Source organism: Barbus barbus (genome assembly GCF_936440315.1).
Source record: "Barbus barbus genome assembly, chromosome: 2".
Classification (NCBI taxonomy): Eukaryota; Metazoa; Chordata; class Actinopteri; order Cypriniformes; family Cyprinidae; genus Barbus; species Barbus barbus.
In genome coordinates, this window is record NC_136730.1 from 36018339 (window position 1) to 36259568 (window position 241230).

A 241230-nucleotide genomic window follows, 5' to 3' on the forward strand; every position below is an offset into this window, starting at 1 on the left:
TACTATTTACATTAATATTTTTAAGAGCTTCTTGCACTTTATTAGAATAAATTGACTAATATTCAAATCCCTTGTGTTATTAAAGTTTGTGGTCAGTGGTTTTTGAAATAAGTCTCATGTTCACCAAGAAAACTGCATTTATTTGATCATAAATAAAAACAGTAATGTTGTGAAATATTATTACAATTTAACTGTTTTCTATGTGAATATAATGTAAAGATGTAATTTATTCTTGTTTTCGCTAAGTATGATTTCTGAAGGATCATGTGAGACCGGAGACTGGCGTAATGATGCTGAAAATTCAGCTTTGATCACTTTTTAAAACATATTGAAATAGAAAATAGCTATTAAAAATGGTAATTTCACAATATTACTATTTTCTGTATTTTAATTAAATGAATGCAGCTGTGGTGAGCATAAAATATTTCTTTCAAACACATGACAAATCTGACTCTAACTTTTGAATGGTAGTGTATGTTTGAGGTATTACTTACCAGTCATATGGCTCATGATGTCTAAAGATGTTCCTCAACAGGAGATACGCTCCAACTGCACGGCCATAAGTGTGGAAGAATCTAGGAACATAAACTATCTGTCACAGATCCAACGATATTTATTATAGAATGCCAGGTTTATTATATATAAACTATAGCAGAGGTTAAATTCAGAAAAGAAAAATAATAATTTACAGAATATACAAAAAAAATAAAAATTAAAAATAAATAACAGAATGTACATTTTTACATTTACTTATTTAGTAATGATCTTACAGTGATACTTAATGTACTTATGTTTGGACATTAAAATAACTAACAAGCAAAAGTTAATTCTGCAAAAGAAAAAAAAAAAGAAGTTGCATTGTGATATAGACGAAATATATTGTGAAATTTGAATATAAAGTTATTTAATAAGCTTTCTCAGATGATCCCCAGACAGCAACATAGGTTTGGCCCAGATCTGGCCCACATCTGCCCCGTGTGAAATCCATGCGAGCCAGATGTTGGCCGGATCTGGGCCGACACTGCTTGCTGTCTGGGTCAGATCACATGTGTTTTCATTATCTCTGTCAGCAGATCCCTTCAGAAATTTTTAAAATCAGGAATTTCTCCTGTGTCGTAGAGGGTTTTTTGTCCTGACACTTCTGAAATCACATAACAAGTGGTATCAATATGTTTTTAAGAACCGACTTGATTTAGCCTAAAAAACGACGTCTAAATGACGTCTGGTGCTGGGTGGGTTTTAAAGCGCTAAATATTTTTTTCGGGGTCTGTCCTGCCCACAACAGCCACCTCCTCCCTTCGGGCCCATCTCTCTCTCTTTCTCTCTCTCTCACACACATGCACATATATTAATGGAGTGGATAGCTCTCTCTCTCTCTCTCTCTTGCGCACACATCTCCTCTTCTCTTTCTATCTCCAGTAACAGTCACACGCGTTTGTGAGCACCTACAGGCGCAGAAATGGCAACGGAAGATTTAGATAAGCAGAAAACTATCGATCTCCGAAAGAAACATGTTGGGTAAGGAGACAGTTATTACATACGAACTAATGTCTACTGTTAAGTGGCGATTTTGATGTTAAAAACACCAGAACACCCTGAATGAATAACTGAGGAAATTTGAGATGAGCTGTCTGTGTATTGCAGCTAACAGAACTTGGTTACTTAGGCTAACTGAATGTTGGCTGGAGAAAGTTTACACGTTACCTGTCATGATGAAAAAAAGGATCTGAAAACAAGTTTTCTGTTGTTGTTTTTTTTTTCGTTTAGATTTATGGCATTTTTTAAAATTATGTTTTCTTCTCTTTGCATTTCCCTCCATATATAGTCCGTCCTGCAAAGTGTTCTTCAGTCATGACCCTATCAAGATTGTGAAGGCAAGAGGACAGTACATGTACAACGAAAAAGATGAGAAATACCTGGATTGCATAAATAACGTTGCACATGGTATGCCATTTTAAGGAGAAATTGTAGTTGTCAAAAAAAAAGATATATAAGATCTGTGAACAAAATCACTCACGTAAAACACAATGTACACCAGTTGTGGAATGTATCTCAGTTAACTGTTGATGATATCTATTGATGTCATAGACCTTTTGAATTACATTTTTCATATTTTTTAAGTGCACTATTGTGTATTATTATAAAATTTGAAACAGAACCACCACAAAATCTATTGCATAACCAGTTTCAGGAAAACGCAAAAACTACTGAATAACAAAATCACAGACAATTCATGAAGCACTGTTGAAAAACTTGTCCCACAGTAATTACTAGAATTCCTCTACTTAGTAGCCCTACCTTAAAAAGACAATTTTACACATTCCACTGCATGTTCAGCATTTTTTACAGGGAATGTTGGGCATTCTATCCTCTGGCAATCAACAGCAAGTCACAGATGTTAATGTTAGAACAATATATACGGTATTCATCATGACCTGCAAAATATTTACTTTGTAGCTACTTTAAATGCCTGAATGAAATTGTGAGTAAAGAGTAAAAAAAAATTTCCTTAGAAATGTAAATGAGTAAAAGTTAAAAGTATTCTGTTACAATAATTTGAGCAATTTTTCCCAATCAAATAATTAACTACTTTGCGCTTTTTTTGTTGCCATTGCTGCTTTGACGATGTATGGGATTAAAGATTCCCATGATGCATTAATTCTGAATAAGGACTCTGAAGATAAAGGAAAAATATTTTTCTTAATTATTCTTAATTTTTTTCTTCTGTGTTGTCCTCCAGTGGGCCATTGCCATCCAGATGTGGTTGAAGCAGGAGCAAAGCAAATGGAGCTTCTCAACACCAACTCTCGCTTCCTACATGACAATCTGGTCCTATATGCTCAACGTCTCCAAGCCACTCTTCCTGAAAAGCTCTCTGTGTGCTACTTTGTCAACTCAGGGTAGGCCTTATACCACCTGTTTGGCCTAAAGAAATGCTCAATCACCCCATTGAGCAGATAGGCAGTTACTGCATTTTTGTAAACAGAAGAACCACATATTTTGTGTACTTCTCTGGTCATATAGACTAGCATGCAGCCCAGATGTTGTAATTACTGATTGTTGGCTGAACAGCTTAATGCTTATTGCTGGCTAGGTACCCTAGTAAAAAGTAATATATTTAAAATACATTTATTTCACAACAAGTATAGTTCAAATCTATTTATCTTTATAGATGTATAGTTTATATTTAATTGGACTTCAGCACTACTTCCTCACAATTAAAGTGCATTAAGTACAAAATTAGTTTAGCTGACTTTAAGCATACCAGTTTAGTATACCAAAAGTACAATTGCAGGGTATTTTATTAAGTACATAAATATGAAAATGTAGTTGTAGCATAAAAAATTATTTATTTTTCACTAGGGTAGCACTTTTTGTTTTCATTGTTGAAGGCAGCCACTTGATAACCAAGTCAGTATGGCACATGGTGATTCAAACCCAGGATCGACTATTCTGTTTTGACATCTAGGTCTGAGGCAAATGATCTGGCCCTGAGGTTGGCCTGGCAGTACACTGGCCACAAAGACATCATCACACTAGAGAAGTAAGTCAACAGCACACTGTCTGTGCCTCCTCTTTCTCTGCACTGGGTTCTAAACAGTAACCAATTTCTTAGAAGCGTGAAGCTCACAGCTTAAATATTAACTTAATCTTACATCTTGTATCTAGACATAGTGTGCAGAAAACTCACCTTGTTTTGCTTATGGATATGCATAGTCAGCATCTGCCTTGGTATGCAAAATCTTGCTGTGCAAAAGAATGCATCACCTGGTCTTTGGGTTTCATTTAAATGAATGTCATATCCCTTAAAAAAATAGGCATGTGAAGTATTGCTGCTGCTTTTTCTTTTCTTTTCTTGCGCCACAGTTTACACTGATAAGCAAAAGAATCATTAGAAGATTAGATAACTAAACCTTCTTAAACATAGTGGAACTTTGTTCTGTTGATTCTTGCAAATTTTTCAATCAGTGTGCTTCCCCTGCAGTGCCTACCATGGTCATGTGTCATCGCTCATTGATATCAGTCCATATAAGTTTCATCAGATGTCTGGTGCAGAGCCAAGCCAACATGTGCACGTGGTGAGTGTTGCAACATGAGATGTTTGACATATTGGACTTGGCATAAGGTCACATGCACAAAGTGCTCAGACACTATTCTTGAAGTCAAAAACTGTTCAGAGGTGGCCAACTAATATTGTACAGCCCAACTTCTAATGTCTCTTTATGTTTTTCAGTATTTATTTGATCAACAATACAGCAAAACAGTAATATTATGAAATATTATTACAATTTAAAACAGCGGTGTTTTCTTCGTGAAATGTAATTTATTCCCGTGATAGCAATTTGCTGAAGTCATTAGTCCAGACTTAAGTGTCACATTATCTTTTAGAAACTTTAGAAATAATTTCAATATGCTCATTTGGTGCTCAAGTAACATTTCTTGTTTCTTAACTTCTGTGCTGCTATCATATATATGCAATGACTTTAATACAATTCTTCCATGGGCATGCATTTAATTTCTTAAAAAATTTGAAAAACAAAAATTCTTAAAGAAAAACCTTTGACCTTTTAAACCTTTGACATTTTAATGATTCACCTAAAAAATGAATATGCTGTCATTATTTACCCACCCTCATGTAATTCCAAACCTGTATGATGTTTTTTTTTTTGTTTTTTTTTTATATTAAACATAAAAATATTTATATTTTGAAGAATGCTGGTAATCAAAAGTTGATGGTCCCCATTGATTCCATAGTATTTATTTTCCTACTATGGGAGTCAATAGGGACCAACAACTGTGTGGTTCTTCAAAATTCTTGAAAATATTTTCTTTTGTGTTCAACATCAGAAAGTAACTTACAGGTTTGGAACGACATGAGTAAATGATGACAGAATTTTTTAATTTTCATTAAACAATTCCTTTAATTTGAGGTCACAGTTTCATGGTATTTGTTAACAAATTACTTTGAAAAATGTTTTTATAACTTGAATGCATGTTAACCATTAGTTTGGAATCCTTAGACTGAAACCTGGATGTTTGGATGAATGTAGGGTGTGTCTGTGTGTGTGTGTGTGTGTGTGTGTGTGTGTGTGTGTGTGTGTGTGTGTGTGTGTGTGTAAACTAGCCTCTCAGTCATCACCCCATTGTACTCTGACTGTGGTGATCAGTCAGTATTGTGTTACGAGTTAGTGAGCCATATCAGCATACGTAACCACTTAGCATGTATTTTTTATGAAAAGTGTCTTTAAAGACACTTGGTCTTTCTTTTCTCTAATGTTGACATTATGCTACATGCTTAAAGTGAACTACAGTACAATCCAGGGGCCTTGTGATCTGAATGTAATCCTTGCTACGGCACTGAAATACCATTCCACAAATAGTGATAAGACTACCCATAACAGTTTTTTTGTTTACAGGCAGCATTTATATTTAGAAACTACACCTATAAATAAATTGTCCATTTAAAATGATTTGTAACACTTTATAATAACTGCACACTATGAAGCATTAGTAAATAGTCAATTTGTTCTTATAAAGCATTGTTCCAACATTAATAGGCATTAGTAAACAGTTTATAAATACAGCTATAAATGTTTTGTTCTTGAGCATATCTATAATGTTTAATAATTGTATTTTCATACTTTATTGATGATCAATTTATCATTTCGAAATTGTGTTATTTACAAACCAGTTATTTTGGATTTGTCCGTGGTTCATAAGATCATTTACAAAGTGTAAGTAAATGATTAATAAACTATTTAAATGTACATTTATGCATATTATTTAGACGGCTGATAATAGTTGCTCAGTGTGTTCATAAACGCTTTATTAACACATATTCCTGCTTTAATTCATGATTAAGTCAGGAAGGAATAAAACATTTAGTAATTGCCAGACATTTATTTTTGTGAGCTCATCTAAAGTGAGGACTGTTTATACCTTGCAAAGCATTTACAAAGGAGATTTAAAGAATCATTTATCTTCCAAACAGAAAAGTTCAACAAACACAACACAGAGGGATACAGAAGACAGAAATATGTTTTCAAGATTAAAAAAATGAAACTGTACAACTGTACACTTGATAAAAAATTTAATTTCATTAAAAATTTGAAAATTGCAATTTCATAAAAAAATCAAGTGTACAGTTTCATTTTATTTATTTATTTATTTTTTTGCATCTTGAAATAAATATTTCTGAGTTCTGTATCCCTCCATGTTGTGTTTGTTTATTTTTCTGTTAGGAAGATAACTGAGCCTTTAAATCTCCTTTGTAATAGATATGCTTATAAATCAAGAACAAGGCAATTATAGCTGTATTTATAAACAGCTTACTAATGACTATTAATGTTGGGACAATGCTTTATAAAGGATGAACTGACTATTTACTAATGCTTACCTAATGATTCATAGCGTGCAGTTATTATAAAGTGTTACCCAGTAAGTATTCATTACATTACAAAATCTGCAGAATAAAAGAGTTGTTTAAATTTGGCAGCATAGTGAAAAGATTTATTTCTGCACTGTAAATTTTGATTAACTATTCATAAATGTGATAATTCCTTAGGCTCTCAGTCCAGACATTTATAGAGGCAAATACTGTGAGGACCACCCTGACCCTGCCACTGCCTATGCTGAAAATGTCAAAGATATAATCGAGCAGGCCCATAAAAAGGGACGTAAGGTAAGTGAAGTTATTTAACATCCACAGTAATCAGCATTCTTCACTGACTGTACTTTTAATGGACTTTGGTCCATTATTTAAAGCCTTTCTTTTTAAAATATTTGCAGTGATATCACATAATTGACATCATTTGGTCTTAAGGCAAGACACCAGACATCATTGTAGTTCCCCAGCTGATTGATTACATTACCAATTGCAAACTTTTTTTTGTGTATTACAAGTTTTCTGAAATGTTTAAATACAGAAATAAGGCAGTATATAATTAAGTGCACTACATCTGAACACTGGATAAAGTCACTTTGTTTTTTACACAGGGAATATTGGATATCTTTTTTTTTTTTTCAATCCATACATCTGATCAGAAAAAATACTGTCAATTGTTTAATGTTTGTAGGAATGCTTTCGTAAATGTTTTCAATCGTTTTGTTATAAAAAGTCAAATAACCCAAAATCTCAAAACGGACCAGAACATGTAGTGTCTTGCCTTAAATTCATTGACAGGATCTTTCAGTTCTCTGGTTTCTTGTGTGATCTTTTAAATTCTCCATCAATTAATTTAAACTGTATCCTTTCCTTTTCCCTCCCCGCATTTCCTCTGCTCTCCACCTGTTGCTTTTTCTCTTCTCTCCAGGTTGAGCTAAGACGGGAATTACGCTTGCCTCCTCGAGGCCCAAAGGGAGCCCCTTAACCCTCTGTTGCAGGAAAAAATAATTGGTCTTTACACATGAGAATTAACATGAATCTGTGAGGATTGATGAATAAACTGCCCAAACACCATGGCAGCTTTGTCAAAATGATATGATGTATTTGTATTTCGTTTTCCTCTTGAGGTTCTCTGTGAACTTTCTATGCTTTCTTCAGCTCTTGTTTTCTGCTTATGGCAGTGGTGTCATAGTCATCTAAAGCAGCTTTTAAAAAGCATGCTTCATCCTTGCATGTATAACCACTAGGCTACAAAGAACTCATGGGATCTTTTTTTGTGTAGATTGCCGCTTTTATTGCTGAGTCACTGCAAAGTTGCGGAGGGCAGGTCATTCCTCCAGTGGGCTACTTCCAGAAAGTGGCACAGTATGTACTACTAAGTGCTTGGTTAAAGCATTTTAGTTACATCAGGGGTTCCCAAACTTGTTCCTGGAGCCTACCCAACACTCCACATTTTGTATGTCTCAGAACGTGTTTCAGAACCCCTGATAAACATGATTGCTGCTCCTACCTTCATTCAATTTTTTTAAACTTAAAAAAAATTACTTAAACTTAAAGTTTCTGTCAGATTCGGCCACAAATTCAGGACACATTCATATTAAATTTGCTTATTTATTGATTTCATTCATTTTATTACCTAAATCTAATTTTAATTTGACGGATGCAACAGACAAAAAAATCTTTTAATGCACCAAAAATAGTAGTCTTAAATCGCTTGCCTAATATGAATATATTATTTTATCTATAATTGTATGCCCATTTATAAACACCTTGGATCCAAGTGTGCATTTGTCAAACTATTGAAATGTCTTAAAATGCATGTATAATGTGAAATAATTTTCTGAAATATGCATGTATTCAAATTTGTTTATACCACAACTTTGGCTGTACCACAGGCATGTGAGAAATGCTGGAGGCATTTTCATTGCTGATGAGGTCCAGGTGGGCTTTGGCAGGGTGGGCACCCACTTCTGGGGCTTCCAGCTACAGGGAGAAGATTTTGTACCAGATATTGTTACAATGGGAAAACCTATTGGAAATGGCCATCCAATGTCATGCGTGATCACCACCAGAGAGGTTGCCGAAAGCTTCATGTCATCTGGAATGGAGTACTTCAACACGGTGAGGAGAAAAAAATACCAAAAAAACTGTGATAAATACAGATTAAGACTGAAACAACAACAATCTATTTAAAAAAGAAAACTATCTGCATTTTAACAGAGGTGTGAGCAACAGATGCGGACCCTAGATTAGAAATTTTTACGATGCTGAAGAATGTCTTTGTGTCCTCTAGTTTGGCGGTAACCCAGTATCATGTGCTATTGGACTGGCGGTGCTGGATGTAATTGAGAAGGAAAATCTCCAAGGCAATGCCCTGCACGTCGGAGGTTACCTGACTCAGCTTTTGGATGATCTGAAGAAAAGACACCCTTTAGTGGGTGACGTGAGGTTGGTTAACCCGTCTTAACTTCTTAAATAATAAAATCAGTTGGATGATTATACAAGGTTAGACCCTAAAAGCTATTGTTTATTTTTGCATACACCAACAAAATTTGCTGTGTGAATTAAGGCCATGTGAGTGATAATGTACCACGGTGGAACCTTGAACCTGTGTTTGCATAAGTTAAAGTTACCTGGCCTCTTTATGTTGCAAGTTGTGTAAATAATTTCCCAGGGGTTATTTGCGACAATAATATGCGTGTAATAGTGCTGATGAAAGTATGCCTAGAACACACATTGCCAGGAGGTTCAAAGCTGAAGGTCATATATTTTGTTTTCTAGGGGCCGTGGCCTGTTTATTGGGTTGGACCTGGTAAGAAACCGGGATAAGAGGACACCTGCCACAGCTGAAGCTCTGGATGTTATTTACAGGTCAGAGCAAGTCATGCCATAAAAGAGGAATTTCTGACAGGAATTTTTTTGCAAAGGTTAACAGGTTTATTAGCATACCATAGAATATATTTAGTCACTTTTAACTTTGTAAAATGTTTGTTACATATTTTCCTTATGTTTATTACCCTAGCCACAAAATAAAGCACATTAAAAAAAGAAATATATAAAGACCTGCACGGAAAGGTGTCAACTTAGAATGGACCGAAAAAAAATTATAATTATATATATGTATGCATATATGTGTGTGTGTGTGTGTGTGTGTGTGTGTGTACACACACACATATATATACACATACACACGCGCTGCAAATAGATAAAACACCTGCAAACAAAGAAAGCAACTTCCTCAATTTTACAACACACACGCTGCAAATGCTCACAACAAAACCAAACAAAGAAACGCACTGCAAATAAAATTTATTTGGTTGTGTTGTGAGCGTTTGCAGTGTGTTTCTTTATTTGTTTGTGTTGTGAGCATTTGCACCACCTGGGGCCCGTTACAATAAGGAGGTTCAACCAACTCTGAGTTTAAACTTGAACTCAGAGTTGACTTACTCTGAGATGGGAAACTCTGAGTTTTCGGTTAAAGAACAGCTGAATTGTGTTAGTTTACTCAACTCTGAGTAGGTCGACTCTGAGTTAAGCGCGTGCTCCATGACTATGAAAAGTCATGATCAGCGGAGCGCTGAAATTACGATTCACCATGGCAACAGCTCCCACCAAAAAGACGTCAGCGCGCACATCCGTCAGTGTGTAACTTTAATTCTTAATAACTGTCAATAACTTAATAACTATTATAACATCAGAGGTGAAAACTGTAAATTATTGAACTAATATTTATTTTAATGGTATTCCATGGCCAAAAAACGGTAAAAAGACAAAAAAGAAACAAGAAAGTGTCAGCAGCTAAAAAATGAAGTATAAAAACTATTAAATCCAGTTAAAGCTTTAAACATAAAAGGTTCATGGGTGTGGGCTAAATGACTTTACAAACATTTGACATTAAATATCATTCAAAGCCTATTTCAATGCGATGCAGATTTTTCCACATAGTCTAACACTCTTTTCACATAATTAAATATTCTCTAATCCAACCTGTTACATATCTTAATTAGAGTAATAATATTAACTACTGATTTGTCGACAGCAAGCACCAGCACCATTGACAGATGAAGAGGAGATGGTCGAGTATTGAAAGATTTCTAAAAATCCAAAAGTATAAAGAATAACTTTTGCTTTTGTATTAGGAAATAAAGATGACCAAAAATAATTTTGAATAATTTGTTTATTTAACAGCTGTGGTGGTGGTTACGGCTCGTACTATGCCTTCTAACATCCTTCCATTCCATAAAGTAATTAGTTTCATTTTCAGAAGGGGCGATGGTGGGGGTATGCTTGTCATCAATGCATCCAACCACACTGGAAATCCTGAAGGAAATTCTGATTATTGGGTTACTTCCAGAGGTCACAGAAAGATGTTATCAAGTGAACGTCATTTATCAGATTAGCCTCATTTAAACCGATTTCTACACCAATGACCTACAGTCCTGTGAAACCCCTCTTTGACGGATTTGTGCCCAGGAAAAAAATTCTCAGAAAGAGTGTGAGAGAGATGCACGCTTTCCTTAAAATCTGCATACAGTGGACTTATAATGTGCTCTAATGTTTTAAAGTGCATTTTTCTTATTTTGCTAATTATTTTCCAATGGGGTAAATTAAAAAATATTCTTGTTTCTGTTTGCATTAAGATTATTTTTCTTACCCTATGGCAGACAATTTTACTTGTTTTATGTAAAATGCACTTAAAAGTAAAATCCCCCCAGGAAACAAGACTAAATATAGACCATTTTTTCATATATACAATGCATATTAAGAATTTTTTGATATTTGTACTTGAAATAAGACAAAAGTAAAAAGCAACTCAAGAAAAGCAATTTTGCAGCGTGAATGATTTAATAAGGTATTTAGACTTCGCTAACACTTTAATAAGGGGGAGGAGACCGAAAGAAACTCCGGGTTAGCTCCCGACCTGGTTAGGTTCACAGAGTAAGTTACCATGGTAACTGACTCTGAACATAAGTTACCTCTCTTTCAGAAACAGGCTTGACTTACCCTGCTTTCTCGGGTTTGATAAACCTCCCATTTTGAAACAGAAACCCCAGAGTTTCCCTCTTTTCAGGGTTAACATACTCAAGAGTTTTCACTTAACCTCCTTTCTTAAACGGACCCCAGCTGTCAAACTGATGAAGATGCTTTCTTGATTTGCTGGTGCTTTTTCTATTTGCATGTGTTTTCTGAAGTTGCAGCACGTTGAGCTCTCTCGGCCACCGTACTATATAACCATTGGTATTTCATTAAAAAGAAGACCATGTTCTTGTTCTTTCTGAGAAGTGGTTCTATTTCATTTTAACAAAGGCATTTTGTGTGTCACCACAGTTAAATTGCAGTCTATCATGATAAAAAAAAAACAATATTAAACCTACATAATGATTTTGGAAATTTTAGAGAAATGCTTAATAAATGCACTGTAACTAAACCCATTAGATTTTAGCCGACTAAAATTACTGTAGATTTAGTCCACTAAAACTAGACTAAAAACAATTCAGATGACTAAAATATGACTAAAATTAAATGGCATTTTAGTCAAAAAACTATGACTAAAACAATCAAAATTTGCTGTCAAAATTAACACTGATATATATACACATTCTGTCTGATCTTCCATTTACTTACCACCAGAGGTCACTCCATCACATTGACCTTCACACCACACAGACTGTTACATTTTACCCAGGACTGCATTTCCCCTCATTCATTGCACTAAGTACACACAGCTGTCTAGATCACACGCACACACCTGAGAACCATCTCACAATCACACACCCTTTATAAACCATGGACTTCTTTTCACAGATCGCCGTGTATTGTTCTGCGTATAGCACTCCCCTAGTGTTAGCTGCCTTACAGAGTCATTCTGTGTTTGTTTAGTCTCATGTAATGTTCTGCGTTTATCACTCACCTAGTGATCGCTGCTTTACTGAGTCTAGTGTCCAGTTCTAGTTAGTCTCGTCATTCCGTGTTGCCTTGTTTCCCGTCTTCTGATTCCTGCCTGTGTATCTTGGATTTACCCTTAAAATAGGCATATTTTATTCAAGATATTAAATGAATGAGGCATGTATTAATGACATCAACATAATTAAGACCAAACTGAACGTGTTTATGGTGCACGTCGGCAATGTGGTCTCGGCCAGGGCGGGGCGTGGTGGAGGTGGGGCTTGGATAGACGATATTATCAGATACCGCAATATTTTTCCGGCGATTATCGTTAAGATATTTTTGACATATCGCCCAGCCCTAATATATATATATATATTTTTTTTTTTTTATCATATAAGTGTATGTATGTGTATATATAATTTTTTTTTTTTTTTTTAAGACTAAAAGAGCAGCGGATACTGCTCAGTGCTGATGGCCCACACCGCAATATTCTGAAGTTCAAGCCTCCCATGTGCTTCTCCAGAGAGGATGCTGAATTCGTCGTGGAGAAGATTGACCAAATTCTGACAGGTATTTCTGGTAACTCGAAGCTTAGTTTAATGCGTTCACATACCTCATGGCAATTTGTGTTTTCTTCTTTTTTCTTAGACTTAGAAAAGACTTTGGGCCTCCAAATGTCTGAAGCTGTAATCTCAGAGAATGGACACACTAAGAGAAAGGTAATCTTGCAGGTTATGTAAAAGCTTCAAGAATCAAAGGAAATCAGACAACTAAGATATTTTGTTCTTTACATTTTGGTCCCAAGGAACCCAGTGATGAAAATGGCCTCATTTATCCTTCAAATGGCAGCAGCCACAAGAACACTGGCACACTACCTCATGACAAAAAGAAACAAGAAGAGACTAAAAACCTAATGAAACATCAGGAGACAGACTGTTTTTAACTACAGACTATTTAATTATCTGTAATCTTTCTCCATGTTTTAATGGATCTAAAAATACACTGTATAAGGGTTGTTTTGCCATATACTGTATTTTAGTGGTGCCAGACAGAACTGTATCAGTGTTTTTGGTTTATGAGTTTTGAAAAAATAAGTCCCAGTAAAATAAAACTTTCCAATATTATCATTAAGAACAGTTTTACCTGTTCAAATCGCTATGTTTACATGGCATTATCTGTGTTGTGGCCATTGAATTGAGAGACATATTTTTAGTGCTGGGCGGTTTTGAGGTAATGGTTTGCATGCATGCATGCTAAATTAGGCACTTTAAGTGCTCCATCAACACTGCTTGTTTTGCAACAGCCTGCTCAACTGCATGCATACCTGAGCAAATGCTCACTCAGCAGGTTCTGCTGATGTCTGCCATAGTAAAACAGCTGGAAAATTATTCCTGTCTGATGGTAATGGAAAACACTCCCTAGATAAAATAAATGGCAACATGGTAGGGGAGGGGGGAAAGAAAATTTCAGTGTAGTCGCAAATAAATAAAGAAGCCACAGTATGTTGAAAAGAATTGGAGGCCAAAAAATAAAGGTTTGCTAGAAGTTTTGATAGACCTGATATTGTGCGACTTCTAGTTAAGGGTTCCAAGTCATCTTTTATTTCCCCAAGCAAATTAAAAATAACATGGCTTGGCAAACGATATGTTTGGATAATGTGTTCTTCTGGCATTCAAAATAAATTAATACGTGTGAAAAAAAAAATCCTCTCCCTTCTACCACGTGCTCTGTGCCTCCTCCTAGCAACAATAATTGCAGTCATTTCTAAGAACAAATTAGTTTAAGACATGCTTTTTTGGGACGTTAAATCATTGGTCTCGAACTCAACTCCTGGAGGGCCCCAGCTCTGCACAGTTTAGCGCCAACCCTAATCAAACACACCTGATCAAGCTAATCAAGGTCTTCAGGATTACTAGAAACTTCCAAGCAGGTGTGATTTAGAGCTGGTTGGAGCTAAACTCTGCAGAGCTGTGGCCCTACGGGAATTGAGTTTGAGACCACTGCGTTAAATAATGGCGCAAATGCCAGTAATTTGATGAGCGTAAACATTAGTAAAACGTGTTGCGTGATTTATTTGAATACTTTCCTCCCATAACTTTTGTGTTAAGTGATGAAAGGGAAACTCCTACAAATGCATATTCAATAAGGTCAGGTGCAAACATAACTTTGTCCACGGCTTTTAAGTGCTAATTCGTCACTGCGCGTCTTTAATAAAACCTGACAGTACTATTTTAATGCCAAAAGACGGTTTGCGCTGCCGCAAGCTGTTAGTAAAACTGGCCCATAGTGTTGTAAAAATGTAAGTTTATATAGCTTTATTTTTATTTTAAAAACTTTATTTTAAAATCTACTTCTAAATGTCTGTTCAGTAGTTCCTATAATATGATAATAAAAATTTTGGTGCTTCTAATTAAGTGATAAAAAGCAGTTGCAAAAGTTGTACAAGATAAATATCACCACTACTCATCTTTGTACCAAGAAAGCGTGCAACACTTTTTTTTTTTTTTTAATCAAATTATATGTACTAATAGGCCCAATCTAATTATTATATTAATATTTAACTTACATTGGAAAGGTTTATATGACCTCTCGCGAGATCACAGCAAAAATTTCACAATGTATTCCAAAACATGATGCATATGGGCTCGAATGACACGATGGGATCGAATAGCACTCTGGAGCGGTAGTGTGGATTCAGTGTGCATTAAGGGCACTGCTCTTTGGCATTTTTAAGACCTGGGACAGTTTTGCGCACTTACTTCCTGTTGCGCACATGCGCTCTCAAGTGCCCAAGACCGCAAGTGTGGGTATTTGGAAAAGGCAAATATATAACCCTCATATTATTATGGTAAGATACAATTTGTTTTCAATACCTTGTAAAATGCTTTGCACTGCAAACATAACATTCAAGACATTAAATCTACAGTATTCTATCAATTTAAGAGGATTTTATTGTAAATAATTATTATTTTAAAGTATTAAGTTTAAAATAATCAAACAAAACATTTGAATTTAAGTATTTATTTATTATAGAAATAAAACTGCACATCAAGCAGCCACATTATGAACAGTCTACAAAATAACAGTTATAAGGAGATATGCAAAATGGATTATATCAATATAATATTGACCATCCTGTGAACTTTTTTTTACAAGGAAATGTTTTATCAACGATGATAAAAAGTAAATTTAGCACATTTTCATGAACAATTAAGGTAAGAGTCCTACTAGACAATTTTATATGTAAAAAAAAAAAAAAAGAGGGAAATTCTGCCAGTGGAAATAATTGATCAGACTTTGAATGAGACTGTAGTCCTTGGCACTGAAACATGGTTTTCTGTATGTTCTCTTGCATCTCTGCCTGTAGCATTTGCAGCTTTAACCCATAAGATAACCACTGCAAGACAAACACATTCAGATCATCATTAGAAATGGAGAGTTCAAAGTTAAGACAAGAGAGACTGTGGTCTAAACTATAATATGATGACATATGTATACAGTAGGGATGCACGATATTGGAATTCTGCCGATATTCGATATGCCGATATTTTTCAACTCATTTTGGCCGATATCAATGCCGATACGATATATTTCCTTTTGTTTGGAAACAACAAGTCTCTCCTGTGCAGAAATTATAAGCAAAATATTATTAATTTTGGTTAGTTTTTAACAAGAACTTATTAGAATTAAATTTAAAAAAATAAAGGTTTTAAAGTATAAATAAAGTACATTGAAGCTTTGAAAATAAATATAAATCAACTATATCAATCGCTGCATTTTTTCCCCCAGAAAGATGCAGTGTTAACCCTAATATTTTATTTTAAGATTTAACATTTTTAGATGGTCTAAAACAAAAGAGTTGTAAAAATTCTGAAAATCTTTTAGAGCTCATGATTTGTTTAAAAAATAAAACGTTACACATTAATGAATAAATCAGTATATATAAAATTATTTAATTTACAAGTGTCATGTTTGCTTCAAGAATGAGCCACATTGCTGACGTGATCTAATCGCTAGCACACCCTGAGCACATGCGAGTTAACCCCTTCCCCTTATCGGCAAGACATATTGGCATAATTTTGCATGTCAGGCCGATATTTACATTTAAAGTCATTATCGGCCGATTTCGATATCAGTCCGATAATATCGTGCATCGCTAGTATACAGCTTTAAAGAAACAGAGCTAAACCATTGCTGTTATGTCTCTGGAATACACTGAGAATAATAATAATAATTATTATTATTATAGGGTTGTTGACGTGGCATGGCATTTTCACTGTACCACAAGATAAATATGAATATAATTAATAGTCGTTATTTAAAATGCAGTAAATGGTTAAACATTTCTTTGTCCTACATGGACCTGTTGTTATAAAAGCTGCAGTGTTATGATTTTTTTTTTTTTTTTTTGAGCCAAATCTCAAAAGCCAAGTCTCAAGCATGGTTCAATAAATTCACTTTTTAATTACATAACTTAACGAAAAAAAAAAAAAGCATAAAAATGTTAATAAATAACTCCATCATAATTGTACAAGTGTCTATTTTAGTAAATTGTTATTTTTTTCATCCATGGATTTCTGAAAATGTAGGAACTTGGTACATTTTGTCTCTGAAAACCATATCCTCTGGTGCGTACCATATCCTGATTTTAAATAGGCCAATTCCAGAGAAAACTTAATTAGTTGAAGGACCCATTCGTGGCCGTGTTACTGAAGCCCCCTGTGAAGCCCATGACATGTGCACAAGGAAAAGTTGTGTCTCAGAATTGTTCAAATATAAAAAAAATTTGGAGCCACTACAAAAGTGTTACATTTTGTTGTCCTTTAGTGTGACACCCCTAAATTATATTTTTAATTAAAAACTGTATCTTGCTAACCGCTAATGACAGGTTAGCTTGGAATAGCAAGGTCATTAATTGACAGAAAAATGCTGAAACCTCCTATGGTGTGACAGAAAATGTCCTTCGGTGTGACGCCTGTACTGTCACACCACAGAACATAGATGTCACGCCAGAGGACAAGGTCTCTTTAAAAATCATTTTAAATTATTAAATAAGATTTGTTGAACTCCTTTTTATTCTTTTTGATCATTTTCAGTGTTCTTAAATGCAATAATTGCATTAATTAAACTATTTTCTGATGCAATTACAGAAAACTTGTACTGTTATAAAGTGTCATGAAAATAGGTATAAAATATGATACTTTTGAGACCAAAATAACTGAGGTAAAGAAATTAATGGAAGAAAGAGGACACAAAAATATAGACAGAAAATTAACAGGGATCCACCAGAAGGGAGGAGATCCTAAGAGAGTGATGCAGAAAGTAAATAGAATAAAAATGATGCCTTATAAAGAGTAGCCATATAGTTAAAAAAATAATAATAATAAATATATATACACATCTTAATGATTATAATTTGAATATCAATCATATTTAGCTGTGCCACACATGCAGTGGGGGGCTAGAAGAGATTCAGTAACATACTGATTGACTAAGAGACTGAATTTTGTTGATAAATTATTTTTTGTTTTGTTTAAAATGCATGTTGATATTGTTTGCATCAAAATTAAACTTTCCTTCTCCTTTGACATGTTCAAAATTATATAGAAATAATTTAATAACTACCATTTCTGTTCTTTAGTATGACGTAATGTCCTATGGTGTGACACAAAAGAACCACAGATTTGTTTTAATCTCATATTATCTTTAAAAAAAAAAAAACAGTTAAGTATTGCAGTAGGGAAGATACAAATAGCACTCCACTTAAAATGGTATAATTTTGTAATAATAATTTTTGTAAATAATGAACAAATGACAGCAAAGTTTGTCTTGAAATTGTCCAACAAGTCATGGGGGAAAAAATGTTAATTATAATTTCATATTAAATAAATAGCGCTATATGAAAATAAGTGTCTAACAATGCAGATAAAATCTCTCTTATGCTATTTATGTATTAAGAGTTTTATATCACACCACAGGACAAATTTATGGTACGGTAAAACAAAAATGTAAAAAAAAAAAAATGCAATGAAAGAATTGATGAAGTTAGTGACCCTTTATATTTTCTCAAAGATCAGACTTCACACTACATAAATATGCATTTCTTTTTCAAAAAAGGTATTTTACAAAAAAAAACAACGACAACATTTTTTACTCCCTATTTGTCAACTACCCAATAATAATAATAATAATGAGTAGTGTGTCCAAACCTCGGTCTGGTAGTGTGTAATACAATATACAAATAAATAATGTTTAAAGTTTAGTGACTTACGGTAGTTTCATTCTCATGAAGACTCTGGCCATAAAAAAGCTCAGCAGCACACTGACAAAGCCAATGAAGAGCAGAAGGAAACGGTTGAGCTTGGGAATGTTGGGCGCATTAGAGCGATCCAGAATTATGAAGCCAAGGCCTCCCATGGTGAAGAGAAAGCTGGAGGCCAACCCCTCCATAATGTACTGCCCATTCACTCTTTAAAAGAGAATACAATCACTCAGCACTACACTTTCATGTTACAGTTTGGAGACGTTGATTCAATAACTGGGATTTTATATCATTGTTTCAATTATTGTTTACTTTACAAGTGAAACGGCAAGATGCCTCAAGTACATCTAAAGCGCCACCAGCTGTCCGATTTTATGATGACCAGTCGTATCAAAACATTTACCTGTACGCCAGAAAAGCCACTGGCCTCTGATGGCCGTGTTCATCCGTCATTGATCCGACACTTGGAGGTTCAACGATCACATCATATATGATGCCTGAAGGGATTAAAAGATTACAGCAGTGCTACTGATCACAGTACCGGTCAGTCATTCAGAGACAGAGTTATGTCACACTTAAAAGCATTTATCTAGCTATTTACATCAGAAAATAATAATAAGCTTCCGTTTCATTCTTACTCGTGTAATATGTAGACAGGAGCGCGATGCGGTGTGCAATATAATTAGAGATTTATTGCTGATAACAGCACTGTCACAGAGAGCAGGCTAACTCCAAGATTATATAACAAAACACGAAAGCATGCGTATTGATATTAAATTAAAATATAATACACAAAGAATCTACGGGAAATTTTCACTAGTAGGTAAAAGATTATGCAGAAGCGCGTGCACACACAACAGGATAAGGGTTAGCTGAATGCTAGTTTAGCCTGAGATAGCTTTAAAATTCTTACCACCGGTAATGAGAAAATATGAAACAATCACGACGGCATATACAGTCATTGCAGAAGGCATATGTAGCCATGACGGTTTTTTAAGTTTGATGTTGGGACATTCTAGTACAGTAAACGGTAGGCTGAAGAGAGTCTCCATGGTTTAATTGAGTCCTACTCCTGTGGCTGGTCGGCTAATGCACACGTCACATTAGCTGTAGAGCGACGTGTACAGGAAGAGGATGGAGAGAGCTCCGATTATGGCTACGTTCCAGTTCTTGTTTTCTTTTATCCCCTCTTTATTCTCGCAAACTTCCCTCCGTCTCGTTTACTCGGATGTAGGTCATTGATTATATTGCATGAGTGCCCACTACTGGCGGAACCCTTGCTAAACTTAAACGTCCTAAGAGCCTTCTGAAGAATTCGCTATGAGTTTTTCTCCTTACGAATGTTTAGCATTATATATGTATATATAGGTATACTTGCGCTGTTATAAATGTACATAATAATAATAAAATAATTTATATATATATAATTTTTTTATTAACTAGAACAAGTTGCATGCATATAAAAAACATACATGATGTAAACAATTATACACTAGAGGGGCTGTTTACTAATACAGATTTATACAAAAATATTAAAGCGTTTACAAACTTTGAACATTTTAATTGCCTTTTGTTTCATTGAAAATTGCATAGTATCAATATAATGCTCCATTTCCTTCATAAAAGAAAAAAAAAAATTTTTTTTTTGCTGGAGAACTTACATTTGTGAATATGAAATTTTGCATATAAAAGAATAAGATTTATCATGTAAACGTGATTGTGCTTTTCTCTGCTACTCTCTAAGATACCAAATAATACATATTTACAAAACAAAATGACTGTCAATGTTTTGTGCAATAAAATCACAGACATTTTGCCAAACTGTTTTTACAAAAGGGCAATGCCAAAACAAATGTACCACAGTTTCGTGGCAACTGACACAAAAAGAGCAACTAAAATCAATATCAGATTTAAATTTTACCAAAATAATATTTGGCTGGGAAAATAATTTATAAATGATAGAGGTGGGGATAAAATAAACGCGATCTGCAATGACGTCATAGTCGTGTTGCACTGTGGTCTATGGAGCGTCCTGAAGTGAGCATATAAAGCAGACTCGCTCCCTCGGTCAAAATCGAGGGGTCTAGGGTATGCACATATAAACTTACCTTAATAATAATAATAATAATAATAAAACAATTTCAAAACAAAGTTGAAAGCTGGATATTGTTACCCAAAAACTTGTTAATAATAAGGACAACTCCAAAAAAAAAAAAAAAAAAATCACAATGAAATCCTTTTACAATGTAATATTGCTAGGGAGGGTAATAATTATAAATGAGTTTGAAATAAATGTATTTTATTTCTTTTTAAATATTTATGAGGTATTTTATGCCATATCTCACCATCAACAGAACTATTTCATAAAGTTATAATATGAGTTCTAGAGACCTTTGAAAAAGAGCCCGAACATGTCGATTATTATGTTTAATAGAGGGGAAAAAAACAATTCGACCCACAGTAGACTCGTCGGGATCCAACGACAGCAGAGAAGATTGTATGGAGCGATTTTTGTGCCAATATTTATCAAACAAATCAAGTGTTTTGCAAACAAACACAATCTGCTTTGTAAAGAAAAACTCGACTTTCAAACAAAAGCAAAGTGATTTTCAAATACAAAACTCTTTGAGAGAAAATGCAGAGGTATGGACAAATATATGTATTGTGTGTTACAACTGTGAGACTCATTTGCCTTTTTATGAGGAAACTTGGCTTGATTTTCTCACAAATGCGACAGGCTGATTTTCTCACACCCGTGCGGGCAGATTTTCTCACATGTGCAATTGAGCAACGTTCTTTTCCAAAACAGCAGATGGCGCTGTTGGTCAATTTACGCTAGTCTCCCGAGACCCGAAACACCTCTTTACCTTTTCAGACAAATATGAGTGGGGAACAGGTGAGTTTCTGTCTTACTAGATCTATAATTAACCATTTAGATGTTTTCACAAAGCAACCCTACTACAGTGTCAGTGAAATTCACAACAAGTGCTGTAAAGCTGTTAACATGATTGATTAGTTCAAAAATCAGAGGTAACATGGCTAAACATTTAACTAGGCTGTCTTTCCCTATAAAAACTGATCTATTCTCTGTACCTCTTATCCTCTGTTGGATCGCGGGATATAGAATATACATATATATATATATATATATATATATATTGATACAATTGTTCAACATTCAAAACGATGCAAATGTATAATAGATAGCAACAATATTGTGTACCAAAAATGAAAGCTTAGACAATTTAATTTAGTATCAGATATAGTAATATCACCCAAGAGGTCATTAATTATTAATAAAAAAATGAAAACAAATCACATTATTTAGTGCAATATCTAAAACTTTTTTTTTAAATGATGTAACTGTGCAATCATTTGTCTAAAATTACATATTTTTTAGCTTAGCAAAATTATTAATATTTATTTTCTGGTGTCACTCTTGTCCTGTCAATTGGGGAGAAGGATCAAGTGATAGGATCACGCTGATATAATATAAATTCAGCATTTTAATAAACAGTGGTTTAATAAACAGCGTGCTACACGGGTGAAGACACACTCTGGACAGCGAGGACTCTTCTAGGAGTGACTCAGATGACCAACGTTTGCATTTTAAAGAGCCACTAATATAATTCCTGACGGTAGCCTTTTATTCTTAAATTCATGAGTTAAAATGTTGCTCGGCCATATATAAAAAGATACATAATTTTAGTTGAATTTTTCCAAACAGGCTATTGTCAGACTAAAATCTGCTGGTATATTGGTTGAAATAAGAAATATCTCCTTACAGGCCACTTTTAGTTTTAAATGTTGTACAAGGCATGTATATTACTATATATAAACATAAATATGATAAACTATGATATCCCTTATGAAAATTAAAGTTGGTTTTACTATTGTAAAAGTGTGGTAACCATGTTTTTTTGCAGGTTACCATTTCAATATAGCCAGCTTTACTACAAATACCATGGTATTCATTTAGTAAAACCATGGCTAATTTTCATAAGGGATATTAATGTTTAGATTATATTTTGGTACATTTACATAGCTGAATCACAATAAAGCTCACCTGAACTTAAACTAGTTTGATTATAGTAGCCTATTTGTATAATTAGATTAGCCTACTCCTTTCAGTAGGTTGTCTATGTGTAGTTTTATACTGGTTTAAACTTTTACTGCAGAGGTAGCCTACAACATTTCTCTCCACTGCTATGTTTCAACATATATAGCAGAAAGACAATAAATCTTACTTGACCTAACGTAAAAATAAAATTCAAAATGCTTTCATTTTTGGTACACAATATTGTCGCTATCCACTATACATTTGCATTTTAGTATTACAATATATTGTGACACGATATATTGTTATACCCCTGCATTGTTTTGAATGTTGAACAATTGTATCAATATATATGTATATTCTATATCCCGCGATCCAACAGAGGATAAGAGGTATGGAGAATGGATCAGTTTTTATAGGGAAAGACAGCCTAGTTAAATGTTTAGCCATGTCACCTCTCAATCATGTTAACAACTTTACAGCACTTGTTGTGAATTTCACTGACACTGTAGTAGGGTTGCTTTGTGAAAACATCTAAATGGTTAATTATAGATCTAGTAAGACAGAAACTCACCTGTTCCCCACTCATATTTGTCTGAAAAGGTAAAGAGGTGTTTCAGGTCTCGGGAGACTAGCGTAAATTGACCAACAGCGCCATCTGCTGTTTTGGAAAAGAAATATGCTCAATTGCACTCATGTGAGAAAATCTGCCCGCACTCGTGTGAGAAAATCAGCCTGTCGCATTTGTGAGAAAATCAAGCCAAGTTTCCTCATAAAAAGGCAAATGAGTCTCACAGTTGTAACACACAAAATTAGGGCTGGGTATCGTTCAAATATTTTCGATATCGATACCGATACCTTGAGTTCGATACCGGTTCCTGAACGATACTTTTTTCTATACCAGTTTTATGAAATCAGTTTTAATAAGATTACATTATCTCAAAAAACATTTTTTTTTAGCTTGTTGATATTTATACAGACTCAAAGCCTCATCTCCTGAGCCACTGCAAAGGAACAAAATATATCCATTTTAATAAAGTTCAAATAGTTTTCATTTTACACATCTGTTAGGCTACGTTTACATTAGTGCGTGTTCATTTTAAAACACATAGCTCAGACAGAATCATCATTTCTAGGTTGTTAAAGACTTCAAGAAATTTAAAATCTTCATCCACTTTCATAAGTGGGTGTTTTATTTTCTTTCACCATATGTTTTATTGTTTTTAAATTCTGGTGTAGTATGTCTAATTATTTGAATGCATAAAAACAACTTAGTTTATTTAAATTTATACTTAAAATAGCCTTATGAAATGTTTTATTTTTCCTCAGAAATTCTGTGTTCTGTATCTGGTTTTCAAATGAAGACATAAAACATTAATTTATCTTTAAATTATTGAAAATCAAAGTGTATTTATTTTGGCAAACAAAGGGGGGTTTAAAATTAAAACATGGAATAACTGTTGTGTGATCATTACAAAAAAAAAAAAAAGTTTTAATAATTTTAATAGTAGCAGTATGTACTGTCTGCTGAACAATATTAATATATTTCTGTTAAACCAAACTTTTATTTTGACGGGTTGCCTGGAATACCGTTACAGTTCTGTGTGTATATGATATGACTAGTTTTACTCGAATCAAACAGTAAAATGCTCATGAAGTGACTTTCAGAGCAGGTCTGGAGATGTTGTTCATGTGTTTATGTCCTCATTTAGTGAGGCGGCAGACGCTGAAATGACCGCGAGCGTCACGCGAGCTTCAGTCTGTGTTTAGTAAACAAACCGCGCGATATAAAGAGCGGACTGCTCTGTGCGCTTTCGAAACGCTCTCGCGGATTTCAAACACTGATCAATCAGCACGTCACCGTTTCTAGTCAAACACACCTAGTGCTAAAGGATTATTGGCTCACTGATGGTGATGAGATTAACCCCTTAGGTATTGAAATTTGGTACCGAACGACAAGACGTTTTTCGATACTCGGTAGTATCGAGGCAATTCGGTCGGTGCCTAAAAAGTATCGAACTCGATACCCAGCCCTACACACAATACATATATTTGTCCATACCTCTGCATTTTCTCTCAAAGAGTTTTGTATTTGAAAATCACTTTGCGTTTGTTTGAAAGTCGAGTTTTTCTTTGCAAAGCAGATTGTGTTTATTTGCAAATCACTTGATTTGTTTGATAAATATTGGCACAAAAATCGCTCCATAAGATTGGGCTAGATTTCTTCTTCTTATTGGTTTTATGGCGGATTGCAATCATGATTTATCAGGTACATACCGCCACCTACTGTACCGGAGTATGCAGCATGGATTAGCCTATATCTCAATGATTCCACTCAAAAAAAATTTAAATAAATATATATATATATTAATAATAATTTCAATGCAACAGTATATGTTCTACATTTTCTGTGATTTTACATTCCATACATTCATCTGATTTACTTTTACCTAACAAAAGCAATGTTTTATTTAACCCTGTATGGTGAAACCTCAGCCTGGTTAAAACCATCTCCTCCCTTCTATTCCTTCCATTCACACCCTGTGCATTAATACATTTCTGTATACTATAATATTTTCTTCCACTATTATCCATGTCCCACCTGTCCTGCCATTTCTTCATGATTTCTTTTTTAATTATTGCCTTAGCTTCTCCTTTACCAAAGGGAATATGTATTATTTCACTCACCCTAGTTGATTTCTTTGCTATTTTGTCTGCTTTCTCATTCCCTTTTATATTTACATGACCCAGCAGAATCTCACATCTATCTGAAGCCTTCGCAATCTAAATACATTTTGATGGATTTCTAGCATTAAATCTTCTCTGTTAGATTTCATATTTTGAATACTGTATAGGGCTGCTACAGAGTCAACACAACATACCACTCTATCTGGTTTTACTTCCTCCACCCACTGCAACCCTAAAATAATCGCCATCATCTCTGCCGTATAAACTGACAACTGATCAGGTAATCTTTTCCCAATACTCACATTCAATGTTGGTATATATTCCTATACCTACCCTATTTTCTTCATCTTTTGGATTCATCTGTATAAATATCTAAAAAACTAAAATTAGCTTTTTATGTATTGACTTGCTATGTATCCTTTCTCACTTTCTTCCCATTTATCCTTTAGTTCCATTATATTTAAATCTACCTCAGTTTTTGGAAACAACCAAATAGGGATATTACTAATAGGAGTATGAGTGTTAAAACAGATACTGTCTAACCTATATTCCTCTGATTTAGCCTTTGTTACCCATCCAAAACCATTACCTTGAAAATAATTATACTCCCAACATTCTTTAATAACACTGTTGGTCAGTGTTGGGGGTAACGCATTACAAGTAACGCGAGTTATGTAATAATATAACGTTTTTCAAGTAACTAGTAACGTAACACATTACTTTTTAATTTACAAGAAAATATCTCAGTTACTTTTTTTTCCCATTTATTGACTGTCAGTGCGCTGTGTGAACATGCTGTTACTGTAGTCATAGACTAAATGTGAATGTGCATTAATTCATCCCACTCGCAAAAAACTGATTTAGTATTACATACAACAATCTACTGTTTCCATATTGTGACCATATAACTTCTGTTTGTCTATCCCTTTCTTCCTGGTAAATAACATATGACAAGATTTACTTGGAGAAAGCTTAAAGCTCCAGTTATATGACCATTGGGCTAGATTTGGATTTCGTTGACGAATTTGATCTTTTCGGCTTGCCGTAGTAGGGATAAACACGTAATCGAGCGAAGTCCCGCCCAATCTTAATGGTCGTGTTCCAATACATGCAACTCTCTCGCGCGCTCGTATTTTCTTGCAGATGTGTAAACACAATGAATAGACCTTCGCCAATCTGAACGACGCCTTCGCCATTTTGCTGTAGCCTATCGATTATAGATATAAATCAGGATTACACAAAGGCCGTCCTAGTTTTGCGACGTTTGGCCACGGATGCTGACAACTTCGCTCAAACAATTTGGCGGTTAGAAGGAAGTTGCTGCTCGTAAATAACGTTACATGTAAACATTTTTCAGTGTATTTTGTGAGCCTGTCGCAGCTAACTTAGATCTTCTATACTCTTTGGCTAGACCAAGCATAAACATGATTAGTATGGTGTGATTGGGTTATTATTGATAGCTTGCAAACGGTTTGTCCAGTAAATCGTTGAGTCGTATTTGTCGAATGATCCTCAAGCGTCTGCTTATGCGAGATGTCCAAATTACAGAAAACAAACGGTAAATACTTCTGGTGGTGTCTCCTGTGCCTCGAATTCAGACCGGATACAGGTAGCAAAAACATTAAACATCTGAATCTAGGAATGTAAGTATAATCCATCTTTTTTCCCTCTGAACCTAATGACTTATCTTTTTCATTAACTTAGCTCGCAATCGTCAGGCCTTTACAAGGGTTGTTTATATGTAACGATATCGTATATAAGTGTGTCAGCTACTTAAGTTATAACAGTTGATATTCTAATTCTTTTCTTAATTGCACTGATCCAGCTGAATTTTTCTATTTATTATTATTATTTTTTTATTTATTTTTTTTGCTTTCAACAAGTCGACATTTCTCGGTGTACTGTATCCTGATCAGGCTTTGAATAAAACTGTGCCAACTCGTTTCTCAATTTTGTAAGTGATAGGGATAATATACTTAATATCGTCATCATCATCATCACCACCAATAATAATTATTATTATTATTGGTGATGATGATGATGATATTAAATATATTGTCCCTATCACTTACAAAATTTTGTAGCTAGTAATATAATGTTTAATATCATCATCATCATCATCATCATCATCACCACCAATATTAATTATTATTATTATTATTAATGATGATGATATTAAATATATTATCCCTATCACTTACAAAATGTTATAAGTGATAAGATACTGTTTAATATCATCATTATCATCATATTCAATAACAATAATAATAATAATAATTATTATTAATAAATTCAATAGGTATTGTCATTAGAATGACAATATGAAAGCAAATAGACATGATTATGACAATATATTTTCTGAATGTGTTTTGTATGCAGCTCATGGTATTTTTTTATAGCAATAAAGGATGTTTATGACACATATTAGTAGTGTAGCGTTATTAAACATACAAAGAGTGCATGTGTCTGCTTATTATAGAATCAAAATCAACTATAAATCAAAATCGGAAGTTATTGCAAGCACTCGATGATGGTTTAAAGTGGGTAAGCAGATACATTAATAATTAAATACATTTTCAAGTGTAGCTTAATGCTAATTGTACTAATTATATTTTAGGATGTAGCCTATTCTTGTAAGCATTATAGATAGTTTGTGTTTATGGTGTAGAACCAAACTTTGTTTATCTTAATTTAGATGTTAAATCCACATATCTGAGGAAAAATACATCATCGGTCGGCGCCCTGGTAAATAAAGGGGATTTACTATTAAAATTAAAATATGGAAGAAATATTGTGTGATTATTTCTTTAAAAATAAAGATTTGAGATGGCAGATGATGAAATCACCGCGAGCGTCAGGGATGCTTAAGTGTACATAGTAAACAAAACCGCGTGTCTCTGTCATTCATTCATTCACACAGAGACTTGCAGAACATGCAGGATTCATATTTGAATCGACTTTTGTGGCTTAATATTTACAGTTACTAGTCCATGTCGCGATTTGATTTAAGTGTAATGACCTACTTTTGATTAATTCATCCAAACTTTGACAAATTCCGTGACATTCCGTGATAAACTGTAAATTAAATTTTTATAACTGGATTCCGTCTGCGTTTTCTGCATCGCGTAAATCATAGGGCCGTACGCGTCAAGAACCGGGTTGACCGGGTACTCTGTACCACTGGTACTTAAAAAAAAAAACCTGGTACCGTGACGTTTTCATTTTTTTTAGTACCGATTGGTACCGAAGTACTGGGTCTTTTGACAACACTAGTTCACTGTGTAGTTTTTGAAACATCATCTTTAGACATCCTGTACACTTGCGTTATATGCAGACTCCCTAAAAATATCTTTGTGTTCATCTGAAGAAAGAAATTAAGATAATTTAAAATGAACCAAGAATATCCTCTCCCTTGTTTTTATTTTTGTTAGGTTGCTTCCACTTTTTTAATACTTATTGTACTTATATGGCCAGATATTTGTACCTTTAACTGACCCTTCGCAAAGACCCGCCCCCTTCATACTGTTGCTATGTCCAACAAGCTACACCACTCTCACGCCACACATCATGTTCTTACACAGTGAAAAATACATCACGGAGCAAAAAATAAACTGACAATGTGCCGACAGACAAGACAGAGCAGGTTACTTCTGGTATGAAACAATGTGTTTGATTTCAAGTTTTGCCTTGTTTTTCTCTGTGTCGAGACAGATCATTGTAAAGCCTCAGTTCTAGCAGCAAGTGAATCTATCATCATGCCATATTTAATTAAAGCACAAAATAAACATGAATGAATATTTTATTTCAACTGTGGAAAAGCGTCAGTACGCACCATTTTTCAAGTTGAAGTACACCCACTTGAATCTACTAATCAACTAAATCTACTAAATAGTAATTTTTATATAATTATTTAAATAATTTATAATGTAATTGATTTAATTATTTGTTTGGTAATATATATTGCCTTTAAAAATAAATAATAGTCATGTTAGTTAGTTAGTTGTTTGTTTGTTACACACATGTATGCATACACACAAACACACACACACATATATATATATAAGCTTTTAAAAGTACATAATAATAATAGTAATTTTAGTTATTTGTTTGTTTGTTTGTTTGACAGGAACATGTTTGATAAGCCAAACAAAGAGGCATTCTACATTGTCATCCACTTTTTATTTAATAAACTGAATCCCACACGCGCCCAAGATGTCTTCAGGTAGTACAATACAGGACTTTTTTAATTTTGTCATCCTCACTTGTGATTTTGAATTGTGGATTTGAAAATCGTATTGTTTTTATAGACATTGCTGGCCAATTTGGGATCGTAAAGGTGATGCTGAGTTTCGAAAGGTGGCTTTTTCATGGCTCCAAGAGATAGCGGTATGTTCATTTGATGTTTAATATCTAATTTTTTGTTACTTTTGTGCCTGTTGCATTGCCAGAAAATGTTTAGATAGGTATATATTTAAAAATAATAATAATGTTGTTTTTTTTAATAAATATATTTAGAACGAAGAAGGCAATGCTTTTCCTAAGGTGGCTGCATCACATTTACTCTCTGCTTTTGGACCAAGATTTATCAACTTGATGCTCCACTTATCTAAACATGTCATGCTGAAAACACTGAAGACATTTACCACAGGTATGCTATTGTTTTCCTCAACAAAAACAAAACAAACAAAAATTCATCAGGATTTTGAAACTTTGCACTCAGTTGTCTGCAATTAGGTTTCTACAGCACCCCCTGAACGCAGTCAAAAAATTGTTCCATATATCATACACACTTGGATGTGTATGTACAAAACGCTGTATGCCTAGAGTGCTTTTCAATACTCAAACTGATGCTTCCTTGTTTCCTTGTACCTCTGTCCTCCAGCCATTGACTCAATCAAAGTTAGCCATCTTGAAGGACACATCAAATCTCTTGTAACTGCACCATAAGTAAGTGAGGAAAGAGTAGTGAGGAAGCTTTCAGACTATCTGTAAGTGAGGATACACGTATTCTGTGCAAAAGTGTTGCTTGTTGAAAAACAACCATAATGACAAATGTATTTATAAAGCACAATTTTAAAACTTGAAGTTCTAACCAAAACAATGTTTTGCTGTTCAAAATGATAACTGTAAAATAACATACAGCCAAAGAGTATAGAAGCCCAAGAGGCAAAACTCAATAGAACGCTCCATAGCAACAGTTGCGCCCATGACATGACTGTGCCGCTGCCATTTTGGACTGAAAACTACACAAAAACGCCATAGAATAATAGGAGCCAGTCGCGCTTGACCAACTTACAATAACACATTTAAAGTATGTGTGTGTGTGTATATATATATATATATATATATATATATATATATATATCTCATACTTGAATACGAATAAATTATAGATGGGTCCCCTCCACCAATTGACTAGACTGCTTCATACTGCTTATTGTTTGCCAAGTAAAAAGATTAAATTACTGCAAACCCTTTACTTACCCATATCTATGTCCTATTGTACATTTTCCTTGTTAAATATCAGCTGCTTTGTTTAAAAAAAACATACATTAAAGCAGAAATGCAGCCTGAACGATGATGACAATAACGTTTTTTTTTATTTCCTTTTGCTCTCTAGAAACCAGTTTCAGTTGAAAATATGTGTTGAAAATAAGCGTTAACATTATAAACACTGAATTAATACCAACATATGAAATTAAATTAATGACAGAAAGGATGTTGGACAATAAATATATAACAGGAATAACATCTTGACAGTAAACCGTTTTCACAATACGGTCTTATATTAATGTGCCTTAAAGGAAGACTGTTAAAAAAAAAAAAAAAAAAGTTATGTTAAAAAAACACAAGTACACCCACTTTCTCCAAAAATGTTTAATTGTTTAATTATGACAGATGCAGTAATGCATCATGTTCTAGAGATCGTCATGTTTGTAGTGTGTTCCAGGGGATTCAAACGTACAATATATATTTCAGACCTACTGGTGTAATAATAATATAGTAAGTAATTGTAAATGTGTGAAGTTGCATATACTCATTATAACTATAGTGTCATGTCCACATTATTATGTTTCTATGGCTATAGGACCTGCAGTTCCTAAAAGGATTTAAGTTTACTACCAGACTAAAAACAGTTCAAGTTAGCAGGAGGTGCTTCAAACACAATATACACTTTTGTGAATAATTACCTGTCAGGGTCTTTGGGAAAACGATAAAAGGCAAGATTTTTACTGTTACACTGATAGTTTTTGCAGTGGATTGCCCAACATTGAGTTCTTTTATTCCACGTTGACTTCTCTTTCATTGTGATTCTGTCTATTTCTGTATATCTGTAATGTTGTCCAGAGTTTCGCCTCTTGGTCTTCTATATTCTTTGATGCAGCATAACAAAACATAAAACAACATAGAAGCTACTAATGATTAAAAGCTAAATTTTTACACTGCAAAGTCACGGTCACCTCTAGATTTCAGATGAGTTTTAGGGACTGTTAATAGCATCTATCAGTAGAATTGATTGATATCCTGAGCTGATGCTCAGAAAAAAGATCAAGATAGTAAGAGGGAGCCAGGCCATTCACACATTTAAATACCAGTAAAAGGACTTTAAAATCAATTCTATAGTGAACTGGGAGAGTGCAGTGAGCTTAAAGGGATAGTTCACCCAAAAATTAAAATTCTGTCATTAATTTCTCACCCTCATGTCGTACCAAACCTGTAAGAAACCATTGTTCATCTTCGGAACACAAATTAAGATATTTTTGATGAAATCTGAGAGCTCTCTGATCCTCTATAGACAGCAACGCAACTGACACGTTCAAGGCCCAGAAAGGTAGTAAGGACATCTTTAATAACAGCCAATTTGAAGGTTTTGGGGACATATCCTAATGACAATGATGAATTAATAATAGCCAAAAGAGGATCTATGACTTCTGGAAGCAGCTCTTTTAATAGTTTAGATGGAATGGGGTCTAACATACATGTTGTTGTTTTAGATGATTTAACAAGTTTATACAATTCTTCCTCTCCTATAGTAGAGAATGAGTGGAATTGTGCACTGATCTGATGCGATACTGTAGCTGACAGCTGTATGATTACAATTTTTTCTCTGATAGTATCGATCTTGGAAGTAAAATAGTTCATAAAGTCATTACTGCTGTGCTCTTGGGAAATGCCAACACCTGTTGATGCTTTATTTTTCGTTAATTTAGTGACTATTGAATAAATACCGGGGGTTATGTTTGTTTTCTTCTAGAAGAGACGAAAAGTAATCAGATCAGTAATCAAGTAATCTAGCAGTTTTTAATGCTTTTCTGTAGGATAGGGTACTTTCCCCCCAAGCTATACAAAATACCTCTAGTTTTGTTTTCCTCCAGCTGCGCTCAATTTTCCGGGCTGTTCTCTTTAGGGTGCGAGTGTGCTCATTATACCACGGAGTCAGACTGTTTTCTTTGATCTTCCTTAAGTGTAAAGGAGCAAAAGTATCTAAAGTGCTAGAAAAGAGCGAGTCCATAGTTTCTGTTACATCAAGTTTTTCTGCACTGTTGGATATGGTGAGGAATTGAGATAAATCAGGAAGATTACTTGCAAAGCAGTCTTTTGGGGTAGAAGTGATGGTTCTACCATATTTGTAACAAGGAGTTGGCTTTACAGCTTTAGCTATATGGAATATACACGAAACTAGATAATCAACAATGCCCTAAAACAGACAACTAATCGCAATAACCGTGACTATTTTTAGACAATTAATCTGCAAATTTCATAATCGTGACAGCCCTAATTTGAAGTATCTATATAGAATTTATGCGCTAACAGAAACAGAAAGACATTGTGTTGACACATGAGAAATGTAATCAATAAATGGCATTTCCATCAGCTATATCGGTAGAACTTTTGAAGCGCAATTTTTTTTTTTTTTCGCCAAAAAATCCTTGGAAAGAAATCTGGCTATAGTTATGGGTTTTTCTTTTTTCCTCCGAATTAAAAATGAAATGGCATCAAATGAAGAGCCAGCTGGCTGTAATTTATCTACTACTTTTTTTATTATTATTATTTTTTTTTTATTAAGATATGGTTTTGAACTGGTTTAGAGCTGCACTGCTGGTAGAGAAGACAGAGGCACTGTAAGTGGTGAGGGTGATATTTAAATTCCTTATTTATAATTGTATTTATTGTAAAAAAACAACAACAAAAAACACATCTGATGAGACAGCTGTAACAATTAACAGTTTTTATTAACACAGTTTATAACATCAAAAAGTGTTTTTGGGTTTTGATCATTTTCCTCAGTGAGGTCAGAAAAAATGAAACTAATCTTACTGTTAAAAAAAACTAATTTACTGTTTTCTGATACCTTAATGTGATTCCTTTGTAAAGAATCTGTCACACATAAATTAGCTGCATGTTGCACCTGCATGAGACTTACTAATTTGCCTAATGCTTAGCAGTCTCTGTCTGGAGTTTTTCAAATTGCAATAATCAAATATGGTTTTAATGATAATTAAAATATGGAATGGCAATACTAACTGTTGGGACTTTTATCGTGGTTTATCGACAAACCGGTAATCGTTTCATTTTTAGTCCCAGAACATCTGCATTCATTGACTGATTTTAATCACAGTTATTCTGTATGTTTCATTTTTCTTTTCTTTTTTAATATATAAAGTGGACCTATTATGCAAAATTTTCTTTTATATTGCTTTTTACTATAATTTTGTTTGTTGTGACCACCATAATGATGATAATGAAAAAAGGTTTTTTTTTGTTGTTTTTTTTGACAGTGTAACTGAGGCACAAACTGTAAAGGCGCAACCTTCTTCTGGGAAGGGGGTGGGGATCAGCAACTCATTAGCATTTAAAGAGACAACAGCATGGTTTTGCTTCCACTTAAAAAGTGGAATTTACAAAATGGTATAATAAATGATTTTTGGGGTGTTTTAAGCTGAAACACTGAACTATTCATCAGTTGTAAATGTTTTACAAACTTTATGGTTTCCAGTCGTGTGTGCATATATATATATATATATATATATATATATATATATATATATATATATATACACACAAACAACCTGTAACCTGGAAGGTTTGTAAAACATTTACAACTGATGAGTAGTTTACACTTTAGATTAGGGGATGCAGAAAGCTTTGTAAATGATTTATAATGTTTATTGAGATAATAGTACAATGTTGACATTTCAATGATTTATAAGTGATTAATAATATATTAACTAGTAACTATTAACCATTAAGGATGTGTTTAATTATTTCATGATGCTATTTATAAAGATAACTTATGACAGATTTATAAATCGTTAGCATATTACTTAATCATTTGTGAATGTATAGTTATGTTTTGTAAATGATTAGTTCATCATTAGCTTATTACTTGTAAATGACTTTTAAATGAATTAACAAAACATACACAAATTGTTAGCATATCACTTATTAATCGCTTATGAATGTTTTGTAAATGATTAGTTAATCATTAACTAATCATTTAGAAATGACTTATAACTGGACGTTATTATAAAGTGTTACCAACTTCACTCATTAATTGAATTTTGTGAGGTTGCGACGTACTTTGATGACTGATAGCTTTTTAGCGATCACAAGGGTAGGCACTTTGTAGGCTATAATCCATTCAGAGCTTGAATATTTACTCATGGATTCGCTATCCGATTACCATTTATCCAATATTGCCACTTGCCATCGTGTAGTGTTTACTACTACAGTTAACTGAGTGAAAGTGGAGCAGGTCTGAGCTGGTGTGATTGAGGAGTCATTTTAAGGAATAAAGAAATTAATTCCATGGGAAATACATTTAAATGTATTATTTAGCTTATTATAGATGAGTATTAATTAAATTACTGTCTGCAGGTGGATTTTAAATATTTAGCTTTTTAAATTATTTTTTTTTTTAAATAGTTACAGGTGTTGGAAACTCAGAGGTGAATGTATAACACTTCAAAATACAGTCTTCCAATGCTGGAACAGTGCATCTTCACCATATCTCCTGTCTTAGGACATTTTGCAGTGCGTTATGTTGTGCCCTCTGGATTTATCCTCACAAAGAGTCCATAGGCAATAGAAACATAATGGGGAAAAAAGACAAGCAGCCAAAGAATACATAGGCATCTGCAAAACCCAGGTGCTGCTCCTAAACGTGGCCACCACCTTTGCTCACCATCCACTTTGTTAGTGACAGAAATGTCTTCTCTGAAAAACAAGAAGTAGAAATGACACACTTTTAAAAGGCAAACCCCATATAGAATACTCAAACCTCTCAAAACCATAGTTGTTCTCTTACCATGAATTACTACATTTCTTTGTCTGTAGGGTAATGACGAGGGCGTGTTTTAACGCACGAATAGCAATCGATCCAGAGTAGTCTAGGGGTAAGCTTTGTGGCCACAGTGACACCTTGTGGTGCCCAAATGAAGTACAAGTGTAGCCTGTAGATTGCATGCTTCCCAGCTGAAACAACCCCCCACGTGAAACTGAAATAATAACCTGTGATATTTTGGCCATATTGCCCATCTAAGTCATTCATCCCACACTATGAACAGGCGCATCATGTAGGCTACACTTCTTGTACTTCATTTAGGCACCACAAGGTGTCCCTGTGGCCTCAAAGCTTACCCCTCGACGACTCTGGCTCAATTGCTATTCCTGCAGTAAAACACGCCCTCCTCATTACCCTAAGGACAAATAAATAAATGTGGAAATAAATACATAAATGTGGAAATAAATAAATAAATGTATAAATAAAAAAATGTGGAAGCAAATGAAAAAATACATAAGGAAATAAAATTGTAAAAAAGCAAAAATAAGTAATTATTTATATTTATTTCTTGCTTTCTTATTTCTTTATTTATTATGTAAGGATTGGCATTCCATACTATTCACTCAGCGTGCTTTGCTTAGCCCATCAGCTATACAGGTGTTAATACTGAATGTTTAACATTAAATTCATTGCATTCCTATACTTCGTAGACATCCTTAATCTCTAATAACTCCATTCTGCTGTCTGTTGTTCTGTTGTCTGTGTTTCTTTGTCTGAATATGACACTTATCACATGCTGTGTGTGGCAGAGATGCTCACAAGTCTCTGAGCTAGAGTCCAAGTCAAGTCTCAAGTCTCTGAGCTAGAGTCCAAGTCAAGTCTCAAGTCTCTGAGCTAGAGTCCAAGTCAAGTCTCAAGTCTCTTTATTATATTACGTCTCTGGTTATAATAAGTGTTGCATCACGTACAGCGACCCATCCAACACTGCATAGCTATATATAAGGAATTCAAAGCATGTAATATGTTATTATGACTCCTTTATCTATTAGCATACAGTATCAGCTTTGATTTTGGTATATAATCAGTGTAAACAGGCTATTGCAACATGACAAAAACACCAAGAATGCTTTACTTTTAAGTTAATATTATCTGTATTTTGCCTTGTAGCATGAACACACAGTACAGTACAGACCAAAAATTAAGAAAGACTTAATATGGTCAAACATCACATTGTAGCTAAATGCAAAACACTATTGCAACAAACCAAACAATGTGAAATATATGAAGAGTTCAGATGCAAAAGCCATCTGAAATTTTCTTTAGAATGATCATTTTTATCAAGCTTGTATATTTAAGTTCAATAATTTCACTTAAATGACAATGAAAATGCAACTAATCATAGTTTATAAACTACTGTAAGTCAACACATCCCAAACTCTCAAACCAGTGTAATGTTACATGATCAACAATAATCCTGAAACCTGTTTGCAGACAACGTTAACCCTTGTATGGTGTTCGGATCTGTAGGACCCGTTTTCATTTTTTACTAGAGAAAAATTATACGATTAATAATTTTTTCAAACTTAGACTCATTGGCCTTGGCTCATTTTCTGTGAAGAATATATATCTGAACACATTTTCAATGACCACACTGGTCACACACTCTCTCACACGCAAGCACGCACGCACGCACGCACTCACTCACTCACTCACTCACTCACTCACTCACTCGGATATGTGGTTTACGGGACTCTCCATAGGCGTAATGGTTTTACTAATGTACCAACTGTATAATCTATCCTTAAATCCAAAGCTAACGATGAATAGCACAGCAGTCGCCATGTTTGTTCGTTGTCCTCTAATGTATGGCGGCCGTGCCTAAAATAAAACTTTAAAAAAAAGTGTGGCCGCGCCTGTGCGCAGCAGATACGTAGTACGTCACGTGTTACATGGGCAGGTTATAGGTAACGGAGGGAGGGGAATAACAGCGAGCTCATCATTCCTAAAAATAAACATTGTTCACGAGTCCCGCAGCTCGAGTCCGAGTCGAGTCTGAAGTCTTTCGAGGACGAGTCTCAAGTCGAGTCTGAAGTCACTGTGTGTGCGACTTAAGTCGCACCCGAGTCCGAGTCTCAAACTCGAGTCCCCATCACTGGTGTGTGGTAACGGCTTTTGATATCGGGGCATTTTAACAAGTACGAGTACAGGAGCTCAGTATCGGTATCGGGTGAGCATCCCTAATAAAAACTGTTAACCTTCCCTGGCAAAGCAAAGGATAACCACATGTACAGGTCTGTATTGATTCTTTGGGTACAGTAGCACTCACCAAATTGTTGTTGAGCTGAAAGTCTAGAATTCAGTTTGGAACAATGTCATGTGAGAAGCTCTATCCGGGTCATGGCACCAAAACTGTTGTAAACTCAGAATCTAACTAAGGCAGTGATACATTGTAGTTTATATACATTTAGGGGGCAATGCTTAGAAATGGACACAAAGCACCTGGGTGGCGACCTTAAAGCATGCAAATTCAGGTATAGCAACCTGCCCCATTTCACCAGTCCTAATCCAATCAGCTCAAAGACTGGGTCAGGGGCACCAAGAGCCATTACACACAAAAGGTGAGAGTCTCAGTAATCTGGCTCATTTGATTTACAATAAGAGAACAGGAATTTGCAGGAACTTCTTGCTAAAAACTGTTCAACAGAATTGTTCATCTGATGTCATCATCATCATCTTTACCATAAATGCTAAAGTAAATACAATGCATTTCACCTGAGTTTTTTAAGTGATTGTATGTTAGGATATAGGATCAGTAGATCTAAAACAGATTCTTAAATTTGTAATCCCACACAGACTTAGTTTTACTGCGTAAACCCATAACCTGTTATGAATAATAGGAATCATTCTAATATACTGTTTTATTATTAGTGTTGGAAACCGTTTCTGCTTTAATATATATTTTCAGGATTCTTTGGTGAATAAAAAGAAAAAACAAAAGCATTTATTCAAAATATAAATATTTAAATGGGGTCATCAACTGCCTTTATTTTTTATTTTATCATTTGTTTTTTTTTTTTTTTTTTACTGTTTTCTGGGGTCCACATATAAATAATATAATATAATGGTTCACAGCATTAAACTCTTGCATGTAATCTCTCTTTAATACATACTCAACTCTGAAGGGCGCCCTCATACAGTAAATCCACCAATGAGACTTGTAAAAGCCATAAAACTTATGACTTCCCAGAAAACCTGGCTATAGAAATTGTTCATAGAAATGTTTTTTGTTTTGTAGCAGTAATTATATTTGTGCTGCTAATGAGATCAGATGCTTTGGAATCCGCACCATTGTAGGACAATCCAAGTATTTGGAGGTGCCTGACAGCAGTTTTTCTTTTGTTGACAGGGTGTTTAGCAGAAATATGTCTGATGTTTTGCCACCCAGCATTGTTAGTGCCCACCACAGACTATGTACTCTCAGGTCAGCGTTGTTAGTGAGCTGTGCTCCAGATGTGGAATTGCACCTGGATTTCACATTAAATCTGGGCTGGCATGGTGATCCTAACACCTCCTGCACCCTGCCTTGCACAGAGCCACCACTACATTGATGAGAATAAGGGCCTCTGTGGGAATAGACGCCTGGAAGCAGAATCCTGCCTTAAATTATTTGAATGCATTTCAGACAAGGTAATGTCTGTCTAATATCTCTTCAACCGGTGGCAGCTGAATAATTAACGTGACCAGATGCATGGCAAAGCAGGTTAGAGTCCTGGTTAGTTGCACTAGGTGGGTCATCAAGAAGCTGCTTATAATTTTGCGTACAATGAATTTGCTGGTGATACTGGCCTACCATCACGATATTAACTTTGTCAACTACTTGAACGCAATAATCCTTGGTTTATGACTATATCTGTCACAACAAGAAGTTCATCAAAAAAGGAGTCTGATGCAGACACTGAAACCACATCAAAATCCATGAGGCTTTCCTGTAGCTCAAATAGTAGAGCATGGCGCTATCAACGCCAAGGTCATGGGTTCCCAGGGAAAGCAAGAGCTGATAAAATGTAAAAACTGTAACTTGAATACAATGTAAGTAAAGCGTCTGCTAAATGCATAAATGTAAATGTAAATATAACAGCTAAGACAGTGAGCTGAAAGGGCCTGTCTGAGGTGCTCAGGTTCCAAATAAGATAGACAACAATGGTGGCCATTATCTGAGTCCATAGGTGTCACAGAACATGCAGCTCACCATTGGGAAAAAAAAAAACAGTTTCAGTGCTGTAACACAGAGAAGCTGAATAGCTCCTATATCTGTATTAATATTACTCGGTGATCAGCAGCATAAACACTACTTCTACTGTCAGTGTGACAAAAATAAATTAAGAATTGGACAGTAAACAAAGTAAGGCTGCACAATTTAAGTGGCACAGCAGCCGCTTGATGTAATGACATGGCTTTATAGGATGTTCATCTGAGTGACAACTTTGACATTTATGCTCGGCAAAAACACAAGCACCAAGGAAACACTAAACACTAGATAAGTTAGGAGGATACAGCTGTTGCTTGCGGTCTGGAATGAAAGGAAGCCAAATTAAGTAAAGGCATTTCAGCACAGCACAAGGTTTAAACACACACAGACACGCACACAAAATCTTGCATCACAAGAAGTATATTGTGATTGATAAAACATTTAGTAACTGAACAGAATTTTATTAGGTTTACTGAAAATATGGAAAGTTTTGTGATAAGGGTCTTTTTCTTTCGTGTCACTGACACTTTAGAAATCATCCTATAACTGACCGTTTAAATTTATCTAGCTAGATTGATTTTGGAATTGTGCAGTACCAGTTAAAATCTGGACATTCTTGATGAGTTTTGATTATGAACATACATTCTAAATCAAAATTAATATAAATAAGATCATTTGAGCTGGGCTGTCAGGGACATCACCAGTCACCAGTTTCTTTAGAAAACAATAATTAACATTAACTATTAGGCATGTCTAAATATGACATCTGGACATGCCTAGTTGACATGTCATGATGAGTAGTACAATTATGGGTACTGTGTTTTCATCATAGATTATATAAAATAACTGCTGGATGATGTAAAACAATAGGCTAACTTATTTATACCTAGGCTAAACAGCATATTAGTTACTACCAGTAACCAAAATGCAAGACACGGAGTACAGTGCAAGATGAGAGGGAGACACGCTGGCTACTCAGCATACATGGGAATAATACTCTTTGCTCCGCAATATCTTTTTTTTTTTTTTTGCTGTGTGAGAAAATGGACGTGTGGCATAAGAACATTGTTAATTGCATGAGTCTTACACTGAATGCATAAGAGTTGGCAGCCTTGCGTCAAGGGATGATGCAAGTATTATGATAATATAGAAACATTGACAAGATGTGTTTTTATTTATTTTTTTAAAAGTGTATTATATGATCAAATTGGAACCCTTAAGCAATTTATAGGGCTCCCCGTCTCCAGAAAGCCAGACCAGTACTTATTCTGGTCTTATTTATCTCTTTGTCAAAGGTGTTTTTTTTTTTTTTCTTCATTTCTTTGGAAATTTGCCTTCAGCAGAAAGCTCCGTACTGCACTCCACCATCTCACTTTTAAAGATTACTTATAAATGCGGGGAGGGCCAAAAATTTCAAAAGGAATATTTTCTCACAAAATGTGTAGCCTTGTATATTGTCAAGCTTTTTTGTATTGTTTAGGGATTAAATTGCCATGTTGAGGGTATTCTAATTGATATAACTGTTTTATATTTGTTACATTAACAATTAGATGACACTTGGGTCCCCGAGGCTGCTGCAGTGCCAGCGAGTTCAAAGGAGCTGGACGTGAAAAGATTTCACCTGGTGAAGAGACAATTCCAGAGAGTGACTGTAGGGCAGGACTTTCTCATTCAAGACTACCAGAAAAGAGCTAAGTGAGTGGCTGCAATACTTCCTTTTTACTAGGGGCTTTCGCACCGGAGGAACCTTTTCATAGTTCCTAGAATTGGAGTAACTAAATTAGCTCCTACTTCAGAGTAGGGTCTAAAACAGTTCAATAGGAACTATCAGTGGCGTAAGTGTATGCTGATTGGCCAAATGCATATGAAACACCAGCTACCCAGTATTTTTAAAAAGCCATGTAAAAATACTTACCCCATGAACATGGAAAACAGCGATAACGGAATTTACTTGTTGTGTGGAGTGTTGTTCTTTTCTCAGCCTCGATATGTAACACTGCAAGTTGTCATAGGTGATTTTGTCTCTTAGCCCAACTTTTTGCTCTTTCAGTCGCGTAAATTCTCCATCTCCATTATCACAAAGCCCAAAACACACAACAAAAACAGCTCCGATCATGGCGTCCTCTATTCACCGGTTGTTGACGTATGTAAATGGCGTGCATAAAGGCTTTACTGTTGGCTGCTTCAAGCTCCTGCTGTTGGTGCGAATGCAACCAGGAAAATGGCCCGAGGGAGAAATTAGTTCTCTGGGAACCACCCTGGTGGTTAGTTCCTAGAACTACGCGGTGCGAAAGCCCCTACTGTTTCAGAGCCACTGTAGATCTTTTGAATCATTGTTACATTATAGAAAGTATTATTTGCATCTTATATTTACATTTACTTTATTTACTTCCCTTTCATAGATTCACTCAATACCTCATGTGTGATGATTTGTCTGAAGCTCCTATAGAAATACAGTAATTCATTGGCTGATGGTACTGATGCCACCTCTCAAAACATTGTCGTCGCCATCTTCAAATTTCTTACTTTTCAGGAAGCAATTTTTGTTGCAATTTTTTTTTTTTTTTTTACAAAAGGTAATTTATTTAGTCTTATACAAGCAATTTACGCCAACTGCACAAGCCAGTGGCTTTGGTTGCTGTCTCAAGGGGCTTGCTGTCACAAAACAGTGAATATTTCATTGGGGAAGGGATGCAGCTTCTCATTGAAGTTAAAGGATTGATGGCATAGGAGATTCCTTATATAACACCAATGAACACAACACCTCGAGAGACTTAATTTTGGTTGTTTCTATATGGGATTCAGACAATTGTCACACGTGGGGGTGTTTCTATAATGTCAGCTACTGTTGCAGCATCTTATTCTCTACTCAGGAAAGAGTTACATATCTATGCATTTTTTATTTTATTTTATTGTTTTTTTTACTTTTCAGAGGTTTGGAGACATCTTTGAGGGACCTTGATGCAGAAAATGCCAAATATGATCACTTGCTTAAGTAAATCTCTAAAATATTTTATTTGACAGCTCTGTTGAAGTAAATTGAAATTGCACAGAATATTGGTTTCATTTTCACTTCACTTAAAACAGTGTTTCTTTTTTGAAGAGAACATGACAGTAACACAGATTTGAAGGAAGACATTCTTGCAAAAAACCGAAAGGTTCGCATCGTTTACTTTTCAGTTTTTCTATAATTTGTCGTTTTTATCATATCTACTTGTAACATTTATGATAATTTACGTTCTCAGGTGCGAGGCTTTTGGACTGAGACAGACCGAGTCTTATCCCCCCTTGAAGTAGATCGAAAAGTGGTGGAGAGTGTGATCCATAGACAGGTAGACCAGTACATCTTAGGTGGGCAGGACTTGAGCGTGAAGATACCTGCGATTCTGCATGAGAAGATGGAGAGACTATCCCACCAGGTGAGAGCTATAGGCAGAAAGGGTAAAGATAACTTTTTTAACATATTTGAAAATATATGCATTTTAATGAACATGTATTTCCTAAAAGTTTGATGGTATTAGTTTAGCATGATATTTTGGTGTTGAAACATCTGACAATGAGTTCTGTCTGTGTCCACAGTCCAGTGTTGGTAACTTGTATAAGGGAGGGCAGCCTGTCCTTGTGTGTTTGCTGGAGCTTCTAAATGAAGGATTACACATCCTAAGTGAGGCGAGAAAGAAAATTGTAGGCCCCAGTGTACAGCTTCAACACCAAGACCTCCAAGAGCATGCCTTGCTCTTCAGCCGCTCAAAAGAAAACCTCAAGCTTATAAGGTACCATAAATGTGAAATGTTAACATTAAATTGTCTCTTACATTTAGAATTTTTGAAGTGTCATTTATTAAAGTTGTTTGTTAAACATTACAATAAAAGACAAAATGAAAAACAAACAAACAGAAAAACTCCTGGGCCCATATTCATGAAAAATCTTAGAATTTTGTTAATAGGAACAATCTCTTAACAAAATTCTTAAAAATGTGGGTGTTTTCTCTTAAAATTAAAGAAAAGATCCTAGTAAAGAAAAAAGTCATTCAGAAGGCATCTTAACCCTTAAAAGAGGTCTTAAGATCCAAAAATGTTAGGAGTACGGACTTTTAAGAGGCTTAAAAGTTTCTTTAGCAGCGGACAAAATGGACGAAACGTGAAGAAATGTGTTGCGCACAATGCATGACACTGAGTTAAGATGCTACACATTAGATCATGCAGGGATCACGTTTGTGACCGATCTTATTAGAGACACGCCAACATCTCCGACACCGTGCAGAAATGCCATAGCGCCAGAAATGGACGTAATCACTACATTAACTAAATGAACAATATTTGCCACCTGGAAAAATGCAACTATGCAGCAGTGATGATTTGGGTCTGTCACAAACTTCTATGAGCAAAGTGATCACACAAACAATTACAGCACTTTCAGAACCTTATTGTGTCGCTGTTCATTTCCTATAAAATACGTTAAGTATGACAGCATGGTAAATAAAAAAAATAATATTTATATACATATATAATGTGTGTGTGTTAATGGTAAAACAAGAAAAATTACACCTGTAATTTTAAAGTGAAGGCTTATAATAGACCCTAATCTTAAAAGCGCTCTTTTATTTCTTTCTTGGACAACCAACCAATCACAGTCTTCAAAAGAGTGTGTCATAGCTAGCAACGGGGTCAGCCCCACCTCCTCACTAAGATAAAATGTTTTGTCTTTTCTTCGCTCAAAGTTGCTTTCAGATTGGTTCTGAATCACTTTTAAGCTAAGACTCCTAGTTCAAAATTAAGAGCTCTCTGAGAGGATTCTTAGAATCTTTAAGAATACGGGCCCTGGTTATTTCATCTTAAAAACTAAGTGGGTATTTAAAAAAATGTTGTCACTTGTGAGTTAGACTCTGATTAATCAGCATCTGATTTAATTCATGTGTTGGCAATTTAAATCTGTGACCACACCCTCTGGGTTCACAGTCACCTGAAGTATAAAGGCATGTGAAGCAGTGAATGGACACAATGAATATGGGGATTTATATTGGTTGTTTACCTTTTGAATACAATATTATAGTGTTTCAGTTTAACACTTAAACTGGAGTGTTCAGAAGTTACGATTTGTGATATTTTTCCAGGCGGAAACTAATCAAAGAGAATGCAGCAGAGATGAAGGTCTCCATTGGGAGACTGGAGGAGGATTGGGAGAATAAGTGGGCAGAGTGTTTGAAAAAAACACCTCTGATCTCTTATCTTAAAGAGGATCCTGTAAGTATTAATTAATTTAAAATAATTTAGTCATTTAGCAGATGCTTTTATCCAAAGCGATTTACAAATGAGGACAATGGAAGCAATCAAAATCAACAAAAGAGCAATGATATGCAATGATAGTGCTATAACAAGTCTCAATTAGCTTAACACAATACACATAGCAAGGTTTTTTTTATTATATAATAAAAAGAACACAATAGAAAAAGAGTAGAGCAAACTAGTGTTAGAGACCTTTTTTGCTTTTGTTAATTGTATAATAAATACAAAGAAAACAAAGATTAGAGAAACTATTTTTTTTTTTGTAAAGAATAGAATTAGAATAGAGAGTGATAGAGTTAGAGGGTCAAATAAAGTGTTTTTAAGTGTTTAAAATGTTTTTAGCTGTAAGTGGAGTCATAACTGCTTTCGTTTGGTATTAAAAGGATGGTTCGGCCATAAAATTAACATTCTGTCGTGAGATACTCTCCCTGAAGTTGTTCCAAACCTGTATGAATTTCTCTCTTTTGCTGAAGTGAACATAGAAGATATTTTGAAGAATGTGGGTAGCCAGACATTTGAAGTCTGACCTTCATAATATGAAAAAATGTACGATGGAAGTCAGCTGAAAGAAATTCATACAGGTTTGGAACAATTTCAGGGAGAGTATATGACGACAGCATTTTCATTTTTGGGTGAGCTATCTCTTAAATGATTTTGAATCTATGCAGTGAGTTATTTAGCTATTGAGGTTATTCAGGCTTATTTGGCCATACAGGTCACTTTATTTTCTCTGAAACCTTGCAGTGTCCAGATTATACAAAGCAGGATATATATATATAGAAGTTGCACATTTAGTTTGGTGTATCTTTGTTATTGTTCTGATTTTGTTTGTATGATTGCTCTCTGTAACCTTTAACAGGGTTTTGACTTTGTCTCCCCAATGGCTCCTCTCTCATTTGAGCCAGCTTCTAAGGCTAGCTTTGAGGCTAGTATCATCTTACAATATCCATATAAACTACCTGGTAAGTTAGCAGCTTAGATGATTGCATTATGTAATTTTTCTTCTGTAGATGCGGTGTAATTTTTATTTTTTTCTCTCTCCCTCACTTTTTGAGAACTGCTAGAGCAGCCGTCACAAAGAAAACCAGAGAGAATGGAGGCAGACATCCATTTGGAACCAGAAGGCCACCTGGAGCCAGAAATCAAAATGTACAGCACAATTTGAGTGTTTCTAAATGGAGAAAGTCTGGAAGATAACATTTGTTCCATGTTAATGGAAATAAATAAATAAAAGGATGTAACCACCATTTTTTTTTTCAACAGCATTTCTGAGGAAGATGAATATAAGGGGGTCTTGCTGTCCTCTGACTGCTTCTTTTCTCCAAAACCAGTGATGTGTGATGCACCACCATGTGAAACTCCCTTGACTTACCCAGTTAAAATTAAGTCTGTGACTCAGACACCCAGTCCAGTACAGGTAGTTTTGTATTGCCAAGCTCTATACTTTCCTGCTTGTACCTCTTCATATTAGCCACATCCATGCTGGCACAAACACTTCATCTCAGGTTGTTAATCTCAGAGGGAGAAATAAGTGTGTAAATGGGTAGCAACATCATGGGGTATTCCAGAAAGCAGGTTATGCTACATCTAGTTAAGTGTATGGAAAAGTAAACCAATAACCTCAATTTTTATTCCAAAAACTGAGCGTTAGCAACTTATTCATGGCAGGTTATGTTTAGAGTTAGTTTACTTCAGAGGTATTCAGTGCATACATGCCCTATTGAAGAGGCTTCGAGCATAGTTAACGGATATTTAGTGATGTGCCCTAAGAATGTAAATTACTACTTAAGTAGTATGAGGTGCTTCTTAGCCTCTGTTTCCATGATGACTCCTAGATTCAGCACCCTATTGAAAATGTGTGTTCACTATGAACATGCCCTGACCCCTGAGCTATATGAGGTTACTCCTTGTTGTGTTTTGGGGTTTGTGATGTTAAGTTAACCCTGCTCTCTGTAATAACCCCTGAAGTTCAAGAAAATAATGGAAGGTGTGCTTGCATTATATATTATCTCTGAAAATTATGTAGCATAGAAGATAAGAGCATGTTTGTAAACCGGTCATATGTACACTCACCTAAAGGATTATTAGGAACACCATACTAATACTGTGTTTGACCCCCTTTCGCCTTCAGAACTGCCTTAATTCTACGTGGCATTGATTCAACAAGGTGCTGAAAGCATTCTTTAGAAATGTTGGCCCATATTGATAGGATAGCATCTTGCAGTTGATGGAGATTTGTGGGATGCACATCCAGGGCACGAAGCTCCCGTTCCACCACATCCCAAAGATGCTCTATTGGGTTGAGATCTGGTGACTGTGGGGGCCATTTTAGTACAGTGAACTCATTGTCATGTTCAAGAAACCAATTTGAAATGATTCGAGCTTTGTGACATGGTGCATTATCCTGCTGGAAGTAGCCATCAGAGGATGGGTACATGGTGGTCATAAAGGGATGGACATGGTCAGAAACAATGCTCAGGTAGGCCGTGGCATTTAAACGATGCCCAATTGGCACTAAGGGGCCTAAAGTGTGCCAAGAAAACATCCCCCGCACCATTACACCACCACCACCAGCCTGCACAGTGGTAACAAGGCATGATGGATCCATGTTCTCATTCTGTTTACGCCAAATTCTGACTCTGCCATCTGAATGTCTCAACAGAAATCGAGACTCATCAGACCAGGCAACATTTTTCCAGTCTTCAACCGTTCAATTTTGGTGAGCTCGTGAAAATTGTAGCCTCTTTTTCCTATTTGTAGTGGAGATGAGTGGTACCCGGTGGGGTCTTCTGCTGTTGTAGCCCATCCGCCTCAAGGTTGTGCGTGTTGTGGCTTCACAAATGCTTTGCTGCATACCTCGGTTGTAACGAGTGGTTATTTCAGTCAAAGTTGCTCTTCTATCAGCTTGAATCAGTCGGCCCATTCTCCTCTGACCTCTAGCATCAACAAGGCATTTTCGCCCACAGGACTGCCGCATACTGGATGTTTTTCCCTTTTCACACCATTCTTTGTAAACCCTAGAAATGGTTGTGCGTGAAAATCCTAGTAACTGAGCAGATTGTGAAATACTCAGACCGGCCCGTCTGGCACCAACAACCATGCCACGCTCAAAATTGCTTAAATCACCTTTCTTTCCCATTCTGACATTCAGTTTGGAGTTCAGGAGATTGTCTTGACCAGGACCACACCCCTAAATGCATTGAAGCAACTGCCATGTGATTGGTTGATTAGATAATTGCATTAATGAGAAATTGAACAGGTGTTCCTAATAATCCTTTATGTGAGTGTATATTTCAGCCTCAGTTTACCCTCTGGAGAGCAGTTAATTCTATCTTGATTCCATCTTTTTTTTTTTTTTCTCCTTTCTGTAAGGCTCCCCACAAGAGAAAGCTGCACTCTAAGATAAAGGCCTCTGTCATAAAGAACAAGGCTGAAATCCTAGATTTGGAGTGCGACAACTTGGCAAGTCAAGTATGTGGAATATTTACCACATTAAACTTGTTGTGATTGTAGTTTTAGTGTTTTGTACAATTTTCTCCGGGAAACCGATACATGGGCAGTCCTAAGCAGTGCTCTACCCATCACAGGTTTTCCCTATATCAAACCTGCTCTCTGATGACCGGTGCGAATTGAGAGAAATCGCCACGGACAGATACGGGGCAGACAATTTGCTGTTAGAGGTTATACAAATTCATGTGCAATGTTAATTTTCGTTTTTCAGTTTGCAGAGGCAGTGATTATGAGTCCAGTCAATGGAAGGAGTGATGTTGACCTGGGACAGTTATTAAATGTCATATCTGATCCCTTTTCAGCAAGGAAACAGCTGTGCCGCACCCCTGAGAGTCTAAGTATAAGACACATTAGTATTTGAGTTATAAATATTTAGGCCACATTCACTGGAAATGTTGTTTGTGAATCTCAAGTGTCTTTAAATCAATGTAATTCTCCCTAGTCAAAGATGTGAGAAGTTCATGGAGAAAAGCTGTGGAGGAAGGCATGGCTGAGAAGAAACAAGCTACTTGGAATCAGCAAGACAGCCTTTCTTGGCTCAAGACGCCTATGGTTGAGGCGAATGGCCCTTGCATCAGACCAAGTCCAGAACCTTCTCTATTATTTTCAGCTACTCTTGCCCATGGCACCCCTCCTCCTGTCCAGCAGGGGTCGTCCCTCCACTCAACTGTGTCATGGGACTCCTCACAACTGGAGGCTCTTAACAGCCAAAGGTCGAGTGATGTTATTAAATTCAGCATTGCTCAGGAGGAGCTCCCAGACCTTTTTGAGGATGACTTGTCATTTAACAGCGATGGCTCAGCAGAGATCCATAGTAACAAGGAGCGAGAGGAAGAACTTATCCTATCACCTGTTGAATCTGATTCTCTTGATGGAAAAACTCCCTTGCTGAGAGCACAGGTGTGCTTTGAGGCCTCTTTAAGTAAATCTCCTTTCAGCGACTCCAATATTGAAAAGTCCCCAGTACACTCAAGGAAGAGCCCAGGTTTGAACCAGTGGACTACTGATGAGAGGCTTTTCTCTCTTGATTTGGACAAGCTTGAGAGTTTTTCCCCTCCTCCTGCAGAGAAACTCACCCTGCCCAGTTTAGTGAATTTGACTCTTGATGAATACTAACATATCTTAAACAACTGTTCTTTTTTCACATACTAGTATGATGTAAAATGTGTCTGCCATGAATTTTACATGCAGCTTGATGTGCTTTTGATCAGCCTAATTAACAAGAACGTTAAAACATTTGAATGCCACTAATTTTGTCTGAACCATGTAAATTCTTATGACATCTATACTAAACTTTAGTATGTACAAACTTATTAAGGGTAAATACTGGCCAGACATATTTGTTCATGTTTTGTAATAAAGAGTATTTTATTTGCAAAACCTCTTCTATATTTGGTTTTCTTTTGACTTTGCTTTTCTGACTTATTTATGTAAACGTACAATCAGGAACCACAAACATTGATACGCTGATAAAAATTATAATTGTATATGTGTTGTGGATTGGGAATAACTATACCAGCCACCTGTTAATCATGGTGCGCACTAGCCTGTAGATATGGGGCGTTATGATGTGCAGAGAGGAAATGTGGAGCAGCGAGTCATTCATGGGCGGGTCCATCCGCCTCCAGCAGTCAGTCCGAGAAACCCGAGAGCGCACCAAAGTAACAAAACACAAACATGGCGCCTACTTACTGCCGTACAGACTAGCGCTGGACAGAAACAAAGTTTCCAGTTATAAGCGCTCGCGCTGAGTGGACATTTATTCTTGCTCGAGACGGAGTGGACGGGTTGGAAGTTGCAACTGGCCTACATGTCAACGCGTTGTCTTCGAGTGCTTTGAACAGCTGGTATGTATTGCTGCGTTTGAAGTTGCTTAATGTAGACAAACGCTTCGAGTTGTTGCATTGTCTCGGGCTTGTCGTCTCGTAATGTGATATTTTCGCAGCGGTTCTCTTCAAGGCGTATTTATTTCCACGAGCCAGTCGACATTTGCTGATAAAACATGAATTGTCGTTTGCTTTCTGTTGCCACGAAAAGTGTGCTGTGGTCGAGTTGTGTGTGAAGTTACTCGATCTCGGAAAGATGCAACAGATGCAACGAAGCTCGTTCACAGGCCACATTAGGAGGGAGACTGGCCGTGTGTCAAAAGTGCTGTATACCTAGACAACATTTTGGGCTAAAAGTTCGCACATATGACGTTTAATAGGTTGTTCGCTAGTTTTGGGATAGCTATGGTTTTTGAAATAAAGCTTCTAGGTGATGTTGGGTGTGTATGCGCGCAGGTGAATCTCACTAATATGGGATCCGCCTGTTTGAAGTTACAGATGATTAATAAGAGAAGTCACTGTTCACCCCTGTGTGTGTATAGAGAGAGAGAGGGGTAAAAAGGGCCAACAGTTATTAAAACAACGTAATAAAATGTTAAAACGTTTATAATGTAGGATCAATTATCTGGGGCATTTTAACGCGTTCAGAGTTAGATTTGCCTTGGTCAAGGTGTACTGACGTGTGATTTTTATTTTATAGTTGCTCTCACACGGCTTGCCATTCAGTCCTCTGTAGCAGTAGAATGCAGTCTTAATGTAGCATTTATGTAGCAAAATGCCTGTCAAGCTAATGGGACATTTCAAAACAGGTGGAAATTTGTTTATTTGGTATATAGAAAATTGTAGTGTCAGAACGTGTTTCATATGTGTATACCATGCGCGTGCTTCACATGTTTATTGTGGTTAGAGAGAGAGACATGCTTGTGAAGGCCAGATGGTTCACATTTAGGTGACTGATCAATATTTGTAGTGACCTTGACGTTGTCTAGATTTACCTTGTGTCTGTGTATTATACTGAATTATGATCACTGAATTATGGTTGAAGGTTTTGTGTGCACCTCTATGTTTGTGTGCATGTGCGCTGACCTTGTGCCTCATTACATTTACTCTGCTGCACTTCAAGGTTGCGTCAGGTGACTATGCGATCATAAAAGGAGCCGTCCTCAGGAGTGGCTTAAAGGTAACCGTGAAGCATTGTGGGTATGACAAAAGGCAGGCCATGTGGCAAGAGGGCAGGGCTGCTCAAGGGAAAGGGAAACCCAAAACCACATGATAATACTTTTGTTGTGCTCACTCTCCCTCTAGCTTGAAAATGTTTAGCCTATGTTGTGTTTGAGAAGTGGAATCAATAGTCACGTAGCTGATTTTTTTTTTCCTAAACTTAAAACAAACAAACAAAAAATTTGCCATTTCTTGAGTTATAATATTAATACTTGATTGTGACAGATTGTGACTTTAAAAAGAAATGCCTGGATCATGTTTCACTCCAAAATGTATTCTTCAAGGTAACAAAGCCTGTAATATGGCAATAATTTTAAGCCCCCAATGTAATAATGTTTGTGACATTATTGCCATGACAATTTAAGACAATTATCTTTAGTGTAAAACAGATTTACAATTTACAGTTTAAATGGTCCTGTCCTGACATAGCCTACATACAGAGCTTATTGAAAGTCACACTCACCCTTGTTCCACGTTTAATGTAATATTGAAACCAAAAAATTCCAAAATTCATTCAGCTGACAAATATAAACTTTTAAGAAAAAATTTGCCCGGTTGCACACCCTTTTATAATGGGGGCATGTTACCATGTTTGGAATTAACTAATCACATTCCAACTCTTACAGAAAAGCAATTATAATCTTCCGGTCATCATTTAAGTGATGTTGATTAACCCTGAATAAAAATCTGATGTTTCTTTTGGATTTCTTTTGCACCTTCTTGGTAACATCTTATTGCTGAAACCGTGGCCTGCGAATAGCTTGCAAAAGATTAGGATCTCATTGGCCCTGTTTTCACTGGGTATTAAGATCCATTTTCATTGATTCGATCAAAAGTGGTTAGCCCGAGATGCATTACCATTTAAACCAGTTTTAAATGATTCTGCTGTGACTGCATGGAGTTCAGTTTACATCTAGACCATCTCCCCTTATTTTATTTTATCTTTATTTTATTTTAGGTTTTCAGTCCTGGTCCTGGGGACCCACTGCTCTGCACATTTTGTGCTGAGTTCACGGAGCCCTCGCTTATTGAGCTGGTGATCTGAATCATGTGGCGTAAAAGGGATCGTTCACTCAAAAATTTACATTCTGTAATAAATTACTTGCCTTCATGTCGTTCCAAACAAGTAAGACCTTCGTTCAACATCAGAACACAAATTAAGATATTCAACAATGTAGTGGTACTCTCGTGAATGGGTAGCGAAGACTGACATGGAAGAGAAGAAATTGTTGAATATACTTATTTTTGTTTACTTTGCACACAAACATTGAACCACTGATGTCATTTGGACTATTTTAATGTCAGAAAGCTGTCAAAAATATCTTAATTTGTGTTCCGAAGATAAGCAAAGGTGTTACGGGTTTGGAACGACATGAGGATGAGTAATTAATTACAGAATTTTCATTTTTGGGTGAACTGTCCCTTTAAGTAGGGGAGACAGATATGCAGAGTGGTGGGCTCCCAGGACCAGGTTTAAAAACCACTGCTCCACATCACTTTAGTGGGTGTACCGATTGCATAACCGCAGTTTCAGTTGATTGTTTTGGTGCACTTTAGTGATTTATTTTATTTATTTTTTTTAAATTCCAGAACCAATTCAATCCTGAGTGCCAGCCAATACTGATCCCAAACCAACACTTTTTTTTTTTCCCCCCGTATCAATGTAGAATGGCTGGAGAGTATGCATCTCTGCATTATTCACTATCTACTTCCAATCACAGCACTGTATTATGAATGATTTAGTATTACAGTTTTATTTAACAACATGGAGCAGGTATGAGAGGGGTTGTAGTTATATTTTTAAAATATAGCAAAAGGAACTGTAGTTTCATGTTAAAAATCATTACTCGTTGCGAGTGTGTTGTAGGTCGGTGTTTTATTGGTTGTTGTCTTCCACTTTGCACCCTGTACAATCCCACATTTCCACAGCTTTACACACCCATTTCTTGATGGTTTTTTTTTTCCCCCAAAATCTTCTTTTCAAATCTTTCAGATTTCATGACATTTTAAAGGAGGTTCATGCACGTCTGGCCACTTGCTATATCAACTATATCCTGTATTCTGTGGGGTTGGGTGGCCAGATGGAAACCATTACTCATGGAAAAAGAAAGAAAGAACTAAAAGACTAAGCATGCCTAAATTTTGCTAAAACCATGTGGCAAAATGTTTTATGGTCTTATAAAACCAGACTGAACTTTTGGGCTATAATTTTAAAAGGTATGGCACAAAAAAAACAAGACTGCTCATCACCCAAAAAACACCATATCCATGAAGAAGCAAGGTTGTGCAAGAATCATGCTCAAACTGGGGCAGTTGTAAGATAGAAGTATAGTGCTAAATATCCGAATATTTTGGCAAAAAACTTGCAGGCCTCCTTATCTTTCAGCACAATAAGAAGATCAAACATAAATCTATTTTCTCTCTTCTTTTTTTTTCTTTAAATTTTTTTTTTATTATTTGTTATATAAATTATGTTGGTTTCAATATTACAATAAATATAGAAAAAGATCTGACACGAGTTTACTTGGATCCATATTTTTACCCTATTAATTTAAATATAACTATATTGTATTTTATATATATATATATATATATATATATATATATATATATATATATATATATATATATATATAGTGTGTAAATATATGTAACTTAACTATATTATTATTCTGCCGTGCAAAGGCAAAATACCGTAACTTTGATTTTGGTCGAAAATTATTATTGATTAGGGTTATTGATATTTTTTGGGACATTCAAGACATCCTTTATCATGTGCATAAGTATCTTGAGTCATTTTCGTTGTTTTTCCAAGAAAATAATGGGTCGTCTTAACCAAGGCAGAACACCATATGACACTAGTTATGGCTCTTTCACTTTGTTTGGAACACTTAAAATGAGTTATGGCTTTCTGCCTTTGTTTAGCCGTGCGTCAGTATGAAGTTACGGTGCCAGCTTGGAGTTATAAGGTGTTCTCCCTTTGTTTTACTGACCATTAAAGACTGCCGCGTTTTAATTACGGTGTAACTTGTATACTTTCATACATCTGATCTGTCAGATTATTAGACAAACAAATTAGATCGCAATCTACCAAACTGCTCCATATAACAAAGCATTGCAAAGACGATACCTTGGCAGCAATACATAATCATGAATAACTTTTAAAAATTTTATATTATTATTATTTACTTTTTATAATGCAGATTATTCACCAGGCTGTCGCTTCTAGTTGGACGCATGTGGACTAGAATGCCGTAGCAAGATCAATTATAAAATCAGTACTAACAGTTTGCAATTAAATCCATATCCTATCTTGTAACCCGATAAAATCAATCCATGGCGACAAACGTCGCTGGAGATGCTTAATCCACAAGCATTCTGAGCATTCCTGCTTACTAGCGTTCACATCAATCCACAAGTCGTTCTTTTAGGTTTGACTATTTTCATTCAAGTCCATATAAAAGCAATTACGCGATGTCTAGCATTCTTTTACGTTACTGAGCATAGCAAATAAATTGGTTGCAAAACGGTATCCACTCACATGTTTAACTTTTTAGTTTGCTTATGGTCAAAAAACAATTTTATAGAAGCTGTTATGATTCTGCAGCCATAGACTCATGTATGCTGTGAACTACAAAAGGATGTACTTTGTACCATTTAAAAAAAATGATATTTTATATCTGAGAAACTAATTGTTATTCTTTAGCACGATATTAGATCTATTTGTGAACATTAAACATTCTTAGATGTGTAGCATTCATCATGTTGTCGTTTGGGAAAAACCCAACTAAACGCGTTCAGGTTTGTCACAATAACACACTAACTAATGCAAAAAAGAAGCATTACTTACTTATCAGATCGATCGATGTCTTCTGGATGAACTCTTGCTATTATTCTGAGGTAAATCCAGCCTTTACTCAGCGCGTCTTCTTCCAGAAACGAACAGTAGCAGAGATGAACAGAGTCTCGTGACTGTTTGTTTGCTGTTGGGCGTCTCCAAGCGCGCGCGGGTCACGTGGTGATTTACATGTGAACACGAGGGGGCGGGATCTCATTAGAAATAATGAGTTAGACTGGACAGACTGAACATCGTGTCGGTTTCATACGGATTACTTTATCACAGAACATTTGTTTTCGACAACATTTGTTTTCGACTTACTTCAGTTGAAAGACACTTCAGGCTTTCTATAGAGATAACTCTCATGTTTCTGTGTTGAGTATTTGCTGAGTTACACTTCATTTTAGTGACGCGTTACTATAAACAGATCGCGGAGACGGAGAAGACAGAGAGCGCACCCTGTTTGTTTTCTTTTTTCCCCAAAACCACAAAGTTTTGTTGTAATCGTGAGTGTACTCAAAAAAAAAAAAGTAGACACTTAACAGTTTCGATTGATGTATAAAACTTATTTGTGTGACCAAAATCAACAGAGCATTTTTAGTGTCTTTTGCACTTATCTTAAAAAAAACGAGTTCGTATCACCGGCGATACAGCCGGCCCCAAAGGGTTAATACAGTCACATTTGTATGCAGTAGCCTATATGAGATAGCCCATGATCAGAAGATTTTATACAGGTGTTACTGTAACGATTTTGTAAATGGTGATCAGCAACCAAATATTGATAATGTGGAAGTTATTGTCTTTTTCCTTGGTGTGACTTCTTTGTTTTGCAGACAATGCAAAGGCAGAGTACAGTAACTTCAAAATAGGGGTAAAAAATCAAGTTTGAGCTCACAATTTTTTAATCTAGATAATCTTCATTACTACAACATCTAGGCCCAGTTTCACAAACAGGGTTTAGCTTAAAGCCAGGACTAGGCCTTAGTTAAATTAAGATATTTTAGCAACTTTTACAAAAATACCTTGGAAGAAAACATTAAGGTGTGCATCTTGACACAGAACAATGACATTGACCTATTTTAAGATATGTCAGAGCAAGATATTTTCAGTTGAGACAGCTCAAACATACATGGATAGTTTAAGCTAATTGCCAAATTTCCAGTGTCCTACCTATACTTAATTTGGCTGGACAAATAAAAAATGAAATTCATGGAAGCACTTTACAAGTTAAATATTATTGTATGTGAAATATATTATACATATGTTAAATCTTCAGATAAAGTAATGATGTATAAGAAGCATAATGGTAAAGCGTAAACTAGGGCTGGTTAACTCGAATGTGTAGTTTACGTCGATTTGTTTGAATGAAAATCGGTTTTCTTTTTAACATCCACCGATGCTCCCCTCTGAGCTCCAGTAGCTCCGAATGAGCTCAGCCCTCCCCGCGCGCGTTTGCCATATAGGGTTTGGCTGATAGACATCAAGATGTTAAAGGCCTAACTTTACTTCGTTTTTTTGTACGCGAACGTGCAGCCTTTCAAAGTATACTCCATTTGAAGTTGTACGCGAACTCTAGAAAGCTTCAATCATGTTCAGTGTGGGCCGGGCTAGGGCCTGAGCGTCTCGGGCCAGGGCCGGGCTAGGGCCTAAATTTTAGGCCCGTGCATGGCTCTAGTCCAGAGGATCTGCAAACCATTTGTCATCGTCCCGTCAAAACAGTCACTGATATTTAATGCTGTTGAATGTTTTGTTTACACTTTATCAGAACTACCTCATATCTACTGAATAGCAAGATGTTAAAACTTGTGTTTAAAGAAAACTTATCAAAAAGGGTCACATAATTTTATGTTATGTTACTTTAAGTTACATATTCACTTTTTACTATGGCAGGGTGTGATAAGGACCCGAGCAGCCACAAGGAGGTTCACAAATGCCGGAGCGAAGTTGGCGTCCACAAAGATGTTTATGTAGAGCAGATGTGCAAAAATGTGCAAATAAATAGAACTGAGAGTTTACAACACAGATTGATATAAAAACAGTATAAACTGCTAAGTACTAAGAACAATACTAACTCCCCTCCAATTCACTGAGGCTAGAGTTTTACATGCTTCACAGCGCAATCCCATTCACAAGCTCATTATCCGTCCTCCTTTGCAGTAGTGACGGCCATCTTAAATACACAGTTTCCCGCTCTCCCAAATTGGAGCATACCATTTCTATAATATAAAAACTCTTGACTTTGATTCATACATGAGATTTAGAAACAAGAGCCTAAATAAATACAAATAATAATGCAAATCAAAAACGAATAAATCATAACATTTGAAATGCACTCATACATAGAATTAGCATAAAATTAGCACTTTTACAAGAGTACATTTACTGCCACGCCTACTCGGCTGGATCAGAAATACATTCAAATAAAACCAAGTCGAACGCAGTAAAGCAGTGATGGAAGGCAACTAAAGTCTCTCCATCACACAGGGCCTGCCATCTTGTCTTTTTGGCTTGTTGTTTCTGATTGCATTTTAACCCCAAGGGGGAAATCCAGATTAAATCCCAGAAGGGAAAATCAAAACAAAATGAAGTTAAAACTTGTTTTGAACAATTTCTTTGTCATCGGCAGATTGATTTTAAGTAGGGGGGAAAAAACAATTTAAATCGTAAATCAGATTTTTTGTAAAAAAAAGTTGGTCATAAACAGGAAAATTAATTTTTACTGATATATGGCCTGACAACAACTCATCTGTCTCGCAGTTCACTGTTGTTCCACTGAAGCTCCCTCGTCACCTGTATCTTTTCCATGCTCATTTGACTAGCGCCTGGTGCTGAGGCGAAGTTTGAGTGCGCGTTTGAAAAATATATCAAAAAAATATTTTTAATGCGTTAAGCTGAAAATTGTACCGCATACGTTAACTGAATATGAGAATACATTGAGAAACAAAGAAAAGTTGATTAATTTAGTTGAAACTTGAGTCAATTGAAAGAAGTCTGAACATTACCATTATGAACATCTATAAGGGGTAACTTTCTTTTTATTTTGGCATTAGAGCTTAGGCAAATTGTGATTTTAATTTAGAGACACAATACTGCATTCCAGCTTGTAGTTTTCTACTTTGATATCAAACCAGCTGCTGTTCCAGAGTTCATGGGATAAATGTTGCTTACCATATAAGAGTTTAAACAGCCGTCACAGTATTTGTCACAAAATTATGTTTTTGAGAGCCATGCATTTAACCTCATGATCAGGGTAGGCTAAAACCTGTAATTAGTGCTCAGTAAGCTACTGCTACATGGCAGGTAACCAAGTAACATCTTATTAGTGAGGTGACCTTAAGTTGCTCTTAGAGATGATAAATTTGGTAAAATACTGATGGGTCATTAATGAACTATTAGTTACTTGTGTGTCACCTGACAAATTAAACTAGTGAGCCAAACTAAAGATATCTCTCATAAAATATCTTTGGCTGCATTATAATGTTTACCTGATTTGGAATATGATAATTTCCATAGGTGGATGTGTTTGGACAATTTGGCTAGTGAACTGACAGATTGTTGAATGGCGAATGACCACTGCTACTAATGTGCTGTGCTCTCTTTTTGTGGCTTCGCTTCTCTGCATTGCAATAAATTGTGCCCAAACTTTTCATCACTACCACCACAGGGACAAACTGTGTGTTAAATACAGCACCAAACTAATTTTTTTAACTGTATGATTCCAAATTTAGAGGGAGCTCAAGCTTGTTGACACGAAGACACTTGTAAGTCAAGTTGTCTATTTGATGCTTTGCTGTCTTCGCCAAAACAGGTCTTTCATATGCATTGCTAGAACTGAGATTAATTGTGTACAAATGTGTAGAGCACAGCGGGTTTCTAGGGTATTCTAGAGTGCTGCTATTATACAGATAATAACTTAAACTAGCAACCAGTGTTTTAAATGGTTGCTAGTTGAAGTTGTTATCTGTATTCTGGTTTGTTATAGCGTCTACCAGGCGAAAATTCTGTCTGACCAAGTTTGAAAAATTAATAATGAACCATTACAAATGCATTCTTTTGTGCACTCCACAGTTTGGCTTTCTCTCTGTTTGTGTATGTTTGTTGTACACTGCTAGTCAGAGCAGGACTGAACTTATTTTTTGTAGATGGCAGTGCCTATTGTGCTATGCACTTTACCCCTATGCCTCAAAGCAACTCTCTTAGTAGGACTGTACTGGTGCTTGTTGGTATAGGTTTTGCTTTTTTATGTGCAGGTCTTGGGTTAAAAAATTAAACCCACTTTTTGGCTTAACCAGTAACCATTTTCCATCTTTAGACTTTCCTTGAAACTGTAAAAAGCCAGACTTAAAGGGGTTATGAATTTAAAATTTTCCTTGATCTTTTGACATAAGAGGTCACTGTACAATTAAAAACATACTGCAAATTTTAGACCTCAGAACTTGCTCATTAATCCAAAAGCAGCTTTCACTGAAATCAATTTGCCAAAATGACTTGTTTACTAGTTCCTGGTTTTTATTACATAATAGAGATGAATACATAATATATAAGACTGCCTGCCTTCTACATGATTGATTTTACTTAGTAATACAATAAGAATGACTAAACATTAAACTAAACGTGTTGAGACGTGCGGAAGTTGCGTTTTATCTCGTACCTTGTCAGTGTCAACCACTTGCTTAGCCCTTTGTTGTGATAAACAGTAAAGTTTGTTCAGCTGAATTTAATTTCCATTTTGTCAAACAGGTATTAAAAAAAAAGGTTAGTATACCGCGGCAGCCCTCATGTGAAGACCGAAGAGTGTAAAGACCATCGATTCAACCGTGCGACTCCTCCGTGCAGGGACACTGGCAAGGGACATAAGTAGAGATCAACCGATATCTGGGGTCGACAATATAAATGGCCCGGTGGCCCGGACGTACTTTTAAAACCGTCAGGGCCACCAGATCGCTCCAACCACTAGCCCGGTGGGGCCAGTAAAAATAATGCCTCGATTAAAAAAAGTCTAATTTCACATTAATTACCTGTGGTTCTGTGTTTTGATTTCTGTTAAATCGTCTCGGTAACGACCGCTAACACGTTACGTGATCCCGACAGCCTTAGGGGCTTTTTTAGTTTGTCATTGTCAACGTACTGTTTTATTGTTGTTGTGCTTTTTAATTAAGAATAACAATGAATCCGTCTTTTGTTTTATTCTTAAAAAATGAAAGGTGTATAGATATAAGCAAAACAGACAATTATCTTTTCTTGTAAAATGTGATACCAAGATCGCGAATTTGAAAGTGAAAGCGCACGAAAAAAAGGAAATCCTGTTCACAAAATTTAAATCACAAATAATACAGATGAAAAAGAACGAGTTGAATGTTGAACACTTTCGTTACCATATAACTATAAACTATGATAAAAGTTCATCAGCATGCATTGATTAATCAAATGTGCAAAAACAAAAAAACAAATTGCAACCAAATTATGTGCTCGTGCGACCAACTGAGAAAGTTAGTCGCAAAAGTGAGATCAGTGGGAAGAATGAGTCTGGAGCCCTGCATGAAAGACTGCTAATTCTCAAAACATTTTTTGTTAAGATGACTGAAAGGAGGAAAAACCAAAGTGAAGTATGGACTTACTTCACGCAGTCATTTATTTACTTTATAACAGTAAATAAATATCGGTTCTGCATATCGTTTATCGGGCACATAAACATACAAATAATTGGTATCGGTAAAAAAAAAAAAATCAATATCGGTCGATCACTAGACATAAGTATTGCTTTTGATTCATCCTCTTTTCTACACCTTGCTTCACTTCTGTTTAAGTTTTTATGACCAACTCTTACCATGTGTTTCCATATCTCTACTATTACTACCACTCGCAAACCACGGATCACACACTATAGGCAGCGCAATCCTAACAACCTGCGCACTTTGCCTATGTCTGCTAATACACTACTTTCTTTTTCTATTGGTCTCTCGAATTGTCAGTCTGCAGTATACAAAGCAGATTTCATTACATCTATTCTAATCATTCAATACTAAAACTCATGGCCCTGACAGAGTCGTGGATCAAACCAGAGGACACTGCTACTCCTGCAGCCCTCTCCAATAATTTCTCCTAATTTTCCCACACTCCCCGTCTGACTGGAAGAGGTGGAGGTACTGGTCTGCTTATCCCTAATGAATGGAAATTTATTCCTTTACCTTCTCTGGGTATTAACACCTCCTTTGAGTCACATTCAGTCACTATTACCCACCCTTTTAAAATCCATTTTGTAGCTGTTTATCGACCCCCAGGACCACAAGGTAACTTCTTGGATGAATTATGGCGCTTTTCCACTGCAAATTACGGCATGGTAGAGTTCAGTATGGTACACTTTTGGGGGGGTTTTCCACTGGGTACAGTACCTGGTACTTTTTTTAGTACCACCTCGGCCGAGGTTCCAAGTGAGCCGTACCGTTAACAAAACGTGACGTGTAAACTCTGCTGATCACTGATTGGCCGGATAGTATCCTCTCTGCCTGCGTCATTGAACTTGCGGCACGAGACACAACAGACCCGCTAGATTTAAATCAGCACAGGCAGCGAAGGATCGAACTCAACTGTTTTGAATGGGTGCACCTTTTTTAACAGCCAAAAATTGCTGTTTTCTTTGTCTGTTGATGAAGTACAGACGTCCCTCTCTTTGATTGCTGAGTAGCGGATCCAGCGAGAGCTTGATGGAGCGACGTGGAATTAAAAAGTTTTTCAGGAGTCACGGCAGTAGAGGCGGCACAACTATAACGACACGTGAATAATCCCGCCCACTCTAAAAGCGGTACTAAACTGCAGTGGAAACGCAAACCGAGCCGAACTGAGCCGTGCCGTGCCGTTCTTAGCCGAGCCGAGTCATACCACGCAGTGGAAAAGCGCCATTAGATGTGCTGCTCTTAACCTTTCCTGAGGATGGTACTCCCCTAGTTATGATTGGAGACTTCAACATCCACCTAGATAAACCTCAGGCTCAGACTTCCACACTCCGCTTGCCTCTTTTGATCTCAAGAGAGTGTTAACTGCGGCTACTCACAAATCAGGCAACCAACTGGACCTTATTTACACACGACACTGCTCCACTGATCAAGTAGCGGTTACTCCACTGCACACCTCAGATCTTTTCCTCTTCACTCTTAACTTCAACATGGCTCCTGACACAACACATACCCCTCCACATGTCATCTTTTGACGTAACCTACACTCACTCTCACCCTCCCAGCTATCTGCTATGGTTTCATCTTCGCTTCCTCCCCCCTAAACAGTTAGCATCTCTATAGATGCTAACAGTGCTACTGATACTTTCTGCTCCACTCTTATATCTTGTTTAGACTCTGCCCCTTGTCTTCCAGGCCAGCCCGTACCACCTCTTCTGCCCCTTGGCTGTCTGATTCTCTCTGCGAACCTCATTCTAAGCTCAGGGCTGCTGAAAGGGTGTGGCACAAATCCAAAAAATCCTACTGACCTTAATGTGTATCAGTTACTCCTCTCTTCCTTCTCTGCTAATGTCTCCACTGCTAAAAGGACATACTATCATAACAAAATTAATAATTCGTCTAACTCTTGCATGCTCTTTAAAACATTTGCCTTCCTCCATTGTCAAGTCAAGTCACCTTTATTTATATGTTTCAATTAAGATATACATTAAATTCAAAAAGTCCGGCTGTGCTTAATGGGTACATTTGTGTTACACCAACCACGATCAGATGATAAAAGCAGGTCGTTTGTAACGCTAATGAGTAGAGATCGACCGATATATCGATTTACCGATATTTTTCCCGATATTTAAGCATTTTTCCATAATCGAATATCGGTTTTGTTATATCGGATTCCCCGATAAACACCGCCATCTTGTGGACGTTTTCAGAATTGCGCGCAGGATCGCAATTGCAGCGCATCTGAGGGGAGACGAGACCGCAACGGCGTGCAGGTACTTTATTTGCTGTAGTTAGTAAACTATTTAATATTACAGGCATAAATGCACAAATTAGATGTATTACATAAATGCCTGATATATAGTTTAAATGCAACTTGGCTCTAAGAAATATGATAAATAAGATACTCTGTCAAGCCCTGTCCCTATAAAGATAGGCTATAACTTTGCCTGAAATAACACAGCCATGAATTAGCACATGGTGGAAATAAAAGCGCTGAATTTAATTCTCTCTGTGGTCTATTAGTCTCGTGAAGTCGGAGTCACATAGATAATCCGTCAAGTCCTCTCCCAATAAAGACGTAACTTTGCATGAATTAAATAATACAGCCATGAATGATTGCATGTTGGAAAGAAAAGCATTGAATGTAATTCTCTCTCTGTTGTCTATATGCTCATCATTAGTCTCGTGAAGCCGCTTTAATATTGCTGTTCACTCAGCGGGTTGATGCTCAAGAAATGCTCAGCACGGCCACCGCATGTAACATTTAACAAGATTCACTTTTTTGAAGCACCCTAAATTGTATTAACACTTACTATATAACCATTATTTCGTTTATAAACATCTAAATTAATACAACTCTATGGAAATTAATTATTTATTATCTCCGCGATCGATGGCAGTTTGAGTAGCCTATAGTTCTGTGTAAAGGCATAGATAAACCGCGCTGTCAGCAGCATAATTTAGAGCATGCCAGTTGAGAAATGCAATAAAATACAATGCTTGTTATATTCCAATATTCCAGAGAATATTATTCCGTGAATTAACATTATCCAGTGAATTATTCTTCACTCTTTATCCTATGAAACAGCTTAAAAAACTGTTTTTAAAAATGAAGTTAAAAATGAAGTTGATATGACTCCTTTCCTTTATTTTCTCCATTTGAAAATATTAGACTTTCTATGTTCATTTTGCTTACTGCTAATATTAGTGTTGCTGCTAAAGCTTTTTATAAATAAAATGTTTTTTTATTGTTGTAATACGAAGATTAAATTTAACATGACAGGGCTCTAGACTGCGACCAAAATGGTAATTGTTTGCGAGTTAAAATTTGACGTGGTCGCATTTGTACGAGTGCCAGGTCTGCGCTACTCCAAAGCGTCTGCTTCATACAGCGCGCGCTGCCAGCCGCAGCACATTATAGCAGGAGTCAGATTTCACTGATCACGTGAAGAGTGGTGCTTTCAGCGCGAGCGCTTAGTGGGTAGAGCCTGGTTCATACTCGCCGCGTCAGCACGAACGTGAAGGTGCGCGTCTCGGATGGAGCGCAACGGATGGATTTGTTTTCAAACTAAAGTAAAAGACCGCTTCTTAAACCAGAGAAGGTGAACGTGGTGGTATTCTTGTAGAAAAAACATGCAAGTCCTGTCAGCTACAGCCAGTTTAGTTTTACTTTTCTTTTTGTTTTCGTTTTGAGAAGCTTGTTATCTTTGCTGTTTACCTCAGGTTATGCTATGGAGGCTTTCCTTAATTAAAAAAAATATATATATATATATATTAATATTTATTTGCTTCCTCAGAGTTTGCTAAACATTCTGTAATATACTAGGTATATAGTACAGCATGTGGTGTGTCCTATGCCATGCCTCGTCTTATTCGTTTTTGTTGATAAATGTTATGTAAGATAGTTTGTCATTGTCAACGTACTGTTTTATTGTTGTTGCACGTTTTAATTAAGAATAACAATGAATCCATCTTTTGTTTTAGTCTTAAAAAGTTAAAGGTGTATAGATATAAGCAAAACAGACAATGATCTTTTCTTGTAAAATGTGACACCAAGATCGCAAATTTGAAAGTAAAAAGCGCACGAAAAAAGGAATTCCTGTTCACAAAATTTAAATCACAAATAATACAGATGAAAAAGAACGAGTTGAATGTTGAAAACTTTCGTTACCATATAACTATAAACTATGATAAAAGTTCATCAGCATGCATTGATTAATCAAATGTTGTAGCAAAAACAAAAAACAAATTGCAACCAAATTATGTGCTCGTGCGCAAAAGTGAGATCAGTGGGAAGAATGAGTCTAGAGCCCTGCATGAAAGACTGCTAATTCTCAAAACATTTTTTGTTAAGATGACTGAAAGGAGGTAAAACCAACTGAAGTATGGACTTACTTCACGCAGTAATTTATTTACTTTATAACAGTAAATAAATATCTGTTCTGCATATCGGTTATCGGGCACATAGATATGCAAATAATTGGTATCGGTATCGGTTATAAAAAATCAATAACGGTTGATCACTACTAATGAGAGCAGTCTCAGTACTATGATATGGGTCTAAAACCTGACTGTAAATCCTCAAATATATCAATTTTCTCTAAGAAGTAACGTAGTAGTGATGATACTACCTTTTCTAATATCTTTGACAGAAAAGGGAGGTTCGAGATTGGTCTGTAATGAATTAATTCTTTGGGGTCAAGTTGTGTTTTTATTAATGAGAGGCTTAATAACAGCCAGTTTGAAGGTTTTTGGGACATATCCTAATGACAATGATGAGTAAAATAAATATTCAGAAGAGGATCTATTACTTCTGGAAGCACCTCTTTTAGGAGCTTAGATGGAACAGGGTCTAACATACAGGTTTTTGGTTTAGATGATTTAACAAGTTTATACAATTCTTCATTTCCAATGGAAGAGAATGAGTGGAATTGTTCCTCAGGGGATCTATAGCGTACTATCTGATGCGATACTGTGGCTGACAGCTGCATGGTTACAATTTTAGCTCTAATAGTTTCGATCTTGAAAGTAAAGTAGTTCATAAAATCATTACTACTGTGATGCTGGGTAATGTCTGCACCTGCTGATGTTATATCTTTTGTTAATTTAGCCACTGTATTGAATAAATACTTGGGGTTGTGTTTGTTTTCTTCTAAAAGAGACTTAATGTAAGCAGATCTAGCAGTTTTTAAGGCTTTCCTGTAGGAAAGAGTATTTTCCTGCCAAGCAATACGAAATACCTCTAATTTTGTTTTTCTCCAGCTGCGCTCCATTTTCCAGTCTGCTCTCTTTAGGGCCCGAGTGTGCTCATTATACCACGGTGTTGGACTCTTTTCCTTAATCTTCCTTAAGCATAAAGGAGCAACCGTATTTAAAGTGCTAGAAAAGAGTGTAAAGCATACCATTTCAGTATTTGGCTTGATTTAGCAGTGCATAAAAATAAATAAATAATTTTGATTTTATACAGGAGTCCTTGTATATCAAAAAAATAATTTATCCCAATTCAGGCTTTAGAATTAAAATGGTCACTTATAGGGATGTAACGGTATGAACATTTCTCATCACGATTATAGTGACCAAAATTATCACGGTTATCAGTATTATCACGGTATTGTTAAAATGTGCTGGAGATCAAAGTATCTTCAAAAAGTATCGACACATAAATCACTTCAAGTTTTATACTTAAAAATCAACAAACAGCAAATAAAATGACTTTTTGTTTGCATAATCACTAAAACAATAACATTACCAATGAGGTCTGGATTTTAAATGACAACTTGACTGACACCAGTTTAATAGCATGTTCAAATAAATAATGTAAATGTTCAAATAAAGCTTTGAAAAAGTTTCATATAAAGGTAAACCTCACATTTCAGCCTTTAAAGAAAAGAGTTAAGTCAAAATGATAATTGATTAATAAGGGGAAGGGGAAGTGGTGTGTGGCCAAGTATGGTGGCCCATACTCGGAATTTGTGCTCTACATTTAACCCATCCAAGTGTACACACAGTAGTGAACATACACCCGGAGCAGTGGGCAGCCAATGCTGCAGCACCCGGGGAGCAGTTGGGGGTTCGGTGCCTTGCTCAAGGGTCTCACCTGAGTCGTGGTATTGAGGGTGGAGAGAGTGTTGGTTATTCACTCCCTCACCTACAATCCCTGCCAGACCTGAGACTCAAACCCATGACCTTCAGGTTACAAGTCCAACTCTCTATCCACTTATCTGCTCCATAAATAATTATATATAGCTTATCTGAATTGTTTAAATGTGTAGAATCCACATAAGCTTGTTTTTCATCAACCGGTTAAAATTTACAGCAGGTCATGCAAATTTAGTCCGTTTTTTGGCCAGACATATATAAGTGTCTGTAAATCCACTCTCTGACAGCCGGTGGCGCTTTATACGGAAAAGCTGAATTACAGCTGATTCCCGTGAACTCCGCGAACAAAGCAGTATTGTGTTTAAGAACACGTCCTTTAGGTATTACATGGAGCTAAGATGAAAACAAAATGCCATCGAATCGTTTCTGAAGACAGTCAGATCCTTCAGAGGTACATTCATATAATTAATTCACTGATATATTCATTTGTATAATTCCCTCAGCACTCTTTTAAAACCTCCTAGCTTTTCCGCCCTGTTTTCACTCAGAATGAAACTCTGCTGCTGTGCGCTCGTGACACTGTTACACTCTGCATTATGCTGGACAGTATTTATTTATCGTGAGTTGTTCAGATCGCGGTAATCGAATACGGTTTTAATGATAATTAAAATATGAAACGGTAATACTAACCGTGGGGAATTTTATCATGATTTATTGTCAAACCGGTAATCGTTACATCCCTAGTCACTTATGTGTTACATCATTATGTTCATGTCCATTATTCATTAAAAGTGAGTTTGCTTGTGTCCAATTGTGAAATAAGTAATTATGCACTAAATGACATGATCAGGCACTTTGTTGGAAGTAACAACCACCTCTCAAATGTTTGAATGCTTCAGAAGGTATGCAGAGACAATGTTCTTAGAGGCGCACCCCTTTTGGAAACCCTAGCAGGCATCTAAATTAATTTTTACTCCATTTGATCCTGTTGTAGTATCTTTCCATTCCCTAACATGCACCAACTGGCGGGCCAAAGAGACAAAGAGGTTGATCAGTGTCTGTGCAGACAGTCTTGTGCTGATATATTCATCTCTGTTATGTAATGAAGAAGAAGTAGAAAACGAGCCATTTTGGCAGCTTGGTTTCAATAAAAGCTGCTTTTGAACTAAACAGGAAGTATAGAGTTCTGAAACGCACAGTATATATACTAGGGTTGGGTAATATAGCAGTAGACACATCAAACCAATGGGAATTTTGCTAACCATCTCTTGCAGTTATGCTCACATGATGTTGCAGTGCTGCGTTACCATGAAAGTTGATACATTTTTTAATGCATTTTTAAGCCTTGCTCTTTTAAACTTTCAAGATACTTTAAACCATTCAAGCTCAATTGCACACAAAATAAGAATATTTGGGCCTCGTATACTATTCTGACAGATCCTTTTCTGTAACCTTGATAACGTTTTGCTTACATTAATTAGGTTAATTTATTTGTTTTTGCTATATAGAGATTGGTATCAAGAATTGTGAAATTCAATGTCATATAAAATTTGGGGTCATTCCAACTGTATTTACAGCATTAATATATGTATTGTGATATATATAATTATTGTGAAAACACTATCCTGTGCCATTTACTTAATCAAAAGGCCTTGACTTCTGCATTGTGCTTCTGTTAATGGCAAGTAGGGCTGGGCAATTTTTCAGATTTTATTCATTCAAATTTAGGCCTTTTTTTTTCATAAATCAAGGAATCACAATATTGAATATAAATATTACCAAATGTTAGAATTAGACACATTGACCATATGTTAATGATAACAGTTAAGAGAAAAAGAATAATCTGAAATGAATGCTCAAAGATGTCTGTGATGAACCACTCACGTGTGACGCACTTGATGAAGGACCGTAAGCAGAACATATCTCTAGGTGCTATTCACAGAGAATGCACGTTCCATGTGCTTCTCACCTCAGTCTGTGTTTTCAGTGGTTCACTGTCTTTGGTGGCAGTGTTACAAAAACTAAATATTCAGTGGTCCCCATCCTGCACCATTCGGTCATTCATTATGACCTCAGCCAGGATGCTGTGATCAGCTACACTTTTGGTTATTATTTGTTGGCATCTGCTCAGCTTAGAATCAATGTGTTGTGTATTTTCAGATTTCTTGATAGTTGATGCACTTTGGTATGACAGTGCATGCTATTAAAATATAAATGATACATTTAGTGAATGTTTGTAATTGGGTAAATGACAAATAAGAGTGTCCAAGATAAAGAAATTTAAAACTATTTTTAAAAGCATACAAATATGGTTTGAAACCTATAAAACATAAAATCAACAGTTGCTTCTCTCCAAACAGGTCCGTCCAGCCATGATTGAGGATAAGGGTCATCGTGTGACAGACTACTTTGTTGTGGCTGGCCTAACAGACAAGTCCACACCACTAGAGCAGGATCTATCTGAAGCCAAGTCCAGTGGGCCCAAGGCACCCATCATAGACCTTGCCGTCATCAACAAGTCTGCAGGAGAAACTGTGCCTGAAGGTTTCACATGCATTGAGAGTACATACAGTGGCCAGCCGGCCAATCTCAACCATGGCAGCCTCAAGAGCCCAGAACTCTTCCTGTGTTACAAGAGGGGTCGTGGGAAGCCCCCACTCATTGACATCGGGTGAGTTTGTGGGGTGAATGGTTGTTCCTCTGTGTAGCGGTACCCTTGAACAGATATTTCAAACAGAAGTCAAAAGAGCCACAGGTTTTTACAACTTTGTTTATGTTGGGAATATCTGCATGATCTGTCTGAATCAAACTTTTTCAGGCTGGTTGTAAATTCTTGTTATAATTATATACCTTTTTAAATTAATGACAAAAAGAACAAAGGTGGTTATAAAAAAAAAAAAAAACAACAACTAATAACTACCAACATGATAAATTTAGCAAATGCTTATATCATGCACTTAAGCATGTAATTTCCAAGCCTCTGCTTTTTAAATCCCCCCTTCTGTTAATTTTTCATCCCCGTAGCATTGCAAGTAGCCTAGTAAAATATGTGTGGCACTGTGACTTATCCTGGACTACGATGGAATGAAAATAACAGAAATTGTTCTGGATAAATGTTTCTTTTGTTATTTAGTAAAATAAAAAAAATAAATCACTTGATGATAAAAAAAAAAAAAAAAATTAGTATTGAATTTTATTTTTGCATAGCTTTATTTATTATTTTCATTATTTTAATGCTTTAGTTTTTATTAATTCATTTAATTTTTATTTTAGATTAATTTATGTATATGTTCATTTATTTTTATATTTATTCCCATATGAATTTCTTACCGTATTTAATTATTGCAACATTTTATTTATTTTTGTATTTATTCTGTATTTATGATCATTTATTTATTGTAGACTAAAGAGTAAGCTTGATTACTTTTGATTTGTTTTGGAGTGACTTCAGCTCATAGCCATATTATGTGTAAATTAAGGTTGATGCTTCACAAATAGCTAGAGGTGAGCATTTTTGCTTATAGCTGGAGGTGCTTATTGATGTTTTAGGAGAGCTTTATGCCAGTGTTCTAAGGATTGTGTTAACTAAGGATGTGCGTGTGAACTATTTATTCTCTTCATTTTCAGTCACCTTGATACATATGCGTAAACTTCATAGATGCTCAATGAGAGAATACCGAGGGAACAGTCATAATAAAGTTTTCACAATATTCTTCCGGCATGATATTTTTATTTTTTTTTTGTTTTTTTAGCAAATATCCCATTACTTCCCATTCCCTCATTCCTTGTTGCATACAGAAAAAGTAAAAATAAATAAATATGTAAATAAATACATGACAGAATATATGAATATACATATGAAGGCATAAATAATAAATATACAAAAAAAAAAGTTAAAAAGAATAAAAGTAAAGACAGAAAATAAATGAAAAAATAATACAAAAAATAGTTGTTTAATTTAAAAAAAAGCAATTAATTATCAAGTAATGTATTCATTTATTTATTTTACCTATCATTCATTCATTCATTCAGTAGGCTTTAGCCACATTTCCATAGAAATGTGTTCAAAATATTTGAAAGGTTATCTTAATACTGTCGTGTGTGTCTTGTGTTCTCACCTCATGTTTCCTTATTTGGTTTGTTTCCTGTCCTTGTTTAATGTGATTATTAGTTCATTCTTGTCCAGCTGTGTTTGTCTAATTATCCTGTGTATTTATAGTCCTGTCTATTCAGTTTGATTTTGTCTGGTCTATTCGTTACTCCCCGGTGTTCCTGTCTGTCAGCCTTGCCTTGTCTTGCCCTGATCTAGAGGTCTTCATGGAGGACCTGAGACCCGAGGACCTGGGACCCGACCCGGGATCCGTACAGGATCGGGTCTATAATTTAAATGGTCTGCCGGGTCCGGGTCGGGTCCCAATCTATTACTTCGGGTCCCGGGTCTGTTTAACATTGTATGTAATACCCGAGTCGATCGGAGAATACTGCATCCGCCAGTGATCAGTGTCAGTCAGCATGCGTAACTTAAAGTTTGCGAAATTAGGATGAGAAAAGTGCGGGCGGAGTTAATGTAGTACTACAAGCAGACAGTGATCATGAATTCCTTCATGAGTGATGTGAAAAAAAAGCTGAAACAAAACTGAAGAGACGCACCTGTTATCGAACACGCATGCAGTAGTGTAAAGTACTTCTTGTTTTGTGCGGGTTTTTTTTTTTGTTGTTTTTTTGTTGTCTTTATTACAACCAACAAAAAGTTGTTGTAGATTAAACGCAACAGTCGAAGTTGACTCGAGATGGGAAAAAAAAAAAAAAAAAAAAACTGCGACGTTGCATTAGTCAACCATCACCGACCGTAACAGCAAGTAGACTTTTGAAGCTGGAATAATGAGTGGATTAAGAAGGCTCTCTCCATCGACAAGAGAGAGAAACAACCTAACATGGATGGAAACTTATTGGCAAGGAGGATTGTAGCCATCACAGTCAGGGAGAAGGCTAATGGTTATTTTATTTATTTTTTCACACAAATTTTTTATTGACTTAATAGCAGTTTGATGTGCGATCGGGTGTCGGGTCTGTGTCTTCCCAGCTGGGTTCGGGTCCAACTTTCGACTAATGGTCGGGTCCGGGTTAGTACATTAAAGGCATTTCTCAGGTCTGCACGGGTTCGGGTCCCACTTTCAAATAAAATACGGGTCTGGGTCGGTTCCGTGCAGCACATTTACGGGTCTCTTTGGGTTCGGGTATGAATTTTTGGACCCTTGAAGACCTCTACCCTGATGTCTTCATTAAAGACGGTTCATTTGAGTTTACTCCTCGTCTGCGTTTTCTTGTATCCTCCTTGCTGTGTGCACCGTGACAAATACCTCATGGGGCTTGTGAATTGTATAAATGTATAATTAATATGTATAGTTAAATGATAAAAAAGTAAATAATTTAGTTAATTCAGTTTAAACATTTTTGTTCAGTATTTTTGCTATATTCAAATTGCCTATATTTCTACATTAATATTTTAATGATGACATTCTCATTCAAATATCCACCCCTCTGGTTGTAACAAATTGCACCTTGCATATATGCATGTCATTCAAAATCTATTTGTGGTCTCCGTTCAGCATCAGCTGACTATGAGTTTTATAGTTCAGCTCAAGGCCTTCACTCTTTTAAGGACATAGTCCACTGTCACTACAGTTTGGATCCCTGCTTCGTACAAACTCCTCTATGCCTTCGCCAACCCTCATCATTGCCAAAATCACAGCAAGGACACCACACCCTTATTTCATTAATTTTCACTATAATCCCCCCTTTTAATATATGTAGCCTATATTGTGATTCAAAATAAACCCTCTCCAAGGCCTGACACAATATCCACTGTACTTGTCTTCATTTACTATGCCACAATATTAAATATCAAGATGATGCAATGAATTTGCTGGTAAGGCATTTGATGGTACTCAGTGTGTGTAAAGCTTTTAAAGCTTTACTACACATCCCATTTGGGCTCTCTGGAGTTCCGTGAGAGAGACTCTGCATAATTTGGTGTCTGAACGGCACACCACCTATTATTTAGGACTATGGTGCTACAACAGATTACCATATGTTTTTGAAGAATACAATCATATTAACATGGTTTAAAAGCTTCTGAATATAAAAAGGACTTTTATTTGTTATTTTACGTATTTCAATCAACGATAACATAAATATATTTTATAGCTATACATTTTATCCCGGCAGGGTTTTCAGCAAAAACATGGAATAGTAATGATATAACAACAAGCTTTCAAGGCATTATATAATGGGTAAAAATACTTGTTTTTACCTAGTTTGTTCTAGTCCTTGAATCTGATTGGCTGAGAGGTCTCAACCATGAGATATGGAACAATGGAACCTTTTTACCGTTTGAATCACTCTGCTTGCAGCATTTCTCACAGTGAGTGTGATGGCGGATGCCCAAGCCTGCTATAATTTTAGAAATACTTCTGTTGTTGTGTAGTTTGGCATTTTTGAATTAGTAATTAGTAGGCTTGAGCTCATCTATTAAACTGTTAACATTAGATTTGAATTTTTATTAGCCTTACATGACTACATCAATGAATGAATACATGTCCTTTCATATGACTGAAAACTATAATAATGGCTACTAAAAATTCAGTTTTGCCATCACCGGAATAAATAAATAAATATATATATTAAAATAGAAATCGGCTATTTTGATTATTTTTAATTGTAAAATATTTTATTATTATTTATTGTTCTTATACTTCACAGTATTACTGGTGACAGTATTGATGTTTTGTTATTGTACTATTTTGTTTTGTCAGGTAAATGCAGCCTCGGCTGACATAAAGACACATTTCTAAAACATTATTTCAAGTCTTTTAACCCTCAAGCATCTTTCGTATAGCAGCCCTTAATTTGTCCTTTGTGGACAAATTTGGGCACAAAGGTCTCAGGCATGAAAAAAAATAATAATAATTAAAAAAAATGAATGTTTGATTTTGAGCTCAGAATGTTTGTATTTCCCATTCATTTCCTGTGGGTGCCCACTTTTGTCCACAAAGGACAAATTAAGGAGTTTTGTGGGTTTTTTTCCACCACTGAACTTTGTTGAATCGAGTCCATTTCTTTTGTGTGTGTTCAGATGGCAAACAGGAAAAGTAGCCAAGTCTTGTACCGCTCAGATTAAGGAAACTATTAAAGAAAAGAAAAAAGAATGCTTGAGGGTTAAAGAGTCATAATCACTTTAGGTGATGAACCGATTTAATTTATATTTTCATTGGCATATATACATTGTTCATTGCACTGTCTCCCATATTTCCTCTTCTCTTTTTACTGCCTTGCATACAAACCCTGTTGTACCATGATTGGACACGTTTACATAGACCTTGATGATGCTAATGTAATGTAATGCCATCACAAGAAGAGCCTAAGGGTTGTTAATGGGTTCTTTTCCATTTTCTGTCTTTTCTGTGGGTTAAGTTGCTGATCAGTGTTTGTTCTTTGTTGTAGGGTCCTATATGAGGGTAAAGAGCGCCTTATTCAAGGTTGTGAGGTCATTGAGGCCACACCATTTGGCCGCTGTGCAAATGTCAACAACAGCTCTGCCACATCCCAGCGCATATTCATTACGTACCGCCGCGCACCCCCTGTCCAGCCCCAGAACTCACTGGCTGTGACTGACATCTGCGTCATCATCACAAACAAGGGCGAGACTCCTCCTCACACTTTCTGTAGAGTGGATAAGAACCTCAACTGTGGCTTGGTGAGTTCAGCATGGAAGTCAAAACAATGTAAAAAATAAACTGTGCTCTTATACAATTCATAGTTGTCAGTCACGTGACTGGAGTGGAGGGAAAAAAAACTCTGGAACAATCTAAACAGCTTAACACGAAAAGCACTCAACATGGCTTAATGTTTAATTTAAAACAACAACCAGTTAGACTGTATTTTAAGGCATCCTTGTTTCAGTGTAATTACACAAATAAGTGCATATATTAAGTATATGTAGTTGATTAATATTACTCAGTAATTCAATGTGTAATTACACTGTAACAAGGACACCTTTAAAATAAAGTGTAACCCATTTTATTTTAAGGTGTCCTTGTTACAGTGTAATTATATTAATTTAAGTACTGAGTAATATTAATTAACAACATGTCTTTACTATATGGTTAGGATTAGGATTTGTTTTAGGGTTACTTGCATGCAATTATGCATAATTTATTGTTATTATAATAGTTAATACATGTAACGTGCAACAAGGACACCTTAAAATAAAGTGTTACCGAAAAATTAACAACTTGTATTTACTGTTGGGTTATGGTTTCATAGCTGCTTTATAGATGAATTATGAATTCATTTAGAATTGTGCAATTCTAACTGAACAGCATTAAAGAGTCTGTGTAAATATATCTCAATTCAACTTTGGATGCAGCTTCTAAAAAAAAAGTTATGGCCACATTGTATCTTTAAGAGTTTGTGTATAAATTCTGTTAAATCAAATTATTGCTTTTCTTATCTAACAAAATAATGACTCTGTTTGTGGGGTAATTTCACAACCAGAATTTATGTGCTATTCATTTGGGATTTAATTTGATTAAATAATCAACACATCATGTAATTAATTACATTGAAAATTAAAAGCACTTGACAGCCCTACTACTACTAATAATAAGTATGTCATAAGAATAGTGATGTTTTTCTACTCAAGTAACACTAATATCAGTATGGTGACTTTCTCAAGCCAAGATTATTACAAATCTTTGAGCAGGTAACAGTAATGATTCAGGATCCCTCAATGCATAGTTCATTGAGGTTTCTTCAGCTTAGTGTGTTACTAGCTGTTGAGCTCTTTTATGAACAAGATATAATTATTAATTCAGTTCATTTGTTTCTTCTTATTTTTATTTTTCATGCTCAGTGGGGATCGAGTGTGTTTTTGTGTTACAAGAAGTCAGTGTCTGCATCCAACTTCATTGCTTATAAGGCTGGTAAGTCTCCATCTCTGCCACCAGTTTCTGATTCTGTCTGTCCATCTCTCTGTCTTTCTTTCCCTCCATTATTATTATTATTTTTATTTAATTAATTTCTCTGATCTCAGGTGATTGATTTTTTTTCTGTCAGAAGCTTTCTAACAGTGTTCTCTGAGACTTGTAAATGTCAGTGCTTATTTCACAGTAAACAGCTTATTTCAGCATTATTTCACAGTAAGCAGCATTTTACTCTGCTGAGATTTCCTGAAAATAATCACTAACTCTGCAAAATGATTGATGTATGTGCATTTTGCAGTGATATTTTTTGTTTGTAAAGAAATCCCCAAAAGGTCCCAGGGCTCTGTAAAACAATGTCTGGCAGTCCTCCGTTTATATGTTCAGCACATCACTGTGCACATAAATAATGTCTGTTTGATGTGTTAGTTTAAAGGCTGAATGCTTTTATGCTTTAGTATGGTGGTCATGACCTTTAGATAGTTCACTCTTTGTCAGTTTCTTTATCTCCATGTCGCATCACTTCCTGTCACATGACATTGTGTTAATCACTGAGAAACAACTCAACAACTTCCTGTCCCATCACTTTCAAGAGTGAAAGTTTTTATTTTTTTTAAATGGCATAATTCAAATGCTGATGCCATAAGACTGGATACCAGTGATAATCATAGAAACATGGCACACATTCAAACACTATGGTTCTAACAAATCATTCCATTTGCAGGTCTGATCTTTCGCTATCCTGAGGAGGACTATGAATCATTTCCCCTCTCTGAGTCTGTACCCCTCTTTTGCCTTCCTATGGGGGCCAAGATTGAGTGTTGGGCTCCTAACACACGCTACCCTTTACCTGTCTTCTCCACATTTGTCCTCACCATCTCCAATGGAGAAAAGGTAAAGTAAAATCTCTTGATGTCAGTATGATCCTACCAGTCCCGGTGCCAGGACATACGAACTGGGGGGCTTACATAATTCTCTGGTGTCTAAGGGGGTGGGGGGAGGAGTATATTCCGATTGTTAAATGTGTGTAAGTGAAAGTAAATGTGTTTGTCGTTTAAAAACTTTATAATGCTCATTCAGAGAATCTTATTTTTGGATTAACATCACATAAATTCACCTATTTCTCCTGAAATACATAAGTCACCAATGAACTAGGAGAAGAATAGAGTGAACTTTATAGTTACCTGCACAATGTTTATGTGAATAAAGCACATCGTCAGATTTTAATTGAAAGGATTGTTATTGCCGTGTTCCTTAGACACCAGTGTATGTAAAGCTGCAGTCCGTAACTTTTTTTGGTTAAAAATATTTGAGCAAGTACATATAACCAGCCAATATTCAAAACTATCACCTTACTTTAGCCCGATTCACAACTATTAGCTTAAGTCAAGTCAAGTCACCTTTATTTATATAGCGCTTTTAACAATACAGTTTAACAATACAACTTTCCAATATCAAAATAGGAAAATAGTGTGTCAGTAATGTAAAATGACAAGATTAAACACTCAATTTTCAGTTAAAGGCATTTCATTATTGAATTCAATGATGTCATCATCCAGCTCAGTTCAGTTTAAATAGTATCTGTGCAATCAAGTCGACGATATTGCTTGAAATCAAGTGTCTAAGCAAACCAGAGGTGACAGCGGCAAGGAAACAAAACTCCATCGGTGACCGAATGGAGAAAAAAACCTTGGGAAACCAGGCTCAGTCGGGGGGCCAGACGAATCAGCAGTTTGTGCTGAGGACTTATCTGGTTCCCGAGGTCTTGTACCGATTATTAACATAACATAACATATGATTATATTAACATTCCTGCATATGACTTTGAGAGCATAGGTCTCAATTTAGATATATTTTATGATGAAAAAATGCAGTTTTACAAATGCTAGAAACGTCAAAGGAAAAATTGCCATCAAATAGCACAGCTAGGTTCCTAACTGATGACGAAAAATTTACAGAGCAGCCATCAAGTGTTAGACAGTGTTCTAAATTATTACATGTGGGGGTTTTAGGTCTGATAATTAACTCTGTTAACATCTGTTTTTTCAGAATTTAGCAGTAAGATATTGCTCATCATCCCGTTTTTTATATCGAATATGCATTCCGTTAGTTTCTCAATTTGGTGTGTTTCCCCAGGCCGCAAAGAAATATAGAGCTGAGTATCATCAGCTTAACAGTGAAAGCTAACACCGTGTTTCCTAATGATGTTTCCCAAGGGTAACATGTAAAGCGTGAAAAGTAATGGCCCTGGTACTGAGCCTTGAGGTACTCCATATTGCACTTGTGATCGATATGATACCTCTTCATTCACTGCTACAAATTGATGGCAGTCAGATAAGTTGGATTTGAACCATGCTAATGCACTTCCGCTCATGCCAACAAAGCTTTCTAGTCTATTCAAAAGAATGTTGTGGTCAATAGTTTCGATAGCTTATAATAATGTTTTCTAATTTGAGTGGTACTGGTAGGAATACGCAGGAAATCCAAGCATACCGCAGCGTCAGTACGTTACATCTGTAAACATAAAGAAGTTATGTTATGAACTCCATATAAGGAGTTCCACCCTTGTTCACGTCAACAAGAGCTGTGATTGAAAAAAAAAATGCTTGAAAACCCTCCAATGTGGCTGAATTCAAACAATCCTGCAAAGAAGAGTGGGCCAAAATTCCTCCACAGCGATGTGAAATACTCATTGCCAGTTATCGCAAACACTTGATTGCAGTTGTTGCACAACCAGTTATTAGACTTAGGGGTCAATTACTTTTTCACGTAGGGCCAAGCAGGTTTGGACAGCTTTTTTTCCTGCATTTTGTATTTACTCAGGTTATCTTTGTGTAATATTAAAATTTGTTTGATGATCTGAATCATTCAAGTGTGACAAATATGTAAAAAGTAAAAAAAAAAAAAAAAAACAGGAAGGGAGCAAAAACTTTTTCATACCACTTTTTATGTGTGGAGTGAAATGTGCAATATTTATTCTTTTTATTGTGGAGTTATGTATTACACTTTTTAACAGCACCGTAGGTGAAAGACAGATAATTCTAGCTGAATCTGATTTAATGGATGGCATAATTTGAAATTGCAAAAAAAAAAATAAACTGTCCTATTTTTATTCCCCTTCTGCAGGTGTATGGAGCTGGAATACAGTTCTATGAGCCGTATCCTGTGGACGGTCTCAACGAGAAACAAAAGATCCAGCTAGGTCTGGTCTCTACTGTGGACAAGAAGGTCATACCCAACCGTACAGTCAACGCCAACAAGTGCATCTGCCTGCTGTCCCGCTGGCCTTTCTTTGAGTCCTTCAAGAAGTTCCTAATGTTCCTTTACAAGCTGTCAGCCAATGGAGTCAACCCTCTGCCGATTGAGAAGTACAAACAGATTCTTACTTCAACTGCAGTTCACAATTTTTTTTTTTAAATACCGCTTTTTGTTGCAGTAATGTTGTCACTATTTTTTAAAGATGGCAATAACAGTATTTTGCACAATATGAATCTGTTCCAAGACCTAATAAACTATCTACATAGGCAGCTGTCTTCCAAGGCAGCAGAGTAACCATCATGGAACCTCACAAGTGACTCTTTTGGAAAGCTCCACATAGATTGTTATCAGTATTTTTGTAATAGCAGTAAATCACTTAGCCACGTGTTTAACAAAATAGGTCATTTTTATATTGTTTCATTGTGATATCAGTATATGAGTTGGGTTAATATGATTGATTTCTTTTTTTTCTTTTTAGACACATATCCCATTTCATGCACAATGTCTCCTTCCCTTCTCCTCAGAGGCCAAGAATACTGGTCCAGGTAAGGAGGACATTTTTTTTCTGGATTATTCTGGATTCCAAAATCGTACATTTAATACCTGTAACCATATTCTGATGAGCCAAAACATTATGACCAGACACAGGTGAAGTAAATATTGTTGATCATCTCCTAACAATTAAATATTAAGGTCTGGGTAAATTAGATGGTAAGCAGACAATCAGTTCTCGTAATCAACATGTTGGATGCAGGAGAGATGGGCAGGAATAAAGATGTTTGTATGGGGCTGTCTAGCCACAGACCAATCTTAGTGTCTACAATGTCCACCATTGAAAGCACCTGCAACAGGCATGCGAGTGTAGGAACTGGACATTGGAAAAGTGGAAGAAGGTTGCTTTTGGTACTGTTTATCTAGGGAAGTGATGGCACCAGGATGCACTGTGGGATAATGACAAGACGGTGGAGAGAGTGATGCTCTGGGCAATGTTCTTTTGGGAAACTATTTCCGGAAATTCATGTGGCAGTAAATGTGATGCGTTCTACCCACCTAAACATTGTTGCAGATAGGGCTGCACGATATATTGCATGCGATAGTCATGCGCATCTCGTCAGTAACTACTAAAGGTTCTGTGATTAGCGGTAAATCTCCATCACCTGCTTTCAGATGGAGCGGCATTTAATACACAGAGCCATATATCGCTGACAAGCTACGCAATATTACGTTCAAAATTGAATGTGATTCATCTGCGATTATGAGTGTGAATTGTGTAGCTTGTCAGTGAACTACGGCTCTGTGTATTAAATGCCGATCCATCTGAAAGCAGGTGATGGAGATTTACCACTAATCACAGAAGCGTCTTTACTGACGAGATGCGCATGACTCGCATGCAAAATATTGTGCAGCCCTAGCTGCAGACCAGGTACACCCCTTCATGACAATGGTGTTCCCTGGTAAAAGTGGCTTCTTTTAGTAGACTAATGCTCCCTGCCACACTGTACACATTCAGGAATGTGTGCAGGAATGGTTTAAAAAAACTTAATGAAGAGTTCTAGGTGTTGTCCTGGCCTTCAAATTCCCCTGATCTCAGTCAAACTGAGCATCCATGGATGTGCTGGACCAGGAAGTTTGATCCACTACCTCGCAGGACCAGAAAGTTCTTCCTCTACCTCAAAAACCTAAAGCATTTGAAAGATCTGCTGCTAACGTTTTGGTGCCGGATACCGTAGTTCACCTTCAGGGGTCTTGTAGAGTCCATGCCTCAGCAGGGTGTCGCTGTTTTGGCAGCACATGGAGAACCTAGAGCATATTAGGGAGGTGGTCATAATATTTTGGCTCATCTATGTATATTTGTTTATAGAGTTATATAATGTTATATGAGTTGTTTAGACTTTGTTTAGGTAATGCCAGATCTATTTTTTTCCCCCATAAGCTGTCGGCACATGACACCTTAATCCTGTCCCAACCTGTCTGTACACCTTTACCACTAAGGTAAATTATTTATGTTTGATTAAGGTATGTACATAGGTGAAGATAGTGTTGTTTTAGATGATGAAATATAATAATATAAGCATATAATAATAGATTCATTTTTGTTTAGACAGTATCTGGTTGTAAAATCCAAGTGAAATTTAATCTGTCAATTGACAGATTTTAGTTTTGACAGATGCTTCGCTAAAGCAGTGGCACAGAACAGTTTTTTTCAGAAGTGTAAAATTTTTGGTTCATTATGAACCTGTGGTAAGACACATTAGACTGTGGCAGGCTGAAAAAAAAGATATTGTCCTTAAAGTATATATACATTTTTGCATAAGTACATACTATTTTATTAAAAAAAAAATGTAAATGATTTTACATAGACTTCTTAAGGTAATAGTTTAAACACAATTAACTTTTCTTAGTTTAAATTCACCATTGCAGTTTAAACTAATGCACCAAATTATTCCTGTAGTCCAAACACAAAGTAAATTTCAGTCTTACATGTTTAAGTGGACTGAATTTGATTAAATTAAGCTCTAAAAATTGTTTGGCAATTGCGTTGTTTTAGTTCACTAGTTGTATTGAACAAGCAGCTAAAATAGTGATATTTATTTTGATATACCATTCAAATATTTTGAAATGACTTAATTGTCTAAATATGTTTGGTATCCACTGTATATCATTTCATGAATCCAGATGTAGTGAGTCTCACCTATTTACTTATGTATAACCTTTTATTTTTCTAGAATCTCATTTTATTTCATTCTGGCCAGCAGAGCTGCAGTTTGAAGTCAGATAAGAATAGCTGGTCATTTTTAACATCCATTTCATTTTTTCCATAGGAAATGCTTCCATATTTCATTTGGAGTGGTGAGCTCAGATCAGAGACACATCACTTTAAACTGCCTTTAAAGGGATAGTCCACCCAAAAATGAAACTTCCTACTCACTCTCATGTTGTTCCAAACTTGTATGATTTTTTTTTTTCTAGGTAACATAATACAAGATATTTAAAAGTATGTTGATAACCAAACAGTTTTGGTGTCCACTTCCATTGTATGGACAAAAAATAAATGACCCGTGGTATCAGCATCACAAGATCCTCTCTATAGTTATTGGTTTTACTGACCAATGTTCTAGGTTCAATAAAATTGAAAGGTTCATGAGTCTCTAAAACATAATTTTGGGAGTGTAATCAATATTACGTCACACAATATTTTTAGTATTAAGCTGAAGGTGCTATAATAGGCACCTTTAACCTCTATATAGTAAATAACGTGTAACTCAAGTGTTCGAATGTCAGTTGGGCAAGGAATTACATTGAGATTGATGTCTGTTTAAGTGGAGCAAATTCCAAACACAGAAATAACACTTAATCACAAATTCATCCTAGAAAAGTAGTTCCACTGTTAAGGTCTGCTCACTCCAAGGACGATAACTGTAACAATAACTATAATGTTTGTTTTAACTACTTGCGAATAGAGAAGTCCACACCACTGACAAAGATCTTTTTTTTTTTTTCAAGCTGATGAACAGTCAACTTACTTTTCTGTTCTTAAACCTTTTGAAGAGAAAAGAGAAGTAAATAATAAATTAATATATAATAATACATTTTAAGTAATACTAAGGAATATTCACCTTTTAGGACAATGCCAATCTAAAACTTATAGAGTGTTTTCAAATATGTCAATATGAAATATGTCCTTCTACCATGAATTAAAGCACTTCTGTAAAATTAGCATCTGATATTTTGATTATTTTTCGCTCTTCCTCTTCTCTGCTGTTCAGTGGAGCAGACTACAGCACACTGCTGATGAATCTGGGCCCAGAAAATTGTGCCACACTGCTGCACTTTATCCTGCTGGAAAGCAAGATCCTGTTGCACTCCCTGAGACCAGCTGTACTGACTGGGGTGGCTGAGGCCGTTGTGGCGGTGAGTGTTTCTTGTTTCTAGTCAAAGTATAAAAAAATATACTTTTACTAGATAAGCAAAATGACTTGAGATATTTAGTCTGGTTTCCAGGGAAAAAACAAAACAAAATTTAGGGCATTTTGCTTAAAAACAAGTAAAATTATCTGCCAGTGGGGCAAGTAAAATATTCTTAAAACAATATTCCAATCTATGAATGTGCATTCCGCTCATGTACCGCGCATACTCACTGGAAAAGCAAAGTCCACTCAAATAAGGTGCCAACAGGAAATGTTCTATGTATTGTACTTGTTTCTGTTTGAAGTAGCGTAGTACAGCTGTACTGGGCAACACTGGTAAAATACAGCTACTCTCTTCTTCACAGATCTACTCCCTGTTATGCTGTACTAACATACTCTGAGAATAATAGCTTTGTAGTAGGACTATACATTATTTGGATAGTTATATATATTTTTTAATCTTATTCTGATGCATATAACTGAATAAATATAATGCATTGATATTTATTATTAATATATTTTGTTCAATACAATTGTTCAGAAAGGATTGAAAATTGTTTGATTTGATGATTTGTTATATTAATAAATGGGACACCATTGTCATTATCATCTCCTTCTAGATGATCTTCCCATTCCAGTGGCAGTGTCCTTATATCCCTCTTTGCCCTCTGTCTCTGGCGGGGGTCCTCAATGCACCGTGTCCCTTCATTGTGGGCGTTGACTCTAGATTCTTTGACCTCTACGATCCCCCACCTGATGTGGTCTGTGTGGACTTGGACACCAACACTATATACTTGTGAGCACCCTTGAACTTTAAGATTAAACATTTGGGAATTTATTGCTATGTTATTTTTTCAAGGCATGGAATATTATTTATTTTTGATATTTGCCTTTTTTTGTTTTAGGTCTGATGAAAAAAGACATAGTAACTGGAAGAACCTCCCAAAGAAGCCCTGCAAAGGTCTCATCAACTCTCTAGGAAATCTTCACCTCCAGCTTGCCACTGGTAAAATCTCCTTTCACCTTTACAGATTCTTTATGCATTAAAATTATCTCCCTCTGATGTATCTCAGAATTTTTATTTCAGTAAAAAAGGTGTAACTATGGGTACGTTAGACCTATTGTATATGAGGATTTTTTCAATACAGTTCGGCGTGCAGCACTAGAAGGCTTGGCGGTGGAGATGACCCCTATCGAGGCAGACTTTACCTGGCATAAGAAAAAGACTGAGCTGGAGATGGAGATTCAGGAGGCATTCCTGCGCTTTATGGCATCCATACTGAAGGGCTACCGAACCTACCTCAAACCAATCACACAAGCACCTTCTGAGAAAGCTACTTCTGCAGACTCACTCTATGACCTGCAAGGTAACTCTTCCAGAAGAATAATGGCCCTGTGTAGTGATATGAGATCTTGTATTTTGTGTCCAAGGTCCACAAGACTGAAGGATGTCCCATTGCTTATTGTGGCATATTGAAGAGCTCCTCCCCTTTTTGTAATAGCTAGTAGCCTTTAGTTTAGCACTACCGGGTCTTCCTACCGGGTCGCGAGAACGTTCGGGGGAAAATGCGAATAGATATGACGCCCTGTTATTTATTGTGCGTAAATGATTTTTCTAATTATTCTGTATTTTCGTTGTATGTGATCGATATCGAGTAGCAATTTGACGATTTCATGTTAAATCAGTAAATAAAAGATTGCTCTGATCTGTCATATAGGCTATTAGGGCTTAAACGGATCGCAGTTGATCAAATCGGTCCGAAACACGTCTCTATGCTTGTGCGTGCTTCGGGTGTGTGCCAGTACAGCACAAGCATAGAGACATGTTTCAGACAGCGCAGCATACCGATTTGATTCCTCTTTCATGTATCCCTGCGTTTAAGATACATATGCATGGGGTGTTGCAGTTACGTCGCAATACTGGAAATATTTCTGTTTTAAACAATGAAGGTGAGCCAATGGATATCACAACAGCAACATGCAAACTTTGCGCAATAGTTATGCCGCTGAACGTCTTAACTTCTGTCATACAGAAAGTTAAAGTAAAAAACTGATGGAGTTTTCTAACGCTGCATTAACAGCGCATATTCTCAAGAGACAAGAGATGAATACACTTCAACATGTGCTGTTAACAGTATAAAGACCATACACAACAAAATTTATAGCAAGGCTTGTCTCTCTATATGTGCCTGTATAAAGTGTAATTAATGTAAAGTATTGAGTACTGCAACTGATAGCCACTGAATAATTCTAATGTCTCTTCTTTAGGATTCTTAAAGAGTAGAGATCGTGCGCATCAAAAGTTCTACTCTCAGCTCACCAAGACTCAGATCTTCATCCGCTTCATTGAGGAATGTACTTTTGTTAGCGACAAAGACACCAGCTTGGCTTTCTTTGATGACTGCATTGGAAAAGTAAGATTGTTTCCTGTTTTTTCTCTCTCTCTCTCTCTCTCTCTCTCTCTCTCTCTCTCTCTCTCTCTCTTTTCGTTCAGCTGCTCCCATAAGGGGTCGTCACAGCAGAATTATCCACACAGTCATTTGGCACAGGTTTATTACAGGTGATGCAGAAGCTTATTGTAATATAATACAATAAACCAAAATAGTTTGTGTTATTAATGGCGCATGCTAATATACTGTTACTATTGCTCATACTTGCTTAGACTGCAATTTTTGCCTGGTGGATGATTAAATGGATTTACACTGAAGGAAGAACCTGAGCCTTCTCGAAGGATCAGAATATCTTGGTTTGAATATCAGGGACGGACTCATTTGACCTAGCAACCACCTAGAAACTATCAGTCCATAGAAATGTTCTAACTCAAAAAAAAAAAAAAAAAAAACCTATAGCAATGCCCTGGTTTCTACACTAGCAACAACAGAGTAAAGTGTTAACAAACTCTTAAAATACCCCATAACAACATGGCAACCACTCTGAACATCCACCATCATACAGCAAATTTTTTTACAAAAACTTTTGAAACCACATTTTTTTTCAAAGTGTAAAAAAAAAACAATAATAATAATAAAAAAATGAGTTATGAAAAATTTGTTGAAGTATTTTAGTTTCTGAAGCACTAATAGGAATCTTATCTCCCAATGGCAAGAACAGAGGATGCAGAGTTTCCGATTATTGAATTTGTTTCCCACGTCTCTCTTTCAGCTTTTTCCTTCCGACAAAGGAACAGAAAAGGGTACAAAGGTGAGCCACTCCTATCAGTTAGGTGTTTCTGTGTCATGCTTGATGTCATATTAGAGTTACACCCAATGTAAGGCAAAGTAAAGCAAAACACAAACTGGGCAGGTTTTTTTTTTTATTTAAACCCTGATGGCAGGAGATAGAGCTGATTTTAAACATGGCCCATATTTTACTGACCTCAGATGTGTTTTATGGTGGCAGCTTTAAAGACTGTGATAAAGGACATTTAGTCTTAGACCTGCAATTAAGGGAGATGTAGGAACAGATGGTTATTGGTCTTCATATGCAGAGCAGTTGGTTTAGTAGGAGTAAATAATTTACTCTGCCATCTGCCATTGGCACATCATTTATCTAAACACTCTTAGCATGGGAATAATGTGGAGAGAGTAATGGAAAGTTCCTGGAACTGGAAAGCTGATGGATATTACAAGCCAGAGTGCTTTGTTTGTTAAAAGTGAAAAAAGAAAAGAAGAAAAAAATTCTGTTGACCATATTGGTCAGCATATGAGCTGTTTAAATTGCCACATACTATTTTATCAAACACATTAGTGTTTGAAAACATTACGGGTGGTTCATGCATTAAGATTATAACTGCATTTCATAGGTTGAAGGTGAGTCATCTGAGGACACCAGGCTGATGGAACTGGATGAGTCACTGAAGAGTGAGCACACAGTCTTCGTCATGCCTCCAGAACCACCCCCAGAAGATGGTCTTGACCCCCCTCCCAAATATAGGTATACACACACAGCAATATAATTTCAGTAAAAATCCCAGTGAAATCCCATGATTCACAATATCAGTTTCAGTACAAGAGCAAAAATTAAATTAAAATGAAATTAAGTTAAACATTAAATAGCATGCACCTTTTAACAAAGAAGCAAGCAAATGGGAGAAAAACATTAACCAGTTTGTGTTGGTAGCTGATCACTCAACATTTCTCTACTTAAATTCTTTATTTAACACTTTATTATTATAATTATTATTATTATTATTACACTTTTCTGCCTTTTTATTTTATTTATTTTTTCATATTCATGGTCACTTGTACTTCATGGATCTATGTTATTCCTCTGGGAGCCCGAAGAAGATTTGTTGGCAAGGTGCCCACGAGGCTATTGACGCCAACTAAAGATAATTTTTTGTGTGAACTCACAAAAACCATTGTCAAACACTGTAATTTGCTCTGACATCATCACTGCTTATCACAGTGAAAAGATGTACAGTATAGTACTATAGGTTATCATCACTGAATGTTTGCAAGAAATTCCACAGAATTCATAGATAGTTGGCCGATTTGTTTTGGAGTAGGTGCCATTCTCCTTGTGAAATTTGGCTCATATTCTTTGTAGTATTAGTATTTAACAAACTGCTCATAGAAATTACAGCAGAGAATGACTGTATCACCTACTTTAATACACAGACTGTCTCTTCCACAAAAACAATAATTTAGGAAAAACAAACTTTTTTAAGATATTTACTAAAGTTTGGGTTTCTAAACATTAGTTCACTTTCATCAAAATCACTAATTAAAAAATTAAATCATTAATGATCATAAAGTGGATGTACTCTGATTGACAGAAACCTAAATAAGATAAGTATGTTACTTTAAATTATCCTGCTCTTCCAGGATGTTTTTATAAACATGAGCTACGCTTGAAAGGGCATGGAGGAGGCCATAATCATATGCTTGAGTTAGTTTTGTCATGGAGTTGATGTCGATAATGTACTGCAGAGTGATGACATGTCCGATGTGTCCACTTATCACCGTAATCATATGCTTGAGTTAGTTTTGTCATATGGAGTTGATGTTCATAAAATATACCGCAGAGTGATGTCAGATGTGTCTACTACCTTCTCTTTTATGTTGTACTTATCCAAGGTTGATCAGCATGCACAGTATTACCTAATGGGTAGACTGTTATTTCAAGCATGAAAAACAACTTCAGTATTAATTTTTCAGATCAATCACAAATGCTTTTTATATTCGATGTCTCTGAAGTACTTATGTTAGAGAAAAGCTTCAGTGATACAATGAGTACACTCATGCTCTTAAGAAAGCAGCTTGGAAAATGGAGCACAGGTGAAAGAGTAAAAGTTCAGAGGTATTTCAAGGGGTATGGAAGGATGTTTCTAACTACAGACAGGCTAACAGCTGTGAGATTGGCAAATTACAGAGAATTCGAAGAAAAAAAACAATTCCAATATTTAGTACGCAATATTTACTTAGTACAATGACCAGATTGACAAGGAACAAATCCAGGCCTGCTTCTAGGATTGCATGACTGGGGGGGAGCATTTTGAAAACTTGGTGAGGCAGCATTATTTTGCAGTGGCTGGTCAGACTTTATTCGGTTCATGATTCATAGGTTCATATGATTCATAGAGACAGAATGTACAGTTCGAGTTGTGGACAGTGTAAAAACCTTTAACATATATATATATATATATATATATACTGTATGTAAAAGTAATGGTTAGTTTAAAGCTCTTAATTAATGACATTTCCCAATTTTCCGTTACCTAATCTAAAGTGAGAACTATTTTATGGTTAATATGTTGTAACTAATGGTCGACCAATATTGATTTTTTTTTTATAACCGATACCAATTATTTGCATGTTTATGTGCCCGATAACCGATATGCAGAACCAATATTTATTTACTGTTATAAAGTAGGCTAAATAAATAACTGAGTGAAGTCCAAAAAGGCCGAAAATTAACAGTCTTTCATGTTAAATTTAATCTTCATATTACAACAATAAAAACATTTTATTTATAAAACACATCATCAGCAGCACTGATATTAACAATAAGCAAAATAATGTCTAATATTTTCAAATGGAGAAAATAAAGGACAGGAGTCATATCAACTTCATTTTAAACTACAGTTTTAGGTTTAGGAGTGAAGAATAATTCACTGGATAATGTTAATTCACTGAATAATATTCTCTGGAATACTGAAATAGGCTATAACAAACAAAACACTGTATTTTATTGCATTTCTCAACTGGTATGTTATCAGAATTATTCAAATGCTTTTGTCATTCTGGATTATGAAATGCCTGCTGACAGCGCGGTTTATCTATGCATTTACAAAGAACTATACACAAACTGCGATCGCTCGCGGAGATAAATATTAATTTCCATAGAGCTGTATTTATTTAGATGTTTATTGGTGAAATAATGGTTATATATAGTAAATGTTAATATAATTTAGCGTATTTCAAACAAGTGAATCTTGTTAAAAGTTACATGCGGTGGCCGTGCTGGAGCATTTCCTGAGCATCAACCACTGAGTGAGCAGCAAAATGAAGCGGTTTCACGAGACTAATGAGCAAATGTACAACAGAGAGAGAATTAAATTCAGTACTTTTATTTCCAGCATGCACTCATTCATGGCTGTATTATTTAATTCATGCAAAGTTACCTCCTTATTGGGAGAGGACTTGACCAATTATCTTACGTGACTCTGTGAGTTCGTCTCTATTTCTTAGAGCCAAGCTGCATAAACTGCATATCAGGCATTTATGTAATACATCTAATTTGTTCATTAATGCCTGTTATGTTAAATAAAGTTTACTAACTACAGCAAATCAAATACCTGTGCACGCCATTGTTGTTGTCTCGTCTCCCCTCAGACGCGCTGCAATGGCGATCCTGCGTGCAATTCTCAAAACAACCACAAGATGGCGGCATTTATTGGTGAATCCGTTATTTCAAAGCTGATATCCGATTATGGTAAAATGCTAAAATATCGGTAAATCGATATATCGGTCGATCTCTAGTTGTAACCAAGCATTATCTAATTCTTTAATTAAAGTGACAATGACTGAAGAACTCACTATTTGTATAGAATCTATTACTCCATTAACTACAGTTTAAACTATGAATTAACTTTAAACTAACAGTTTGCAAAGGTTTTATAAGTACTGTGTACATATGAAGTACATTCTCTTTGACATGGTGACAACATGCTACTTAAAGTATACACATACTCAAAAATGAAAATTCTGTCATTAATGACTCCCCCTCATTTTGTTTCAAATCCATAAGACCTCCATTCATCACGTGGTCTACATTGTTTGCATCTAGTAATTTTTGTTTTCTTTCGCGCACAAAAAGTATTCTCGTAGCTTTGTAAAATTACGGTTGAACCCCTGATGTCACATGGATTATTTTACCGATGTTCTTGCTTTGTTTCTGGACCTTGATCATGTAAGGATCCTTGCTGTCTATGGAAGGGTCAGAGAGCTCACAGATTCCATCAAAAATATCTTAATTTGTGTTCCGAAGATGAACAAAGGTCTTAAGGGTTTGGAACAACATGAGGGTGAGTAATTAATGACTTGTTTTGCATATTCATTGGGTGGGAATTATTTAAATTAGTGACACGGAATGAGCCATTTGTTGTATTTCTTGAAAAAAAATGTATGTTGCAAATTAGCTCAAAAGGGAAATGTATATAAATAATTACAATTAATTGATTAATTACAATTTATATCAGCCACCAGTAGTAAATGTAGCAGAATTAAATTGCCTTCATCTAAACTGTTTGTCCAGTGAACATTCAGTGTAAGTTCATATCAACTCTAAGAAAGGATATTTTCGTGGCCACAGAAAATACTTTCCTAAGTATTAATGCATTAGAGCATGTAGTAAGGATCAAAATCATAAAGGGACATTAATTTGCAAGGCAGAATCAGAAACTCATGTAATTTGTGCACGAGTTGTATTAACTAAACACTAACACAAACTAGTCTAACAAACAAACAGACATAAAAGCACTCATACATGGGGAAAGGGCAAATGAGAGTTGATGGATGAAACCAGAGAATGAAGCTATGAAAAGAGTCAGTTAACCACCTGAGTAAAACCATCAGTGCCTTTTATAATGGGGTCTATAGCTTATACTAAACCTCTGTTTCATTTTGTTAAATGTATGATACTTGCATTGCCTTGGTCGTTTACAAGTGTCCGGATGCAGTCTCGTATGAAAGTCTTGATGGTTTCAAGGTTTTGGACTTGCGATCATCGTTCTTCCTGGTTTGAAGAATGATAAATTCCAAAGATGTTCTGACTCGATGGTGATTGGGAATTTCTTCCCAGGTGAAAAGTGAAGAAGAGTTAAGAGACATCAGCTGAGATCTGAGGATCTTTGTTTGAATGGAAAAACAAGACCGCAAGGCCTGGCACAAAAACTTAAGGTGTCCAGAAGAGTTCTAGATCACATCCTCATCTTCTCGGAATCTAAAATATCCTCAGACTGCAGGGCAGCGATGTGATTGCCTTTATCTTCTATCGAGATCACACCTCTGGGCGGGGGTCAAAGAGCCAATGGTGACTTCCACTTTTGGAGGGAAAGTTTAGGACTCTTTGTCTCCAAGCATGGTATGCATATGAACTGGATTGGAAGTTGATATACAAACTATTAAAGTTCCTTAGAACACTAATATGTTGCATAATTATCAACATATAATATACACTCTCAATTAGATCATCCGAAGACTAATTGATAGAGACCAAACATGGTATAAGTGAGGTGATATTAAATAGTGATCTATCATAAACCTAACCAGGTTTAGATGGCTAGTATAGCTAGGATAAAGATATATTTATAATGAGATGAAGACATTATATATTCAGATTTGCATTTATACATTAAGGATTTGGTCAAGTCAAGTCACCTTTATTTATATAGCCCTTTTAACAATACAGATTGTGTCAAAGCAACTATCCAATATCAAAATAGGAAAATAGTGGCAATAATGTAAAATGACAAGATTAAACACTCAATTTTCAGTTAAAGGCATTTCAATTATTTCATTATTGAATTCAATGATGTCAGCATCCAGCTCAGTTCAGTTTAAATAGTATCTGTACAATCAAGTCGACGATATCGCTGGAAACTAAGCAAGCCAGAGGCGACAGCGGCAAGGAACCAAAACTCCATCGGTGACAGAATGGAGAAAAAAAACCTTGGGAGAAACCAGGCTCAGTCGGGGGGGCCAAGTTCTCCTCTGGCTAGACGAACCAGCAGTTTGTGCTGAGGACTCATCTGGTTCCCGAGGTCTTATCCCGATGGCCATCTAGGTGACAAGGTCTTCAATGGGATCTGTCTCTGGGGCTCATCTAGGTGTCTTGAACTCCGCTGACATTCAGGGCTGTAGAGATCATCTCTAGGTGTTGATCCACCATTTGATTTGGACATGGACTGGATCCGGTTGACTGCAGTGACCATCTGATCTGGATACGGACTGGATCGGGTGGCTACGGTGATCTCGGAATAAGAAAGAAATTGGGAAGTGTTCCCAGTTTTGGTTGACCTAATTAATGCAGCCTAACAATCCTTTAACGGATTTGAATATTAGAAGTGTATTAGTGTATTATGTGTAAGCCATGTTAAAAAGATGTGTCTTTAATCTATATTTAAACTGACAGAGTGTGTCTGCCTCCCGAACAGTGTTAGGTAGATTGTTACAGTTTTGGCACTAAATAGGAAAAGGATCTGCCACCCGCAGTTGATTTTGATATTCTAGATATTATCAAATGACCAGAGTTTTGTGAACGTAGTGGACGTGGAGGACAATAATGCGATAAGAGCTCGCTCAAGTACTGAGGAGCTAAACCATTCAGGGCTTTATAAGTAATTAACAAGATTTTAAAATCTATACGATGTTTAATTGGGAGCCAGTGCAGTGCTGACAGAACCGGGCTAATGTGGTCATACTTCCTGGTTCTAGTAAGAACTCTAGCTGCTGCATTTTGGACCATCTGGAGTCTGTTTATTAAGTGTGCAGTACAACCACACAATAAAGCATTAATTAATTTATCAAATGCATGAATTAACATTTCTGCATTTGACTTTGAGAACATAGGTTTCAAGAAATATAGAGCGAAGAAATATAGAGCTGAGTATCATCAGCATAACAGTGAAAGCTAACACCGTTTTTCCTGATGATACTTCCTAAGGGTAACATGTAAAGCGTGAAAAGTAAAAGCCCTAGTACTGAGCCTTGAGGTACTCCATGCTGCACTTGTGATCGATATGATACCTCTTTATTCACTGCTACAAATTGATGGCGGTCAGATAAGTACAGTTTGAACTATGCTAATGCACTTCCACTAGTGCCAACAATGTTTTCTAGTCTATTCAAAAGAATGTTGTGGTCGATAGTGTTGAACGCAGCGCTAAGATCCAGTAGCACTAATACTGAGATACAACCACGATCAGATGATAAGAGCAGGTCATTTGTAACTCTAATGAGAGCAGGCTCAGTACTATGAAACGGTCTAAATCCTGACCGGACATCCTCACATACCATTTTTGTCTAAGAAGGAATATAATTGTGAGGATGCTACCTTTTCTAGTATCTTTGACAGAAAAGGGAGATTCGAGATCGATCTGTAATTAACTAGATCTTTGGGGTCAAGTTGTGGTATTTTAATGAGAGGCTTAATAACAGCCAATTTGAAGGTTTTGGGAACATATCTTAATGACAATGATGAATCAATAATAGCCAAAAGAGGATCTATGACTTCTGGTAGCACCTCTTTTCGTAGTTTAGATGGAATGGGGTCAAACATACATGTTGTTGGTTTAAATGATTTAACAAATCTAATGCGATAATTAGGGATGGGTACCGAAACTCGGTATTAAATCGGTCTCGGGGCTAAATTATGAAAGACCGGAGTATCGATAAGCTCTGACGTTATCGGTACTTCTGTCGGTATTGGATAAGTTAAGAAAACACACATACATTTATTGTTGCTCTCTCTCTCTCTCTCTCTCTCTCTCTCTCTCTCCCTCTCTCTCTCTCTATATATATATATATATATGTCGCCAGCTGTTTTTATGTGCAATAATATTCAAACATTTGTCTATGATGCATTTTTGCTATGCGCAATTCAGAAGCCAGATCGCGCTCACGCAACATGAGTGTCAGACTGGAGCTTGAGCCATCAATGTTAATCAAAGAACAAAATGCAAAGAGAAAATCACCCACAGCTCTTAATCTGAACAACGTTATAGCTTTAATAAACATAAATATATCAGTACATACAGTGAAAACTATGCAGTGCTCATTTACATTTGATTACTTTTGTAACTATTACTTACCTGAACATTAATATTAGTAGACCTTCATGGAAAAATGAAAGCACTGTTTATTTAATTTCGTTTGTGTGTTTGTTTTATTGTATTTGTCAGTTTGTTTTACTTTGTTTCTTTGTTCATGTTGTTACTGTATCTTATCTTATGTATATAAAACACTAAAAATACCTGCACACTGGTGCATTTACAAATTGATGAAGTGCAGGCATGTTTAGTGTTTTATATACATAAGATAAGATACTGTAAGAATATGAACAAAGAAACAAAGTAAAACAAAAAGTACCGATAAGAATACCGTTAAAGTACCGGATCGATAAGCAGTATCAATAAGAGTAGTAATACCATTAAAACCTTAACGATACCCATCCCTAGCGATAATGTAGCTGACGAGTGCATGGTTACAATTTTATCTCTAATAGTATCTATTTTGGAAGTAAAATAGTCATTTTAGTCAGTAGTCAAAGTCATTACTGCTGTGCTGTTGGGAAATGTCAACACCTGCTGATACTTTATTTTTTGTTAATTTAGCCACTGCATCGAATAAACACCTGGGGTTATGTTTGTTTTCTTCTAAAAGTAATCAGATCTAGCAGTTTTTAATGCTTTTCTGTAGGATAGGGTACTTTCCCACCAAGCAATACGAAAAACCTCTAGTTTTGTTTTCCTCCAGCTGCGCTCCATTTTCCAGGCTGCTCTCTTTAGGGTGCGAGTGTCCTCATTATATACCACGGTGTTGGACTCTTTTCCTTAAACTTCCATAAGCATAAATGTGCAACCGTATCTAAAGTGCTAGAAAAGAGAGAGTCCATAGTTTCTGTTACATCGTCAAGTTTTTCTGTGCTGTTGGATATGCTGAGGAATTGAGATAAATCAGGAAGATTATTTACAAAGCAGACTTTTGTGGTAGAAGTGATGGATCTAACATATTTGTAACAAGGAGTAGAATTTACAGTTTTAGCTATATGATTCAAGATTCAAGAGTTTTATTCGTCACATACACAATTATACAGAGTATAACCAGCAGTGAAATGTAGGTCAGGTCCGCTCCAAGGACAGTGCAATTATAAAGTATACAAATATTAAGAGAAGAAAAGTAGAAAAAAATAAAATAAAATAAAAAGATAGATAAAAAATATAAATATAAATGTGCAGGTCAGTATGTTGTTGACTTAAATAGTACTAAGAGGAATGTGCAAAATAATGTGCAAAAAAGTTGTACAGGGTATATAATAGCAGCAATATGAGGTAGAGAAAAATTATGAATAGCTTATTGATATGGTGATATTTACATGGAGTCAAGTGATGTTATGACACAGAGTTAGAGTTTAGGAGCCTGATGGCCTGGGGGAAGAAGCTCCTCCTAAGTCTCTCAGTTTTTGCCATCAGGCTACGGAAGCGCTTACCAGAAGGAAGCAAAGTGAATAGCTGGTTACCAGGGTGATTTGAGTCCTTGATTATTTTGACAGCTCTATTTTTGCAGCGTTTGAGGTAGATGTCCTGCAGAGAGGGGAGAGCAGACCCTGAGATGCGCTCAGCTAAGCGCACAACTCTCTGTAGTGCTTTGCAGTCCTGATTGGAGCTGTTTCCATACCACACTGAGATGCACTGAGTCAATACACTTTCTATGGTCCCTGAATAGAAAGTTTTCAGGATTGCTGGTGAGACCCTGAATTTCCTCAGCTGTCGCAGATGGTACAGTCTTTGCCTGGCTTTCTTTACCTGAGTTTGGATGTGTGTAGTCCAAGTCAGGTTCTCGGAGATGTTTACACCGAGGTACTTGAAGCTACTCACCCTCTCCACAGGGGTCCCACTGATCATAAGAGGTGTGTAGGGCTGCTGCTGTTTCTTCCTGAAGTCCATGATCAGCTCTTTAGTTTTGCTCACATTCAGAGAGAGACAGTTGTCCTGGCACCATGATGTAAGTCTCTCTACCTCGTCCAAGTATGCGGTCTCATCGTTGTTGGAGATGAGGCCCAGAACCACAGTATCATCAGCGAATTTGACAATAGATGTGGAGCTGTGAGAGGACACGCAGTCATGCGTGTAGAGAGAGTAGAGCAGGGGACTCAGGACACAGCCCTGTGGGGCTCCTATGTTCAGAGTGATGGAGTTTGAGGTGAACTGGCCAACTTTCACCACTTGAGGTCTGCCGGTGAGGAAGTCTTGAATCCAGTCACAGAGTGAGGAGTTTAGGCCGAGGTCTGTGAGTTTAGATGCCAGCTTGATGGGGACTATAGTGTTGAAAGCTGAGCTATAGTCAATGAATAGCAGCCTTACATAATTTCCATTGTTGCTATCCAAGTGTGAGGGAAGAGTGGAGAACGTGAGAAATGGCATCGTCCGTGGATCTGTTTGGGCGATAGGCAAACTGAAGAGGGTCCAGAGTATCAGGGATGGAGGAGCAAATGTGGCTCTTTACAAGTCTCTCAAAAACCTTCATGACTATAGATGTGAGGGCAACTGGGCGATAGTCATTCAGGCAAGAGGGTTTATTGTTCTTTGGCACAGGGATAATGATGGATTTTTTGAATGAGGTGGGAACCACGGCGGTAGCAAGGGACTCATTAAAGATAGAAGTGAACAAACCAGCGAGCTGATCGGCGCAGGACCTCAGAACACGGCCGGTTATCCCATCAGGTCTATATGGAGTTTACACAAGACTAGATAATGATCTGAGATATCATCACTTTGCTGGAGAATTTCAATACCATTTAGAAATATATTTTCATATTTACAATTATGTATTTAAAATTAAATGATTAACTATATATTCACAATTCGCAAAAAAAAAAAAAAAGTAAATTTTTAGGAAACTGTATTTTATAGATAATTAGTAAAATCCAAATAAACTGTACAGATCTTTACTAGGAAGTGTTTTTCATACTTGTTCGATCAACCATAAACAATAATTGCTCATGTATCTATGGACCAGTCATTAAACACTAACAAGTTTACAGGTGAAAAAAATGTTACAGTTCCAATAACTAGGGACATTAAAGAGACCTTTCTACTAACTCCAAAAAAACGCCAGAAGAAAGATTCCCAGGGTTTCTGTTTATCTACATGAACATGCCATAGTCCTGCTGCAGGGAGGCATGAGGACTGCAGATGGTAGGAAGAGCAATAAACTGGAATATCTGTGATGTAAGAGGCCTATGACAGTGCTACAGTGAGAGAGGAAGGACAGCTGATTGTTAGACCACATGTGACCATATGTACTCTCAGTTGTGTTTGAGAACTTGCAAGTGCCTGAGTGTAAGAGTGAAGTAACATCTCACAGCAAGAGCTGGCAAATATTTTTCAGTCCATAAAGATGAGATGCACTGCAGTACTTAAAGCAGCTGGTGGATACACCACATACTGACTGCTACTTAAAGTCTACTACTTTTGATGTTGACACCCATTAACATTATTGAGTATTAATTGTCTTTTAAACCCCAACTGAGCAAGCAAAAGGTGACAGTGGAAAGGAACCAAAAGATGACTGTAGTGAAGAAAAAACAGGCTCAGTCAGGTAGTCAGTTCTCCTGTGGCCTAAATGAACAAACAAAGTATGATTTATGTTTCCATAATGTATCACACATCCATTCATAGTCAGTGGTTGCAGGGTTTACTAATAATGTTTAGTTCGGCCTGCTGCTTGCTCATATCTGAATGATAGCTTTGCTAAGGCATGTACATACAGATGGGTGAGTGACTGATGGTCTCAAAAGGTGTGCCTACTGCTTCTCTCATTTCTGAGCCTAAGTAATCTGAATAAAAATGCATGCCTCAAAAACATACACAGTGCTGAGTGTATAGCGTTCACTCCAAATGATGGGCTTACCTGGCTACAGAATCTCCCCAAGTTTTGCAACCATTTCTTGAGTACTCAGACAAAGATAAACATTCTCCAAATGGAGACTTGTACTAACCGTTTGAATTTGCATCAACTAAGATCTTAGACCTGGGAAGTTAACACCCTGTTAGGGAAATAATAAATCTAGTAAATTAGGAGTTGAAGATAAATTACTGGAAACAAATACTATAATTAACTTTAGAAAAATACCTTTAATTTGCACCTCTATTATTCCGAATATCCCTTTTCAAGGCAACCTTGTTTATTGAACTTTATTGTCCACACCCACTTTATCTGTCTGCCATTCTCTTGCCCTTACATCTCCATCAACCCTAATCACATCTAAAGCATCTTTATCGATTAGCACAAGGGTAGAATAATCTATTTCCATGCTTCTGTTGGCTCATTTGAGTGCTTTTCTGGCCTTGAGACTGGCCAAGCACTTTGCTCTCCACTAGCACTTTTTGCACTATAATAGTCCTCTCTCTCTCTATTCTCTGCTTCTCTATCTATCGTTCTTCCAGTCCCACCCTCCCCCAAATATACCCCATATACAACTTTCCTTTTTTCAGTTTCTTACAGTAATGAAGACCATTCTGTAGTCCAAGGCTGTTTTCAATTGGTATTTTGTGTTGAGTTGCTATTATAGGAGAAAAACACTAAGACATTTGTATTTCAGGTTTGAGTTTGTGAAATGTCTACAGATACAGAATGTAAATACAAAAATTTGGTTGAAAGGCAAGAATGTAAATCAAAATGCCTATAAATATCAAATTCCTTTTACCCATTGAACATATCAAGCAGCAAAACCTATATATACATCAACATCTTATCTATCTAATATAAAATGGTGTCATCAAAATAATTATTTTCAACTTTGCACATGGACTACATTGCACTAAATAGTCCCATTCAGTGTTTTTAACTTTTATATGCACACAACAATGCACCTATTTATTTAGTTTTACCATTGATATTCTTACAATGCTTTCATATATTTATTGTGTATGAGAGCAAAGGTCAATAAAGATTTGTCATGTTATAATGCTTGAAAAGATAATGAACTATAGAATAATTCAAGTCCCCCTGCAGTCACATTTTTTTCCCTTTAAACTCATCTTTGATAAGCAAAATTACATATTTAAATGCTTTTTTCCTCTGAAAAAAAAAAAAAAAAAACTTACCTCATTTAGTATATGCAGATCCATGCTAACTAGTTCCCGATTATCCTCAATCACGCCAGCCAGGACCTGCTCCACTTTCTCTGTTAATTTAGTAAACACTGCATAATGGCAAGTGGCAATATTGGACAAATCGTTTTCAAAGAGTGAATGTGCCAGTGAATTCTTTTTTTTTGTTTTCAAATTCTGAATGAAATTGTAGCCTAAAAAGTGCACGAGCACTCCCCTTGAAATCACTCAAGCTTGAAAGCTCTCATTCATCTTAGTTTAGCATAATGCTACAATGTTCTGTTGTAATCAGTGAAGCTCTAAGCTCTACAACACTGCATAAATAATCTCACATTTACATTGCTTCTACATGTTTGTATTAATGAGACAATTCACATACATGCATAACTCAGCACTGAACAAAAATCTGCCATTTTGAGTGGTGAGTGGATTCTGTCTAAACACATCTAATTGGCTATTGCATAAAAAAAATGTCTGTGATTGGCTACATTGCTCAACACTGTAAAAACACATTGTAAACTTATGACCAGTGGAGATAATTATATGAAAAGTCCATCCCAGCAAGTTGATGGGATTGGTTACATGTTTGTGATGGTAGGAAACAGGGGCAGTGTCGGCGGCAATTGCCACGTGGGCAGTGCACTGGTGCGCTATCTGTGGGCATTCCAAGTTCCAGTTCGAATCCCGGCTTGAGGACCTTTCCCGATCCCACCCCCCTCTCTCTTTCCCTCTTTTGTTCCTGTCATCTCTACACTGTCCTGTCATAATAAAGGAAATTATAAATAATATTAATAAAGGAAACGTTTTTGAGACTTTGGTACACCACAGTTTTAAGGGGAAAAAAATGCCCAGAAGTGGTATTGACTGATAAGTTTACACATCTTTTAAGCATATTAAAAACACCAGACAGACAAGTAAACAATGTTAAAAAAAAATCACCACCACAGCACCTTAATAAATGGCCATTTTTTATGTTAGAAGTTGAGCACCATGTCTTCATATAAACAGAATGGTACTGCCATACTGTACCACTGCCATGTGTAAAAAAAAAAATGTTTTAAAACATCTGTAAAAAATAAGACACAAGTAAATAAAATTTAGAGGGAATGACCCAGGTCTAAAGTCTGTTGTATTGTGTTTCTGTTTGTACTGTATTGACTAAACTTGACCGACTGACCACAGACTAATTTTGAGGTTTTATGTTAGCACTCTGAATTTATTCTGTGCTCCTCTAATTATTAGTCATCTGTTTTTCCACAGTTATAAGAATTTCCCTGTTTTACGGTTGGAGCTGTTTGATTGTCCACAAGAGCTGAGACCAGCACTGAGTACAGGAACCGCAGGGGCCAGTGTGTCCAGCAGCCCTGCCCTGTTAGCCAAGAGAACCAAACAGGTGAAGAATTTCTTACAGGAATTATCGTATGCCATGCTAGAAATTCTGGTATGCTATTGTACCCAGACTTTTCCAGATTATACTGTGCATTACCAATTCACATTATATTTACACAAAAGCCTTAAAAAAAAAAATTCTGTTGCTTTTAACTTGACACCTTTAAAATTCAGCACTCATGGCAAAGGTGTGACATAATGACTCTAAATTAGAACCTTTAAAAGTGCAGCTGTTAAGAAATATAACAACTAAAAATTGAGTCTCGCTTCATATTATGTGGCCTTAACTACTATGTACTTAATTTTAAGCTATGAATTTGGTACAAAGCACTTAGTGTACATATATTGTCATAGTTGTGAGTTGTTGTCTTATTGTCTTCAATGTTTCATCAATCAAAGCATTATCTATTAGTGGTAGCAGGATGCATTTCAGCTTTTTCCTGGAACCTTTTAAGTTATTTTACTTCTCTGAGACATTTAGATTTTCTGTACGATGGCGCCCTCTGGCTTCTCATATGAAGAAAACATAAATGTGTTTATAGTGCTCCATAATGATCACACCACCCTGTTTTGGGTAAAAATAAATAATAATAATAATGCATATAAATAAATAAAACGGGGGAAAATAATACTTCTCTCTAAAGAAAATTTAAGTAAATATTTTTTTTTTTTCTCCAGTGTTTTACCACTTCAAGAAGTATTCATGTTAAATGTTCATATTTTTGTGGAAACTGTGATACCATTAAAAGTCCATTGAAAAGTCTGGGTTAAGAAAACAAAAATCATAAATGATTAATTAATTGCAAAAGATTCATTCAGAAAGATTAAACCGATCCCAAATTATTGACTGGTAGTGTAGGGTCAATAGTAAATGAATTGGCCACCAGGTTAATGTCTCCATGTCAGCAGAGTTTTTTGTTTCAGGCTGTCTGTGTGCTAGTCATAACATCAGTTACTCAAACACTCGAGAGTTGGGAAGCGCTTTGCTCTTACTGACTCTGCTCTGCATGCAGCGGTTAAAAAGTAAACAAAGATCAGCTGATCTTAACAAACTACAGAATAACTTCCCCAAACACAACTGTTGCTATGTCTGTGGTCGAGTGCTCTTTGGAGATACTGTAGTGGTATTTCAGTGTGTAAGACATTGTATGCTGCATGGACTGTAAAAAAAAGATGGATGACGCTTCTCTACTTCCTCCTACTACTTCTACTTCCTCTACTATCAACTTTGCATCAAATAAAACTAAAAAACAATAGTTAATGCTAATGCGAGGGTTTTTTCCTAATATTTATTTTAAGAACATTTATGCAATTATAATAAAGAGCTTACATTTCTAAAAATACATAAATAAATAAATAATAGTAATGTGTTAACTACAGTAGGTAGTCAACCAAAATGGCCATTACAGCTACAGTGGGTTGAAAAAGTGTTGGTCCCCTTCCTGATTTTTTTTTTTTTTTTTTTTTCATGTTTGTCACACTTTAATGTTTCAGATCATCAAACAAATTTAAATATTAATCAAAGATAACACAAGTAAACACAACATGCAGTTTTTAAATGAAGGTTTTTTTTATGAAGGGTTTATTTTTGTACCCCCCCCCCCCCCCCTCCCTCCGTTCACCATCAAGAAATCACTTAAATAGGACCTGCCTGACACTGACAAGTGAAGTAGACCAAAATATCCTCAAAGGCTACACATCATGTTGAGATCCAAAGAAATTCAGGAACAAATGAGAAAGTAATTGAGATGTATCAGTCTGGAAAAGGTTATAAAGCCATTTCTAAAGCTTTGGGACTCCAGCGAACCACAGTGAGAGCCATTATCCACAAATGACGAAAATGTGGAACAGTGGTGAACCTTCCCAGGAGTGGCCGGCCGACCAAAATTCCCCCAAGAGCGCAGCGGCGACTCTTCCAAGAGGTCACAGAAGACCCCACAACAACATCTAAAGAACTGAAGGCTTCACTTGCCTCAGTTAAGGTCAGTGTTCATGACTCCACCATAAGAAAGAGACTGGGCAAAAATGGCCTGCATGGCAGAGTTCCAAGACAAAAACTGCTGCTGAGCAAAAAGAACATAAAGGCTCGTCTCAGTTTTGCCAGAAAACATCTTGATGATCCCCAAGACTTCTGGGAAAATACTCTGTGGACTGACAAGACAAAAGTTGAACTTTTTGGAAGGTGTGTGTCCCATTACATCTGGCGTAAAAGTAACACAGAATTTCAGAAAAAGAACATCATACCAACAGTAAAATATGGTGGTGGTAGTGTGATGGTCTGGGGCTGTTTTGCTGCTTCAGGACCTGGAAGACTTGCTGTGATAAATGGAACCATGAATTCAGCTGTCTACCAAAATATCCTGAAGGACAATGTCCGGCCATCTGTTTGTGACCTCAAGCTGAAGCGAACTTGGATTCTGCAGCAGGACAATGATCCAAAACACACCAGCAAATCCACCTCTGAATGGCTGAAGAAAAACAAAATGAAGACTTAGGACTCAGGTCAGGACTTTGACTAGGCCACTCCAATTGAGATGCTGTGGCATGACCTTAAAAAGGCGGTTCATGCTCGAAAACCCTCCAATGTGGCTGAATTACAACAATTCTGCCAAGATGAGTGAGCCAAAATTCCTCCACAGCGCTGTAACAGACTCATTGCAAGTTATCGCAAACACTTGATTGCAGTTGTTGCTGCTAAGGGTGGCCCAACCAGTTATTAGGTTTAGGGGGCAAGCACTTTTTCACACAGGGCCATGTGGGTTTGGATTTTGTTTTCCCTTCATAATAAAAAACTTCATTCAAAAACTGCATGTTGTTTACTTGTGTTATCTTTGATTAATATTTAAATTTGTTTGATGATCTGAAACATTAAAGTGTGACAAACATGCAAAAAAAAAAAGAAAAATCAGGAAGGGGGCCAACACTTTTTCACACCACTGTACATGTAAATACCACCCAGTCACTTTTTAAAAACATTTTCGAAATCACCTTCAGGTGGCACAAAGGGGACCGTTGGCGCTGTTGCCCAATAAAGCTGGAATTGTGACATTTTCACTTGTGAATGAAGATGAAAAAAATAAATAACTGGTAACACTTTCATATATAGCATTATAAAATTTTACAATTTTAACTACTGTTACATCGACAGCAGTACTTGAAGTGTGCTTACTTTGTACTGTACAATACTAGACTGTATTTTAGATTATTATACATTTAAAGTGGTGTGCATTATGCTATAAAATAAATAAAATGATCAAAAAGGTCGATTACTTGAATGTAAAAATTAGTGTTATAGGCCGGGCCTTGTTTTCTAAACACACGTTTACTTTGTCACTATTGTGACTACATTAATTTTACAAATGAATGTTTTAAAACTATGCTGCATTAAGTAATTTTATTTCATTAGATGAATTTTCTGTGTATATTTCTAGCATTTGTATTTGTGACAATGTGACAATTCCATTTAGCATATAAATCCATGTTTTGAACAGGCTACCACTTTTAATGTTTTGATGCAAAGTAAACATGATTATGTGACATGATTCAATGATATAAATGATACTGCACACCTGTTAAATGTGTAAAACTCTAAAATACTATATAGTACTGTGTAGCACAGAGTAAAAATGTAAGTACAGTCTCACAATCACAGAAGGATAAATATAGTGGAGAAATTAAGAGAGCAGGAGAAACAGGTGAGCGATTAAATCCTGCCCAAGTGCACAAACGGGTACGTAGGTTTGATCTAATAATATAGACAAAATTGTTTCTTGCACCTGAAAGCAGTTTAACAGGGAATGCCCTTCAATACCCATTTGCGGTCTCTTAACCTGAAGCATTACTTTTTTGTTCCACACAGGAAATCAAAATGGCCTACAAGCTGGCAAAGCGTTTCTATTCCAATCCACCCCAGTGGGCAAAGTGTCTGTTTAGTCACTGCTACAGTCTGTGGTTCATCTGTCTTCCTGCCAGCATGCGTACAGCCCAATCCAAACCCCGCACCATGCAGCAGGCCTTCAATATTCTTCTCAAGATGAGAAGCTCTGAGGTGGAGGTGCTCGATGAGGTGTGTAGATAACATCAATTTTGTTATAGATTTTATTATTATTGTTGTTATTATTGCAGCTTTTATTCTATTATTATTGACAATAACTTGTAAGTGGAATCTCTTATTGATTGTTGCAATTCATTTTACTGCTACACTATAAAATATAGGCAGCTAAAATATTTGTAATTAAGCAAATGTAAAGTAAATTAAATAATATATAAGATTCTTTTTCATTCTTTATGCAAGTTTTAAGTGAACTGTGCCCTAAACCTTAGATGGTCTGAATTTGATTATAATGTTTCATTAGTTAAACACATATGCATCCCTGACCACCACTAAAGATGGTTTGAGTGCTCAGATTACAATATATCTCAAACTATCTATTTAGAATGTATGTATTTAGCAATGTCTATTTGTGTTCAGATCTTGAAACAGATGTTAATACCTAGCTTAAACGGGGTCATAGGGATCTGAAACTATAGTTGAGTTCTTTCCTTGCACGTTTCTTTCAGGAAATGACACTTAAATTGCTTAACGTGACTTGTGTATTCATTCATGTATTCATGTACTTGTGTACGTAAAGAATGACTGTCTGTGGACTTTGGTGTGACCCTACAGCAAAACCGTTGTGTTTAACAGGTGTGTTACCGTGTGGTGATGCAGTTGTGTGGTTTGTGGGAGATGCCTGTCATGGCTGTGCGTGTCTTAATGGAGATGAAAAAGGCTGGAGTTGAACCCAATGCTATTACTTACGGATACTACAACAAGGTGATGAACACTCCCTTACTTAACATACACAATAGCACTGCACAACACAGCAATGCAATGCAGACCTATGAAGACCACTGTACCTTTACATATTGATATTGCAAAGCAGCATGGTCTTATTTGTGACCCTGGAGCACAAAACCAGTCATAAGTAGCACAGGTATATTTGTAGCAATAGCCAACAATACATTGTGTGGGTCAAAATTATAGTCTGGATTATATATGTTTTTCTTTTATGCCAAAAAATCATTAGTATATTAAGTAAAGATCATGTTCCATGAAGATATTTTGTAATTTCCTATCGTAAATATATCAAAACTTAATTTTTGATTAGTAACATGCATTGCTAAGAACTTCATTTGGAAAACTTTATAGGTGATTTTCTCAATATCTATTTTCAAATAGTTGTATCTCGGCCAAATATTGTCATATCCTAACAAACCATACATCAATGGAAAGCTTATTTATTCAGATTTCAGATGGAAAAAGTTGACACGGGGGAAACAAAGGGCTGAAAAAGCAAGAACTTTTGAAAAGATTCAGCTGGGAAAACATCTAAAAACTAATTAAGTTAATTCACATCACGTTAATTAATTGACTAATTAAGTTAATTGACAAATCTCTCAGAAGTAAAGATGGGCAGTGGCTCCAATCTGTGAAAGAGTGCATAAAAAGATTGTGGAATACTTTAAAAACAACATTCCTCAATGTCAAATTGCAAAGATTCTGCAAATCTCATCATCTACAGTGCATAACATCATCAAAAGGTTTCAGAGAAACTGGAGAAATCTGTGCGTAAGGGACAAGGCCGAAGACCTTTGTTGGATGCCTGTAGTCTTCGGGCCCTCAGACGACACTGCATCACTCATTGGCATGATTCTGTCATTGACATTACTAAATGGGCCCAGGAATATTTCCAGAAACCACTGTCGATAAACACAATCCGCCATACCATCTGCAGATGCCAACTAAATCTCTATCATGCAAAAAGGAAGCCATATGTGAACATGGTCCAGAAGCACCATCGTGTCCTGTGGGCCAAGTGTCATTTAAAATGGACTGTTTCAAAGTGGAAAAGTGTGCTATGGTCAGACGAGTCCAAATTTTACATTCCTGTTGGAAATCACAGATGCCGTGTCCTCCGGGCTAAAGAGGAGGGAGACCTTCCAGAGTGTCATCAGTGTTCAGTTCAAAAGCCAGCATCTGAGATGATATGGGGTTGCATAAGTGCATACAGTATGAGCAACTTGCATGTTTTGGAAGGCACTATATGAATGCTGAAAGGTATACAATGGTTTTAGAGCAACATATGCTCCCCTCCAGACGACTTGTATTTCAGCAGGACAATGCAAAACCACATACTGCAGCTATTACAACAGCATGGCTTCTTAGTAGAAGAGTCCAGGTGCTGAATTGGCCTGCCTGCAGTCCAGATCTTTCACCTATAGAGAAAATGTGGTGCATTATTAAATGAAAATTACGTCAAAGATTACCACGAACTCTTCAGCAGCTGGAAACCTATATCAGGCAAGAATGGGACCAAATTCCAACACCAAAATTCCAGAAACTCATAACCTCGATGCCCAGACATCTCCAAACTGTTTTGAAAAGAAGAGATGCTACTCCATGGTAAACATGACCCCATCCCAACTTTTTTGAGTCCTGTAGCAGGCATCAAATTTGAAATGAGCTCATTTTGTGCATAAAATTGTAAAACTTATCAGTTTAAACATTTATGTAATCTATGTTCTATTGTGAATAAAATATTGGCTCATGTGATGTGAAAGTCTTTGTTAAAAAAAGTTTAGTTTAGTTAAAAAACGGTTTTCACTTTATTTTGATGGTCCCTTTAACACATTCTGTTGAAGTAAAGTTGCACCTACATATATACTAACTCTCATTAGAGTGTTAGTAGAGTATTAGTAGACTGGTAGGGTTAGGGTTAGAATAAACTGACGTACTTTCAAAGTTACTTATAGTCAGTAGATTATTTGTTGGGAGACTATCACTATAAAGAGTTAGGAGATATTAAGCAGGCAGTCTACTAGTACTCTAATGAGTGTTGGTTGACGCGTAAGTGCAAAGTTACTTATTGTCAACAGAAAGTTCAAAAGGGACCATCAAATAAAAAACGTCCCAACATTTCCGTAATTCAGGTTGTATAATCTGTAACATTTTGTTACAATTAGACCAATCAGAAAATCAGACCAGTGGTCTAGGAGGAGTTCAGTTGTAAAATGGCAGCTTGTAAGTAGGCATAATTAGAGGCCAAGCAATGAAGCTGCTTAGACACCTATTGTAGTCATTGGCGTTCTTATAAGGGCCAAGCACTTGTTGTTTTCTTGTTTTTCATGTTCTTTTTCCTCTTCTTCTCACTCCCCCCCTTCTTATTCTGATTCTTCCACTCTTGTTCAGCCAATAGAACTGCTTGCAACAAAGTTATGAAATTTGGCACACAGATAGAGTGATAGTCCCAACTATAACCACAGTTCAAGTTCAAGTTTATTTGTATAGCGCTTTTTACGATACAAATCATTGCAAAGCAGCCTACAGGAAATTAAGTTTCCACAATATATTTATATATTGCAGAACCTTAATATATTTAATTTATGGCAAAATTTGGTAATTCTGTATGTTGTCTGAGCGTTGACATCCTCTGAGGGCTTGGCATCATCTTTTCTCAGGTGTTCGGTCATCTCAGATCATTTAAGGGTTGGATCCAGACTGAAGCTTCTGTAATTCCTAGCAGAAACAGAGAAACAAAGAGACATAATTAGCGTCGCTGCTGTTCTATCTAAGCAAAAATGATTTGTTAATCCCAAGCTAAAGAATAATAATAATGTACATTTGATCAGATATAACTGCAGTACAAGATTATAAGATGCATTATGTGAATGCTTGGCTAAAGAGAAATCAATAGCTATCAGCATTTGTTTTTAAAGCATGGTGCCAATGACACATACCGACTTTTGTAATAATACAAAATACCACATTTTACTGCAAAGTTCAAAATGGCAGACACCCAAAATGGGTGACATTATTATGGATCATTGGAAAATGCACCATTCAATTCAAATGCTGTACTGAATCTAAGGAGTCTCATGATTTTTGATCATGGAGACCAAAATCCACTGTTCAGAAGTCATAAGCATATCCACAGGTCATGCTTGTCATTACACACACCAAGTTTGGTATGAATACTCTGTAAAGTTTTGCAAATAGATTGCCGCTTATCTATTTTGACATGATCTTTGTCAAATTAATTCACATTTTTTTGAGAGCGAACTAAATTCCATAACTTTTTGTTATTATTGTTAATTAATTGTTCTGTAGAGCACAAACTTCAAAAGTGTATTTAAAAACAAAAAGCTCTTCACTGACAGATGAGATTCCACTCAAGAGTTTAGTAGTCAATAGTGTCTCCTACTTTATAGTTAGATTGAATTTGTTCGTAACCGATGAATTTTGCAACATTTTGTAACTTTAGCTGATTAACAACACTTCTGTCTTCAGTAGAGCTGCTTATTAAGCTTGTTTCCTAGTGAACAAACTTTACACACTTATTGAACTGAACTAAGCCAACAATGTACTTAATGAATAATGATGCTATCATCTTCCTACGCTATCATCTTTTTATTGTCTTTCTTTGTTTGCATCACTGATTCTGTTACTTTCCTGTTTAATACTGTGAAGCTGCTTTGAAACAATCTCTTTTGCACGAAGAGTCATCATTATTAAAATAATGATGACTTGACATCCATTGAATTACAAATTCAGGAGCATTACAAATGTCAGTGTGTTAACATTATGAAAAAAATGGTCATGGTTACTGCTGACCTGTAAATGGCTGTGCTTTTTCCAGGCTGTCCTTGAAAGTCCTTGGCCAAGTCGTAACCGTAGCGGACTCTTTATGTGGACCAAAATGCGGAACCTGGTGCGAGGAGTGGTGCAGTTTAAACAGGCGTTGCGTGGAACAGCACTTAAAGGAGGACCTTCTCTGATAACCACAGGTTTGAGTTCCTTCCTTCCTATGCTCATGCATTTTAAATGTTTTATACATATTGGCCCTTTGTGGTATTTAGATTAGATACAGGATGGTTAGATACAGGATGCAGTTTGGTGGTTGACTGCTTTTGATATTACCCCTCTGGACACTTTATCCCCACTTCTGGTCAGACGGGAATGCATTTGCCATTTCCAACAGTAGAGTTTTCCTACCAGCATATTAAAATATGTATTACAAATTCTTCTGAGTGGAATGGTAAGTAACTAGACTGATATTACTTTAGAATTTTAGGTCTAATGTTCATAATTGGCATGCCAACACTTTTACTAGCTACTAGGGATGTGTGGTGTACCGGTACTGGAAAATACTGGTATATATTATATTTCAAATGGTACGATATCATAATTTTGCTCAATTCGGTATTTCATACGCTGCAGTTGCGAAATGCTGCGCAATCAGTAAATGTGACCACAGAACAACGCGATGGATCATCAAACAGATTAAACTCTATCAATGCACCCGAAATTAATAAATAAAGGGAACAGTGGAAGTGAAATATGGCATTACTTTACATATAAAACAGATAACAAAGGTGAAGGAACTGACCTTACTGCACCTTTATGCAAGTGTTGCTATAAATCGTGTTTCCACAGAGACAACACATCAAACCTTTTTTAGTGCTTGTCGCTTGCTCATCCTGATCTTTTCAGAACATTAAGAGATCGACAGGTGAGTGCATCATTCATAAATTTAGATTTAATTTGAACTTTTATTTACAACTGATCAACGCATATACAGATGTAATACAGTAAGATCAAACGTACGTGTGTGACACGCTAGAACCAGTGACGTTTTGGTCATGTAATATATGCACTTGCATTTCATACAATCGAATATTAATTGGATTTGAATTGAGCAAGAATTTTGCTATATTAATTTTAGTATCAATAATATGAAGGGAATGTTTTTGACGTGCTGTAATATGAAGCAGCCGAGAGAGTGAGATTTATTTAATGATTTTTCTTTGGCTGAGTCTGAAATCTGAAAACAATCTGAGAGAGAGAGAGAAATAATAATGTGATTTTGAATATTACTTTGACTGTTAGAATAACACTTTACAATAAAGCAATATTTGTTGCAACTTCAGTTGTATTTTTTTTCTTCAAACTCAGTCAAAATGTAACTTATGTTCCCGGTAATGTAGGTTTTTTTGTTACATTTTGAGACATTTGTTTGCACTGAAAAGATAAGAAGATTTGAATATATTTTCAGCTTATTACTTCAGTTAGCCTATTTTTTAGGTTACATTTTCTCAAAATGTAACTTAAGTTCCCTGTAGGTTTTGTTAGTTTGATACAAAGTTATTAAGATATGAATCTGTTTTTATTATTATTATTATTATTATTATATTTAATAAAACTGTTCTAAATTCACTTATATTTTGAGGCTGGTTATTTGTCACCTATGGTATCGATTTAGTATCGATACCGAGGTATTACATTCTGGTATCGTACCGAAGCCAAAATTATGGTACAGAGCCATCCCTACTAGCTATTGCAGTGCACTTTCACCGCACCCACTCTTTCATGAGATCAAAGCAGATTTTCATTTGATCAATCACACTCTGGGTATATGTACAGTATCTTAGTGTGGTCTGGACTTTGTGCAGACTACTCAAGTTCTTCCACATCAAATTCAACTCTGTAAAATAGGTATATATGTTTTGGAGACCTGATTTGTCCAAAAGGTTATTGGCATGCTTAAATAGAAAAGGATCATCCCCACGCTTTTCTATAAAAAAAGAATTCTACAGTAAGTAATTGTATGATGTAGTTTCATGATTCGTCTTTACAAGCATGACTGCAATAGTCAAACTTAAGAAGACGATATAGTATTTTTAATTCCATATAGCTAAACAGAAAAAAAATGCTGGACTGCAAATCAACCATCATGTTGAATATGTCATGCAATTGAAAAAAGTTGCAATGGAAAAACAAATAGTTTGCCTACATTGACCATCCAGGCTAAAATTCACAAAACTGCACTACAATTAGGATTTAATTGTGCCAGAGACCAGTAGGTGTTTTGGCAGACCTGTGCACCCGTTGCCTGGCAAATGCTGGCTTAGAGCACATTACAATCTCTAGCAAGCTGTGTAAATTTGCACTGTTTATTTAGCAAATGCAACTTTAAAATGAAAAAAAAAAACAGGTATTATAAATGTAGGACTAATTTTATTTTAGATGTGACAGTAAAGATTCAACAACATTAAAAAAAACAAGTACTGATATTTAGTTTGATATCTTCAGTTCTTACTATTATGAAACGAATTTGTGAAATGGTGTGTGTTTTTGTATAGAGCTTTCAGCGGGTACAGCAGCAGGTGCTGATGGAGACAGACTGAGTCATGGCAGTATAGACAGCTCAAATGAGCCTATTGTAGAGGAACACATTCTCTTCCCTCACAGCCTTATAGTTGAGGTTGCTATTGACAGTCACTATAGCACAGGTACTGTAGATGTGACATTAAATGTAATTTTACTTACGTTTCTGTTTTGTATTGTTGATTATGTTTTGTATTCATGATTTCATAAGCTGGTCAGTCTGATCAGGGTTATGGATCTAAGGACGAGCTGCCCCAGGACCTTACTGATGGATCTATAACCTCTCCACCTCTCTCCACCAACCACACTAGCAGCAGCAAAGCAACCAAGATTCAAAATGGTACTGTATTGAATTGTTGAACTTAATATAGCTTTAAAATGCAGAGGAAATGCATTGAAGTTAATACATATTTGCAATAATTAAATAATACAACAGTTGTCCCACACATTATGGACTTAATATTTCACATGTGACTAAAATGTATTTGCCACAGTACTACTGCAATGCCATTTTCACTCAAATTTATACAAATGACATTATTTTGTGGGTGATATTTTATTCTTGTTGAGGTTCTGTGATAATTAAATCACTGAAACTTCTTTAAACATCTTTAATCATATATTAATGTCTTATTATTTACAGCCCTGGATTGTCTGTTATACACTGCTATCAGGATCATTTATTTAAGATGGTGTCATCTTTTTGTCTCTTTAAAGGGGACGATATTGCTAGTTCTGTGGACAGTGTTGTAGCTGTGACGGAGCCCCCCAGCCCTGCTGATATAGCACCTTCTGTGGCCAGCATTGTTAAACTGTCTACTGAGATCCCTGTCCACTTTGACAGGACTGCAGAGTCAGACAGGGGAGAATCTGGTCAGTCACTGAAAATTTACTCTGATTAACAAAAAGAGTAGGTACAAATGATTTTTCCTGCATTTTATTTTCACAAGAACAGACACCTAAAACCTAAACTTACTTAAAACTTTAACATTGTTATTTTTGTTGTCTTGCAAGCACTGTGTTTTCTTGTAAAATCTGTACTTCACTGTACTTGCAAAATCTAATATTTATTTAGAGCTTTTTTAAACATTTTTTTTGTTGTCATATATGTCTCCAGCAGGTGTATGTACAGCTAAGCTCTTCATTCCCCGTAAGAAGAGTGAAGATGTGTCCCTGCCTGTGGAGGATGACTCTGTAATCCCAGTTTCACAACTCTCCCAGGCTGGACAGCAGCAGAGGATGAAAGCCTTTGTGGAGCGCAGCTGCAGTTTCAGCGCAGAGAGCAAAGCTGGCATGCTACAAAAGAAGGGCAGTCTGGAGCTCAGTGCTGATCATATGGGCGCAGATGCAAAAATCCTTGCATCCGCATTCTCCGGCAGTCTGACCCCTCCTCCATTTACAACCATCACTCCCTTTAAAGAGTGTAAGATGGAGGTTACAACGAGCTCTGCCCTCCAGCAGGAACATGACGATAAGCAGAAGGAACACAAAGCATTCAGTTCTGCAGAAGAGACAGTGGGGAAAAGTAGAGAGCAGAAAGATTCAGTAGACACACCCCAGGGGAGCGACGGTGTTGGGCGAAGCATAAGCAGTGGCTCTTCCTCCTCTAAAGCCGTGGAAAGGGAGGATGTTGAGGTGGGGGCGGATCCTCTTTCACTCCTTGCATCGGAAACTGAGGATGCAACCTCCATTCAGAGCCAGGAGTCCACACGGCCCTTTCCACCTGTAGTGTCAAGGAATCTTGCAGATGAGATTGAGATGTACATGAGCCTCCAGAGCCCCTTGAATGGTAAATCTTCCAGCATGGAGTTGCAGCAGGGATCAAACCACAAATCAGTTAACTGTCCAGACTCTCCTGACATAAAGCAGTCTTTGGAAAGAAGATCGAGCCTTCCGATCGGTCCGGTCAAAGTTGCTAGTTTAACAGAGACTCCGAAGCGTAGCCCTGCTGTCACGCGCTCTAAGACATTTGCAGTCAAGTCCCCCAAGACCCCAGGCTCTGCAAGTCAAAGGTCATCATCACTGTCTGCGCTTGTAAAGTCATCACAGAGCAGTTCACTGGGATCTGTCATCAACTCCATATCAGGCATCAAGATGGACTCTCTGCTGTTAGGGCCTAAAGTAGATATGCTTAAGTCAGGCATGAAGCAAGCAGCCAATGTGGCCAGCAAAATGTGGGATGCAGTGGCCTCAGCCTACTCCTACTCAGATGATGAGGTGAGAGACTGTAAGAAATAAATATGTTAGGAAATCCAGAGAGGTTCTCTTGAGTATCTTCATGATTGGAGATCATGATGCACACAAACCAAAATCTGAGTTACACCAACTGCTCTAGGGAATAAAACTCGGGAGTAATTTGGTCAACAAACAGCTTCAGTAACAATCTTCCACTTTACTAACATTTCTTGTTGAACCCTTAATGGTGATTATGTTAGACAGAAAGTAGTCTTAAATATACCAATACCTACGTACTGTTTGTTGAGGGCAGTAGCTTTTAAAGGGGTCATGAATTTCATTTTTATTTTTTATTTTACTTTAAAATGCTTCCCGAGGCACACTTATAGTGCATGATTTTCCATTAAAAATGTAGAAATAAAAGGCAATTTAAACCCTGATTTTTTTGTTAAAAAAAGTAAAATCTGCATGTGTCCTAACATCCTCTTGCCCCTGAGGGTCCCTAGACCTCAATTTGGTTTAAGAAACTAAAATATCCACTAGTTCATCTCATGAAGTATCATCAATACCAAAACTCCCTGTGTGTGAAGCTAACCTCTTAAGCATTCCAGTTTTTCCTCATTGTAAATGTTGGACATATGTTTAGTCTGAACTGTATTTTGGATATCTGCAATTCAGGAGGAAAGCTCACACATCCGAGACAGTTTCCCAGCTAGGCTAGAAGAGCAGTTGTTGTCTACAGAAGGAGCAACAGAAAACACTTTACCCAGAGGCCTGATGCCCAGCCTGGCCTCAAACGGGCTGACACACAGCAGCACCAGCCTGGGCAGCAGCAGTGGAAGCAGCGATACCAGCCGTGCGCAGCTGTCGACACGTAAGACTCATACATACATGTCATGTTGAATGTCCACTCCGAAACACATGTATCAGCATGAGGCCAACGAAGAATCGTTTCATCAGTCATTATATTTCTTATTTTGAAGACAATGTGGTGTCTGTACACCGTGAACTTTTGTTTGAAAATGTCTTTTTTGGCATTCCTTACAGCTTTGACTCCAGGCCGCTCAATGAGAGGTGCAGACTCAGAGAGGTCTGAACATAGTTCCTCTCATCATGCCAGCACCTCCAGCATTTACCAGAATTGTGCTTTAGAGGTGAGAGCATCACCCTCTGCTGATGCTTAAACACAGCATCACTTCAGAATTCAGTAGTAAAGTTGAACTTCATTTTTCTTTTGGGCAGGTTCTAATGTCTAGCTGCTCTCAGTGTCGGTCTTGTGAAGCTCTGGTGTATGACGAGGAGATCATGGCAGGCTGGACAGCTGATGACTCTAATCTCAACTGCACCTGTCCTTTCTGTCAAATCTCTTTTCTCCCTCTACTCCATGTTGAGTTCCACGACCTGCGCTCTACACCGTGGTGAGTTACTAAACCACTTGATGCTGAATTATACACTGCAAGTGCATTTTACTTGCTTTTACTGTGTTGAAGAAAATGAAGTGGCATATTTAAAAAATGCATTTTTGTAATATTTATAAAATAAGATTTTTTTTTTTTTAGTATTTTTATAATGACACATTATGCATGCACAACTAGGAAATTAAACTCAACTGTGCTTGTTGGCATATGTTCATATGGGTCACATAAGTGTCTTAAGTGTTTTGCACCACAAAAACAGATGCTATTTTGATTAATAGAGAGTAATAATAATAATAATAATCTACTGCTGTGTATTTTTGGTTTACAGCTTCTACTTGAAGACAAGCACATCAGGAGACAGTATTAACAGCTCCAGCACACATCCGGCCACCTCTGGCTCCTCTGAAGTGAAAGTGGGTTGTTCTAGTGACCCTCCAGACCTCATGAGCTTCCCAGAAACTCCTGAGGACAGCAAGGGTCCTGTTGAGATGCCTGTCACTCAAACTGGAACCCCAAAGATGTATGTGAACAGATTCTTGAAATGCAACAAAACTACTTTTTTGTGGTGTATGAGTAAATATCGAAGGCTTTATTTTTGAGATCAGTAGATAAGTTATATTAAAGGATTTAATGTTAAATGACAACTGAAATATTTTGTTGCTGAAATTTGGAAATTATTTTCCAATTAGTAGGTCAAATGGTAATTTTTTTTGGCTAACTGATGATGTTTGTGTCATGAATCTCAGATCATATTATGATTTCTGACTTTGCACCTTAGCCTTGTACCAGAGCCAGTACATTCAGACCCCCTGGGTCTCATGGAGAAACAAGCTGAGAAACGCAACACTTTAACTCGGAGCAACAGCATGGGAGGCCCACTGCAGAGTTTGGACTCGATCCAAAGACCCAATCATGGCATTTCCACTACCAGCCTGCCCAATAGCCTACAAGAGGTGGCGGTGAGTGAGAAACGTACCTTTTTAGTATTCTGTGAGCTTTATGAATTATACTTATTGCTCACAATTAATTAATTCTGTATTTTGATGTTCCAGGACACCCTGAGTCAAAAATGGCCGAACCCAAAACCAGTTTCTGTGCCGTATCTCAGTCCACTTGTCCTTCGCAAAGAGTTGGAATCGCTGTTAGAGAATGAGGGGGATCAGGTATTCAAGCTTGACTTTACTACAACCTTTCAATATATGTGAAGTGAAGTGAAGTGACAGTGATGATATGTCCACCAAATACTTCCCTGTTGCCCTTTGCTGTTTTGAGTCTGAGGCAAAGAACTCACACTGTGAACTAGAGGTCTTCACGCAGTGGCATAGCAAGTCAGTCCCGGGCCCATATGCAAAAAAAATAGTACGGGCCCCCCTAACCCCGCCCTCAAGTTCATCAAAGAGACATTTATAGACATTCACTGTAGTGTATCAAAAGAAAACAATAGCATAAAAAAACACTCTACCCAACAAACTTTTTCACAACCAGAACGGAACTTAAAAAAAAGTCTAAAATAACAAAAGCTCAGCCAATGTCAATAATAAACTACTGCATGCAAACACAAACAATCTTGGCACGGCGGCCCAAAATGTAAAACAAAAAAAAACTACACACTCAATTTAGTTGCATTCTCCGGGCCTTTCTTTCAGCAAATTCATTCACGATGTCCTTGTTGTTTAATTCATGGCTTCGTGCATTCTCGATGGAAAGACTAGCCAGTCTTGATTGTCTGTTCTGCGACATGGTGCTCCGCAAATAATTTTTGAAGAGCTTCAATTTTGAAAAAGAGCGCTCCACTGAAGCAGAAGTAACAGGGATAGTAAGAAAGAGGACTAAAACGGTGCACGTCGCTGAAGCTAGATGTAATAAGAGTTGTTCTCAGCAATCAAAAAACTGGCCAGATCTTGAACTGTTGTCATCCCAGAGATTTGTCTTTTAAAGGCTGCACGGAATGCTATCAATTGTTGTGGAAGGGCTGGAGACAAGTCTTCGTTGTATCTCTCCACTAATCTCTGTGTCCCCTCGTAAATAGCGTTCTTCTCCTCAGTTGCAAGTATGTGTGGCTGGACCACTCTGAACAAATCGGTAACTGATCACAAAGCTGAAAATTGCAGACTCAGCTGGGAAATGATGATGTCTAGGCAAGTGTTAAATACATTTACCTTGAAGTAACTTTCAGCATCAGCCAAGCGCTCATCCTGACAGAATTCATCAAAATGGCGATTTGCCCTCCTTTTTTTTTTATTTTCAAAGGTTTGTTTCACTCTCCACTTCTCAGCCATGAATTTTGCGGTTGCTTTTGCCTCCTCGAAATTTTCACTGAACCTTGCCAACTCCATGATGGCAGTGTCAAGCAACTCTGTAGCTTTATGAAGGTCAGCATCCTTTGCCTGTAGCGTTTTTGAAATGACATTGATCTGTTCCAGCACAGGACTATAATAAAGTCAAATCTTTCCATCAGCCTTATCAAAGCCATAGCCTCGTGCTCATCTGCCTTTTTACTGGTAAGGGAAATTTTGGTCAGGGCCTTCAACACGTCATCATCTCTGTATCTGATTGCAGACACGGCATCATTGTGCGATGCCCACCTAGTAGCGCACAGTTTTTTTTCAGCATGACACCCGGAGTGAGTTTTTCAGTCATCTCAACCAATACATTCCACCGCTTTATAGACCATATAGACCAAGATGGCAGTGCGTACACATCGCGAGGCTCAGCGTCTCTCCAGTTTTTGCAATTTTGCAGTATTTTTCCTACTCATCTCGGGCCGGTTCTCACTGAACAGCTTTGCCTTAACATCATACACCCAACAGGAGCTTTTGGATATCGGTCTGCACTTTTCCAACAGTTTTATAACCAATCATCGACTCATCCCTGAGATCTCCAGAACACCCGAGGCTACGCACTCTGCTCGGCCAGGGCGGAAGTGCTCACAGGCGGCGCCGAGATCGTAAACAAAGGCGGGGGAAGCACGGAGGGCTTAGAGCTAAGCTAAAGCTAACACCGCACCGGCTCTCTTTACCCATATTTTCCTCGCTAATGTGCGGTCATTGGTGAACAAAATGGATGAGATACCGACTTCGCATCACCCATAGTAAGAAACTTTTGGACTGCAATATCATAGTTTTCACTGAAACATGGCTACATAGTAACATACCCAATAATGTTATTGATCTAACCGGACGCTACACGCTCCGAGCAGATAGAATGGCAGATGACTCCGGCAAGACCAGAGGCGGAGGATTGTGCATTTATGTAAACAAAGCTTGGTGTACGAACTCTGACATTGTTGGAAGACACTGCTCACCTAACCTAGAGTTTCTCATAGTTAAGTGTAGACCTGTCTATCTGCCGCGGGAGTTCACTTCCACCATTATAACTGCAGCCTATATTCCCCCGGATGCTAATGCCAAGCTTGCTATGAACGAACTGCATGCGGCCATTAGTAAACAACAAACTGTACACCCGGAGGCTGCATTTATTGATGTAGGTGATTTTAATCACTCCAACTTAAAGACAGTGCTCCCCAAATTCCATTAGCATGTCTCCTGCCACATTAGAGGAGACAAAACTTTGGATAATTTTTACACAAACATCGCTGGAGCTTACATCGCGACTCCCCTCCCCCACCTGGGACAGTCTGATCACCTTTCTTTGTTTCTCACCCCCAAGTATTCACCCCTCATCAACCGTGTGAAGCCATCAGTGAAGACCATCAAAGTGTGGCCAATGGGAGCAGAGTCTGTACTTCAGGACAAGTTTCAACACACGGACTGGAGTATGTTTGCTTCTCAGGCTGCCAGTGGCTCTCACACGGAAATTTTATTTGACCGGGTCTGCCATTCTAATTCCTTGTGTCCATGCCACGTTGTAGCTTTTGTGACTGCGGCCTGAAAATAACCAGCATGGTTCACAATATGCAGCATCGAGCTTAGGCGAGTAGCACAGCCAAGATCGTGGTAGCTGAATACCAGCTTTTGTTGCGGTGGAGTAAAAACTCGTCGAAAAGCGCCGGTCTCCTTGCAATGGATCTCGAGGCAATGGATCGGGGGGTTTGCATGAACCTTGTGACACAATAAAATGCTTTACTTGCCCATCTGTTAGTGTGTCTGGATGGTGTCCTTTATCTGTTATGTAACCCGCCAACATATTTCCCACTGAATATTCCGCTTTTGGCTCATCTGCAGCTGCTTCTTCCCTTTGCGACTCTTGGAACCTCATCAAGTTGTCAGCTGCATTGTTGTTCTCATCCAAAGATGGGCAACTGCTAATTTTAGCTGACAAAACTTCCCTTTTCACTTTTGACATCAGTGTCATTCGCATTAGGTCGGCACAAAAAATTAATTTTAGGTAGTTTTTGTCTCGCGACTAACTTCCATTCTCTCTTTCCTCTTTAATGCCCCACTTTTATGTTTGTACTTGTCCATCCTTTAATGTTCTTAGCTAATCTCACCAAACTTTCATCACGTGCTGTTTTTTTTTTTTTTTTGGTGCGGCGATGCAGTGTTTGCACGTAATGCGTAATTTAAAATTGACGGCACATAGTTCTACGGCAACTGCAGGCTGCAAAAAATAACAAATGTAGCCAAGAAATGACAGAGAAATTAGAAATTACGGAGAAACAACAAATTACTACTCATGACATGCATACAAAAAATATACACGAATTAAAAATTCATTCTCTCGTTCCCGTGGGCGGGCCCCCAATCAGCCCGGGCCCATTTGCACGTGCATACCCTGCATGCCCAGTTGCTAGGCCACTGTCTTCACGGGTCCGAAAATTTGTACCCGAAGATAGAGCCCTGCACAGGCCTCAAATTTAGGCCCTAGTCCGGCCCTGGCCCGAGACGCTCAGGCCCTAGCCCGGCCCACGTCCGACAGCTTATCAGAATTACCGGCCCGAGTCCGACCCAAGCCTGTCTTTTTTTTTTTTTCCCCCTTCTCCTAAAACAGTTTATACTACTGTTTCGGCTATTAAAATAGTTCAATTTTGTGTGTAATGGCAAAATTATTATATTTCGTTTAGTTTTTTTATTAAGTTAATTTAGAAAAACGTTTGGAGCATTTTTGTTCGTTAAATAGCCTATAAGTTTTTTTTTTTTTTTTTTAAGTAACGACCAAGCGGCCAGCTGCATGAGCTGATCATAGCCTATGCTTGATCAATTTAGCCTTCTCATATCATCACGACTTGCCTAAAATAAAATCTATAGATGTACTAAAACAGTTCAAGTATATAACAATGTTTAAAGGTTAAACCTGCGCTATAATAATAATGTGCGCTAGCCTATATCTCAGTTTGTGCAGAGAATGGAAGCTAAAGCGCGCTCTGCAGGACATGGAGGCATCAGTGCAAACACTTGGATTTTTTTCAGTGGAAACCATTTAAAATACCTTTATCAAAAAAAAAAAATTATTAATTATTAAAGCTAAGAATAATGCATTGTAAAGGGTCTACTTGTATTTGTGTGCACTCACAATACCAACAAAAGGTAGTTCTTTTATAAAACATAGAAAACAAACATGATGCGCTTTCTGCTGTCTTGAACAGGAGCGCTTCACAAAAATGAACCGAAACTGAGCGAATGCATGCCTCACAGACATTATAAATATATCTATAGAAAGCTTTAAATTATCACTTCACGAAATAAAAACAAAAAACAAAAACTCTTTTATTATCATCTTAATCATAATCAATAAAGATGCATTTATCTCTTAAGGCGCGTCTAATGGGGAGACGGCGAGTCAGGATCAGCAAATTCATCCTTGCGACACAGACTCAGAAAACATTATTTAATTAGTAAATATTCATTCAATTCAAATATCTCCTTACTATTTCCCGTAGACACATTCATGGTTATGTTTTCTGGGGTTTTTGCATCAAGCTTTAGCCTACTGCGTCCATTTGAACGCAGAACTCTTCAGCTGCGCTGAAGTCACTTGAGCACGCTGCTGCTGCGGGACCCTAAACACCATCGAGCTGCTCTCAGTCGCAGCAGCACGGTCTCGTGTTGTTTCCACCAACGCGGCAATTTTTTTCATCACTAATCGATAGATGTGTACAATATAAAAATGAGAAACCCAAAACAGGCCTGAGGCCCGGCCTGCGTCTGAACTATGACGTGGAAATTGGCCTGGCCCTAGAGGCATAAAAAAAAGTCGGGGCCCGTCGGGCCCGGGCCGAAGTGCAGGGCTCTACCCGAAGACACCAGTAAATGTGCTGCACGGAACCGACCCGGACCCGTATTTTATTTGAAAGTGGGACCCGAACCTGTGCAGACCCGAGAAATGCCTTAAATGTACTACGCGGACCCGATCATTATTCTAAAATTGGACCCAATCCCAGCTGGGAAGACACAGACCCGACTACACCCAATCGGCACATATTGCACAGCAAACTGCTATTAAGTTAATAAACAAGTTTCGAAAAAAAAAAAATTCCTTATTACTGTTAGTAGCCTTCTCCCTGACTGCGATGCATACAATCTTCCTTGCCAATAAATTTCCATCCATGTTAGGCTGTTCCTCTCTCTTGCCGACTGAGAGAGCCTTCTTAATCCACTCATTATTCCAGGTTTAAAAGTCTACTTGCTGTCACGGTCGGTGATGACTAATGCAACTTCGCAGTTTTTTTTTTTTTGTTTTGTTGATTTTTCTTTTTTCTTTTTTCATCTTGAGTTAACGTCGACTGTTGCGTTTACCCTACAATAACTTTTTGGTGGTTGTAATAAAGACTCGGAGCAATTATTTTTTAGCAAAAAAACACACAGAACAAGAAGTTACACTTTGCTGCGTGCGTGTTCAATAACAGGTGCTCTTCAGTTTTGATTCAGCTTTTTTTTTCACATCACTCATGAAGGAATGCATGATCACTGTCTGCTTGCAGTACTACATTAACTCCGCCCGTGCTCTACTTCCCTAACGTGTTTTTCTTTTCTTTTTTTCACCAAGTTTCACCGCTCACACTTTTCCCATCCTAATTTTACAAACTGCAAGTTACAAAACACACGCATGCTGACTGACACTGATCACTGGCGGGTGCGGTGTTCTCCAATCGACTTGGGTATTACACACAATGTTAAACAGACCCGGGACCCGAAGTAATAGATTGGGACCCGACCCGGACCCGGCTGACCATTTAAAATTTAGACCCGAACCCGTACCCAGGTCCTCGGGTCTCAGGTCCTCCGTGAAGACCTCTACTGTGAACCCTCTATTTGTGTTAGTCTCTGTGTTAAGTATGTATCAGTAAGATGTGCAGAGGGCAACAGCCTGTTGCCTTGTGGCTTTGACTTTATCTATATCCATTATCTCTCAGGTAATCTATACTCATAAGTTCCTCAGTCAGCACCCCATCATCTTCTGGAACCTGGTGTGGTATTTTCGCCGTTTAGACCTGCCCAGCATTCTGCCTGGACTCATTCTCACATCTGAACACTGCAACAATGGAGTGCAGGTACTTGACATTTATTCACGCTGTTGATGCGCTTACTAACCAGTTCAGAATGATTCTTTTAAAATGTCTTTTTCCTTCAGCTCTTTGTGAAAATATGCCTCATATTTGTGTACCTCAAACTGCATGTTCTATGATTTCAGCCCAGTAATTGTTTGCTAAATGCTGGTTGAACTGAACAGGCACGATAATGCTCCCCTCTCTGTTTTTCTCCCTTAGCTGCCACAGACATCTCTGTCTCAGGACAGTAAGCAGGTGTATGTGCAGCTGCTGTGGGACAATGTCAACTTACACCAGGAGCCCACAGAGCCCCTCTATCAGCTATGGAGGACCTTCTGTGAGTACAGCAGGGGCACTTTTTTTTTCTCTTTTTTTTCAGTATTGTATTGTCACGTTTTCAGAAACAACAAATGAGAATCTTTATAAACTTAATAAATAGTGTTGAGAAGCCTCATGAATGGATTGCCAATAGACTACTTCATGTATGACACTGAATGTGAGTGTCATTGTTGTGCAGTGCAAAAAAAGGGCACTCTAGCCCCCAAAGATCACCAGGAGACTCGGACTCTGCTGAACAGCATTGTACGCAGCATTCAGACGAACGATGTTTACGGCCCCATCAACATGCTCCTCAGGGAGATCAAGAAACGCCCAGAAATGAAACGCCAGAGGTTGGACATGCATGCAACATCTTGTATATATTAGTTTAGGCATGAAGCTCTAGATGCCACAGGCTTATAGATCATTTACACACAATCTAAAACCAATCACATTGTTTACTACATGGCACAAGCTAAATGCCTCTGTTGCTTCTGTAGCCAATGAGCTTGCTTGCTTTCCTAACCCAAAAGCCTGATTCAGTGTTTGCTATAAGCTGGTTCTACAGCATGAGTTTCTCTGAAAATCTTAAGATAAGTAAACAATGTGAAAACTGAAACTCGGTAAGGTAAATAACTTGTTTATCCTAAAAATGTGGCCTTATAATTTACCTTTATAGATTTATTATATATTTTAGGGACGCTGATGTGCATTAAACTGCAAGAGCTGACATCACAAGCAAGGAGAAAATCACATCTGGAAATGTTATTTGATAGCCAGCCACTTGTGTTTGTATGGATTAAGACCATAAATTGTCTTTATTAGATCACACTCATCTGCATCTCTAATAGTAAAGAATATCCAACTTGGTTCATTCAAGTCAGGTTGTTTATCTGTATAGCATCCACAATATACATTGTTTCAAAGCAGCTTTATGTAAGGAATAATTGACGACGGGCCGTTGAATTATTAGAAAAATAATGCACACCCGAGGTGGTGATGCGGCCACGACGCGAAGCGGAGTGGCCGTTACACCTCGGGTGTGCATTATTTTTCTAATAATTCAACGGTCCGGAGTCAATTATTCCGCTTATACTACGGTTGCCACACCTCAAGACATCGATCAGATTATATATTTCAAGGGATTCGTCCGGTTTTTCTACTTAAATCGCTATTGTGAGTAGGATTATTTCTTCCGCATCTCATCCAACGACTCTTTTGCTAGTTCCAAAACGTCATTTTAAAGCTGGCAATGGAGGCTTGAGCCGTTGATAGCAGACTAATGCAGTTAATAATGAAGTTATTAGAAAGAGAGCGAGAGAGACAGAGACACAGAGAAAGAGAAACAGAGAGAGAGAGAGAGCTTGTATGAATTAGGCTACCTCTGTGTGTCCCTCAACAGTGTTCTGAAGCACCGTCTCTAAACTGTAAGTCTGTTTTAAGATGCAGCGCTGTTATTACCTCGCTAGTGAGAAATGTCATGTGTAGCCTTTAAGTTGCTACACTAGGCTAACTGATAAAATCGTCAGGGCAGCGCTGACAACGATGCGAAGTGATATGGAACTGTAATGCGGTCAAGAAAGCTGCCTGGAACTACGTTCGCCGTGCGTTTCCCTGAAAATAATTGCACACCTCAGAACGTTCGTCAGCCAATCAGATTCAAGCATTCAACGGCCCCGTAGTATAAAGTAGGTTATTCTGTTACATCTATAATGGCTTAATGCTTTAACATTGAGCAGTTTTAGGGCTGGGTGATATGACCACCGTTTGAGATCTAGCTATATTGTATTTATTCTCTTAGCAAATATATCTGTGCCACTTTTAGATTTTCAGCTTATTGATTCGGCTAGCTCCACAGAAGTTTCATTATCTAGCTCAGTTCAGCGCAAGATTGTTTCTCATCCGATAATGTCAGTACAGTCAAATTGATAATATTAATTTTAAGTGTCTTTTAAGCTTGATCTAAGGTGACAGCAGCAAAGAATCGAAACTCCATCAGGTGGCAGAAATGATGTAACATGTACATTAAGTGTTATAGGAAGTGTTCCTGGTTCTGGTAGACCCAATCAATGCAGTCTAGCAATCACTTTTGTGGAATTTGAAATACAGAAATGTGCTAGGCTATGTGTATGCTAGGTTAAAGAGATGGGTCATTAGATTTAAACTGCCTCTCAAACGACACTAGGAAGTCATTCTTATATGAAGTTAAATATGAAGAATTATAATGTTATAGGAGCTCGCTCAAGTACTGAGGAATTAAACTTTCCTGTATCCTCGAGAGAGACTTTATATTTATGGATGTTCATGGATCAAGTTCATGGTCGGATGTTTTCGCTTTCTCATTTTCTTTTTGTCATTATCACTAGGTTAGTCACATTTCATTATATTTAATGTTTATGTTTATGTTTAATTTCCTTAATTATAACATTTCTAGCCTAAACCTAGGTGGGGGGCTTGAAAATATCTTGCAAGGGGGGCCAAAATGTTAAATTTATACAGAATGCTTTTTTTTTTTTTTTTTTTTTGTCTGCAGAACAAAATGAATAGCCATTTTAACATGCAACATAACCTTCTGAAATAAAAGAAACAAAGATGTATCATCAAGAAAAAGATGTTTCAATTAATGTTTTGCTTGAACTAATTGCATACTTGCAAAAATGCTGAAAAGATAAATGTATGATAACTGGATTATTTAAAATGTAATTATCTGCTTTCTAGGTTATTAGATTATCTATTAATCAGAGCATTTACGAGATGTGGTCATATTGCCCAGCCCTACATTGTATTTGCATAAATATAAAGACACAACACATAGGCATCATTTTTTAGCAGCACACGTCATTCGTCTTACTCATAGTAATGATAGTAATAAAAAGATTTTCTGTTCCTCAACTGCCTCCAGACTTTAAGTCAGTGGTCTCAACCTCAGTTCCTGGAGGGCCACTGCCCTGAAGAGTTTAGTTCCAAGCAAGTGAGTTAGAGCTGGTTGGAGCTAAACTCTGCAGAGCTGTGGCCCTCCAGGAAGTGAGTTTGAGGCCACTGCTTCAAGTAAACCTTCTACACATTACATGCAAAAAAAAAAAAAAAAAGACATCAACTTACAAGCCATATTTTATTTATTCTTTCCTTCATTTTAGTTCCATCTTTTCAGTTAAATCACAAAAAGTGCTTAAAGATTTCTTAACTAATGGACACATTATCTTTTTTTCTGCATGTCATGTGCAGGGCTTCATAGTAGGGGAAAAGTTGTTAAAAAGCACAGAGTACCATTGTCATATTCATTAACATGCTAAAAACTATTTTAAAATTACTGGATAAGTGAGGTTGTAGCAGTTGCACTCACTTTGTAATATTTTACTCTTCTCTTCGTGTCCAGGAGTATCTACAGGGAAATTTTGTTTCTGTCACTTGTTGCCTTAGGAAAGGAGAACATTGATATTGGTAAGTGAACGCTGTTCTCCAATTTTACATGAAAGGGCTTTCAATTACTGTTGTTGCATTAATTATATGCCTATAGGGTGGATCTCACAAAACCTGTGGAGCATTTCAGAAGTTTAAAAAAAACATACATAACATGAAGTGTATGTTTAGGACCATTTAGGTTTTTTGCATTGTGATGTCATTTGTTTTTATGACATTGCCAAAATGTCACTCATTATTGTTAAAAAAAATAAGCTAGAAATAAAAATATATATTTTTAGAAAATACATTTAGAAATACAAGTATTTCTTAAACTTCTCTGGCAAATTTCATTTCCTATTTTTTTTTTTTTTTTCTTTTGATTTTGGGGTGAAACAGGACCCAACGATTTCCTTGTGAGATTAACTTTTTAACTGTCTCTGCTTCACTTTTCCTCCACAGAGGCCTTTAATCGTGAATACCAGCTTGCATACAAACAGCTCAGCACAGAACAGCTGAAAGTCCTATCCTCCGTTGACAGACCTCCTAGCAACAGCATGCAGTGGTGCCTCAAATACTTCGGGGCCCCGTTCATCTAATCTCAGTGACTGTAAAAGTCAGGGAGAGAATTGTACAGTCATTTAATTAATTTGCACCATCACCTGAAATGGTACTTTTTATCAACCACCAGAATAAAAACGAACTGGCTTCTTTGTTCTGAAATTCCTGAGAGTGTCATGACACCAACCGTACAGCAGGTAGACACTGTATTTAACTGGTGGTTTTCAGATGTTGAACACTGCCTCTTGTGTGTGAGCCCATTTCAAACTGCAGTGGAAGTAAATGAAAGACTGGAAAATATATTCACTGTTATATATTTCTCTACACTGCCTTCACTCTGGCCTATCTCTTCAGCTGACCTGTGGAAGGATTTCGTGGATGTGGAGAGTGTGTTCTAGAGAGGTGTTGGTGACAATGGTCTTATTTGATGTGCACTTTTAAAAATGGTTGCTTTATCATTCTCCATTGTTGCCATGTATTTTTTTTTATATATATAATTTTTTTTTTTTTTTCCCTAGATTGGGATATTTGCTTTTCTCAATGTGAGTGATCTTTGGCTAGATTTTTGTGGAGTCTTAAACAAAGAGCCCTTTAAGGTTTATGTGGGCTTTGAGCGTCACAGTGCAAGATGAGAGGTTTGTGTGTGTGAGAGAGAGTGTGTATGAGCATGTACATTAGATAGACACCTTAAAGTGATATACTGTGAGAGAGGACAATCAGATGAATTTCAGAACATTCCAGAAACCATCTCTAATGTCTTAAACAGGCTAGAATCAGTACAAGTGATGGTATAGTGATAAATTCTTATTTCTTACAAATAGATACTTTTATCCTAAATGTAGGATTTTGATGTATTGTTGGAAATATTGTGACATACATCCGGAATGGAGGAGATGATTTATGAAGTGAAATAACTCCTCATTAATGCACTCATACAGTTTTGTTGTTGTTGTTTTTAATACACACACTTTTATTAATTTGTAATCTCATATGTATGCAGAAAAACTCTTTAACACAGGTTGGAAAACGTCCATAGAACCTCAAACAGGAAATATACAGAAATATTTTTTTTAACTTGCTTTTTAATCTACTAGATGACTTTAGTTATAGCAAACTAGTGTCCATTCATTTTATTAAAATCTTTTTCATGTCCCATTGTACATGCAAATCCAAAGGATGTAAAAACCTTTCAGTTACTGCCGTTAGCGAATGAATCATTGAAGAAATCAAAATAGTTATTGTGCCTTATCAAGTGAAGGTAGGACTTGTGGATTTCTAAAAAAAATGCAATTAATTTACTACTAATAAATTAACATGATAGAGTAAAATTGGTCTGATTTTATTTCATTTTCATGCATACTCTTACTTTTTATTTTATTTAATTTGTGTATTTTTGAAAGTCGGTGTAAAAGAAACGTCCCTTAATTTCTGGAAAGAAAATCAGGTTAAAATGAAGTATATTTGAAATTGTATCATTATCAAGAAAATGTGATTATATGTGATGCATAACCAGGACTCTTTGGCTTCATCGCTGTTCTCTCAAATTATAAAACCTACAAGCACACAAATCATTAATAGTTTAACCCATAATGTACTGTTAATCTATATCTATATACAGCAGAAGTGTTTTTTTCTTCTTTTTCTGAGAACAAGACAAAGTTTTGCATATCATGATAATTCATGTTTTTAGTAGGTGGATATACTGTACAGGCATATTATGTCATTGTTAGTCATTGCCTGGTCACATTAAAGAGGAAAAACTCATGCACCAAACTGTTTGAGATTTATAATCACCTGGAACTGTATCATTTTATTTAACTGCTCATCTGACGTCAACAGCGTTTCAGTTAGTTCATGCTGAGAGGATCTGACCCATAAACAGCAGTCTCGTTCAGCATTAAGTTTTATGTTATGTACTGTACAGGCTAAAATATGGTCTTGATTTGACTGTCAATTCTCAAATGACATGAAATTAAAATTCACCCAGTCTGTTTTATAAATACTTAATCCATGCATATGTTAAGTTCTAACTGGCTGTTCTTTGGTCACATATGCAGGACTTATCCAATCATTTAGTCCCTTTAAACCCTGCCCCGTATGCTTACTTTCAGCTGCCTCCACTTTTGGATGCAACACATACAACTCAAACTTCAATCAAACATTGATGCATAGAACCAAGTCTCACCCTAGTTTAGTTTTTTGTTTTTCTTTTTTGAATATGTTACTACTTCAGTTTTGTTGTATTATACTATTGTAGAATTCCATCCAATCTCAGATATTCACAATAATATCATTGCACTCATTACAACATCTACTCACCATACACAATTGACAAAGATGAAATAACTGGCAAAAGGAAGTAATACGCTCTTATGACGACTGTGAAATGTGTGTAGTGGTTCTCACACGTGGTACCAAAATATATTTTTGTTTTGATCACACATCTAAGGTGACTTAGGTGAGTGCAAGAGTGTCACATGACTCCTTCCTCCTTTAATTACAGGGTACCAGCTAAGGCGTTTTACCATAAAGGAGGATTGTTGAATATATAAGAATCGTGTAAATTGGAGGGAATTTGTCAGCTGTCCAATCTATAGGATTTGTGAGCTATTGGTAGTCTAAAGGCCCCGATATACTTCAAACGAAGTTCGTTTTCGTTCTTCGTTTGGGGGCAAAAGGAAGTTCGAAAAGACTGTTTTGGAACATTCGACACCCCCGCGCTGCTGAAGGCGGGCTGTAGATGAATGTAAACGTGTCGCGTATGCCCTAAACACAACGATGGTGTATCTAGGTCTTTTATTAAACTGGATAAATTATTACACGTTTTTATATTTTATGTGGTGTCATAATTTGATAAAAACAAAGGTTTATTATTGTATGATCTTCTGGCATTTCATTTACCTTTTAAATTCGCCTATTGAAAGAACAGCAGTAGCAGTATGGTGTAACATTTATATGAAACACATGTATTTGGTACTTGCTACCTTATATTTTTACTCTTTCATTACATTCTTTTCATGGCTTTGGAAAAACTTTTTTTTTCCGGGTCGTCCATAAGCTTCGTTGCAATTTCTTTCTAGGAATTAAATGCTTTCTCTGAATCTTTAAAGTCTCCCCGCGAGCGATCGTACAGGTGTGGATCAAGGATATTATAGTTTTGAATTTTTTTATTAGTTTTTATTTTAATATAGTTTTCAAATTTACTATCATTTCAGTTTAGTTTTAGTTGGTTTCATTAATGGTTTTGTTAGTTTTAGTTTAGTTTTTATGTTGTGAACACATTTCTATTTAGTTTTTATATATTTTAGTTTCATTTTTAGTTTTATTAATTATAGTTTAACAGAGTTAATGGAGCCCTTCCAGTGTAGAACAAACCAAGACATTTAATTTTAGCAAAGTTGAATGTTTGCAGTTTACAGTTAACTCTTGTGCAAACATCTTAATAATGAAAATAAAATAATTATTTACAATTCAACCAAACCCCAAAATATGCAACTTATATTTAGGCTATACAATTTATTAATTCACATTCATATTCATTCATATTGTTTAATATGCCAATAGTTTACAAACAACAAGCTAATCAAGGTTTTCAGAGTTACTAGACAGTATCAGGCAATTGAGTTTTTGCCCTGCGTCCCAGTGTGCAAACTATCCACCCTATCTGCCCTAAATAGTATTATAAAAGACTAATATCACATAGAATTTAGCATGGACAGTGTGCACACTGGGACGCAGGCATGTTCTTTGCAATCGTCATTGAAACTCTGTAAACTTTATTTTTGTCGATCTGTGTTTTCAATGCATTCATTTGTTGGCTCTTTTGCACAGCGCCACCGGTGCACACTATATAGTATATAGTCTTTGGTATACTGTACGTCCCGTCTCTCCCTCTATGAACGCACACAATAAGAAGAAACAATATAAAATGCTTTGAAACCTCATACTACTCAAAAATAAATGCAATATGGTGATTTAAATGATGTTTGCACTTTACTTCGACGAGCCGCTCCAGCGCGTTTCAGATGAGCAACGCAATCAATCCCCGTTCTAAAGCCCCTTTTACACAACACGGCAAGCGCTGAAAACACAGCGCGGCTATCGCTTTCTCTCATTTTGGAAGAGTTTTATTCAGTCAAGGCGGTGCTCGATCGTGTCATGGACTCGAGGCAGACGTTACCATAGTAATCGCAAACCGTGACAAAATAAATGACTCTTTGCTAAAGTTAGCTCCAAGGTTATTATAGTTTTGCATTTTTAAATTAGTTTTTATTATAATATCGTTTTCAAATTTGCTATACATTTTAGTTTAGTTCGTTTTATTATTGGTTTTGTTAGTTTTAGTTTAGTTTTTATTTTGTGAAAACATTTCTATTTGGTTTTTATATATTTAGTTTCAGTTTTAGTAATTATAGTTTAGCATAGTTAACAGAACATTTCCAGAGTAAAGAAAGATATTTATTTCAGCAACATTTAGTGTTTGCACAGTTGGCATTTAACTCTGTGCTTAACTCTGAATAACAAAAATAACATAAGGGTTTGAGATACAACAAAGAACCAAAAAAATGCAACTTAAAAGTATAAAAGAAAAGCATGAAAAAATAGATGAACACATACATAATAACGATGAAATCTAAATAAATATGTCTAGTTTACATTTTCAGATGTTCAGTATAGCAGTAGCAGTGTGACCACTTGTGCATCAATAAACATTTCAAGTCAGCTACAGCAAACACAACCTGCTGTAAAGTGGAATTAAGTAATGAACAGTATGCACTGTGTTTGTAATATGTCTATAGCGTGTTCAGTATTACTTTAGCAAGAACAGACTAGAACACAATCCTCCAAAGTTTCAAATGTGTGTATGCAGTTTTAATATTACTTGAACTAACAGACTAGAACACGATCTTCAAATAAGTCCAGTGTGTGTGTGTGAAGTGTTCAGTTTTACTCAAGCACAAACAAACCAGAATACACTCTTCAGAATCACCATGCAGTGCCACTTCTGTGCTGTCCCTGTTTCTTTTTTTTAGAAGCTCCACAGCTTTAATCATGTTTGAGCCATTATCCGTTACAATGAGCAGTACCTTGCTCTCTGGAATATCCCATTCGTTCAGGGTGCTTTCGATGCAATTAGCTATTGTTTCTCCATTGTGTGGATGGAAAATGCGATGCAAATTTAGCAAAGCATGTTGTGATTGGTTCGATGGGCAATGATAAAAGCACGCAGAGATCCCCAAAATCGAAGCTGTCAAACCTTTTTTGCTCCATCCGTCTACACATATAGTGACTTTGCGGGTCTCCCTCAGCATTTGTTTCACACGCTGAGTTGCGGTTTGCATTTTTAGTGCAATCGAGGAATTGATTCGTGCAGCGCTGGGAGTAATGAATCTGGGGTCAAGGGCAGCATTAAAAGTTTTGAAGACTACCGAATCACACAGTCTAGTAGACATGCCAGTCTCAACAAATAAATCTACTAGTGCGTTTTCGCGTTTCTTATATTCATGTGAATTTTTTGGCCAAACCTCCGACCTTTGTAAACACGTTGTCAGAGTCTTGCCAAGTTGAATTTGAGCGCCAGCACTCTCGCCGACTTTATCATTAGTAGTTTCCTTTCCAAATCTTTTGCCATGAACGACTTGTACTCTTCGCGATGGTTGGTTTGGAGATGCACTTTAAGGTTTGTGGGGTTTATCCCATTAATTTCAACACCACAAGGTGTGTTATTGTTATTGAGCATAACAATACATTTGTTTTTCCCAGTTTCGGAATCTAATTCGAAATAGTCCCAAACAGGGCTCTGTTGTTTCCTGCCGGTAGCCATCATTCATGTCCGTCTTCTTTATCTATCAGTTAACTTTTGTTTCTCGCTGTCAACCTCAGCTGCATCATCATTCGCCATCTACAGGTGATGCACGATTAAACACCCACATGTCAGATCTTCCCTGTGGGATGAACGCTTATTAAATACAAAAACTATGATTTCTTTTTTGCAATTATTATTTTATTTTAGTTAGTTTTTCAATAGCTGTTTCTAGTTTCGTTTAGTTTTAGTTTTTCACATATTATGATTTTTCAATTTTATTTTACGAAAATGTTTTTTAACCAATCGTTTTCGTGTTAGTTTCAGTTTTCGTTTACGAAAATAACCTTGGTTAGCTCATCCAAAAATGTTAATTCTGTGTCCATTAACTCACTCTCATGTTGTTCTCTCACGTCAAGCATGCTTTGAAACGTTCGTGCGCTGCAAGGTGTGCATTATTATTATTTCCCATGTCATAGCCTGTCTTTTTTTTTTTTAAGCAAAAACGCATTCTTAGGACTCAGCTCACGTGCATGAATCGCTCTATTTCCCTAAACAACCACAGGTCCGATTTTCTGACACAGAACCAACACGATTATTTATTTTTGATAATTATTTTAGTTAGTTTTTCAGTTACTGTTGTTAGTTTCGTTTAGTTTTTCATTTATTTAGAAAGTTTTTTATTTTTTTAAATTTTCAGTTTACGAAAATGTTTTTTGACCAATAGTTTTAGTCTTAGTTTCAGTTTTCGTTTATGAAAATAACCTTGGTGCGGATATATATGGCAGTTCAGTTATTCGACACAGTGCATTTATGTTGCTAGTGACTTGGAGATGTTCCCCCGCCTGACCTTTGTTGAATGAGAAACGAACCGGGGAAAAAAAATCGTGCGTCAAAGAAGGCAGAGTCCCCGAACCCGGCCACCGATTGCGTAATCGCCACGGACCAATGGTAGCTCAAAGGTGTTTAGTAGCCAAAACGAACTTAAAAATAAAATAAAAATAGAAGGGGGGTGTTTAATACATTACAAACTGAAAAATTTAAATTTACGTTATTAAAGAAAGGAAAAGAGTTACAGACAGATAAAGTTTTTAAGGCTTTTTTGTTCTTAGAGAACTGGATTAATGAAAGGTATTGCTCAAATTCTTTTATAAAAACAAAAAAGAGAGGTCTAGAGTTTTAATATTTGCATCTGTGAATGTGAAACTTTGCAAGAAGCAAAATCAGATTCACTACAAATCCCAAATTTCTTTTAGATTTCTGATTTCTTTTACACACTACATCTTTCCAGAACAGAATACATTCATTATAAATGTTACTCCTAATGGAACTTAAAACATCTTGCCAAAATGTATTTGTAAATGGACTGACATTACGCCCCCCTCCGGAAGGCGTGTCCTCACGCCTAACACCATCCAATGGGGAGGGGGGGTGGGCACTCTGGAGGCCTCCAGGGCGGTGCCCGTTCCAGGGGCCATGGCGGGTCAGGGGACTCGGGAGGCCATGGCGGGTCAGGGGACTCGGGAGGCCATGGTGGGTCAGGGGACTCGGGAGGCCATGGTGGGTCAGGGGACTCGGGAGGCCAGGGCGGGTCAGGGGACTCGGCAGGCCAGGGCCTATTTTTTTCGGGCCCCGAGGCGTTCTGTGGCCTTGGCCCGGCCACACAGGAGGTGACCCTCTTACCCCCCCCAAAAATTTTCTTGGGGAAGCTCCCCCCTGGGAGCCACAGAGGAGCGGGCTCTGTCGGGCGCTCTTGCAGCGCGGACTCTGTCGGGCGCTCTTGCAGCGCGGACTCTGTCGGGCGCTCTTGCAGCGCGGACTCTGTCGGGCGCTCTTGCAGCGCGGACTCTGTCGGGCGCTCTTGCAGCGCGGACTCTGTCGGGCGCTCTTGCAGCGCGGACTCTGTCGGGCGCTCGGGAGGCGCAGGGCTGGACGGAACCAGCGGGAACTCAGGAGGGCTGGACGGAACCAGCGGGAACTCAGGAGGGCTGGACGGAACCAGCGGGAACTCAGGAGGGCTGGACGGAACCAGCGGGAACTCAGGAGGGCTGGACGGAACCAGCGGGAACTCAGGAGGGCTGGACGGAACCAGCGGGAACTCAGGAGGGCTGGACGGAACCAGCGGGAACTCAGGAGGGCACGTGCGTGGAGCCGGCACGGGAGGGCACGTGCGTGGAGCCGGCAAGCGAGGGCACGTGCGTGGAGCCGGCACGGGAGGGCACGTGCGTGGAGCCGGCACTCGGGGGCGCTCGGGAAGCGCGGACACTCGGGGGCGCTCGGGAAGCGCGGACACTCGGGGGCGCTCGGGAAGCGCGGACACTCGGGGGCGCTCGGGAAGCGCGGACACTCGGGGGCGCTCGGGAAGCGCGGACACTCGGGGGCGCTCTTGCAGCGCGGGGCTGGATGGAACCAGCGGAGACGAAGGAGAGCTGGGCGGGACCAGCAGAGACGCCGGAGAGCACTTGCGAGGAGCAGGTACAGGAGGGCGCTCTTGAAGCGCGGGGTTGCGGGGGTGCTCTGGGCTGAGGACAGCAGCAGTGCTGGGAAGAGTTGGGTGGCCGGAACATTTGGCAGGGCATGTGGAGGGTCCTGGTGAGCGGTGAGCTAGTGAGACCGGGTTGTTCTCGGGTTGGGTTGTACGAAGATCGGTCTGACATTCTTCGACTTCGAAATCAATGCCATGTACATTGAGGACATGATTTATCAGCCCGATCAGGGAAAAACTGGACGTGGGGAGATCGCAGCTGATGACATCTTCATCCAGCCCAAACCGAAAACACACAATCCAGCTCACCTCGTTGGAAAGCTCAAGAAACTCCTCAACATACCTTAACAACTCCCGACCATCCTGCCGCAGACACCAAAGCCTGTCTTCAGCCATAGTATTGTTGTAGGTCCAGTCTTCTGTCACGCTCACTCTGGGAGCAGGGAAAGGCAGAGGCAAGGAATTTCTCTTAAACACCGCCTTTAATGAAGGAATAACCATAGGCATCACAGGGAATGTGGCAACATCAAGCGTACACCAGGGAATGACGATCAGACTGGACACAGAGGCAGGGAAACACAGGGTTTAAGAACACTAGGAAAACAAGGAACAGGTGTGGACTAATCAAACACAGGGCTAGGGACTAATTAAACTAATGAAGACAAACGAGGACAGGAACAGGAAGGCCAAATATGGGCACGGGAGGAGGGGAAACACAAGACATTAGGTGCGTTCGACTTCATGCAGCACTTAGCAGACCGATCGGTGGCTGACTTGAAGCAGTGCATGCCGGTTAGAAATTTAGTCCGACTTGAACCGGCGCCGACCACACGTCACTGTCACGTGTGGCATCAAAGTACCGCGATAGCGTTTCGAGAGCAGCCGGCTGACTCAGACGGCGCAATTTCTCCAGAGCGACTGCGGGAGCGCTGATGACGACACAGCTGTTTCATGATTGGCCAAATTCATCACATGAGAACCTGGACGTGTATTTCGGGTTTATTCTGACAACTTCAGTCCCACTAATGCTCATATACGGACTTTCAAAAAAATAAAAATAAATTAACTTTTCATGTCATCTTCATCTCGTAAATCATGTTTATTAAAAGATTACAATTATTTTTACTGCAATCACTTTTTTGTTAATTCGTTTATATAGGTTTTGTGCATAGGTTTATTTTGGACCTTTTTCATACAGACCCTTTACAGTATTAAGCTGCATAACCTATTTAGATCATTTTTTTATGGAATAAATCAAGTGTCAATCTTACAGACTTTTAATATAATGTGGTCATCGTGGATTCTGATTGATACTAATTGTCTTGTTGCTGGGTTCATCCATCTTCACTTGCATGTGATTACTACCAACAACTCTGGCTGGATGTCAACTTAATACAACATTCAGATCACTTTTATAAGATGGTATAAATCATAATAGAAAGGCAAATAAATTGGGCTTATCCGTAGGCCTGTTCATGGTGATCACGTATGAATGTTCATGGTGTTTTGTCTTACTAAAATGTGCTTACCTAACTGGAGAAATAGTAAAATAAGTAAACAAATATGTAACATCCTAATTCTTTTATCTGTAATGAAAACCACATTTAGTACATACAATTATTATCTTCATAGATTATTTTTATTAAGTTGCAGTAGCAAAAACACACATAATGAATCATACTGCACAAGTCAAATTTTCAATATGTTCTATTTATTTACTTAAAACTTGTTTCTGTCGTGATGACACCCTTTCAAAATATTACATACATCTTAAAGGTTTATTAAAACATAAACCAACATAGTAATAAAAAAAGAATCACTTCTAATGAAAATTGTTAAGTATAATTGCATTGATTGGTTAGTATTAGAAATAACGAGTCACACTGGTGTTGGGTATGGTCCCATGTCCCTTTGGATATATAAAAACAATACTTATTACATTGAACCTTTACTCACTTTCGTTGCTCATTGTGCTCAATTTCATACAACAATAACGGCAATTCTATAGCTTCCAGTTCGTTTGCAATAAAGCAAGCAAACGCCACGTGATCTGCCATGACTGAGGTAGATGCAGCAAACTACGAGAGCCCCGAAGTGTCCGACTTGACGACTCCGTTTTCAACTCTGCCCCTGACTGCAAGCGGCTACTCTCGTTTACCACCGTCTGTAGCCGTGCTTCAAGTCGAACGCACCTAAGGACTGACAACCTGATGGCATAGACCCCATAACTATGGAAAATTATTTTGGAGAGACAGGAAATTGAAAGTGATCTAAAAATTCTTTATATGAAAATATCAACCCTTAGGAGTTAATTAACTGACTGATCAACAGTATGTTTTTATCAAACCAACTCTGAAAAAATATGGATTTATTCTTGTATAAAACATTACAGTTATTCCAAATAAAAGATCTGTGGGGTGAAAAGTTGTGCTTGAATATTAGCGACCAAGCCAAGAGAGTCTGCCTATGAAAAGCAGATAATGTAGCTGGTAGTTTATCAATTTTATAGTTACACATGAGAAGAAAATCAAGCCCACCAAATTGAGAGAAAACATAATTTGGAATAAAGTTCCACAAAGACACTGGGTTCTTTCTGAATTGTTTAAGCCAATTGATCTTGAAAGTGCAACTTAAAGTACTGAAATCCAAAACATTAAGACCCCCTTTATCATATGTGTTCATTACAACAGATTTTCTAATATAATGTATTGAATGCTTCCATACAAAATTAAAGAGTAGCTGGTCAACACTTTTACCTAGTTTTGGCAGACATCTTTCTTTCTGATCCTTAGTAATTAACACACCTAGATAACACATTTTTTTCCGTCACTGGGATATTATGGACAGAAGATTCATTACAGTCTTTAATGGCAAAAAGTTCACACTTTTGAATATTTAAGCATAAACCTGAAGCTTTTGAAAATGAATCAATAATATTTATTGCAATTAAAATCTGACTTTCATCTTTAAGAAAAAGGGTTGTGTCATCAGCAAGCTGACTGATAATCACCTCTCTTTCAGCAATAGTTACCCCTTTTAAACTGCTGGATTTTATATAAGAACAAAGAATCTGAGCTGCAAGAAGAAAAAGGTAAGGGGAAATAGGGCAGCCCTGCCGAATGCCCCTCAATAATTCAAAACGACGAGTTGTTCCATTTTTAAAAATAACTGAACTACTACCATTCATATACAAGGTTTTAATGGCACTACAAAAAAAAATTCCAAATCCAAACTTTTCGAGACACTGAAAAATAAAATTATGTTCCAACATGTCAAACGCTTTATAGAAATCCAAAAAGAGAAGAAAGCTATCATCACTAATCAAATTGGAGTAACCAACAATATCAAAAACTGAACTGAGATATGTCTATCGTTGAGAAAACCAGACTGTCTCTCATCTATTATAGAATTAATTTTTTTTTAAATTCTTTTAGACAATATAAGAGCCAGGATTTTATAATCGTTATTTAATAAACTTATTGGGTGCCAATTTTCAATCAAAAGTAAATCTTTTTTTGGTTTGGGTATGAGGTTTATTATTCCTTGAGATAAACTAGGAGGAAGTTCATGGTTTTTGATACTCTCAATGAAGATATTTAAAAGGAAAGGGGCAAGAATAGCTGAGAATTGTTTATAGAATTCTGCTGCAACGCCGTCATTGCCAGGTGATTTGTTACATTTAAGATGTTTGATAGCATCAACTACTTCTTCTATGACTATACCTTGATTCCCCCTGTTCTAACCACTTAACTCTAGACCTGACGAATGCACCTTCTGCTTTAGGTTTACCGGTATATATCTCATCCAATTTACATTGTAAATCACTTAATTGTATTTTTTTCCTCAGGTAAAAGTCTATTGGGAGACACCATGGAAAGAGAGGTAATTTCAGATACAACTTGCTCCTCCAAAATTCTATTAATTTTGGAAAGAAAACTGCCATAAGACCTTAAATATTTACCAACTTCATATTTTAAAAGTTCCCAATACCTATTAAAAGTACCTTCCTTTTGTGCCAAATCCCAGTAAACGGAGATTAAGTTTATAAGTTCCAATTCTGCCTCATGTCTTAGATGAAAAACATTCATTTTCCAAAAACAAGTATGACATGACGTTACAAAAGAGGAAGATCTAATATTTATATAAATTGCCTTGTGATCTGTTAAGGGAGTAACTAGAATGTTTACTGACATATTCTCATTTAAAATGCTCCCAGAAACCAAAAAAAAATCTATGCGGGACTGCCTTGTACCATTTTTGTTGCTCCAAGTATAAGAGCACTGATTAGGATACATTTCCCTCCATATATCAATTAAATTATATTTCTGCATAAACGTGTTTAAAACAGTATTGGATGAACCTGGCTGCTTTGGAGGCCATCTATCAAGTCATTTAAGATCATATTAAAATCCCCTCCACTCAGTGAAAATGGCTGTGGGTGCTTACAAAACCAGAGTAGAATCCTTTCCTCTAAAGATTCAAAAAGTTTAACATTTTCAGTATTAAGGTTATATCCATAAATGTTAACCAAAATAAATACTAAATTATTCCAACATAAAAGTAAACAAAGAAAGTGTCCAAAATGGTCTGAAAACACCTCCATAACATTTCCAGAAAAGGTGTTCTTTAACGTAGCGACCCCTGAAGACCTCTCAGAGCCATGAGCAAACCATATGTCATTATTCCACTGCGACCTCCAGAACTTCACATCATTAACTGCTGAATGCGTTTCTTGAAAGAAAAGAAAATCAGTTTTAAGCTGTTTTGTGAATAAAAATAAAGATTTCCTTTTAACAATTTCTCTTAACCCCCTAGTATTAAGTGAAACTATAGACAAAGACATATACAGGTGCTGGTCATAAAATTAGAATATCATGAAAAAGTTGATTTATTTCAGTAATACCATTCAAAAAGTGAAACTTGTATATTATATTCATTCATTACACACAGACTGATATATTCCAAATGTTTATTTCCTTTAATTTTGATGATTATAGCTGACAACTAATGAAAGTCCCAAATTCAGTATCTCAGAAAATTAGAATATTGTGAAAATGTTCAATATTGAAGACACCTGGTGCCACACTCTAATCAGTTAATTAACTCAAAACACCTGCAAAAGCCTTTAAATGGTCTCTTAGGCTACGTCCACACGAAGCCAGATTTCTCCCTATCCGATCTTTTTTTTTTTTGCCTCAAATTCCGTAAACACGGAGTCGTCTCAGGAAATATCTGTGTCCACACGGAATCACTGAAAACGACTGAAAACGATGTAGTACACATGCCAGACCAATATGTGGCGCTGTAATTCTGCCACAGAGATACACAAATAAACAGAGAAGAAGACTTGGACCATGTGCGTAAACCTTGCGCGCTGAATACAAACTAACACACAAAGCAGAAGATTTTGCTTTAATAAAACTAATGAGCTCAGTAGGTTCTGCAGCACGAACACAGGCACGTAGTCTGACATTGTTGTTGTTGTTGTCGCTGTTATGTGACGCAGCGGTGTCTGATTAGGGGCGAGACGTGGGCTGATGACGTCATCGTTTCAGAAAATATACGGATTCGCCGTCTACACGAAAACATGAAAACGGCGTTTTCAAATTTATCCACCCTGGGACCCGGTTTCAAAAATGATCGGTTTCACTCTTCGAAAACGCGGGTTTCGTGTGGACGAAACACCTATTCGGTAAAAAATTTATGCGTATACAGAGAAACGCGTCTTCATGTGGACGGGGCCTCAGTCTAGTTCTGTAGGCTTCACAATCATGGGGAAGACTGCTGACTTGACAGTTGTCCAAAAGACGACCATTGATACCTTGCACAAGGAGGGCAAGACACAAAAGGTCATTGCTAAAGAGGCTGGCTGTGTCCAAGCACATTAATAGAGAGGCGAAGGGAAGGACAAGATGTGGTAGAAAAAAGTGTACAAGCAATAGGGATAACCGCACCCTGGAGAGGATTGTGAAACAAAACCCATTCAAAAATGTGAGGGAGATTCACAAAGAGGGGACTGCAGCTGGAGTCAGTGCTTCAAGAACCACCACACACAGACGTATGCAAGACATGGGTTTCAGCTGTCGCATTCCTTGTGTCAAGCCACTCTTGAACAAGAGACAGCGTCAGAAGCGTCTTGACTGGACTGCTGCTGAGTGGTCCAAAGTTATGTTCTTTGATGAAAGTAAATTTTGCATTTCCTTTGGAAATCAAGGTCCCAGAGTCTGGAGGAAGAGAGGAGAGGCACATAATCCACATTGCTTGAGGTCCAGTGTAAAGTTTCCACAGTCATTGATGGTTTGGGGTGCCATGTCATCTGCTGGTGTTGGTCCATTGTGTTTTCTGAGGTCCAAGGTCAACGCAGCCGTCTACCAGGAAGTTTTAGAGCACTTCATGCTTACTGCTGCTGACCAACTTTATGGAGCTGCAGATTTCATTTTCCAACAGGACTTGGCACCTTCACACACTGCCAAAGCTACCAGTACCTGGTTTAAGGACCATGGTATCCCTGTTCTTGATTGGCCAGCAAACTCGCCTGACCTTAACCCCATAGAAAACCTATGGGGTATTGTGAAGAGGAAGATGCAATACGCCAGACCCAACAATTCAGAAGAGCTGAAGGCCACTATCAGAGCAACATGGGCTCTCATAACACCTGAGCAGTGCCACAGACTGATCGACTCCATGCCACGCCGCATTGCTGCAGTAATCCAGGCCAAAGGAGCCCCAACTAAATATTGAGTGCTGTACATGCTCATACTTTTCATGTTCATACTTTTCAGTTGGCCAACATTTCTAAAAATAATTTTTTTTGCATTGGTCTTAATTGATATTCTAATTTTCTGAGATACTGAATTTGGGACTTTCATTAGTTGTCAGTTATAATCATCAAAATTAAAGGAAATAAACATTTGAAATATATCAGTCTGTGTGTAATGAATGAATCTAATATACAAGTTTCACTTTTTGAATGGTATTACTGAAATCAACTTTTTCATGATATTCTAATTTTATGACCAGCACCTGTATAAAAAAAAACTACAAAAAATAAAAATAAATACAAAAAGTGTGGAACAGATTAGAGTTCAAAGAGTAAACTGAGAACGGTGTACGTAGTTTGCCCGAGCCACATCACTTAGAACAGCAATAAAAAGTTAAAGCCCAAACAAGTTATTTGGATAGTCCGAGTTTTAAATTCAAAAGGCTGCAATCAGCAGCTTAAATTATCACAGTAACATTCTGAACAGTCTGGGAGTTAAAACACAAAACCCCTGAGAATGAGTGCCTGTTCAGAAAAAATAAAATAAAAATCCAACATCCAGAGAGACTCATTTCTTGATTTCACCTTCTCCTCGAATAAACGCTCGAGCCCCCGTGAAGAAAGCTGTTCCCTATCGATACTTCACTCGTATTGCGTCGCTAGACGCTATGGGGAAAAACTCCTTTTTCTCCGAGGACTGCAGACTTTTTCAATCACGCAGTGTGACAGCACGGCCATTGGTTCGTGCAGTGATATAAAAACGAACCAATGGCTCGTCAGTAGTGCTGCACGAGCCTATGGCAGCAAAGCCCACCAGAGCCCACCAGAAGGGGCGGGCCATCTGGCTATATAAGCGGGCGCTTCGCCATAGGAAATCGGATAAATTTTCCTTCAGCGACAACTGCTCTTCGCTGATCTCAGGACTCCAGACGCTCGCCGTTGACACACCTCGCTGAGGATTTGAAGCTGCCTTTTCTTCTGCGCCTCTTTGCTGCTCCAGCCCGCTCCACCGAGCCGCTTCAGCGATCAATGCAGATGCTAGCTCGTTCCCTGCTGCCATCCGGCGAGCCTAAAAAAGCAAATTTCTTTCTAAAATAGCTTGTGGTGTTGTTACAATTGCCGCGCCGTCATTGCGCGTCATGGTGACGGCCACTGAGAGTGCGTTTCCTGCTTGGAAACCTCACGCGGAAGCCGCTCTGACTTATGTGAACATGAGTCTCGTTACTCTGCTTGCTCGGATCGCTTCGAGCATGCGGACCAACGTCCCTCGGTTGGTGCGAGTGACGTGGTCTCGTTCGGTGTTGTCGAGGACGAGCTATTAGATGACTGCATGTCTCTAGTAGCATCAGACGCGGAGGAGATGTCGGGCTCTACCGTTGACCCCGCCCCTTCATCGTCTGCGAGCCCAGCGACTCGAAGCCAGGGATGGATGCCGAATTCTTCCGCATCCTCTCTAAGGCAGTCGACGAGCTGGGTTTGGAATGGTCTACTCATAGTCGTCTGGACGAATGGTTCCTGCCAGGGCATCGTGCTGCCGCTTGTCAGCGAGCCTCTCCGTTTTTCCCGGAGGTCCATGACAAACTCACGAAGTCGTGGTGCGCTCCGTACTTGGCTCGCCTTCGCGCTAACTCTTCTTCTGCTCTCTCCTCAGTGGCGCCGAAGAGAAGGCTCTTCGGCAGGAAGTGTCGCATGGCCTCAGACGCATCCTCTCGTGGCTCACGAGAGGATGCGTCTGAGGCCATGCGACACTTCCTGCCGAAGCGGTCCAGCTCTGCAACGGCCGCTAGTCGCCCCAAAACCTGCTCCAGCGCAGCAGCCTGCTAAATCTGTGTCGTCGCCCGCTCAGTCTGCTCAGAAGCCTGAGTCTCGACAGCATTCCCGCTCTGCCAAGCACTACCCATTTCGGAAGCGTCAAGGACCCCGGCCCAAGCTGACCTTGGACCCTGCGCCCCCGGCGTTGTCCTGATCCGCTGGAAAGGAAGAGGAGGGGGCAAAGTCTCACAAATGCCGGACCAACCCCGAAACGCCCTCTGTTGTGCCTTCAAGCACCCTGTTCGATTTCCGGGTGCTTTTGTTTGTCACAAAAACTGTTGTGAATCACGGGCCCTTTCCAAAAGTGCCTTTACACACAGCCGCTGTTATAGTGAGAAAAATAAAAAAACAAACATTCTCAAAAAGAGAGCAAATTTCCACTTCCAGTTACCAAGTGTGTCGAGTCCCTGCAAGGTGACTCACCACCCGAACTAATCCAACCCCTTGCCACACGGGCTGAGGCCTGGCGAGCCATCCCCGGAGTGTCTCATTGGGTTCTGGGGATTATAGAACGAGCGAATTTGAAGTGTATAACCTCGAAGAGCCCCGCGGTTCAGCGGTGTGGTCTCCACCTCAGTGCTGAGCAGCAATGCTCACGTTCTGCGAGCTGAGGTAAAGAATTTGCTGGCAAAAGGAGCTATAGAGATAGTTCCTCCAGCTCAGAGCGAGTCAGGCTTCTACAGCCGTTATTTCCTCGTCCCCAAAAAGGAGGGTGGCCTCCGGCCCATCCTCGATCTCAGATGTCTGAACCGTGGCCTCATGAGACGGCCGTTCAGAATGACTACACTGAAGCAGATCCTCTCACAAATTCGCCCAGAGGACTGGTTCTTTTCGCTGGATCTGAAAGACGCTTACTTTCACATCCAGATAGCCCCCCGTCAAAGACGATTTTTGAGATTCGCCTTCAAGGGAGTGGCTTATCAATACACGGTGCTGCCCTTTGGGCTGGCTCTAGCTCCCCGCACATTTACGAAGTGCATAGACGAGGCTCTGTCCCCTCTGAGACAGATGGGAGTTTGTGTCCTGAATTACCTCGATGACTAGCTCATTCTAGCACAGTCGAAGGCTGAGCTAATGGCCCACAGGTCCCTCCTCCTCAGTCACTTGGAGCGCCTGGGACTCAGGATCAATTTGGCCAAGAGCTCCCTGTCCCCCAGCCAACGAACTTCGTTCCTGGGGATAGTTTTCGACTCAGCCTGCATGAGGGCGTAAGTCGTGCCAGATCATGTTCTGGCTATACGACAGCGCGCGGCTTCCTTCAGAATTGGAGCCTCCTACCCACTGAAATCGTTTCAAAGGATGCTGGGCTTCATGGCCTCCGCATCGCCAGTTCTTCGGTTGGGCCTTCTCAGGATGAGACCCCTTCAGTACTGGCTGAAACCTCTAATTCTGCCTCATGCATGGCCTGCATGTCAGCCCTGGCCCCCTGGAAGGACCTACGGTGGTTCGAGCAGCGCGTGACAATGGGTTTGGTTTACAGAAGAAAGGTTGTTACGACAGATGCCTCCAACACAGGTTGAAATGACAGCAGTATGTCGATCTCTTCAGATCTTCCTGCCAGTCCTGAAGGGACACCACAGCAAATCAGGGAACATAAGCACAAAGTGTTTCTGGTGGCCCCACTCTGGAAGAACCATCATTGGATCTCAGAGCTATCTCAGCTGCTAATAGCGGCTCCGTGGCCCATTCCCCTGAGATGGGACCTCCTCTCTCAGGCGAACAGAACGATCTGGCACCCCCAGCCCAAGCTGTGGGCCCTGCATCTATGGGCTCTCAATGGGAATCAATGGATCTCCCCGAGAATGTCCTAAATACCATCTCACAGGCTAGAGCCCCATCCACAAGACGCTTTTACGCCCTTAAGTGGTCGGTTTTCTCCGCCTGGTGTGAAGCCCACAGCGAGGAGCCAACGACATGTGACATATCAGTGATATTGTCCAATTTACAAGAGCTGTTGGATAAGGGCCGCTCCCCTTCCACGCTTAGAGTCTATGTGGCAGCTATAGCAGCTTCTCACACTCCTATAGCCGACAGTCGGTGGGCTGGAACAACCTGGTTGTCCATTTCCTGAAGGGTTCTAGTAGGCTCCATCCACCCCAACCCCTCACAGTCTCTGCATGGGACCTGCCCATGGTCCTGAGAGCCCTCTAATGTGCCCCCTTTGAGCCACTACAATCTGCAAGCTTAAAAACACTGTCGCTCAAGACCGCTCTGCTGCTGGCGCTAGCATCGGTGAAGCGAGTAGGTGACTTGCAGGCTCTCTCTGTAAGCCCTGCCTGTCTTGAGTTTGGTCGTCTTAAAGCCAAGACATGGCTATGTCCCTAAGGCGCTCTACACTCCGTTTAGGGCCCAGGTTATTACACTCTCTGCGCTCCCCCCTTCTAAGGAGGACCAGGAGTTCAACCTTCTCTGCACGTTCAGGGCACTAAGAACTTACATCGAGCGTTCCGCGCCCTTTAGGCAATCGGAACAACTCTTTGTCTGCTTTGGCGGTCGCACCAAGGGGTCTCCGGTCACAAAGCAGAGGATATCTCGATGGTTAGTTGACGCTATTGCACTAGTATACCCTCCAGAGCCCCACTGGAGTGAGAGCACAGTGTTTGTCACACTTTAATGTTTCAGATCATCAAACAAATTTAAATATTAATCAAAGATAACACAAGTAAACACAACATGCCGTTTTTAAATGAAGTTTTTTTTTTTTTATGAAGGGAAAACAAAATCGACACAACGATCGTTTTCATACCACGGACGCTAAAATTCTCGCAAATTTTCATTATACAAGTCATGCAGACATTCATAGTTTAACAGCAAATTAGTCATTCAGAGAACAAATTTTATTTTTACGTTTATTTGTAGTAATAAAATTGTATTAGTTTTAAATAAAATGCATTTAAATTATATTTAAATGCTTTCTCTAATGTGTCTTGCTATAAAACTATTCAGGATTGTTTATTGCACCAAACGTAATTTCAAAGGAACATTTAAATGTACAGTCATGGCCAAAAATATCGACACCCTTGGTAAATATGATCAAAGAAGGCTGTAAAAATGAATCTGCATTTTAATCATTTTGATCTTTTATTTTAAAAAAATTACAAAAATCTAACCTTTCATTGGATAATAAGAATTTGAAATGGGGGGAAATATCATTATGAAATAAATGTTTTTCTCAAATGCATGTTGGACACAAGTATTGGCACACCTAGAAATTCTTATGAGTAAAATATCTCTGAAGTATATTCCCATTCATATTCACAATTTTGAGCACTCCAGTGTGATTATGAACATGAAATTATCCAGCTATGGCTTCCTGTTTCACAGAAATATAAATAGGAGGGAAAACAAAGCCCAAATTCCCTTAATCATCCATCACAATGAGAAAAAACAAAGAATATATTTCTGATGTGCAGCAAAAGATAATTGAGCTTCAGAAATTAGTGAAGTGGCTTTAAGAAAAGGGCTAGAGCAGTGAAAATTCCCATTTCCACCATCAGGGCAATAATTAAGAATTTCCAATCAACATAAAATGTTACAAAACTGCCTGGAAGAGGACGTGTGTCTATCATCCTAATGCACGGTGAGAAGGAGAGTTTGAGTGGCTAAAGACTCTCCAATGACCACAGCTGGAGAATTGTAGAGAAAGGTTGAGTTTCGGGGTCAGAAAACCTTTTTAAACAAAATTGTCAAACAGCACCTACATCACCACGTTATTTGGGAGGGTTTCAAGAAAATTTTTCTTAGCTCATCCAAAAATCTCCAGCATATTCTGTTATCAGACACGACTGGAACTTCAAATGGGACTGGCTTCTATGGTCAGATTTTTAGCAGCAAACACTCAAGATGGTTTTGGTGAACACAGAGATAAAAGTACCCCATGTGTACAATGAAATATACTGCTGTATTTTTTATGTTGTGGGCTTATATTTCTGCTGGAGGTCCAGGACATCTTGTTTACACACATGGCATCATGGATTCTATCAAATACCAACAGATAAAAAATAAATAAGTGACTGACTCTGTTAGAAATCTTATAATGGGCCATGTTTGGATCTTTCAACCGGACAATAATCCAAACACAAACCTCAAAAACAACACAAAAATAGGTAATTGAGCACAAAACCAAGCTTCTGCTATGGCCATTCCAGTCCTCTGACCTGAACCCCATAGAAAATGAGTGGGGTGAACTGAAGAGAAGAAGCAGCGTCATCGAGCTGTGAATCTTAAAGGTCTGGAGTGATTCTGGATGAAGGAATGGTATCTGATCTCTTGTCAGGTGTTCGCGAACCTCATCAGGCATTATAGGAGAACATTTAGAGCTGTTAAACTGGCAAATAGAGGTTTCAAAAAGTATTGAATAAAAGGGTGGGAACGCAAAAGTTTTGCGAGAGAACGCAAAGTTTTGCGAGAGAACACAAACATCTTTGCGAGAGAATGCAAAGTTTTGCGAGGGAACGCAAAAGTTTTGCGAGAGAACGCAAACATCTTTGCGAGAGAACGCAAAAGTTTTGTGAGAGAACGCAAACATCTTTGCGAGAGAACGCAAAAGTTTTGCGAGAGAACGCAAACATCTTTGCGAGGGAACGCAAAAGTTTTGCGAGAGAACGCAAAAGATTTGAAAAATATTTTTTCCTCCCACCCCGAAATCTTTCCACCACCATGAGCTCTAAGGAGCTCCGTAGTTTTAACCCAATTTTGGGTTGAAAATTTGTCTTGATCATAATCCAGCGGTGCTGGGTTGGGAACGCAGACGTGAAAGAGAGCATGCACGTCACGTCAACATCGGACGACACCAGCGCGAGAAGCCGCCATTTTCTCCGCCTGAAAGAAGCGAGACGCGAGTGAAAGACGTTATGGTAAGTAAAGATTAAAAATGTAAAGTCATAATTCATAGTTTGTGTCCGGGAGTATTTTGAGGTTTCATGAAAGGCGGAAATAGTCCGAAAAGAGCTTATATTGAAAAATTGAGTCTAGATAATCTGTATTTTCAAGCTTCATAAATACAGTTATTGTTGATGTAATCCATTCCAATATTTATATATTAATAAACCTTAAGTTATATGATAGCGAATATGTCTGTTCAGAAGAAAATATTGGTCTCCCAGACTTGCAACGGAGGACAAAAATTAAGAGAATATAAAATATATTTATTTGTGTTCCAAAAATTTGCAGAGTTTGTATGGGTCTGGAACAACATGGGGGAGAGTAAATTATGACCATTTAAATTTTTTGGTGAACTAACCCTTTAAAGAGCAGCTATCCAAGTACATGGGAATTTGTGAGATATGTGAATGTCATGTCTGTTTTAATGTTTCAGTAAAGAAGTAGCTTTCTGAAAGCAATATATTTATTTAAACAATATTACATGCCCTCACACTAGTGCTGCCATTATAGCATTCTAGAGCGCTGTGGTAGACAGACATTAAACAACCACACAAAGCGGATGAAATTATAAAACAGACTATTTACCTATCCTTACTGATGTGGATGCACTTCTATCTGAAAATGGATAGTTTAATTAAATGTTTTCTTTTTTCAAATGTTTTTCTCTTTTTAGGCCACTGATGAAGAACAGGCGGTGACTGGGATGAATGCTGGTCAAAGAGGAGAATGACATTTACCCCAAACTGATGCAACAGTGGTTTTAAAGGATGACGCTGCCCTGGGTGTTGTATAAGATGTCACATGCTGTGCTGATGGGGCTTCTTCATGACTACATCAATTATGCTAAAGAGATCATGAAAATTGACAGTGATGCATGTTCTGTATTCATGGACTATGAAACAAACTGTAAGTGTATAATTTGTAAAAACAAAATGTTAAATGTGTTTAGTAGAAGTGGAGTTTACACGCTGTCATTCATACACATGCTCACATTCTATCACGCACATGCATCTGTTGAATGTTATAATATCAGTGTTAATGTGCTTTATTTGTGTACTGCCATGCCAGAATAGTTTGTAAAGAACTTAACTATTTACTAATTGTACAATTATTGTATAATAGTGTTTTTGTATATTTTTATACAATATATAAAATTTACCAAAAAAGTCCAATTTGATCAGAAGTTATATTCAACAAATGTTCAAAGCTTAATTTATAAACTCTGTAGCTGTTAATGCCATACTTTGCTGCATTTCTTCTTACATGCATTTTTGACTGTTTTCCCTTGTTTTTAATAAATATTTACCTTTTGAAAGTCATTCTTTGTGTGATTTTAAAATGATCAAGATTTGTAGGTTTAATTCCTAGCTTGATTTGGGATCATTTTAGCCTAGCAATGTAGTAATTTTAAACCATAAAAAAAGCAACCCAGCATGCTGGGTTAAACATAATAACCCAACTTGCTGGGTTAAAATTAGCGCTGTGTTCGTCCCTTTTTGACCCAGCGCTGGGTTGCCAAAATAACCCAAATTGGGTTGTTTTTAACCCAGCAGTTTTTAGAGTGTATTTTGTTTTTAGTAGGCCTACAGCTATTTTAAAATAAGCTATTTTTATATAGGCTAATCATTTTTTTTTACATACAGCTCACAAGACCAAATAATAACTGAAATTACACAAAATAATCGAGTTCAAAAGATTACATGCATGATTCTTAATTCTTAATACTGCGAGTTGTCATGACCATTTTTTTGATGATTAGAGCTTAATGCTCATCAAAGTAAAAAATGGAAATCGCAAAATATTTGAATATTTCCTAAGATCAATCAAAAAAGGATTTGCAAAACAGAAAAGTTCAAGTTCTTTAAAGTATGTTCATTTATGCACTCAATACTTGGTCGGGGCTCCTTTGGTACAAATGACAGCATCAGTGAGGTGTGGCATGGAAGTGATCAGCCTGTGGCACTGCTGAGGCACTATTGAAAATAGTGTTGAGGCACAAAACATCAAACAGGTTCTCCCCACTGAGTGACCCACTGAGAAACCTGATCAAAGTGCTCTATAGTTATTGACGATTCTATTGTACGGAACGTGAAAATAGAGAGACCAGTCACCATAATCCAATGTTTACCGGGAGCCAGGGCACCTGACATCTTGGCAAATTTAAAAGTGCTGGCTTCATTGGCAGTATGTCACTTCACTAATGCTAGACGTAAATACAGTAAGATTGTTATCCATGTCGGCGCTAATGATGTTCGACATAGATCGCTAAAAATAATGTTAAAGAGGTGTGTGAACTTGCAAGTAGCCTACAATGTCAGACACTCTAATATGCTCTGGTCCGCACCCTGCTTACCGTGGCGATGAGATTAATAGCAGACTGTCGTCACTCAATGGCTGGATGTGGTGCCCGCAGAATAACATAGGTTTTATAGACAATTGGAAGAGTTTTTGGGGCAGACTTGACCTGTTGAAAAGAGATGGTCGCAGAAACCATCCTAAATTTGATCTTACGATCATATCTCAACTGGTTTCTGGGAACCATTCTGGGGAACTTTTGGACATTTTCGAAAGGGATTGTATTGACTGGTTTGGGGAGGTATTACCCAGTCCTGAATCTCCTGTGTCTCCGCTGGTTCCGTCCAGCCCTGAATCTCCTGTGTCTCCACTAGTTCCGTCCAGCCCTGAATCTCCTGTGTCTCCGCTGGTTCCGTCCAGTCCTGAATCTCCTGCATCTCCTCTGGTTCCGCCCAGCTCAAATCCTCCCGTGTTCAGTCCCAGCCTCCCTCTCCCACCTCCTCTTAAGCCAGTCAGTTCCACAGCCCAAGTCCCGCTGGCGCCTGTCAGCCCCTAAGCTCACCCTCAGTCTGCGCCAGCTGGGCGCTCTGATCCATCGCCTCGAGAATTCCAGCCTCCAGCTCTGCCAAGGTCTGAGGATCCCCTGTCTCCACCTCCAGCCTCCTACGAACCATCGGCTCCACCTTGGCTCATAGCTCCCTCGTCTCCACCGTGGCCCATCCTCCCACCAGCTCCACCGGGCTCCCTCGTCCCTCCGACTCTGCCTTGGTCAGTCGTCGACCATCCGCCGCCTTGGGACTCCACTCCTCTGGCTACGCCCTGTCACTCTGTCCCTCCGGCTCTGTCAGGCTCCTCCTTCCCTTCAGCTCCACCTTCATCCTCCATCACTCTGGCTCCGCCGCGGCATTCCAGATCCTCGCCTCAGTCGCCTGAGCCGCTGGCTCCACCTAGGCCCTCCGGACCCTCGATGTCACCCTGGCTCTCCGTCTGCTCGGCTCCATCGGCTCAGTCTCCATCAGTCGTCCCCAGGGTGTCATCAAAGCCTTCTCCACCCTGACTCCTCCCTCCCTCGACTCGGCCCTGGGGCCTCATCCTGGCTGGCCTCTGGATTTACACCTGGCTCCTCCTGCTCCGGGCTCCTCCCTGGCTTCTCCCACTCTCTACTCCCCCATGGACTTATTTCTTGGACTTTTTCTTCCCCTTTTTTGTTGCCTGCCCCTCGTCTGCTGCACGCCCGCCTCCTGAACCCCCACCCTCCCTACTCTGTTGGACTTTTGTTGGAGCGAGGACGCACCATTCCGGGAGGGGGCGAAATGTTACATGTTGATCTGTTTTAGTTGTGTTTTGTCATGTCTTCCTTTGACCTAGTTTTCCTTAGTTGCCCTGATTAGTTAATTAGCTCCTCACCTGTTTCTGTTTCCCCATGATTACGTTTAGTATTTAAAGCCTGTGTTCTCCCATGTTCCTTTGTCTGCTATTATTTTGGATTTACGTTTGGTTGTGCCCTTCTCGGTCAGTGGATAATTAAAGAACTCCTTTTGTACTCCTTCGTCGTGCTCTTTGTTTTATACACACCAGACAACCTTAACTCCCTGCAGCACAGTAGTAATGACTTTATGAACTACTTTACTTCCAAGATCGAAACTATTAGAGATAAAATTGTCACCATGCAGCTGTCAGCCACAGTATCGCATCAGATAGTATGCTATAGATCCCCTGAGGAACAATTCCACTCCTTCTCTTCTACTGGAAATGAAGAATTGTATAAACTTGTTAAATCATCTAAACCAGCAACCTGTATGTTAGACTCTGTTCCATCTTAACTCCTAAAAGAGGTGCTGCCAGAAGTAATAGATCCTCTTCTTAATATTAACACATCATTGTCATTAGGATATGTCCCAAAAACCTTCGAACTTGCTGTTATTAAGCCTCTCATTAAAAAAACACAACTTGACCCCAAAGAATTAATTAATTACAGACAATCTTGAATCTCCCTTTTCTGTCAAAGATATTAGAAAAGGTAGTATCATTACAACTATGTTCCTTCTTAGAAAAAAAAATATATATGTGAGGATTTCCAGTCAGGTTTTAGACCATATCATAGTACTGAGACTGTTCTCATTAGAGTTACAAACGACCTGCTCTTATCATCTGATCATGGTTGTATCTCTCTTTTAGGGCTACTGGATCTTAGAGTCGCGTTTGACACTATCAACCACAACATTCTTTTAAATAGACTAGAAAATTATGTTGGCATTAGAGGAAGTGCACTGGCATGGTTCAAATCGTACTTATCTGACTGCCATCAATTCGTGGCAGTAAATGAAAAGCTATCATACCAATCAGAATCAGAATCAGAATGAGCTTTATTGGCCAAGTATGTTTATACATACAAGGAATTTGTTTTAGTGACAGAAGCTCCACAGTGCAACAGAAAGACAGCAACAGGACAGGACACAGATAATAAAAGAATAATATCCAAATAGGCAATGTACAAAACAGCAAAATCAATATATAATATAGACAATTATGTGTGTACAGGTCTGATATATGCAAATTTCAAATAAACAATAAGTAAGTGTGGTGAATAAATAATATGTAGAGTTGTGTGTTCCGCGTTTATTGTCAAATGTTCATGAGATGGATTGCCTGAGGGAAGAAACTGTTCCTGTGTCTGGTCGTTCTGGTGCTCAGAGCTCTGTAGCATCGACCAGACGTTAACAGTTCAAAGAGGTAGTGTGCTGGATGTGAGGGGTCCAGAGTGATTTTACCAGCCCTTTTGCTCACTCTGGATGAGTACAGTTCTTGGAGAGTGGGGAGGGTTGTACCAATAATTCGCTCAGCAGTGCGGACTACCCTCCGTAGTCTTCTGAGGTCAGATTTGGTTGCTGAGCTGAACCAGACATTTATTGACGTGCAGAGGATGGATTCAATGATGGCAGAGTAGAACTGTTTCAGCAGCTCCTGTGGCAGGTTGAACTTCCTCAGCTGACAAAGGAAGTACAACCTCTGCTGGGCCTTTTTGACAATAGAGTCAATGTGAATGTCCCACTTCAGGTCCTGAGAAATTGTGGTACCCAGGAATCTGATGGCGCTTTTCCACTGCATAGTATGGCACTGCACAGTTCAGTACAGCTCACTTTTGGCGGGTTTTCCACTGTGAACAGTACCTGGTACTTTTTTTAGTACCAGCTCGGCCGAGGTTCCAAGCGAGCCGTACCATTACCAAAACATGACATTTAAACTCTGCTGATCACTGATTGGCCGGAGAAAAACGACACGTGAATAATCCCGCCCACTCTAAAGCTGTACTAAACTGCAGTGGAAACGCAAAACGAGCCGAACTGAGCCGTGCCGAGCCGAGTCGTACCATGCAGTGGAAAAGCGCCATGAATGACTCCACTGCAGTCACAGTGCTGTTCATGATGGTGAGTGGGGGGAGAGCAGAGGGGTTTCTCCTGAAGTCCACGATCATCTCCACAGTTTTGAGCATGTTAAGCTCAAGGTTGTTAAGACTGCACCATACAGCTAGCTCCTTGACCTCCTGTCTGTAAGCAGACTCGTCACCATCCTGAATGAGGCTGATCAGTGTGGTGTCGTTTAGATGTGCAGTCTAGTGTAGAGGGAGAAGAGCAGTGGGGAGAGAACGCAGCCCTGAGGAGCTCCAGTGCTGATGGTGCGGGTGTTGGATGTGAATTTACCAAGCTTTACTAACTGCTGCCTGTCTGTCAGGAAGCTGTTGATCCCCTGACAGATGGAGGTGGGGACGGAGAGCTGTGTCAGTTTATTCTGAAGGGTGTCCGTGATGATGGTGTAAAAAGCGGAGCTGAAATCCACAAACAGGATCCTTATAAGTCCCTGGTCCGTCCAGATGCTGCAGGATGAAGTGCAGTCCCATGTTGACTGCATCATCCACAGACCTGTTTGCTCTGTAGGCAAACTGCAGGGGGTCCAGTGAGGGTCCAGTGATGTCCTTCAGATAAGCCAAAAGCAGTCTTTCAAATGATTTCATGGCCACAGACATTAGAGCCAAAGGTCTTTAGTCATTAAGTCCAGTAATTTTGGGTTGCTTTGGGACGGTGATGATGGTGGAGCGTTTGAAGCATGAGGGGACTTCACACAGCTCCAGTGATCTGTTGAAGATCTGTGTGAAGATGGGGGCCAGCTGATCAGCACAGATTTTTAGGCAGGCTGGTGACACACCGTCTGGGCCTGGTTCTTTCCTTCTTTTGTTCTTTCTGAAGACCTGGCGCACATCTTCTTCGCTTATCTGAATTGTAGGTGGAGAGGTGTTCAGGGCGGGTGTGGGGTGATTTTTCACACCGGCAATAAAACTCGTTCAAGTCGTCTGCTAGTTGTTGATTCTCCAAAGTGCTGGGGGATGGTGACTTGTAACTGGTGATATCTTTCATACCTTTCCACACTGAAGCAGAGTCACTGGAAGAGAATTTGTTCCTTAGCTTGTCAGAATAATTCCTCTTTGCCACTCTGATCTCCTTTTCCAGTGTGTATTTGGCCTGTTTATACAAGACTTTATCCCCCTTTCTGTGAGCATCTTCTTTGGCCTGACGGAGCTGTCTGAGTTTTGCAGTGAACCATGGTTTGTCATTGTTGTAGATTAAATGAGTAGGTTAAATCACAAGTGCAGTATAGAGTACCTCAAGGCTCAGTACTAGGCCCCTTTCCCACGCTTTACATGTTACCCTTGGGAGATATCATTAGGAAACATAGTGTTAGCTTTCACTGTTATGCTGATGATACTTGCGACCCGATGAAACATACTAACTTGTAAAACTAACGGAATGTATAGTTGATATAAAAAACTGGATGACTAGCAATTTCTTACTGCTAAATTCTGAAAAAACAGAGGTGTTAATTATTGGACCAAAAACTTTTGCATGTTATAACCTAGATTACTGTCTAATACTTGATGGCTGTTCTGTAAATTCTTCGTCATCAGTTAGGAACCTAGGCATACTTTTTGATAGCAAGTTCTTTCAGATGCCTCAGCCTCATTTCCCCTGTTTCTGTCCGGTTTCATTCATCCAGTCTCACTTACCCTTCCCATGTACCATGTATGTGTGGTGCGTGTGCATCTAGTTATGTGTTTGTGATTTAGTTAATAAAACTTTGTGCACAATACATATGAGTATTTTTTTCTGATCCCCTGCTTGCAACAAAGTAAATTTAACGATTTCGATCTTGTTACATGCTCTGAGTAGTTCTGTACTGTAAAAAGGGTATTTCTCTTACCCTAGAAATTAAGATTTCTTTGAATTCATAAATAATCAATACTGAGTGTTCACTAGACGACCTGATCAATTGATTGTGCTGTAAATTCTGCTTAATCAAGCTGATTCTATTAACTTATCCAAATATTATAATTAATTATAAAGAGTTATGATTAATTATTAATATTCCCCCTTGAGCTACAATTACTACACAAATTAATGTCCCTTTTTCGTTTCCGATCAAGCTACATGCTCTAATGCATTAATACTGAAAGAAGGTTATTTTTTGTGGCCACAAAAATATCCTGTCTTAGGTGTTGATATGAAATTAAACTGAATGTTTGCTGGACGAACAGATTAGTTAATGGCAATTTAATTCTGCTACAGTTACTACTGGCAGTTGATATAAAAAATTGTAATTAATTATAATTAATTGTAATTATTTATAGACATTCCTTTTTGAGCTAATTTGCTACATATGTGTGCTATTTTTATTCATTTTGTGATGCTTTAGGTAGTTACATTGTGTTTTCTAAATGAGAACATGGTTAAAGCTGTGTGAAATGATACCGTTCTTGTGTAGAGTTTTGCAAAAAGCACTGAGCAAATTGGAACGTGCATGAAAACAGGTGAAATCTGTTCAAATGTCTGAGAAACGTGTCTTTGTTTCGCAAACTGTATGAATGATTTGGAAAATTGTGCCAAATGAATCAGTTGTAGTGTGTTAGCTATCAAGAAAAACTGTAACACTACAACGTGCACCTGCACGTGAAAACCACAGCTGCAGAAATGGATAAATTTATAATTCGCAACTTTAAAAATGTTAAGGAAATTGTAGACAGTTTGCCTGAATCATCATACTTCTGGTTCTAGTAAGAACTCTAAATGCTGCAATTTGAACCATCTGGAGTTTGTTTATTCAGCGATAGTGTCAAATGTGGTGCTAAGATCCAGTAGCACTAATAGAGAGATATAACCACGATTGGACGATAAGGGCAGGTTATTTGTAACTCTAATGAGAGCAGTCTCTGTATTATGATATGGTCTAAATCCTGACTGGAAATCCTCACAGATACCATTTATCTCTAAGAAGGAACATAGTTGTGATGATACTACCTTTTCTAGTATCTTTGACAGAAAAGGGACATTCGAGATCGGTCTGTAATTAATTAATTCGTTGGGGTCAAGTTGTGTTTTTTTTATTGACAGGCTTAATAACGGACATATTCTAATGACAAGGACAAATTAATAATATTTAGAAGAGGATCTTTGACTTCTGGAAGCATGTCTTTTAGTAGCCTAGATGGAACAGGGTCTAACAGTCTAGTTGTTGGTGTAGATGATTTAACAATTTTATACAATTCTTCTTTTCCTGTAGAAGAATAGGAGTGGAATTGTTCCTCAGGGGATTTATAGTGCATCTGATTGCGATACTGTGGCTGACAGCTGCATGGTTACAATTTTATATATTACTATTTATTTATTACTATTATACTATTTAATAGTATCGACCTTGGAAGTAAAGTAGATATAAAATCATTACTACTCTGCTGTTGGGAAATGTCTGCACCTGCTGATATATTTTTTGTTAATTTAACCACTGTATTGAATAAATACTTGGGCTTGTGTTTGTTTTCTTAATCAGATCTAGCAGTTTTTAAGGCTTTTCTGTAAGATAAATTACTTTCCCGCCATGCAACACGAAATACCTCTAGTTTTGTTTTCCTCCATTTTCTGGCCTTCTCTCTTTAGGGCGCGAGTGTGCTCATTATATCACGGTGTCAAACTGTTTTCCTTAATCTTCCTTAAGTGTAAAGGAGCAACCATAACTAAGTGCTAGAAAAAAGAGAGTCCATAGTTTCTGTTACATCATCAAGTTGTTCTGAACTATTGGATATGCTGAGGAATTGAGACAGGTCATGAAGATTATTTACAAAGCAGTCTGTGGTAGAAGTGATGGTAGAAGTGATTCTATCATATTTGTAACAAGGAGTTGAATTTGCAGCTTTAGCTATATGGAGGATACACGAGACTAGATAATGATCAGAAATATTATCACTCTGCTGCAAAATTTCAATGCTATTAACATCAATTCCATATGACAGTATTAAATCTAGAGTATGATTTCAACAACGAGTAGGTCCTGACACATGTTGTCTAACCTCAATTGAGTTCAGAATGTCTATAAATGCTGATCCCAATGCATTGTTTTCATTATCAACATGAATATTAAAATCACCAACAATAAGGACTTTATCTGCAGCCAGCACTAACTAAATCAGCAAATTGATAAAGTCTGTATGGTGCCCTGGTGGCCTATATACAGTAGCCAGTACAAATATCACATGGGATTTATCATTAACACTTTTTTTCTCTGGATAACGTCATATGAAGCTCCATTTCTTAAAACGAATTATACTTGAAACTCGGCCTCTGAGAAATACTGAAGATATTGCTATAGTCTCTATAGTTTCTATAGTGCGATATCTAGGTGAAAGAGTCTCTATGTGCTGAGAATTAACTGACTTCTGTGACGTGAGGCGCTAGCAGACGGTCGGTTTAGCCAGTCAGTCTGCTTCCTGACCTGGGCCCCAGTTAGTCAAGCATGAAATCTAAGACTATGTGCCATATTTCTAGAGAGAAGAGTGGCACCACCCCCGGAGGGATGAAGACCATCTCTTTTCAGCAGGTCAGGTCTGCCCCAAAAACTCGTCCAATTGTCTATGAAACCTATGTTATTCTGCAGGCACCACTTAGACATCCAGCCATTGAGTGACGACAGTCTGCTATGTATCTCGTCACCATGGTAAGCAGGGAAGGTCATTACAGTGTCTGACATCGTACTTTCAAGTTCACACACCTCTTTAACATTATTTTTAGTGATCTCGACTGGCAAAGTCAAACATCATTAGTGCCAACATGAATAACAATCTTACTGAATTTATACAGTGGGTACGGAAAGTATTCAGACCCCCTTACATTTTTCACTCTTTGTTATATTGCAGCCATTTGCTAAAATAATAAGTTAATTTTTTTTCCACAGATCTGGCCAAGGTTACAAAAAAAATTCTGCTGTACTTAAGGTTCCTAAGAGCACAGTGGCATCCATAATCCTTAAATGGATGACGTTTGGGACGACCAGAACCCTTCTTAGAGCTGGCCGTCCGGCCAAACTGAGCTATCGGGGGAGAAGAGCCTTGGTGAGAGAGGTAAAGAAGAACCCAAAGATCACTGTGGCTGACCTCCAGAGATGCAGTCGGGAGATGAGAGAAAGTTGTAGAAAGTCAACCATCACTGCAGCCCTCCACCAGTCGGGGCTTTATGGCAGAGTGGCCCGACGGAAGCCTCTCCTCAGTGCAAGACACATGAAAGCCCGCATGGAGTTTGCTAAAAAACACCTGAAGATTCTCTGGTCTGATGAGACCAAGATAGAACTTTTTGGCCTTAATTCTAAGCGGTATGTGTGGAGAAAACCAGGCACTGCTCATCACCTGTACAATACAGTCCCAACAGTGAAGCATGGTGGTGGCAGCATCATGCTGTGGGGGTGTTTTTCAGCTGCAGGGACAGGACGACTGGTTGCAATCGAAGGAAAGATGAATGCGGCCAAGTACAGGGATATCCTGGACGAAAACCTTCTCCAGAGTGCTCAGGACCTCAGACTGGGCCGAAGGTTTACCTTCCAACAAGACAATGACCCTAAGCACACAGCTAAAATAACGAAGGAGTGGCTTCACAACAACTCCGTGACTGTTCTTGAATGGCCCAGCCAGAGCCCTGCCTTAAACCCAATTGAGCATCTCCGGAGAGACCTAAAAATGGCTGTCCACCAACGTTTACCATCCAACCTGACAGAACTGGAGAGGATCTGCAAGGAGGAATGGCAGAGGATCCCCAAATCCAGGTGTGAAAAACTTGTTGCATCTTTCCCAAAAAGACTCATGGCTGTATTAGATCAAAAGGGTGCTTCTACTAAATGCTGAGCAAAGGGTCTGAATACTTAGGACCATGTGATATTTCAGCTTTTCTTTTTTAATAAATCTCCAAAAATGTCAACAGTTCTGTGTTTTTGTGTCAATATGGGGTGCTGTGTGTACATTAATGAGGAAAAAAATGAACTTAAATGATTTTAGCAAATGGCTGCAATATAACAAAGAGTGAAAAATTTAAGGGGGTCTGAATACTTTCCGTACCCACTGTATTTAGCATAAAATATTAATTTGCGAGTGAAGTTTTTGCTGAGGTCGCCACTGGCCACTATATATATATTTTTATTGAAGAAAGAACAGGGTGACATATTACATACAAAGAGTTGACAAAGTTTCTCTTAATTTTTAATTTTTTTTTCATTTTTCATACATTTATGAAGTTGTGACAATTCTGTTTTTGCTTTGTCAGTATGGTGTGTGGAGTGTAGACTGATGTGGGGAAAAAACTAATATAAAGTAGTTTATATATAAATATAAGCCACTTGCATAATAGCTGTCACTTTCAGATTAATGCACAGCTCAAACTATCTGTACATCATGTGTGTAAGACTTTTTATTTTAAGGTAATTATTTCATCACAAGTAAATTTCTCAATGGGTAAAATTGGCTGTCTCTATTATTATAGACTGATATTGTAATATTATTTTCAAAATTTATTTTTAAATTATTATTATTATTATTAAAATTAGCATTGTCCCTGGTTCAATAGGGTAAAAAAAAGTAGCAGTGGCTGGGCCAGTTTTATTATCTCCGCTTAAAAGATGCAATCTAATCCTGTTTACGTGATATAAACCAACTTCCAAGCAGGTTTGAGTTTAAGGGGTTGGGAGGAGGGTCTGGCTCTGGCTGCAGACTTGCGCTTCCGCGGGTGATGCCACTTGCGGTCTTTTATTTTTTATTTTTATTTTGTTCTATTTATTGATTATTTTTTTGTTTGAATCTCTCAACATTTTACAACAGTAGCCAAGTAGTGGGCTAGAAGGGATACAGCAACTCCGGAATGAGCTTCGAAGAATCTAATAATCCTAATAATCTAAAAATCAGTACAAACACAATTGATTCATTTCAGTTTTGTTAACGTTAACACAAAAAACTGACCCAAGAATCATTTTTCACTGTTTATGGATTTACTTTGAGATCAACGCCACCTAGTGGCAACCATAGGAGTTTCGAAACAGTAATGACGTAACGAAGCCTCGTTTGCTGAAATCACGTGATTTGCCCAATTTGATACTTGCTCCGAACCACTGATTCAAAAGAAAAATATTCATAAAAGTTTCGAAGCTGCGTGAAGCAGTGTTTCAAACAGTACTAGGAAGGTGACACGTTGCTTGCATTCCTGGCTTTTGCCTGTGGGGATACCCCTTGTACGTCATGACGTCATTACTTCCGGATTCTTTTTCTAGGCTGTGTTTTGTTGTCGGGCGGAGGTTGAGATACTGTTTTATTCCATTATTTTTTTATTATTTAACCTGTTTATTTACAGTAGTGTCGGCATGAATCGTATCTTCGGACGAGGAAAACCCAAAGGACCGCCACCAAACCTGACGGACTGTATATCGGGCGTATGTGTTTGTTTCTATGTAACTTTGGAGAATGTGAAACAAAAGCTGAGATCTGAAATGGCTTCAGCGTTGCTTAAATCTCTCACGGAATTATGTTTCTTCATATTATCGGTCTAAAGATGTTTCATGTTGTTTGTTATGAGTGGTTGAAATATGTTCTGCTGTGTAGTAAAGCAGACTCTGTCTATGTAGATAAACATTACATTATACATTTATTTAGTTGATTTTAGTGTTGTTCTCTTGGTTTGCTTATGTTAAAGAAGTGGCACGGTTGCTATTTTTGAATTTGTACACAAAATTTGTTCTTAAAGTTGTGTATGACAAAAAGTTTGTGTTGAGGTGGTGTGAATTTGAACCAGTCCTGCTGGTTTTCAGTGACTTATCACTGGGTGTCATTTTTTTCCGCATTTACAATGACAGCTTCTCATTTCCTAAATAAATTAAGCATGTGCATGGATGAATATATGTTGTTTCCTATAGGCTATATAATATATTTCTTTCCCTTTATGAATTCCAGGTTGACTCCCGAGCAGAGTCTGTCGATAAGAAGATAGCCAGACTTGATGCCGAACTGATGAAATACAAAGATCAAATGAAGAAAATGAGGGATGGTCCATCAAAGGTAAAATTTGGCTCAGACTTTACCTGGGTGTAATTATGTGTTTCTGTTTGAACATTAAAGGAATCGCTCACCACAACATTTTAATTCTGTTACATTTACTTGCATTTCTGTTTCTTTTAATTGTATCCATAACATTTTCATCATTCCATGAAAAACAAAAGGTAATGTTAGGCAGAATACCTTAACTGCTTTTTACCATACAGTGTAATTTGATTGAGATTTATGCTGCAAAAAGAAAAGAAAGGAAAAATTATATAAGTAGTCCATAAAACTTGTGCGCTATAGATCACGTCTTTTGATTCCATATGATTTTGTAACTATATGAGCTGATTATATATATATATATATATATATATATATATATATATATATATATATTACTGATTTAAAAATAAATAATTAGTAACGTAATATTACATTACACAAATTAGATAATATAATCAGATTACTTTTAGATTACTTTTGAGCTATCTTGTTTTTCACATTGATTTAAATAGGATAATCTTTCACCGTATTGATATAAAAATACAAAGAGTAAGAAAATATATTCAGTTTGTTGTTATTAACAACATGTAGTGCATTACATATTATATTACGTCAAGGTTTCCCAAACTGAGTTTGTGAAGGAACTGCAGGGGGTTTATGAGTTTACTGAAAAGCTAATAATTAAATCATTAAAAAATGCTGAATTAAAACAAATCATTTTAAAATTAATCAAAACACTTACTGAAAAAATGAAATATTTTATTTATTAGAAATTAAATATTTTGTTTAACTGCATGTTATGTGACCATAACCAACGTCAGAGAACCATGAACATGCAAATGTGATACTTCATCATTAAAATCTTTATTTTAAAATCTCAAGGGTACTTCAAATAAAAATATATTAGGTGAAAGAGGATCAGATTACAAAAAAAATTGTGTAACCAACTGAGTGATAATAAAAATTAATGTGTTCATCAGTAGTTGATGCAATATTGAAACGCTTCTTAAACCTGAAATGATTACTGTAAATCCAGTGGTCAAATGCTGAGTAGCCACCTCACTAATCTATGTGTAAGACTTTCTGAGTGTATATGAGCAGTAGGTCAATTTAGAAAGGACAATTTAAAAGATGAAAAAGAGGAAATGGGGAAAATCAATAAATTCTGAATAAGTTATTGCTGTTGTGTAAATAATATGTAATCATGTAAATGTAGTCTGATTATGAGTATTTTAAAATGTAATTTACTCTAATTACAAGTACTTAATTTTTGGATTACGTAAATCTGATTATGTAATCCAGATTACATGTAATCAGTTACCACCCAGCTCTGGCTATGTGTGATGACCAAAGAAAGAAATTTAAGATGATATATGTTGAAAATAATTCCCCATATACAGTTGGGCAAAAAAGTATTTAGTCAGCCACCAATTGTGCAAGTTCTCCCACTTAAAAAGATGAGAGAGGCCTGTAATTTTCATCATAGGTACACTTCAACTACGAGAGACAGAATGGGGGGAAAGAATCCAGGAAATCACATTGTAGGATTTTTAATGAATTAATTGGTAAATTCCTCAGTAAAATAAGTATTTGGTCACCTACAAACAAGCAAGATTTCTGGCTCTCACAGACCTGTAACTTCTTCTGGCTCCTCTGTCCTCCACTCTTTACCTGTATTAATGGCACCTGTTTGAACTTGTTATCAGTATAAAAGACACCTGTCCACAACCTCAAACAGTCACACTCCAAACTCCACTATGGCCAAGACCAAAGAGCTGTCAAAGGACACCAGAAACAAAATTGTAGACCTGCGCCAGGCTGGGAAGACTGAATCTGCAATAGGCAAGCAGCTTGGTGTGAAGAAATCAACTGTGGGAGCAATTATTAGAAAATGGAAGACATACAAGACCACTGATAATCTCCATCGATCTGGGGCTCCATGCAAGATCTCACCCCGTGGGGTCAAAATGATCACAAGAACGGTGAGCAAAAATCCCAGAACCACACGGGGGGACCTAGTGAATGACCTGCAGAGAGCTGGGACCAAAGTAACAAAGGCTACCATCAGTAACACACTACGCCGCCAGGGACTCAAACCCTGCAGTGCCAGACGTGTCCCCCTGCTTAAGCCAGTACATGTCCGGGCCCGTCTGAAGTTTGCTAGAGAGCATTTGGATGATCCAGAAGAGGATTGGGAGAATGTCATATGGTCAGATGAAACCAAAATATAACTTTTTGGTAAAAACTCAACTTGTCGTGTTTGGAGGAGAAACAATGCTGAGTTGCATCCAAAGAACACCATACCTACTGTGAAGCATGGGGGTGGAAACATCATTCTTTGGGGCTGTTTTTCTGCAAAGGGACCAGGACGACTGATCCATGTAAAGGAAAGAATGAATGGGGCCATGTATCGTGAGATTTTGAGTGAAAACCTCCTTCCATCAGCAAGGGCATTGAAGATGAAACGTGGCTGGGTCTTTCAGCATGACAATGATCCCAAACACACCGCCCGGGCAACGTAAGAAGCATTTCAAGGTCCTGGAGTGGCCTAGCCAGTCTCCAGATCTCAACCCCATAGAAAATCTTTGGAGGGAGTTGAAAGTCCGTGTTGCCCAGCGACAGCCCCAAAACATCACTGCTCTAGAGGAGAAATGCATGGAGGAATGGGCCAAAATACCAGCAACAGTGTGTGAAAACCTTGTGAAGACTTACAGAAAACGTTTGACCTCTGTCATTGCCAACAAAGGGTGTATAACAAAGTATTGATTAATTTTTGTTATTGACCAAATACTTATTTTCCACCATAATTTGCAAATAAATTCTTTAAAAATCAGACAATGTGATGTCCTGGATTCTTTCCCCCCATTCTGTCTCTCATAGTTGAAGTGTACCTATGATGAAAATTACAGGCCTCTCTCATCTTTTTAAGTGGGAGAACTTGCACAATTGGTGGCTGACTAAATACTTTTTTGGCCAACTGTAGCTCTCAAATTCAATTTATACTTTATATTCAAACCTGGTGTGTCACAGTTGGTAGAAAAAACAGTGTTGGTGTTGTTTGACATTAAACCTGGCATGACATTCTTAAACCCTATTCGCACGGGATTAGTATTACCTGGTGACCTCCAGTCATTTGTAATAATTGCGGAGGTTGTCTGTGATTTTAATCCCGTGCGAATCGGCCATGTCTGTAATTTGTAAAGTAAAAAATCCCCCGCAAAAGACCTACCATATTTCGCCGAACACCGAGGTCCTGTGATAATATTAGTCCCGTGCGAATCGACATCTCTGTGATTTGGCCAGCATTTGGCGGGTCGTATATAATTTTTCAAGGTTTTTGTTTCCTGTGCACCTTTTTATCCATCTTTCGCAAAGAATGGCGCTGCGTTGGAGTGTTTGACAGTATTTTGGGTGCTGTCATATCGCTACACCATACAATTTGCAGAAAGAGAAAGCTGAAAAGGTTTAATGCGTTACAAATAAATCAAGCATAAAGCTTGAGATATTACTTTAACCTGGTGAAATGTAAGTGACACGGGGCACAAAACTATATTCGTTTCTTTTCTTTTTTTATCCATCTGGACCATAGAACGGGATCTCAAAGTCTTGACATCCGGGTATCCGGAGATAAATCAGTAATTTTGAGTAAAATCACAGGCTTCGCTTACCCCGTGCGAATGCACCACACGAAATTCAGATGTGTGTGTGTGTGTGTGTGTGTGTGTGGGGGGGGTAATTTCAAAATCACACATGGTCCCCAGATAATACTAATCCTGTGCGAATAGGGCTTTATATGCTAGGTTTGAATATCTCCAAATGTGAATGAGATTTAAGATTTTTTTTGTCCTTCATACAAAACTCTTTTATAGGTTCAGAAGACACAAGCCGGAGCTACTGCTCTCAGTTTTCTGTTGCTTGATTTTTGGTTACTCTAAATAAATTTAGGTTTCTTTTGATTTTTTTTTTTTGTTTAATTTGGTTAGCTATTTCTTTCTTTCTTTTTATTTTTTAAGTCGTTCAACATTATAGCCATATATCTGGTGTCTGACAGAGCACACCAGAGTGCAAAGCGTATGAAGATCTGACCTAACAATGCAAACAGGACACTGGGAAAATTGTAGTCATTTTTTTTTCTGCTTCTATTCTAGAACATGGTGAAACAGAAAGCTATGAGAGTCCTCAAACAGAAGAAAATGTAAGTGCCCTTATTTGTAGTCATTCTTAATGTTTATGCATAAAATCTACACTGTAAATTAAAGCTTTCACCTTGGTGTACTCTGGGGGTGCTGGTGTGTTTTGAGCATCCCTAGCCTCTCAACAATAATTTCTGTTTCATGGCAAAATATCAAAAATTCACTGATGCCAGGGGAATGCCATTCTATTTTGCTAGTTTAGATGTTTCTAGCAAGTTTTAGCATGCATTTAGCATATTTTATCACATAGCTGGGTATTACTAACATGCTTTATGCTTAGCCAAGTGTTACTAGCATGGTTGTGCATGTTTATGGCATGTTGCTGGAATGAAACATTTTTTGGCACATTTAGGGCCCAAGCACTGAGAGTACCCTGTTGTTCTCTTAAGGATTGTTTCTTTAATTTTTTTATTTCCTAATGATTATTAAAGGGTCCAAAGACTTCAAGTTCTGAAACCCTATTATTGTGTTTGCACCGACTTTCTTTTGTCCTAAAAGTGTATGGGCAACAGAGTAAATTGTAGAGACCCCAAGCTTGGCAAGATTTTCTTAAACTTGAAACACTAATCTGGCACACAGAACATTCTTTTGTTCTTCTGAATCCTTGAGTTAGGCCCTTCAAATTATAAAATTCTTCTGCCATTTAAAATTTTCTTATTCCACCTTTACTAACTCCTCCTAGGTTGGTTCAATCTACATCAAATTTTGCAAACACCAGCTAGGGACTGAATTTATTCACACTTGTGCTCCTGAAGATACATACTAGTTTTTAACTTAATGAAGCATATACAGTGGTGTGAAAAAGTGTTGGCCCCCTTCCTGATTTTTAATTTTTTTGCATGTTTGTCACACTTTAATGTTTCAGACCATCAAACAAATTTAAATATTAATCAACGATAACACAAGCAAACACAACATGCAGTTTTTAAATTAAGTTTTTTTTTTTTTTTATGAAGGCAAAACTAAATCCAAACCCACATGGCCCTGTGTGAAAGTGTCTGCCCCCCCGTTAAAACAACTGTGGTTCATCACACCTGAGTTCAGTTTCTCTAGCCACACCCAGGCCTGATTACTGCCACACCTGTTCACAATCAAGAAATCACTTAAATAGGACCTGCCTGACAAAGTGAAGTAGACTAAAAGATCCTCAAAAGCTACACATCATGTTGAGATCCAAAGAAATTCAGGAACAAATGAGAAAGAAAGTAATTGAGATGTATCAGTCTGGAAAAGGTTATAAAGCCATTTCTAAAGCTTTGGGACTCCAGCGAACCACAGTGAGAGCCATTCACAAATGGTGAAAACATGGAACAGTGTTGAACCTTCCCAGGAGTGGCCAGCCAACCAAAATTACCCCAAGAGCGCAGCGATGACTCATCCAAGAGGTCACAAAAGACCCCACAACAACATCTAAAGAACTGCAGGCCTCACTTGCCTCAGTTAAGGTCAGTGTTCATGACTCCACCATAAGAAAGAGACTGGGCAAAAATGGCCTGCATGGCAGAGTTCCAAGACGAAAACCACTGCTGAGCAAAAAGAACATAAAGGCTCGTCTCAGTTTTGCCAGAAAACATCTTGAAGATCCCCAAGACTTTTGGGAAAATACTCTGTCGACTGACAAGTCAAAAGTTGAACTTTTTGGAAGGTGTGTGTCGTAAAAGTAACACAGCATTTCAGAAAAAGAACATCATACCAACAGTAAAATATGGTGGTGGTAGTGTGATGGTCTGGGGCTGTTTTGCTGCTTCAGGACCTGGAAGACTTGCTGTGATAAATGGAACCATGAATTCAGCTGTCTACCAAAAAATCCTGAAGGACAATGTCCGGCCATCTGTTCGTGACCTCAAGCTGAAGCGAACTTGGGTTCTGCAGCAGGACAATGATCCAAAACACACCAGCAAATCCACCTCTGAATGGCTGAAGAAAAACAAAATGAAGACTTTGTAGTGGCCTAGTCAAAGTCCTGACCTGAATCCTATTGAGATGCTGTGGCATGACCTTAAAAAGGCAGTTCATGCTCAAACCCGCCAATGTGGCTGAATTACAACAATTCTGCCGAGATGAGTGAGCCAAAATTCCTCCACAGCGCTGTAACAGACTCATTGCAAGTTATCACAAACGCTTGATTGCAGTTGTTGCTGCTAAGGGTGGCCCCAACCAGTTATTAGGTTTAGGGGGCAAGCACTTTTTCACACAGGGCCATGTGGGTTTGGATTTGGTTTCCCCTTCATAATAAAAAAACTTCATTCAAAAACTGCATGTTGTGTTTACTTGTGTTATCTTTGATTAATATTTAAATTTGTTTGATGATCTGAAACATTAAAGTGTGACAAACATGCAAAAAAAAAAAAAAAAAAAAAAATCAGGAAGGGGGCCAACACTTTTTCACACCACTATAGTTGTGAACTTATAGTGGGTTTATTAATTGTAGCACATCTTATTGGTAGAATTTTACAAAACTGTGTTGTCAGAATGTCCTGTTGTCCATGTCTGTCAAGTTTTGTTAAGCTTGGTCATTGTTTTCAGCATATTTAAGTCAGCTCATAAAAAAATTAGCATTGCGTGGCCATTTAATTTACGGAGTGTCTATTTACACTAAGTGCAAATAGCCCATCTTGTTGGCAAAGGCTATTTACACTAACTCCGCCCACTAACGTGTGATTGCGTTAGTCAACATTAAGAAAAGAAGCTAGTTCAACATCAGTTTCAGTGGCGTAGATGGTAAGGCGCATGCTTTTTGACGCGCACGACCCGAGTTCGAGCCCACCTTTTGCCAAACATTTTTTTCTCCCTTTTCAAATCTCATATCGCATCAGAAAGGCATTTATGTTCAATTAAAATGAAGGAAATAATCAAAAAGTTGAAAATAAAGTATCGGGTAGGTGTAGGGAGGGCTTTATTGTCTCAATAAGGTGGCATCCATTTAATAAATTTGAATTAAAATTATAATTTACACTCAGTATGTTATTATTGCGTACTGTTTTATAATGTACTACAATACTGAGGTGCAGATAATTGCCACTATTTGCAATAAGTAGTATAAATAGCAGAAAATCTTGCTATTTTAACAGTGTAAATAGAATCTATAGCTATTTGCACTTAGTGTAAATGGCATCTCGTTAAAAAATACTGCTATTTACACTGAGTGTAAATAGCATCTATTGCTATTTGCACTTAGTGTAAATTGCACCTCACTAAAAAAATATGCTATTTGCACTTGGTGTAAATAGAATCCATCGCTATTTGCACTTAGTGTAAATAGCATCTAATTGCTATTTACACCGAGTGTAAATAGCATCTATTGCTATTTGCACTGTGTAAATAGCTGCTGCCTTTAATTTATATCCCAACTTCTCCACAATACTTTGTCAAATTAAGTTTAAAAGTTTTTAAGCTTCTGTCATGAGTGTCTAGGGATGTTGTATGCTAAGTTTCATGCAAATCAGACAAACAGCCTTGGAGGGTTTTCCTTTATTTTTATTGTAGCATTTATGGTTCAAGAGTTATGATCCAAACACAAATTGCCTTATTATATATAACTGTTGTATATTCATTTGCTATTTGTTTTGTGGCACTGCTAATACATTAAACTCTTGTATGCTGTGTTTTTCTTTTGCAAGTAACTTTGGTTAAAAGAGTTAGCCAAATGAAAAAATTCAAATGTACGTAAATGTGTTTACCACAGGGGTGTCTAGTCCTGCTCCTGGAGGGCCACTATCCTGCAGAGTGTAGCTACAACCCCAATTAAACTTCCAGGCAGGTGTTGAGGCAAATTGGAGCTAAACTGCAGGACAGTGGCCCTTCAGGACTGAGTTTTGACACCCCAGGTTTACTAAGTGCTCCACACACAAAAAAACAATTGGTCTATATCATAATGCAGTTTCCTCAACTATGTTGATGCAATAAACCTATTCAAGGCATTGAGGGATATTGTTATATCTCCAGGTATGAAGGGCAGAGAGATCAGTTGATGCAGCAGTCATTTAACATGGAACAAGCAAACTACACCATCCAGACATTAAAAGACACCAAGACCACTGTAAGAACACAGTCATAAGAAAAAAAAGAAACTGTGATTTATTCTATATTTCCCTTCATGTGTTTTTTTTCTCCGCAATATGTAGCAATCATACTTGTTTTCTGTGTGTATGTTAATGTTTTTAACATAGGTGGAGGCAATGAAAATTGGTGCCAAAGAAATGAAAAAAGCATACAAGAATGTTAAAATTGATCAGATTGAGGTAAGATTCCTTTAATTTCTTTTACTTGGTGTAAAATACTAAATTTTCTGAACTGATTAAAAAATTAATGCGAGTATAAGAAAAAGTTGTGCTGTTCATGCTGCAGGATCTGCAAGATCAGTTGGAGGACATGATGGAAGACGCTAATGAAGTGCAAGAAGCTCTTAGCCGCAGCTATGGGACACCAGACATTGATGAAGATGACCTGGAAGCAGGTTAGTTAGAACAGGTGTTAAGGTAGTTTGTTTTATTTTGTGCATTTAGCATTTTTTTTTTGATTAGTAATTAGTTTTGATCTATTACTTATAAATGTGTGTATTTACTTTGTTACTATAAAAAAATAATGTTGGTTTTTCATGCATGATTATTTGTTTGTACCATAAGAGCTGGATGCACTTGGTGACGAACTCCTTTTGGACGATGACAATTCCTATCTGGATGAGGCTTCTTCTGCTCCAGCTATACCCGAAGGAGTACCAGGAGACAGAACCACGAATCGGGTAAACACAACCATTAATAAAAAAAAAAACATTTATAATCTGAAATGTACTGCGACTTATGTTCCAAAGCAACCTGTATTATGCTGTTAACGGCAAGCACGGAAAGCAAACAAATATGCATTCACATATACCATATTTCTAGAGATGTTGTCAAAAGTACTGGTACTTCAGTATCAAGTCAATACTTGAATTTTAAAAATCGTAAAAATACTTTAATAGCTATGAATGGGCCAAAAAAAAAAAAAAGTGAAAATAAGTCTTGAGCATTAAGGCCCGGTTTTCACAAACCGTTAGGTTAAGCCAGGACAAGGCCTTAGTTAAATTAAGATTTAAGCAACTTTTACAAAAATGCATCTTGACAGAACAATGACACTGACATATTTTAAGATGTCAGAGCAAGATATTTTCAGTTGAGACAGCTCAAACATGCATTTTAGTCTGGGACTAGCTTAAGCCTTGTCTGTGAAACGGGGGTATGTCTAGCAGTGTAAGTGCAGTAGACCTGCCATTTGTTCTGTCACTTGTAAAGTTTTTTTTTTTTTTTTTCCATTTTATTATTTACGTTATTTTATTATCTTTTTAATGCAATGGTAATTTAACAATTAAATTAGGCTACATGCTCATGTTTTAAAGTATTTTTTATAACTACTAATACAATTAATGAACTAATTTCACTTTTTTTTAATTTAAAAAAATAATAAAATAGTTCATGGTATTACATTGAGATGAAAAATGTGCATTAAGCCATATGTTGACTTTGTATTCTCTTTTGTGAGCTGCTCACAAATTGCTGGTCTATGCGCTCATAGAAACATTTGCTTAATATCAGTGAAAAATAAAGTGCTTGCAGGATTCCTAAAGAAAACTAAACCATTGTAAAACAATCAAATAAATACAGATGTTAAACTTTATCAGAACTTTTCAACTTAGATTTCACAGGTTTTTCAGTTTGTATTTATGTTCCGCGTGGAATCGCCGAGACCGCAACGCGAGCACCGCCCCAACTGCACAAAACTGGAGTGCCCTGATGCTAGTATTACCTGCCACGGTTTAAGTTCAGAGATGAAGACTAGCGGTCGGGATATTAACTCAAAACGAAACAACTGCCATGAATCTTGTATGATGTTTTTTTTTTTTTTTTTTTTAAATATCGATATTCCGTTTTGGACAATCGATACAGTATCGCCAAATAAAATATCGCGATACTCACGTGTATCGATATTTTCTTACACCCCTACTAATTAACATACAATAAGACCTCCTCATGTTCTGCCCTCCCACCTTTCTAGCATTACATGCTCATTTTTTCTGACAGTTTCAAATCTGAGGTTCAGATCGGGGGTTTCATGACCCTTTAATAGAATGCTTAGTAAATGTAAAGTTAACAAGCCAACACAATGTGCTGGACTTTTCATTTCAGTAATAAATTGTATAGTTGACAAATACACTCACAGATCGTTCGTCAATTTCATGAATCAAAATTTAATTATAATGCCAAAGTGCCACTTTATTGCATAAGAGACCGCATGCTCTATACTGATTAAGATTAGAGCAGATTATTGAAAAATGTCTGTATCGTGGTATATTCAGTATTAATGACATCGCATGTACATATTTCATACCGAGCACTGCATTTTTAGTTACATGTTCTTTGCGTTGTGGAATAACATCCACTGTTACAGAAAAAGAATTTTGCAAACTGATATGAGAATTCTGCTTTTTGTAAACAGGATGGAGTACTGGTGGATGAGTTTGGCCTTCCTCAGATTCCAGCTACATAATGGAACAAAATGACAATATATCCTAAACCCTCAAGAGTTGGACAAATATCTACAAACATGAACACTGGGACAGACCTTCAATGTCAAGATTATCTTTTTTAAAATCCGTCTTGATCTACTTCAGATTATAATCTTTTGCTTCATACGAAATGTCCATGATGTCTTTCAACATTAATCATTGGGTTTAGAGTTTTTGTTGGTTGGTTTGTTTTTGACTCTGTAGATATGACTTATTTTCTGAAGGATGTGCACCAGTAGGTGGTTTACTTTGTACTGAAATACACTTTATTGAAAGCATAAATAAATATAATTTACATACAATATCACATTTCTGTAAACAAACAAAAACCAAAAACTTCTGTAAACATAATAAAGCCAATGAATTGTAGTTCAATGTCCATTTGGTAATCCAGAAATCACCAGCTGAGTCTGTAGCTGTGAGGAAAGATCTTCTTGTGCAGATATTCCACAACCTCTTTTTTATCCTTGAGCTTCTCAAATTCATAGTATGAAATCTAGAGACAGAGTAAAACTAAGGCCATTATGGAGTATTGTCAAACATTGTAAACATTGCCATGCATACAAGACTGGGGTTTAACCCAAAAAACAAGAATTAATTGTACTTATTTGCTCACCCTCATGTTGATAAAAATTCAGTGGTTTAAATGTAAGTCTTCTGGAGTTTTATGGATAACGTTTACACTACCTCTGTCCTTTTCAGAGCTTGAAATGTTTTGTAGTTTGTGGATTGAAACAATAACAATACTTTAAATACAGTTGTCATCTTACGTTACACCTTGCAAAATCTGCAGAATGTTAATAAAAAAAAATTAAAAAAAAATGATAGGGATCCTAAAAAGATTTTCCTCTAGGTCTTGAACATTCTTTGGTTTCTTTTGCATATTTCAACCCTATTAAACAGTGACTTTATTTTCACACAGAGGACAACTGATGTTCAATGAGGGTGATGATTGGGGTAAATTGTCCTCATTTTGTCTTCTGGGAACCATAAATGACACAGTTTCTGAAGAAAAAATTGACAATCCCCAGCTTTTAATGCATTTTTATGAACCCTCTTCTATTTTGCTACAATTATTATAGTTTCGCTGATTCTGGAAGGTGCATGTAAAATTATGACCACATCTCTAATTTTATTTCCACTGTGGAACACACAAAAAGGATAGCATTTTGAACGACATTAGGGTAAATTACAAATTGTATTTTGGGGGAACTATTCTTTTAAATGAACATTTTAGTTTGATCTATGAAACATGCAAATACACTTAGAAACGCATAGAAGAAAAGTTTTAGTAAAAGAAAAGTCGGTAAAGTCGGTAAATAAAAAGGCAAGGGAAATGAAGTTTGTTTTACCTGAACAACTTCATATCCCAGAATCCTCAGGTGACGCTGCTTGATGGCTTCCTTGCCTAGTAGTTTCTCTGCATTTGCTGCAAAGCGCTTTGACCCATCAATACAAAGAGCAATTCTGATAATAAACAAATTAATATCAATATCACAATATGCATGCATTCTCAGACAACTAATCATCAGTTCCTACTTTATTTGCAAACTGCAGGAAATGCCTTACCTTTTATGTACTTCATCTGAATGTGAAGCAGGCAAGACGTACCCTTCTTCATCTAGCTTTATCTCAATGTCTGCATATATAAATACGAGAAAATAGTGGCATATACAGCCACAGAGATATAACAATCATAGAAGGTTTGGTGTAAGAAATTGACAGCTATGCAATTTTAGGACCAAAGTGGATGCATAATATGTACCTAGCGTATAACAATATGGTGTAAGTACTCTGGAAGCAAAATAAGATTGAGCTCCCAGCAGATCCACTAGGGCGGACTTCACAGCATTGTGGAAATGAGGTTCCACCGGAGTCTCCAAAGACTGTCCAGAGGCCAAAAATGACTTTACTTGAAACTTCGGTGAAAGTCGTGGTCCCTTCATTTAAGTGTAAGAAATTTGAAAATGAGCATGGTTATGAATAAGCAAACAACATTAGTATATAATTCTTTTAAATTGTTTTCCTTTTTGGGAGCCTAAAAAGCTGGGTATACTTTTACATTTTATGCATTTCGCTCTGTCTCATGCACAGCTGTATCCATGCAGCTTGTCGACCACAGAACGAGTTCCGACACATGCTTAGTACCACCTAGTTACCTCTTCTGTATCAACATTGACCTTGCATGTATGCTCAATGCAGGGTAGTAACTGATGACATGTAATCTGTATTATGTAATCAGACCCCCCCCCCCCCCAAAAAAAAATATGTAATTAAAGTATATTACATTTTAAAATGCTCATAATCAGATTAGTTTATTTTTTATGGATTACATATTTACACAATAACACAATGCGAATTATTCACAATTTATTCATTCTTTTTTTTTTCTCTCTTTTACATTTTCCTTCTAAAAATCCTACTGTCTCTCATAGCATGTAGCTTTGACTATATTCACAATATAGAATGGCCATGTAAATAAATGTGTAAACCATGCTTCTAAATATGGGAGGGGGGCTCTCACGCAATTTTACCATGTATGAAACAAATTATGCAAGTTAAAGGGATAGTTCACCCAAAAATCTAAATTCTGTTAATTACTCACCCTCATGTCATTCCAAACCCATAAGACCTACGTTCATATTCGTTTCTGTGCCTTGACCGTGGTAGTTCCCTTGCTCAGATTTCATCAAAAATATCTTAATTTGTGTTCCTAAGTTGAACAAAGGTCTTATGAGTTTGGAACGACATGAGGATGAGTGATTATCAGCAAAACCTAAAAACAATTAGTTGAAATATCTCTGAGGAAGATAATATCTCAATAATTTAACAACACATTTGCATGTTTACAGTTCTCTGTTAATTAATGGTCACATTTACTTGGAGGTAAACAAATAAAATATTTATATTTTTAGTGTTAAAGTGTTAAAATATTTATTTTACATTTCTCATGATTTAATTATTAGCTTTTGATCAACTCAAAAACTACTACAATTCTTCTGGTGTAAAAACCCTGGTGTAATGCAATGTTTAATTTTATGATGTTGATATACAAAAAATTATTGTCATTTTCTCTCGTTTTTTTGTTTGTTTTTTACATCAGTGTTGCACAGTATGTTTAATTGTAAGTTTAAAACAAGTTAGATAAAAGTACTCCTAAAATGCGGTACCTAGATTACATTACTAACTACCATTTTCTTCATCCAATCAGTCCCTCAGACAGTATGCAGACCTTTGCAGAACATGAGCTGGACACCAGATAGATGCTGATTTCTGCAACAGATGCTCTTTACTTGCCTCATCAGGATTTCCCAAATGAGGGTTTACAAAAAAAAACAAACAAAAAAATCCTATCCCATTTGAAATAGTAATATAAGCAGCCCTGCACTGTTAATAAAACATATTTAAATTTAAGTGTATCTGCAAGTTATTTAACCATTAACCAACATAAGACAAAACCATGAATGTGTTCATTGCCCCCGCCTCACCCCTGGCTGGAAGGTGATGTACAGTGAGGGAAAAAAAATTATATGATCCCCAGCTGATTTTGTACGTTTGCCCATTGACAAAGAAATGATCAGTCTATAATTTGAATGGTAGGTTTATTTGAACAGTGAGAGACAAAATAACAAAAAAATCCAGAAAAATGCATTTATAAAAAGTTATAAATTGATTTGCATTTTTATGAGTGAAATAAGTATTTGACCCCTTCGCAAAACATGACAGTACTTGGTGGCAAAACCCTTGTTGGCAATCACAGAAGTCAGACATTTCTTGTAGTTGGCCACCAGGTTTGCACACATCTCAGGAGGGATTTTGTCCCACTCCTCTTTGCAGATCCTCTTCAAGTCATTAAGGTTTCGAGGCTGATGTTTGGCAACTCGAACCTTCAGCTCCCTCCAAAGATTTTCTATGGGATTAAGGTCTGGAGACTGGCTAGGCCACTCCAGGACCTTAATGTGCTGCTTCTTGAGCCACTCCTTTGTTGCCTTGGCCATGTGTTTTGGGTCATTGTCATGCTGGAATACCCATCCACGACCCATTTTCAATGCCTTGGCTGCCTTCAATGCCCTGGCCCTGACGGTACATGGCCTCATCCATCGTCCCTTTGTTGTGATGCAGTTGTCCTGTCCCCTTAGCAGAAAAACACCCCCAAAGCATAATGTTTCCACCACCATGTTTGATGGTGGGGATGGTGTTCTTGGGGTCATAGGCAGCATTTCTCCACCTCCAAACACGGCGAGTTGAGTTGATGCCAAAGAGCTGGATTTTGGTCTCATCTGACCACAACACTTTCACCCAGTTCTCCTCTGAATCATTCAGATGTTCATTGGCAAATTTCAGACGGGCCTGTACATGTGCTTTCTTGAGCAGGGGGACCTTTCTTGAGCAGGCTGCAGGATTTCAGTCCTTCACGGCATAGTGTGTTACCAATTGTTTTCTTGGTGACTCAGCTGCCTTGAGATCATTGACAAGATCCTCCCGTGTAGTTCTGGGCTGATTCCTCACCGTTCTTATGATCATTGAAACTCCACGAGGTGAGATCTCGCATGGAGCCCCAGTCCAAGGGAGATTGACAGTTATTTTGCATTTCTTCCACTGGGGAATATTCGCACCAACTGTTGTCAGCTTCTCACCAAGCTGCTTGGCGATGGTCTTGTAGCCCATTCCAGCCTTGTGTAGGTCTACAATCTTGTCCCTGACATCCTTGGACAGCTCTTTGGTTTTGGCCATGGTGGAGAGTTTGGAATCTGATTGATTGATTGCTTCTGTGGACAGGTATCTTTTCTAATCTCAGCTCCTTACCTGTATAAAAGACACCTAGGAGCCAGAAATCTTGCTGATTGATAGGGGATCAAATACTTATTTCACTCATTAAATTGCAAATCAATTTATAACTTTTTTGAAATGCGTTTTTCTGGATATTTTTGTTGTTATTCTGTCTCTCGCTGTTAAAATAAACCTACCATTAAAATTATAGACATAATTTTTTTGCCAGTGGGCAAACGTACAAAATCAGCAGGGGATCAAATATTTTTTTCCCCTCACTGTTATATATAATTATGTCCCCTCTATAATACTGACATGAATGTTACATTTCTTTCAGCCTAACAGCAATTCTGTTTGCTTGGTGTGAAAGAACAATTTGTTTGGAATTTGTTTAATTTTTCACATCACATTTGGTATAAAAGAGCATCAAGTCTTAAGCATAGTTAAAAAAAATAATGAGGTTTCACTCACATCATAAAATGGACACTCGAGCTTTACAGTCATGTAAAGTTGGGTCAGCTGTGCAAGCACTCTGTGATCTATCCCACTGCCCTCCTCCCCTTCAAAAGAGAGATGGAAAATATATTATTTAAAAAGTTCAGTACATTGCATAGAGATGTTAATGATTAAGTGTTAAATAATTTTTAAAGAATTAAATCTATAAACCAATTTCAGCATAAATGTGTTCAGTAGTTATGCAAGTAGAAGGTGAAATCACTGTTTCACAACCAATCTGTATGTTCTATATCATACACTAATTATAGTAATAAATTAAAAATTACATTTAAACAATTAGCTAAATACCAATACTCATGTTTGAGCATATTTAAACAATACGTAGGCCACGTGCATATGAACATGGACAACTCTAAATATCATTATTCCATATTAATGATAATGATTAATTAATCAATTGATATAAATGAATAAAATAAGTGATCAATTAATCATGAATATTCCTGAAAATTTAAGCCAGGTACTGTATAGAAAATGTTTAATTGTTTCTTACCCTGTAGCTGTTGCATGAAGTAAGGGCTGAAGACTTTTGAGACAAAGTTAAGTGGGTATCTCTGTAGAAGTGTACAGGCATACAGTAGGTCTAGCAGGGCTCTGGGCTGAAATTGGGAAAACCGGGCATGCAAAACAGACTCCACCTTTCGGAACAATCTACCAGCATCAGGTGGCAAGTATCCCAAAACTCCCAGTGCAGTTATCTGTTGTGACACCTGCCACGTTGAGTACTCCTCTGCACGATACACAAAACTCTCAGCCACCGTGTTAAAAACAGGTGGTGAAAGAATGCGCCATCGCCGGAAAAACTGCATCACCTTGGTTACAGTTTCTGCATGAGCAGTAAAGGCCACCTTGGGCACATGGCGCTCAAGAGCTTCCACAAGAAAGTGGTCACTGTGTCCATAGTGCATAAGTGCTGACAACACCACAATCAGTTCTGGATCTGCAAAGTTTTGTACATGATGGACAGCTTGCTTGCAAAGTGCAATTACAAGTGGTAATGCTTCCTCATGTCTCACTTTGAATAAAGCACCTAGAATTTCGCTAATCGCCCCTGGGCCCATTTGTTGCACTAATTGAAGTGCCTGAGCATTCATTTCATTTAGAAGCTCCAGATAGCATCCATCTTCACCTAAACCTGTTGCTAGCATAGAATAAACAGCAACTAGCTCTGCCGTATTCCATTGCGCTTTATCTTTATTTTGGAGCTGACTCATAGCCTGTTTTATCATTCCACTGTTAGGGCCTTCCAGTGCAAATAAAGCCCTTGATAATCCACATAGCGCTTCAACACTGAGCCGTTCCAAATTCAATCTCCTTTGACTTTCGATCATCAGCCTTAGCACTAGGCGGCTCTGAGGGTCAAGGTAGAGACGTGTACAGCCAAGGAGAGCTCTAACCAATACCTCATCCTGTAATCTGGCTGAATCATGCTCCAGTGTTTGGCAAAGTTTATTAAGGCCCGCATCTGATAGCAGTATCTGTGGTTTCCAAAGACCACATGCGGAATCATGCTCCAAGTCTGCCAGTCGGTGAAGTATAGATGCTGCTGCTGCACCTGAGAGGAGAGGGTAAGATCGCAAGAGACGAAGAACTTGCTGAGATGAATTACAGGAGGTGAGTCGTTTCATAAAGGTGTGGTCCTCATCAGAAGTCAGGTGGTGCAACAGAGACAGACCACTTCCACTGGGGAGGAGCTCCTGGTAAGGGCGAACAGATCCAGCAACAAGGAACATTGGGCCTCGTTCTGTGGTGCATATACGCCTTGGTCTGAGGCTGGAACATGTGGGAAAGCAGACAGTAGAGGTTTGGAGACAAGGAGAAGACAGACGCTTACCAGCACATGCTTTCAGTGATGGAAGGAACTGGTCATCCAAATGGCTCAGGAAATGCAGCCTCAGTGCTAGTGTTCTGGCCATCATAAAAACTGCCACCATATCCTTAATCTACAGTCACAACAAAAGAAAGAACATGTAAATTAATGTTAAACATCATGATCGACTGAATTTGTAATCAGAAATGTTTCTGTTTTAAGGTCAAGTAAGGTTTCTGTTGATGAGCCTCAAATTGATGCTTCCTTGTTTTCTCACTCTGTCCTTCAAGCCTTCGGTATATGTCAAAATTATTAATTATTTCTTAATATTCAAAATGATTATTAATCCCATTATGTGGTTAAATAATTCTTTGAGGACCATTATTAAACAAGCTTTTGTTTTTATTAATTCATTAGAAATATAAAATAAATATTGGTTTGACCATTTTACCTGAAATACAGAATTGATTATTATAATTATTATTTTTTTGTGGCGACTCTTTCCCAAGTTGCACAATGATAAACAGGTAATAACACAAGGAACATTTGTCCTAAGAACTATCCTAACTTGATTGCTTGTACTACATGAAGCAGGATGCAACTAAAGTGTGACATTTTTCTGACATCCCCTTTACAACAAAGAGAACAGCTCTGTGAATCTCACAAAAACACATACATTTTAGGGATGGGTGACATCGTTTCTGATATATGACCAAGTCTGTAGAAACCCATCTAATTTACTCTTTTACTGTTTCTACATAAAATCATCCTACATAATCTAAAGGACATAATGTGAAAATATAACTCTGATTATCTTTAATATTGACTGAACAAGACTATTTCAAAGACAATTTCGGGCTCAAAAAAATGTTTTAGAGAAGTTCCAATGTAAAGACAAGCTAACATTTAAATCTGCAACACATTTGAACCATAATCATCCTAACTATGTGCCACAAACCACATTAAAGCTGAAATTCTCCCATTTTCAGTGATACATGACACATTTATAATGCACAATGTCTAAAAAAGCACAAAAACATTGAAATGAATGGGGGGGGGGGGGGTTCCACAACAGCTTAACTGTAACAACAATTACCAAATCAATTTACTGCAATGATTTTTATAACGTTTTAGTAAAATTTGAACATCAGTATAAAATCTAATTTGTGTCTTTCTGGGCTATTAACACAATAACCCAGAAAGACACAAATTAGATTGAGTATTTGGAGTAAATCTGGGAGGACACAAAAAAATTCAAGCATGAAAATCAGAAATTGAATAATCAAATGTAAAAATAATACATAGTCTGGTATGTATTCATTAAAATTAAACTGATTATTGATAAATCTACAAAAATTGTTCAGTCAAGAGCAGTGAGTAGGTCCCTCTTTTCTTTTATCGTTTAATTAATATTGACACAGATGCCAGCAAATTTATAACGCACAGATCTAAGGGGTTGTAACAATACACTCACTTCATGATGCAATACGATTCACGATTTTGATTCACGATTCGATTTTCTCATGATTTTTTTTTACAAAATGACATTTAAGACAAATTATACAGTATATGAAAAGGTGTCCTTTTATTATTGCTTGGACAAAACGCTGCATGTTTCTTTGTGTATTTTGAAATATAACATAACTAAAATGAAATTTTAAAACAAACCCCAAATCAAATAACACAAATAAAATAAATCTCTCCATATAAAGACTTCAGTTTGGGGAAATATACATAACAAAAAAAAACTACACAGAACAAAAACAGTAGATGGGATGAATGAGACGCAAATTCACTCTCTGACAGCAGGTGGCACTTATGGAACACCAGAAATATAGCATTCTCGCGGTGCATCGTTACATCCAACAGATATAATATAGTTACATCAACACAGATCTATATATTGTTATTATCTGTTTTTACATCAAGCAAGTCCCGTATTTTGTTTCCATTCACGCAAGTGTTTTGCCTCCACAGGCCATACACAGCTTTTTAATTAAAATAGGAGTTCTTTATTTAGCCTACAATAAAAGAGTGCAATATGTATTATAGGCTAGTTTCATTTTTTTTTACATCTAGAAACTCATAAACCCGAAGCATCATGATCAACATCCAAAGACTGAATTATTAATTATTATTTTATAATTATTATAGCAGGCATAAAATGTCCTTAAAATAAGCTGGTTTACCTTGGCAGAATGTTGAGTTACAAAATAATTAAGGTGTTTTTGACATTTCAGTGATGCCACAACAAAATAAAATAAATAAATAAATAATTGGACACCGGCTGAAGTCACAGTTTTCTTGACTTTCCCAGCACTGACCTGATTTGCACTTGTGTGAGGTCTGTTTGCACTTTCTAATGGTAGAAAAGAAGGTTCTGAACTGAATGATATGAAAATCAGCAGGTGTTCCTGCACCGAAAGTAAACCCAGAGATGATTAAAATCAATGTTTATGCAAACAAATTGTCAATAAAATAGTTCTGAGTAAATTTTAGTGTTTATAATGTTATAAATTAAATACTGAGGGCTTCATCTCAAATCCCATGATATAATAATTTACCGCGATAAACACACATAACCTATTTTCATCATATTTATGATTACTTTGACATACTTTATCTAACAATTATGCCACTTTAGCCAAGTTTTTACTGACTGGGTCACATATACAGGTAGAAATTCTCCCCACAATAGTCTAGTTGATGAAGCATTTCTGTGTACAAACCATTTGCAGCTCGTGGAATGCGAAAACAAGTATGGCGGAAGGCTGATGTGAAGCTGAGGAGGAGCTACCTCTACAATCTGGTACTAGTTTGGTAACTGAAAATCAGATGTGGAGCAAACGACCAAAAAAAAAAGCAGCAAGCACTCAAAGATGCTCAAACAGAACTTGGCCTTTCTCTGCACAAACTCGTGACTGAATCATCATGCCTGGGGAGCTTTTTCAAGAAACCAGCTGCTGAGCTGATCAGTCTTTCTGACAGAGAAAAATGAGACAAACTGGTGAGAGCAAGGTGAATTTGCCTAATATCAGTAGTTTAGCAAAAAATGACTTGTGTATCCCTGCCATAAGTACACCCTCAAAGAAGTGTATTCAGTGCTGGTGGAACATATACAAGGTTCTGAAACAAACTATCGTGAATATGTTAGTATTAGTATATGTAGACCAACAATATTAAGATGTGAGCCCTGTTCTCTTTTTGAAAGCCACTTTTTCCTGAATCCCATTCTTACTAGTATGTGTATTATACCTTGCACTACTGAACATTTTTATGTCAGCCTCATATCCACATTTTGTTTACAATTTAAGAGTATATCAGCATTTCATTTTCATTTAATTTCATTTGTTAATTTATCATGTTGTGATTTGCACTATTTTGTAACCTAACTAAAGACAGAGTTGGGACTGTTACTTTATGAGCTTTGTTACTTTATCAGGTTACATTAACATGTTTATTACTTTAACAGTTTTTATTTGCACTCTTAGAATTTTGTAACCTAACTGAAGACATGGTTAGAATTGCTACTTTTGCTGTTTGCACCATGAGAGTATGAATAAATACAGGAACTGTGTTTACATTTCAAACTTATAATTGTAATACATTTCAAAGTAATCATCATCATGCAATATTTTTCAGCACAGTTGCACCATTTCAACATGATCTGCACTTTTACAGAAGAAAAGCAACTTTTCTATTTCTAAAAGGGTCTGGATTTGTACCTTTTTTATTATTTTATGTAATTGGTATTTTAGAAGCCTATTTGATGATGGGTAGGTTATACTTTTAGATCAATGTTTGTGTTTCTGAGGCTCTCAAGACTGCATGCAGCCATCACTTTTAGTCAAAAACAGAGGTGAATGGTCTTAAATAGTCACTGATATCACAATAAACACCAGAAAATATTATGATAAAGTTTTAAGTCCATATCGCCCATCCCTAATTAATATACACATATGCACGTACACTTACTACAGAAGCAGCAGCAGCTCATTCTAAAGTTAAAAAAGTTAAAGTTAAAGTCGTGACGTATTGTCAAGTATGGTGACCCATACTCGAAATTGGTGCTCTGCGTTTAACCCATCCAAGTGCACACACACAGCAGTGAGTAGTGAACAAATCCACACACACACACACACACACACACACACACACCGTGAACACACACCCGGAGCAGTGGGCAGCCATGCTGCAGCGCCCGGGGAGCAATTGGGGGTTCGGTGCCTTGCTCAAGGGCACCTCAGTCGTGGTATTGAGGGTGGAGAGAGCGCTGGACATTCCCTCCCCCCACCTACAATCCCTGCCGGCCGGGGACTCGAACTCGCAACCTTTCGATTACGAGTCCGACTCTCTAACCATTAGGCCACGACTTCTCTAGACTGGTCTAATTTAAATCAGAAAAGTATTACTGATTACTCCATGGCTAACTGCTATTTGGACAAACTAGTCCTTTAACATAACCACTATGTTTCTTATAGACTGGGCCCAGGTTAGTTAGTTATAAATAAATAAAAATTAAGAGAGAGAGGGTTCACACTCTAAGCCAAATATCAAATTCCCTGACTTTCCCTGACTAAAAAGCTGAATTTCCATGACATAATGAACAGAAAAACACTCAGTTTTCCAGGTTTCAGGAGGACAAACTAAAATGTCAGTCAGTGAGTCAGTCTCAGGACACTGAAATATTCATCAAAATTCAGCCGAACCAAATTATAAAAGCACAAAAATAAAATTGTCTAACCTATTGGAATGAAACAACAGAAAAACAAAGTAAACTTGAATGTTATTTGGGATTGCACAACTGCAGAATATCTGAGTACCTCACCAGCTGCCCTAACTACGAAGAAATTAGAAAGAAATTTTATCCCAAATTTGAAACACTTTGCCTTGACTTCAAAATGTTAAACAAGAAAACACAACTTCCATATTTATTAGGAGAAAAACACGTTTATAATAATGTGCTTAAAGTGCTCTATTTTCGCGCACTAATTTTGTACTTATACTAAAAATGATCCTTTAGTACTTCTTAAGATAAACTTAAGAGCATCTAAGTGTACTCAACTGTGCTATTTTGAGACACCGTGAATATGAACTAAAATGCACTTTTAACATACTTTGTATTTAAAACATGTATTTAGCTACCACTTGTAGTACACTTGAGTGTACTAGTGTATGAAAGATGGGTTCAAGTGTACTACAAGTTGTAACTAAATACATTTTTTAAATACAAAAGACAGTATGCTTAAAAGTGCATTTTAGGTCATCTCAAAATAGCACAGTTGAGTACACAGATGCTCTTAAGTTTATCTTAAGAAGTAATAAAGGATAATTTTTAGTATAATAAATACAAAATTAGTGCGCGAAAATAGAGCACTTTAAGCACATTATGCAAGTGCACTTGTTTTTCCCCTTGGTACTAGCAGTAAGATACACTGATGTGTGTCACAAAAAGAGGGAGGAGTCAACAAATCAGTGCTGTGCCCACACACTGAGAATTTGAAATTGTTCATAGAATTCATAGAAGTGATTTGTTCTATTTTGTTTAATTATACATACAAGCATGTATTTATTTATTATCTATAAATACATCTGTTCTAGATTCAATGTAAATGCTTTGGCAATACATTGTAACAATTGTCATACCAATAAAGCACAAATTTAATTGAACTGAGAGAGGGGGGTACCACACTCATTCACGTGGAAGTCAAAAACAGTCTGAAACAGTTCAACTAACGTTACTCTGTAATGCTAGAAACTATGACTAATAATATAAGTAAATAGCGGTTACCTCTGAAGCATGGGTCCACTGCAGATTACACACAAAGAAACAGTTTTAACTACTTATTATAACGACACAGTAAAGACGGGCTCCCTCAAAATAATATATGTAATGTAGCTGACAGAAGCTCGTTAAGTTTCGCGTTTTCTTAAGTAAAAGTTTCAGATATACACTGAAAAATGCAAAACATTTAAAGGGACAGCAGTGAGCTTATACGAGGCATATTACTAGCTATCGTTGCTAACAATTTGCGGTGAGGTAACGTACATTCGACCGTAAGCTCCCCTGCAAAGTTGACTTCACTTTTCCGCCATGCTGTGTTTTTCTTCGTCTTCGTTAGAGATTTGTGTTTAGATGCATCAGGGGCGTATTACTGCCCTCCTCAGTTCATATGATGAACTCCGCTCAACCCCGAAGCTGCACACTCAGACCTGCACTCCCAGAACTATCGTTTTTTCAGACAGTGCCTCCTGCTGTTTGGAAGATTACCTAATCTGAATTCAATTGCTGATAGATTGCAATTTACACAATTTTTCTACTATAAAATAATACGCTATGACTGAATGCATTATTATATAAAATATTACACATAGATTTAATGCATTAAGTCTGGTTTATTTTTATTAATTGTATTTGTAAATAGAAATTGTTCAGTTACTTAAATATTTTCATAGTCATTTATTGTTTTCCTAATTATTAAGGATTTATCACATTCTTTAGTATTGAGTTATGGGATGAACATTAACTCTATATTTACATGCAATAAATTATCATGATAAATTATCAAGTCATCGAGCTGTAAACAATGCAGAGAAAAATGGTGAAAAACATAATTGGGTTAATAATGTATATATTACATATTAAATAACATCAAATAAAATAAAAGCTTTACATTCTTGTTGGGGAGATTTTTCATATCTCGAGCAATTATTCTGTCAAATTCCTAAACTTCACTAAAAGAAAAGATAAATGCTGTTGTAACACAAAAATCCAACAGTTTTTGTACAAACAAAAATTGAAAACATACCTTGAGTAATAAATGGGGCCCTGGAGGAACACCTCTTCAGCCTCCTGCCAAGACAAGCCCTGCAGCTCGCAAAGGCCATGAATGATGGCCTGTACAAATAAACCAATTAATAAAATAAAACATGCACACACTGCAGAACATAAACATGCTCATGTTCAAACATGTTTTGGGCTTACCTCTGGGAGGAGACGTCCACAAATGAACTCCACCTCATCATTGTAGGTCAGCTGCGTTTGGGTTTTATTAAGAACTCCTTTCATGTAGTTATAAAGGATTGTCAGGGACTGCTCAATGTCAATGTGGACAGGCAATTGAAAACGGGGTTTTAGTGGAAACCACTTTGAACTTTTGCCACTGAGTATATCCTTTGGGCCATAGAAGGGAATTATATTTCATATCTAAATGCACAAGTCATTAATTACATTTGGCAAATAATAGTTAAATTGCCACTTCACTATAAATAAGTTGACCATAATCAGAGTCTGGAGGAGTAATTTAAAGTGGAACCATCATTACCACCAAATGCTGCTCTGCTGATTTTGATGTGAGAATTAAGTCCACTAATCTTCTTTTCATTCCTGTTGGGCTTGAACTGCTTGGACATGTGCCGGAAGATTGGATGTGGTTCTTCTTTCCACCCTAAAAAGGGGCAGAGTCTTTCCCTCCAATACACTTCTTGCCTCCTCAGTCCAGAAAGCAAATCTGCGCCCATAGCTTTCAAGCAAGACAAAATCCATAATAATTGGTCACAGGTAAGAGAGATATTAAGGATGTTTTGTTACTCGTGTTCCAAGTTGTTGTATTGACACAATATCAAATTGAAATTTGATCAACATTTTAAAAATACTGACATACCCATAAATTTGAAATCGTTCTATGAGTAGAAGGCACCACCATCGGCGGATGATAGGCATATCCATCTGAAAGAAAGACTGTTTAGTCTAATAGTTAACCAACATGTTTTTGTTAATACATGATGTTGGCTGTGCTTGCAACAACCATGCCCCTTTTTGAAAGAAATGTTGCTTAGAGTAAAGCAAGATAAAATACACCACCACCTGAGTTACATTTTTAGCTATGATAAATAAAAGCACCATCCTGACAAGAAAAACAGCCTGGTAAAATAAAGGTTACATAAATATAAAAAATACCTCCTGGAATTGAAACCCAATGCCACACCATTGAGAGGGTGTACTGGAAAGAGAGAAGACACAGTCATTTACAATGTTTACAAAAGCTTTAAATCAATTAACTGAACAATTTTAAATCTTACCATGAGTACAAAAACACCTCAATCATTCCCTCTTGTCTGACGTGGCAAAGCCTAAAATCAGTAAAGCAAACTATTTTATTTTAGAATAATGTACAAAAAAATGTAACTGTTGTAAAAGCCAAATAATGCCAATTCTTTAAGTTGATTTCTCACCGGAAAATCATATCCAGTCTTTTCAGTCCATGTCCCATGCTCAACTTGGTAAGCAATTTGCCTGTAGACAAAACATATTAGCAGTAATATTGACAATAACAGCTCACCTCAACTCTAGAACACCATGCATAAAAAAGGCTAGATGAACATAGCCAGAAGTGCAAGAAACGGCTATAGGAACGTAGCCAAAAGTGATAGCACTATAACACATGGTTAGGAAATGAATAGAAATGGCTATAGGAACGTAGCCACATATCAGATAAAGGCTGAAACATGTCTTAGTTTATTGATAGACCTAAAAATTGCCCTGTATTCCTCATCTCCAAATCCTGATTCATGCTCTGCGTGCAGAGAGTCTAAAAACACTATCTCTCTTCGAAGCGGCATCATTGTCTACAATGTTAAAGGTGTAACAATATTTCATTTGAACCTTATTGCTTCTTCCAAGATTTTTCAGTGTTTAATTTTAGAAACACACACATTGCAATAGCAATCAATGTATGCACCAGACATTTCAATATTTCCTTATACAGGCAACGAAGTGGTCTGGTCCATTAGCATTTGTACATGCTGGAAAGACTAACAGGTCTTTCAAGTCTGCATCTTCCTAGAATTGATCAGGACAGTTATGTCCTTTAATTTAGTTTTTACCTCCCACACAGTAAATTCAGCACTCACCGGTAATCCAGTAACAATGTTGTTAGGAGTTCTTTTCCATACAGGGACAACATAAAAGTCCTCAATGTATATGTCCTTGCCCTACAGGAATGAAAAGAATGAACATTTTCACACAGTTTAGAACAATGTTTTTTTTTTTTTTTTTCTAAATTTGGATCAAGTTAAAACATAATCTATATAAATATTATAACCAGTTGAATGTTACATTTTATGGTACATACAATTTGCCGAGCCATTTCACAAATAAGCTCCATGCAGGTGTTTCCAATCTGCAATAAATACTCCGATAAGCCAATGTGTTTAATTAGAAAAAATTATAATAAAAAACAGACTGCTTAAATGGGAGTCCATGTCCCTCAACAATCCAAGGCTCCAAAATTCTTCTCGGATAAGGCACGCTTGCCCCTCCTTCACAATTATTTCACTGCCAGGGCGATTTTGGTGCTGTTAAAAGTAACTCCTCATAAAGTAACTGCTCCTTAAAGTACATTAAACCACCAAAATTAGAAAATAACACATCATAACCAGATAACAGAAACTTGACATTTAGCAACTGGACCGAAGAGTCAAATTACCTGACATGTCCATGCATTTCTCTGTGGAGAACGGATTTTCTATAAAATACAAATATACACATAAGAACAGTTAAGGATATAGTGCTGCATTTGTTACACAAATGTGAGTAAGGGAAAGATTACCTAACACAACCTGGCTGTGGACATTCATGTGAATGTTTGTGTTGAATTCCTTTTTTATGTCATGAAGACGTTTCTCATTTTTTCTGACATTGTAATGGTGGATGTTGTTTTGCATGAGGAAAACAAGTGTGGATGCCAATGCCATGTTCATAAAGTAGTTATTTTTCTTTAGCTTTGAAAAAAGCTGTTCTGCAGCCTGACTGTTAACTTTGCCAGCTAGTTGAGGCACAAGACAAAGCTTCCTCAGTGAATCACGAGGGCCTTTTGTGTTGTCTTCGTGAAAGCGGTCATACAGAACATAGTGTTCTGCAGAACCCGTTATTGGATGACCATCTGGATCTGGACTTTGCTTTTTTTTGCAGTGAGCCACGGCAGAGTAACCTGTAGGTTTCCTGATTTTGCTTTTGTAATATTTTCAGGGGTTGGTTCGAGTAACCTTCCTTCGAAAGGTGTGAAAGTTATGGGTTGCCTCAGGTTTGTGTGGGTGGACAGTCCACGGGCAAAGTCGTATATTACAATATTAGGCAGATTAAGACAGAAGCATATCTGCAAAATCCCGTGGACTTTCTGCTCGCAGATTACATTTTATACTGTACACTATGCCACAAGGGCACATGATGACTGCCCAACCTCCTGGAACAGACAAACATACAACAAAGATAAGCAAAATGTTAAAAAACACTTTTTCTAATCCCATGAATGACATTGGGCCCTACAATGATCATAGGTTATGACGGAGGGCAGTGGCGTTGAGCTTAACAACGTAGACGTTGAGAAACTGAACTGGGGCTGAAAAAACTTTAAAGATGCTGCACATCAGAGTAAGGGGCGTCTCTGCTCTGACCAAATCACAGCGCTCTCCCTTCTCACTCACTTTTCCTCCACTTTCCCCGCGGTGTGAGAAGAATGTTTTCTTTATAAACTATGTTGTGCCCTGTCCTGACCTGTGGTCCCCCGGACCTCACCCCTCACATGTATGGATGTGCCTTCACCCTGCCCCTACTACATCCAATCAATTCAACTTTGGGAAAGCCCTCTGAGGCGACTTTGTTGTAATATTGGGCTATACAAATAAAAATGTAAAGATATAATCAGTGTGCCCTACATTACATCATATTTCATGTTATTTTTTTTATTCATATTTCATTTATAATCATTTTATGGATTTATTTAGACATTGAGTACACCCATTATACCATGATTTTCATACTGCACATTTGTTTGCTATAATTTTTTCCAAGACAAAGAGCAATGATATAAACACTGCTTTTGGATGAACCCACAAATTGGCATGGATGTAGTAACAGCAAAAGAGAACCAAGTGTGGTGAGAAGAGGGGGAAGGCGGGAAAAGAAGACAGTGAGGAGAGGACAGGTCTTCGCTTCTGCTGCTAAAAGAGGTTGCATACTGGAATGGCTTTCAAAAGATCAGCAGCTGCCTCTACCCAATAAGTTATATATTGTATACACACTGACATGTAAAGTAAAGTAAAGTAAAGTTGTGACGTATTGTCAAGTATGGTGACCCATACTCGAAATTGGTGCTCTGCGTTTAACCCATCCAAGTGCACACACACAGCAGTGAGTAGTGAACAAATGCACACACACACCGTGAACACACACCCGGAGCAGTGGGCAGCCATGCTGCAGCGCCCGGGGAGCAGTTGGGGGTTTGGTGCCTTGCTCAAGGGCACCTCAGTCGTGGTATTGAGGGTGGAGAGAGCGCTGTACATTCACCCCCCCCCACAATCTCGAACCCGCAACCTTTCGATTACGAGTCCGACTCTCTAACCATTAGGCCACGACTTCCCCCAAGGGGAAGGGGGAAAGGGACGTTCTCTGCATTTAACCCATCCAGGTACACCTGGAGCAGCGGGCAGCCATCAATGCGGCGCCCGGGGAGCAGTTGAGGGGTTCGGTGCCTTGCTCAAGGGTCTCACCTCAGTCGTGGTATTGAGGATGGAGAGAATGTTGGTTATTCACTCCAACCACCTACAATCCCTGCCGGACCTGAGACTCGAACCCACGACCTTCGGGTTACAAGTCCAACTCTCTATCCATTAGGCCACGACTGCCCCCTTCTGTGACGTAATAATGTGACGTAATAATGTCTTTATAGCAGCCTATTATTTAACGAACGTGTTAATAGTAATGCATGGACTGATTCATTAGCAGATGTGCATACGTTGATTAGGCTTGAACTTGCATCACATCCAATGCACCACCCCCACACGGAGGCCACAACATACCCCAGTGTCAGACCAGGCCGCCTCCAACACCCCCAAGAGCTGTACGCCAACAGTCACTCCCCAACCAGTGCCAAGTGGAAAATAGGGCCCATTATGGCTATGTGACTTTGCACATATCTGAATTATTCGTAATATTTCAATGTGCAACATTGAGGCTTACCTGAAGCAGCCCAAATCTTTTCAAAAACCTTGTCATAGGCCTCCCTTGACCTCATCTCCTCCGAAAGTCACAGGAGTAGATCTGTGCGAGAGCCTTTGGCATCTAAACCACACTCTTGACACAGTCTTCTTATCACTTCCACCTATCACATAAAGTACATGTGTGAAATTAAATGCCAACACTGACAAATAATACAAAATTAGCAAGAAATATTTTACTTTCTGTTTCGAAAGTTCGTCTTTTAAGCGATCTTCAGAGACAGTTATTTCTGTCCGGTCTGCAGTTTTAGCTTTGTGCACTTTCTCAAATTCAGTGTTGAGAACAACATTCGCTCTGCTTACTCCCAATCCCAAAAGTTGTAACTATAGGTGGAACACAAAATGGGTTGTTTTTTGGCCTTTGGGACAAACAAACATGTTAGTACATCAAAGAATTTAGATTGTACCCCTGAAAACACTTATGGAATTAAATAATGGTGACATGCTATTTCTGGTATATTCAATTTCCTTACTTGAAAAAAATCCTAGAGCAATCCGTTCTTCTGTCAGTGCCTTCCAAAACAGATCTAAATCCACCTCTCCATTAAAATCTTGTGGAGGTTGTGAAAAGTCACTCACTAAAGAAAAAAAAAATACATACTATAAACCAAAGACTTACCACTCTGCAACTTATACCCATAACAGGAATTTACCGGAGAGATGAAAGGATGCCTTCTTGTGGAGGTCCATTATGACCACAGGCGGATGGTCACCACAAGACACACATGAATACTGATATTCATGGTCAGTAAGCGCCTCAAAGTGGAGATAGCCATGGAGAACAGTATCTGCTGAGGGGAACTGTACACCTGTAGTCACCTCCAAGTACTCCACTACTCTGCTGACCGCTGTATGCACCTATGATAAAGAAACCATGCTTAATCAGTACATCTTATTTAAATCAATACTATGAAGAAATTCTATTGTTGGAAAAAAATGTATAACGATTACCTGCAACAGGTTTCTTATGGAGAGGCAGAGAGAGTTCAAGGAGGACATGGTCATTGAAATGATGTAAATCGTTACCCCACTCTTGGTAACGGTACACCATTCCACAGAGAGGACAGAATTTGTAGTAGGTTGAAATATCTGCAGATACAGAATGTTAAAAAATTAAAACAAAAAATGGCTTAGTATTTATTCATAATTAAAATAAAATAAAAGCTGTAACAATGATCCACCTTGGACAATTCCTGTAGTTGTAAGAATTTTCGCTTTACGTGTAATGCAGACAGAATCACTGAGCAATGTGCGGTCTGAGCAGTGGTAGCACATTGTGTCATCAGGGATTAGGTGTTGTGGAAATTCCTTATAGACTGAAGAAAGCCTCAAATGATTGGGAATAGTAGATGGTAGCTTTTTATTCATTAGGATATGTTCTACCATGCTCTTTACTTTAGAAACATCCTTTGGAGGGTAAGTCTCACTTTCATCACTTTCCTCCATCGCTGTTGCCTGAAATTCTTCAGCGCTTTCAGTGCTCCAAACCTTTCGGAAGAGTTCAGGGTGCACTTGAAAGAGGTGCCATTTCGCAATGTATTTATGGGTGCATGACCTCAGGGTTTTTGCACAGGGACAGTGCCATAAATTCTTCTTGGTGTCATATGACACCATGACTCTGGCCAGTCTACTATAATATGATATATTAGGCTCGTAAACCGATATGAATCTTTTTGATGGTGGGACTCCAATTTTGGATTCAAGTGACAGTGGTGCATTTTCTTCTTGGGCCATTTTTGACGATCGACACACTGTTTTATTTTGTCCTGCCCAAACCACTTGCTTTTAACCATTTCTTTTAAACCTTCTTCTGTGAGTGAAGGTGAGGTTAAAAAGGTTTAGCAGTATGAAACTGACCGGAGGTGAACACACTGGTATGACAGCAGTCCACTTCTCCGAGCCAACTCCATATTAGTCTGGCACTCATTTAATTCACATGAAACACGATGTTGTTCCCCCCATATTTTAATTTGCACATGGAGTGGAGTAGAAGCTCCATGAATACTTTTGCGGACCATATAGACTCCATTCTGGGGGTCTATGCACTCACTGTCAAGATGGGATGAGGAAGTAATGTCCGTCATTTTTGGGGTGTGTTTGCGTTCTATATGTCTTTTTAAATTTTTATGGTGGCATATCAAATCACATTTGGGACATTTCTTTAGTTGCATTGGTTTTTTTCGACCATTTTTGTTGAAGGGCCTAGAAATGCCAGAAGTGGTTGGCAGAGTCGTGGCAGCGGAGGGAGGAACATGAGTGGTGGGCAGAGTCGTGGCAGCGGAGGGAGGCACATGAGTGGTGGGCAGAGTCGTGGCGCGGAGGGAGGCACATGAATGGTGGGCAGAGTCGTGGCAGCGGAGGGAGGCACATGAATGGTGGGCAGAGTCGTGGCAGCGGAAGGAGGAACTTGAATGGTGGGCAGAGTCGTGGCAACGGAAGGAGGAACATGAATGGTGGGCAGAGTCGTGGCAGCAGAGGGAGGAACATGGTGGGCAGAGTCGTAGCAGCGGAAGGAGGCACATGAATGGTAGGCAGAGTCGTGGCAGTGGAAGGAGGCACATGAATGGTGGGCAGAGTCGTGGCAGTGGAAGGAGGCACATGAATGGTGGGCAGAGTCGTGGCAGCGGAGGGAGGCGCATGAATGGTGGGCAGAGTCATGGCAGAAGTTGTGGTGCTTTAGTGTGAGGGGTTGGTGGTTGGTGTTTTTGTTTGCAGAGTGCTAAATGTTTAATAAAATCAGGTTTTCTTAAAATTGTTGATTTGCAGTAGAGGCAGTGATAATGTGGGTGACTTCTGCAGAGGCTTTCACATCTGTGTATTGTAAATTCTGAAAAACAGCAGTATAAGATTGCACTTTAAGTTTGTCTTACAATTTTTCACTATAATAAGATGTACACTTGCAAATATTACCTTCATGCTGGACCGATCTATTGAAATGTGCCTGCAGATGTGTTTGCACTTTTGCCAACCGTGTTGGTTGAAAACTGAGGCATCACAAAATGGACAGTGGAAATGACTGCAGCATTGTATTAGTTCTGGCAGAGACCCCCCTTTTTGAATTGTAATATCCATCTGGGAAACAATACACAAGTCACACGCAAATTATTTAGACAACCCAACAGAGCTCATATTGTCAATTCTACGCAGATTACTTCATATTTTGATGAAAATAAACTCAAGGCCGCATTTTATTCCAAAGATCTTATTTGTAATTATTACAGAACTTATTTCTAATTGTTACACTGTTATTGTGTTACTGTTATTGTCTGTGGTAGCACTTGAGATTTGTAAAGTACAATAAAAAGAATGTGCAACATTATTTTTCTTACACATGCTACTACTACTAATAGTATATGTAGTAATATTAGTATGAAATAATAGTAGTTAAGTGAAGTTGACATACTGCCAAGTATGATGACCCATACTCGGAATTCGTGCTCTGCATTCCATCCAACGTGCACACACACAGCAGTGAACACACACACCGTGAACACACACCCGGAGCAGTGGGCAGCCATTTATGCTGCGGTGCCCGGGGAGCAGTCGGGGGTTCGGTGCCTTGCTCAAGGGCACCTCAGTCGTGGTATTGAGGGTGGAGAGAGCGCTGGACATTCACTCCCCCCACCTACAATCCCTGCCGGCCCTAACCTGCAACCTTTGGATTACAAGTCCAACTCTCTAACCATTAGGCCACGACTTCCATTAGGCGTATGTATTACTAATACAGTAATACGTACAGTAGACCTACATAGTACTAAAATATGTTACAAATAATAATTTTATTATATATTATACATTTATTTTAACATTTTTACTTTAACGTTTTTTTTATTTTGTTAGAAAACATATTAAGTATCCCAGAATGGTACAATAACACAGAAAATAAGAGCAAGCTGTAAATATTATAAAATAATGCTATATTTCGACACTAATTTTGATCAAATCAAACACTGACTAAGCTAGCAATAATAGGTTATGCACCATGTGTTTGAAAATAACTGGGAGAACAAAATTCACGGCTTATTTTGTCGAACTATCTATCTAAACTATCATTAAATACTAAAATAGGCTATTTGTTTGTTGGTGTAATAAGATGTCACATTGATTTATGTCATAAAGCCTGGTAATTTTCAGGAATCGCTTTAATAAAATGAATAACCTTACTCATGTGTCCGATGTTTTATAATGTTGGAAATTATTATTATATACACACCGCTACAAAACAAATGTTCATCCAAACAGCAGGAGGCACTGTCTGAAAAAAAACGATAGTTCTGGGAGTGCAGGTCTGAGCGTGCAGGTCTGAGTGTGCAGTTGGGCTTCCGGGCCTGCAGCTTCACCCTACTCCCTAAGAGGGGGATTCCCGTCGATTTTCTCAGAAGCACACTTGCTGCATTTGAGCCCAAAGGCTACATATAAGTTTTGATATTCTAAATATATTTGATCTATGGGATTTAAGTTTCACTAGTAAATACCAAAAAGTGTTTATACAGTAGCTAGACAGTTTATGAGTTATGTGCTATATAGCTCAAGCTGTGATGCTCCATCTGCTAGCAAGTTTTCTGTTATCATACAGAAGTGTACTGGTGGTCAAAAGTTTGGACACATTAGGCTATGTTGACATTTGGCGTCTTTTTTGAAGCTGCCGGAACACCGGCGTCTGTTTTACATTATAATCCTATGGAGTAAACAGTGTTTTCAAAAAAGTCCTGAACGCTTTTTAAAACGCCACTGCCGGCGTCTTTTTCTGCAGCTCAAAGCGTCTTTTCAAGTTGAAAAAAGTTTCACTTTTCTGAAAAAAAACGCCCGACGTCAAGCGCCATTTTGACAGTTGACCAATGACAAGCGAGTGGCGAGTCGTTTCCATCACAACAAAAACAACAAGAAAAAGGAGAAGATAGCCGGTAGACAAATCATACTAGTTTCGGAGCATAGTTGTATTAAACCGTGCATCATCCAACCGGAGCTCCTGGACTAAATTGTTGGAAGCACCATACAGTTTCCTTCCCTGTATAATGTCGCACTTCCACAAACGTCGTTGTGAACCGACATACCCTTCCCGTTAACTTCAAAAGCCGACATTTCTGTCGGCTAGGATACCGTTGCAACTGTTGTTATTGCAACAAAAGACGCCCTCGGCTGCTATTTTTTTAAACAAAACGCTGCCAGCTTTTTATTTGACTAAAAAAGCGCTCGTCAACTTTTTCTAGTCAAAAAAGACACCAAGTGTGAACACGCCCTTACTATTTTTTAATGTTTTTAAACATTGCATATCTTTTGCTCATCAAGCCTTCATTTATTTGATCAAAAATACAGAAAAAAACAGTAATATTGTGCAGTTTTGCTGGTATTACAATTTAAAATAATGGATTTCTGGGTAACACTTTAGAATACTGTTTCTTACTTACCGCATAACTAATAAGGAATTACTGAAGAACTAACAGGTAATGATTCATTAACACTTAGCGCACTACTGTTAACTACTAAGGAAGATGTGTTAACTAATCAAATCAAATCAAATCAAATCAAATCACTTTTATTGTCACATCACCACAGCACGTGTGCCTTCGTGAGTGAAATTCTTGAGAGCGTGCTCCAGACACTGCAAAAACAATTTACATATAGACATTACCATACATACGTACAGACTTATACAGATGACAATGTGTAATATACACATACATATACTCAGTACACACAGTGTACTATTAGACAGACATACAGTTACCGATACACATTATACACAGTATGTAGTACACATTCTACGTTATATACACACAGTAATATGCGAAGATGCAGCAGATTATATATAAACCGGATGTGAAAATGTCATGGATGTGCATTGGATGGTATCCGGTGCTGGCAAAAAGATTGTTGTGTTTGTGCAGTAGTGTACTGGTAGTCCAGTTTGAACTGTGTGGAATTAAAGTGCAGTGCGTGGTATATTGTAAAGTGGGAGTGTGCTGTAGGGTGTATTAGTTTTTACTGTTCATTAGCCTGATAGCCTGAGGAAAAAAGCTATCCCTCAGTCGGCTAGTGCGGGATCGGATGCTGCGGAGACGTCTTCCTGAGGGCAGTGTAACTGGTGTGAAAAATGCATTGATTTAATCTGATTCGTTTTTTTCTTTTATATTGTATTATTTATTTTATTATATAATGTTGTAATTTTACTGTTTTGTAATAGGAGTGAGTTAATGATCTTCACAAAACTTTGTTCCTGTTAATATTAACGAGTTATAAGTATTAATGCAGCCAAACTTTTCTTGGATGTTTTGTTCCTGAGGGAGCGTCATTAGTTGAACACTTCCTGAGTTTCCCCCTTGCGTGTGTGCGTGCGATATCGTCAGTCTGATATATGTGAAGCTGACGAGCGCATGGGTTGATCGCTTCTCTCCGTGAATACCTCTGGTATGTCGTCATTTGTTTGAAAATATATACGATCTTCACTCTGTAAGCCTGACTGAGCAATAGCAGAACCAGATTGTGTTAGTTGTGATGATGTGAGTTAACTTTTAATTCGGATTTTGTGCAAATCATCATGGTGCTAACTAGTTAGCATTTTGTGCTTAGTGTGTGACCAGAGTGAGAGAAGCCGATGCACTATCGATCCACTGATGATCTCTCTTCATTTCTCTCAGGTATGTTGTTAAAAAAAAAGTTCTGTTTCATAAAGGAAAGAGGTCCAGTAGGTTAATGAAAATATATTGCACGTAGAGTGTGATTTAATAATCCGTGATGCACGTGGTGTCACCTGCACACGTTAAAGTGCTAATTATATTCAATGTTTCATTTGATTTTTGATACATAATGTGAAGAAATATGGATTTATATTTACAAATAGTTTTATAATTAATTATTTCCCTTATCGTGTTATGTTACAAAGTATAAATATTTGAACTATTGCATATGTTAATAATGTAGCATACCAAAATATATATAAATCGTAATGTATTATAAGGAAGACAAGACATGTATGTAATGTGTTTTGAATTATTTTTTTTTTATTATTATTATTTAAATATTGTATCTTTTTGTTTATTGATTGTGCAATCATTAATAGTCTGATATATGTGAAGCTGACGAGCGCATGGGTTGATCGCTTCTCTCCGTGAATACCTCTGTGTGTGACCAGAGTGAGAGAAGCCGATGCACTATCGATCCACTGATGATCTCTCTTCATTTCTCTCAGATTAAAAGTCACTGGATCTCATTGCTGAGTGGTTGTGTGGTTATTGTGCGACGAGTGACGGGTCCAGACACGCTACATAAAATTGGTGCCGTGACCCGGATGCACCAGATCTGCTGCAGCTGATCGCTGGGGTTTGACAACGCGGGATCACAACGCTTCTGAAGTCGGTGACCGAAGAATCTTCATTACTGACGTTTTGGTGGCAGTGTCTGGACATTGACAGTAACTGAACTGAACTCTCGCTTCACACACTATGCGCACATTGGACTGAACTTTTACTTTTTTTGTTGTTGTTTTCTTTATCTTTGTAGAAGCAGTCTGTGAAGTAGATTTTTCTTGTATGTTTCTCATTGTTATCATCTACCATTTGTAACATGGCAGAAGGGGGGTGGAATGAAGATTTGGTGACACCACACATTGGCAGAGGTCGAGGGCTATTGGGAGTAGGTGAGTCTGTAGTTGGTGTACCGCGTGTATTGACATACGATTCTGTGGCTGCTCCAGTTAGACCGCACACTGATGGAATTAATAAGCCAACTTCCTCTACTCCTGCCAATGCAGGTAGTGAAACCGTTACACAGCAATTGCGCGACCTCATTGGCGAGCTTGGAACCCAGATAGGTGATTCAATTGTTTCACGGTTGTTAACCAATCAGAATTCTGCATTACCTGATTCCGCTTCATCAGTTGAGCATAAATCTTCCGGGGCCTTACCCTTGTCTACAAGCTTCGATCTGTCCAAGTTAAATCTGATAGTCAAAGCTGACATTAGAGAACCACAAATGTTCAGAGGGGATGGTAGCGACAAATGTTCCATCCTGGAGTGGATTGAACAGATGGAGGTGTATTTGTCTAAAAAAGGTTGCGACAAAACCAACAGTGTGGAAGAGATATTAAACCATCTCTGTGGTCGAGCAAAGAGCATTGTCAAGGTTAAGCTGAAAAGTAGCCCGGCTGCTGTACTCTGTCCTGAAGTTGTCTATGAGGTACTGCGGCGCTATTTTAGCGAGAGCCCTGGCTCGTGCCAGCCGTTGGCCGACTTTTATGCAACGCAGCCGAAGAAAAGTGAGCGCCCTGTTGATTATTGGGTCAGGTTGAATGAGGCAGCCGAGCTAGCAGACGCTCACTTGAAAAGATGCGGTGGCAAGATGGAAAACATGAGCTCAGAGGTCGCAATGATGTTTATCAGAAACTGCCCTAATTCTGACCTTTCCAGTGTCTTTAGGTGTAAGCCCATAAGCAGATGGTCAGCTGAGGAAGTCCAAGAGGCCATCGATGAGTATGAGAGGGACTGTAAGTCCTGGAAGCTAGTCCCACCTGTGCCTAAGGTTGTAGCAAATCAGGCTGTTGTTACCGAGAGAGCAGTTGGAACTCAGGTAGCCACAGAAGGCGAAAGTGTGGGTGTAGCCTCACCAGCATGTATCACAGGCACTCACACTAAAGCAAATGAAGTCAGTGAGTCGGGCACTTTGGAGCGTGTGCTGAAAATGTTAGAAAGAGTGCTCGAGCGCACGACTTTGCCCGCGTCAGAACCGAAGCCTCGGGTGTCACCCTGGTATCGAGCTTCCCCATGCGATGTCTGTGGAGATCAATCTCATTCGACTCGTTCCCACTGTATGAGGGAAAAAAGATGTCTCGCATGCCTAGAGATTGGGCATCAGCGCAAGGCCTGTCACAAGGTTGTTGGCCAAGCTGTGGCCCAGTTTCCTGACACGTATGATCAGGGAAACTAGTTCACTCACGTCGAGGAGGGGGCGATGTGAGTGGAGCTAGTCAGCCCCTCACCAGTGAAGAAGATCCCATGGTCATCTATGGCAATTATTGTCAGGCTGAATCAAGTGGCAGTATCATTTTGTTTCAGGACATCGCAAAGCTGGAAAAAGCTGACAGTTTGTTTTATACAGATGTACTGGTGAATGATATGGTCACTTGCCAAGGCCTTCTAGACACCGGTTCTATGGCATGCACAATTAATGAGGAGACAGAGTACAAGCTGCTGGATGCATGCGGGACCCTTGAGCCTGACCAGCCCCATGCCGATGTTTTGCTTGTTGGTTGTGGTGGTGTTCATGTCAAGCCCAAGTGTATCTACCAGCTAAAGATGTGCGTGTATGGACATTCGGTTATCGTGCCTACCTTGGTTGTACCAGGGCAAAAGGATCAGTTAATTGTTGGTTCTAACGTCATCAAGCACATTCTCAGTCAATTTAAACAGTCCCAGTGCTATTGGCGTGTGATGAACCAGCCAAATTCTACCGGAGAACCAGAGATTCAGCAGTTCTTGAGTATGCTGTCTGGGCACGATAGATGGGAAGGTGGTAGCATCCCAAATTTTGTCGGAACTGTTAAGCTTACTCAAGCTGTCACGCTATTACCCCAGCAAGAGCACCTTGTGTGGGGCAGACTCCCCACCAGTTCTGCTGTTTCTGTGGGAAGCACCGTGTTGGTTGAGCCGTCTAAAGCACAAACTCATAAGAAAGCTGTTCTTGTTGGACGTGCTATAGTCACATTACCCGGTGACAGATGGGTGCCGGTTAAAGTGATCAACCCATCCAATAAACCAGTCACACTGCGGCGGAATGCTAAAATAGCAGATGTGTCTCCTGTTTTAGTGGTTGAAGACCTGGACTTACAACCCGGACATAGTCATGGGGAGACTATGAGCGTACAGAGCCAGACTGTCTACTCTAACACAGACCGTGGGGGTAGTTCTCCCTCTGGCATGCGCGATGCACTGCAGAAACTTGGTCTCAGTGATCTTGACATTGAATCCTGCGAGGTGACTCCGTACTGGAAAGACCAGCTTTTGCAGTTGATCCAGAGACACCAAGACGTGTTTTCTAAACACAAGCTAGATTGTGGTACGGCCAAAGAGTTTGTTCACAGGATTCATTTATCAGATAACCGCCCGTTTAGACTTCCGTATCGGCGTGTCCCCCCGGCTCAGTATCAGAAACTGAGAAAAGTGCTCTCAGAAATGGAAGAGCAAGAGATCATTCGGAAGTCTTGCAGTGAGTGGGCGTCCCCACTGGTCCTGGTATGGAAGAAAAGTGGTGATCTTCGCGTCTGCGTTGATTACCGCTGGCTTAATGCCCGGACCATCAAGGATGCTCACCCCTTGCCTCACCAAGCAGACTGCTTGGCGGCCTTGGGTGGGAATGCAGTCTTTAGCGCAATGGATCTTACCTCTGGCTTTTATAATATCTCGCGGTGACAGAGTCTGATTTGATGATGGAGGATGGGGAAACCCCGTCTCAAAGGAAGATTAAATCATTCCTTGGGATGGTGTTGTATTACCAGAGGTTCATCCAAAACTGCTCCACCATCGCAAAACCCCTGTTTGCTTTGACAGCTGCGCCAAGGGGCAAGAAAGCTCTAGAGAAGGGTGCTGCTGCATTCAGGAAGTTGAGTCCTGGGGACTGGAAGGAGGAGCACAGTAGGGCCTTCCAGCAGCTAAAGGCTGCTCTGATGAATTCTGTTGTCCTGACACATCCTGATTTTAGCCGCCCATTTATTTTGTCCACTGATGCATCCTTGGATGGGTTGGGCGCCGTGTTATCACAGGTCGCAGAGGGTGAGACTAGGGCTCGGCCAATCGCTTTCGCTAGCAAAGCCCTTACGCGTGCTCAGGCCAAGTATCCTGCTCACCGCCTAGAGTTTTTGGCTTTGAAATGGTCCGTTTGCGACAAATTCAGCCATTGGCTGAAAGGCCACGATTTTGTCGTATGGACAGATAACAATCCTTTAACTTACATTCTTACAAAGCCTAAACTCGATGCGTGTGAGCAGAGATGGGTTTCCAAGTTGGCGCCCTACCAGTTCAGCATCAAGTATATACCTGGCAGTAAGAACATTGTGGCCGATGCTTTAAGTCGTCAACCCTTTGTCCATGATCGGGTCAGCCAGAGGCTGTTGAATGAGCCCTACAGTGCACTGCTCGAGGAAGCGGAACAGTTTGAAAGAGACACAGTGCAGGATGCATTTAGGCTTAGTTCTGGAATTCAGAGTGTTGAAGGTCCTCCTTGTGTAACACCAAGCCATTGTCTACTTTCTAGTGCTGAGGTGTCTGCAGTGTTAGAGGGTCATCGTGACTGGGAAGCAGGAGCTGAATCAAGAGCGATCTCCTGGATTGTCCAAGACACCCAGCAATTGTTGCCTCCTGGGCAATGCCCATTACCAGTCTTTTCATTGGACGAACTAAGAGATAGACAACAGAATGATCCTTGTCTGGCAAGGGTCCTTTTTTATGTCAATAGAGCGAAGAGAGCCTCTCGTCGTGAGCGTGCTGGCGAGACGTACAAGGTACTTAGAGTCTTGAAGCAATGGGACAAGTTGAAAATACTCGATGGTGTTCTGTACCGTGTAAACAAAGATAACCTGACGGAAAAGAAACGGTTACAGTACGTTGTACCATCTTCCTTAGTCACCCAGGTCATGACTGGCATCCACGACGAAGCTGGGCACCAGGGCCAAAGTAGATCTATGCACCTGGCAAGACAAAGGTTCTTTTGGGTTGGGATGGAACCTGACATTCGCAGGTATGTGAAGTGTTGCAAGCGCTGCGTCGTCAGTAAAACACCCGAACCCGAAGGCAGAGCCCCTCTAGAGAGCGTGAAAACGTCGAGTCCAATGGAGCTAGTATGCATCGATTTTTGGACTGCGGAAAGCTCCAAAGGCCGCAATGTGGATGTGTTGGTCGTGACTGACCATTTTTCCCGCATGGCTCATGCCTTCCCATGTCGTGACCAGTCAGCAAAGCAGGTAGCACGGCAGTTGTGGGACCGATATTTTTGCGTGTATGGCTTCCCTGACAGGATACACTCTGATCAGGGGGCTAATTTTGAGAGCCATCTGATCCGAGAGTTGCTGCAGGTCGCCGGAGTGAAAAAGTCACGAACCACTGCTTACCATCCCATGGGAAACGGCCTTGTTGAGCGGTTCAATAGAACCTTGGGCAGCATGATCAGAGCACTCCCGCCTAGGTCAAAGGAGAAGTGGTCACAGTTGCTCCAGACCCTGACCTTTGCGTATAACTGTACCGCACACGAATCCACGGGTTATGCTCCGTTCTACCTGATGTTTGGTAGGATCCCGAAGCTACCCGTGGATGTGATGTTTGGCAATGTTGAGAGAGACTGTGATGTCGTTGATTACGACAAATACGTAAGGAGGTTGAAGGATGACCTGAAAGAGGCTCTGACCATCGCTCAGAGGAACGTTGATGCCAGTCAGCAACGTCAGACCGAGTTGTACAATCAGAAGATGAAGGGCTGTAACATTGAGCTGGGCGATCAAGTTCTGCTGGCCAACAAAGGTGAACGGGGGAAGAGAAAATTGGCGGACAGGTGGGAGTCCACGCTCTATAGGGTTGTAGCGTTGAACCCCCAGTGTCATATTTATCGCATACGTAACACCAGAACTGGCCAGGAGAAAACTGTTCATCGTAATTTGTTGTTACAAGCGAATTTCCTGCCCCTGGAATTGGGAGAAACTGGAGAATCTGAATCATCTGAGACTGGTGGTGAATCTGTCATTTGCAGTAGGAGTATATCCATGGATGATGTCGGTTGTCCCGAAGCTGAGTTGTGTTCCACGTCCGAGCGAGTTGCTAGTTGGGTGGAAAAAACTGCAGCTTCTGAGGATCCTCAGCAGAGGTTGTCCTGCAGGTCTGATAGTCCTGCATCACTGGATGTAATTCCTGAGTCGTTGGGACAGGAACAATTACTGTCAACGGATGATTGTATCAAGGGGAACAGCACTGTAGACAGTCCAGATGAAGAACTGAGTTGTGATTCTCGTAATTTGTTTTCCGAGACCGTTCTCCCTGAGGACCATTGTGTTTCACCTGTTGGAGTGATTGAGCCACCTCCTGCCCAAGGGGACATGGGAGTTCGTACTAGAGTGGGTAGGATGGTGAAACCTGTCAACAGACTGATAGAGAACATGACTCAGTCTCTCAAAACTCTAAGTCCGGTTGGTGGGGTTGTAAGATCTTTATTGAAATAAGAATGCATTGTATTAGAGTATTGTATTATTATTTTTTTGTTTAAGTTGTAGAATTAAGCATCTGTGAGTCAATGTGCAATGTTTCAGCACATGTTGTCCCAGATCTAAGATGAAGTTTCATCTGAGATGAATGGTGTTTAAGGCACTTTTTGCGGGTGATAGCAGTGGGCCTGATCAACCTGCCGTTCTCACCTTCCCTGTGTGTGGGAAACATATTTTGTTGCACAAGGTTCTGGGTAACAGTTGGTCTATTTGTGTACACCAGCATATACTGTCCCTGTAATAGTCAAGTTTTGTGAAGTTCAGGGGGAAGGATGTAACTGGTGTGAAAAATGCATTGATTTAATCTGATTCGTTTTTTTCTTTTATATTGTATTATTTATTTTATTATATAATGTTGTAATTTTACTGTTTTGTAATAGGAGTGAGTTAATGATCTTCACAAAACTTTGTTCCTGTTAATATTAACGAGTTATAAGTATTAATGCAGCCAAACTTTTCTTGGATGTTTTGTTCCTGAGGGAGCGTCATTAGTTGAACACTTCCTGAGTTTCCCCCTTGCGTGTGTGCGTGCGATATCGTCAGTCTGATATATGTGAAGCTGACGAGCGCATGGGTTGATCGCTTCTCTCCGTGAATACCTCTGGTATGTCGTCATTTGTTTGAAAATATATACGATCTTCACTCTGTAAGCCTGACTGAGCAATAGCAGAACCAGATTGTGTTAGTTGTGATGATGTGAGTTAACTTTTAATTCGGATTTTGTGCAAATCATCATGGTGCTAACTAGTTAGCATTTTGTGCTTAGTGTGTGACCAGAGTGAGAGAAGCCGATGCACTATCGATCCACTGATGATCTCTCTTCATTTCTCTCAGGTATGTTGTTAAAAAAAAAGTTCTGTTTCATAAAGGAAAGAGGTCCAGTAGGTTAATGAAAATATATTGCACGTAGAGTGTGATTTAATAATCCGTGATGCACACGTTAAAGTGCTAATTATATTCAATGTTTCATTTGATTTTTGATACATAATGTGAAGAAATATGGATTTATATTTACAAATAGTTTTATAATTAATTATTTCCCTTATCGTGTTATGTTACAAAGTATAAATATTTGAACTATTGCATATGTTAATAATGTAGCATACCAAAATATATATAAATCGTAATGTATTATAAGGAAGACAAGACATGTATGTAATGTGTTTTGAATTATTTTTTTTTTATTATTATTATTTAAATATTGTATCTTTTTGTTTATTGATTGTGCAATCATTAATAGTCTGATATATGTGAAGCTGACGAGCGCATGGGTTGATCGCTTCTCTCCGTGAATACCTCTGTGTGTGACCAGAGTGAGAGAAGCCGATGCACTATCGATCCACTGATGATCTCTCTTCATTTCTCTCAGATTAAAAGTCACTGGATCTCATTGCTGAGTGGTTGTGTGGTTATTGTGCGACGAGTGACGGGTCCAGACACGCTACAGCAGCAGAGAGAGCAGTCTGTGGGACGGGTGGCTGGAGTCACTGATGATCCTCCGGGCTTTCTTTATACACCGCCTGGTGTAGATGTCCTGGAGGGAGGGAAGCTCACCTCCAACAATGTGACGGGCAGTTCGCACGACCCTTTGCAGAGCTTTGCGGTTGCCAGCAGTGCTGTTTCCAAACCAGGCGGTGATGCAGCCTGTCAGGATGCTCTCCACAGTGCAGGTGTAGAATGATCTGAGGATGCTGGGGTTCATTCCAAACTTCCTCAGCCGTCTCAGGAAGAAGAGGCGTTGGTGTGTCTTCTTCAGCACTGCATCTGTGTGAGCGGACCATGTGAGATCCTCAGTGATGTGAACACCGAGGAATTTGAAGCTGTTTACTCGCTCCACAGGTGTCATGTCGATGGTGATGGGTGTGTGTTCTCTGCTCTGTCTCCTGAAATCCACCACCAGCTCCTTGGTCTTGTCGATGTTGAGTGAGAGGTGGTTCTCTTGACACCATTTAGTCAGGGTTCTCACCTCCTCTCTGTAGGCCGTCTCATCGTTGTCAGTGATCAGGCCTATCACCGTTGTGTCGTCAGCAAATTTGACGATGACGTTGGAGCTGTGTGTTGCTGTACAGTCGTGTGTGTACAGGGAGTACAGGAGTGGGCTGAGGACGCAGCCCTGAGGAGCACCAGTGTTGAGGGTCAGTGGGGATGAAGTGTTGTTGCCCATTCTGACCACCTGACATCTGCCTGTCAGGAAGTCCAGGATCCAGCTGCACAGAGATCCGTTTAGTCCCAGAGTCTGGAGCTTCTCAACCAGTGTGGCAGGCACTATGGTATTGAATGCTGAGCTGTAGTCCACAAACAGCATTCTCACATAGGTGTTCTTATTTTCCAGGTGGGAGAGAGCAGTGTGCAGGGTGAAGGCAATAGCATCGTCTGTGGAACGGTTTCTGCGATATGCAAATTGTAGGGGATCCAGTGAGTCAGGCAGCACAGAGCAGATGTAGTCTCTGATGAGTTTCTCAAAGCACTTGCTGAAGATGGGTGTCAGAGCAATGGGCCTCCAGTCATTCAAGCATGTGATTTTATTTTTCTTTGGTATGGGCACAATGGTGGATTTTTTGAAGCATGCGGGAACCACAGACAGAGAGAGGGAAAGGTTAAAAATGTCTGTGAAAACCCCGGCCAGTTGGAATGCGCATGCTCGGAGCACACGGCCTGGGATGCCATCGGGACCCACAGCCTTGCGGATGTTCACCCGTCGGAAGGATCGGGTTACATCTGCGACAGAAAAGGAAAGTGCGCTCGCCTCTTCTGCTACAGCCGCGGGAGCGCGCTCTGTGTGGGCGGTGTTGTGAGCCTCGAAACGAGCATAGAAGTGATTAAGTTCGTCCGGTACAGAGGCGGCAATGTTCACAGTAGCTGGTTTATTCCCTCTGAAATCTGTGATGTTGTTGATACCCTGCCACATGCTTCTTGCGTTGTTGGTTTTGAATTGTTCTTCAACTTTGTTTTTATATTGTCGTTTGGCAGCTTTGATTGATTTCCTGAGATCGTAACTGGCTTGTTTGTGATCGTCAGAGTTTCCGGATTTAAAGGCAGATGTCCGCGCTGACAAGGCTGCTCGAACATCGCTGTTAATCCACGGTTTTTGGTTGGGGTAGATGCGGATTGTTTTTGTCGGTACTACATCCTCTACACACTTCCTGATGAAACACGTTACAGTATCTGAGTACGCCTCTATGTCGTCATCAGACGCTGCCCGGAACATGTCCCAGTCCACGTGATCAAAACAGTAATCAGTATGTAATACAATTTTATGATTGTGTTAAGTAACAGTTAGCTAAACAATAACTAATGTATTCTGTCACACCTCCTGAAGAACTACTATTAATTATCTACTAGTTAAGGTTCAATAAAAATAATTATGAAGTAACTACTAATGAACAGTCATACACAATTACATTGAGTTGTGACCCTTTCATATAAATGTTATTAGCAGTAGTAGCAGTATGAAAATGCTATATTAATAAATGCAATAAATTTTACAGAGGTTTTGCCTGTATAGTGAATTGTTTTGAGTTTGTTTTGTAAGAAATCAGCATCCGATAGGAACCCCACCACCTCTCCAGTGCCATGCGATAACTTACCTTAGTTTTTATATTTTATATAAAGTACTGTATGTGTGCCTCCTCAGCATATACCATATTACTATCAATTCAATTTCTGTATGTAAGGCAAGGACTGAGGGAGAGTGAAAATACAGGTAACCCATTAGTAATTAATAAAGGATTATTAGATAATTCCGCAAGAATTACTTAGAACCTGAAACAGTATTCTAAAGTGAAAACATAGGGAGCCCATTAGTAATTAATAAATAATTATCAAATAATTATGCAGGACTTATTTTGAACCTGCAAGAGTAGGCCTATTCTAAAGTGAAAATATAGTGAAACCTTTAGTAATTAATAAATAATTATTAGATAATTCTTCAAGAATTACTTAGAACCTGAAACAGTATTCTAAAGTGAAAACATAGGGAGCCCATTAGTAATTATTAAATAATTATCAAATAATTATGCAGGACTTATTTTGAACCTGCAAGAGTAGGCCTATTCTAAAGTGAAAATATAGTGAAACCTTTAGTAATTAATAAGGAATGAATTGCTTATACGGGAGCTGGGCTCAGGGAAACTGCCGTTAACTAGGCAAAAAAACTAGGTTAAAATTTGTATACTCATGGATGACAGTATATCCATTTCACCCAAAATGTCACTTACGCCCTTCTGGTTCTCACCCCTCGTTATGTACAATTATAGTAATGAGTCCTTTTGGGTGTGCAGCAAACAAAATGCATATTTCATTTCCATTATAGGCTAATAATAGTAGTAGTGGACTGTAAAAAAGTTGGTACTATAGTGTCCTTTTACTCAAGTAATTTCAAAAATACACAAGAAAGTGTATTGACTCAGTGCATCTCAGTGTGGTATGGAAACAGCTCCAATCAGGACTGCAAAGCACTACAGAGAGTTGTGCGCTTAGCTGAGCGCATCTCAGGGTCTGCTCTCCCCTCACTGCAGGACATCTACCTCAAACGCTGCAAAAATAGAGCTGTTAAAATCTTCAAGGACTCTAATCACCCTGGTAACTGTCTATTCACTTTGCTTCCATCTGGTAAGCGCTTCCGTAGCCTGATGGCAAAAACTGAGAGACTTAGGAGGAGCTTCTTCCCCCAGGCTATCAGGCTCCTAAACTCTAACTCTGTATCATAACATCACTTGACTCCATGTAAATATCACCATATCAATAAGCTATTCATAATTTTTCTCCATGTAAATATCATATATCAATAGCTATTCAGAATTTTTTATCTACCTCATATTGCTATTTAAATACCCTGTACAATTGTTTTGCACATTATTTTTGCACATTCCTCTTATTACTATTTAAGTCAACAACATACTGACCTGCACATTTATATTTATATTTTTTATCTTATCTTTTATTTTATTTTATTCTTTTATTTTATTTTTTCTACTTTTCTTTTTCTTAATATTTGTATACTTTATAATTGCAGTGTCCTTGGAGCGGACCTGACCTACATTTCACTGCTGGTTATACTCTGTATAATTGTGTATGTGACAAATAAAAACTCTTGAATCTCTTGAATCTGAAGTGAAAATTGGTCCGAAGCCCGGCCCTAGGGACATAAAAATGTCGGGGCCTGGTGGGCCCGGGCTGAAATGCCAGGCTCTACTAAATAGTTTGGCTTCAAATAAATCCATTAGAGAAGACATTTTAAATTATATATATGTATGTATATGTATATGTATACATGTATACAGTGCCCTCCAAAAGTATTGGAACAGTAAAGACAAAATTGCTCTTTTGGCTGTGGAGTCAAGACATTTACAAATATAACTAAAAGATGAATATGAGACAAAACTACAGAATGACACTTTATTATTGGGTGATTCAACACATAGATGTTTTACCAGCTAAGAAGTTCAGCACTTTTAGAGTTTCATCCCTCTATCTGATGTGAGCATAAGTATTGGACCAGTTGCCTCACAGGTCTTTCTAAGTGATCAGCTGTGTCCTGTTGCATTAATTCTTCAGGTATTAAAAGCAGGGAATGTGTCGTATCAGTTATATCCATTACTTCTGTATTCTGAATCTTGCATTCAATGATGACAGACACAAACCAGGATGAAGATAGAATGAATAAATGGAAATGAAATAGCAGATTAGTTAGCAAAAAAGGCAACCAAAAAAAAAAAGAGAAGGATATCAAGATTAAGTCCCATTAGGAAGAGGAGAAATTAAATCAATTATTAAATCAAATATTCAAAAAGAGTGGCAGAAGAAGTGGGACACAGCTGATACAGGAAGATTTTATTATAAAATTAATTCAGAATCATTTAAAAAATAATGCAATTAGGAAGATGTAAGAACAATGAGGTGATTTTAAATAGATTACAATTTGGGCATACAGGACTAAATGCATCACTATACAAAATAGGTAAACATGTTACAGGTAAATGTGCTTTTTGTGGGGTAATAGAAACCGTTGAACTTGTAATATTAAAATGTCGGTAATATAATATAGAGAGAATTAAAATGATAAAAGGTAATATTAAAGAAAAAAGAAGATAAATTGGATAATAGGAAAAGGATTAAAAGAGGATATTAATCAAAGGATAGTAATGGAATATATAGCCTAGTAGAAACAGGATTAAACAAACGAATTTGATAGGGAAATAAATAAATAAAGCAAAGGAATAGGGGAACACACAAGCTGGGTTTTTTAGCATGGGAGCTGAACACGCAGCAGCCAGAAATACAGCTTGAGTGAACCCGAAATTATGGAAACGGGACATCCATGTATGAATATAAACAGTTGGTGGCGGTATGTGCCTATGGTGCGGAATACGCCAAAATTCCAAAGAAGAAGAAGATGTGTTTTGTTGAGCTGTAGGGTGGGACTTCCTGTGTCGAATGTTTGTTGTGGTAATTTAAAACCGTTCCAGGAACAGTTATTCGAATTTGACGTACACGTTACGGCACAAGAGAAGACTGTAATCTGACCTGAAGTCTAGTACACGTGAGTCATAAAGCGAAAAGGTTAGTGTGCGTTTTTTACGCAATGCAAAATTATAACGTTGTGTGCTGTTGATATTGAGTTACAGTAACTTAGCTTTCTGTTATTGAATGCAAAACTTTAGGCTTTTATGTGCGGTAATATGTCAGTGCCCCTACCAGCAATTGTGCCCGCCGCTTGTAGAGCCACGGCCGCGGTAAGTCATCATCAGCACAAGCACACAGCGCTCTTATTTCGGAGTTTACATATTTATATATTGCACGTTATTATTATTATTTTTTTCTCCAGGTGATATTCCTCCATGGCCTAGGAGACACAGGGTAAACTATAACATAAATTATATGGCATGACTGAATGAAGTTCGTGATAAGCCATTACATATTTTATCAAACTTTACACGAAGTTACTTTTTTTCAGACATGGATGGGCTGAAGCTATGGCTGGGATCAGGACACCTTATGTAAAGTACATTTGCCCTCATGCGTATGTATTGAATATTTTTATTCATAGCTTTAAAATAAAGCATGTTGGTGTGTACACTATACCTTGTGACCTGATATGTGACTGATTTTGCCTTTGTTGAAATATGCTTAACTCATTAAATCAAAATTGAAATCATATTTGATTTAATATTGGAATATTTTATACTTTAAAATGGTTTTCAGTCCTGGTACTGGGGACCTACGTCTTCACGTTTTGTATGTCTCCCTTATATTCAAGACACACTCTTGAGTTCATGGAAGCTGATGATCTGAATAGTGTTAAATGTGTGTTAAATAGGGGTGTGCGTTAAAAAAAAAAGATGTCTCGATATTTTGGGGGATTTTTTCGATAATGATAATCAGACGATATTTTGCCGAGTGTGTTATTGTGCTGATATCTACCGTGGACAGCTGCAGTTTTTGATATTCTTCATATTCTGTGTGGTCAGTTCACATCAGTGATAGAAATTAATCTTTTCATATAAGTTTAAATTGATTTTTACCTTGTATAGGCCATTTTTAAAGCCATTTTTAAAGTCAAATTGTTACATTTAATCAGTCAATTAGAATAATAAGACATTTAGGCTGTTTCCAAACAAATGAAACCAGTATCAACAAAATTTATCTTTGCAGAAGTTGCATCTGAAGTGGCATTTAGATGTATTTACACACTATTTAATGCAGCTCAGAGGGACATGGAGTGCTTTAACCTGCAGATGCATAATGTTTTGATATTCTAAACATGAAACATTGAATACTGGTATTTGAAATTATAGAAGCAAGTTACTGTTAGCAAGTTACTGTTAATAAGTGAGTCATTGCGACTGAACCGAATCATTTAAACAGTTGATTCATTCAGGAACGAAACATCGTCATGTTGCTCAGAGACGCAAAGCAGTGCTGTGGCTGTTTGGAATAATTCTTTTGTTGGCGAAATGGAGCAAAAACAGGCAATATGGTGTCTAAAACGTATGTCTCTTAATATTAACTTATATTAACTCACATTTTTAATCATGCTTGTTTTTGAAGATAAATCGGCACTCTTCGTGTGATATTAATCATATGGAATGATATATAATAATATATACACTATATTGCCGAAAGTATTGGGTCACCCCCTTCTAATAAACATGTTTGACTACTTTAGTAATTTCTATGAGTACAAATCTTAATGTTAAAGCATATAATGATATTCTAGGGAATTGTGTGCTTCTAATTTTATAGCAACAGTTTGGACAGGACCCTTTTCTATTCTAACATGACAGTGCCTCTGTGTATAAGGCACAGTTCAAAAAGACATGATTGATTCATTCAGTGTGGAAGAACTTAACTGGTCTGCAGAAAGCCAAGTCCTAATCCCAGCTGCACACCTCTGGTGTGACTTTAAATGCAAACCTTGAGACAAAAACTCATCACCAAACACCAATGATATTCACCAATGTTATTCAAAATATATATATCATTATAGCAATATATGATATAATGATATATATATATATATAAAATTATATATATATATATATATATATATATTTTCAGCCCCATAAATTTTGTGATCATTCTTGTGTGCATTTTATTAGACTGAATCATGCAGTGAAAGAAATGCGCACATGCTCTAATCTAGACTTCATCACGTAATGTAAGCATGCACTCCGTAGGTGTTTTGTTTGGTTTTTGCAAAACACTGTAAAATTACATATCGTTAAAACATCAATTACGATATTATCGCAGACGATATCGCACACCCCTATATAATGCTGCATCATGCTCAGGCATCCATAGCCACTCTGAGTCTTTTCTCAGCAACTGTCTTAATGGGGCAGTCAAAACTGCTTAGTTTCTTATGTACCATGACAATTGTTTTGTCATGCCTAGCGGTCTTTTTTGTCTTCTAAAGCGGGCATGTTGACAATTGCTTCTACCTTTTCACTGTTCGGTTAAATGCCCTATGCACTTATTATGTGGCCAATGTGTCTCACATTTGTGACTTTGTACTGTGTTTTGTCTGTGTTGAACTTGATGTTCAATTCTTTGGCTCTGTCCATCACTTTGTGCAGAATTTCTGTGTGCTCCTTCTCATAATCCACTTCAAGGATCAACTCCTCAGTAATCACATGCAAAACCACTAATGTCACCAAAGGCTTCACTGTTCTTTTGCTGGAACACCTCACTGGAGGATTTGAGGCCAAATGGAAGACGTTTAAACCTGAAGCATGGTCAGGGGAATCTTTCTTTTTCTTGAATCACTGGAGGAACCTCTGGATCAGTGTATATGTGATGCTCACCTGGGAATTTTCCTAGCCATTGGAACACATCTGGACATTGATTCACCAGTTCATTTTTTTTTGTAGCAGGCACGGTTGCTCTCAGCGACTCGATGCATTTGATTCTTTTTGCCTTGATTAATTTTTTTCTTTGTGGCATGCATAACCAGCCAGTTTGATTTGCACCACCATATGCCACTAGCATGGTCTCGACATCGCCAGATAGCTCTCTGATTTGTTCAAGTGGCAGGACATTTGCATCAACACCGGTGTCTAGTTTCCATTCAATAGGGATCCCTCTGATTGTCATGTTTGTGTACCACAATTCTTAATTTTTACAGATTGCATTTATCTGTGTGCATTGAAGGTTCCCCATATACAAACTATCAACAGCTTGGAGTGCCTACACAGATTTGATCTTGCACATTTTTGCAAAATGGTTAGCTTTGCCACACGCTCTGCATTTAGCCCCTTATGCTGGATATGATCTTGGTGCGTGTATCTGTCCACATCTGGTATATGCTTTTGATGTGCTGCTTTAAAGGGCTTAATTTTGTTAATTTCAGATTTGTTTCTCTCAGCAGTTTTTCTGTCACACTTTTGTCTGTCACACTAAAGACAATTTTGTTTCTTATGTCATCCTCTGATGCTCCAAATTGACAATTTTTGCTTTTTTTGACTGAGTTCTGTAACAAACTTATCATTATGCATTGGCTAATGCATCATGCATATCCAGAACTGATGTCTCTTAAATTCTTTTTAGCTGTGCAGTAGTTTCTGAAAGCTTTTAAAATCTTGTCTACAGTTACTTCTTCTGGTGCTTCTTTTGCTATGTCAAAAGTGTTCTAAATCTCTAGTGCCGCCTCAACTAATGGTTTGCTTCCGGCTTCGCTACTGTTCGGACGCTCTTGCTTACTGCTCTGCACTTTGCTCCCTGTTTATGTACTTTTCTCAGATTTCTCTAAGATTTTAACTTCAGCAGATCAGCACAGTGTTCAAACAACACAGTTTTGGCACAAACGCCAAACTAAAGACTTTTTGGGACTGGAATAGTACTACGAAAAATAAGACTCTTTGCATCCCACTGCCAGCAGCTTACATTCCAGAGACGGGAAAACACAGCTGCCTACATTTAAACAAACGAGAAAGAAAATGCCTCTTGTGGAATCTACTTGCTGCATGAACTGCCACAGACTTCTACAAAAGATTGTGGTTCTTGAAACAAAGCTACTTGCTGGACTTACAAAACAGGCGGAACACACAGCAGATCGTCATCATGGACCCCCTCAGCATACAGCTGGTGAGTACTGTGAATCTAGTGAATCACAACAGTTTATACCATGTGTAGAGGAACAAGCCAAAACTGATCGACAGACTAATCGATGGCACAAACAGGGACTCGGACTCAGATTGTCACGAGTATTTTGTATTGCTGCGGTAGCATCCTCTACCCCAGATACGGCTATGACCAGGCTCGCAAACACTGGTGTTCTACTACCCCCATACATCTTGCCTCAACATAGATTGTATCAGCCAGCAGCTAACATTGCTACTAACAGGCGCTCAAGGTCGAGCAGACAGCGGCATTCAGCTCAGAGCGCAGCCGAGCCCAGGACTCAACTACAACGACATGCTGCTTTCCTCTAGCAACCACATCTCTGATGTGAACAAGGAACTTTGGAACATTCTAATGAAGCACAAGACTGCAAATCGAGTCATCATCCATGTGGGGACAAATGATATTCGGAAAGACCAGTCAGAACTAAGAAGGATTTCAGTGAACTCTTTGAAACACTTTAAAGACTTGAAGTTCAGTCATTCATCAGTGGACCTCTCCCAGCAAGGGGAGCTAACATGTTTTCACGACTGCTTGGGCAGAATACATGGCTACAAAGAACCTGCAGTATAAAAGGAGTCAACTTCATCGACAACTTCAATCTTTTCTGGGTCATAGACAACTGTTTAAACTGTATGGCCTCCACCCAAACAAACTTGGTGCAAGAGTGCTAAAGGACAATATCTACTACTCCCTCCATCATCCTTCAATAGTTTGTGCCAATCCACTCAACCTGAATGGCACACACACACCTGGACAGAGTTTGAGTGACCACAGGACTTCATATCAGCTTCAGTGTCATCATGTGGTTGAAGAATCCCACAAGGACACTGATAACGGCATGCAGCCACAACAAGCACTGCTCATGGAAACCATCCCGGCTGAGCCCTGCCCACAGAGCTAATCACAAACAGACTGTGACATACTACAACAGCTCCAAGACTCAGCACCCAAGGACAACTTTCTTGAAAACATATCACAGCCACCGGAAACACCAGAGCCCATCTCACCAGACACATTATCCCTCTCTCCAGCATCTCCACTTTTAAGCGTCTCACAGAAAATGGAGGAACTGGTGTATGCTGGGACACAAACTCTCCCACTCTTTCGCTGCAAGCCCCCAGATATCAACTAAAAAATCCTCCTCCATCTACTGTTAGTGAATCAAAAAACAATTGATAACACCTCTCAGTGATATGTGTCGGGTCCCTGCTATGATAGCAGCAACTGTCACAAATAGTTACAGAACAAGCGGGAACCCAGTGTACCTGTGGCTTTCTCTATTTCTGTTTTATCACATGATAGAAAGTCTAAGGCCTTCTGCTGACCCATCTAATCTGCGGTCTATTATGCATCAAACTAAGATTGCTGTTGAGACAAAATGTAATTTCATCAAGTTAGGATTTTAAACATTCGCCCACTAGAAAATAAATAATTTCTGATCAATGATTTAATAACCACAAACAACTTGGATTTTATGTTTCTAAATGAAACATGGCTAGAAGACAGCTGCAGTGCAACAGTCCTCAATGAAACAGCCCCTCCTAACTTTAATTTTATAAGTGTCTGCAGGACTGCTAGGTGAGGTGGAGGTGTAGCTGCTCTATTTAACACTAAATTTTACCCGTGGCTGTTTTTCAAATGTACATAACAGATTTTCAATGAAGTCTCCAAGTCATTGACTTTTACTAAAATTGTGTGATTTACAATTCCCCTGTTGTTAAAAATTGTTTAGATAAAACCAGATCAAAAAACGGGGCATTTATAGCTATAAGCGCCAGCGGGTCAAATTTACCCACTATATAATGCCTGTATTTTCGCACTGTTATTTTCTTGACGCTTATGTTTTAACATTGTACATTTGCTAGGCAACGCCTTTCACTCACTGAATTAGCGTTATCAGTTTAATAAATAAAGACAAAATGAGTAAAAGGCAGCGATTTATGGATGCTGAAGAGGTATAAGAAGCACTAAATACCACAAGTGATGGAGATGGAGAGTCTGATGGTAGTCAGATAAATTAGAATGTCATGGAAAAGTTAATTTATTTCAGTAATTCAACTCAAATTGTGAAACTCGTGTATTAAATAAATTCAATGCACACAGACTGAAGTAGTTTAAGTCTTTGGTTCTTTTAATTGTGAGGATTTAGGCTCACATTTAACAAAAACCCACCAATTCACTCATCTCAACAAATTAGAATACTTCATAAGACCAATAAAAAAAAACATTTTTAGTGAATTGTTGGCCTTCTGGAAAGTATGTTCATTTACTGTATATGTACTCAATACTTGGTAGGGGCTCCTTTTGCTTTAATTACTGCCACAATTCGGCGTGGCATGGAGGTGATCAGTTTGTGACACTGCTGAGGTGGTATGGAAGCCCAGGTTGCTTTGATAGCGGCCTTCAGGTCATCTGCATTGTTGGGTCTGGTGTCTCTCATCTTCCTCTTGACAATACACCATAGATTCTCTATGGGGTTCAGGTCAGGCGAGTTTGCTGGCCAATCAAGCACAGTAACACCATGGTCATTGAACCAGCATTTGGTACCTTTGGCAGTGTGGGCAGGTGCCAAGTCCTGCTGGAAAATTAAATCAGCATCTCGGCTTGTCAGCAGAAGGAAGCATGAAGTGCTCTAAAATTTCCTGGTAGATGGCTTCCACCATGACTGTGGACTTTAGGAAACACAGTGGACCAACACCAGATGACATAGCAGCCCAAATCATCACTGACTGTGGAAACTTCACACTGGACTTCAAGCAACATGGATTCTGTGCCTCTCCACTCTTCCTCCAGACTCTGGGACCTTGATTTCCAAATGAAATGCAAAATGTACTTTCATCTGAAAAGAGGACTTTGAACCACTGAGCAACAGTCCAGTTCTTTTTTTCCACAGCCCAGATAAGACGCTTCTGACGTCTCTGGTTCAGAAGTGGCTTGGTAGCCCTTTTCCTGAAGACGTCTGAGCTTGGTGACTCTTGATGCACTGACTCCAGCTTCAATCCGCTCCTTGTGAAGCTCTCACAAGTGTTTGAATCAGTTTTGCTTGACAGTATTCTCAAGCTTGCAGTCATCCCTGTTGCTTGTGCACCTTTTCCTACCCAAATTCTTCCTTCCAGTCAACTCCGCATTTAATATGCTTTGATACAGCACTCTGTAAACAGCCACACCTTTCAGTAATGACCCTCTGTGACTTACCCTCTTTGTGGAGGGCGTCAAAGTTCGTCTTCTGAATCATTGTCAAGTCAGCACTCTTCTCCATTATTGTGGTTTCAAAGAACAAGAGATACCCAGAATTTATACTGTAGGGATGGTCATTAATTGAAACTCAAATGTAAATATTGTAATATTTTACTTTACATGCAATGAATCTAAATTATATGAAAGTTTCACTTTTTGAAATAACTTACAAGAAAAAATGAACTTTTAGCCAAACATACATTTTAGCCTAATGTTACTCATAATTGTTCAAAACTTTGATTATTTAATTTTTGTTTTGCCAAGTGTTGACCGCAGCATTAAATTTAGATCTGCTCAGTGTTGCGTCATGATTTTTTTAACGCATTTTTACAGTGTTACGCATTATAACCAATCATACATGAGTCTATTGAGCTTATGAATGCAATGGCCAATCAGAGGCGTTCAGATGAGTGTTTTGTTTAGTGCACGCTCTCGCTGACTGAATTCAGCTCTCACGCAAATTCTTTCATAAAACTGTGTATAGACAGCTTTACTGATTATAAGGAGAGTGTTTAACTTAAGTGTTTAGACTTAAGTCAGTCATAATGTTCTTTGACAATGTAAATGTTCTTTGCTCGCTTTCTATAATTTATTCGCCGTTTGAATAATTGTGGAAGGAACAGGTAATAACTATTTGATTTTTTTGAAAAACGTTTTGAATATTGGGATCTCTAGAAGAGAGCTGGACTAATTTTTGTGAAAACCTTAAATTTTTCACTTATCTTGCCTGTAGCTCAAAAAAAATTCATTAATTAATTTTTTTTAAAAAAGCAACGTTGTCACCATAATTGTGGTCAGTGTTTGCTTTAGTTGGACTCCTGAGCCTCTTAATGCAAAGTAATTTGCTTCTAAGCAATTGCAATATTGTTTCACAACAAACATTTGTGCATTGCTGAATCAAACCTTGAAGTAGCAGATTAACTTAAGCGTTCTGCTCATAACTCATGATGAACGAACATCATGAAGTGGTTTTTCTTTGATTTATTGACTGACATTCAGCTGTTACAGAACTGCTAAAAATGATAAAATAAAAAAAATAGTCCGATTAAACAAATGATTCAATATTGAAAGAAAAAAGAACCGTATCGGCTCAGGGTTTTAGATATGAACACTTATACAGTCTTCAACAGTTGTGACAATAATTATTCATACTGCAGTGCATGATGGGCATTTTTACTACGGTGTTACCCAGCATGCATTGCAGCATGAAGCATTTTGTTGATTGTCACCATTGTTGAAATTCATATGCTGGTTCTTGATGTCTGTGTGTGTAAATAGGACAGGAGTTCAAATTAAAATTCACTATAACTATTATAGCAATACTTTGCTTGCATGCTATATTTTCACAGGGTTGATAATGCAAAACCTATACATATAAAATAAAAAAAAGTTATTTTGAATGTAATCAGACCAGCTCACGATGATGACCAATTCATCATACAAAACAGCTAATATCTCCTCACTATACAACACTGACCTCTCTGTTTACAACACCACATGCATTGCTACAGAGCGATATCGAACACAGGAAGTTGAGGATCAAGAGCCCAACTAAGGCAAACGCTGATCTCAATGATGGTGGCATCATTTTAACCAATAAAACATCAACATCTGATCCTCTGCATGTAATTCTCAATAACAGCAGGTGCTCATCACTAATGCACATCATCATTTAATTAGTCACTTAATTATCTCATTAACTTGAACTCTTTGAGGACTTGGGATTTGACTCGAGACTTGCTTGTGACTTGAAAGAAATGACTTGGTTCCATCTCCTGAGTTCATGGGTGGAATAAACATATGGCAGGACTTTTACTTTCTGACCCCTGGACTTTCCACCTCTGCATGAAACCAGAAAAACATGATATTGTGTACAAGTTAAATAATTTGGCATTAATGTTTTATATATTTTATGTATAGTTTTGTGCATTAAGATTTTAAATGTAAGTCGCTTTGGAAAAAAGTGTCTGCTAAGTGACTAAATGTAAAAGTTTACATTTTAAAAAGCAATACTTTTTGCAAAAATTTATCCCATATATAAAAGTTTGTTTCAAAAACTTGCAACTGAACTGAAAAAGAAAACACTGAATGTTTAACGTTCTATTGGTGGTCGAAATTCTGTTAAATTCTAGTACTGAGTTCAATTTATACTTATACATAAATTGAACTTAGTACAAAGGGGGGAAAAAGTATGTTCTGTTTTGAATCCCCATGTGCAAACGTGAATATAATAAGGGTGGCAGCCAGCACATACAGTGGGGAAAAAAAATGATTTGATCCCCTGCTGATTTTGTACGTTTGCCCACTGACAAAGAAACGATAAGTCTATAATTTTAATGGTAGGTTTATTTGAACAGTGAGAGACAGAATAACAACAATTTTTTTTTTAATCCAGAAAAACACATTTAAATGAAGTTTGTGAATTAATGCTTGTAAATTAATGTCCCTTTTACGATTCCGATCTAGCTACATGCTCTAATGCATTATAAGAAAGTTATTTTCTGTGGCCAAGAAAATATCATTTCTTAGAGTTGATATTAAATCAGATTAGTTGATGGCAATTTAATCCTGCTACAGTTACTACTGGCAGCTGATATAAATAATTGCAATTAATCATAATTAATTTTAATTATTTATATACAATTTCCCTCTGGAGCTAATATGCTACAGTTATAACTTTGAATATATTTATGTGCATCGTAAATAAGAACATGTCTCTCAAATGTATGGACTGAAATATACTGCTATCAGATCACAATATAAAGGCACAAATTGATGTCATTTGTTAATCTGTAATTTAATGCACAAATAAATGTGAGCACCGTGCATTTGTACTGGATAATAGGCACCAATTATATGTTAGCTGGAAAAGTAGAAATAAAAATGGATGTAAAATTAGTTATTTTATGCACATTTAAATTTCATAAAATTGACCTTTATGACTAGTTTTGTGGTCCAGGGTTTACACATACGGTTTTATCCTGATTAAAGCTTTAATACAGCAGAATAGATGATTGTAGCAATTTTGTAACATTAAGAAGAGTTTGCCAGCAAGTATTGCTTACTACCACGTCAACCACGTGCACATCCATGGTCAACACTTCTCGTTTTTGAAAAATACACAATAAAAAGTGTATAATGGAACACAGTTAATTGAAGGAGCTGATGAGCTAATTGTATCCGAATAAGTATCTCCGTTTGCATTTAACTTTCAGTGTCATAACTTTGCAGATATTGTTTATGCTCAAACAGCAACATTACACACTAACTAAAGTTAAAAAAGTGAAATCGCAATCAACCACCCCTTTAAAAATATAACACAACAAGGAAATATAAATGATTTAATATCAATAATGGTGAACTATTGCCTACCTTAAAATCATTTCAAATATGACAGATTGTTCTCGTATGGGCTCTGTGCTGTGACATCTCGAACAATCTTGCAACTGTTTATATTATGCACATTTCTCCATCTCTGTCGCTTTTAATGCATCCACCAATGGCCACTAGATGGCACCTTTGTGCTTCCTTTGTAACATTAATCCTTATTAAAGCTACTCAGTTATTCAGTCGGGAGTGGGGAGTGATTTTGTCCTTTTCTTTAGTTGTTTGATTTCCAATTTGGACACAGACTGCAGTAGGTATATTAGGCTGCTATCGCTTTAAAACCTAATGCCCTGATCCAATATACTGATACATATCTGATTTTCTCCTGCTTCAAGGCCTTTTCACACTGATTGTGAATTTCGGACGTATATTCCCATATTCCTATGGATGCTTCCACAGACTGCGAACATTTTCGCACCGAAAAAGCGAATGATTTTTTTCCGAACCAGTCCGACGAATCTTTTCAGTATTGCAAAGCGAAAGCACGGGCCATCCAATAAGATTTGAGCATTACATCACGTGGCCAGAGCAACTGCTGTTACCCAAAAGGTCGATGCAGTGGCGGTAAAAGCTTAGAGGACTGTATTGTGCACGAGCGCAAAAACACAGAAGTAGAGGACTTTCAACCAACATATAAAGAATATGGATGTTGAGATGTTGTTGTTGTCGTTGGTATCTGAACATAGAGATATATTTATATTCATACGATATATTTTTTGTATATGTTTTTATGCAGCTCATGGTATTTTTATAACAATAAGGGATGTTTATGATAAATGACAAGCAGGTAGCGTTCAGTCCATTATAACATACAAAGAGTGCATGGCTGCCTATTATATAATCAAAATCCATTTTAGATCACAATCAGAAGTTATTACAAACACTAGATGGTTTAAAGTTGGGTTTGAGCAAAAACATTAATTACATACATTTTGAAATGTAGCTTGATGCTAATTGTACCTCTAAATATATTTTCTTGTAAGCATTATGGATATATTATTGTGTTAGCATTATTGTGTTTCTGATGAAGAACCAAAAGTTATTTATCTTAATGCTGTATATTGAGCAGTGGACGATGTAAAAGCCATATATACAAGATACATAGGCTACATGAGGAAAAATGCATTGTTGGTCGGCGCCACCTAGCGTGCAGGCATGAATTAGCAGAAGACGATTAATCGTTTCACGCTGGGTGTGAAAGCAACGTTCGTCGGCGATTCGCCTCGCTTTTTTTCATAGTGCTCAGTGTGACATAAATGACTGCGTTTATGTAATTACTCACCAAGCTGGGCTTTTTAAAATATTTTTGTATTTGATCATGCAGGCACACACCCGAAGTCCAAAGTACTTTGCTTATCAATGCACACAAAGCTGCTGGGTGAAGAGGGTCACTTTCACGGCTTATGCACTTTTAATAACTCTTTTTATTATCAAGCATGTTCCGCAGTTTAGCAACAATAGAATGAAAGAGCATCACTGTGAAGGAAAGGAGAGTTCGCTAAAATAAGTACAGCACGATAATATTTTTTTGTTTGGAAGCCAAAATCAAAAATAAAATCTGATTCATAGATTTATAAATTGATATAATTGATATATAAATTTTATCTTATTCAGTGCAATGCTAGCTTTCTCCCCTGTGCCTGGCTGTGACATTACAATCCATACTCCTTGCCAAGAAAAATGTTGTTCCTCTCTTCCTAATCCACTTTTTTTTTTTTTTTTTTAGATTTAAAGAATAATTAGTAATATAATATTATTTAATTAATATTGAATAATATCAATGAACACTAGGTGCATTTCACTCTTAATAAGATTTCATGCATGAGGTAACATTTTCTTTCTTCGGCCTCGGAAGCCTCTTCTGATTGTTTAACTTTTGACAACATTTAATCCAGGAATTAAGATAAGGAGAAATTTACCCAGTGTCTTATTATAGAGGGAAACATATCAGGCTAAAAGCAGTATGTGAAATTCCCTAAAGCAGCACAAAAAAAGTACATGGATATCTCACTACTTAGGCCAAGATTATGAAGTATACATACCAGTGGATGCTTTACTATCCCATGGGGCCACATACTGCATAGTAGGAATAACCCATATACATTTTTACTGTTTGTTCTCTTTTACTTTCTTGTTCTCTGTTGTCATTTACTTTTGTTCCCTCTTTTTTATGCAACTGACCATGAAAGACCAGTAATGCCTGTCACCCTCAACATGAACATGGCAATGCCTTCCTGGTGAGTTATAAACACTATTTTCCATGTGCTTTCTTCAGTATAAGCCTAAATAAGTCTTCATCTATTACATATTTCACTGATTAAAAGTTTGTTACTTTTAGGTTTGACATAGTTAGTCTCAATCTTGATGCAGAGGAAGATGAAACTGGAATTAAAAGAGCTGCTGAAAGCAGTTAAGTATAATATGAAACTGCACTGTAAGAATAACAACAGAATCTGCCAATAAATGTGTAAACTACTGTTTTAAATTTGTTCACAGTCAAAGCACTGATTGATCAAGAAGTTAAAAATGGTATTCCATCTCATAGAATTGTGTTGGGAGGGTTCTCTCAGGTAAGGCACATCTCTCTTCTTTTTTTCCCTCTCTCATTCTTTGAAAACTTAAACACTGGTTTTGTTTACTAATTTTTTTTTATTTTGTTTTATTAAATAATTCAAAATGATATAAAAACTACATTTCAGTCAGGACCACTACCATCAAAGTTTATTGACAAATATTATGTCATCATGAGTGTCATAATAAACATTTATTAATAAGTGGTAAGTTAATAACCAGTTATACCAAAAACAACCAATATCTTGCCAACAGCCAAATAAGCAATGAGCATAAAATAGAGAAGTTAAGCTGCGTTGAAGACACATTCAGAGATGGGTATGGGGTGAACGTCACCTCAGATGTGACACAGATGCTTTGATCTTCTTTGGGAACATTACTGGGAAGGCTGATTTTATTCTGAATCTTTGCTTTCAAGGCTCTGTCACATAAAAAAGGAATTGTTCACCCAAAAATGAAAATTTTGGATTATAGACCTGCATTTTGGTCAGAAGCGACAGTTTAAAGTTAACAAGGTTTTTTTTTTCTCTCCACAAATGTTAATTAATGGACTGCTATCATGTTGATTATTTGTAGATTATTGTTATGCTTTTATCAACTGTTTGAACTCTCATTCTGACAGCACCCATTTATTGCAGAGGATCTATTGGTTAGCAAGTGGTGTAATGCTAATTTTGAGTAGTGACTTGGTCCATCTCAAACCATTTCATGTCATACACGAGTGCACATGCATACAAAGTCCAGGAAAATATTGTAGATTTTGAAGTGCTGGCAGTGTTGCTGCGTTTATTCTGTGTAAAAGTACTACCTGATCTCATGAAAGTGCGTATCAATAGCACGAGTTTTTTGATTTGGCATGCTATTTATACGCAGAAATGGACTTCAAATGTATATGAAACCTGCGTATTATGTTCACGCCAACAAATTGTGTATCATATGCATGCCAAAATCAATTTCTGTGTATCAGTAGCACGACTTTCTGTTTGTATTTGGCATACTATTTATACGCATTTTTATGAGACCGGGCTCAAATGTAATGCTGCTTTACAGCCACTTAAACTTTAGCAGCACACTTCTTATTTTCTGTCAGCTATATAGGCCGACTGTAGGCTAATCATCCAACACCAAGGTTCATATGGTAATGAAAAACCTGGAAAACTCAAATTTTAAATCAGCAATTTCCAGGCCTGTAAAAGTTTTGGAAAAATAAATAAACCCAGAAAGTTTTGGAAAAGTCATGGAAATTTCTGTTGCATATCTGTCACATAGGTTTACTCATTCCCGCAGCTTTCGCGTTTAAAATGAGGGAAATTCCTGCATACAATTATTCAATATAGTGTGTAGGTTAGATGAGTAAAAAAAAATCCACACAGACTGTCAGATTAAATCAGTCATTTGAAAACTGTGTGAGTGATTCGGCTCATCTCGTGTGCTCTACAAAAGTTGCTGCACGCTGTCATTTCGGGACAGATTACAGAACTAATTGGGTCACGTTGCATCGTCACAATGTATAATTTGCACCTCTTTTTAAGCCATTCGGCACTTGTGTGCTCTAAAGGCGCCTTTCTGCACGCTCACGATCACATCCAAAGCACGTGAAGTGGTCTAAATGTATTTATATATTCTGTGGAAGGCGTAGGACCAAGAAATGTTCGTCCAATCAAAACGCTCTTTCCGAGCATTTTTATTGTCTTTCCTACCTGCCTGTCAACATGTGTATTTGCATACCTCTGAACACCCTGTTCGCGCAGACAGGATACGTCATCAGTGCGTTCATTTACGCTGTGCAGACCATGGTGCAGACAGGGAGAATGGCAGGCAAACATCAACAACCTGATCTTCCTTTCTGGTATTGTAGTACTTTTACTAACTGTACTATAAAGTTTTCTCACCGGTGAATGACACATGACATATTGTAGTAATGTTGTCTCTGATCATCTGATCTGTTCGCGTTTATGTGATCAGGGGGCGTGGCTTTGGATGGCGATTTGCAGCGAGGGTGGGACTTTCACTTTCAGTGCTATCAGGCTAAAATTAGCATTTTTCCAAGATCTCCTACTGCACCTTTAAGCAGCAAAATACACCTAAAATGCCATAAAAATGGCCGTCCTGGCGGGTATCCTCGTAAAAACAGTCGGTTTTGTCTTAAGTGAATGTAAACAACTGAGAAAGAAAACATTAATTTCAGTTATCGCATCCGTGCAGTCGGTCTTGTAACAGAAGCCTAAAACTGTGCTGTCTGTCATTAATATTAATCAAAAAACAAAAGACAGAAAGTCACTCACTGCTCTTGATTGAATAACCTTTGTAACTTTAATCTTTTTTTTTTATTTAGTTTATTCAACTTTCTAATATTTTTGTACCTGAATACTATAGACAAAAAGGGTTTCCAAAACTAAATTCAGGTCCTGAGTTTAACTGACAATATTGGTTAAACAAATGACAATATTCAATGATGTCATTATGATATGTTCTCTGCGTGGAGTAACGTCTGTGACGGTTGCAGCTTGTACTTATTAATACAAATAGAAAGCAAACCAGTAGCATTAATAGTCATTTATTTTAGTTAACATTTGCTATGATACATTTGAACAGATTTTTATTCTTATTGTAAAATAATGGAACATTAGGCTGATGATACATGGGGCAACTTTTTGAGTAATATTGCTGGGCAACTTTGGTTAATGTTGGCATCAACAGGTGAGACACAGGGCCGACGGCCGATTTAAAGTATCCAGATAGAAATTTGTTACCCATTCTCTGTGGGAAAGTGCCCAAGCAACATTGCTCAAAAAAAGTAGCCTGGCAAAATTGCTCAAAGTTGCCCCGTGTTATCATCAGTCATGAATATTGTCTCAAATGTCATGGAAAATCATGGAAATTTATTGGTAAAAATGTGTATGAACCCTGTACTTTGAGATGAGATGATGTTTCAAAAATGAACCCAAAAGCACACTTTATGAATGATATAGACCAGGGATCTCCAACCTTACTCCTGGAGAGCTACCGTCCTGCAGATTTCAGTTCCAACCCTGCTCCATCACACCTGTCTGTAATTAACAAGTAGCCTTGAACACCTTGATTATTAGCAAGTTCAGGTGTGTTTGATTGGGGTTGGAGCTGAGAGACCCCTGATATAGACAGTAATGTAGACAAACTCATCAACAGACATCTTACAAACCAGTCTGAGAATTATTTTGAAGGGGAACAGTTTTTTTCTACCACCAAAATCACCACTGGATTTTTAGGTTTTCCTGATGTCCTAGTTTAAGTCGTTGTAACCATAATTCTGTCTGTCCTGACTCCTGTCCTGGGCCCTCATTTATCAACAGTGCATAAACACAGATGTGTGCGTAATGAGTACGTAAAAATAGTTTCACGCAAAGTGTAGGATCTACCAACCTGTACTTACACATAGGAATGTGTGTATATATAATCACAACTCTGAGCATGCTTATGCAGAGAATCTAGTGGTAGAATGGCGATACTACAAAATGAAAGTGCCACCACATGTGTCCTTTAATTGCAAATACTCAATTAAAAATGTCATATTTCATGCTAAACATTTGCACAATTAGTGTGAAAAGCTATAAAGGACAGTTGGGAAGTTAATTTGAAATGTAGCTATATGGTCTTGGCTGATCTCACTTTGCCGTAAGATTTGGCAAACCATGCACTGCGCAGAGAATGGGTTTTCAAAGAGCGCACTGATCTGTTTAATGAGAGCACAGAATGGCTTCTCAGTCGGTACTGCTTTCTTTGCCATGACTTTGGTGAGGACGTATCCATTCACTTGATAATAAAGGGAGGTGTTGTTCATTGGAGCCGTTTCTGACTGGAAATGACCATGAACGTGAATGAGCATGGTCAAGTCAGGTCACCTTTATTTATATAGCGCTTTTAACAATACAGATTGTGTCAAAGCACTTAACAGTATCAAATTGGAGGATAGAGTGTCAGTAATGTATAATAATAAGATTAAACACTCAATTTTCAGTTAAAGGCATTTCATTATTGAATTCAGTGATGTCAATGTCTAGCTCAGTGTAGTTTAAATTAGTATCTGTGAAATCAAATTGACGATAATCGCTGACGATAATGGTGCTTAAGAACATGTGGGATTTATCAACAATGATTACTTACTGGTGTGCGTAAGAACCCCGTGCGCACGTTTGATAAATACAGTTTTTTTGTACTTACACACATTCTAGATTTCATTCGTAGGACAAAATATAGAACCTTTTCTAAGCACTCTTGATAAATGAGGGCCCTGGAGTTAGACATGATTGAAAACACATTAAAGAAACTAATATAATATTTTAATGATTGCTTGATTTGTTTCTGTATCATAAAAGGGCGGAGCCCTCTCGCTCTACACCGCTTTGACAACTCATCAGAAGCTGGCTGGTGTGGTTGCTCTCAGCTGCTGGTTGCCCCTCAAGAACTCCCTATCAAAGGTTGGTTATTGTAGGAACTGATAGTTCTATCAACCTCACAGCATTTCTGAAAATATTTTTCAGATCATCAGTTTTATATTATTTTCTTGTCCTGGAAACCTGTTAATTTATAATCTTTAATATTCCTGCATAATTTGTTAGTGCATTTTGTTATAAAACATGTTTTCATAATCTTTTATAAAAATTTAATAACTTTCATCTCTGAAAGTTTTCTTTTAATCTGATTGCACAGTGCTATCTTGTCAATAGCTAAAGAATCAGCATAACTCTGGCCACTATTACAGTCTGCGTTGTGTTTTGTTACTGAATGATGAAATGGAAAATTTGAATCTACCCGTGATTTGGACTCAAAACTTTACGAAACTTGGTGAAAACATGTTACAGACAACTCTTAACAAGCATGCAAAGTTTCATAGAGCATAGACCATAGGTGGCGCTATAACAGCAAAAAAGGTTTCAAAAACACAAGATATCTATAGTAAATGGCCTCAAATTGCTAAAAATTGCTCATATTTACAAATACACTGTATCTTCATATCATATGATAGATCTCCTCATTCTGACTCAACTTTGCCTCTAGGATCACTGCTGTCAATCAAACTGTTCTTTAAGTATTTGAGATTATTTAAAAAAACATTCTTCTGTCAAATAGCCTTCAGTTTTTAACTCAAAATCAATCAAATCAGTGCAGTACTGTTTTCTAGACTCTCTATGTCAATAATTAACAAAACAATGTTGAACATTTGCTTTTGTTTATTAGATTAGATTAGATTCAACTTTATTGTCACTGTGCAGAGTACAAGTACAGAGCCAATGAAATGCAGTTAGCATCTAACCAGAAGTGCAAATAACAAGGTTTATAAATAGATATAAAAATGTGTATATACATTGTTTTATGACATATAGTGCAAGTTATGAGGTAGATGGGGAGAGACTAGCTCAGTGCAAATGACTGTACATACGATTTAGGTTGCAAGGAAATATAAACAGAAGGTGCTTATAAAGAGAGGTATGTAAGTAGCATATGTATGGCCAATGACCTTCACGGCATCCGGAGGTAGAAATGTGCAAGGGAATGTGCAAATATCAGAAATGTGCAAAATAGCAGGAAATAAAAGAACATTGTGAGTGAGGAGTGCAGACAGGTTGTTGAACAGTGCAGTTTTTTTTTTTTTTTTATAAACCATTAGGTGGTCCATCTTGGGTGTAGTGTTCAGCGCCTGAGATTGGAGATCAGTAGGCTGACAGCTGAGGGAAAGAAACTGTTCCTGAGTCTGTTGGTGCGACAGCGAAGACTCCTATAACGTTATAGTTGAACTATAAACCAGTCATTTTATAATATGTTATTTACATAGTGTACCCAAATGCCTATTAATACTAAAAGAAAGCCCACAAACTGTAAAATGATGCATAATTTCATTCTAAACAAGCATCCAAAATTTAAGAGAGATTGGGCAAAAAATAATACTATAATAGTTATAAATGTTAAAAACAGTGTTGTATGAGAAATTGCTATTTATAACCACTAGATGGCAGCGGAAGACCACTAATAGGCTTATTAAACACTAAAACAGTACTGTTTATAGGTTTTCTTATGGAGATATTATAAAATCACTGTTATAACATTTAAAATCACTTTTAATTCATGTTTACCATTTTGTTTATACAGATGTCAGTTTTTAATTTTTTTGCCATATTCTGATCACAGAGAAACCTGAAAATGACATATAAACTCTTAAAACCACAAGACTTGCAATAAGTTTTGTCACCCATCACTTATTTCAAATATCTATATCTGCAACAATGTGTGTGCATGTATGTCTGTGTATGTGTGTGTCTCTGTCTGTGATGGCGCAGTGGATAAGACACATGCCTTTGGTGTGAGAGGGTGTGAGAGACCCGGGTTCGAATCCACTGTGAGACACCAATGTGTCCCTGAGCAAGACACTTAACCCCTAGTTGCTCCAGAGGCGTGCGACCTCTGACATATATAGCAATTGTAAGTCGCTTTGGATAAAAGCGTCAGCTAAATGAATAAATGTAAATGTAAACATACTAGTTTAATCATTTAACTTCAGTGTGTGTATGTGTGAGCCTATTCTCCATTTTGGATGTGTTTAACTGTCAGCCATACATCCAGGTTGGCCAAGACCACCTTAAGTTCTTGAACCCCGGTAATCGCTGCTTGCAGCTATATTTTCTATTATATCTCCACTGAATGTGATCTGGAGAGCACTGTCCATTTTCTTCCACGGACGTGAGTGTTAGGAGTCAGATCTCAGAGCGTATTTACTCAAGATCTGTCAATCATGGGATAATATCTCCTGCCATTACGTATGAAAAAATTAGAAAAAAAAATCTATACATGAAATATGAAAGCAAATAAACATGATTATGATGATATATTCTGTATGTGTTTTATGTAGCTCATGATATTTTTATAAGAATAAAGGATGTTTATGACAAATGAGTAGCTGGTGTCGCGTTTAATCCATTATAAAGCATACAAAGCAAACAGACAGTGCTTGTCTGCCTATAATAGAATAAAAATCCACTTTAGATCTCAAACGGAAGCTATTACAAGCACTCGATGGTGGTTTAAAGTGGGCTTTAAGCAAAAACATAAATACTCATACATTTTCAAATGTAGCTTTATGCTAATTGTACCTCCTATTTAAATTAAGATGTATTCTTGTAAGCATTAGACTATAGATAGTTTGTGTTTCTGGTGTTGCACTTTATCTTAATTTAATGCTGTATATTGAGCAGCGGACCATATATGAGATACACATATGAGAAAAATTGATTGCTGCTTGGGGCAGAAGGTGCGAATTAGCAGAAGGTGATCAATTGGTTTGTGCTCGGTGTGAAAGCACCTTTCGTCGGTGATTCCCCTTGCTTTTTCGCATCGCGCTCAGTGTGAAAGTTGGAGGACTCCCAAATCCACTATAAGAATAATACTGTTTTTGTGTCACAGAATGCAGTTTTAAGAGTTTTTAGATGAGAATGCACTGGTTTGGACTTCAAATATTTGGTTTGTGAATCAATATAACGTCTCTTCCTCAATGTTTTCAGAGATCTGAGCTCCAGGATGTCAGGGGCTGTTCAGTGCTCATGAACCCACCATGAGCAGCCTCAACTTGGACAGATCTTTTGGAATTTGCCGCTGGCTCTGATGTCTCTATAGTGGTTAAACATGAGATATGTTTTGTTTTGGGTAAATCTAATGGGCAGTCTTTGGTCTCATTAATCTATTATTTGTTCCAGAGCAAATAGTTTTGGTAAAATCTCATTATGTTTATGTAACTTCAGTGCTGTATATCAGAGCAGCACCTTTGTACTTTTGGCTGAATTGCATAGCAACTTTTATGATGGCTGTTGTTGTTTATTAAATATTATTATTCAATAAATAATATTTTATATAAATGATAGTAGTATTTAGTATTAGGAAACGGTGTGTGTTCGTGATGGTGATTTTATTACATTGTTCTGCCATTATTTGGCATCAAGAGACTGTTTTTACATTTTACACTTAGTCATTTAGCAGACGCTTTTATCCAAAGCGACTTATATATATATATTAGGGCTGTCAGCGTTAACGCATGTGATTAATCTAAAAATTTTAACGCGTTCATATTTTTTTAACGCAAATTAATCGTTTGATAACTTTTTGCCGTCATTGCAGCGCGGAAGGTAATCATTGCCTGCGTCCCAATGTGCACACTATCCATCCTAAATTCTATGTGATATTAGTAATTTTCAATACTATTTAGGGCAGATAGGGTGGATAGTATGCACATTGGGACGCAGGAATTGTGTGATTATGACGCCAGGCTCGACAAAAGTGAAGCGAACGCGGAGAGAGAGAGAGAGCGAGTCCGAGAAAGAGAGATGTATACTCATATGTGATGTGCAGCGAACCAGTGTTGCGGTTTTCCTGCACAATTGGGCACAGTCACGGGAAAAATTACAGAGCCGTGGGTTGCATTTTTTTGGGCTACTTTTATAATGTACCGCTGCTGCCCAAAGTGTAGCCTATATATACACATGTGATCGCAAAAGGAAGTTATTACAAACACTCGATGGTGGTTTAAAGTGAGTTCTGAGTAAAAGTGTACTATTAATCTCATAAATTGTCTTATGTAGCAATAGCATGATGCTAATGTTAGCTCTAATGCACCTGCAGAACAGGTCCAATTCTTCTTCATAATGCATTTTGTCATAAAACATTTTCTTGCGACCTTACATTAAGTATTGTTGCATTTATTTAGAAATACTTTTGATAATAGTTGGGTAAATGTTTACTGGGATTGAAGCGATGTGGCTTGATAAACGTTTTATTTTCAGTATAAAGGCTGATAATGGCTGAATTAAAACAAAAGAATAATAAGGATTATGTCTCATACCTGGTGGAGATGTGAAAGGTTATGTTTCCTTAAACTTGTTTGTCATGCATTCCTTTATTTCAACACATTTACAGGTAAATCCTAGTATTTTAAATTTGCGACTAATCGCGATTAATCACAGTCCAGGACTGTGATTAACGCCATTACATTTTTTAATCGATTGACAGCACTAATATATATATATATATATATATATATATATATATATATATATATATATATATATATATACATATACACACACACACACATACATACAGTGAGGTCAATAATTATTTGATCACTCTGTGATTTTGCAAGTTCTCCTACTTAGAAATCATGGAGGGGTCTACAATTTTCAGCATAGGTGCATTTCCACTGTGAGAGACAGAATCTAAAAATAAAAACCCGGAAATCACATTGTATGATTTTTTTTAACAATTTATTTGTGAATTACTGTGTCAAATAAGTATTTGATCACTTGAGTCAAAATGTTTTTATATTTGGTACAGAAGCCTTTGTTAACAATTACAGAGGTCAAACGGTTCCTGTAGTTCTTCACCAGGTTTGCACACACTGCAGGAGGGATTTTGGCCCACTCCTCCATACAGATCTTCTCTAGATCTGTCAGGTTTCGGGGCTGTTGCTGGGCAACACGGAGTTTCAGCTCCCTCCAAAGATTTTCTATTGGATTTAGGTCTGGAGACTGGCTAGGCCACTCCAGAACCTTGATATGCTTTTTATGGAGCCACTCCTTGGTTTTCCTGGCTGTGTGCTTTGGGTCATTGTCATGTTGGAAGACCCAGCCATGACCACCCAGCCATGACCCATCTTTAATGCTCTGACTGAGGGAAGGAGGTTTTTGCCCAATATGTCACAATACATGGCCCCGTTCATCCTCTCCTTAATACAGTGCAGTCGTCCTGTCCCCTGTGCAGAAAAACACCCCCAGAGCATGATGTTTCCAGCCCCATGCTTCACTGTAGGTATGGTATTATCGGGATGATACTCATCATTCTTCTTCCTCCAAACACGTCGAATGGAGTTAAGACCAAAAAGTTCTACTTTGGTCTCATCTGACCACAGGACTTTCTCCCATGACTCCTCTGGATCATCCAGATGGCCCCTGGCAAACTTCAGACGGGCCTGGACATGGGCTGACTTAAGCAGGGGAACCTTCCGTGCTTTGCAAGATTTTAAACCGTCTTAGTGTATTACTGATAGTAGCCTTGGAAACGATGGTCCCAGCTCTCTTCACGGCATTGACCAGCTCCTCCCGTGTAGTTCTGGGCTGATTCTTCACCATTCTTAGCATCATTGATACCCCACGAGGAGAGATCTTCCGTGGGGCCCCAGTCCATGGGACATTGACAGTCATCATTAGCCTCTTCCATTTTCTGACAATTGCTCCAACAGTTGTTCTTTTTTCACCAAGCTGCTTGGCAATTGCCCCGTAGCCCTTTCCAGCTTTGTGAAGGTCTACAATTTTGTCTCTTGTGTCTTTTGACAGCTCTTTGGTTTTGCCCATGTTGCTACTTAGACTTTGGATGATTGTGGGGTGCACAGGTGTCTTTATGACAGCTAACGACCTCAAACAGTTGCTACTAATTTAGAATCATGAGCAGAGTGTAGCTGGACTATTTAAAAGCAAAATAACAGGTCTTTGAGGGTCAGAAATCTGGCAGATAAGCAAGTGATCAAATACTTATTTGACACAGTAATTCACAAATAAATTGTTAAAAAATCATACAATGTGATTTCCGGATTTTTATTTTTAGATTCTGTCTCTCACAGTGAAAATGCACCTATGCTGAAAATTGTAGATCCCTCCATGATTTCTAAGTAAGAGAACTTGCAAAATCACAGGGTGATCAAATACTTATTGACCTCACTGTATATATATATATATATATATATATATATATATATATATATACACATACATACATATACAGTGCCCTCCATAAGTATTGGAACAGTAAAGACAAAATTGCTGTGTTGGCTGTGGAGTCAAGACATTTGCAAATATGATTAAAAAGATGAATATGAGACAAAACTACAGAATGTCACATTTTATTACTAGCCGTTTCAACACATACATGTTTTACCAAATAAAAAGAACAGCTCTTTTAGAGTTCATGCCACTCATTGATGTGAGCATAAGTATTGGGACAGTTGAACATAAGGCAGATATAAAAGATTAAAAGCTATTATTTAGTTGCAGATCCCTTGCGCACAATCACAGCAGTGAGTCTGTGACCCATTGACATCCCCAGACTCTTGGTCTCATCCTTTGAAATACTTTTCCCAGCTTTTAATGCAGCCAATTCCAATTGTTGCTTGTTTTGTTTAGTTTCTGCCTTTACTCTCCTTTCAGCTGGTGAAACTCATGTTCAATCGGATTTAAATATGGAGATTGACTTGGGCAATCTAAGACTTTCCATTTCATTGCCCTTATAAACTCCTTGACTGAACTGGGAGAGTGTTTAGGGTCATTGTTCTGATGCAATATGAAGCACTTCCCAATGAATCTGGTGGCATTTTCTTGACTATTGATAGGCAAGATGGTTTTGTACCCTTCCAAATTCATTCCGCTACTGTCATCATACATTGTCATCAGTAAAGTTGAGAGGGCCTGTTCCAGAGATAGCCATACATGCCCATGCCATGACACCACCTCCAGCATGCTTTACAGATGAGGCTGTATGCTTGGGATCATTTTCAGTTCCCTTTTTTTCCTCCACATTTTTGCTTTCCCATCACTTAGATAAAGGTTCATCTTTGTCTCATTGGCCCATAAACACAGTTCCAAAACTCTTCTGGCTCACCTTTGTGCTTTTTTGTAAACTCTAATCTTGCCTTTCTATTTTTGGTGCTGGTCAAAGGTTTGCATCTTGCTGTGTAGCATCTGTAATTCTGTGTCAAAGTCTCCTGAGGAGAGTAGATTGTCAGAGCATCACCCCAGCTTTCTGAAAGTTGTTGGTGATTTTACAGACACGTCTTTTAGGGTTCATTTTCACAGCTTTTATGATTAGTCTGTCATCAACTACTGTTGTTTTCTCAGCCGATCAGGTAATTGTTGGTTGCTGGTGTCACTGGTGGTTTCCAAACTCTTGATTTCTCCATGCCCTTTGTTTTTGCTATAGCTCTAATTGACCTCTTTTCTTTTAGCATCCAAATTGCTTGCTTTTCTCTCAAAGTCAGCTCCCTCATCTTCATCTGGTTTTGTGTGTCATCATCGAATGCAAGATTCAGAATACAGAAGTAATGGATATAATTGATATGACACATTCCCTGCTTTTAATACCTGAAGAATTAATGCAACAGGACACCGCTGATCACTTAGAAAGACCTGTGAGGCAACTGTTCCAATACTTATGCTCACATCAGATAGAGGGATGAAACTCTAAAAGTGCTGAACTTCATAGCTGGTAAAACATCTATGTGTTGAGTTACCCAATAATAAAATGTGACATTTTGTAGTTTTGCCTCATATTCATCTTTTAATCATATTTGTCAATGTGACTCCACAGCCAACACAGCAATATTGTCTTTACTTTTCCAATACTTTTGGAGGGCACTGTATGTATGTATGTATGTGTGTATATATATATATATATATATGTGTGTGTGTGTGTGTGTGTGTGTGTGTGTGTGTGTATATATGTGTGTGTATATATATGTATATAGAGGGGTTTGACCAAAGGATTAGACAAACTAGTTTTTTTTTAATAAATCATCCAAGCACCCGATTCCTAGCCATTTCTAATATACATTTGATTAATATGACTAAATATTATTAAATTGTACAGAAATTCTAGGATCAGTTCCCTCTTTACATAGGCCTAGTATTTTCATCGGGTCAGTCGTAGAAAAGTCTGATTAGTTGATAACTTTTGATGTTTAATCCAGGTGTGAAAATAATTAATATCTAGCGCAAGAGCACGGAGAGAGTTTGAGCATGCACACGTCCGGTTTTGTTTGAGAGCGAAGGAAATCCGCGTACGAGCGGGGAGATTTGCACTCGCGCATTATATTAATCTACTTTCGCGCTACAAAAATGTGCTCTCGACATTTGGCAGTAAAATAACGCAGTTTAAATCTGCTGTGACAGTACTGTGACGGTTCGGCTGATTAATTAATCTTTACATTTAAGTTTAAATTGATTTTTACCTTTAATAAAGCAATTTTTTTTTCTAAAAGTGTACATCTTTTGAGTCAAATTGTTACATTTAATCAGTCAATTAAGATAATACGCATTTAGGCTGTTACCAAACAAATGAAACCAGTATCATCAAAATGAATCTTTGCAGAAGTTGCATCTGAAGTGGCATTTAGATGTATTTACACACTATTTAATGCAGCTCACAGGGACATGGAGTGATTTAACCAGTTACAAATGCATGATTCTTTTACATTTTAAACATAAAACATTGAATACTGATACTTAAAATTATTAAAAAAATTAAAATAGACTTTAAATGTGAAATTAAAACCGCCAGTAGGTGGCAGAAAGTCACTGGTAATAAGTGAGTTATTGCGTCTGAACCGAATCATTTAATGGTCGATTCATTCAGGAAGGAAGCACCTTCATGTTGCTCAGAGACGTAAAACAGTGCTGTAGCTGTTTTTTTTTTTTTTTTTGGCGAAAAAAAAAAACGGCACTCTTCATGTGATTTTAACTATATGAAACGTAAATATATACATTTTCTGCCCCCATATCTTATTTTGTTATCATTCTTAAGCCATTTTAATAGACTGAATCATGCAGTGAAAGAACACACTCTAAATGTGTGTATATGTATGTGTATGTACAGTATCTCACAGAAGTGAGTACACCCCTCACATTTTTGTAAATATTTTATTATATCTTTTCATGTGACAACACTAAAGAAATTACACTTTGCTACAATGTAAAGTAGTGAGTGTACAGCTTGTATATAAATTTGCTGTCCCCTCAAAATAACTCAACACACAGCCATTAATGTCTAAACCGCTGGCCACAAAAGTGAGTACACCCCTGAGTGAAATTGTCCAAATTGGGCCCAAAGTGTCAATATTTTGTGTGGCCGCCATTATTTTCCAGCACTGCCTTAACCCTCTTGGGCATGGAGTTCACCAGAGCTTCACAGGTTGCTACTGGAGTCCTCTTCCGCTCCTTCATGACGACATCACGGAGTTGGTGGATGTTAGAGACCTTGCGCTCCTCCACCTTCCTTTTGAGGATGCCCCACAGATACTCAATAGGGTTTAGGTCTTGGCCAGTCCATCACCTTTACCCTCAGCGTCTTGGAGGTGTGTTTGGGGTTGTTATCATGTTGGAATACTGCCCTGCGGCCCAGTCTCCGAAGGGAGGGGATCATGCTCTGCTTCAGTATGTCACAGTACATGTTGGCATTCATGGTTCCCTCAATGAACTGTAGCTCCCCAGTGCCGGCAGCACTCATGCAGCCCCAGACCATGACACTCCCACCACCATGCTTGACTGTAGGCAAGACATGCTTGTCTTTGTACTCCTCACCTGGTTGCCGCCACACACGCTTGACACCATCTGAACCAAATAAGTTTATTTTTGTCTCATCAGACCACAGGACATGGTTCCAGTAATCCATGTCCTTAGTCTGCTTGTCTTCAGCAAACTGTTTGCGGGCTTTCTTGTGCATCATTTTAGAAGAGGCTTCCTTCTGGGACGCCATGCAGACCAATTTGATGCAGTGTGTGCTGTATGGTCTGAGCACTGACAGGCTGTCTCCCCACACCTTCAACCTCTGCAGCAATGCTGGCAGCACTCATAAGTCTATTTCCCAAACACAACCTCTGGATATTATGCTGAGCACGTGCGTTCAACTTCTTCGGTCGACCATGGCGAGGCCTATTCTGAGTGGAACCGGTCCTGTTAAACCATTGTATGGTCTTGGCCACCATGCTTCAGCTCAGTTTCAGGGTCTTGGCAGTCTTCCTATAGCCTACACCATCTTTATGTAGAGCAACAATTCTTTTTTTCAGATCCTCAGAGAGTTCTTTGCCATGAGATGCCATGTTGAACTTCCAGTGACCAGTATGAGAGAGGGCGATAACTCCAAATTTAACACACCTGCTCCCCATTCACACCTGAGGCATTAATAGTCACATGACACCGGGGAGAGAAAATGGCTAATTGGGCCCAATTTGGACATTTTCACTTAGGGGTGTGCTCACTTTTGTGGCCATTGTGTGTTGAGTTATTTTGAGGGGACAGCAAATTTACACTGTTATACAAGCTGTACACTCACTACTTTACATTGTAGCAAAGTGTCATCTCTTCAGTCTTGTCACATGAAAAGATATAATAAAATATTTACAAAAATGTGGGG

At 37.9% G+C, this 241230-nt stretch overlaps 7 protein-coding genes across 17 annotated transcripts in view; 5 read left to right on the forward strand and 2 right to left on the reverse strand.

Moving 5' to 3' along the window:
• The first annotated feature begins 1333 nt into the window (after positions 1-1333).
• Positions 1334-13968, forward strand: etnppl (ethanolamine-phosphate phospho-lyase). The gene is made up of 13 exons (XM_079441646.1): positions 1334-1518; positions 1826-1944; positions 2741-2900; positions 3470-3544; positions 3986-4079; positions 6566-6682; positions 7668-7750; positions 8281-8506; positions 8679-8833; positions 9167-9256; positions 12714-12844; positions 12923-12993; positions 13080-13968. The coding sequence occupies exons 1-13, from the start codon at positions 1460-1462 to the stop codon at positions 13215-13217; spliced, it is 1518 nt and encodes a 505-aa protein (XP_079297772.1). The 5' UTR covers positions 1334-1459; the 3' UTR covers positions 13218-13968.
• A 1242-nt stretch (positions 13969-15210) lies between these two features.
• Positions 15211-19858, reverse strand: ostc (oligosaccharyltransferase complex subunit). The gene is made up of 4 exons (XM_079441660.1): positions 19450-19858; positions 18940-19033; positions 18546-18743; positions 15211-15671 (listed from the first exon to the last, which is right to left on the reverse strand). Exons 1-4 carry the CDS (start codon positions 19586-19588, stop codon positions 15653-15655), a joined length of 450 nt encoding a protein of 149 aa, XP_079297786.1. The 5' UTR covers positions 19589-19858; the 3' UTR covers positions 15211-15652.
• LOC306885226 (HAUS augmin-like complex subunit 6) lies at positions 18920-49987 on the forward strand. Of its 2 annotated transcripts, none has more exons than XM_079441627.1 (16): positions 18920-19079; positions 29408-29503; positions 29589-29667; positions 29797-29929; positions 41366-41510; positions 42748-42810; positions 42919-42973; positions 43061-43234; positions 43395-43588; positions 44929-45058; positions 45960-46062; positions 46156-46249; positions 46364-46517; positions 48473-48571; positions 48822-48948; positions 49053-49987. In XM_079441627.1, exons 2-16 carry the CDS (start codon positions 29412-29414, stop codon positions 49724-49726), a joined length of 2316 nt encoding a protein of 771 aa, XP_079297753.1. In that variant the 5' UTR covers positions 18920-19079; positions 29408-29411; the 3' UTR covers positions 49727-49987. The 2 variants fall into 2 exon arrangements, with proteins under 2 accessions (XP_079297753.1, XP_079297752.1); XM_079441626.1 differs by lacking the exon at positions 18920-19079 and adding an exon at positions 26364-26924.
• Positions 49988-50214: 227 nt separating this feature from the next.
• Positions 50215-128122, forward strand: dennd4c (DENN/MADD domain containing 4C). Of its 3 annotated transcripts, none has more exons than XM_079440509.1 (34): positions 50215-50457; positions 69627-69937; positions 74770-75022; positions 76181-76250; positions 76972-77141; positions 79374-79615; positions 79984-80050; positions 81439-81497; positions 83273-83417; positions 84034-84209; positions 84319-84419; positions 84562-84780; positions 85682-85827; positions 86576-86614; positions 87216-87346; positions 101010-101142; positions 104998-105204; positions 105826-105954; positions 109817-109964; positions 112320-112469; positions 112556-112684; positions 113062-113217; positions 113462-114561; positions 115198-115393; positions 115567-115673; positions 115762-115937; positions 116266-116457; positions 116716-116896; positions 116990-117100; positions 123250-123387; positions 123604-123721; positions 123902-124055; positions 127079-127143; positions 127564-128122. In XM_079440509.1, the coding sequence occupies exons 2-34, from the start codon at positions 69639-69641 to the stop codon at positions 127698-127700; spliced, it is 5844 nt and encodes a 1947-aa protein (XP_079296635.1). In that variant the 5' UTR covers positions 50215-50457; positions 69627-69638; the 3' UTR covers positions 127701-128122. The 3 variants fall into 3 exon arrangements, with proteins under 3 accessions (XP_079296635.1, XP_079296636.1, XP_079296637.1); XM_079440510.1 differs by having other exon boundaries at positions 113465-114561; XM_079440511.1 differs by lacking the exon at positions 112320-112469.
• Positions 128123-162175: 34053 nt separating this feature from the next.
• On the forward strand, positions 162176-174626 carry chmp5b (charged multivesicular body protein 5b). Its single transcript, XM_079374138.1, has 8 exons — positions 162176-162486; positions 163004-163108; positions 167242-167288; positions 171232-171325; positions 171456-171527; positions 171634-171742; positions 171912-172027; positions 173758-174626. The coding sequence occupies exons 1-8, from the start codon at positions 162418-162420 to the stop codon at positions 173806-173808; spliced, it is 663 nt and encodes a 220-aa protein (XP_079230264.1). The 5' UTR covers positions 162176-162417; the 3' UTR covers positions 173809-174626.
• fastkd3 (FAST kinase domains 3) lies at positions 173491-187060 on the reverse strand. 3 transcript variants are annotated; one of them, XM_079374113.1, is made up of 8 exons: positions 186973-187034; positions 186715-186732; positions 179607-181056; positions 179069-179157; positions 175593-175767; positions 175397-175466; positions 175180-175294; positions 174067-174323 (listed from the first exon to the last, which is right to left on the reverse strand). In XM_079374113.1, exons 3-8 carry the CDS (start codon positions 181045-181047, stop codon positions 174225-174227), a joined length of 1989 nt encoding a protein of 662 aa, XP_079230239.1. In that variant the 5' UTR covers positions 181048-181056; positions 186715-186732; positions 186973-187034; the 3' UTR covers positions 174067-174224. The 3 variants fall into 3 exon arrangements, with proteins under 3 accessions (XP_079230238.1, XP_079230239.1, XP_079230237.1); XM_079374112.1 differs by lacking the exon at positions 186715-186732 and having other exon boundaries at positions 173491-174323; positions 186973-187060; XM_079374111.1 differs by lacking the exons at positions 174067-174323; positions 186973-187034 and having other exon boundaries at positions 174650-175294; positions 186715-186799.
• Positions 187061-212580: 25520 nt separating this feature from the next.
• Positions 212581-241230, forward strand: part of lypla1 (lysophospholipase 1) — a 46775-nt gene continuing 18125 nt past the window's right edge. The window contains exons 1-9 of one of the 6 annotated variants that reach the window (XM_079440766.1): positions 212605-212778; positions 212880-212951; positions 213044-213075; positions 213173-213238; positions 225654-225701; positions 225803-225873; positions 225961-226034; positions 230391-230492; positions 231683-232961. In XM_079440766.1, the coding sequence (XP_079296892.1) occupies positions 212886-212951; positions 213044-213075; positions 213173-213238; positions 225654-225701; positions 225803-225873; positions 225961-226034; positions 230391-230492; positions 231683-231796 (573 nt within the window). In that variant the 5' untranslated portion in view covers positions 212605-212778; positions 212880-212885 and the 3' untranslated portion in view covers positions 231797-232961. Of the gene's footprint in view, positions 212779-212879; positions 212952-213043; positions 213076-213172; positions 213239-225653; positions 225702-225802; positions 225874-225960; positions 226035-230390; positions 230493-231682; positions 232962-241230 lie in introns of those variants that run through there. The other 5 variants (XM_079440761.1, XM_079440762.1, XM_079440764.1 and 2 more) reach the window with 5 other exon arrangements.

Coding starts and splice junctions, on each gene's coding strand:
- etnppl (XM_079441646.1), top strand. CDS start 1,460: ATGGCAACGGAAGATTTAGATAAGCAGAAAACTATCGATCTCCGAAAG. Junction 1,519..1,825: donor CTCCGAAAGAAACATGTTGG/GTAAGGAGACAG, acceptor CTCCATATATAG/TCCGTCCTGCAAAGTGTTCT. Junction 9,257..12,713: donor GCTCTGGATGTTATTTACAG/GTCAGAGCAAGT, acceptor TTTTTTTTTAAG/ACTAAAAGAGCAGCGGATAC.
- ostc (XM_079441660.1), bottom strand. CDS start 19,588: ATGGAGACTCTCTTCAGCCTACCGTTTACTGTACTAGAATGTCCCAAC. Junction 19,034..19,449: donor ATATTTTCTCATTACCGGTG/GTAAGAATTTTA, acceptor TAATCCCTTCAG/GCATCATATATGATGTGATC. Junction 18,744..18,939: donor GTGGCTTTTCTGGCGTACAG/GTAAATGTTTTG, acceptor TCTCTTTTAAAG/AGTGAATGGGCAGTACATTA.
- LOC306885226 (XM_079441626.1), top strand. CDS start 26,815: ATGTCCAAATTACAGAAAACAAACGGTAAATACTTCTGGTGGTGTCTC. Junction 46,518..48,472: donor AGACACCCAGTCCAGTACAG/GTAGTTTTGTAT, acceptor CCTTTCTGTAAG/GCTCCCCACAAGAGAAAGCT. Junction 48,572..48,821: donor GCGACAACTTGGCAAGTCAA/GTATGTGGAATA, acceptor TTCGTTTTTCAG/TTTGCAGAGGCAGTGATTAT.
- dennd4c (XM_079440509.1), top strand. CDS start 69,639: ATGATTGAGGATAAGGGTCATCGTGTGACAGACTACTTTGTTGTGGCT. Junction 76,251..76,971: donor CTTCATTGCTTATAAGGCTG/GTAAGTCTCCAT, acceptor TTCCATTTGCAG/GTCTGATCTTTCGCTATCCT. Junction 87,347..101,009: donor GACCCCCCTCCCAAATATAG/GTATACACACAC, acceptor GTTTTTCCACAG/TTATAAGAATTTCCCTGTTT.
- chmp5b (XM_079374138.1), top strand. CDS start 162,418: ATGAATCGTATCTTCGGACGAGGAAAACCCAAAGGACCGCCACCAAAC. Junction 162,487..163,003: donor TGACGGACTGTATATCGGGC/GTATGTGTTTGT, acceptor TATGAATTCCAG/GTTGACTCCCGAGCAGAGTC. Junction 163,109..167,241: donor TGAGGGATGGTCCATCAAAG/GTAAAATTTGGC, acceptor CTTCTATTCTAG/AACATGGTGAAACAGAAAGC.
- fastkd3 (XM_079374111.1), bottom strand. CDS start 181,047: ATGGTGGCAGTTTTTATGATGGCCAGAACACTAGCACTGAGGCTGCAT. Junction 179,158..179,606: donor CTTCATGCAACAGCTACAGG/GTAAGAAACAAT, acceptor TCTCTTTTGAAG/GGGAGGAGGGCAGTGGGATA. Junction 175,295..175,396: donor TCAGATGAAGTACATAAAAG/GTAAGGCATTTC, acceptor GTTTATTATCAG/AATTGCTCTTTGTATTGATG.